Consider the following 236672-nt stretch of genomic DNA (forward strand, 5'->3'; position numbering starts at 1 on the left):
ATTACATATCTCACATTACTTGTAATGCGTCACCCCCAAAAATTCAGATACATCCAGTATTTTTATTTGTTTTTAACTTGTGCACAAAAACCATATTAATTTTAACTGCTATATGTTTCCTCTTTGGTAAACCTAACAAACATGTCCATAAATCACAGCTGTAGATTCTCACTTTCTTTGTGTTCAGAACTGTGACACTATAGTGAAAAGAAGTCTATGGACTTTGGACAGTTTTATTTTGTGATTGTTATTACAGTGACTATTCAAAATTCCATATCAATCCTGCACATCAAAATAATCAATTGTGGGCTCCTCTTTAGATGGTTTCATCCATGCGTTACTATTGTCAGCCCTGAAACAAATGTGAATAAATAACTTTATTAGTTATGATACACTTTACACTCAACAAAACCATTCATATTACATTGATAAACAAAATGATTGGGAAAAAACATCTGTCCAGGCCATACCAATAAGTATTATTTACTATGAATGGCAAGAGAGTGTGGATTTACCAGAGGACTTTAAACAGTCCACATCATAACAGTATCAACAGCTCATATAAATAATCAAACTGATAATTTACGATAGGGCCTTATAGAGTAATCATATACACTACCGTTCAAATGTATGGGGTAAATAAGATTTGTGTCATACTTTTAATCAACAACGATGCATAATAGGGCTGCACGATATCGAAAAAACTGACATTGTGATATTTATTTTTTCGGCGATATATATTCCGACATGAAAACAATTTCACCAGATGATTTGAATAGCTCTATTTGTAAAAAAATAATAATTCTAGAATGACTGGGGTAATATTGTAGGAGAGAGCATCTGCATAGAAAATAATAAACAAATTTCAAGCAAAGATACAAAGAACAAGTATAGAAGAAGTATAGTGCTTTATGTTTTTCAGGTAGATCTAACTGTATTCAGGTACAGACATTGATTAATCAAATGCAAATTAACACTGTATAGTTTTCACTGTATAAATTAAATATAATTAATTAATACAGTGTATCTTTGTTAAAGCTACAAAAGTGGTTCTCTTTTGTTGTTTAATTAACATTGGTGGTGACAAACAGCTGTGGGTATATTAGGCTGCTGTCACTTTAAGACGAATGCATGGATCCAATATATAGATAAGCATATTGTTCAACACATAACCTACGATGTTTACGTAGATATTTGCGGAAACAGACATTGTGACTTAATTTTGTGTGCACATGTCCGTTCAAAATCAGAGAAAGAGACTGTGGTGTCTGTGCGGCTCTGTGTGCACGCACAGAAAACAGCACACAAGTTCCAGTCTTCTTGCGCTTAAACTGACAGGACTTAAAAACATATGCAAGTGATAAACTTTCACTCTATGAAGGTTAAACTTTGTAATTAATCCCCGAATCACATGCGTTCCGAACCGGAAACAATCAATTACGATCCCTATACTTGACATCGCACATCCTGCGATGTGACTATCACGAATGTGCACATTGCGATATCGATGCTAAAATGATATATCGTGCAGCCCTAACGTATAACATGGATCAGTAAAGACATTTATAATGTTACAAACAATTTCTATTTAAAATAAATTCTCTTGTTTGGAACCTTCTATTCATCATAGATTCTGAAAAAAAAAGATCACATTTCCACACAAATATTAGGCAGCATAACCGGTTTCAACATTGATAATAATAAGAAACGTTTCTTGAGCAGCAAATCAGCATATTAGAATGATTTCTTAAGGATCACGTGACACTGAAAATTCAGCTTTGCATCACAGGAATAAGTTGTACTTTTAAAATATATTCAAATAGAAAACTCTTATTTTAAATTTATATATTTTATTACTATTTTACTGTATTTTTGATCAAATAAATGCAGCCTTGGTGACCATAAGAGACCTCTTTCAAAAACAAAAATTAAAACAGAAGTGTGTGTGAACGTACTTGCTGTTGTGTTGTTTGATGTGGGCAATGGGAGGAGGGGCTCTGGAAACAGTTTCCCTTTCAATCAAAGCAGCCAGAGTAGTGTTAGGACATGCTGATTTCCCCCTGAAAACACAACATATAGAACAATCATGTTCAAGAGTACCCAGTGCTACTGACAGGGCATATGTCATCCTCAAAGTTTACTTTTATGCTTACCAAAAGAATAGTTTTTTCTAAAATTTTATACCTGATAGCAGTGACCACTACATTACGCTTGGGTTCGCTGTCATAGCTGACACTTTCCACACCATATGCCTCAGCTAGCTCATGGATAATTCTCCGGTGTTCACGCTTCATAGGTGGGAAACAATGACTCCTTTTAGATGGTTTACCCTGAGGAAAAAACACAATTACAGAGCTCTGAAAAATGATGTTTGATAGTCGAAGAACTATTTGTGGTGTGATCATTAGTCTACATCTTACCTTATTAGCCAATTCAACTAAATTTTTAATCTCTTCCTCAACCTCATTGACGAACTTGAAATCTTTCCTGTATTAAAAAAAAAATCCTAAGTGTGAGTGATAAGGCCTTCCCTTGGCTCTGTAGTAGACTAAACATTTAACATTTGTCTGTATATTCTACACTTCAAACACTTGCCAATGCTTTAGTGCACAGTTACTACTGCTGTTGAGCCATGAGACATTAATTAAAGAATAAGAATTTGTTCATTTTAAAAGAAGGATATGATCCCAATTTCTATGTTCGGAGCATGGATCCTTTTGAAGCATTTGGCAAGTAATAGAACTTATTAAGTGTGGTGAATAAAACTGCAAGACTGCTTTCAAGAATGCAACAGAAGTATTTCAGTAAAATGGTTGGTGTCTTCATCATGATGTCTCATACTGCCATGCCATAGATTTATTCTGTTGATGCATTCTTGCACTATTTTTAAATTTGAACCACCTTGCATCCTCTTTGAGGGAGTCAGTAAATTTGGAAGATGTTGACTTGTTGAAGGGATCCACTGTGTGATCAATCTGCAGGGCCTCAGCCAGTCGTCTAGAGGCAAAACAGAAAACATCAAAACCAGCGCACCCACATAGACACATCTAGTAATATATACAGGCACAGATAGAGGGAAATGATGTGGAAGGCTGTGTTCACACTTGGTCCGGACCAACATTTTATGGTCCTACATTTAAAGCCCCATAACTGTCATTTGAAGTACAACATAAGGTTTGGAAAACTTCACCTTAATTATACACGGTGCAAGCAGGTTCAATCAAAGTCTTCTAACAAAACAAGATCGGCCACTTTAAATGATAAACGAATTGTAATTTAGCCATTTATTCATAAACATTGATCAAATTAAGTGTGTGTGCTGTTTAAGGGATTATATGCAACACCCTGAAGTCATTCCTTTAGTTAAGGGGAAAATCACACCTTAAGTCTCATACTTGAGGAAAACACTTGAGGTGCATTATGCAACCGGGCACTGATGCCTGTACCGAACTTTGATGGGCAACAATGATGAGAAAAAACAGGTATTCCTGAGCATTCTATTCTTTTTAGGGTCGCATCTTGTGACATCATGTCCAGTTTTTGGTTCGTTTACATGTCCGTGGTCCATGTTGTGTTCATATATTCGCAATAACAGAGCATTACACCAGGGTTTGTTTTAATCTAACCAAACATGCCAAGTGTGAACACATCCTAAATAAGCCTTTTTCATCTTGAGTTCACCTGTTCCTCTCGAGTGTAGCGCACTCTTGATCACACTCCAATCTGAATAAGAGAACATCCAAATAAAAAGGTTACTCCACAACTGTAGCATATTACAAAGCATACTTCAAACTTCTGAGGTAAAAGTTATTAAAATGGAGCTCCATACAGTATGAAGTTACCAGCCACTGGAAATGTATCACCAAAAACAGTTTTTACTTGCATTTTGTACTTGGTGAGTGTCAAGTTCCCTGCTCTCCTTCAACTTTGAACTTGTCAGAAACAGCAAAGATCACTAATGCTGTCATTCACATAAGGTAAACACTGACCCACAGACTACTCTTCTGGACGACTAATAAAAACAAGCAGTCTAGCAAGCTTTAGTTTGCGAGAATACCTGGCCTTTTTTTGCTCCTTCTTTGTGAGCTGTCCAATATCAACAGACTCTCCCAGCTGCATATCTGACAGCTTACTGGCCACAGCAATAGCTGCATATCTGCAGAATACAGAGATGAAAATTGTGTTTGACATTGCTAGCAGCAGTCTTATTTGCAAATGTATATCATTCATTTTATATGTATCGGCTAGCTGTGACTGCACACAATTAGTGTTTAGCGGGGGGGAAAGAATAAGAAAGAAAAGAAACTGCTGGTGATTTAGCCAAATTAATCAACACAAGGCTTAACTAACTTAAGTCGGTATCACTACTAAATGTCTATGAAGGCTTTGATAGCTTGACGTGTTTTAACCTTTGGTAGGAACTGGCTGCATCAGCACAAGGGACGGTCTCTTTCTTGCGGCCACAGTCACACTGCAGTGCCACCTAGAGATTGAAAATAGGAAATAAGTGTGAGTAAAATGTAAGGGTCACCATTTTGATGCTTTTTTTGGTAAAGAATAATTGTGTACAGAAAATGAAAGCGTTTACGAAAAAATTGTTTATTGCTGAGGAGCAATACTTCTTCTGATCGGTTTTCCACACTTGAAAACAACAAATAATCTGAAGATTAATTGTGACAAGTTATAACAAACAACTATAATAGATGTATGTTAAAACCATAATTGACTGCTTCATCCCAATACTTTATCTAGTCTATAACATTTGTCTGGTGAGCATGTGCCAGACAACAAGAACCCTGCAGCTGAGGAATCAGGGAATCATATCAGGCTACAGCGGAGGAAACAAAGGGCCGCTTTGAGCAATAACTGCATGTTCCATCAATAACCAACTGAGTAGCTTTAGGAAGAGGGAAAGCCTGTACCTTGGCACTGCAGATATTGGGAGGACAGGGGATTCCTGGATGGCAGGGAGCAGCACAGGGGTGCCCACAGCCAGGTTTAGGCTGAGTGCATGGCTGCTTACACTCTCCGTCTGCCTGGCATTCCCCGCGGTGGCATATCCTCTTACACCGATGAGAAGTACAAGGTAAGAGCTTCTCACACACTAAACCACATGAGATGTCCTGTAGGTGGCATGGGATATTACTCCTTTGCTAGGGAGAAATGTGAAAATGCTGATGATTTGGAACTTTCCTTGAATAGAGTGGAGCTAAATAGGATTTGATAGGAAATGTATTGCATTTAAAACTACCCACTTTTCAAATGCTAAGCTTAAAAAAAAAAGAAAAAAAAGACTGGCTTGTTTTAAACCGTATTTTTACCTCATGATTACCCATGCACCACTTCTTAGTGAGGTAGGTACAGGGAGGACATCTCTCATCACTATGGCATGAATGGAACACTATGGGAAAAGCATATAAACAAAACCATTAGCTGCACAACCTTTACAATTCATATTACTTTTCAAAGGTTTAGGGTCAGTAAGAAAATAATACTTTCATTATGCAAGGGAACATTAAGCTGATCGAAAGTAAAGACTTTTACATTGCTACAAAATATCTCAAATAAATGCTGCTCTTCAACTTTCTATTCATCAAAGAATCCTGACAAAATATCATGTTTCCACAAAATTATTAAGCAACACAACTGTTTTCAACATTGATAATAATAAGAAATGTTTCTTGAGCAGCAAATCAGCATATTGATTTCTGAAGTATCATGTGACACTGAAGACTGGAGCAATGATGCTGAAAATTCAGCTTTACCATCACAGGAATAAATTGCATTTTTAAGTATATTAAAATAGAAAACTGTTATTTTAAAGCTGCAGTCCGTAGTTTTTCCTCTTTGTCGCCATCTCTGTTCGAAATCTGCAGTTGCAGTTATTCGCAGAATTATCAACTTTACGCGCGTTGTGCCTCGGCATCCAATGTTTTGAGGAGAATGTGCAGCTGTCAGTCACCGCGCCGGTGTGGATACTGGCATTCGCAATCACAGATTCTACTTTTTGGAAGTATGACCAACATAAGATGTCATCTGAACAAGTAAGTAACATCCACTTTTGTTCTGACCAACTATGGGAAAAAAAGCATTGCAGTAAATCGGGCTGATTAAATCTAACAATCGCTTATATCACGTCAAACCGTGCAAATTATACTTTGTTCTCAAATTGTTAATGTTAACAACATCAGCATTGCGTGAATACAGTTAATGCCCTTCCGATATTTATCCTTGTTTTCGCATGGGCCGGTTGCAGTCTCTTTTTTTCTGTAGCCACTCCGAAGTCCAAAGTCTTTTGCATTTTACAACGGGTGAATCTTCAGTTGTCAATAGTGATTGTCGTTTGAACCTTTCTGGATCCGCCATCAAATTGATAAGTTTAATTATATCAAGTGCTGTGAGAAAAGCTATAAATCTCCACCTCCAACATCCTCACACGCAATATTGCCTACTAGCCGAGACTCCTTCTTTAAGTGTACAGATGTGACGTAACGACGCAAAGACATGCTCGAATTTCCCGCGGAAATCCACCAGTACCACTGGAATTAAAAACATTATTACAAGCTTACAGTTTTGAATCGAGCTAAGGCAAGCAGATAGTTTTGAACACTGGATGGTTATGTACTTGCTAAAATTTTTATTTTGGATCATTTTTAACCCAAAAAAGTTACAGAATGCAGCTTTAAATTTTTAAAATTATTAGAAAATATATCAGGAAGTATTTTTAAACAAATAAATGCATCCTTATGCAACGTAATTCAAGTTTACGATTCAGATCATCACTTACGTTAGTATGTTTCAATGTTTGCAATTGTATCTGAACTGAAAAATGTTATGGGTGGGAACGTACAGACTGACAACTTTCATAATCATCAATATACAGTATTTGTGTATAAATCTATCTTCACATATATCTGTGATTTTCTGAGCAGGCAGGAGTACCTGGGTGATCACAATCATGACTCCGGGTACACAAGTTTTTACATTCAGGAGGTCTGGTTCCACAAGGGATGGGCGGGAAGAGCACAGTCTCCCCACAGAAGCATGCCAACTCGTCAAAGCCTTAGAATAAACACACACAATGCTGATATGAAGAAAAGGAATGGACATACATCAAGATGTTCTTGAAGGCCAGGCTCTTTAGCGAAATTGAGATTCAATACAGGTGTCACCCTGGTGGTAAAGCTTACTGGTTTGCCAACAAGGCTGGCAGTTGCCACGGTGACAAAGGTCCTGACATCGGTGTAGACCGCAATTGAGCTTGTAGCCACAAATCATTGAGCACTTATGCTCCATATCCTGATAAAGACAGAGAATGTTTACTTAAACCTGTCTTATTATTGCACCCAGATAAAACTTTCATGAAAATATAAAAGACTCACCACGCAACACAACTCTCCACACTTGTGCCTGCCGCAAGAGCGCTTCTTGATGCAGCGTTTCTCACAGGTAAACACCATGTCGTCTATAGAGGACAGTACATTAGCATTACATTTGCTACTCTGGAATAGTACATATAGGTCCAGATTTACTAACAGCTTGCACCAGTGCAAACCCTCTTCTGGCGTTAAAAAAAAACTACAGTCAGGATTTACTAACGACCCGCCGTGAAAAATTAGAGCTGAAAAGGCATGGACAGTTATTTTTGTGGCTGACCTTATTGCATACGCATTTGTAGGAGTTTCCCTTTCAGATGGAAAATTTATGGGAGGAGAGTATTTAAATGAATCACGCAAGGTGATTTACTAAGGTTTGCAGTTGTCAATTTACTGGTATTTGCGCCATTATTTACTGCCCAAAAAAGCATGTCTTAAACCAGACGCTTATTTGCGCTGCTCTTGGTAGATTGCGTTGGACATTATGGAAATGATCCGACTGTGTCTTTGTTCTTTAATTTGCGCGTCGTCAGTAGATCACACGCAGAACTTTCCACTACCATCTGCGCTTTTTTGGAATTGTGCTTTCATGCTAATTTGCCCTGTTTAGTAAATCTGGCCCATAATGTGTTAAAGTGTTAGTTACATAAATAACCGCCCTGTTATCACAATCACCCAAAGCCTTACCTTCAGTCTGAATCGCTGCACAAGGAACTTCCTATAAAGAAAAAACAGAGTATGAATTACATTTGCAGTTTTCAGACCTTCTCTGACTTTTGTGCAGCTGTACAATAGCAGTCCAACCTTGCTATTACTGCCACATCTGCATTTAATAGAAGATGTCAAAGAGCAGGGCCCACAGCTGTCCTCATGGCAGAGCTTTTCACACAAGTGGACAGAATCTACAGCAGATCAGACACAAGTGCAAAAGAAATATAAACATTTTGAACAGTTTTGTGTTGAAAATGTTACATTTCATGCTTTTGTAAGACAAATATTTATGCAAGTCAAAAATTTACTCCCAACTGTAGACACACTCTTTCCTTGAGTTTGAAATGAGCAAAAATGTAAATATTTAATATTCTACCACTATATAGTAACAAGATGACAATAAAATGTAGACTTTGTTCACTTATAACTAAGTCCTAAACTATATAAATGTGTGTGTGACTCAAGAATACTCTGCTAGCTCTTTCCAAACAGGTTTCTCAAAACCTTTTCTTTCCTATTGTGACGTATATCCAAGTGAAACGGCTTTTGGAATGAGAAAAAGAAATGTAGGGCAGAACTTGATTTTGTCCATCGGAATTGATTTGATCATTGTCATTTGCTAATTGCCTCGATCTCATGTGAGTGACAGGTTGCAGGAGGGGAGGAATTATTGGTCCCATATCAAAGAAGAGACGTTTTTGTGAGGGGTAGGGGAAGTTCATGTTTTTGATTAAAGATTACGAGGGCACATTAATTAAAAAAAATCATGACATGCATAGATCATTTATATTAAACATTGCAATATTCCATAAAAAATACGATCTGTCAATTTTGATTTCATAGTGACTTTAACTGAGATCAGAAGAATAATTTTAACAACTAACTTATATTTCAGTTCGATGTATGTAAAAAAAAAAAAAAAAAACTGGCCCATACCATCATCTCCGCATGGCAGAGGTTTGTTGCAGGTCTTGCCACAGGAGGGGATGGGGTCAGTACAGGTCTTTCTCTCAGGGTAGCCAAGCTCTAGAAGCTTAGAGAGTGGTGTCTGTCCACACGAACAACTGAGTACCACTTTGGGGCTGAGTGCACACGTCTGGCACTGCCCAGGGTGGCAAGGCTGCTGACAGCGATGAGACTGGCAGTCTAGCATCCTAGAGCAACAGACTGAGAGATGAGAGCTCACAAACATTTACTGAAAATGCATGCATAATGAATGAATACAAATGTCTTCAGAAAATAACCAAAAGGTCAAAATTAAGTAATGAACACATTATTTACAAAAAGTCTAAAACACAAGTTAAGTTTGATATCAAGGCCCTGCATAGAGTAATGTTGTAAAATAATTTAATGTCACATTAGGGGTGGGCGATTTATAACGGTAGATACGATTGACCGGTAGAAATTTGTCGATAGAGATTTTGGACTATCGTCTCTATCGCGGTTACGCTCATGTGACGATGCTGTGCTGTGCTTTGTTTAATTTACAAAGCAAAATCTAAGTTTTTTTTATACATTTGATTACTTAATACATTTTAAGTAGTATTTCTAGTGCTTGAAGTTTTTCAGGTAGTTTTTTCATTTGTGTCTTTGTTCTATTGTAGTTTGGTTTCTCACAGTTCACTTGTCTTCAGGAAGCTTGAGAGTTTTTTTAGGCTAGTATTAGTTGTTTTTTTATAATAAAAATGGTGATAAGAATAATGAAATTTCAATGGAATCAAATTTTTTTTATATCATTACCTTATTTAAAGCAAAAATAACTATATAGTGATATATATCATTATTGTTTTTTACTCATATCATCATATCATATACAGTACACCACCCCTATGTCATACATTGATAAGTGAGGAGATTTTACGTTCAACATACTTCCCACATGGCTTGCAACAGGAGAAATATCCTGATCCATCAAAATTCTTATGATCAGTTCCACATGCCACCTCCCTGAACACCACACCACAGAAGCAGGCTAAAAGGGTACAAATACAATGCTGGAGAATTAACACGTAGAAAATTTGATTACTGTATAGACTCTGAAACCAATCAAATGACAAGGACTACTGTACTGACCTTGCTGGACACGAAGTCGGCAGGGTTGGCATGGCCCTGAGTGGCACACCTGGGCACAGAAGTGCTCTGAGCAGTTCAGAAGAGCCCCACAGACGTCTTCACAAAGCAAAGGTCCTGCCTGACTGCAACGCACCTGCTTACTGCACACACAAGAATACGCTGTTGTTTTGCCTCCATATTTCTGGGTAAAGTATTTCATACAGAGTTAATTATAAATAGTTAATAGTACCTCATTCTCCCACAAACGCAGGATTTGGTGATAAAAGCAGGGCATTGTGGGCAGGGCCCAGGATGGCACAAGCTACAAAGCACAAGAGAAAGTCTTATGCAAGAATGTCAACACTGGATTGACCCATGTCATTACACTTCATTACACTGTGACAAAATCACAGCTGTGCAAACAATTTAAAAAGAAACCGAGTTGTCTGAATGACTAGTTGTAATCACTTAAGAAAGCATGTATATTAATTAAGCTGGTTTCAAATTCATTAGAGATGTTTCTTATGGTGTGGTCACAGAGAAATTTTGGCAAATGTACACAGGCAAAAAAGGTCCACTGTTCATCGTTAATATATGGTTTTGTGCTTACATGTTACAGGGGTGATTGCATTCCGCTCCACTCCTCTTTTTCCCACACATATCTCCACAGCTATGAGGGATCTCAGTGCGCTGAAACTCAGGATTGGTCACCTTCCCTGTTCATTAAAATGAAAGGTGAATAAACAGAAATCTAGAAAACCTTCAGTTTCACAGCATTATCCATAAAAAAAAATAAAGCCAAATGATCATTTCCTATATTTCGAAAGATTAAGACAAAACATCATGCGAGGTGTAGAACACAGAATAATCTTACCACAGAAGCAGGTATACACATTTGGGGCTTTCAGTGCCACATGCTGGCATGCAGGACAACGCCAACCTTCAGTGCCAATGCCATCTGTAAATATTGAACCATTTAAATGTGTTATTAAACTATGGTTACTGTTGTACAACAGACACTGCTGAGGGTTAGCCCACTGTATTTGGCACTTGTTTTTTTTTTTTAAATCCTGTATACAGTAGCCTGCCAGTATAGTAAGTTAAAGTCCATACTTGCAATGCCACCAGGAAGCTATTTCAGGCATGCAGGACCAACTCCTATCTACTTTAAGTGGGAAAATACTGAAATCTCAAAATTTCTCAACAAAATCACATATTTGAAATAAACAATAAAATCTGAAATAAACAGTTTCATAAATGTTGCTTCTTACACTCAAATAGCATTAAAAAGAGGATATTTCAGGGTGATCCTGCCAATGCACATATGCAGTCTGAAGTGGGACTCTTCTAATGACTATATACAGTATTTGGTAATGTCCTCTATCCAAGGTGAGAGGCGGTTAACGTACCATCAGCTTGAGATGCAGGTGATCGAGCCCATTTCTTGATGCAGTTAAGGTGGAATACGTGGAAACAGCTCTGACAACTCCAAACCGGAGCCATAACCCGGATGACTTCACAACAGACCATACACTCATACTTTTCCTCTGTAAGCTGCTCAATTAGACAACCTATATAAATACACACACACAATGTTGAAGATGTTAAAAAGCTTGTCATTAAGAGAGACAGAAAAACTGTCAGACTCATTTGTCCATCATTAAAGGGATAATTCACAGCTGGCCAGATGGGCTTTTAATAAAGCATTTTTTAATTTTTTTATTGTGCTCAATGACTAGAAAAAATGGCTGTTGAATTCCCTTTTGCCAGAAAAGTAGGAAAACTTCCAACACCCATAATGCACTGGGCACCACCACCCCTCCGTCCATCTGACTGTCAGAATGCATAAATGCAATCTTTAGTATTAACAAAAGCCTGGGACCTGTCAAAAGTCCGACGGATGATGCAAAATTACATGTTTTGTGTCAAATAAATGGGTAGATCTGACAACAGGTAACATGAAGGAGTGCACATTGTTAATTTACATATAGCCTAATACTGACTTTGCAACAAAACAGAGCTGGTTGAAAATCAGCAAACGTGTCCTTTAATTATCATACATTACCAATTATCATAATTATCAAGTATTTACGATCAGGGTGTACATTTACTGAAGGTTCTAGAGAAGTGACAATCATTTGTAAAGGTGCAACAACAAAACAAGAAATTGTATTTGTGTGAACTTCCTGACCTAAAGCACATCACCTGTCTGTGTTTCTTTGCTTTTGGGAGGCTCCATGCATTTCACCGGTCCTGTTCTTCGCTCATGCCCTCCACCTCTCCTCGGCACTGGATTCTGCAGTAGCGCCCGTTTCCCTCTCACACCCTCTCTGTTCCTGTTGGACTCCTCAGGTCTTTCACTGTCATCTTCTGCACCTCTCCTCTCCTCTCCTCTAATCTGAATAGGTTCTCTTTCTCTCCAGTTACCCTCAATCCCATGGTTAGGCATCGGCCCTTTCCTCTGGGAACTGGACTGTATGCGGCGGTCTCCACCTCTCCATCCCTTATGGTTCTTCTGCTCAGGCTCTGGATGTTCATGAACTGCTGCTGGCTTTGAGTCTCCTCCAGCAGCCTGGTTTTCTTGGTTCTCCTCCCTATCCCTGGGCAAAGGCTCCTTTATCGATCTCTCAGCTCTTACTTTATTGGGCTTCTTCCGTCGGCTGTCTTGATAAGACTTACTTACATCTGCTTCCACGGTTGTTCTTTCCTTCTTCTCCTCATCTGTCGATCTGTTAGAAGTGGGCGTGTTGGGTCGCTTAGGACCACCAGCTCCACGGCCCCTTCCTGACCAGTCACTATCACTTCCACGTTTTGTCCATCTCTCACTCTGAGGCTGACGATCATTATTGCGCCCACCATCAACTCGTCCTCCTATTTGTCTACCTCTGCCTCTACCTCTTAAGCCTCCTCTGATGGCAAGGTCAGGAGTGGGAAATGTATTGCTGGCAGGGTTTTCAAACTCATTTTGACTGTGATCAGTCGCACTGAACTGTCTAAAGTGATGATGAGGCCTAACATGTTGAGCCCTCCAGTCCTGACTGTGGTCAAGCTGCCTGTAACTTCTCCTAGAGTGGGGCTGCTTGGCTTTAGCTTGCGGTATAAACTCAGCAGACTCTGGATTCAACTTTGATGTGTCTAAAAGTGAAGACAAATGGTTGACAGGATTATTTTCTGCCCTTTGACTTTATTACTATAGCATTATCTATATAGCATGATGCTTTGTTTGCACTGGACATTATGTAGACTCTGATACTGACACAGCTTTTTTGCAACATGCTGTAACGTCACATGGCAAAGAATAGACGTCACCTGCTTTTCTCTATAGTGTTAGAAGGTCTGTCGAGTGTCGTCGACCAGATAGAAATATGATTCATGAATTTACTGACACTCTTTCGTGCTTTTCACTTTTTAACCAAGTTCCTTCCACTTCGACCTTATGGACGTGACGTGATGTGACGATGACTGAATATTATTCTCTGAACTGTGAAATAAATCGCGTAAAGTTGTTACAAAACATCTCTTTATTTTATTTTCTCAAATACTGAGATAATATTGCTGAGATAAAAGGGTGAGTTCACCGTCACATTCGTAAACACACACACACACACACACACACTTCACTACAGCTAACGTTAGCTGTGAGTAGCCATAACCGCTTACGTTACCTGTAACCAAGGCTTCAGCCATTCAGCCGGAACTCAAGACAGTTTAGACGAGATTTTTTCAGGACTGCTGAGTATGAGATAATTACACCGAGAAGCCCACAAAAAAAAAAGAAAAAGAGACACAGTTTATGAATACCGGTATATTAGGAACTACACCGGACTGAGTTGTGCTAGTTGTACTGAAACTGTTTGTCCAATCAGAGGACAGAGGTTGGTGACAGAGAGACATGTGACTGTAGCGTCACAGCTATGATGATGATGATGACTCACTTGATATTTTACGTCTCAAAATAGGCGAGATGTAAAATGAATTTACTTATTTTTTTGTACAATTTATGGTTTTCACTCCTAGTTGTATGTACAATGTTACATTACAAAAATAAAAAGTCATTTTCAGAAAAATGTTAATCAATATTAATGCTTCAATATGTAAGAGACAGTTGCATTTATCAAATTATACAGATCAGTGGTTGCATTCAGTATTTTTCTGAAAATCCTGCACTCACTTGAGATAAATAGGCCTACACCAGTAATATTAGTAGCTTAAAGGAATAGTTCACCCAAAAATGAAAATTCTGTCATCATTTACTCATCCTCAAGTTGTTCCAAACCTGTATGAACACAAAAGAAGATATTTTGTAGAATGAAGAATACCTCATCGGCGATCACATGACTAGCAACATTTGACTCACTATTTAACAAACCTGTTTTTGTACTCAGCGGAATTAAGTAATCACTGCTGATTGTGAATACAGCATTTATACAATGACATTACCTGGTGAAACCTACTGTAGCCTATCAAATATTTGTGCAATTAAAGTGCAACACTTTCTATGTCCCAACTCCAAACCCATAGGACCTTAAGGAGGATAGTTACATTGTGTGCAGTTGCATGCCTTTATGTGGCCATAACATATTTACTTTGATGTACTATAAATACGTACCATATATAATATAGCCTTTAAAGGCCCAATGAAATCAAAATGTAATTTTTTTTGGCTTTTAGTATGAATATTTTAGCCTTAAAGTTATCTGTAAGCTAGTGTGCTCCAAAACGAAGACAAAATGCGCATTTAGAAGATATACCCCTGTTTTCACAGACAAGGTTTAAGCTAGTCCCAGACTAAAATGCATGTTTGTGCCGTTTTAAATGAAAACAACTTGTGCTGATGTATCTTAAAATGTGTCAGTGTCTTTGTTTTGTCTCAAGTAAGGTTTTTTTTTCTTTTTCTAAGGCATGTTTAAGCTACCTAAATGCCTTAATAGAATTAAGGCCTGATCCTGACTTAATCTAAGCCCTGTCTGTGAAACCGGACCATTCAAAATTTACGTTCTCTCACTGGAAAGCATGGAACTTTACCTGACAAACAGATGAAGATTGTAAATTGCAGAATTTGATCTAAAATAAATTTTTAACAATGTATTTAAAAAATGAACAATGAGCATAAATAGCATAAATTATTATTTTATTATTTGTTTGAAAATTTTGAGAATCACTGATTAGAAATTTGTCTTGGGCTCAAAATACAGCCACTGCATCACATAAATCATAACAACACACAAAAATAATAACAACACACAACATTTAAAACAACGCTAATGTTAATACAAGTTTTTATGTTTTTCTTGGCAATTCATCGAATGCCTTGGATTGTTTTTTCTTATGAGTGGAACCATCCCTACACCCAAAGAGGACCGAAATACTGAAGTTACACTCCATGCAGCACTTTTTGCATTCCTTGTATTTATGAAAAAACATGTTTATCATAAAGTTTTTCCCCTCTACCCCAAGGAAATTTCATGGCCAACACAAACATGCAGCAAATATTTACTTTTCTATATACTGCAATCACTGAATTTAATTGATCACGCCACTAATTTACATCTGCAGAGAATTTCGTCTACATCACAAAATATAGGCTATAGGGGAAAATCATTATGAATGTTGAATCCATGGTTCTTCTCAACATCTCCACCGGCCTCTTCCATTATTGGTGGTGTTGTTTAATTGAAAACAAACTTGGTCATCCACTACACGTTCTTGAACTTCAATTTTGAAAGATTTTTGGAAATTGATAGAACTTGCCACTTTAACTCTAGAATTCTACTGTAAAATTGTGTGTATATATATTATATACACACAGAATATAGACTGTAGGCTACCAAATGTCATTTTTGTCATGTCATAGCCTATTTACATTCTAACTAAGTTTCTAGCGAGGTTTTGAAATGAAGCTTTGTGTCTTTCGTCATATTTTAGGCCCATACAATACGATCTGTTTGTAATATATGTTACGGTCGGTGGTTTAGTCTGTGTCTTATGTTTCTTTCTGTTTCCCTCCCTTTTTTACTCTGGCATCGCACTACCTCTATGTGAGCGTAACCAAATTGTCTCTGGCGTAACATATAAATCCGTTTGATTTAATATTGAAAGTAGAAAAATCTGAAAACAGTTCCGTTTAAAAAAAAAAAAAATAACGAAAAACAAGAATTCAGCTTGATTTTTCGTTCTGAGGTAGAAAAATAAACAGCTTGAATGAATATTCGATTTCTACACGTGGGCGGGAATGAAACGGCCCTTTCCTCTGATTTGTCCATAGATATCATATATAAACGCTAGATGTCTTATGGCGCAGTCACTTCCGGCATCATCGTTCGGCCATCTTGTGACAGTGCTCTGTGCATTAAGGTGAATGATCAGCACGCACACAAATCCTCTTATCTCGCTGAAATCTTGACGGATTTACAAACGGTTTGGTTTCTTACAAACGTTATTAACGTGGCTATAATTCCGAATGCTTGAAAATGTATGTTATAATTTTTCATATGTATGCAGTGTATGTATGCAGTGTCATAACTACATCTCTGACGTTTATAACAAACCAAACCGTTTGAAAATCGGTAGAAAAATGAGCAAGTTATGGTTATTTAAAAGTACATGCACCATTGAAGTAGTGAGCGAGTACACTGTCGCAAGATGGCCGCCACGTGCGGACGCCGACCTCCATTGGCCAGCAGTGCGCACGAGACATCTAGCCTTTATATATGATCATAGATATCATATAAAGGCTATATGTCTCGTCCGCGCTGCTGGCCAATGGAGCTCGACATCCGCACACGGCGGCCATCTGAAGACAGGGTGCTCGCTCACTCATAACATGGTGCATGTACTTTTAAATAACCATAACTTGCTCAATTGTCTACCGATTTTCAAACGGTTTGGTTTGTTATAAACGTCAGAGATGTAGCTATTATACTGCATACATATGAATAATTATGTTCAAAATGTTTAAGCATTCAGAATTATAGCCACGTTAATAACGTTTGTAAGAAACCAAACCGTTTGTAAATCCGTCCAGATTTCAGCGAGATAAGAGGATTTGTGTGCGTGCTGCTCACTCACCTTAATTCACAGAGCCCTGTCCTAAGATGGCCGCCGGTGATGCCGGCAGTGACTCCGCCTTAAGACATCTAGCCTTTATATGATATCTATGGATTTGTCAGCCGAAGATCAAACTGTTCCGTGGTTCCGTCATCAGTTCTTCCTCAGTTCCGCACAGCAGAATAAGAGTCCTCCGCTGCTGCAGCTGATGTGCGGATTCTTATCTCGTTTATTGCAACTACATTTCATCTTTTTCTCATCAAACAACCAGGCTAACGAATGACTCGACACAATCCGTACCGGGGAAGAGCCAAGACAGGGCTTTTTTTCCGGACTGTAAAGTCACGTTTTTATCATGAAGCACGCTGTGATTTATTCCTAAGTGACTTATTCCTAGATTGTTACACTTCCTAGAGTGCGGTTGCGGTTGCACTCACTGGGCACGTTTGCTGCGGTTTCTTTCTTTTGTTTAGATATTCATACAACAAAATATTGTGGGGGCCATGAAAAGTTTGTGAAAATGATTAAAAAAAAGCTGGCAAACTTAAAAACAAACGCTGGTGGGGAAAGAGTTAAAACAGAATCATTCATTTATTATTTAATCAAATTTTATTATGTAATCAAATTGACAGTAGTAACACAAGAGTACACAGATTACAGCATTGTGTATTTCACTGTCTCTCAATGTGTGGCACAACATGACGATTATGATTATCAAAAATGCAGGTCGCTAATATGTTTGTTTCCTCGAATTCTGATAGCAGACATCACTACTGAACAGAGAATTGATCTCATTCAACAAACATTTTCTTTGAGATTATTTCACAAAATAAACATCCACTTCAGACCCCATAGTGTGCACTCATATACATTCAGATTCAGTGTCACACACACACACACACACACACACACACACACACACACACTGACTGAGGATAATTTTGCTGAAAATAATCAGGTCTTCCAGTGAAGAAAGTTGATAAAAATAGAATTTAGACCTTGATTTTTGGCGAGCCACCCTGTTATGAGGATAAAAAAAAAGAGGAGGAAAAATATCCCTTGCATGCATTATTAAAAATGCCTAAAAGACATTGAAAAAGAAAATAAACTTAGAGGAACTGCCCCAATGCATAGGTTTGCTGAAATAATCAAACAAAAGACAAAAATATCTACTACTGTCCATCTCAACAAGTTGTACAGTCTTAAGGAAATGTTTTTCAATTGTTTTCATTCTATATATTCTGTTTGTGTGTAATGACAGTTCTTTGGTCACAATACTCAAAATGTCTTTAGGATACATTTTTAAAGGAGAAGGTAATACAATGTGCCATAACTAAATCAGTTTTATAAGGATAAATATTGTAAACCTTCAAAAGCAAAATCCCCATTATTATTGAACACAATGGAAATGATTTAGAACATAGCCTATGTTCATCATATACAAGGTTGTAATGTGTTGCGTTTCTCATATTGTAGAGTAATAATTCACATTTTTGAAGTCAAAATGAATTCATTATTGCAGTTTTCAGTTCCACTGCTTCTAATCTTTGAAACTGAGATGACCTTGACAGCAGAGGGAGAGCTCTATATCAAATATTATATAACAACTCAACGTAAGGACTGTCAGTGTAAGGGATCGTGTACCGCAATATAATGACAAAAACAACAACAGAAAAATCTAAACAAAGACACACACACGCAATCTCACAAGCGCCTGTCTTGTAAATATGCATTAGTAACACAAATTGAAAAAAGCGATATATGTGCGTTAAGTGGATATGTGCAAAATGTCCTAAATGGTTGGAATATGGATGAAAAATGTTAATCAATACTGTTGGCACATTTGTTCACAGAACATTTTCCAATTGTATCCAAACAAGAGGAAGAGACAGTATCTATAACTGTGGAAAGGTCATCCAACATACTCCAAAACATCAGTTCAAATCAGAGAGAAAATCATAAGCGAATATGACAAAAATAATTTGGAAAACAAACATAAAACCCCTACAAAACCCATTTTAAGATATATAAAGGTCTATATAATGAATGTGCAGTTCAGAAACTGTCATGACAAGAAAAATCTCTGAGAGGCACATCAAATCAGAGAATCAAACGTAACTGCCTTCAGTTCAATGGCGATTTTGAGGGTGAAAGGTCAAAACCTCATCCAGTACAATCAAGGTTTCCAGAGCTGCTCCCCACGTCATGACAGGAACCGAGCAGAAGCTGCTGAACGATTCCTCTCAATGTAGATGTTTTGTTCGGAGTGTTAAAAACTGGACCCAAGCATTTGTTTTGTGGATGCCTCTTTCAATCAAACACCACACCCTCACTGTTTTCAGTTTCGTCAGTGTTCACGGGGGTTGGTGGAACGCTATGATTTGAGATGTGTGGATTTGTAGCAAGACACCAAGAAGGTTGCTGGGCTGTGTGTTACTTAAGAAGTCAAAGGTCAAATCTCAGCACTGCTCTGATTCAATAAAGCCTTCTTTTTCTTGACCCATAGGCTCTACCTCTGCATATGCTGGATGACCAGAACCTCGACGAAATTTCATCGCTGGCCATCGGCTGGGACGTCTCTGTAAATGTATGAATTTGATAATGATAAGTTTTTTTTTTTTTTTAAATATGCACTCCCCATCAATGTCAATACATACATATTCTACTCTACATGTATTAAGATACATACTTTTTTTTTCAAGCCAACAAACATTCCTGACTTAAGAATAGTTCACTTAAAATGAAAATTGTGTCATCATCAATTGTGTCATAGTATGGATGTTGATGGAGTCCATCAACTGTTTGGTTATTCTTCAAAATATCTTCTTTCATGTTCAGCAGAAGAAAGAAATTCATACAGGTTTGAAACAGCTTGAGGGTGAGTAAATGATGACAGAATTTTCATTTTTAAGTGAACTAGTCCTTTAAAGGGATACTCCACTTTTTTTGGAAATAGGCTCATTTTACAACTCCCCCAGAGTTAAACAGTTGAGTTTTACCGTTTTCGAATCCGAATGCCATACCATGAGTGCAGCAGGCGTAATGATATGACGCAGCGCCTGAAAATAGTCCCCAGCTCGGTAACTTCCAACGTGACCGGGACTAAGTTTGTCTAACCTATTAGACCTATTTTCAGGCGCTGGGTCATATCATTACGCCTGCTGCACCCATGGTACGGCAGCAAAGTTTCTTGATTATTACGCAGGAATGAGAGTAGGCCTATAGTTCCTAGCCATATCAGCCTAGAAAATCGCAACTTTACATTTTCCGTCGGTCTTAGTACACGATGTAACTACAGAAGAGTCAAGTTTTAAATAGGAAAAATATCGAAACTCTTTGGTCATTTTTTTGAGAGAGATGCTAATGGTCCTGTCCGATTCAATGATCTATGCTAAGCTATGCTAAAAGTGGTACCGCCAGACCCGGAGTTCGGCTGAATGGATTTGAAAACGGTAAAACTCAACTGTTTAACTTTGGGGGAGTTGTAAAATGAGCCTATTTCCAAAAATAGTGGAGTATCCCTTTAACAGTTTGGAGTTATTGAATCTCTGCACCCCTTTTTTGCTTTTAATAAGTAATAGTTCACAAAAAATGGCAATATTGTCATTTACTCACCATCACCATGTCATTCCAGGCCTTTCCAGAATGTCTTGCCTTTGCAGAGCAAACAATTAATTTTAACAACAATGAATGAGGACTGAAGCTTTCAAGAATGCAAAAGCACCATAAAATGAATAAAGCATTGCTGGTCACCAGCATAAGGTATGCTAGGTAAGGTATGTTTTGCAAGCTGGTTTCTGGTTTGCTGGTCACCAGCATGGGAAGCAGGAGTGCTGTTGGACCAGCTACACCTCAGTTTTGCTTGAGACCAGCATTACTATACTGGCCCACCAGCAAGACCAGCACTATACCAGGGGCCGGTTTCACAATGATAGACTTTGACTATGGCTTAGATATAGTAGATAGTCAGACTTCAGATAGACATCTAAATCAGACCGTTGCACAAAGCACTTAAGACTCTGACTATCTTAAGTAGGACTACACTGCAATGCATTCTGGGTAAAATAAGACACTTTTCAAAACAAAAAACATGGCGGATCGAGTAAGCGCATTCAACCGCTCAGTGCAGTTTACCCCAGCGGAAAATATGTGTTTGTTGGAGGAGTATAACTGTTACAATGACATTTTACTTGGGAAATTTAGCGGAGAATGTAGTAACAAGAAGAAATGTTTAATTTGGAAAAAGATTGCTACAACAGTTAACAGCGTTAATCCGATCGTTGAGCGGAGCGTTAAAGACGTACAGAAAAGATACAAAAACATGGTACAAGATACCCTGTATACCACCCGTGACAGAAGCTTTGCTGAGACCTACTGTGTCACCAACAGGATTCAGAAAAGCTCCTGTTGCATAAAATCTCAACGCAGTGCAAACCGGCGGCGCCATTCGGCGTCTGTTCAAAATCCTGCCGCGCCACAAAGCGCCATTTACATTTTTGTCTCATATTTGTCTCAAATCGTCGTTAATGTATATACTGACTTCACCCTGTCCTGCAATATACATTTAGTTTTACATTAATTTACAGAAATCAGCTGCGTGGATGAAAACTGCTGATGTTATCGGATTTTCAGGTGATATTCTCAATTCATTCAGTTAACGGACGCTCTGAGGTAAAGTGCTCAGACTGCAGACTTTAGTTTGCAACGATTGTATTTAATTGTACAGTACAATCATAACATAGTACAGACATTATCCTAATTCCATAATGTCCTTAAACATAACAATATTGCTGGCCATAAACTGAGAAAATGCATGACCGGTGTGCGATACCTCGAGTTGTCCTAGACGCGGCGCTGCGCTTCTCGTCCGGTGTGCGACCCCCTTTAGACCTAAGTTAGCCTGGGGGTAAGGTGTCAAATTGTTTTGGTCTAAATTAAGTCAGTCTTTATTTTTGTGAAACAGTCTAACTTGCATTAGACTAGTCTATGAGCAAATTTTAGACTTGTCTAACACTATAGACCGGTCTAAAATAGCTTTGTGAAACCGGCCCCAGCTCTAACCTGATCTACATTATAGTTCAAGATCATTTTATCAAGTATGCTTAAGTAAAGTTCAAGTATATTTAAAGTATACTTTATGTAGTAAGTATGATAATATCAATGTACTAGAAGTATACTTGTCAGTGTACTGTTTCAATACTACTTGGGACAAAGTTGGCCCACACTTACTGTATAAAAGTATACTTTTAAGTATACTTTAAGGCTGACAGTAAACTTTGAGTACCCAACTAGTCTACAACTAAGTTTGTCGTTTGTGCTGCAACTATTCTACAAGTGAACTTAAAGGTATACTGATAGTTTACTAGTCAAGTACTTGTAGCACATTTTTTAATTTATGAATGTAAACTTTGTAGTATTCTCTAAGTAAACTACTAGTTTAGTAGATTTATACTGTAGGTTACACTTTATTTCGATAGTCCACTTTAGACATTCTACTAACTATAAGTAACTTTTCAACTACACTCTCATTAGAGTATTAGTAGACTGTTAGGTGTTAGGGTTTGGGTTAGTAGAATAAGTTGACTTGTAGTTGCCAAGTTACTTATAGTCAGTAGAATGTCTGTTGGGGGACCAACAAAATGAAGTGTTAGACAGTCTACTAATCCTCTAATGACAGTTAGTTGACATGTAGCTGCAATTTTAAATTATAGTTAGTAGAATGTCTAAAGTGGACTATCGAAATAAAGTGTTACCGATTTATACTGCAATTATACTTGTGAGTTTTTATTTATTTAAGAATTTTTTTACAGTGTACCTTTAACTCTTTCCATTTTAAAAACATTTCATTCTAGCTTCATACATCCTTTTTAAATCAACACTCGAATGTGGGCAAATGTAATAAAAAAGCAACATAAAGCTGCGAAAATAAATTTTTTGTCAAAGACTACATCCGGATGGGATTCAGAACGATGATCAAAACATAGATGGAGTCGATCGAATCCATAAACACCCCCAAAGCTTCACAGTCATTTCCTCTTCATAGGTTCAACATTTCATTCAGTAACATTAGGCAATTTTGATTTATATGCTGTTTAATGTTTGATGATTGCGTTGTTTTACATTTACATAAGCAATCTTCTATCACTTGTTTCTGCTTCTTCTTCGCTTGTGTTTTGATCCAGAGATTCTGTACTTTTCAAAGGTGCGTAATAGTGCCCCTACCGTATAACAGTGAAAACATGGCTAATCGGAAAATTCAGTCAGTGGCGGGGAAAAAGTAAAGTAGATTAAAAGTAAATTTCTATGTACACTACCAGTAGCCTATACACAAAAATTCAGATAGTCAGATTTAGGAATATATCAGTTTTCTTTATAAAGCAATATTTTATTTAAAGACAGTATGTAAAAATATGTGAAATAAAGTATTTAATAGGCTACTCAATCAAAATATTAAACACAACTACAAGCCAAGTACACTTAGAATACTTATACTTTTAAGTATATCTCGATCAAAAGATTAGTACAAGTATAGGACAAAAATACACTTTTATGTCAGTATAACTCAAGTATACTTAGGCTAAGTGTACTTTTAAGTATATTTATGAGAAGAACATAAAAAGTAGACTGAAAGTTTACCTTCTCTTATTTTTTAGTTTAAAAGAAGTATACTAATAGCACACTTGAATAAACTTCTTTTTTGTAATGGAAACCAGCCTGGACCAACACGGAACTCATGCTGGTTTATGCTGGATTTTTCAGCAGGGTTTCACAGAAATACGGTGAAACGAATCACACAGATTCGTCTTTTTCACTTCTTTTATGGTGCTGTTTTTTGCAACCTTTTTTAGAGCTTGAAAGCTTCTGTACCCATTCATTGTAATTTGTAAGTGCATGGAAAATAAAGACCAGCACAATTCACAAATTCTCCTTTTTTTGTTCCATGGACAAAAGGTACATTTCTTTATTAGGTGAACTATTTCTTTAACTAAAACCTACACACTCTCACCTCAATGAAGAAGAGTCCCGCAGCAGAGCTCGGGTGGTGGTAGACGTAGACGGTCACCAGGACGATGGCCACCATCACGAGCAGAAGCAGGATCATCCCAAGAATCAGCCCCATGTGCAGGGGGTGAGTGCTGTTCTCTGCTGTGCTTTTTGCTGCAGCAGCTGAAACACACATTATACCGTATTTAAACTTCTTAACACTGATGCATTCACTCATACTGTCAGAATGAATCAGTCTGTCTTTGTACACACATACAGTAACTGCACTGCTTGTAATATTCTCAATGAGGATGAATCAAAAGTGGAGGCTCTTTTTCCCCTCAATCTCATCCTTTCCTCAAAAACCGAAAAGGGTATAACTGAGGCTGGAGATCTCCAAATCAGGGTGGATCTCCAAAATAGGGTGTGGCTTCCTCCTATTGACAGACAGACACATGACACGCATGTGTAATTTCTTCAAACCAGTTCAGTGCAAACTCTGCCGCACAGCCGATTCTAAAGATTCCTTGGTCATATCAATCACAGTGCTAATTTCCTACACAATGCTACAACAAATCCTAACAACTAAACCTACCCTAAACTTTAACCTTAACCTTAACCTTAACCAATGAAATTGACAGCCGGGTGGGATTTGCGCTGAATAGCGTGCTAAAGAAAATGGCAGTCCAGGAGATATAAGTAGTTAATAAGATCATATGAAATGAGATCACCGAGCCGGGCCATCTGTAACTCCCCAACCGGACCTCAACCAGACAATGGGACCTTTTTAGTTGCACTCAGCGTCACTGCCCCCTTATAACATGTGAATCTCGAGCCCCGGGACGCCCCATCGCTTAGAACAAAGAAATAGAGCACAACTTTCCCACATGTAAAAGTAACTTTTTATATTAGATAAACTTGAAACAATGTGTAATTTACACATTTTTATTTTTAAATGTAAGGTTGTGACAATTGGCTGAAGCCAGAACCAATGGTGCAAGTCTCCCCTTTAGGAAGTTCTGCCCACTTTTGGAGTTCACGCCCCATTTTGGAGATCTCCTGTCTGCAGCTGTACCTACTTGAAGAAACCAGTAGAAGGTTGAATCTTGTAGTTCGTCTTTTGAACAGAAGAGAGCACTGTCTCCACAACTAATTTATACTGTTTGGGTTTCTGTGGCTTGTATATCTGTCCAACAGGCAGATAAAAGATTAATGATGGAAGAGAGACATAGCTGTAAATCTTAATTTTGTATTTCGGACATTTCAAACCGGCCCCAGTGAGAAAGATTTACTGTGGTCTGCAGTTCTTGTGTTTTTGCACTACAGCCAGGCTCCTATAAAAACCTGCTGAGCAGACTCTGTGGCAGCTTTGAGACTACCAAATGAGTAGGAAAACCTCATTCTTTTTCTTACAGTGTCGGTTATAAATGTACAGATGCCATTTGGATCTGCTTTATCTAAATGTAAATCATACAAACTGTATGTCTAAAAATGCACTATGAACTTCAAGACAGATATATTCAATATAAGTAAATTAACCTGACTACATTAGGTTACATGAAATCTACAAAGGAAGATATTTTGAATAATGTTTCAACTGTTTTTTGTCCATTTCGGATCCTAATGACATTCTTTTTATGGACAAAAACTTCTGTAACTCCACTTTATCTTTCATTTTATATATCTGTGGCTCCATGATCAGTGAAAACATCTCTGCACATACTCTATCTTGACAGGGTGTCATTGCTCTTCTTTTCTGTCAATAACTTTATTCTACATTGTTATATTTCATTTTAATATTGCATTGCATTGCTATATCCTTACAGTAGCCTACCCACATACTGCTCCTTACTGAACAATTTTGCAGTTTATATGTAATGCTTTGACTCATGTCATTTTTGGTCAATACGTGAACTAATTTTCTTAGGTCCAGAAATGTCTGATAAATGACTGACTTTAAAAGTACAAATATTTTTTTTATCTATCATGAAAAGCCAAATATAAAGTGTATTATACAGGTCTTTAAGTCAAAGGGTGCCAAAATGATTGACAGACATTACAGGGAAGAAGGGAAGAACTAATAATGAAGCAGGGTTTCTGTTGTTATTCATTACAGCCAAAAGTGCCCATGCCCACTTAAGCATAATGGAAGTCATTTATTTTCAATAAGAGGGGGACTGAAGCTTGGCAGTCAAAGACAGCCTGGCTTGATGACTGTCATACTGAAACAAAACACAGAAAACTGTGACCAGTCAGTGTGCTGTGACACTTGTGGATCAGTCATCACTCTTTACCTGATGCCTTCAAATACCATTTTAGACTTCAGTGAAACTGAAACTGATGTAGACATTTTCCTTTAGTGCTGGCGGTACTAATGGAGACATTTTGTTGAAATCAGTTTTAAAATCAAATGTGATTTTTCCGAAGCCTTGGCTTCACTAGTTTAATTGGCACAGACCCCAAGCTCCAAATCTCCTCCTAAGAAAATATTCCACATTCACCTTCATTACAGTGTAAAGAGATGGTAAAATTAGCACCCCTCCAGTCACAAAAGGACCATTTCAAGAGGTCTCCTCTTAAGGTTAATTACCAAGAGACAATTCTGTTCTAGAGTGACAAGCCTAACCATGGGATTTTTAGCATGAAGATTTTATTATATAATTATATTATATATTTTTAGTATGAAGGTGCATGCTATTTTAATTATATACATTTACAACTGACTGTAGTACCAGAAGATATTGTAAACAGTGCAGCAACTGGCTATTGTAGATTATAAAAAATCCGGTAGGCTGGAGAAGTCATGATGCCATGAAATGCCAAGGCAAAAGGAATGTTTGGAAATGTAAACTGATATTTCCTACTGACACACAACAGCAAAATATATAAATAACTGGCTTAAAACCTTTTTTTTGTGTGAAAATACTAACGTGCCAAAGATTTTTGCACAGTATTGTATTTTTTTTATATATATATATATACACATATACACATACATATATATATATATATATATATATATACACACACACACCTTGAATAGTCTATTGCTAATATACTTGCAGTTTTGTAACTAGTTTAAATCAGGAATTACAACATTCATGTTATTCTGCATTAGGTTAGATAGTGCTTTCTTCTGGCTACATGTTTTCATTGGCAGAATGTGCTGTTTTCAGCTTTACTGATGAAATGTTGAAGTCCTGACTGCCGTTTCCGACTGGTAAAGAAATATTGAGCTTGCTCCAAATTAAAAACACATGACCTGGATCATACTAACAGAATGCTGGGAATACAGAAGAGGAGAGACAAAAAGGAGTGAGAGTGTGTGTGTGAGAGAGAGAGAGAGAGAGAGAAAGAAAGAAAGAAAGAAAGAAAGAAAGAAAGAAAGAAAGAGAGAGAGAGAAGAGAGAGAGAGAGAGAGAGAGAGAGAGAGAGAGAGAGAGAGAGAGAGAGAGAGAGAGAGAGAGAGAGAGAGAGAGAGAGAGAGAGAGAGAGAGAGAGAGAGAGAGAGAGAGAGCATATATACAGTATATGTTGGGTTTTCATGTTTTATGGGCACATTCCAATGACATAATGATTTTTATACTGTATTTTCCACCCCCTAACCCTAAACCTACCCATCACAGAAAACTTCCAGCATTTTTATATTTTCATCACTTAGAATCATTTATAAGATGTATTCCTCATCTGGAACATAAAATGGTCCCCACATGGACAAGAATCTTAGATATTGACCTCTTTGTGTTGCCAACATTTTGTTCCCATAATGTATGATATACCTGAACCACACACACACACACACACACACACACACACACACACACACACACACACAGAGTATGGCCTTATTTGTACATAAGCAGGACAAATGGATGTTATTTATCAGAAAAGTGAAATCAGAATGATGCAGCGTATTGCTGTGTGGTTCACAGATGCACACTGATACCACATAAACTGCAGCAACGATAAGATCTTACCTCCATTGTCTTTGAGATGTAGCGCAATCTTGGTGTCGTCTATAAAAATAGATGAGAAAAGAGACAGAAGGGGGGAGAGAAAACATTTGTAGAAAAATAAAGCTAATTTTACATCTAGACAGTTTCTCTCAATTGTAACATCATAGACCCTAAAACAAACTCACGTCTAAACAACTGTAAATGGGTCGCACATGTGTGTGAGGATCATTTCAAAGAGACTTGAGAATATGTTTGTGATTGGAGAACAAGTTACAAATTTATAATTCATTTTTAATGAGCAAACCACTCCAAGATTCTTAAGCTTTCTGGTGATCTGAAAAGATTCTGTCTGAGACAGACAGGTCAACATCTACTGTAGGCAATTCTGATGAGAACTGAAACCGAAATGAACGAAGTAGCACAACTACTGCTGATGCTGAGGAACCTGATGCTGCTGTAGTATCTGCTGTAGCCAGTGGCATTATAGCAAGAAGTCAAGCTTCTCATTTACATCATGAAACATCAAAGCTTGGAGAGAAGAAATTTACATCTAGATGATTGTAATAGACAAATTATATCCGGTAAAAACGTTAACCTTAAAATGTGATTCATGCTGTTAACATAATAGAAGTTATTCAGGTCAAATCAACTTTACATTAAGTTAAGTAATGCCAACAAAACCTAAATGGTAAATGGTCACCATTTACTCAACAAAACCTATGCTTGTGGAACACAAGAAAGTATTTTTTTTTTGGTCCATACAATAGAAGTCGTGGTTTGGTTACCAACATTCTTCAAAACAACTGATTTTGTGTAAAAAAAAAAAAAGAAAAAGAAAAAAAGAAGGAAAAAAAATGTATCATACAGGTTTGGAATGACCTGAGGGTGAGTAATATGAGGGTGACAGAATTTTTTTTTTTTGGGTGACCTATCCTTAAGGTAACAAATGCAGGTTACCACCTTTTACAGTGTACAGCAGCATCACAGTTTTATAGTAAATGTACCTTAAATGCAGCATTTTAATTTCTTGACTATTCAATATGGATCTCTCAGCTTTTTAATTTTGTTGTCATAATAACGTAAGAGAGCAGTTAATGAAAAGAAAACATTCAGTAATGAATGAGGGATGAAGAAAAGAGTGTGTAAACAAGAGTTTTATGCCTTTTCAATGACCTCATAACTCACTGTCTTATTGAGCATTCTGAGAAACTGTTAATTATGAACAGATTGTTTCATGTACTGTACTTAATCACTTTAAGTGGACTCCTGGCAACCCTGGGACTAATGTAATCTTTGTAGCCAGATCTTTCCCTGCCTGTAACAACAAAGAACGGTAGTGCCACTGACTTGTACGAAGAGAGCTAGACTGCCTTTCATTTTAAGACATGACAGAAACAAATACAAACATCAAATACCAACATCATCTTTTATATACAGCTTCCTATATAGCTCTACCCAAAGTGAAATCTCACTGGCCTATAAAGTCCCGCTCCTCATAAATGTGCATTAAACCTCAAATATGTTCTCATTGGCAGTGACTTTGTGGCATCACACTGTATTTTTGCTTTCAGTACAAACATACAAGAAACTTGTCCCTGGACATATTTGGTCACGTGTTACATTCACAGCTGAACTGCTCAGTGCCCGAGTAATAATTAGAAGGGGAAAGAATCTGACTTGTGAACTAGACAAACAAGAAGGAAAAGTGATTAAAATGTTTTTTTTCCTTGTGCTAAAGTTTGGGGACTGCTATTGCTCCTCTACATTTTAAATATTTATAAGTGTATTCATAATTCAGAGATGAGATTGATCATTTATGCTGTGTTGTTTACTGTCTGATAATGTGTTTGTGCCTATCACAAAGAAAAACAGAACAAAGCACACAGCATGAGGTCAAGGTTATATAACAGTTAAGTGGTATATGGATGAGGGTCAACCCTCTGTGTATATTCTTTGTATGTGATAGTGTTTATTTAAAGAGAGATTCTTGTGTGCCGCTGGAGGAGAATGAACAGCATGATTATCTATTGAACGCCATTTATGAGTAAACCCCTTCAGCTACATTCTAAATGTTCTTCATCACAGAACATTTCTTCTCCAGGAATTGATTTTCCCTAGACTCAAGCACAAATAAGCCTTTCTTTTTCCGTGTCTATTGATTTATGAAGAACCCATTGGTGGCCTCTTAACATTATCCTGCTGCATTCTTACCATGAGCAGTCACTTGTAACTAATGGTTTAACTTTAGATCATTGACCCGCTGGTTTCCTGTTTTCATCAGATTCATGATCCATATTTCAATCTTAAGTGGTATGTGTGTTGGTTTAGGTACGACAGTACCTTCTGTTGGTATGCTGGTCGGCATGTGCAGTGGGGTTTGAGAAGAGTGACACTCAGTAGTCCCTCTGTTCCTTGTGGTAATGTTATCAGTGGACGCAGTGGTCAGTTGATTGAGATTGGTAGTGTTGATGATGTCACAGGTGTTATCCTTTGTCTGCGAACGAAAGACAGGTTAAATGATCAATCTGACAAATCTAAAGTACGGTTTAGTTATGATGCAGGCATGCATTTGGTTTAACGATCTAAGCGCATGGTCTAAAGTGCAAGGCTCAAGTGCACTTAGAATCCACTTTTGCTAGTTTAACGAGGGGTAAAAGGGTCGGCGCGCCATGCGCATGGTCTAAAAGGGTTGTCCCTATTCTGTTAATTAGTAATGGGGTGTCCATTACTAGTTTTGGGGCGTAACGTGCAATAAACCAATCAGAGTCTCATCTCCCATTCCCTTTAAAAGCCAGTTGCGCTCGCACCATGGCGGAATTTGCAAGCGGAAAGACTGAACGCTTCTCTAGCGAGGAAACGGATCTGCTCGCGCGCAAGGTTAAAGTGCACAAGCAGACCATCTATGGGACAAGCCGGATTTCACCATATCTTAATGTACACAATAATAATCTTTTACATTGTAATCCTTTTATTTTTAATATTTGCCATGTTTGTGTGCTGCTGCGGGTCCCTGTGTGTGTAATAAGCAGACTGTAAGCGCGTTGAGCACCTGCCTATAGGTACACATTACTAATGTGCCCTTTAAATAACAAAAATAAAATACTGCGCAGTCTATTTCTGTTGCCTCAAAATAGCCATGCGCCAACAATGCACCTGAATACACCTCGTTTTCAGACCAGCACGGCCATGGGCGCACAAATGGGTGAAAATGCATTTGCTATATAAACAATGTGGTGCAAGATGTGAAAATGATAAATGCGTTGGGCTGAAACTAGCAAAAAACAAGCGCCGCATTGCAGACAATATTTTATTATCTAAAAACTATGGCTATCAATTTAACATGTTAATTTAGTGCAATTAATAAATAAAAACAGTGTTATAAAAAAACAAAACACTATTATAAATATTTTGAGCATCAAAATAAAGTGTTAGCAGATATTAAGCAGACAGTCTACTTGTCACAGTGTGGTGCAGGCACAAGAAGATGAGGGAGAATCAAAAGTTCCAATGCAAACTTTTACTAACAACATAATACAAACAGGTACAGACAGGCAGAAGGTTCACACACACTTAGTAGGACGGAGATCAGACGATGAACAAGGCAAAACACAGGGCTTAAATACATGGGGAAAAAAATCAGCGAAACGAGACAACGAGGTGACAGGTGAGACAGATAAACTAATGAGGGTTGCCATGGAAACAAATGAGACAAACAGACAAACACAGTACAAACATACACCGACACGTGACACTACCATTACTCTAATGAGAGTTAGTTGACATGTAGATGAAAAGTTATTTTTAGTTAGTAGAATGTCTAAAGTGGAACATTGAAATAAAGTGTTACCAAATAAACACACAATCAATGCCAAAGACGCTAGTCTGTACAAACTAATAAAGCTAAATAAATAATCTGTTGCAAATAATCAAATGTTCACAGCTCACAAAGCTAAAACACATTTTTATACACGTTACTAATTACTTAGTGGGCTTCACTGTATAAGCAGTATTTTAGAAAGGCAGAAGGACAAAGAGAGAGAGAGAGCATATGGTATCCTTATCATGTAGGCACAGATATTTAGGTTAGAAAGCAACACACATCCACATACAAACCTCATCTGGGCAACTGTTATCCACCCAGTCCTGCCGATGGCGATCAAAGCCGCTGGAACACCTCACATGAAAAATTATAACAGGTCATTAGTATTTTAAAGACAGCCAGTAAACACGCAAACATGATCTCCATCTTTTATAGATCCCATCGGTGGCCCATGCAGGGAAATCCTATTAAGTCTTCACTCTTCTAAGAAAAACTTTAAGTGCGTGTTCCAGGAAAAATACTTCTTACAGGTTTAAATAAGCAAAGGGTGAGTAAATCATAAACATGAATTTTCATTTACGAGTCCTCCATGAAACTTCCGTTAAAAACACACTTCACTGTGGCCCAGAACAGGAAATTCAAAACGGTGAAATATACTGAGGACTGTCTACAGCAGTATATCACTGATAGATGCTGGCTTAGAGAGTCAGGAATAGGCAGTACAGCTAGTATTTCTTTTCCTCCTCCCGTGCCTTCACATTTCTTGAACACATGGCGCATAATGGGCTTTGGCTGCTTGGCATTCCAGATGAGATACAGTCACCCTTACTCCATATCTTTCAGCAATTCCCCATTCTCCATTTATCTTTTTGTGACATATTATGTCTTTTCAGTTCAGTACTATTCACCATATACACATTCATAGCAGCTCTCTCCTTCTTTCTTGCTGATATATTAGGGTTAGAAAACACACATTTGCTTCCCAGTCACAGATGGTAAACCATGTTAATTTTATGTGTGCGTGTTTGTATGAGATTTTTTTCCTTGTCATGGCTTGTCACTGTAAACAAAAATCAAAGAATCCTTCTTTTTTTGTGCTTGCAGAACTAACGATTTTATACAAGCGTTGATATAAATGGACAAAACAATTAGGTAAACATGGAAGAAATAGTTTCATCTATCCAACAAGGTAATATAATCCGACAGTCTATGGAAACCGTGTGTCTCAACAGCATTTTTAACTCAGCTCTTGTAAAGGAGTGGGTGAGAGTCAGAGAGTCATAAACACAAGACACTGCTTTAAACACATGACGTGTTCTTTGGAAAGAAGAGCCATGACCAGTGGTTAGGCAGTGTGTGTCTAACTGAAAGCTTTGGATTAGAGATTTCATGACCCACGAACAGGAAGCAGAGCTCTGCACACACACACACACACACTCCTCTATGGCCTCTATAAGCCTCTACGGGCCAAAGATGAATACAACCATTGGCCTTGCGAGGCATTTCATTTTTACATTGTAATTTTGTTGCTCTTTTGTGGTGGCAGAATTTTTTTCTTTATTTCCTTCACATACGTTCATTCATCTACACTTCTACCCAAAACAACTTGTTAATGAGTAATACAAAAAGTTATTAATCCAAGGTAGTATGAGTGCACAGTAATCTTTAAAAAAGCTATGAATATTCATTTTCATACTGTCCATTTTCATGTTGTGATGCTTAAATTTATTAGTAGTATTTGTAGTAATTATCAGTTTATCGGGCCAGATTAATATCGGTGCATCCCTAGGGAGAAAGTAACATGACAAATTACATAATATAAAGCTTTTGAATTGACAAGTGCAAAATGTACAAACTAGATTTCAAATGATTTAATTATTTAGTAAACAAATTTGATTTTGTGTAATTTACTTTTATAGCTTTGCCATGGTCATTATGTCTGCTTTAATTTTCTCTCCCTAGCAGTTACCCCAAGCCCTGATGAATCAAGAAAGGAAGACAAGTAAAAGAGAAATATATCTGTCTGGATTTGAGGTTGCCCATGGCGGCGGCCACATCCTTCGTCAGCACTTCTCCAGCCTTTCATAATCTCATTTACATGTTAATGGCTGTAAATGCAGTCAGCTCAAATTTATTCTGATCCAGTAATAATCTGACCTTGAGGGTGAAAGGATGCTTTTCCAAGTATGCAAATCTAGGTTTTTGATGCACATAATCATTACTAATACACTCATCTGCTAAAGTAATTTCATTACTTCAGAATATTGAAATATGAAAGATATTATGTGAATAGTTTGACACTATTCTGTTCTGTTACAGCTTGTTTTGTTGTGTGTGTGTGTGTGTGTGTGTGTGTGTGTGTGTGTGTGTGTGTGTGTACAGGATTATATTACATTGTGAGGACCAAATGTCTACCTACATTATGGGGAGCAGCCAGCGGTCCCCACGAGGGAAATGGGTTAATAAACATACTCTAAATTATGTATTTTTGTAGATGTAAAAATGCAGAAAGTGTTCTGTGATGGGTAGGTTTAGGGGTAGGGTTAGTGTAAGGGGATAAAAAATACCATTACGCCTATAGAGAGTCCCAACAAAGATAGCAAAGTATGTATGTGTGTGTGTGTGTGTGTGTGTGTGTGTGTGTGTGTGTGTGTTAGTCAACTGCATCTGACTTCAACTGCTCTCTCCAAAGACAAGGGGTAAACTGTTGATAAATTGCGTTGGGAGGATCAGACTGTCAGTTATTAGCTTAAATCAACTGAGCTACCTGCATTTACTGCATCATTAGCCTGCTCCTTATTTCTTTTCTCTCTCTCTCTCTCTCTCTCTCTCTCTCTCTCTCTCTCTCTCTCTCTCTCTCTCTCTCTCTCTCTCTCTCTCTCTCTCTCTCTCTCACACACACACACACACACACACAGAGAGAGCCTTCATCAAGCCAAAAAAACTTTAATTACCGCAGCAATTTCTAACTCGGCATTGTTTCCATAACCTTCAGCCAAACAAAAATGGTTATGCATATTGATGAAGTCTGAATTGAACTCCCTTGTCTACCAGGAGAAGATTCAAAACTCAGTGTTCCCATTTAATTATACAATCCAGCCGGTTTAGAAGCAGGTGTTCTAGAGTGGATGGAAAAACCAAGCTCCCACAGACATTGAAAGGCGTGTTTGTGCTTTGCATCATTATGTATGTAAAGATTCATAGAATAACAAATAGCACTAGAAATGCTACAGCTCAAAAAATGTGTGCAGCACATATGCACTTGATAAAGGGAAAAAGTTAAACTCCTCTAACACAAGCAAACTGGCCTTTTTCCTCTTTCTGCCAATCAAAGACCAAATCTCACAATAAACGCCAACTGGGATATTATATTCCTGAATCCCTCAGAGTATGTGTATGCATGTGTGTGGGTGTGTGGGTGTGTGTGTATGTGCTTGAGAATGAGAGTGAGGGATTGAAAGAGTATACCGATGGAAGGATTGCCAGGAAAATAAAGCAGAAGGAGGTCAGCTGTCTCGGTCTCGTCTGTTCTTTGGTATGTGATCTACAGAAAAAAACTGTCTGGGTTCGAGAGGTGAGAGCCCGGGCATGAATCAGCAGGAATGTGACTTTATTTTCCCTCTTTCTCACAACCTGTTAAGCTTCACCAGAGCGCGGACGCACTGAAGCGTTTTTTTTTTAAATAGTTCAAAGTTACTATCAGATTTAATGTTATTACCTTGACAAACTATACATCATTAAAAAGATATAAGACTCAAGTTTCAGTATTTGACCACTATTGTATTCTGAGAAACTTATAGTGACAGTTATGTCTTAAAGGGACACTTCACCCATTTGCATTAAGCTTTGCATTGTTAGAAACCCAGTCATACTATTGAATGGTTGTGCAACACTCTCTCATTTTCCCCTGAGACGGGAGAAATCCGTTATTTACCTCTTACACTTCCTCCTACAATGACGCAAAAATCGTCATTTTGCGTCATTGTAGGAGGAAGTGTAAGAGGGGGGGATTTCTGTTGAGACTACAAGCACTAGTTCCTCATCTTTCCCAGGGGGCGGGACCCGCTAACGCTACAGACCTATTACAGATCAGTGGGTGGGACTTTACTCTCTGAAACTGAGAGCAATATCCTCCATCTTGTTTGAAGCTAAGCTAACAGGCGCTGTGGAGACAGATGTAAAGTTATGACAATAGCGGAGGAGAGTACTCAATATGATATAGACTAGAGGAAGAGGATTTCGGAAGTCTGATGCTTGAATCAGGTGTTTGTGGCTACCTTTACAAGCCGCATTATAGCGAAGAGCCGCCGAGGCAGAAGACCTGCCTGCCGCGGACGAGGAGCCCGGACTGGCTCGGGTTAGGGCGGACTGGTGGCGCCGGTGATCTCACTATGCAACTACGAACCGCTACGAACACAGAGATATCTTTGTCTGTGGCAAAGATTTTCAACGATGACAATTTCTCCTGGACGAAATCTCTGAATCAGACGAGGACACGGACGTTTGTGTTGTGAACTAGTTTCCTAGTTTCGCACCGCATATGTTCTGACTGAACATCCAGGTACCATGCAATAATTCACCTTTTCGAAAGAAATACAAACGAGGAGTAATGCACTAATGAGTTCGCCAACTAACTAGACATTTTGTGTGAATGTGAAATTAATTTCAAGCTCTGGTGGTAGCTAGACTTGTAGACGGAAGAGTGATTTCTCTTATAGGCAGATATGCGCTTCTGCATTAGTGGGAGTGGCTTGCGGAGCTGTGCAATGTGGTGCATTGTGGGAGTTGTTGTCTTTCATACAAATGCGTCCTGAAGTTATTTTTTGTCTTTTCTCGGTCACAAAGGCACCAAATTCAAAATTTCTTTTACATTTCGACTACATATATGACCCACTTTAAATAAAAAACAATGTTCAAATGGGTGAAATGCCCCTTTAATTTGTGTCAGGAGTTATGAAATGAAAAAATGAGTCGATACCTTTAATATGAATTATGAGCATCAGCCGCTCCCATTCAGAAAAAAAACTCCTGTGCTGTCGTCATGACAGCGCTTGACAAAACAACATCCCTCAGGGCTTTTAGCTCAAAAATGTGCAGATTTGGAGAAATATTGATAGATTCTCATAGGTTTACATCAGATTTCTATAGACAGGAATAATATTTATTGAATTTATACCCAAATGCGTCGATGTAATCATTATGAGCGCTAGATACTCTGATGTACTGCGTTTTCAATCCATACCAGCAGCCTGAGGGCGCCCTATGCACAGTGTAGTCCATATATGCAAGACATGAAGAAGAGCCATGATCATGTGACATTCCAGGAAGTCCCTGACACATACAAAGCTAACTGAGATCGCTGTAACATGCAGATAAAGATGTTTTGAAGACAATAAACATGATTGCAATGATATTTGATTTACCTGTGTTCTTCAAGCCATGTCAGGTATTTTCATAACAAAAGATTATATTTATAATGTAATGCTAATCGATATAGACTTTATCATCATGCAGAATACTATAAAATAATATATTTTCTGTCAGATTTTTTTATCTGAAGCCAAATCAGATCACAGAAGGTTATTTAAAACACTTGACTTGCGTTATAAAGTAAGTTTGGAGCACAAACATGGTTTAAATCTCATAAATTGTTGTGTATTGATGGTGTGCTAAGCTAACATGCTAGCTAGCCCAAGGTGCACCTGCCACCTAGCAGTTATTCTTTTATGATTTTTTCTTAATAGGAATGCTTACTGAGATGTTTCTTTATTCAAGAAGGGCATTTGATACAGTTTCAAATGTGAAATGAGAACTTTGATAAAAGAAATGAGGGATTGAAACAGTGTGAATAGCCAGTCGATAGTAACTATAATGCAGACAAAAGAAATGCATATTTAGAGCCATAACCAGGCTGGAGAGGTGTGAATGTGTCCAGGAGAGACGTGAATGTGTCCAGGAGAGACTGACACTGAATGGGGCTCGTTTGCACCACAAAACAATAGAGACAATAGACTGAATAGATGACTTAGATGATGAAAATAAACATCAGTTGCATTTTAGAGTCTAATCAAAATAAAGTCATATGACATGATCTTGAAAAACATTTAACTAAATACAGAGTTTTAGACTTACCATCTTCATATTTTAAATATAACATGGTCAGACATGTGGCGTGGCTTTAGCTGCAGTGCATTTCTAGATTGATACAGTGCCAACTTCAATTTTATTTTCATGAAGATGTTTTATAAAAATAAATTTCTAATAACTTTACAAAATTTTGAAGCTATTTATAACTATTTTTTTCATTATGACAATAATTAATTCTACATTTACAATAAACTGCCAGGTGTCAGCTTTCAAATGAGATCATTCTTGTGCTTTTAGTACAAAGGGTTCATGAACTGTATCGGTTTCAGTTTGGGTATGCCATTTCTGGGGATTTTTCAAAAGTGGCGTTGCAGCTTAACAGGGAAAAAAGTCTTGGTATGAAAGATTCTCTGCCACATTGGAAGTAATATTACTTAGGAAAATGCGATGCAAGATGCAAGAGAGATTTCATTAATGGTTTACACATGATGTTTTCAATTCATTCAAATTTTTAGGCCATTTTTATATGTAACATTGTGACTGTTAAATTAGAAGTGGTGAATTATCTCCACACATCCTGCGAATGTCTGTGTTGAGAGTGCTTCTGTTTCAGCAGCTGCTGACAGAAATTACTTCCCTCGTTCATTGCACCACCTCAAGGCAAGCGGGCTGAGAACTTTAATTCCAGTAAAATGAAGTTGGGATAATGGAAAGAGAGACGGACGAAGAGCGGTTTGTTTTCTTACCTATTGAGCCGGTGACACCAGCTGCAGTTGAAGTTAATCTGTGAAGCTAAGCAAGAAGTGCAGCTTGTGAATTGAAGACATGCTGCAAAAGAAAAAAAGAGACATAGAAAATGCTTCAGCGCAGAATCAATCAAGAATAGAGCGAAAGGCTAATAGGACAATGAACTGGATTTTCATATGACTTGAGAGAAATGTTGAGTACAACTGTAAAATCTGAATTTGTAGATAAGAAGTACAACAGTATAAGCTTCTATTCGCTATGAGGTAATTCATATTTATGTTGTTATGGTAGTTTAAGATTATATACGTGTATATATAGCCTGTGTGTGTGTGTGTGTGTGTGTGTGTGTGTGTGTGTGTGTGTTCAATGGCTTACTGGGTAGCGGCATCATTTCTACAGCTGTACTGTTGGTAATTTTGGTCTTTAACAGCTCCACTCTGTGATACTCATAGATAGTCTTCCTCCGCACATCTAGAGCCACACAAATACACATTACAATTATGTAATCATGTGAATCATCTGAATTGTTGAGACTACTGTAACACAAGCAAATCGAGTCACTGCCTTTCACTTGTTTAATCCACCTCATTTTTACTGTAAGAGTGGGCATGGCCATTATTAATGGAAAGGTGTCAGCCGTTATGCGCCTTGATGTTACCAATGCAGGTGTGTTTCCTCTGAGGCAATGGAAGCTTTGACTTGTCAAAAATTGGATGAGAAAATCATCCACAGTACAAAAATAAATCAAAGCGAATCTTACTAAAAGATGTGTTGGACAGTGTCACTTTAGAAAAAGGAGTGATTTATATAGTGACAGCAGAGGTTAAAGTAACAAGGGAAGGAAGCATCTCTCTTGCCTTACCTAAATCAATTTAGTTTTAACAGATGCCCTTAAGTGTGTCGTGGGTTTGGTGCATAAAATTAAGAAAGAATGGGGAAAATTTACATGAGAGGAGGCAATGGCTCCATTGCACTATGATTGGTTATTGTGCTGTTCACACAATAATCCCACATCTGATTTTTCGTGCTCGTTCTATATCAGAAAATCGGTCTGAATTAATAAACAATGGTGTTAATAGGAAGACTATTTAAAAAGTATACAACTCACATAGATATCACCACTTTGTCATGTCCAAATCAAACTTGAAATGACTTGATCAGTGAGGTTTTTTTTAGTGAGCAATCAGCTTGATGATAATAGCCTAGATACATCCTGTGTCTGTGACCGTTGTGACACCTGCAGTGTTTACTGAGCTTTGATGACTGAAGATCTGAAAATAAGTTGACTATTAAAAAGAACTATTAAGGCATTAGTTTACAAATTAAATATACACAAAATGTGTTACTGCATTATTATGGTTAATATTTTGGAATAAATGTAAAGATGTTTAAAAACATTAGATTTAAAAACTAAAGAATAATTTCATTGGTAATGTAAAAAAAAAGATTTGTATTGGTTGTTGGTTTTTATGATAGTGTAAGTAATGTTTATTTATTTAACCTAGAAAATGTGTCACCATTAAGTATAACTGTAACATGAATTTACACATGTAACCAAAAAGATGTCCCATATTTATTTGAATATCTCACATATCACATGAGCTTGAAGATTAGTTAATTCAGAGTACAGCCATATACCCGATTATTAAAGGGAGTGCACACTTATGCAGTGAAGTTATTTAAAGTTTTTTTTTCTTTCTGAAATGTGTCACATTTCATAGGCATTGTGTAGGGTGTAATTTTTACATTAAATGTGCAAATTTTTCCATTAAAATAACCATCTGTTTTAATAGGGGTGTGTAGAATTTTTATATCCATTGAGCTTCTGCATTGAAAATGAGGTGGATACCTCTAGAGCCACATGCTCTTTCAAACAATACATTATCCACAATTGTGCAATTGTCCTAGTCTGTTTTCTCTGAAGAAGACAAGAATTCACTCAATTACCTTCATTCTACAAATAGATGGAGACGTTTGATTTCATATCAAATGATGGGAATCATTGGCAAAAAATTGTCAGTTTGTGGTCAGTAGAGACGGACAAAATCACATTTGAGTGGACAATTGCATGAGGCAGCAGAGTGCACTGAATGCATGTAAAGGTATCAAACGCTCTTTTAATGGGATGTACGATTCACTGTAGTGAAATACAGTACATTTCGGAAAAGTTTCCCGTCTTTGGCATCTCCAACATTTATTACTCTTAAAAAATATTAAAAAATGCAACGAGTGTACTATTATACATTGGTTATTCAGTACTCAGACTCAGTTTTTAATGACATGACTTTTCATAAGTTAAAATGCATTGGCTGATCAACCAACATTAGTTTGATGTGCTTCATCTGAAGGTATTTCAGTATGTAGGCCTAATGTAATAGTCTTTGAGTTTAAGTTGACACGCTGGATCAAATGCGTGTACGGATATAACTGCACACACTGATGCAATCAGTGAAACATCATCTACCTGATTGGTAGCTGAATTACCTAAAAGCAGTGAAATGGAAAACTGAATTACAATGAGAAAAGGCTGGGTAATATAGCAAGTTTTCTATATGTGTATGTGTGTACAGGTTTGATTATACTTCAAAATTCAAAAACCTTTTTAGTGGTCCTAGCTTTTTGAAAGACTCATAAATCATGCAAACCGTGTTTTGTTTTAACTTTACTGATACCTACAGGTTTGTGTTAAGCGTTTGGTTCACCTCTGTATAAAAACAATGTCCTCTAATAGAATAAAACCAAAATGTATGTTTGTAGGTGTGTATATGGCTTTTCATGTGTCAGCCTCTGGCTGAATGTGTACGGTAAGGTAAAATTTCTCTGATAACATGAATGTGTGTCTGTCGGCAGCTGAGGAAGTAACTGTCTGACCTTGCTGAAAGCTGCATCGTTGGTGTATTAATACATAAAAGAGTGGTTAAACTTTAAGACAGGAGATTGCAGCTTGTTCATTGAAGGCTGTTTTTCTCTTCCTGTGGGTAATTACATTTCTTGCCCAAGGGGTGTCACAAAACTCCTTAGCATGCTGATATTGCTCGGAGATATGCATGTGTGTGCGCGTGCATCTTAAACAGTGTGACCTGATGAGTCTCCAGACACTAATTAGAGAAAGAGAGGCGAGACAAACGCAGGCTATTACCATTCTCAATCACTTTATCTCACACTAGACTCTCTCCTTCCCCTCAGAGCTGACTCTCTCTCTCTCGCTCATATTGTAACAGACAGATAGACAGAATGATGCAAATCCTGCCCTTTCCCAGCAGACAGTCACAAACAAACACACATACGGTTGGAAAGAATAAGCTGTCGTGGAAAATCATGAGCTTCCATTCATGATGTCCTGGCAGCAAACACCTTCTCTCATCACGTTCTCTTCCACACTCGCTCACTGCCCAACTCCAGACATATTTATTTGCTAAATTTGTCTCTCCAACGCAGTCGGGTTTGGTCCTGCTGGGCTCACTGTTACTACAACATCAAAGACTTTTCTTGCTTGGCACACCAGACAACAAACAGACAGCTTGAGAAGGGAGGCGATTGGAGCTTTGAGATCATCCCAGAGGTAACTGACTGTCAGAACAAACATACTCCCAATTTTCTGAATAGCACCTGTCATACAGACTGTAGATGGTTTACTGGTGTTATGATGAATGCATCACGTTCACTCACTGGGGATCTGCTGAATCTTATGGACCACCACAAAGGCATCAGAAAGCCCAATTTTCACTGGATGATTGACAGAGCTGATCTTTGCTATCTGCATTGGGACCTGAAATAAAAGCACATGTTATTTATCTCATCAATCATCGACATGAGGAGGTGTATTTTGACAGATAGAAAGAAAGAAAGAAAGAAAGAAAGAAAGAAAGAAAGAAAGAAAGAAAGAAAGAAAGAAAGAAAGAAAGAAAGAAAGAAAGAAAGAAAGAAAGAAAGAAAGAAAGAAAGAAAGAAAGAAAGAAAGAAATGGAGTGAGTAGAGCAGAAATGGAGAGAGGGAGAGGCCTAATTTAGTTAGGAGGTTTGCGGGCTGAATGAGCTTTGCAATAATCAAATAAATCCCAGCAGCATTTTCAATGCCTTCTGACTAGAGGCTTACAATATTTCTATATATATTTCAGTCATACAAATTTTGATCTTTATTCATAAAATGATTACACATACAATTATTATTATTCTACATACAATTACAAATATACATATAGAAACATATATAATATAAATAGTCAATTTTAAATATTATTTAATTAATGACTAAAGGTGATTCATGTATCTCAAGCACTACGTCACATTTGATTGCACATGATCTGTACTAAAACTGGAAAGTCTTAACCATATCGGTTACAATTCACCTTGACATTACACGGTACCTGACCATGTTTGTAAGTGGCAAATTGAAAAGTGACACAATCACACAAACTCTGATGGAACAGGAAGTAATCACAGAAGAGCCAAGTCACACAGTGAGAGAGACAAATAGAAAACAGGATGAAAGACATATAGAGGATGAAATTAAAAAATATATATCAGACCTCTTTGTAAGCAAAGACAATTCGCCCATCGCTGTGTAATGTGGCCTGGAAGGTGAAACTTCCTTGATTATAAGAATCCTGGAGATGGACGTGATCCCACTGGACAACCAAAGCAGTTCCTGTAAAAAGCACACAAACACATTCAACTAATATTTAATAGTATATTTAATATGAGTATTCTCTACTTATAATACAGGCTCGGTTTCTGTGACTGTAGATCTCTGTAATCAATAGCATCTTGAAAAGATAACCTGATCTATAATGTGACACATTTGATTTATGGCAAGTCAAGGTACAATGTTTTTGATGGTGACAGATTTATATAGGATATTTCTGTAACATTATATATTTCCAATATATATTTATGTCGGATAGGGCACTCTCTGTCCCTCAGTATCTCACAAACACACACAGTCCAGTGCCTCTGTCTCTTACCATTGTCAAAATAGATGACAGTTGAGTTTCTGGAGAGGCTGGGGTCAAAGTTTGCCATAAGTGGAGCGATATATTGAGTGGCTGTCAACATTCGGTGAACCACATCTCCTGTATAGATGAACCCTGAAAAGACACACAATCCAAACCATTAGAATTCATATCCATGCCAACAAAAACATTTAAAATGTGATCTTCAAGATAAGATAAGATAAAATAAGATAAGATAATATAAAATAAAGGCACTCATTTTGTTTATGACTAAAATGTTTTTGGCACCAATGTATGAACATGTGGGTCTCTTTTCTCTAAATCTCTGTGCTCTCCTCCTTTCCCATCTATCCATCCTGGCAAACAGCCCTGGCCTGTCTCCAAAGTGATTAATACTCTAATTAGCCATGTAAAGGCCTCCTTCCATCCCACTCACAAACAGGAAAGAGGACCCTCCAAACACACATACATACTCTAAAATGTGTCTTCAGCATTTGTCTGCTTAAATCAATGCAAATCTTTCCACAGGAATTCAGCCAACCTGGACTATGCTGACCACCTTCACTTTCTGTAAACACAGAGCACTTAAAAACTCATTAAATTCAATGAAAAAATACTGAAACTTCACAATTGTGACAACAGTTTGCCATTGCCAACAAGTACCATGATACTGTCATCTAATTCCATGACTGTACCATTGTACTGTCACAGTACTAAACAACTGTAACAACGACCACTTGACCATTTGATTACTGCCCCAAAGACAACTAAACAACCATTAGGCTTAAACTTTTATTAATATAAGTATAAATAGCAAAAGCAAATAGTGGCAGATACTGCAGTGTATTGTAGTACACTATAAAACATCATGCAATAAAAACATAATTCCAGCTGATATGAGATGGGAATAGGGAGAAGAATGTGTATTTGAATGGGTTGGTTACGTCAAAAGCTAAATTCACTGTCCTTGCTCTCCGCACCACTGTCCCAGCTACCAAAGTTGTTTATTTTTTTGTAATCATGTCTGGCTCAACCAGACAATGGTGGGTGGAGTTAGTGCAAATAGCCTTTGCCAAAAAGATGGGCAATTTGCATAGCTATTTAAATAGAAAATCCAAATGTCATAATTTAGCAAACATTTTCCAGTGCTGTTTATTATTATGTTATTTAGGCAGGAAAAGTACCTCTGATGCAGGAGCACATGATTTTTCGCTCCTGGGAACATGGCTTCACTGAGAAATTTAGATCACTTCTGTGTTTCATCGTTTATAACCACAGAAAGATGACTGATGTAGGGGGAAATTATATGGTGGTTTTCTCACTCCATCTTTCCCCCACTCTCACCGCTTCATCTCAGACACATTCCAGCAGCCAGTGAGTCACATGAACCAAGATCACAATAAAAATCCCCACACATGCCCTCATATCTACAGCATGAACAGTCAGCCGTTATTAAGAACCTCTCACAGCTGATAAACACAGCCTGATCCTCTAGAACACTGTGACTCACAGTCAAGCTCTTATGCCTACAAGCAAAAACCAATCAATTATATATTCCTCTGGAAGCTCATATAAATCATATGTTCTGCTTCAGCCATATAATACTCATATCGCATGGAGACAGGCAGACGCTTTCTTATAACCTAACTGAAAATCATTGGTTGTGCTGCACACATCACGTGGAGGAAGACACTTCACTTACCGCCGGTTGCAACAGTGATCTCTCGCAACAAATGTCCATAAAATGGAAAATCAAAGGAGAGATTGACCCGCTGAGGATGAAAAAAAAGACTAAATTTAGCTTGCAATTATAAAAAGATCTAAACAATAAGCAGAATAAATATAAAATGATGACAGAAGGCCATGATTACAATAAAACATACAGCAAGAGTACATCCAGATGGACCCCATGGACTCATTCTGTGGTCGGCTAAAGCAATCGTAACTCTGCTAATAAATTTGACTTCTGTCCTAAATCTATGGTACGCTTGTCCGCTGTGGTTTCTTTTGTTTGGAAAGTGCAATGTGAGGATATCGCAGTCTGTTCCAGTAATGGGATGGCGACACACAAAAACCTTATCCCATTTCAAAGAAATGTGGTATTTGAGGATCGACACTTGGTCTGTTTCTTTCATAATCTACACAAGCAGACTCGTCCAGAAACAACAGAAACAGGTATAAAGCTCACTATACAAAGTGTTGTTCTAGTAAGGAACATGTACTGTAGGATAAACGGCTGCTAGAAAACAGTTGTTGCTGAACTTGAATCTTGGTCAGTGGAGCTACATATAAGTTGCATTTCAAATGATTTGATTGTAATGAATGAATGAATGCTGTCTTACCGCCGCTTGTCTGTGTGTATTAGACAGGATGCCGTGAATCTTCACCTTCTCCTTGTTCATCTGATCGATATTTACCCATAACTCTTTGCTCATAGGGTCACTGGGGCCATAGGTTTTTGAGGTGTAGTAGTTATGATCTGTGTCTTCCTACAAGGAAATATCAGACAGCCAGTCAGGATAAAGTACATAAGACTTACTGAGAAGAAAATCATACAGGTCTGGAACAGCATGATGGTGTGCAACAAAGACATTTTCACTTTTCAGTGAACTATCCCTTTAATAAACTATGAATAAACACCCTAACACTATCCATATTTGTTTATGGCAGGCTTTTTACAATCAGGGGCCATGAACCCATTCTGATTATTAGATCACAAACAAATACCATTTCAGGTCTTTCAGTATTAAAAACAAAACTAAACACTCTCCCGAAAGAAAATATGAGCACACAGGGGCATGTTTACAATAAACTGAGCCAAACTCTGTTTGTATGTATTTTCAATGCTCACCACATATTTAGGAGGGATACTGAGAGGTTTAATGAACTGAGTGTTGATCAGCCGAGCCTATAGAGGTGTTCCAGCCTCTGCCTGGATATCGTTGTAATATTACAACATAAAAACAGCAAAAGGGTCAACTGAGTTCTTTTAGCCCAGTTTTCCCTCTCCGTTCACCACAACAGACCTGGGTTCAAGACGAGTGATTGAGACACAGGGCTTATACGTGTTTATAGAAGTGTGGATGTACGTGCATCTGTGTGCGAACGTACATATACTTGCGATCAGATGTACATTTTTAATAAATAAACAGGTGTACAGGTTACATCTGCCAAGCAAATGGATGGAAAATCTGAGTGCCAGCAGAAACAACCAATCACTGCTGATTGTTAACAGCATAACACTTTGGACTGGGATAGAAGAAAACGATCAACTCACGAAAAGAAAATCAACTCATGGAAATCGTATCCCTTAATTTACTGACCATTACAAATCATTTTCTACAAGAACCGTCATCAGTGATCCAATTATTAATAACTTGTGGGTTTTTGTGAGTAACAAAAATTACTATTTTGTCTACCAATTAACAAAAAACCCTGATCGCATGACCAAAGCAATAATTGTGACATGATCATTCATGACAGCACTGCGGATGACTTGAGTTTGAGTCCCAACCCAGTCCTGCACCCCTCTCTGCTCTCCTGTCATGATAAAAATAAAAAGGCTATAAATATATATCTTTATACTGTGAGGACACGTGCTTTGTGAGTACAAGACATGATGTTTGATGACCTAATAATCAAAAAGACGAAGACCCACTGGACATGACCCTCTGAGTGTTAATGAAATCCTCCTGGATTGATCTATCGTTGTTTACTGAGCGAGGAAAGGCTGTCTGTAAAACCCTAAGAAGAAAACCCTTGATAAAACCCATAGATGTTTGCAGCATCTTATCAAACACCCTGGCACTCAGGAATTCAGCATGTGACAATGTGAATAATACAATTCTCAGAAAGAAAGAAATGCGTCAGAGTTGAGGAGAGGCAAATATAAGATATGTAATCTCTGACAGTTTAATCTCGTGAAGTGCAAAACCAACAGAGTGACATGCTGAAACTAAAAGTAAAACCTAAAAGCCTAAACTAAAGCCTGAGGGTATGTCATAAAACAGCAATAGACATTCGGGCCTTTGAACACACGCAAAATAAAATAAAAAATGACAGAAGTGTGTGTGAAATAAATGATGCACCTGGTGTATGGGTGTATGCGTGTATGCATGTTTATACAAAAATGCGTTTGTATACAGGAGCTGGTAGGAGTTCAAACACTAAAACTCAATCATACAGACTTTGCAAAACAACATCAAAGGAAACAGCCAGTGGACATAAAAATTTGCAACTACATACAGAATACACTCCCACTGCTTTGAAGAAATAATCATGTGGGAAACTAATTCAATACTGAAAACATGTGCACATAAATCGTCTTGTGATGTTTTTCATATGGATATAATAACCACATTGATCGATGTCCAACATTTTTTTATCAGCCGCTAAGACCAACTCAGACCAGCAAGAATTTCTATGCTGGTTAGTGGAGGTCGAGCTTGTGGACCAGCATGCTGTGCAGTAGCCATGCTGTACACATGTAAAACTTGGGTTGACTTTCTGATAAAGCTGGTTGACATGAAGTCTTGCTGGTTAAAGACAGTTCACTTAAATTTTCTCAAGTCATCATTTACTCTCCCTCATGTAACTCCAAACCTGAATGACTTTCTATCTTCTGAAGGCAAAGATATCATGAAATACTGTATGTTGGTAACCATTTTGGATACCGTTATGTTTCATGGTAAAATGTTTCACAGCAGAAAAAGTCAGGTTATACAGGTTTGGAACGACATGAGGGTGAGTAAATGATGACAGAAACCATCACACCAGCATCTAATTCTAGAAAAGAATGATTGCTGGTGGTGGTCCTTTGAACAGGGATGGCACATAGAAATGTGTTCAAATAAAAAAAAGAAATAAAGTTAAACCAAATCTCAATGAACCAAGAACACTGTTGTAAGAGGAAGTCAAACCCCAGAGCTGAATGACTGACAGCCCGTAACTCTGTGCAGGAAACTTGACAGCCTTTCTATCTGTTTTTATGGTCTCCCATGCTCACCTAGCTGAACTTCCATGCTGGTCTAAATCATGGCTAGTGAAGGTGCTTGACCAAAGGAAGCCTTGTAAGATATCTTGGTCTTTTTAGTGGGATGAACCTGACCTGTAATTGCTAACTCTCTTTCTAATTCCTCTCACAGCAAATAAACTACACATTTTTTATACTCAATTGAGTTCTCCCTCAGAGATTGTGTCTGTGTGTGTGTGTGTGTGTGTGTGTGTGTGTGTGTGTGTGTGTGTGTGTGTGTGTGTGTGTGTGTGTGTGTGTGTGTGTGTGTGTGAGAGAGAGAGAGAGAGAGAGAGAGAGAGAGAGAGAGAGAGAGAGAGAGAGAGAGAGAGAGAGAGAGAGAGAGAGAGAGAGAGAGAGAGAGAGAGAGAGAGAGAGAGAGAGAGAGAGAGCGATAAAGAAACAGTGTGTGTAAAACAAGTTAAAACGTTCATAATAATTCATTACCTGAAGTTACTGCTGAACAAGCCGAACCAAAACCCGAAACCCAAATGCCTGTCACACTCGGGTAGCAGACATCCATTTCATAACTCAAATGTTCTGTCCAATTTTCAAAAGTTTGGGGTAGGTAAGACTTTTTAAAGCTATTTTCAAAGAAGTCTCTTATCCTCACCATGGCTACATATATTTGAGAAAAAAATACAGTAATATTGTAAAATATTATTACAATTTAAAATAAAAAATTAACCATTTTCAATTTTTTCTATTTTAAGTTTTTTAAAGGGTTAGTTCACCCAAAAATAAAAATTCTGTCAACATTTACTCACATTCAAGTCGTTCCAAACCCGTAAGACTTTCATTCATCTTCGGAACACAAATGAAAATAAATATGAACATTGATCAGCGAACATAAACAGAAGCTCAACTGTACTTGCTTGATGCGCGAGAACAAACCTCATTGGTTCTTGAGGAAGCTCAAAAGTGCTGCGTAACACATGAGAACAAACCTCATTGGTTCTTGAGGAAGCTCAAAAGTGCTGCGTAACACATGAGAACAAACCTCATTGGTTCTTGAGGAAGCTCAAAAGTGCTGCGTAACACATGAGAACAAACCTCATTGGTTCTTGAGGAAGCTCAAAAGTGCTGCGTAACACATGAGAACAAACCTCATTGGTTCTCGCACGTCAAGCGAACATGCTTGAGCTTCCATTTATCAGAACTGATGTTTGAGTTGATGAATGTTTATATGTGAATAAAAGCCTAAATTCAATCTGTTCATCAAGTGACCGTGTCTCTTCAGAAAATTTGGACTAAACTGCTCAATTCATATGGATTAGTTTTACGATCTCTTTATGAATTTTTTGAAGCTTCAAACTGATAGTTGCGTGGAGTCGTGACTGTCTATGGAGGGAAAGAAATCTCTCAGATTTCATTAAAAATATCTTCATTTCCGAAGATGAACGAAAGTCTTACGGGTTTGGAACAACATGAGGGTGAGTAATTAATGAAAGAATTTTCATTTTATGGTGAACTATCCCTTTAAGACCACTGTTATTATAGAATGTATCACCTTCATCAGGCTATTCAAGTGACACAATGCGGCCACAATACTGCAGTATGACTGATCTATCAGTTTTATTAAATTTTTCCTTTTTATTTAAAATATTCACTAACTTTTTAACTATATCATGAAACTGATATTATGATTCTCAAATATGTGTTAGTAAATGTATTTTGTTGTTGAAACACCTTTTTAATGGTAATGTACGTTAGTTGATCTATCAAGAATGATGGGCACCACCATGTTAGTTTGCGCTTCAATGCTGAGAATCTGAGCTGTTGGAATTGAAGGCCGTACATTAATCCACTTCTTCCGAAAAACATGAAAGTAAATGGCTGGTGAACTGGTTGAAGAATAGAGTAAACTTTATAGTTACCTACACAATGTGTATCTGATGTGAATAAAACATAGTCAAATGATGTTTGAAAGGATTATTATTGCTGCTTCCATCAACATCAGTATGTATTTTATAAAATACCAATATTTTTTTCTAGTACTTAAATGTATTTGAATGTCTGAAACTTAAAAAAAACATTATGTGTTGGAAAACACTGAACGGTTGTGATATACTGTATGACAGACACTGGCTGGGCATGTACTATGTCCTTAGTCTGTTGAGGGTAAATTCATATTATGTTACAGTTTAAACATTACCATTATTTGGGAGGTGTTATCTGTGTCGTCATCAGCCAGTATTCCAGACAAATCCTGAGACTCAGGCTTCAAGCTGTCTTGACTGGCTTTGTTACTTTCCATTGGAAGCGACTCCAGGAGAAGCCAACGTCTCCTTCTCAGAAGCTCCACTGTGACAACATCGTCCTGTGACCATCCCTGAAGAATTGAATAAGCAGCTCCTGGAACAACACAAAACAAAAAACAAAAGTATAAACATGAGCACATTTTGACATTATATATCATGAGAATCAGTTTCATTGCTCAGTTACATCAAATTTATTACAAAAATCAAGATGTGAGAAATTATGGGAGTATGAATGCTGGAACTGAGGACGACTGGATAGCCAAAATGGGAATCACTACAAACACTTCATAATGTGATTAAGCAGACTAAACAAAAAGAAGGAGAAAAGAAGAAACAAAAAAGAGAGAACAATGAATCACCCTGGAATGTCGGTTAGTGTCCTGCGAACACCAGCCTAATCTAAACTAAAAGTTCAATGCGGTTGTCTGTTCAAGTTTAGTCAAAATCTTGGTATTTTTAGTAGCTGAGGTCGAGAGATTAGAATAGAGCGGGAGAATAAGTTTAGGCCTCATAACTTGTACTGATTTCATCAGATCGCATCCAGAGATGGCTAATCTATGCTTAAGAGATAATGAACGCTTAAATACACAAAAACTTTCTGGAAAATATGCATGCATATACTGTACTTATGTTCACTGCTGCAGTAAGAGGGACAGCAGAAACTAAACTAGCCAGAATGATTGTCAATTCTCTGTCCACAACTCATTATAGGTCGCAGGGTTTGTCCTGTATATAAACACTTCTGATTAGCATGCAGCACCTTCTGTCGCCTGATCTCACGCTCTTCCTCATTTACGTGCTTTGTGCTCTTGTTCCAGAGACACAACATTTAATTAGTTCCTTATCTTATAAGACACACATTCAAGGTAATAAAATATTTAACTTTGAGACAAAGATTGAACATGTTGTGCTAAAAACTCATCTAACAGTGCAAATATGCTTGAAAATAGTTGTGCTGCTTAATATCGTTGTAAAAACCATTATACACGATTCTCTGATGAACAGAAAGTTCAAAAGAGCAGCATTTATTTGAAATAGAAACCTATGTAATATTATAAAAGTCTTCACTGTCAATTCTGAACGATTTAATGCATCTTTGCTGAACAAAAATTACTTTCTTTTAAAAAACTAAACAAAAAGGTCTTACTTTTGGATATTTGCCTTTGTCAGTCAGTCTGAAAACCATTGTCCCTAGTCTATTGAGGTGACAATATCATAATTTTAATAAAGACCCATCTCATATTTCATATTTCAGAGTTATTTTTTTCTCCTATCACCAGGGTATGTTTCATGCTGTACTGTTCCTGTGTCCATATTACAAAGAGTGTCTGAGATTACTAAACTGGCACATATATGATGAAATGTGTTGTTTTCCTGCTTTAAAAATGTCAAACTTTATTGCAGATATCTTCTATAAGAGGAAGCATTCTCAGGCAGATTCACATTGTCTAGTGCCTAACACAATACTCAAGAATGCAATACTCAACTACTTATCTTATTTAAAATAAAAAAAGACCTTCTGAACACAATTTCACCATATTTCCAGTACTCAATCTTGTTTTCCTGCAGTGCAGATGTGTTGCTCTGATAATCCCAGCACACATTTCTTCATTCATGTGAGAGTCTAATCTATTCTCTGTACTGCCAAACAACCCAAGTGAGAATGAAAGGGGGAAAACTGCACAACTTGCTGAACACAGTTTTGTTTCCATGTCATCATGGTCTACTGTTCCTCATTTAAACCCTCAATGTGAGAAAAGATCCTCAGAGCCAAGTCCTTCAGTAAAGCCCATAATACATAAGTCAATGAGGATTTAGAGAGGCGGCTGTCACTGACTTTTATTGTCGCTGAGTGGATATCACTGTCTGCTCGTGACACGCTTTGAAAAGCCACAGCAGCAGGGACAGGATCTCTTTCTCTTGCACTTGCACTTGTGCTTTTTTTTTTTTTGCTGCAAGACTAAATCCAGTCCCACATTTCCCACTCTTTCTCTCGTTCTTTATCTTCTGAGTGGAAGGTATGCCTTTCATTTCAGCTCTTAAGATGTCCATGAATGAATGAATGAATGAATGAATATCAAGCTATACATTCAGATGCTGCGACAAAAACGTTTTTTACAACAAATATTTTCTTAAAAAACTGATAACACTATGAAATTAATCATAAAAACCAATTTGAAACAAACATGAATATTTATATGTATACTGAAGTTAAATGTTCTCAATATAAATTCAAATATTCATATTCTAAGCAAGGAGAGTCGAGAAGGAGGAACTGGTGTGTGTGTGTGTGTGTGTGTTTTATCCATTTGAAGTAGGAATGTGTGTCTTTGTGTGTAAAAGACAGCGAGGAAAGAGAGAAAAGGGGGAGAGAAAACCACTAATGTGAATTTCCCACCAGTCATGTCTAAAACTATCAAAATGACTGATATATTACTCTTAATTAATCTGAGGAGGGCTGTCGGAAAGAGAGAGAAAAAAAAAGAAAAAGGCAAAAAAAAAAAAACTGTTAATAGACCACATGCATTTATCTTGAGTCACTGCTCGGGAAAAAAAGAAAACAATAGTAAAAAAAATTACAAATGAATTAAAGAAAGAAAGAGGTTTGGGGTTATGGGGTTCAAAACCATTCACAGGGCATGTTAAAGTACAAAACCATTACAGAACACTCCAATGTATAGTGCAGACGACTAGCTACTATAGCAACAGAAGTCTAGAGGAGTTTGATTGATCACTCTCTCCAGCCACTATATGAGGCAGACATATAAGAGTGTGTAATTACAGAGGAGGTAAAGCATGCTGGAACAGGTCACCTGAACTCAGGATACACACAAACACGTCTATAGCCTATGTGAGAGAGACTAAGTGTTCACTGCCTAATCAATGACCATACACCATTCATCTTTATTAAACCTAATAGTATACAGTATAGCCTACATAACAATCAAATGTTTGGATTCAGATTTTGGAAAGAAATTAATACTTTTTTCAGCAAGGATACATTAAGTGACAGTAAAGACATTTATAATGTTATAAAAGATTTCTAATTTCAAATTAATGCTGACTTTCTATTAATCAAAGAAACACATGTGCTGCAAATAGGGCTGGGTAAAAAAATATTGATTTCTCGATTTTAATCGATTCTCATTTTTACGAACCCGAACCGATATCGATTAGTCTATCCTGTTTTCAGTTGTTGAATGAGCGGGACATTGTAGGTCGCCTCTCATCCAATAAACCGCAATACGCTTTGTGCTTTGTTACTTTTGATATGAAACAAAGACTCAGATTTCAAATTATGTCAATTTTATTCCGAAATTCAAAAAATAAATAAGTTGTAACATTTGCACTTCTGTCACTTTCAGTGCAACTGTACGAAAATGGTAGGTCCTAAAAAAAACCGTTAAGTGTTCATTTAAGAGAATTTTGCGTGTGTAAAGAATCTTTAAAAAAAATATGAATCTAACTTAATTCTTTTTTTTTATAATTGAGCCAAAACCAAAATGTGTTAGGTTGTGCCCCGCTCTCCCTTAGTTTACAGCATTAGTTAAGAGACTTTGAGAAAATGTACTGTATCTGATATATCAAAAATAATCGATATCGAATCAAATCAAATTGAATCGTAATCCAATAGCAAGCTTCGAATCGAAATCGAATCGAATCGTACAATTTTTGTCAATACCCAGCCCTAGCTGCAAGTACACAACCAAATAGCACAGACCACAATGAAAATATTTCAAGGGGGGCCCAACAAGTGACAAACTTGGCTGGGACATGCTTATTGTTCAATGTCTACTCGTCAGCGTTGTTAAACTGATAAAGATGTTTTCTTAATTTACTTGTGTTTTTTCTATTTGCATGCGTTTTCTTCAGTTGCAGCGTGTTGAGCTCTCTCGGCCACCATAACTTATAGTGGCAGAAAAATCTGTCTCAATGACTCACAAATGGACACTGAGGAGTCACACATACCAGGAGAAATAAATGTCAAGGAAAAATGCCTTTTCTACATTGAATCAGTATGACTGATTGTGTCATGTAATTGAGTGATGTATATGTAGTTGAGTGCAAGACCAGAATGACTTCTAGTTTGTCTAGATGGTAGTTTGCGCACATTATATGGTCTGTGGCTGACAGTAATGACAGAATACAGATGGCTGGCTTTGCCCAAGAGTGATATAAGGTTTCGTTCACTAACCATTCACACAGAGATGTATACTTAACCCAGCTAAACACTGGTCTCCAAACCCATGCTCAAACCACACACACAGCTTCAGACCATCACTTTTAGTACAATGGTATGATGGACAAAATGAAGACAAGTTTAACATCACATCTGTTCATGTAGCTCAACTGTTAAAGGATGGCACTAGCAATTGCAAGGCTATGGGTTTGACTGCCAGGGAACACATACACATGTGATGTGAACACCCCCATTACAGTGCACTGATTATTCGGCAAGTTATGCTTTTTTGACACCAAATTTGTGATTGTGAATGTGATTCATTGGTTTAATCTTAAAACAGAGCTGTGAATCTCCTATTAAACACTAAATACTATATATCAATCACAGTCCATATGAAGCAGTCACATTCATTTATAAATCAGTGCGTTTGTGTGCGCGGCGCATGTTTAATTAAGAGTACTCATCATGTGCTCAACAGCTTTTAATTAATGTCCTCCTCACCACTTAACCTCATTCATCTCCTGCTCTCTCACCGATGTCATTCTCTTGCATTGCTTACTCACACACACCAGTTATGGGGGTTATGCGCAACAAACTTCCCTATTCTGTAAAACAGGTTCTATCACTTCTGGTTTATGTCTTTTGTATGTGCTTCGTGAAATATAGAGCCGTTTTACTCAACCCTAAACCAAACCCTAACCCTAAAAGTACATGTAGTTAATTAATATTACAGAGTACTTATTTTATCAAGTACAATGTAACTACATCATCTTAAAATAAAGTGTATCTGTCCATAGATATTGGCGTCAGTTTGTGCTGCTGTAACACTTTCTCAGACCAGCGGATGCGGTGAGACGAGTTTTCCTCTTTGCTCATGTGATGTTTGGCATAAAGCCTTTTTATCTAAAGCCTTCATTTCCATAGGCCTGCTGCACATCCTGCTAATTTAAAGCGCTAATGAGTAGAAGGTGACATTAGGATCTAAACATGAATCATGTGTATGTGCAGGGGGATGAATGTCATATACCAGCACATAAACACACAAACAGATATTTGTCATTAAAGTTCACAATCATACAGTTTATGCTGAAGTTGTTCTGTAGGCCAATGGTGGATTCATTTGCCACAAGCATTTAATTCTCAGGGACAAGCACTTGGATATTTAGAAATGTCAAAGATATGACCTCAGTATTGAGCCAACACACCTTGTATATCAGTGAAGTAATTTCTGTAATCCCATCTTCACATAAAAGCTTCGGCTGACAGGCAAATGCAATTAACTAAATGAATGCAGAGCTATAAAGGTTTGTTTATCTCAGACAGAAGGACATGCACACGGCTTGGCTGCACCCATACCCAAAACGTAATGTAATGTAATGTAATACAGGGTTGCCAACTTTTGATTACAACTTTTAGTTCAACAATTAATTTTTAATTTCATCTTAATACTGTAAATTATAGTTGTTAGCTGGCTTGGCATGGAACAGATGAGGATGATGGTGTAGAGAACCCAAGTGCAGTTTTATTTACAGTGGTAATAATCCAAAAACATGAAAAACCAAAAACTTGGTCCAAAACAGAACATGAACATGAACTATAAACATGGCTTGAAACACTGACCTGGCACATGGAACATGGAACAGCATAATATACTTCAACACACAATCCACAATCATTGCAAACATTAGGGCTTAAATACAAGACACTGGTAAATCAAATCCCTGCCTTAAAGCCCCACTAGGTAAGATTTCCGTTTTGGTCAAACAACGACCCCTACAGTCGCTGTGGAATACTTGTAATTAACGTTACTGTCGTAAATACCACTCACGCAGCAGTCTGTTCACTCACGGCCTGATCCCCTGTATACCGGTCCCTGTTCAGTCGGATGGAAGCTATAACGAGTGGAAATAAGGTGTGGCCCCTTTAAGAGCTGCGCGCGCCCTGTTGAACTGGCAGTCTGTATTGTATGTGCGCCTCGAACACCCCGTAAGCGGGTTGTTTCTGTTTGATGCTCATTCTTGTCCTATTTTGTCTATCAAGTAATGCTGTGGACGGTAGAACATGTGACAGACAGTTACACGAGTTCGATTGGGGAATAAACACAACGCGTTACAAATCGTCGGACATCGAACAAAGCACAGCTAGCCTCTGAAGATGTCTACTAATCCATCAACAAGAACGCCAGGTGCTTTTTAGCTCACACCAACCAGTGAAAGCTTGTCCGAGTGATGTACAATATAAGCAATATAACGTTATTTACAAGTCCAACAGCATGTGAGGACGTGTTGTGGGAAGTGAGGTAGCCTTTGCCGTAAAGCAGTCGAATTTTGTAGTTCTTTTTGTGCTGCTCGGGTTACTACCCGAAACCCGAAGTTTTAAAGTACGATTAAAAACGATACAGACCCCGTCAGGCTATGGCAGACGTGTCATTCAACCTATTTTAAGTCGATGTACCATCACAAGAGTCTTGGAAATATACTATGAAGGTTGAAAAGTTACCTAGTGCTGCTTTAAGGCCCATTCACACCAAGAACCATAACTATAATGATTATGATAAAGATATAGTTCTAAAAAATTGTTCTAAATATAGTCGAATAGCAGAATCCACACCACAACTATAATAGCACAGAGAAGTGATATAGTTGCAATCACTTTCAGAACGATCTTTTCTTGCTGATGAACAAAACATTGACAGTCAATCAGAATCCATCCTGCTTTATAGAGCTTGAGCGGCAGACGAGCTACGAGAATACTTTTTTGTGCGCAAAAACAAAATCAAAATAACGACTTTATTCAACAATTTATTTTCTTCCCTGTCATTCTCCTACGCTGTTTATGTTGTAGACAGAGAGCAGCGCCTCACTATTGGCCGGCTCCTGCGTCAGCATCACACACACGCTTCGAGCTACTCACGTGTACAGCATCAGCCAAAACGCTGCACTCTGTCTATAACGTAAACAGCGTAGGATAATGTACTCAGTCTCAGTATTGCTTAATGGATCTGTCATCAAATGCTCCATGCTCATCGACTCGGGGCGGAGGGGAATTTTGTAAATTAAACTAAGACTCGTCTCCCTGTTTATAATCTCTCCTCTTCCCTCATTGCCCATTCCCTCTACAGACAAACCAGCTAGTAAAACTCATAGTTCGGATTATATTACGGTTTTCGAGTGATGAATCGTATCAGCAAAAAAAGACTAAAATAAATAAAATTAAAATGGGGGATTTTGTAAGACAAATGTAACTTTGCTTCCCATTTATTACACAATGAACACTTTAAGTACTTTGATAGTACTTTAAGTACCACAGCAAAAACTCCTAACTACTGGTAATAAAGTAAAAAAATTATTAAAGACAAATGAACTGACACAAATAAAGATACTTAAGACATAACCGACTGTATACAAGAATACTTGTCGAGACGGATATTTTGAGATCATTTTGTGAGTGTATGTGTTCAAGCTCAAGAAGTAGCGAAACAGAGCTCGATTATGTAGGTGTCGTGATCGGTGATCGATATCTCTTTTCCCTCTTCTTGCATTTGAATTGTGTAAAAACAAGTGTTTTAAATTGGCAAACACGTGCAAATAATAAACTTTCATTATATAATGCTTAAATACAATTAATCCATGTTGTTTTTATTAAAGGAGTCATAATGTAGAAATTTCACTTTTCCACGAGAATCAATGTATGTTATAATTGCATAATGATTATACACTGGCCGGGAAGCCGATATTTAAAAGTGAAGCGTTTGTTTACCTCGGGGTTTGTAAAATAGGCCACGTGCACGCGCACGAAAAAACGAGATTTTGATTTCTTCCCCTTCTTGACGTCAAGACGGGGGAGGATATACCAAATATGGACACCGCAAACCTATGCCGCGGGAAGCCCGCCCCTCTCCCCCTCAGATTCAGTTTAGTTGACTCAAGAAAGATGGAGAAATCGAGTGCACACCTGAGATGCTCTGTGGGTGACTGCCACAAACAACATGCAAATGTGTTTTATCTACCAAAAACGGACGAAACTATCAGGGAACAGTGGATGAAATTCATTTTTAATGACGCTGTCCCAACAACTCTTTCAAGTGGCGTATCGTTAGGTGTGTGTGCTAAACATTTTACACCGGAATCTTTTACAAATTTGGGGCAGTATCAGGCGAACTTGGCCTCGAAGCTCCGTTTGGGAAAAGGTGCCATCCCAACCATCAGGGACTTGCCAGAAATTGAAAAGGTAAGACTGTGTTTTTATTGCTCTACTGTGGTTAACAAATAGCAGCTAACTGCTAATGCGGCTATTGTATGTAACGTTACCTTCGAGGTAAACACGGGGAATGGACTCTACGAATGCTAGCCACATGAGTGTTGTGCCTGAACGCGTTCATTGAACGATAGTTCATGAACTCGTTCATATTTTGGGCGAACGTGAACTGAACGTACCGCATTACTGCCTGATGAACGTTACTGTAAACTCGTTCATTCTGGTGTCTGTGAACGCCACGCTCTCTCAGTTTAACTTCGTTCAGTAGGATGCCAGATTTCTATAAAGCCTTCCAGGCTAAAACCCACCGTAAACCGCCCTTAATATGTAGCGGAAAAAACACCCAATCTGGCAACACCAGCCACCCGTGTTCGACCTCGTGTTCGATCTCGTTCATCAAAATGAACAAATCTTTTTTCGAGTCATTTCGTTCATTTAAGGGGCTTTAAATGTTACTATTAACTGGCAAATTCCCCGAACACATCCACCTACGCAATCTTGATCATATTCTGAATTAAGAAATCATTATAATGCAGTCAAAAATCGTTTACAGGGAACATAAATAATTACTTAACCTCGAGTCTTTCATGAACGACTCATCACTTACGTTACAAATCAAAACAAAAAGCAGCAAGGAGGCGTCGTATGATCATTTGACGCATATGAAGGTTAAAACTGATAAAATAATTGTCTGTGGGGGCTGTGGTAATCATTTTGAAAAATAATATCTCGCAACAACATGGAAAAAAAGAACTATGAACTAGTTCATTTTTGGAACTGTGAACTTAGTTCAAAATTTTGAGTATATGAACTATGAACTGAACTAGTTCATTTTAAAATTTGTGAACTGAACTTTGAACTAGTTCATGTAGAAAGTGAACTTTCCCAACACACATCTTTCGACTTTGTTTTACACTAGCAGCTACAGTAGTGACGGTACAGGAGTCCATGCTCAGTGGCTAAAACTGTTTAAATGCAAGTATGAAAACAATATACCACTAAACATTATTAGCCAAACTCATGCAAAACATGCAGTTTGAAAATAGCTTTCAGTTAGCTGCGGTGTCAACCCCCCTCCTTCCTGCAACCAATCAACGCGCCCCTCATTTGCATTATTATAATGACCGTCCACGACAGCCAAAACATTGCATCAGATCTCGCGAGACAATAATGCCTTTAGAAATAAGGGTCTGAGGGGCTCTGTGTTGATTTTTTTTCCACTTTTCTTTTTTAGAAGTGCCTAAAATACTATAATAGAGCATTTGGGTATCCAAGGTAACACAACATTATGACTCCTTTAATTATTTGTTCCGAACCATGGGGCCTGGTTCGTACGGATTACGGATCAACTACGATTCTTTGCACCCCCAACAGACATCAGCTTATGGCTGTTAATCAGATCACCGGCCCAGTGAGTTTGGTTAATTGCTGTATGCTGTATGTTTGCAGATATTTAGGAAACATGCTAAGTTCACATACTCGTTTCTCTGAAAAACACTTCTACAGCCAGTTATTTTACACGTTCCGTGTTGTCAGTCAGTTTTTGTTTTGGTCTGTGTGATCTCGCCCACTGCCAGTCTGTAAGTCTCCTCGGCTTTCGTTGTCAATTGCGCTCGTTCTTGTTGCATGTCCTCAAACTGGCAACCCGTGTGAGCATCGAGTCTGAGGAGGAGGGGTCGGGGGAACAACGATCTCTGATATTCTGAATTTAGACTGCAGTATCGATTTCGACCACTAGCTGTCATTCTTACAGACAGCACCTTTAATACTCCTATGCGGCATTTTGAATATTTTGTTCAACCGTTTGGCCTGTCCAACGCCCCGGCCGTCTTCCAAGCACTCGTTGATGACGTCCTGAGAGATATGATCAATAAATTCGTCTTTGTATACCTAGATGACATTTTTTTCTTGCTCATTTCAGGTGCATGTCAGATGAGTGCTACAGCAGCTGTTACAGAATCAGCTGTTTGTGAAGGAGGAAAAGTGTACCTTTCATGATCTGTTGGTTCCATACTTGGGGTCCATCATCTCAGGGGAGGGGATTTGTATGGTGAAGGTAAGAGTTGTCTCTGACTGGCCAGTGCCTGGCTCTCATAAAGTGCTTGCCAATACTTAAGCCTTGCCAATTTTTATAGGTGATTTATTAGGACTTTTAGCCAGGTAGCGGCCCCTCTGACAGCATTAACTTCCACCAAGGCAAAATTTAGCTGGTCTGCTTCTGCCCAGGCGGCTTTTGATGAATTGAAGTCTAGGTTTACTACTAACGGCAGATTCCAGTAGGCAGTTCGTGGTGGAGGTGGTCGTGTCAGAGGTGGGTGTTGAAACAGTTGAAACGTCATGTGTGTCTGGCTTTGGGGGAGTGGCGTCACTGGCTGGAGGGGGCGGTAGATCTATACCTGGTGTGGACCGATCACAGGAACCTGGAATATATTCAGATTTCCATACAGGTTCGCTGTGCTCTGTAGTTCTGGCGCTTCAATTACGTACTGACTTATAGGCCGGACTCTAAAAACAGAAAGCCTGATTGTAACAAAGGTATGTTGTTGAGGAAAGAATGAGTCCCCTCACGGACGACTGCCGCATACACATAAACAAAATACAACGTATAAGTCTAGGCCTGGTCCTCTCTCGTCCTTCACTGTCGTCGCTCCTCCTTTTATGCTTCTGAAGCTCCTCCTTGAGAGATACGAGACCGGTGCAGTGCGCAGGTGGCGCTCATCAATCACGCCTGGCTTTCCACACAGACGCTCTTTCTCTGTGGTTTGGCACCGCCTGACAATGTGCCTCCTCCCGAAACTATCTGGCTTTGGGGCGAGTGGTAGGAGGTGTCGCCTGTTGCGTCAAGGGCTGGGTCAGTCGATTTGCCTGGTGGTGTCCGGCGGCTCTGTTATTTGTGCCTGAGACAGGCCGCACTGCCATCTTGTAGTGGGGTCACTACTCCAAAATAACATGACACCCTGTTGTGAGGAGGTCACTATCAGCCATCCGTCAGCGTTTTTGGTGGCCGGCCATGACTGAGGATATTTGTTGGTTTGTGGGTGCCTGCGAGGTCTGATCTCAAAACAAGTCTTCCAATCAACTTTCACACCCATGGTCACATACTGCCCTGGATTTTGTTACCGGTCTCCCTCCATCCAGCGGCAATAATCTGATCCTTATCGTGGTGGATTGCTTTTCCAATGCGGTCCATTTCATTTCCCTTCCCAAACTCCCCTCGGCTAGGGAGACAGCCACAGCGACTTTTGGAGGGAATTTTGTCAGCAGCTGGGTGCCTCCGCCAGTCTGCCCTCACAGTTTCATCCACAGGCCGAGCGTGCAGACCAGGTTCTCACTCTTCCCAGGGTGCCAAAGATGCGGCCCCCTCAATCCCGGCGTTTATCCAGCGCTACCGTCATACCTGGAGGAAGGCCAGGGAGGCCTTGTTCTGGTCCGAGGGGTGTACTTAAAGAGCTGTCGACTGCCGCTGGGCTGTGGCACCAAGATATGTCTGTGGGATATTTAGCCGGACGGGTTAAATATCTAACCGGAAGCGCAATATTTAACCGGAAGGGTAAAATTTATGGTTATTGTCTTTAGTCACGGCTTGATAAATCTAGCTTTCTACCCGCTTTGAATCAGACGCAGAGATAAAGTAGTATGGTAAGTAGGACTGCACGATAATGGTTAAACTGATAATCACAATTATTTTGCTCAAAATTATAATCGCGATAATTAATCATGATTATTTTGCTCAAAATTATAATCGCGATAATTAATCACGATTATTCTCATTTTAGAAACTACAGAGAAAGAGAAGAGACAGCTAACAGTATATATATATATATATATATATATATATAAATACATACATATATACATACATATAACATGAAGAAACAGACTGGCTGTATAACAATTTCATGCAAACAGAATATCGCTGTGGTAATCAGTGCTTTTCCGCAGTGTAGAGCGAGCGTGCGCAGGGTTGCCAGATTGGCTGCACAGATTAAGTAAAACAAAGGGCATAAAATGTAAGAGAAAAGCTCTGTTTGGGCCATTTAAGCATTTAGATCTGGCAACCACAAACATCAATGCTAGTGGGGACTTGTTACCAATGCAAGATAATGCAAATGTCAAAAAAAAAAAAAAAAGCGTTTTCAGGATAAATAACGAGCGGGCAAATATCGTAACGATTATTTAAAATTAACTGAGAGAGGCAGATATCGTTATCGCAATTAAAATACGATTAATCGTGCAGCCCTAACGGTAAGATTACATTTATTTGAATGAATGAATTATAGCATTTATTTGAATAAATCTAAAGAGAGAGAGAGAGAGAGATGCATTGCATACCTGTTTCTGTTCAACGAGCTATGAGTTTAATTACTTTAAAAAAAGTGATGTAACCCCCTCGTTTCTGAGAAATATAATGTAGCGATTCAGTAGTGAAGCTATTTTTTTACTAAAAGTTGCGGGGCAGCGTTGATGATTTTTATGTGCCCCTGAATGTTTCTCTGTGTGCGCTACGTGATCTCTGATCTCTGTGCGCGAATGAGGTATGTGTGGTGCGATAAAAATAAAATAAAAAAAAGAGTGCATTAATATAGAACAGCGATTAAACCGACTTGGTTTACTACCTGTGCATTAAACGATTCTATTGCACACGAGTATTCAGACAGACCATGGTATAATAAGGCACTAGTGACCTTGCCTTGCAGCATTAATCAAAGACACACCTACATAACATTTCAATTATGAACTATTATTTTAAAGTCACATCCTCTGATTGTTCACAGTGATGGTTATTTGTGGTAAACACATGAACAGCTTGAGAGTTCATTACTGCATGGACTGCTGTGCTGCAATAGCTTTCTAAACTCAGAGCATGCCCACCCACGCTTTCCTGCTCTAACATCTCCCTCATTACAATGGGCTACACATGGGGAATGAATGTTCCTACATTTTTAAAAAGGTACTTCCAACAGTCCTTTGGATGACAAATGTTTCTAAGTGCCATTAACATTCAAAGGACCCCCTATGAGCTAAAAGGGTTCTTTGCACCTCACATGGCTTTTGGCATATCAACTCATTTGACCTTGTTATCTTCTTAAGGATCCAAAGTACATCAAGATCAAATATGACAAAGTGCAGGATTGTTACAGTTATAGTCAGTTATGTTCCGTTTTGGTTCCATCTTCCTTGTTTGCCTGTTTGAGCTAGTGACCTAGTTTGTCTGATTATTCATCCATTCACCTGTTGGTTCATCAATTATCTAATTCGTTATTTTGTTTGCTCTGTGTACTTAAAGGAATAGTTCACTTAAAAATGAAAATTCTGTCATCATTTATTCACCCTCAACTTGTTTCAAACCTGTATGAATTTATTTCTTCTGCTGAACACAAAAGAAGATGTTTTGTAGAATGTTGGTAACCAAACTGTTGATGGACCCCATTGACTTCCATAGTACAGTAGTCAACATTTGAAGTGGATCAAAACCTTTCATCAAAGTTATACATGAATTTTGAACAATACCCGTTCTTGTCTTAGGACAACTTTGATTAACTTTTTTTGATCGACTTCAAATGTTGACTAGGCTACTGTATTTATTTTCTCACTATGGAAGTCAATGAGAAACTGAAGTCACTGAAGTCAATGAAACTGATAATTGAAGTATAATTGAAGTAACATTTTTAAGGAAAAGTTATTAATTGTCTAATGTCTCACATTAAAATGCTGCATGAAAACATCTGTTCATTCTTGTATTCATAATTGTACAATTTAGTATATGCATAAAGTACACTCTCAAAAAACTGATTACAATAAAAACCTAAACGTACAGTAATAAGCCTTTGTCTGTCCTGTTGTGGTTCGGTATTTTTATTCCAACCCTTTGTAAGGTGCTGTTTTAACACTGTTCCAATGAGTTAGAATACATTTTTTTTCTTTGAGAGCAGAAAGCCAAACTGTATTCTTTAGAAATTTAACATTAAGAAGATCTAGGAATTGTCTTCACTATCATCCCACAGGCATGCAGGAAGCTACAATAACTCACTATATTGCTGGAACAATCCAACTATAGCTCTCTTGACTGTGAGAAATCTCATTCAGCGATTACATTTAATTTGTTATGAGGGAGAGATTGAATCATAAACTGTACTGCATGTTATTGCACTAGTGCCATTTTGGGACAGTCACCAATTCTTTATAAACATATAGCCATTCTCAAAGGAAAAGTTATGAAAGGTCATGTTTTTTAATAGAAAGTTCATGTTTTTTTATACAGTTAAAACATACCTGTTCTGTTATGTGTGTTATAGTATAGTCTAAAAGCAATTTTAAGTGCACGTTATATAAAAATCATTTTGAGGAATCCACAAGAATAGACGAGAGTGTGGTCATTTCCTGTTTTTATCGAGCACAAGAGTTAAACCCACCAGACATTTCTACTCTTCCCTCACACTCACTCACTCTCACACACACACACACACACACACACACACACTTTTATTAGGGCAGTAAAAGGAAGATGGCTGGTCTGGGACGAAACAACCTTACTCTGCATGCCTCATTCATCTCCCTTAGGGCATTGTAACCAGGTCAAATTGTTTTCATACATGCTGCCATATTATTTATACGTTTATGTTATGAATGTGTGTGTGTGTAAAGTTAAAGAAAGTTTCTAACTTCCAAGTAAATAACTGAGCACACTCACATTCCAGAATTTTAGACTGATGCATTAATGACATTTTCCATTAAATCACATGTTCAGATTTAATTAAAAAAAAAAAATATAATAAAGGGATGGAAGAACTGATCTGTTTCTAAAAAAGCCAACTACTTGAAAACTGTTGGCCTGTCAACAACAATCTTCAAAAATGTCTTCTTCTCTCATGGCTACAACCAGAACATGGCTACACCTATTCATTCTAGTGATTTATTCTGCACAAGTAGTTAACATTAAGTTAACTAGCATTAACATTAAGTTAATTATTTAACTAGCATTACAATTAGCATTACAAACACTTGGTATGTACAGTATGTTATATGTTTATAGGTGAATTAATCAAATTAAAATATTTTATTCTTATAAATTATTATATTACAACATTATAAAACGCTGAACATTCAGACCCATTAGAGATAGTTAATTGTATTCATCCTCTAGTAATATCACACACACACAAAAAAAAAGAAGAAACTTAAAATAAAACAGAAATGAAGCCTGTCAGAGCCATAGCCTTGTATGCAGCAATCCAACATATAAAGCAACAGTGTTTTGGAAAAGCATGAATACCAAAAAATATATTTTTTTAAATAAAAGCATCTTAAATGTCTTAAAAGCCAATTTTGTACAATAAAAAATGGAAAGAGGAAAGACGGTGTCACTTCTGAAATGTATAGCCTACTACTTATGCAATAACAAAGCAAAATCACACATCTATTGTTCATATTTTTATGTTTTGTTAGCACTGTACCTCAGGCGAGACGCATCTGATTTGCAAGGATCTCCCCCCAACTAGCAACTTCTGCTCAAAGCACTTCAAAGTGGTTTTTCTATGTCTTGGTTGCCATGCTCATTTCCTCTGAGAAACCGATAGACCTCACAACACATGGCCCAGATTTGCACTCACACAGCCTGGTCCCATTAAAGCATGTTTCCACATCTCAGTTTATGACGCGTGTGACCCAACTTGAGAGCCTTTTAGTGCTGCTTTAAATATTTTAAACTCCTTAAGAGTAATGTCAATGTTAATTATAATGAAAATGTAAAAACCAACATCAACAAATCATCTTAATTGTTATAAACGAAACCTTCACTGAATTAAATTAATAGACTTTGATTTCCTAGGTGAATCAGGTGGTGATTCGTTACTGAATCACCACCTGATTCACCTAGGAAATCAAAGTCTACTTGAAATTAAGAACTGTTTTGTGCACCCAAGCTTTGTGAGACCATGACTAGGTGTTTGTATGACAACATGTAGTTCAGGATGCACATTTGCCGTTTTTAAATTAAAATACCCTTTATTTTGAAATAAACTATGAATTAAATATTTAAAACATTCACATGTTTCCAAAACTAGTCATTTATAATGTATTAATCAAGGGGTGTTTGAACAGTAAAACAGTATTCTCAAGGAAACACTGACTCGTGAAATGCACACCAAAAATGTGTTTTTGGCTTGGCACCCTTGACATCTGCAGTTAAACACATTAATAAGAAACGCCCTCTACACCAGCTGCTGTTGAACATAGACTAGAGACCAACTCTCATATGCTCACATATATCACTGAAAGCGACCAAACATATCTGGACACGCATCATAATGCCTAAATAAAACATTTTGACCTGGTTAGAAAGTCTTGTAAGTTCTAAAAAAAATGTCGCTCTTGTTGAGAACCGCTGTATTGGTCAGGTTTCGCTGCTTTTCTTTTTTTGAGCTTTGTGTTTGTTTCACTCCTGGGGATATAGATAAATGTTTTCATGAAGTAGCCTACATCTGTCAAGGGTCACCACATGACTTTCCACTGAATATTTCAAATCTGGACTAGACCAATGTTTTTCAGGCCAATACGAAATAAAATCTGACAGTAATTACTTATTTCAACTCCAGCTATATTTATGAGTATGAATGTGTGAACCACACGACATCCGGAGCACTTATAGACATATAGACATAATCTAATGAATATGGCAATTAATTCACTCAAATGTATACACAGTTTGGATAGCAGTTCGAATGTCTAAGGAAACTTGTGCATAGTGATCTTATGAAGTCACAATGTTCCTCATTTAAATAATCCGTGCCCACGGAAATACGCAGAAAAGGGGAAGAGGTCTGGCTGAGCTGCATTAGACAACAATGTTGTCGCTATGTCAAAGAGAGACTGTTTTTTCCACCCCATTTCCAAAACTCATTTGTTTGACCTTCCTAAGGCTGACGAACTTAGAGTGGTTAAAATGTATTTTAAACCCTGTTCCTGAACATTATAGTCCCCACATTTATCTGTGTGCTGCTCATTTGATGGAGAACAGCTTCCAGAACCTAAGAGATACTATGCAGGCTACGCACAAAAGCTTTTTCTGAAATGGAGCAGTTCCCACTTTGTGGAAACGATCTGTTGCTTGTGGATCACAACTTGCAAGAATGTCTTACTATTATTTTGTACGCTCTCGCTTTTGTAAGGCTGTTCACCGCCCCTTGGGAGAATTAACCATGGTTTTGTGATCGATTACTGTTCGTTTTTACCATAGTTTTCTGACAAGTATCATGATTAAATTATGTATAACTTAGGGAATTACAAAAAAAACATACCACCCTGAAACCTTGCTTGTGAAATCCTTGCTTGCAAGGTCCATGCATGAAATCTGTTCTGGATGATCCTCTTGTTTGTTAACATTCTTGAAGGTGCAGTATGTGAGATTGACTGCTAGCGATTGAAATGGGCACTGCAGTCCAAATTCAAAATATTTGGAGCGAGTTGTTTCCCCTGCCCCCTCCAGCTCAGACTCGACTCGACGTTCACGCGGGTTGCCAGATTGAGGACACACAACAGGAATGAGTGCAATTGACAATGAAATGCGAGGAGACACACTGTAAGTTGATGAGTTGATTTATTGATTTATGATGAGTTCATAGATATTTTTAGATAGGTGCGGAGGCGCAGAATCTCACGATAAAACGTCTAACTATTATTATTATTATTCGTTACATTTATATAGCGCTTTTTCTGAGACCTCAAAGCGCTTTACATATGGAAGGGGGGAATCTCCTCAACCACCACCAATGTGCAGCATCCACTTGGATGATGCGACGGCAGCCATATTGCGCCAGAACGCCCACCACACACCAGCTTACTGGTGGAGAGGAGACAGTGATGAAGCCAATCAGTATATGAGGATGATTAGGAGGCCATGATGGACAGAGGCCAAGGGGCAGATTTGGCCTGGATGCCGGGGTTACACCCCTACTCTTTTTCGAAGGACATCCTGGGATTTTTAATGACCACAGAGAGTCAGGACCTCGGTTTTACGTCTCATCCGAAGGACGGATCTAACGATACGATGCATCGATGCCACACGTAAAATATGATATGAGGTAACTTACCTTTCTTTTAACACTCTCCACATCCTCACGTAACGTCCGTCTACGCATTTCTGCCAAAGCGCTCATTTTCGTTTACTCATCATACTGTCTGCCGGTGTGTCTTTGTAACGTTAACGTTAATCTCTTCAGCTGAAATAGACGCTTGACAAGATTTAGGCCTACTGAACCCTATACGTTGTCACAAAAGCTAGTGATTTGAACCGAGGCGTCGGAGCTCGTGTCGAGCATAAATGGGGGTGCCAGATGAAGCCTCGATTCGAGGCTTGTGTTGTTGTTAGCATAGAAATCACGTGATCAATGACAAACGAAGCCTCGCTTTCTGTCCAATCACATGCGCCATTCATTTTGCCGACACGTGATTGGACATAAAATAAGTACGTTTTCATTCAGACTTATTCAATAAACATTTTAAATACCCAGTTGTAAAATGAATATAAGGAATACAATTTCTTCCAGGAAAATTAAATATTTGCCATATGCAATTCATATATGTATATCCCAGATAACAACTTACAGTCTATGATAGCAACATAGTGTCGGCCCAGATCCGGCCCACATCTGGGCCATGTGGTATCCATGTGTACAAGATGTGGGCCGGATCTGGGCCGACACTATGTTACTGTCTGGGATTATTCTTCCATAATATAGATATTCATACTGGCATTAAATGCCACAGTTTAAATGAATTTATCACAGAGAGAATTTTATTTGTGCACACGTGGTGGCTCCTTCGTCCGACAAAGCTTCTTTCACAGAGTTATGGCCGCTTTATTTTTTGCTTAACACCAGATGGCGCTGTTTTCAACACTCTCGAAGCTTTGAATCTATTCCCGAAACAATCAGGGGAAAGTCTCAGTGCTTCATGAGGCTTCATTTGCTATCCCTAACAAAAGCAAGTGTTGTGCCGAATTCTGACCCCCGCCAAATTATTACCCCCCTAGTATTAGTAGGTTTAGGATTAGTTGTGGGGGAGGGGTTAGGATTAGGGGTGGGGTTAGGATTAGGCAATCAGGCACATAAGGGAAATAAAAGCTGAAACTTTTAACGGAATCTTGCTAAAGCAGCACATTACAGTGGTGAGGGAAAAACTCCCTGTATTGCATGTAATCACAACAACAAAGTTTGTCAGGCGTCTATGTCAGCTGAGGAGATTAACGTTACAAAGATTAACCGAGTGTTTATGTATCATAGCAATTACTTGTTTTTGTTTAACTCTGAAACATGATATGTGGAGTTATCTGCTTTTGGCAAAAAAACAACAACAGTTGGAGTTATCTAAAAAATGAACTCTTCTGTTGTAAATGTTCGCATAGGGAGAGGGCGGCGTGCAATTTTCATAGAGGTTAATTGAACATTCATATTTTGGTTGCATTTGTGAGTTAATAAAAATGTAACTGGTTGTGTAAACTTGGCACATAGTATCTAAATATCAATAAATCAATCGATATAGCCCTGAATCGAATCGTAATCGTATCGCAGAGCTTTTTGAGGTATCGGCAAATATCGTATCGCTGGCTGAGAGAATCGATATCATATCGTATCGTGATGAACTGACCGATTTACACCACTAATAAATACAATATAGGTAGGTCTAAATCCATGTGATCACTTATATCAATGTTATATATATATATATATAATCATATCATCCAGCCCTAAAACTTGTATAGTTTTTTTGTCAGTGTTTATTTAAAAACATCCGATTATGCTTAATAAGCCGACAACGAACGTGGTCATCTAAACGTGGAAACCCGTTCTCTTTTATCGGAGTACGGTCATAAACGGCTTAAGCATAAATCGGTCGACACAGGTACTTTTTTGCCTATTAATCCGAATTCGTGCAGCATGTAAATGCATTAACCTGCTTGACGGCTTATTGAAGTGTGCATGTGTAAAATGTGACAGGAACAGAGTTCAGAGAGACCAGATAACTTAGTGCAGATTTAAACACATCCAGATAAAGCAAGCGTTTTGCAGGGAAGGAAGAAGGTAATATATCACAAACGCAGACTCTTTCATGACCCAGAAAATTATCCTCTCATCTCATGCAGCAGAAGTAGAAGTTGTTCAGTCAAAACGCTGCATCTGTAACTGCATGAGAGGATAATATACAAGCTGCAAGTTTCCCGCTGACATGTTGAAAGCTTTATTTAACATCACAACCGACATAACTAATTAATTACTCGGAGTCAGATACGAAAATATAGCTGAGAGTTATTGTCAAATGTAGCAAAAATTGCAACGCTTTCTCGTTTTAGATGTGTTTTGTGTGTTTTTCGCAACATTCAGCTGAACACAGCTGAAAACCAATGCTACCGCTCAGTCTTTTTGCCACTTAGTGGGCGTGACTGCATTCACTCCAGCTGACGGTGACGTCACACGCATACCCTCTATTTGTATGCTTTAATAAAGTCAAAAACTTACATACAGCACCTTTAAGTCTGAATCAGGCTTGAATTGGTTTGATATTTATACTTATATCTTAATATTTACATCTGAGTAGAGCTTGCGGTTATGGTAAGGGGCGTGAAATTTCCTAAACACGCGCTAAGTGCTGCTAATCACAACACACTTGGCCAGCCAATCACAGCACATTTCGTATTCGGAAGGAGGGGTTTCATCAAAACAGGACCTCGACGGCACGTTAGAGACAGACTGGGGAGGTGCTGTAATAATGTAAAATATGTGAAAAATAATGTTTTTGCACAATCAAGCATGAAAGCATTTTCTAGTACACCCCAAAAACAAAATCATGACTTCGTAAAAGGGCTTAATAGGACCCCTTTAAATAATACACGCAAGAAAAGATCCCACAGCTGTCTCTGTTACTTCAGCCACATAACTAAGCATCCAGGTTATCTTGGATGTATGCATTTTCTAGCGTAGTTGGCTGGTATCACACTAACATGAACCCTGACCTCCCTGCCAAGGACAGAGAGCGTCCTATGCAAAATGTATTCCTAATTAACATGTCAGACTTCATTTCTTTGTGCTTAAAAAGTGTCAGCCAGGGCACAGCACAAAAAAAGCATGTTCATTATGCTCAATTAGGCTTTGCTGATTAAATTATCCTGGAAACATCAACCCTCAACCCTCCACAACACACACAACTATTAGCCTGTAACTATGTGCTAGCTCTAAGTTCAAAAGAATAATAAAATATTTGAGCGATCAAACTGGTTTCATCTAAAATAAGAACATATGACTAGATAATATAAAATGTTTGACCGCTTGTGATGATGTTAAAAAAAAAATAAAAAAAAATATCTTTGTCATGAGCTAAACTTAGTTGACAGATGTTTTAATGGTTATTGATAATAGAGTTTATCACGGTAGGTTACAACCCATATTCACACACATATTAACGTAGAAATACTCTTAGAAAGACATCAGATATGAATGATGCTGTTGACTGCCTTGGGAAAAGCATGATGGGAAAATAATATCCTTGGGGCTGTTCTCAGATCAAGCAATTCAGGCACTCACCCACAAACCCAGAGACAGACAGCACAGCTGTATCACTCTTTTATCTCCCACTCCCTGTGTACGAGACATTCAGTTATGAGCAATAACTATTATTATGTAGATGGGCAGTTTGCATTAGAGCTCTGTCTGCCTTAGGCCGCAATGAGAGTTGTGATGACACAAAACTTTGTATTAATTCCTAATGACATGCAAATGGGGCTGCAGAATTTTTTTTTAAGTAAATCTACAGCATAATTGCTCAAATTAATTTGTTTGTAAATAAAACATAAATGTACATTTCTTAATACATTTACATTTCTTAATATATATTTTTTTACATATATTAATCAAAATAAGCATATGTTGCAAATGCTGTAATGATAATTATCTTCAGAACGAGGTCAAAATTTGCTGCTTTTATACAGCAGTTTAAATCGAATTAATTGGTGTGTAAATGGGTCACTGATTATAAAATACAGCATGCAACAAACTGTATAACTGCACAATTCCTTATTACTTTACAAAAAACATTAATGCACTGGTGTTTTCACAGGGGATGAGGCTCGGGGAGGTTCCCTTTAGAAAGACTAATGTGTTTATGCTTTAAAGTTCTGCAGATCTAAGTGTTTTTGTCTGTTTCTGCTGAAGTGAATTTCCCTCATCCAACAAACACACACCCACCACTCATACACACACTCCCTAAATCACACACCCACGGTTCCAGTTGCAGAAACACAAAGCTTTATTGTTCAAGTCCGAGTTAGTCAGAACCCACACAGTCCTGTTAAGGCTTGCATGCAGCTGAAAACACCATCATGAACATGATTCGGGTGTTTATGTGTGCTACTGGGCGACTGAACATAATATTTCGAAAAATGACAACATCTTTAAACATTTCAGGAACAAAAGGCAGAAGGCAGAGAGATTTGAAAACGGGGACTTCATTGTTAATGCAAAATATACACAAGTTTTGAGAAAAAAGATGTAATACCCTTAAGTTGATTCTGCCCTATAGCAATAAATAAAAAATGCAAAAACAACAACAGGTTTTCACACAGGTTTTGCACACATTGGTCGGCCAAACAGATAGTCTCACACTATTGGATGAGTCAATGTTTCTGCATTGGACTGGTGGGGTGGGGATGCTCAAACAAACAGAGCAATGTTTTGAAAATGCCATGGGATATTTGGTGTTAGCTATTTGTGATGAAATATTGAGACATTAATGTCTGGTACAAGGGTGTGGTGTTTTGTTTATACTTGTTAAAGTGCTGCTTTTAAAAACCACAAGTCTCTCTGGACTGTAATGTATGCGTTTGAGAGCTGGTGAGGGAATCAAAATGTGAAACTACCACTGCAACTGATTAAAAAACTCAGAAGAGAACTGACAACCATATTTAGCTGTAAAAGGGGTACACAAATAAACATGTATAAAAAGATATCTTTATAAATCCATAATCTACATTTAGATTAACTCTGGCCATTGCTGTCATAACTTATGTATTATTCCAAAATATGTTCCATCATTCTAGATCAGAGCTTTTTAAACTTTTTGATGTCAAGTACCCCCAAATACGCTGAAAACAGTTTTGCTGTGTTTTTGTAGAAACTGTGAAACATTTCTTTCCAGGAGTCTTTGATGAATATAAAGTTCAAAAGTACAGCATTTATTTGAAACAGATTTAACAATGTAAAAGTCTTTACTGTCTCTTGATCAATTTCATATTTTTACACCATTTTCTCTGAACTCTTCTGTGGCCCCCCTCGCACCCTGTCTGGATCAGCCTGATCACTTTAGAAAGCTTCCAGAAAAAGCAGGATTCTCTTGTCATTGTTGTTACACAAATCAAAAAGGATACTGATTAAACAGAAATTGAGGGCAGATGTCTATAACAAGAAATGAAAGATCTTTTATTAGAACTGACTTAAATAATTACTAAAAAGAGATTTAGTGCTGCATGATAAATGTGAGCCGCAAAACTAGACATACCAGCAAAAATCACATCCCTCCAAAAGAAAAAAAAAATAGAGAAAGAAACAAGTAGTCCTCATGAGAAAACGCATTGTGCTGGTTAATTGTCCTTTGCTGAACACTCAAGTGCTTGAGAGTTTGCTTGAGTGAACTGAAACTTTCATTACCCTTGAGCCAACCTCTGCTAACCCCCCACAGTGACTGACACACACACACACACACACACACAAATCCTCAGGAAAACATTTACAACTTCTTGCTATTCCAAACTCTCTGCCTCATCACCCATTCCATCTCATTCACACTAGAGGCTCTGTTCTAAAGTCACTAGATGCTCTGCATTCACTACTTACATTTGGGTCAGTGCACATGTACAGGTGCAAGAAATCTTTTTAGATGTCCTGAGAGCAGATTGTAGCAGCTAACCAGCCTCTGTTTTTTTCAAGGAGGAAAAAAAACCCCAGCATTTGGAGTTTAGACATTTAACATGTAAATGGACAACTGAGGTTAATAGCACACATAATCTGCTGTTAGCAAGCTATGTTTGAGAATAGTGCATTGAATATGTTTGTGAAAGAATAACAAACACTTCAGAGCGGTGTAATTAACTTTTGTTGAAAGGTAATTAGCTAAGCTATGAAGAAAAGGACCTCATACTGAGTACCATTATTGCAGTCCTGGAGAGAAAGACAGAGAAAGGCAGAGAAGGATGGAAAGAGAGCCAGGGAGGAATTGAAAACAAAAGCACCGCTGGAGGCCTGAAAAGCATTGTGAGAATGTGAAACACATAAGATCCTTAGAGCACAATAGACAACTACTGGAAACCTCTGACTTTCACCAAGAAACTCTCTCTTTCTCCTCCCCTCTCTCTTTCACAGCTGTATTCATTGAGGTCAAGCGGTACACTTTTAAATTGGATTTAGTCTGGTTAAAGTTGATGCATACTTTTAACTTCCTCTTCATTTGTGGCAAATGTAACTGAACAACTTCATACCACTTGGAGCGTGATTGTTCATTCATAAAGTGTAATATTAGTTTTTGTTAATGTACACATGGTGGTGCGTCTGGGAACAACAGTCAGGCGCTGCAAGCTACCCAGAAGGACCCCCTCTATCCTTTTCTTCATAGCTCTTTTCATCCTTTCTTGGGAACTCATTCAAGGATGAATAAAGCCTAACTCAAGCTATCCATTCACTTATCCGCCATGCTGAAAGAAGGGAAGGAAAATTGCAGAGCCTAGCATTCAAACAAACTCATTCATTCCAAATGACTGTCTTGCCCAACATGTATTCATTTTTCTGTTTTCTCCCACTACTTTCACATTCTCATATATATCTGACTTATATTTATACTTTATATATATATATATATATATATATATATATATATATATATATATATATATATATATACATACACTATTTAGTGCTGCTTTCAGATTTTTTTGGACTCTCTTTCTTTGCTCAAAGAACCTTCCTTCAAACGGCCTTCTCCCCCTACAGCAGTCACTCCTGAGAGACATGAAGGTCAATGGAAGTTCCACTAGCTGCATCTGCAGGGCTCGTTTTTGTGTGTGTATGAGTTTGTGTGTGTGGGAGACTGTTGCTTTTGGCATTATGATGGATGATGAACTTAGAACCAGGCTGTGTATTAGAAACAGGCTGTGCATCAGTGCTATGGTCAGTTATCTTGATGCCAGGAGGCCTAATGTGTGTGTGTGTGAGACAGAGAGGGTTTCATATTCAACTTAGCCAAGTTAAGGAAAATGAAAAATGACAAATACCCGATGAGCTCACGCTGTCTTCCATCATCTCAATGTCTCATACACGCACGTATCAGTGTATCAGTCACACCCACCGGCTCATCCAAACAGGCTCAGGTTTGTGAGAATGAAGCTGCAGACAGTCTTGTTAGGCAAAAGATTTACAGAAAAGGAGAGAGGGATGGAAAATATGCAGGATAGATGTCCAATTCTAATGACGTCCAGATGGAGCAACCACAACTATCTGTTACTAAAGGACAACTCTTAAAGTAAACACTTGACATTTTATAAATTCTCAAATTCTTACTTTATTCCTCCAGGATGGCAGGAATAAATTAATAACAGGACCTTTCAAGGAAAACGTTTAATGTATGGTTAAAATGAACATTTTCATAGCCAGTACATGTCCAGTAAACAATCCAATCTAGACTCAATGGACACCAAAATAAATGGACGTCTGGAAATATAGCCTAGTTAAAAATGACATGAACTACTGGCAACACTTTAGCCTATGAAGCGATGCAATGGGATCACAGCAGAGAGTATGATACTAGCTGAACCTGATTTACACTGTATAGTCGCTCGAACATCTTTACAAAGATTTGCGACATTCTTTAAAGCTTGACTTGTGAGAATCAGACATGCTGGCATGTTAACTTTCTATTGAGAAGTGGGCAGAAAAAGTGGGCAGAAAAAGAGATCAGAAAACTGCAACAATCACTAAATGTGATTCTCTCAGGCGGTTTCAAATGTAATAAAACTCTTAAAAACTGTCATCGCTAATTTAACTATTCAAGTTTGTGTGTGAACATGAATGCCATGGTACCTGTAATGTATCTTTACATTTCAGTGTGCATGTATTCATAATAGAATCTAAACTGAATAGCTTTTACTGCAAGCACTAGTTTAAAAAGCTAGTCCACAAATGGGAGATTCCACCTTGTGACCTCTCACTTTGCTCCACCAAATTTAGCAACAAACTATTAATTTTGTTGTATTGGTAGCAAGAGAAACACACCCAGCTCTTCACTCCTATTAATAAAGTCTTTTCTGACACAGCACTGCAGATGGCCAGCGCACTCTATAAATAATGCTTTATCTGGGCCACGAGTCGAGAGACAGACACTTTATGTGTACAAGAGATGCACATCACTAAAACTCGAGCATATGAAGAGATGAAGCTACCTGCCTGTGAAGGTACAGTACAAGTAAGAGAAAAACATTACAGGGTACAAGCAGACATAAGATGCTCAATGTGATGGGTCTGAGCTGCCAAGATATAGCTTTATATTGTTGTCATGGTATAAAAGATTGATAATCCAGGGCCAAAGGCATGACCCAAGCTCTGGGGTGGTCTAAAGCCCACGGATTCAATGTTATGATAAGATATCATAACTAAATCACTCCCTGTGAGACTTCACAGTGAGAATTTGACCTTTGCAACTGGTAAAAAGAAAAATCTCCAGTAGTGCATTGCAAGAAGCTAACAGATTTCCTACAAGAAACAGACATTCAGACTTCAGACTTGAACCTTACATGGATTTTTAAATGAGATCTCAGCACAGATTCAAATATTGCAAGGAGTGACTGTCATGCTCACTAATGAGAAAAAAAATGCTATGGTAAAAAGTATAACCCCTAAGAAGAAATTGAGGACAGAGAGAGAGGAAAGGAGAGGAGCCAAAGGGAGGGGGTGACAGAGACTGAATACAAACCTAAACCCAACCCTTTGGATGAACTACTTAAGACTTGTGGGGGCCCTGCATTCTCACCATCTCTTCTTTTCTCAGAGAGTCCCTCTGTGCAGTTTCAGAGCTGTTTCTCCTAAACCATCTAAAGCAGATGGGCGATATACTACTTTTAATAAATATTAATAACTATAATTGCTTGTTAAGTAAAGGACTTTCTTCACTTTTTGCCAAAAGAGACAGCAACAGTCCCTTGACCCCTTAAAACAATTGTTTCTTAACCCCAAGTAGTGTTCTGGTGGAAGGTATGATGCTCAATTTATCTATAATCAGTGGCGGCTGGTGGGTTTTGAAATAGAGGCGGCGGCACACCAAATTTTAGCGGTCTGATTTTTTAACTGCTTTAAAATGCCTTTTTTGGTCACTTATATACCTAAATATTTATAGAAAACGACACAGACATCAAGACAATATAAACATAAGTTCACTCACCTAGCCTATCACTTGAAGCAAAATCCATTCTTCTGTCCTTTTAAATGTTCGTGTTAAAAGAGCATGTTTGGCTGTTTAGTGAAGCTGATTGCTGTAGCCTATATCCAACTTAGGCATGGGGTCTTCCTTCATTTTTAATTTGTAGCTGTTGTTTGAATGGTAGTTTAGTAAATTTGTTTGCGATCATATATTCAATATATCTACTCTCCATAGTTACATCAGCGGTAGCAGTTCAAACTAATATCACGTAATTTAAGCTTGATGAATTATTACTACTTTGGGCAGGCAGGGCCTCCCTTGCCTCCCCTGACGAGCCGCCACTGTCTATAATAGCTTTCAAGTATCAGGGAAAAAACTGAAAGTCTTTGTGAGGGTTGACTCTGTTTTTATCAACCAACTTGAACTCAACTGTGTGTTTTGGCATTTAGAAGTGTCTGAACACGTTTACCATTCACTCAGCCTCAGGATCTGTATCTGTCTGGGGCAGGAAAGTAATGGTTATCACAAGCTACACAAGGCTGATTCACAAGATTATGTAATGTTGTACTCTTGGCCTACTTTGTTGTTTTTCTCCATCAATAGAAATGAGAGATCGCTATTATACAAAACACACACACATACACAACCACAACACTCAAGGTACACATGTGAGAGACATTAGACTGTAAGGTTTTTTTTTTTTTTTTTTTTAACTCACATGAAGTTCCCATCCTGTCAAGGCATGTAAAGTAGGTTACAAACTAGGTTACTGAGTTCGGTTTCTGAATTTGAATACTTTATTAAAAACAAGAACATTAAACCTCTTCTCCTATGGTGTAACACCATTTACACAGCAGTTAGTTCCAATTTGATTGGCCAAGAGGCATGAGTGCTGATATGTGCATCATGCTGCCTTCTAGTCTAGTGCACTTGGAAATCCCCTACTTACAATTTGAGCATTCACTATTTTGAACATGCATTCAAGAATATTTTATTTTTATATTACAAATAAGGGACATTTATTTGTATAAGAACTGCATTTATATCACTTATTTAAAGTTAGTATTTAACAAAAACACTGTGAAAAAGCAATCCATGCAATGCGAGTGATTAAAGGCAGGATGAAAAAGAAATTGAGACCGTCTCCCCTACTGTGAGGTGTATTCAGGAGGAATGGATTCTCGAACAAGAAAAAAAAATTAGGGCAGGACTTTTTTGTTGTCGATTTCTAATTACTGCGATCATGTGTGAATGACAGATTTTTGGAGGTGTGGATTTATGAATTGTCAATTTTGATTTTGTGGTGACTTTAACATTTGTTGTCTAAAAGTTCATTTGTACAAAGCACCTTGATATTACAGAAATGCAGCACTGATAAAAAAAAAAAAAAAAAAAAAGTTCATTAGCAAAATTATGAATTACCACCCACAACAAAAACAAGGTTCAAGCATCTGCACTATTACTGTTTCTCTTAGCGGAAATGAAAAACCTGGAGTGGAGCCGGAGCGGAGTGATAACAATTCTTTGAAAGTGAAGAGGAATTTGCTGCAGCTCCACTAATAGCCAACTCACAGACACAAATTCGCATAGAGAAAAATAAACGACCTGTAAAGTAAATTTACCCGGCATTACCTTTTTATTAAGTGTAAAGGTTGTATAGCGATATCATACCAGCTGATTTTGCTGTTGTTCTAAAAAGCGTGCCTATATTCAGTAGGCTACAGCATATCTTTTTACCCGTTCAATATTGGTTATATATAAACTACATTCGAGAATGCGTATCTACGAGACACAGACAAAGGCAGCAGCTCGAGTCGGATAAGTCGGAACATGGAAACACCTTGGAATTTATGACTTGAGGAAGAGTAAATTACTGCAATCTACTTTCCTCTTAAATGTGTTCAAGAATAACAGTTTCGGCTATAGTCTGTCGAATCCTCATGTGTCTCGTGTTTTAAATAACCTTGCGCAGTGTAAAACGACACAGTAGGAGGCGAGAAACCGTATAGCTTTTCTAGTGATGAACAGGTTATATGTCAACGAAAACAATCCCGCTCCACTTAACAGAAACTGAAAGATTTTCCCACTCATATTCTTTCTGCAAGAAGCGAATTCACATACCGCTTGCTGATAAACATCGCCTGTAGCATAAAAACAGCACATCACAACAGCACAGCAAAAGCACATGCTCAACCCCCATATTAGCTTATTCATTATAATGCATCGCGATTATTATAGCCTATATATACGCTACAGGCGATGTTTATACATAAAAAAAGAATCAATATAGCACCCACCAAATATTTAGAAAAATGAGTGCCAATGAGTATGAAAAGAAAAGAATATGCACAGCTTATTATACGCTTTTAGATAAGATGCACACGTATCATTTTCATTTTGATGAAAATGCATTCTGTTTTCTCATAATGCCATTGTTTAAAAGTCCTATATAACAAAGTTATAGCCTGTCTGCCACATGAGAAAAATGCAACTTATCGCTTTAGGTCATGGCGTGAATACCTGATTCCACATAGCCATAACAAACTCCTGTCATAAATGAAGATTATACTCGAGTCCACGAGCACTCACCTTCCGCCGTTAATTCTCCTCGGGTGATCTGGAAAACACTTCCCAAAGTGTGTAAAACTAGAGCAATTCCCACAAACAAATCGAGCGTGCTTGAACCCGCCATATCAGATATCCACTGAGGATGATGTCCTCAGTTTCTTTTGCTCTGTCGCCGCCAAAGAAAATGTAAAATAAAGACAAACAGCGTGTGGTGGTCAGTCGCTGAGCATTCCGCGCTCCCGCACTGTGTCTCTGTGTGTGTGTGTGTGTGTCGCGCGCGCTGCTGAAGCTACTGCCTCACCGCTCCTGTGATCCGAGGGATCGCGACGCGCTTCCGATAACGCGTTTCCTTGAGACTCCAGACCCAAACAAATCCTAGCAAGCAGAGTTCAAGATAGTCTAGAAAAAAGAGCAGTCTAACTCGCCTCTTATCACTGCATTCACCACGAAACAAGGAGGTGTAGATGGCGTCACACATGTACCACCAAGAGTGTCCTGGCTCTGATGGGGGCTTCACAGACATGAAGTGGATTTGGAATTAGACGGTTCACTGATTCTTTAGACATGAGACAAAACATGTCACACAAATTTATCTGCCTTTAGGTTTTTTTTTATTTGTATTTTTTTTTTATAAATAGCAACAGTTCCACTTTAAACATAAGCAGAGATTATCACTAATAGGCTATTTTTAACACAAATACATTTAATGCACGAATGCATTAGATTAAAACTAGCCTGTTTGTATTTAACTTTATTTAATCATTATATTAAATAAAATATAAATATATATATTAAATAAAATATAAAGATTACAATATGCTGTAACAAAAAGTTAATTTAAAAAAATGGTTTCACAGATGTGACCCTACTTTTTGTCAACATTGTAAGACATGATTCGTTTTAAAATTCACGTAATAATCATCAAACCAGAACAAATTTACAGTGTGTAAATAAAGACTTAACTTGTCTTTTCTATAAATAACTGAGACATGAAAAGGTTGAAAAGTGAAAGCCCATAATTATATAAACTAATAGGCCTATTTTAATGTGTATACAATAATACATAAAAACTCTTAAAAAATGTATAAAAATATCAGTTTTGTAGTATCTTCAACCCAAGTGTCAAGAACTAGTGATTTACATAATTTTTACTAAATTATATTCATGAGAATTATGGAACAGAACTGGTTGTGTTTAATCGCTCTAGTCTACAGATTGCTCTTGATGTTAGTACAGTAAATTTGGTTAAGATTGCCTGCATTGTCCCAGAGGCAAGACAGGCAATGGAGGGGATGAACAGGGGGATCATTAATGTTTGGGAATGGCACTGGCAGGCTTTTCCACACTGTCTGCCAAGCAGAGTCCCTCTAGAGGACAGAGAGGCAGTGAGCTGTGGTTGAGCGCTAACCACCTCCCTCTGCTCCTTCAGATCAGGACAAGCAGCCTAGCAAAAACATTTAAGGATGAAGCATTCTAAAGCCGCCACATTAGCATTCCAATTTAAACACCCTTACAGTGTCGCATCAAGAGCCAAAACACGTAGAAACGCTGACTGAAAACCTTGGTCTCGGATCTGAGGACCTTGATTTATTGTGCTCATAGCCTATTTATGGCAGTATTTCTTAGATAGGGGTTTGCAAGGTAATGTATTTAACTAATCATGTTCCCAAGATGGTATCTATAATCCTCTTTGAAGTCCACAAGCAACTGTAAACGAAGTATGTGCAAGTGTAAAAGTGTTAGTGTTTATGCATTCTGTATTATTAAGAAAAATATAGGAAGCCACTGCATGTGTTGATTAGAATTGTTTGCGTGAAAATGAAAAGCGATGATATCAAAAGAAAGTGAGAGAGAGAAACAACAGATTGGGAACAGTGTGTAAATGTTTCTGAGCTTCTGTAGATTTAATACAAAAATAATACATAATATTTAACAATTATTTTCTTAGTTTGAGTTGTCTGAATTTTTTTTTGTCAAGGATATAATTATTGTGTTTGAATATTATATGAATACCACGTGTAAAGGTTATTGAGTCAATCCAACATTAAGCAGTTTTAAATTTACAGGCATTACCTGCCTAAATACTTACCATTTGCCCTCTTCCCAGCATGCACTTAGATATGAATCAGTAATATAGTAGCATTGTTTGACCATTTTCACATACATTTCTGACAGAAATTAGATAGGCTACCCTAATAAAATCATTACTCCGGTAAAAGTATTAAGTTGCCTACTCCGTTTCGATTTAACTTGAGTACAAAAGTACTTGATTTTTAATGTACTTAAGTATTAAAAGTAAAAGGTACTGGCTGATGAATGTTAATGTACTAGACACACAGATAGAGCTTAAAATAGCAAGCGAATTATTATTAAGCCAGGCAGCACTAGTCATTAAGGAAGTTTATGCATGCAGCAGACACTTAAAGTGCCCCTATAGGCCTATGTCACGAAAAAATTGAAGACCGGAAGTACGTCTTTTAGTAGGGATACGGCTCTTCCGGTTAGCTTTTTACAATGGCGGAGTCCGATAGATACTGCTGGACCAAATATCTCCGCAACCTGCCTGAAGTCACATCTGACGATGTGGTTCGGATGGTAAATGAAAACTCTCAAATGGAAAAGCGTGAAAGCTGAGGAATGGCTGTCTACGTCCTGACGCAGAGCAACCCGGTACACTACAACAACAGCGGCGGGCTGTTCGTCAGTAAGGTAAACGTTTCTATGGTAACAGCGAGTTGGACCAATCAGCAGACGTTGCTGCTACGCTTAGGATTGTGGGTAGTGTAGTTTTTTTTCATAAGATCGCGGATAAAACATGTTTTTCTTAAAACAGGGTTGATTTCATACGAACGTATAGCTTCTACAGGAGCAAAAACATTCGTTTCACAACCTCATAGCTCGTGGTCAGTCTACCTCGGATGGTTTAGACATTATGGCTGATAATCTAAATCCTTGTGGAGAAATACTGTTGACCGGAAGTTCTGAATCCCTACTCCGCGTTCCGGAAGCAGGAAGTGTGACATAGGCCTATTATGGATTTTTTAAAATGACCTTTCATGTATGTCCTATTACGGTGACCGGGAGGGGACATGTTCGGTTCACTTAGTTTTGTCGTGGCCACAACATATAAACTCGTGGGAACGTCATAATATCTAGTGGGCACGAGATCGTATGTTGAGCGAACGGCATCCGTTTCTCGTGGCCACGACAAAACTAAGTGAACCGAACATGTCCCCTCCCGATCACCGTATTACGAATATAGCTCTAAGTGAATGAAAACATCCTGCAAAGTTTTAAATCTGAAAGTGCACCGTATATAAAGTTATTGGCTGTTTCTCAATTCCAAGAACGCAGAGAACGGACTTGTGTTCTCGTGGAGACCGGTCTTGCCAAGCTTCCTTGGAAGAACGAACTCGGAACCGGCCGCAATGACTTCTGGGACACCAGGCGAGTACTAGCTCAAGTCTGCATTCGATGCATCCTCGGTATCAAGAACACATCCGGGTTCTTTCATGCGTCCTCTGTAGGCTACTTGCGTTCTTGAGAATAGACCTTTCTCACAACTTCCGTATTTGTGACCGGAAATACGCAATCGTCGTGGTAATCTACTTCCTCCGCAGTCAAAGCAACATAAAAAATGGCGCAAGCAACTAGCAAGAGCTATTGACACGCTAATGATGTGTCATTTTAATTAACAGTTCAGTAACAGTTAGCCTCGCTCTCTACTTACCTTGATATTTATGGACAAATTCCGTGTGGAATTTTTTTTACCCTTTATTTCGTTTTTTCTTTTTGGTGATGGAGTTTTCCTCTACGAGTCGTCACATCAGCAAATGTAATATTTGGCAAATCCGTTAATGAAGTTGTGTAGACTCTTTGATCCATTTTAAACTTGCCCGCGTTTTTGTTTTTCTGGTGTGTTGACGCTTGACAGGAACTCCGCTTCCACAACGATTACGTATTTCCGGTTATTGTGAAAAAGGTCTATTGGGTCTGAACTTCGACGGTTAATGATGACGTAAAACGAGAACACAAGGACGCAAGATCGCTGAAGAATGCATATAGAGCGCGGGATCGTGACGTCAGCGCGTCACAGTCACGCAAGGCATTGTGGGACTTTAGGACACGGAGGTTACGGGAGAACTTGAAGCGTAGAGTAGCAGTAATATTAGTATTTGCGGTAGTATATTGGTATATTTTAGAAGTAGGCTAATTCAGTTTAGAAAAACGACAGAATGGTGAACGCATGTTGCATTGTAAACTGTCATAATCGTTCTCACGATCGGCGTGGGAAACGTACAACAAATGGAGTACGATTTTTCAGCTTTCCCGCTTGGAAGAAAAACAATGGAAATCAAGTCGCAGAGCTAACAAAGAGGCGTCGTATGGCATGGGTAGCGGCTGTAAGACGGACAAACATCACCTTCACCAACATTTCCCGACACATGTTTGTGTGTTCACGGCATTTTCACACAGGTAAGTTATCATTACAACACCAACTGTTATGTGGTTACCGCTAGCTGCCCATAAAAACTTATTTTTGTAGCTAACGTTATGCAGCCAGCACTCGGTTGTGCAAAGTTAGCTAGTTAAACTAGTTACAACCCAACAACCGTACAAGGTAGGGCTGTAACCATAGACAGTATATGAAGGCTGTAACTATAACTAGTTTAGCTTAGTTGAGTTTAATTTTATAGTTATGCAGCCAGCTAACTTAATGTTAGTTGTGCAAATTTAGCTAACAACGTTAGTTAAAACTAGTAACAACACAACAACTGTAGAAAAGGATGGTCAGTTGCGACCCCTGCTGGACACATTTATCCATTTACATCATACAGAAGGCAGTATAGCGAGAGAGTATTAGATTTCGTACTGATCATGCACCGATCATGCAAGCGGACAGCCAATCGGAAAGCAGCTCTGATCTAGCGGCTGCGCTAAGGAACTGTTAGTTTCGTTTTCCACTCTGTTATGGAGGGACGGTTCGTAGTTCACTTTCCTCCTAATTCCTGCTTAATTTGTGTGCGTCAATGACGAAAAGTAAGTGTTTAATTATATTGTATGTTGCTGTTATTGCTGCGTAATAGATTATTCAATGGTATTGAGAATATTGTTTTATGTGTAAGTGAAGAGATACGCAGCAGGCTGCGGCCTTGCACGGACGAATGTTTTTCTAAACATACGCGTGTCAACTCACAGATGTAAATCAGGCCAGTTTAGCTCAGCGCTGTTAATGCGATTGCGACATATTTCTTTTAAATTAACATTACATTATCCGGAAGTGTGATTTGAGATATCTACCCATGTTTATGTAAATTTATTTAGTTTATTAAGCTCAGTCAAGTTTAATGAAGCACAGTATGTATGTATATTACATTACAATGTTATGTACTGATGTTTAAATGTGTCAAGGTGATCTTGTTTATTGTAAACTCACTTAATTTATGTATATTTCTCCTTTCTTTGTTTAGACCACACAAACTTGTATAATAAAGCCATTTAATTGGGGTTCCTGTCTCCGTGTCCTTACCGACACTCCATGGCGACGGCCAATTTTACCTAGCAACCAGTCCACCTTTACTACAAGAATTTGGTCCTTCGAGCCGGATAGGGTCGTTACCATGGCAACCCCTAAGTCTGCCCCTACCTCATCCCAACGTCCACGCAGAGCAGTTCAGAGACCTGCCTACCTAGATGACTACGAGGTCGACTATGCTGGACACCCATCCGGGCAGGTTGTAAGACCTAAAGGGAAGGCAGTGAAGACTTCAACTCCCATCTCATCTCACCAACCCTTTGGAACGACTGGTTTATCAGAGGAATTTATGCTGCAGATGATGGAAATTACAAAGCAGCAAAGCGAGACCGCTAGACGCCAAACAGAGCTCCTGGAGAAAGTCCTGCTACAAAGCACTCCTCAAGCATCTACCCACTCCTCACGAGCATCATCACGGCATCAGACACCTCGGACCCAGATCCTGCAATCAGTGGAGAGGGGACAGCCGAAATCTGATGTAAGCCCTCGTGATGTAAGTGCAGATCCAAGTCGCTGGCCACAGCCTGTCAAACCTTTATCCCCATTCGTTGAGGAGCTTTCCCAGGCTCTGAGAAAAACACAAATTAGAGACAATCTTTTCCAATCACCACCTCTTGTGAGCAGACAGACCACTCTGTCGTCATATCAGTATGCTTCGCCATGCCGTAGCACCAACTCAGATCCAGCCAGAACCCAACTGCGTGATAGAGCAGAGCCCTGGATGAAACCGTTGCCTCCGCCACCCGAACAGATACAGAGCCAGCCCACCCAGCCTTCTATCTACCAAGTACCACCCCCAGAGGGTTTTCCGACACACAGTCAGTTTGCTTCAGAGACTGAGCCAATGCCACAAACTTCACACCCAACTACAGCATTCCAGCCTAGGGTTGATGCTGTGTCCTACACCCCTCAATTCTCTTCATACTGGCTTCCAACAGTAGAAGGTCCCACTTTCCCAGACTTCATTAAGGAGGACAGAGCCCAGTATGTAGAACTCAGAATCGCTTTGGACAGTCTGCTTCCCCCCCAGTTACCAGAGCATTATAGGTACTCCATCCTCCTGAAACATGTGAAGGTGCCTAATGCACACAGACTGGTTTTAGCACATGCAGAGTCAGTTACGCCGTACACTAATGCTCTGCAAGCCCTCGACAGAAGATATGGCCGGCCCTATCAGTTTGTGTTGAGGGAAATAGAAGCTTTGGAGAACCTACCACCTATCCGTGCTGGTGATGAGCGGGCATTCGATGATTTCTCCCTCAGAGTCCAAGCCATAGTTGGCATGCTCAAAGCCCTTAAGGGGGATGGTATTGAAGAATTGCACAGCGGGTCAAATGTGAAACGTCTTTTGAACCGCCTTCCTCGTTCACAACAAACCCAATTCAGGAGGCATCACCTCAAAAGGAACCCAGATAAGACTAAGTTCTCCCTCCTTGAGTTTGCAGATTGGCTGCAGCTGGAAGCCAACTGTATGGAGTTTGATCCAATTGAGGAGACCAGAGCCACAAAACGAGATCAAAGAGCAGCAATTCGGGGACAGAGCAAACAAACCACCATACTGCATGGCGTAGAGCAAAGGCAGGGCATAGAACCAACAACCAAGTCCAAGTCGGTTCACCCCAAAGTATCTACTAAGTCTAAAGTTATCTGCCCATATTGCAGCGCAGAACATTACCTCAGCCAGTGTACCACATTTACAGCATTAACCAAGGAGCAAATGGTTTGTTGGATTAAAGACAATAAACGCTGCTGGAAATGTGCACGATCCCATATGGCCAAAGACTGTGACCTAAAGAGGCCTTGCTACCTTTGTCAAGCTAAGCACCTCTCCGTGCTTCACGACATCAACCAAAGGAAGGGTGAGGTCACCAATGGAAACAGTAGTCTTTACAACTCCACCACAGAGACTCTCTATCTAGACCAACCTCGCTGCGGTGGGAAAGTATTCCTGAAAGTTGTTAAGGTTACCATCCATTACCAGCAGAAAGTTTTGGATACCTTTGCTGTACTCGATGATGGCTCAGAACGAACCATTCTGCTTGCCACAGCTGCACAGCACCTTGGTTTGAAGGGTAAGCCAGAACAACTGAATTTACGGACAGTGCATCAAGACATCAGGACATTGCCTGGCACTTCTGTAACCTTCAGCATATCCACCCCAAGTAACCCCAGGGAAAGGTTCATTATTCAGGGGGCCTTTACTGCAGACCAATTCGGACTGGCAGAGTATACCTACCCAGTGAGTACCCTGCAGGAGAAGTACCGACACCTCAGAGGTATACCCATAGCACCTCTGGTCAAAGCTCGTCCCCTACTGCTTATTGGTTCAGATCACACTGAGCTCATCACCCCAATTGAACCAGTGCGACTGGGTCCACCCGGAGGTCCCGCCGCAGTCAGAACACGCCTTGGCTGGACCTTGCAAGGCCCCTCCAAACATCTCCAGGATCAACTCTCAGTCTCGCAGTGTCTGTTTACATCTAACTGCTCACCATCTGCAGAGCTGTACCGCCAAGTTGAACGGTTATGGCAGTTAGATATTCTGCCTTATCGCAGTGAAAAGATGATAGTAAGGTCACAACAAGACCAAGAAGCGCTGAATATGCTGGAGACACAGACAGTGCGGGTGAAAGTAGAAGGAGTTGACCGATACGCCACACCACTTCTGAGAGTTAAGACCATGCCTCTGCTACAAGCTCCGAAGGAAGCAGTGATGTGTCACCTCCGTAACATCGAACGCCGACTAGCCAAAGACCCGCCTTTAGCTAACAAGTACCAGGAAGAGATTCAAAAATTGGAGAATGCTGGTTATGTCACTAAAATTACTCCTCAAGAAGCCGCTCTGTATACGGAATCCTGGTATTTGCCCCACCATATTGTAACCCACAACGGAAAACACAGAGTGGTATTCAATTGCTCGTACACCTACAAGGGGGAAAATCTAAACAAGCAGCTGTTACCTGGACCTACATTGGGCCCCTCTCTTCTTGGAGTGTTAATTCGCTTCAGAGAACATCAAGTCGCCATCAGTGGAGACATCAAAGGAATGTTCCACCAGGTCCGACTGCTTCCCCAAGATAAACCCCTTCTGCGGTTCTTATGGCGGGACCTACAGTCTGAAAACCCACCAGATGTGTACGAGTGGCGGGTCCTTCCATTTGGCACAACCTGTAGCCCCTGTTGTGCGACATTTGCAGTTCAGCGACACGTTTTCACTCATAGCCAGCAGGGTGATAAGATGCGACAGTCAGTTGAACGGTGCTTTTATGTCGACAACTGTTTACAGAGCACTGCATCTCCAGTTGAGGCCCGTGAGTTGATCGATGGATTAAGGTCCCTGCTGGCGTCGGGCGGGTTTGAAATCCGTCAATGGGCGAGCAACAAAGCCTCAGTGGTTAACCATCTCCCAAAAGAGGCCAGATCAGAGAACACAGAGTTGTGGATTTCTCAAAATCAATCAGATCCACAAGAAATGACCCTGGGATTAAGCTGGCATTGCATACCAGACACACTCCATTACCGCCATCGCTTGCTCTCCTATCATGAAGTCACAATGAGAAACATCTACAGAGTCCTCGCCAGTCAGTATGACCCTCTGGGCTACATAATCCCCTTCACCACCAGGGCTAAAGTGCTAGTGCGGCAGTTATGGGTAAAGGAACGAGAATGGGACGACCCCCTTCTCCCTTCTGAACAGCTTAAGGCCTGGCAAAGATGGGAAACAGAACTAGAGCACCTACCATTGATCACCATGCCTCGGTGTTATGTATCAGCTGCACTAGATGTTCCAGAGGCAGAACGAGAACTCCACATATTCTGTGATGCCTCTGAGGCAGTCTACGGGTCAGTAGCATACCTTCGTACTGACTACCAAGGACAGGTTGAGTTGGCGTTCATCCATGCCAGATCTAGAGTAGCTCCGAAAAGGCAACAATCAGTACCTAGACTTGAGCTCTGCGCCGCTCTCACTGGAGCACAGTTAGCCAAGCTACTCCATAATGAGCTCTCATTAGAGATCAGGAATACATTCTTGTGGAGTGACTCAACAACAGTACTCACCTGGCTGACATCAGAATCCTGCAGATTTAAAGTTTTTGTAGGAACCAGAGTATCTGAGATACAAGAACTTACTGAAGGTCACTGCTGGCGCTATGTAGATTCAGGAAACAATGTCGCTGATGACATTACACGTGGCAAAACCCTGCTCGAGTTATCCCAACCCACTAGATGGAGTAAGGGGCCAGAATTTCTCTACCTACCACCTGAATCATGGCCAGAAAGTCCTGCCATTGGTATAAATGAGGACCCCACTGAGCTCCGTGCTACAAAATTTTGTGGCCTCACTTCAGTTGATCCAGGATTATCACTGCCAGATCCTAAGCAGTTCTCAACCTTTGAGGAACTCCTAGAGGTTACTTGCAGGTCCATGCACGGGGCGGCGGGGAAAATTGATGAGCCGAGAGCATTGGAGTACGAACAGGCTGAGAGAAGCTTATTGAGACAAGTCCAGTTAGACAGTTTTCCCACAGAGTATCATGCTCTCAAAACTGGTAAGCCTATCCCTTCATCCAGCCGTTTACTCACATTATCACCGGAGCTGGATGAAACAACTGCACTCATCCACGTGGGAGGACGTCTGCGCCGAGCCACCCACTTAAGCTACAATACAGTGCATCCAATCGTCTTAGACCCAAAGCACCCTATCACTCACCTTCTGATAAAGAAATACGATACCAAACTCTGCCACCCTGGTCCAGAAAGGGTCTTCGCAGAAATGAGAAGATATTACTGGATCCTCAGAGGAAGAGAGGCAATACGCCGCCATCAGCGTACCTGTGTTGAATGCCAAAGATGGAGGGCTAAACCGAACATTCCAAAGATGGCAGAACTCCCTCCCGCCAGACTCCGCCTCATGAAACCAGCCTTCTATTCTACAGGGGTGGATTGCTTCGGCCCATTCCTGATAAAACGAGGGAGGAGTAATGAAAAGAGGTGGGGAATAGTATTCAAATGCATGACTACCCGCTGTGTTCACTTGGATTTGCTGAGTAACATGGACACAGACTCATTTTTAATGGCTCTGCGGCGCATGGTCGCTCGACGTGGGACCCCCGCTGAAATCCTGGCAGATCAGGGCACCAATTTCCGAGGCGGTGATAAAGAGTTACAGACAGCTTTCACTGCCATGAGCCCACATCTCCAAACCCAGTTAGCAAATCAGAAGATCCAGTTTAACTACAACCCCCCAAACGCCCCACATTTCGGAGGTATGTGGGAGCGTGAAATCCGCTCAGTTAAAAGTGCCCTACATACCACCGTAGGATCCCAAACTCTGACAGAGGAAGTCCTCAGAACACTTCTTGTAGAGGTTGAGGCCATACTCAATGCAAAACCACTGGGGTATGTCTCCTCTGATGTGGCAGATCCAGATCCGGTGACCCCAAACTACCTGTTGATGGGGCGGCCTGATGCATCACTGCCTCAGGTTGTCTACCCAGAATCTGACATTCTTAGTCGGAAAAGATGGCGGCACTCACAAGTAATGGCAGATCAGTTTTGGACAAGTTTTATTAAGAATTACTTGCCCGCTCTGCAACCACGTCAAAAATGGATGAGTGACTCTGACAATCTCACACCTGGAACTGTTGTGATGATAATAGACCATCAACTCCCTCGAGGTCTGTGGCCTGTTGGCAAAGTAATAACCACATACCCTGGATCAGATGGTCGTGTTCGTTCAGCAAAGATTGAAGTAAAAAACAAACTCTACCATCGACCAGTGGCTCGTCTCATTACACTGCCTGCCATCCCAGATGATGACCCTACAACAGACTAGGAAGATGAAAAGTACATTTGCACAACAAATGTAGGGGCGGCTGTAGAAAAGGATGGTCAGTTGCGACCCCTGCTGGACACATTTATCCATTTACATCATACAGAAGGCAGTATAGCGAGAGAGTATTAGATTTCGTACTGATCATGCACCGATCATGCAAGCGGACAGCCAATCGGAAAGCAGCTCTGATCTAGCGGCTGCGCTAAGGAACTGTTAGTTTCGTTTTCCACTCTGTTATGGAGGGACGGTTCGTAGTTCACTTTCCTCCTAATTCCTGCTTAATTTGTGTGCGTCAATGACGAAAAGTAAGTGTTTAATTATATTGTATGTTGCTGTTATTGCTGCGTAATAGATTATTCAATGGTATTGAGAATATTGTTTTATGTGTAAGTGAAGAGATACGCAGCAGGCTGCGGCCTTGCACGGACGAATGTTTTTCTAAACATACGCGTGTCAACTCACAGATGTAAATCAGGCCAGTTTAGCTCAGCGCTGTTAATGCGATTGCGACATATTTCTTTTAAATTAACATTACATTATCCGGAAGTGTGATTTGAGATATCTACCCATGTTTATGTAAATTTATTTAGTTTATTAAGCTCAGTCAAGTTTAATGAAGCACAGTATGTATGTATATTACATTACAATGTTATGTACTGATGTTTAAATGTGTCAAGGTGATCTTGTTTATTGTAAACTCACTTAATTTATGTATATTTCTCCTTTCTTTGTTTAGACCACACAAACTTGTATAATAAAGCCATTTAATTGGGGTTCCTGTCTCCGTGTCCTTACCGACACTCCATGGCGACGGCCAATTTTACCTAGCAACCAGTCCACCTTTACTACAACAACCGTAACATTAACTTAAATTACGAAAGAGTAACTAGATAACTTTGCAAAACTAAGTTAGCTGGCTGCATAGCTATAAAATTAAGCTATAAAGGAAGGAATCTCTATAACGTATGTAACTGTTACATTATGTATCTGTAACCGTTCATCCGATCAACTTTACGATTGAGTGTGGAGTTATGTGGATGAGCAGGTATTCAGACAACTGCAAGCACAGACTAAGAAATTCTGTTTTGTTTTTTCAGGCAAACCAGCCTATGAAATGCTGGAGTGTCATCCCGACTGGGTACCGTCATTACACCTTGGCCACACAGAAGTCAAAACAACACACACACAGCGTTTCAACCGGAGGACGAAGAGACAGCAAGCTGCACAGAGGTCACAGGAGGATGAAGCTGCACCTCCAGATGAAGCTGCACAGAGGTCACAAGAGGATGAAGCTGCACAGAGGTCACAGGAGGATGAAGCTGCACAGAGGTCACAGGAGGATGAAGCTGCACAGAGGTCACAGGAGGATGAAGCTGCACAGAGGTCACAGGAGGATGACAACAGAGAACAACAGGAATGCAGTTTTTGTAGCCACAGGCGTGCTGAAATTAACCGCTTGCTGAAGGAGAACAGGATACTGAAGAAAGAGCTCTCCCAAAAGAAGATGGATGAGCATTTCTTTAAAGATGATGATGTGAAGGTAAAGTACTACACTGGGCTTCCATGTTTTGCTGTTTTGATGGCCGTTCTGCAGCAGCTTCTTCTTTGCCTGCCACAGACTGTCCGAAAACTTTCGCCTTTTCAGATGCTCGTCTTAACTCTGATGCGCCTGAGGCTGAATCTGCCAATCCAGCACATTGCACACATCTTCTGCATAGACCGAAAGACTGTTTCCACCACGTTCAGAGACACCATAGCTACAATGTTTACACACCTTAGCCCTTTGGTGCACTGGCCTGAGCGACATTGCTTGCAAGGTAGTATGCCACATCAGTTTGTTGAGGCTTTTGGCAGTCGTGTTTCAGTTATTGTGGACTGCTTTGAAATTAACATTGAGAGAGCATCAAATCTGAAAGCTAGAGCACAGACATTTTCTCATTACAAACACAGGCACACCCTCAAGTATCTTATTGGCATTACACCACAGGGAGCTATCTCTTTCATTTCCAAAGGATGGGGAGGTCGTGTCAGTGACAAGCATGTGACAGAGAACAGTGGCCTTCTAAATAAATTATTACCCGGAGACTTGGTGTTGGCGGATCGGGGATTTGACATCAGGGACAGCGTCGGATTTATGTGTGCAGAAGTGAAAGTCCCTGCATTCACAAGAGGACGCTGCCAGTTGGATGCAAAAGATGTTGAGGAGACAAGGCAGATAGCTCACCTCAGGGTCCATGTGGAGAGGGTGATTGGATGTGTACGCAACAAGTACACCATACTAAATGAGACAATACCTGTGAGCATGGTGCTCCCATGTGAAGACGAGGACATTATTTTCCTTGACAAGATTGTGACTGTGTGCTGTGCCTTGACTAATATGTGCCCTAGTGTTGTCATGAAACCATAAAACATGCCATAAACCTTATGAACTGCATATGTTAATAAAGTTAACCATGTGTTATTAAAGTTAATAGTTATTTAGCCTACCCCACATAACTTCACCTTCAAACGGCTTCATGTTTAACTGCTTCTTTTTTCTCTATTTTATTTTTTCTTATTCTTTACAGTGTCTTGTTTTTTTTATTGTATTGCCTCCTTGAAATGTATTTTAACTGTTTTAATTCAAGGTGTCCTTGAGTGCTAAGAAAGGCGCCCACAAATAAAATGTATTATTATTATTATTATTATAAATGATGGAATAAATGATGGAAAACTGTCAATTCTAAATCTTTTTATTTGTGTCACATAACATGAACTTAGTGCAATGCTGAAGTAAATATGGTAAGTAAATAAGTACTTATAACATGACCTGCACGGTAACAATGTAGTGCAAATATAACAGGTAAAATAAATAACAGCCACTTATAACAGGACCTGCACGGTAACAATGTAGTGCAAATATAACAGGTAAAATAAATAACAGGCACTTATAACAGGACCTGCACGGTAACAATGTAGTGCAAATATAACAGGTAAAATAAATAACAGCCACTTATAACAGGACCTGCACGGTAACAATGTAGTGCAAATATAACAGGTAAAATAAATAACAACTTGAGCTTAGTGCAATGCTGAAGTAAATATGGTAAGTAAATAAGTAATTATAACAGGACCTGCACAGTAACAATGTAGTGCAAATATAACAGTATATAACAAATATAACTTCAAGAAATGACAACATGTCATAATAAAAAAGGCACTATGTACAAACTATTCACAATCTATTGAACAACGAAGTGTTTGTTCAGTATTCAATCAGTTCTGTGTGCATGAGGCACAGAGCCACGGCTCACTAGCTGAAGGGGCCTGACTGAGTCCGACGCAGCTGAGGTGGAACCACTTTATTGCACAGTTTTCATTGTCGCAAGCCACCATGTCGTCCTGGTCTTCAGGGCCTCTGCAAACGCACCAGAGTTGGTTTGTATTCTGCAGTGTCTGTGTTCTTGCCCTTTTTGTGTGAGCTTGCTGTAACACGGTTGAAGGATGCAGAGTTGTGGAGGCTGCTCGGGTGTAGTGGCAAGCCACAAGCTCAGGTAGAGAAACCTTGAGGAAAAACTCCTGTGCCTTTGCCAGAAGTGTTGTCCAGAACTCCACATCTGGTAAGATCCGAACCACAGCACAGTCTCGCTGCGTCCACACAACAAAGTCACAAAACCCTGACTCAGTGACGAAAATCTGAGTTTGCACCTGACTGTAGTACTTGTGTGTCTTCTTCAAGTTTAACTTCCCATCAGTTAGCTGAAGACAAAAGTCGCTGTCATCTGTACAGGCCTGCAGGATGGAGTTGTTTTGGTGCTTATATGTGCATTTGATTTCCAGACAGCCTTTCCCACAACATGTGCAGTGAATGAGCCCATCAGGTGATGCCCCAACCTCCGGAAATGATGGATTTATGATAAACCCACATTGCTCCACTTTCTGGTTATCATGCTGGGAAGCTGTCAGTGTGATATAGGTCTGCCTTGCTTCTTCCTCATGGTCTATCCCCCATCTGATGGCAGCAGTGGATGCTGTTTTTCTGGGGCAGCACACCCTCCTCACAGTTGACAAAGCTGGTCTGGCAACACTGGTGGACACAACAGCATGGATGTTGGAAGCTGTTATTCTTCCTGCTCTTGATGTGAACCAGGCAGGGGATCGATGCTGCTGTCTTGTCAGAGCTTCCACCGCAACCACCTGTGCCTCTGTTACCGCTGCCATGTGTGTGAGGCCCTCACAATGCTGCTGCAGGACAGACAGTTCAGATCCATCCTTCCCCGGGTCACGAAGGTGCTGTAGGGACTTTGGGACTACACATGGCTTAACAGGGTCTGCATAATTTTGGTAGTAGCCCTCCATTCCAGAAAGGCAAACAGCCTTACTTTTAGTATATAAAATTTCAAGTAGAGGTGACAAGTCTGAAAGTGTTGTTGTGTGTCCACACGGACTTGTGCAGCCAATACGAGTCCGTATCCCTGGCATTGTGCTCTCTCCACTGATACACTTGTCGAGTGCCCTCTTCTTAGCTGCGCCAGAGGAGAAGTCAATCTTGTAGCCCACCTCTGCTTGGACCTTGTCGACACTACTTGGCATCATCCAGTAGGCTGGAACATCAGTGACTGTCTTGGTACCCCGTATCCGCACTGCTACTTCAATCTTAAACAGAAGGGCCCCGACATGTGTGCAAGACTCCGCTATGCCAGCCATGCATGTGCAGTGTGCACACTCCACTTGCCCACTGGTATTGAGGATCACCCATGGCTTGAGTGGAGGTTCATTGAGGCGTTGAGAGTGCAAAACCTAAGACATAAATAACACTGATAAGCATAAAATGAATTATATGTATGTATATGTATGTATATATATATATATATATATAGCCTATATATATATATTAAAATAACCTTCACTTAACATTTACACACCAGTGAAAAATTCAGTTAAACACAGTTGTAAATTCATAGTCAAATCTCCAGTGTATTTTTTGTAGATATGTATTTTTGATCTCTTTACTAGTTCTTTATTTGTGTTTATATAATAAACCTGATTCTGATTTAATACAGAAACTAGTCTAGAACAGTGCAAAAACAACAACAACGACAACAACAACAGCGTTTCGCCTGTAAATTACATTTAATAAAAGTAAACAACTTAACCAAAATGTTTGCTAAGTAAAAAAAGAAAATATATACGATACAGAATTTAACTTGCAGTGTTGTTGTTACGTTTAGTATGGTGACAGAGAGGTGTGTCTGGTGCGTGGTGATTACCTACCTTTGTGCGAACGACGATTTTCTGGTCGTTGAGTTTGTAAATCTCCAGGTCCTGAACCCAACCATTAGTAAACTGGTGATGGGCCTCAAGAGATTTATAATTTCGGAACTGCTCAAATGTGTATGCGCTCACACCACAAACGAGGTAAGAAAACACGTCAGGAAATGTTGTCTGAGGTAGCTTGTTCAGATCAGTCGACCACTCTTTGTGTTCGTACGGATCGAGCCCGTTAATTGCCTTTATTTTCTCTAAGTATCGCTCCTTTGCTTCCTTGTTCAGTTTCTCTCGGTAGATAACCTTGAGCTTGATCTTCGCACGGTCCATGTGTGTTTGTTTACGTTTTTTCTTCTACTCTAGACAACCTCGTTTGGAAAACTAAGAATTACCGCCACCAACTGCCTCTTGGAGTTACAACAGCCGTGTCCTAAAAGATGGCCGCCGCTACTCAGAATGCACTGCGCTATGACGTATTGCCCATTCTCTATTGAGAAACACCCATTGTCTTTCAAAAGTAAGAGTCGACTCTGAGTCAATAGCCGCGTTTCCACTGTCGGGCCAGGGCCGGGCCGTGCTAGTGCGTGCCAGGGCCTGTCGCGTTTCCACTGTCACTTCCGGGGCTTGATCGGGGCTTACTCAGGGCCAACGGCCAGTGTTGCCAGATTGGGACGGTGATTTCCAGCCCAAAAGCTCACCAAAACCCGCCCACTACAAGAAAAAAACGCCCAAAATTTGACTGCCAAAATAATATGATATAATTTCATTACCATGTCATTCAAGGTTGATAAGCACAATTTGTATCTCCTTAAAACAAAAATAACAATGATAAAAAAAATAAATAAAAAAAAATTCCCCAGGAAAACAGATCAAAACAGAGCAATAATAAAGGAGAATTAGCCAATATGACTAAAATGTCCAGATGGACACTATACGCGCTAGACTATGCGCGCTAGCCGTTACCATAGTAAACATAGTAAACGCTTGAAGATACGCATAGTAAAAAAAACAACATAGCGAACATAGCGAACGCTTGAAGAAATCAGACCAATCTTAAAGGCTATCACAGTCATGTTTTTATTTTATCTGTCATAGCCTATTGATAGTCTATAATTAATTTAATTTATATAATATTTATAATATTAATATTATAATTAATATAATTTGATAGTCTCTTTAAACCGGACTATCAAAAAATAAAGTAACTTTTTTTTTCGGGAGCTTCCTCTGTTTCTCTGACTGAAAATATCTGTATGGGAGTCGAGAGAGTGCTAAAGCTCCTCAGGTCGTATGGCATATATTTGTAGAAATTATCATTTTTTCTAAATGTGATGTAAATATGTCCTGTAACTAACCCAGCAAACACAGAACGTTGGCACAACGTAGGCAACCTTCTAACAACGTTTTAACAACATGGCCAAAAGGTTGCTATAACTACGTTGTGTGGTGAAGTTGTTACAGCGTTGTCACAATGTTGACATTAAACCATCGTTCAGGGGGGCCATTGCTTAAGGTTGTGCCTAGGGTGTCTTGACAACCACTGGACTACATAATGTACTCGTCACTGCCCTGAAGCGGGAAAATCAGCCTTTTAAATTCCAACCACCTGTTGTTGGGCTCATTGTGTTCTCATTCATCATCGAGCAACGATACGTGAGTATTGCGTTTAGCCTAACAGTTACCTCAGCTATCAAACACAACCTACAGCTTTAATTTCTAATGTGATTAATGAAGCATCGCTCGCACGGTTTAGTTTTTCCGCTATTTAATCTCATTCGTTTCTTTGCTCCTCTGGATTTGTGGATATGTTTCCCGGTGACACCTGCTCGGCTACTGTCTGCCATACAGACCCGGTTTTGTTCATTAAATGTTCTGATCTGCCTTTGCTTTTCATGTTTTATTTATTATACTTAAAATAAATGTGTATTCGTTTATTTCTTTATTTTTTTCACAAATGTATGACTTTTGGAAGTGCAATTTGATTATATGCAATTTTAATAAAGTTGAATTAACGAAACCTTATGTCATTTTTACTCTTCAAAGTGTAGGCTACACTTGCAGGTGTTGATAGCCCCATTAAATAATATAGATAAACAATAAACGATAAAAAGTATATAATTATCTAACAAAAGTACACCATATAAAAATATTGTCAGAACGTCGTCTCTCAGTTGCTGAATGTCGCGCAATAACGTTGCTACAGCCCTGTCACGTCTTACAATTCTACGTTGTTACAATGTTGCGAGCACGTATACAGCGACGTTGCCATAGCAGAAATGCAACGTGCCAGAGACGTTGCCACAACGTAAATGTGTTTGCTGGGTAAGTTACCAGATAAAGAAACAGACGCGACTGAAAAAGTAAGTGTGTCCTCTTTCTTTTGTGAAATAGACCTAACGGTAATTTATTTCTGAGTGACTAATGTGCAGTTTTTACATAAATTAATTCATTATGATCTATGTATCACTTTTTATTGTAAACCTGTGGTAAAACATCGATGCTTGGGTTTTAAATATTCAAGTAGCTGCTAAACAAACAAACAAAAAAAGCTAGCAAATGGCCGCTTTTATCGTGTTTGTTTTCAACGCTGTTTCCAGTGATTTCTGATTAGTTTTCTGATAAAACTTCCATTTGTTGGTGAAATGATGGGTTAGTGTGACGTTGTCCCAGAGAGGCGTGTTACGGGCGTGTTTTAGTGAAGCGCTGTGGAGCTTCTGGCCCGACAGTGGAAACGCATGCCCGGTGCTATTGGCCCGAGGCTATTAGCCCGGCACGGCCCGTTTAAAGCCCTGGCCCGGCCCTGGCCCGACAGTGGAAACGCGGCTAATGAAATGAATCGTTTTTCAAAAGAGTCATTAGCCCTTTCGTTGTCAAGACGAAAAATTAGCATATTGCCCGCCCACTTATTGCGCACGCAGACACCAGAGAAAACTTGAACCTCAAACCTGCAGCTGATTCCTGTGGATACGAGAGCATTATGTCGAGAAGACGCTGTGCTCTACGATGTGAAGGTAAAGCCATTTTTTCACTGCCCAAGGACAAGCATGTGCTTGTTATTGAGAGTGAGGAGTTGTCGTCATGGTATAGAGCCCCTCCCCTCGATATGACGTTATCTCACCCTCTCCGCCATGTTGACAGGATTCCGGCGGCAAAACATCATTGTTTAGGGGTGGTGTGGCGCAATGGATAAGACACATGCCTTTGGTGTGAGAGACCCGGGTTCGAATCCACTGTGAGACACCAATGTGTCCCTGAGCAAGACACTTAACCCCTAGTTGCTCCAGAGGCGTGCGACCTCTGACATATATAGCAATTGTAAGTCGCTTTGGATAAAAGCGTCAGCTAAATGAATAAATGTAAAATGTAATGTAAATGTTTACGTGTGTTGTTAACTCGGTAGTAGAGGAGGTTCTCGCAATTCCGCACTGTTTTACCTTGCCTGGAAGTCACTGCTGCGGTAAAAACTGCTCCAGTGTTTGTCACAAAGCCAAGCGCCGACATTAAAGTTCGGACTTCAATGCCAAGTCCAGCTCAGGAGAATGACTCCCGAGGACGCGAGTCCGGTTATTCTGCTAATGGAACAACGCGATCTTCAAAGCGTCACTCCGGTTATCTCTGTATTTAGGCAACAATAAAACGAATTATGTTATAAAACACCACACTGCCTCTTTTCATTTTCATTTAAAGAAATCTTAAACATTATAGCCACACAAATGTGGTTCAGGCAACGCGTATTTATTCACTATGTAACGTTAGCCTATTTATAACAAAACATTTTTTTTAGCCCTGCCTCTTTTCATTTTTATTTTTAAAATATTAAACTTATTAATATGGTTCAGGCAATATGTGCATTTGTACTCTGATCATCTTCGCTGTAATAATTATATATATATATATTTTTTTTTTTTAAATACAAAACTAAACCCTGTCTCTTTTTGTAAAATTTCAGTTTTATCAATAATAGCCATTATAAAAGTAGCCTATAAGTAAAGAGTAAAAGAAGCTATACAATAAGAAATAAACCAAACAATTCAGTCAAACATACAAAGTCAGCGCTAGTCTAACGTTACAACAACGGTAAAGTTAAATAGCCTAAATATAAAGTTATGAAATTTCACTTAGCCCTCAGTTTGGCCAGGGAACAAATTATAGATTCACAAGACCAAAGATCGCCCGTTAGGTCTACACAAGACGAATTATATCTCATGTTATCTTCTCCAAATACCACTGTTTTGCGCTTGGTGTGAGCCTTAAGCCTTAACGTTACAGTGTGTGAGCTTGTTCCTTGTAAGGTCCCTTTTCTTTCGCCTTATCTTTTTGTATTGCTTTACTTTCTTCCTTATCTTTCTCGTATTCGTAGATCAGTCTCTGTCCCAACGAAATAATAAATAATAAATGCGCAAAAATTAAAGAGCTCTGGAAAGTTTAGACGCGCCACTGTGAAGTTCTGAAGGCGTTGCCCCTGGCAACCGATAGCGTCTCCTACCATCATGGCCGACCGGCTCAGACCCCGCCCAAATCGGCACGTGACTCCTCACTCTCAATAGGCTCAAGTGCAGGGTCCGAAAGTTGGTTGTTTTGTCGCTATGGTTACACTACACACACACACACAAACACACACGCACACACACCGTTGGCGGTGCGCTCAAAGTCATCTGTCAGTTGTGCAGTTACCCAAAATCTCCTGAATGAAGTTAAAACCCATCAGGTCACTAGATGAAATAAAATCGACTTAGAAAAAATACAGGAGGCCGCCTCTTGTTCAGCTGCTTAATCTCGTTGTGAGTCGACCATGATCGCGCACTGCTCGCGCATGCCATGTGCATCTAGGTAGGCTACTACTCAGAACTCCGACACGGATAAATGTACGCAGCAATATATAATGAATGTTCCTGGGAGATCCGTAGTTGCGCGGGATGTGGAAGCGCGCAAAAGTTCCAGAACCTTCTACTGCCTCAAAAAAAAAAAAAAAACTCACGAGCTGCTGGGCTGGCCGCCGCGGCAGATCAATTTTGTCAAGTTCAGCACAACGTTGGTTGTACAAAAAGTGACCTGGCCTTGAATGACAAGGTAAGGAAAATATGTTTGGCACATTGTATGGGTCACTATATCATAACAAGGTAATACAATGTGTTATCAAGTGATGTCAATTCCAGCGTTATGGACGTGACATTTGCAGTAAAAACTTGAAATATTCTCAGAAAATGCATTTAATACTGAAACTGTTTATATATCCATACTCCCTTAATAAAGGAGTCCAGACATTAGAAAAATATCAGTCTACACATGCGTTTTATATTTAATATGAGGGAAATAGGCTACACATGCCGTGGACGTGACACAAAAAATCGTTAACTTTTAGGTGGCAAAATATTTTTTTGTAATTCTGTGAATTACACTGCAAACCAAAGTACTACCCACCGGATGAAGAAGGGTCGGCTCTCCACAGAACATAACATATTCATTTTATTTTATTTTTCATGTTCGCATTTATGAGGAAAAAACAATGTTACGGACGTGACCGCTTTGAAAGCAGCACTAAAAGACTGTTTAAAACTTTCACTGAGACCTCAAACAGAAAACACAAAGCCTTTCTTTAAAATGAATTTAGTTTTGTATTAATGATATCTTAATTTTAATCAATGTTTCATCAACCAATTGCTAGGATTTAATAATTAAGAAGTAAATATAGCAGACAATAGATAATCACGACACGGAGGCGCCGGCGCGTGAACTGGAGCTCGTCTCACAAATGAACCGAAACTCAGCGTATAAGGTAGTCTACTTGCCTGACAGACCTGAGAAATATCTATAGAAAGCTTGAAATGTCTTCTTTTAAACAGAACAATTCAAAACGAAAGAAAGCAGACTGCTGCTTGTGTAATCCGTATGAAATGTGCATTTCTCTCTGGCGCGTTCACTACTGCGAAGATCGCGAGTCAGCATCGTCAACTTCATCTATGCAGGGCACTGACACAGAAAACACTTGTTTATTAATAAACAATTAAAATGTCTCCTTGCTATATTTTACATATTCATAATCATTACTTTTGCCGGTTCTTTGTGACAGCTTTTAGGTGCTTTATAGTCACCGCATCTGCACCGAAAACAGGAGATTGTTTTCAATCCCTGTTTTGGCAGGGGAAAAACTGATCAGAAAATGTAATGAAACGTTGTAGAAATGTAGTGGAGTATAAAGTATAATAATGCTTTCCGCATCTGCACCGAAAACAGGAGATTTTTTTCAATCCCTGTTTTGGCAGGGGAAAAACTGATCAGAAAATGTAATGAAACGTTGTGGAAATGTAGTGGAGTAGAAAGTATAATAATTGCTGCAAAATGTTACGAAGTAAAAGTCAAAAGTAGGCCTATGCACTATTGATTCTACTTAAGTAAAGTAGCCTACAGATAGGTAAAGATACAACTACGTGAAAAATTTAGCCTACTTCAGTAAAGTAACGAAGTAGGCTATTTGTACTTCGTTACATTCCACCACTGCTGATTAACAGTAATGTAAATGCTAAATGTCCTAATACCTGTTGATACTACAACAATGCAAAGTATAGGCTATGCTCTTAACCTTGCAGTTTTTCACATATCATGCAAGACTCAATTTCTCCATTTCTTTGCACAAAACTCTCCAGAAAATGCCATTTAATGGTTTAATTTTCAAAAAAAAATCCCGGGGGGGAATACCCCCGGACCCCCCTAGGGAGAGCCCCCCCCCAATAATAAATCCCAATTTAACCCCTGGTTGTAGTTATATTACATTGCTTCTCTGTGTTTTTATAATCTACCCAGTCTGTCACTGCCTAACCCTTTTACAACCAAACTAAGTAGTACAGTCTGTTCCCAAAAGTCATTAGAAATGAGCTTTATATATAAAAAATAAATAAATAAATAAAAAATTCGGGAATTTCCCCCGAACCCCCCTAGCATTTACTGTCGCCCCCCCGGCCCCCGGTTCAAAATTGCTCCTATGCCCCTGCTATTACCTAAAACTGTTTATTAATGCAGATTGTCTGTCGTTCACACTACTTTCAGGAAAGATTAAGCGTAGAGCAAGATTTGTTTTACCAACGTTTATGTTGTCAGTCATTCACGCTAGAGCTCGGCTAATGTATGCACTGTTATTGAGTTTCCACATGTTCACCGCAATAAATTTGAAAAATGCTCGGTAAATAAATAAGTATAAGTAAAATAATCAGTTTGTTGATGGACATGCACTTGTTAATTCTGAGGAATTACAGTTGCAACATCTCATATGTAGTTACCTCAATCTGAGTAGCGCATCACTGAGAAACGTCCTGTTCGAGTCATCCTTGCGATGGAGGTTCGGGTTGAATAACTAGATCTTCCAATGTTTCATCATCGCGCTCGGATATGGTCAAATCGACATCATTGTTCGTTACTGTGTTTAGTTTACGGTGTTGGAAGCCTCAGGACACGCAGAGCGGACGTTGTTATGCCAATTTACAACAGACTGAGCTGTCTGGCCAATCTAGCAGAGTAGCTCGCGGAAAGGAGGGATTTAGAGAGATTGATTCATAGCATCTGACGAGTCGTTTGAGAATCATTGAAAATGTGGTGATGTGCAAATGTATATTATGAGAAAATGAAACCTTTGATGCATGTAAACCTGTTGTAGGAGACTCCAAAACAACATTAGGAAACCTTAAAATAGCATAATAGGGGCACTTTAATATATTTTGATCTGCAAGTAAGAAAACAATATATTTTATTTTATTTTTTAGCCATTACTGATAATTACTGACAATTCAAGTGTGCAAACAAGTGAAAATAAAAAATATCATAGTATAAAAAATGAGAAAAAACAATGTGTGTAAATAACAATTATAAACAAAATATGAAAGCATCACATAGGGCAATAATTGTTGAAAATTAATCCAAACAAATTTTTTTTTTTCTGGTAGAATGCTGTACAATATTTTGTTTGGATTATTTGTTATAGTCTGGCTTGGTTGATCATGTGATCTATGTAACCATGTGACTCCTTAAATTAAGATGGCTCCTGCACTAATAAACATTAGGCTTGTTCGACTTGAACCGGCGCTGCACAGACCAATCGGTGAATGACATCAAAGCAGGCACGTGCAGAGGGGGGGGCGTTGGGTGCTCGAGCACCTGCCCCTTTGCCCCTTGGTGCCCAAAGTGCCCTTTTGTCAAGGCAAAATTTCCTCTCCTTTTTTTGTAATTAAAGGCCCTTTTGTGGATGCCTGCCCAACCTAACTATTAGTAAAATTAATAAATAATAATTTAGCCGTAAATGAAATGATCCACATGATGACCTTTCACCTGACGAACTCATCCGGAACGATTCCTCACGCTGTACGCACATTCTTTAATTTCGCGCGGCTACGCGCACTACCAGAAGATATCTTAAAATCTGCGGCTGCTGGTAAGTGGCGTTTCATTTTCAGCGAAGTGATTTTGATGTTTGTTTACTTATTATTATTATTATTTTACAAGGACGACGTGAAGAGAGCATGCAGAGATGTTGTTTATATTGCAGTGTGTAGGCTGTAGAAGTAACTGTTTTCCTGAATGCCATCAAGATTAAAACCGAGACTGATTTCATAACAGGTCAATAAACAAATAGTTAAAATTAAGTCACTTACATTTTAGACGCAATGACTGTTTTTGTTCTGTTTCAGCAGCGAAAATAGTTCCAAACAAATATCACTGCAGAACCATCGCGCATCTCACAGCAACACTTGTTGCATTACTGAATGATTCAGCATTTTGAACGAATCGGTTGAGTCAAAGATTCAATTACCCATTCACAAACTGCCTCATTCTGAATAAATCAGCCGATTGAACGAATCGTTTGAATGAATGACTCAATGACAAATTTAAGAATTTGAAATGAAAGTTGAAGCATACATTTAATAAAATTAGGGGAAAGATGCCCTTTATAAAAGATACAAAAAATGAGAGATTTCAAACAGTGATGTAATGAAACATTGACAATTTAAGTTTGAAGGGAGAAAAGCCTCTGTTTAGACTATTAAGGAAATGTAATTTTGCCAAAAGAAGAAATTTTATTGTATATAAATGTTCATTTTAAATCAGCCTACTTCAGTGTGATATGTTACCATACTATCATGCTTAACACTAAGAATTTGAATAATTGTAATGTGATGATCAGATGCAGATATCTAAATCAAAGAATATGGGCGGTTTGCGGGTGGATTATTTTTAACAGTGGATTCGGGCAGATTCGGGTGACTCAAAGTGCACCAGATTAATGAATTTATCTTTAAAATGTACAAAATTTTCTTACGGGGGGGCATGCCCCCGGACCCCCCTAGAGGTACCAAGCTCCACCCACAAAAATGATGTGGGAAACACATTAGGCTATATGATGATCTACAAAAAAATACACATTTTATTATCTTATTATTAAAATACATTATTAGGATTTTACCACCTCCGCCTCATTTTAAGCCAGGAAAAACACAGCCCCATTTAAAGCCTTGTTCCATGTGCCCCCCTTTTATACTTTGAGCACCTGCCCCTCCAGAGGTCTCTGCACGGCCCTGCATCAAAGTACCGCGAGAGCGAATAGAAAGTAGACGGCTCTTTATGCTTTTGAATTGCTCTCGCGGTACTTTGATGTCATAAACCGATCAGTCTGTACAGCGCCGGTGTGGTGAACAAATGAGTCCTATTTGAAGTTTATGAAACGTATAAGTTAAAATACATTAATGACTCGTTATAACGTAGTACAAATGTCTTCTATAATAAAGTTATTTTGTATGATTTGTAACCAGGCACTAAAGCGATTACCCATAAAACGTGCTTTGAACATGAACAGAGCCCGTCTACGGAGAGCCTGGCCACTCCCTATTAAGTTGTATTGTACCGAATTTTGGTTGTAGCTCCACCAGAGTTCCACTGGGGGCGATCGTCCATGAGTGCAAAATGAATGGGAGTCTATGGAGCTAGACGGCTAAATTTGTCTCTTTCACCCGATTGCCATTGAGAAATCTCAGATTTGATTGTAGGTCTTGCAAGTTCAACATGGGTTAGGCCTATAGGTCGGAAGTTGAATGAACGAGTACTTATGTCCTTTCGATTTCTTACAGGTTGAGTTGTTGTTGCCCATAACACGCTCGCATTCTGCTAAGGACTTGTTTGTTCACCACACCGGTTCAAGTCAAACAAGCTTGGCATTGACAAAGGTCACGTGACCGAAAAGTTTGCCCTTTTAAAAAAAAAAAAGAGAAAAAAAGTAAAATATTGTTTTTATCTCGCATTTGATGACTTCTTCTTTGGTGGAGTGTACAGACTCTCTTGATGTGTTTTACTATTTGGAATTTTTTGTCTATGCACCTCATTTGAACTAGTTTGAAGGCACGGTGAGTTCCTGACTATTCTCCAGTTATTTAATGGGCTTAAACAGCTGTCCCTTTTAGAGCAGATTTAGTTCACAAACAACTGACAGTTATGACCTAAAAATGATTTTCATTTTTAATAATAAATCCTAAAACTCTGCATTGGTAACTTTTCGGATCTCCTGTTCTTGGCTTTCTTGAGTCAGACTTATTGTGAATTAAGCCAATTGTTATCTCGACATCTGTCCGGATCATAATCAGTGAGTTGTTGACTCGAGAACATATGCAATTGGATCGGTCCAATTCGTAAAAGAATCGTTCAGTGCGATTTGCGAACTGACTTAACAGGTTGATTGATAAGAATGAGCTAATTTACGAATCGGACACTGTTATCGTGTCACAGAGCGAGTGACAATTTCCTTAAGTTCAAAATAACGAGGAACGACGTTTTTATGAAATTTAGTGGAGTTAAAAAAAAATCTATATAATAAAAACGACATCATGCTTTGGAATGTATAGTGAAGTAAAAGTTTCCCAAAATAAAAATACTTCGATAAATTACAGATACTTGAAAAATGTAGGCTACTTAGTACAGTAACGAAGTAAAAAGATTTTGTAACTGTCCACCACATAATAATAATTATTCTGTCAGATACTCGCCTGAGGCTTTCGCTTGTTTTTAGTTTCTTTGACAGAGGCCTTGACTCTTTTCTCATCACTTCATTCAGAGAAGCACTGCCTTTTACTTGGCTAACATTTGGTGAAAAATTGTCTCCATCTTCTATCTATAAATTACAGAAACGTCTGTCTGTCTGTCTGTTATTCACATATCTCTCGAACCGTTAGTCCGATGGATTTCAAACTTGACAGGTGTCTCGCTACGGGCACGAGTGTAGCGCCAAGTTTGACGTTGTTTGGATTAGAAATGCAAAAGATAGCGTTAAATATATCGTTAAAAGAAGCCCCAAGAAGGTTGTGGTTTAAAAATAAACATTCTAACATACAGTGCCCTCCACAATTAATGGCACCCCTGGTAAATATGATCAAAACTGGCTGTAAAACATAAATCTGCATCGTTTATCCTTTTGATCTTTCATTCCAAAAATGTGCAAAATTCTAACCTTTCATTTAAGTAAAAGAATTGAATGTGGGGGGGAAATCACATTATGAAATAAATGGTTTTCTCCAAAACACGTTGGCCACAATTATTGGCACCCTTTTATTAAATACTTTTTGCAATCTCCTTTTGACAAGATACCAGCTCTGAGTTTTCTCCTATAATGCCTGATGAGTTTGGAGAACACCTGACAAGTGATCAGAGACCATTCCTCCATACAGAATCTCTCCAGATCCTTCAGATTCCCAGATCCATGTTGGTGCTTCTCCTCTTCAGTTCACTCCACTCATCAGGTCAGGGAACTGGGACGGTCATGGCAGAAGCTTCATTTTGTGCTCCGCAACAAATTTTTGTGTTGATTTTGATGTTTGTTTTGGATCGTTGTCCTGATGGAAGATCTAACCACGGCCCATTATAAGATTTCTAGCAGAAGGCATCAGGTTTTGATTTTTTATCTGTTGATATTTGATAGAATCCACGATGCCATGTATCTGAACAAGAAGTCCAGGACCTCCAGCAGAAAAATAGGCCCACAACATTAAAGATCCAACGGTATATTAAATTGTACACATGGGGTACTTTTTATCCTTGTGTTCACCAAACCCATCTAGTGTGTTTGCTGCCAAAAAGCTATTTTTTTAGTCTCATCTGACCACAGAACCCTGTGCCATTTGAAGTTCCAGTCGTGTCTGACAATTAAATTTGCTGGAGTTTGTTTCTGGAGGAGCGAGGAGGATTTTTCTTGAAACCCTCCCAAACAACATGTGGGGATGTAGGTTTTTTTTGTTTTGGCTTTCTGACCCCAAGACTCAACTAATCTCTGCAATTCTCCATCTGTGATCCTTGGAGAGTCTTTGGCCACTCAAACCATCCTCCTCACCGTGCATTAAGATAATATAGACACACGTCCTCTTCCTGGCAGATTCGTAACATCTTTAGTTGATTATAACTTCTTAATTATTGCCCTGATGGTCAAAATGGGGATTTTCAATTCTTTAGCTATTGTCTTACAGCCACTTTCTATTTTGTGATGGTCAACAATCTTTTGCTACGCATCAGAACTATATTCTGTGGTTTTACTCATTGTGATGGATGATTAAGGGGATTTGGCCTTTGTGTTTCCTCATATTTAAACTCCTGTGAAACACGAAGTCATAGCTGGACAGTTTCATGTTCCTAGTCACCCTGGTGTACTAAAAAAGGTAAATATTAATGGGAATATACTTCAGAGATATTTTACTTGTAAAAAATTCTAGGGGTGCCAATAATTGTGGCCAATGTGTTTTGGAGAAAAAAATTTATTTCATGATGTGATTTCCCCCCACTTTCAATTCTTTTACTTCAATGAAAGGTTAGAATTTTGCAAATTTTTTGAATGAAAGATCAAAAGGATAAACGATGCAGATTTATTTTTTACAGCCAGTTTTGATCATATTTACCAGGGGTGCCATTAATTGTGGAGGGCATTGTAAACACTCTGTCAGCTACACTGTTTACCTCTGAATATTATATCTTATTCACGGCCATCATTTGTTGTAGCCTAACCTATTCACAAACGTAGCATTTTTTCCAGAGTTCACTGTGTAGCCTGCTCCCTGAATCGTCGCGCACACCGAGTGAGCACAGCTGGCCACTCCCCCTCTCACACTGCACACCGAGTGAGCACAGCTGGCCACTCCCCCTCTCACACTGCACACTGAGTGAGCACAGCTGGCCACTCCCCCTCTCACACTGCACACCGAGTGAGCACAGCTGGCCACTCCCCCTCTCACACTGCACACCGAGTGAGCACAGCTGGCCACTCCCCCTCTCACACTGCACACTGAGTGAGCACAGCTGGCCACTCCCCCTCTCACACTGCACACCGAGTGAGCACAGCTGGCCACTCCCCCTCTCACACTGCACACCGAGTGAGCACAGCTGGCCACTCCCCCTCTCACACTGCACACCGAGTGAGCACAGCTGGCCACTCCCCCTCTCACACTGCACACTGAGTGAGCACAGCCCAGGACCAGAGACAGAGAGGGTCGAAGGAAGCAGTGGAGCTTAAGTAGCGTTTTCTCGGAGTTCACTGTGTAGCCTGCTCTCTGAATCGTGTAGTTCAATTTTCCACATTTATTGTATGTCATTATGCCAGACAGTATTAGCTTTCTACCATGCACAAATAAAAATGTCACTGAACTTTTGCTGTGCAATTGTAACAATGAGCACTCAAATACACCAAACCAACAATTACTAAAAACACACACAAAAACTGATTTTGCACGGGCACTTTGCACTGCTCCCTGAATCGACGCGCTTATTCATTTGTGGATGTTAACTGAATCTGTAAGTCAGCTATGCTGTTTACTTCTGAATATTATATTTCATTCTGGTGCGCTTAACGTTATCGCTACTGTGTAATAGTAGCCTATGCTATTCACCAACTAAACATATCCTATCCATCGCTGAACAGTCAAAACGTGCCATTGGTGAAGCGATAATTAAAGGGATAGTTCACTTTGAAATTAATTTTTGATATGTTTTAGCTTACCTCAAGGGCATCCAAGATGTAGGTGTCTTTGTTTCCGCAGTAGTTTCAATTTTGATATTTTTAGGTCAAACCGTTCTTGTCTGTCAGTCATAGGCTATAATGCAGGTCGATGGTCATTGTCTCAAAACACAAGCACAGAGTCCAAATTAAAACAATTCCCCATCGTCCAAATGAAACAATTCCCCATCATAAGTACACATTGATGGCCTAAGACACGAAACGAGCGGTTTGTGTGAGAAAACGAACAGTATTTATATCGTTGTTCTCTTGAAAACAGCACACGTCCAAATGATCTGACGGCGCGGGCGGGTATAGATATATACATAGATGTCGCCTTGGCTACGGTTTCGTTCCAATGAACTGCAGTAGCGAAGGCGACATCTAGTGTATACATCTATACCCGCCCGCGGGCGGGTATAGATATATACACTAGATGTCACTTGGCTACGGTTTCGTTCCAATGAACTGCAGTAGCCAAGGCGACATCTATGTTTATATCTATACCCGCCCGCGCCGTCAGATCATTTGGACGTGTGCTGTTTTCAAGAGATAACAACGATATAAATACTGTTCGTTTTCTCACACAAACCGCTCGTTTCGTGTCTTAGGCCATCAATGTGTACTTATGATGAGGAATTGTTTCATTTGGACGATGGGGAATTGTTTTAATTTGGACTCTGTGCTTGTGTTTTGAGACAATGACCATCGACCTGCATTATATGACTGACAGACAAGAATGGTTTGACCTAAAAATATAAAAATTGAAACTACTGCGGAAACAAAGACACCTACATCTTGGATGCCCTTGAGGTAAGCTAAAACATATCAAAAATTTATTTCAAAGTGAACTATCGCTTTAACGTTATCGCTGCTGTGTAAAGTAGCCTATGCTATTCACCAACTAAACATATCCTATTCAGTGCGTTCACAGTCTCTTTCATGGTCATCATTTGTAGTAGCCTATTCACAAACTGTTTGCTCAAGAATAGCGTTTTCTCTGAGTTCACTGTGCTTTCTACCATGCACAAATAAAAAAAGTCACTGAACTTTTGCTGTGCAATTGTAACAATGAGCACTCAAACACACCAAACCAACAAATACTAAAAACACACACAAAAACTGATTTTGCACGGGCATTTTGCACTAGTATTTATAAATTACAGAAACGTATGTCTGTCTGTTATTCACATATCTCTTGAACCGTTAGTCTGATGGATTTCAAACTTGACAGGTGTCTTGCTACGGGCACGAGTAAGTGCAGTGCCAAGTTTGACGTTGTTTGGATGAGAAATGCAAAAGATATTGTTAAATATATCGGTAAAAGAAGCACTTAGAAGGTTGTGGTTTAAAAATAAACATTCTGACATTAGACTAGGGTTGTGGTTTATTCTGACATTAGAGGGTTGTGGTTTAAATATAAACATTCTGACATTAGGGGTTGTGGTTTAAAAATAAACATTCTGACATTAGAGGGTTGTGGTTTAAAAATAAACATTCTGACATAAACACTCTGTCAGCTAAACAAAGTCAGCTACACTGTTTATTTCTGAATATTATATCTTCTATCTATAACAGAAACGTCTGTCTGTCAGTCAGTCAGTCAGTATGTCTGTTATTCGCATATCTCTCGAACCGTTAGTCCGATGGATTTCAAACTTGACAGGTGTCTCGATACGGGCACGAGTTAAGTGCAGTGCCAAGTTTGACGTTGTTTGGATTAGAAATGCAAAAGATATCGGTAAATATATCGGTAAAAGAAGCCCCAAGAACTTTGTGGTTTAAAAATAAACATTCTGGCATAAACACTCTGTCAGCTACACTGTTTACTTCTGAATATTATATTTTATTCACGGCCATCATTTGTAGTAACCTATTCACAAACTGTTTGCTCAAGCGTAGCATTTTTTCGTAGTTCACTGTGTAGCCTGCTCCCTGAATCGTCGAGTTCACTGTGTAGCCTGCTCCCTGAATCGTTGCGCACACTGAGTGAGCACAGCTGGCCACTCCCCCTCTCACACTGCACACTGATACCCCTTTTCCACCAAGGCAGTGCTGGTGCCGGTTCGGAGCCGTTGCCTACTCGCGAACCAGTTCTTTGTGTTTCTACAGCCAAAGAACCGGTTCTCGGCCAGGAAACTTGGTTCCAAAGCGGCACCAACTCTTTGCTGGACTAGAACCGTTCTTTTACCACGTCATGCTTACGTCGGGGGCTGGGGGCGGGGTTATTGTCGAACTCCTTCTCGAACATAATCTCCGTCTATAGTAATCCAGACGAGCAGCACAAATGTGTTCTAAACGTCGTCTTCTGACCCCAATATAGGATCGCAAAGCCAGGAGAAACATTTGAAGAAAGATGATGTAGTCCGCCATTGTAATTGTTATGCTTGAAGTTGGCGAAAGCTAAGACGTATGGCAACGTACACAGTGACGTAACGACGTCGTTCGCTGGGCTCTCTAGTCAGTGGAAAAACAATCAGGTTCTAAGAAGGTTCGCAAGTTGAATGTTGTATGAGTGAGCACAGCCCAGGACCAGAGACAGAGAGGGTCGAAGAAAGCAGCGGAGCTTAAGTAGCGTTTTCTCGGAGTTCACTGTGTAGCCTGCTCTCTGAATCGTGTAGTTCAATTTTCCACATTTATTGTTATTTATGTCATTATGTCAGTATCAGTATTTGAAGAGTTTGGTTCCAAAACGCGATAAATCCATTTTGATTAATTTGAGTAAAAATGTGTTTTCTTTACCAAGAAAGTGGCAAGATGAAAACCACTATTTTCTGTTTAAAACTTTCACATAGCATCTTTAGGTTATAATAACATAAACTTAAAAATGGACTTTTCTATAAACTAGTCTATCTATAAATTACAGAAACATCTGTCTGTGTGTCTGTCTGTCTGTCTGTGTGTGTATGTGTCTGTTAACCGCATATCTCTCGAACCGTTAGTCCGATGGATTTCAAACTTGACAGGTGTCTCGCTACGGGCACGAGTAAGTGCAGTGCCAAGTTTGACGTTGTTTGGATGAGAAATGCTAAAGATATCGTTAAATATATAATTTTTAAAAGGTGTGGTTTAAAAATAAACATTCTGACATTAGAGGGTTGTATCGGTCAAAGAAGCCCCAAGAAGGTTGTGGTTTAAAAATAAACATTCTGACATAAACACTGTCAGCTACACTGTTTACTTCTGAATATTATAGTTTGGTTCCAGAACGTGATAAATCCATTTTGATTCATTTGAGTAAAAATTTGTTTTCTGAAACTTTTCTAAGAAAGTGGCAAGATGAAAACCACTATTTTCTGTTTCAAACTTTCGCATAGCATCTTTAGGTTATAATAACATAAAAAATGCAAATCTTTTTTGTCCCAAAAATGCAATAATTTCCCCCCAAAAATGCAATAAATTCATGACACTTTTTTTTTCAAAATGCAATTAATCCATTGAATCAATATAAAAGTTATTTTTTATCATATTGAAACTGTTGGAATCAGCCATTGCTAAGAAATATCTTCTGAACTTTTTTGACGGCGATCAGCTCACAAAAACTGATTTTGCACGGGCACTTTGCACTGCTCCCTGAATCGACGCGCTTATTCATTTGTGGATGTTAACTGAATCTCTTATTCGCATATCTCTCGAACCGTTAGTCCGATGGATTTCAAACTCGATAGGTGTCTTGCTACAGGCACGAGTAAGTGCAGTGCCAAGTTTGACGTTGTTTGGATGAGAAATGCAAAAGATATCGTTAAATATATCGGTAAAAGAAGCACTTAGAAGGTTTTGGTTTAAAAATAAACATTCTGACATAAACACTCTTGTCAGCTACAATGTTTACTTCTGAATATTATAGTTTGGTTAATAGTTCCACTATTTTCTGTTTCAAACTTTCACATAGCATCTTTAGGTTATAATAACATAAAAAATTCAAATCCAGATTTAGACTTTCAAAGATTTATTATAAAAACATATTATTTTTCCCCAAAAATGAAAATAAATTCATGACACTTTTTTTTCAAAATGCAATTAATCCATTGAATCAATATAAAAGCTATTTTTTATTATATTGAAACTTTTTAAATCAGCCATCGCTAAGAAATATCTCCTGAACTTTTTTGACGGCGATCAGCTCACAAAAACTGATTTTGCACGGGCACTTTGCACTGCTCCCTGAATCGACGTGCTTATTCATTTGTGGATGTTAACTGAATCTGTAAGTCAGCTATGCTGTTTTACTTCTGAATATTATATTTCATTCTGGTGCGCTTAACGTTATCGCTGCTGTGTAATAGTAGCCTATGTTATTCACCAACTAAACATATCCTATTCAGTGCGTTCAGTCTCTTTCACGGGCATCATTTGTAGTAGCCTATTCACAAACTGTTTGCTCATGCATAGCGTTTTCTCGGAGTTCACTGTGTGCTTTCTACCATGTACAAATAAAAATGTCACTGAACTTTTGCTGTGTAATTGTAACAATGAGCACTCAAACACACCAAACCAACAATTACTAAATATACACTCAAAAACTAATTTTGCACGGATTTTGCATATCTCTCGAACCGTTAGTCCGATGGATTTCAAACTCGACAGGTGTCTCGCTACGGGCACGAGTAAGTGCAGTGCCAAGTTTGACGTTGTTTGGATGAGAAATGCAAAAGATATCGTTAAAAATATCAGTAAAAGAAGCACTTAGAAGGTTGTGGTTTAAAAATAAACATTCTGATATAAACACTCTGTCAGCTACACTGTTTACTTCTGAATATTATATTTTATTCACAGCCATCATTTGTAGTAGCCTATTCACAAACTGTTTGCTCAAGTGTAGCATTTTTTCAGAGTTCACTGTGTAGCCTGCTCCCTGAAATCTGTATTGTAACAATGAGCACTCAAACACACCAAACCAACAATTACTAAAAACACACACAAAAACTGATTTTGCACGGGCACTTTGCATTGCTCCCTGAATCACGACGCGCTTATTCATCTGTGGATGTTATCTGAATCTGTAAGTCAGCTATGCTGTTTACTTCTGAATATTGTTTACATATTTCATTCTGGTGCGCTTAACGTTATCGCTATTGTGTAATAGTAGCCTATGCTATTCACCAGCTAAACATATCATATTCAATGCGTTCACAGTCTCTTTCACGGGCATCATTTGTAGTAGCCTATTCACAAACTGTTTGCTCAAGCATAGCGTTTTCACTTTGTGCTTTCTACCATGCACAAATAAAATTGTCACTGAACTTTTGCTGTGTAATTGTAACAATGAGCACTCAAACACACCAAACCAACAATTACTAAAAACACACACAAAAACTGATTTTGCACGGGCATTTTGCACTAGTATCTATAAATTACAGGAACGTCTGTCTGTGTGTCTGTTATTCACATATCTCTCGAACCGTTAGTCCGATGGATTTCAAACTTGACAGGTGTCTTGCTACGGGCACGAGTAAGTGCAGTGCCAAGTTTGACGTTGTTTGGATTAGAAATGCAAAAGATATTGTTAAATATATCGGTAAAAGAAGCACTTAGAAGGTTGTGGTTTAAAAATAAACATTCTGACATTAGAGGGTTGTGGTTTATTCTGACATTAGAGGGTTGTGGTTTAAAAATAAACATTCTGACATTAGGGGTTGTGGTTTAAAAATAAACATTCTGACATTAGAGGGTTGTGGTTTATTCTGACATTAGAGGGTTGTGGTTTAAAATTAAACATTCTGACATTAGAGGGTTGTGGTTTAAAAATAAACATTCTGACATAAACACTCAGTCAGCTACACTGTTTATTTCTGAATATTATATTTTATTCACGGCCATCATTTGTAGGAGCCTATTCACAAACTGTTTGCTCAAGCGCAGCGTTTTTTCGGAGTTCAATGTGTAGCCTGCTCCCTGAATCGTCGCGCTTATTCATTTGTGGATGTTAACTGCATATGTAAGTCAGCTACGCTGTTTACTTCTGAATATTATATCTATCTATAAATTACAGGAACGTCTTTCTGTCTGTCTGTGTGTGTGTATGCCTGTTATTCGCATATCTCTCGAACCGTTAGTCCGATGGATTTCAAACTTGACAGGTGTCTTGCTACGGGCACAAGTAAATGCAGTGCCAAGTTTGGCTTTGTTTGGATTAGAAATGCAAAAGATATCGGTAAATATACGGAACGGTACGCATTTATTTGCGTTTCCACTATCAAAAGTTGTGAATGGTACCAAAATGCCGAACCGTACCGTACCACTTTTTAGGTACCCTTCCATTGGGGTACCTAGCACAGTGGAACGGTACTAAAAGGTGGAGCTAGACTCACTGCAGGACGTTGATTGGTTGACAGGGAATCGTCACTTGCGCATGGTACAAGGGGAATGACAACATAAGAAGCGCCATTTTTTAATATACAGTTTAATATAATACTACTGTTACTGTATCACGAAATGTAATTTTAAGAGTTTTTCAGGCGAGAATGTAGGGGAGAACCGGGGCGAAAGTAACGCGGGACGAAAGTAACAAAGCGATTTTCTCAGAGCCCTGACTATATTAGCATTTCAACCTATGACAGCACGTTTAGTACGCAACCCTTGAAGGAGCTGCCAAATATCACGTGATTTCGTCATCGTTTCCCGTGGTTAAGTCCAGTAAGCAGTTTTCGAGTTCGATAAGTGAATTACTGAAGCGGTACTTTTTTTCTAATTACAAGTTGTGTTTTTCGTTTCATGTCACACAGTAATGATCAATCTACAGGTTATTAAGTGCTGTAACACATCCTGAAGTTTGCCTTGTCAGAGTTTTTCAGTATAAAAGTAAATCGGGTTTAAATGTCAGGAGTTCCTGTCGGGACGAAAGTAACACTTGTTACTTTTGTCCCGCTATAGTGAAAAAAAGTGTTTCTTTTGTCACGCTGCTAATGTGGTGACTTTCTCTGTGTTGCAGCATTTATTAAAACATGTTTATGTCATATTATACCAACAGAATATGGCAAGTGTGAGGGTCAGTAAGACAGATGTTTATGAGAGGGCGTTCACATTTAAATCAGCTGATTTCTGTGTGACCATTTTTTTTACTCAACCTGTTTCCATTTACCCTAGTCACATTTAGGTTTTAGCCATACCTTATAGCTTTTCCACCTCCACCTATGAATTTGCAGGGTTTCCATCCTGATGTTTTTATGCAGATTTAAAATTTATGCATAAAACAGCTTGATGGAAACATGACTATTGTTACATTATGTTGAGAATTTATATTATGGTAATTTAATTTAATTTTCATATTGTTCATGTTGAAAACACATTTTATAAAATAGATTGACATTGCCAATAAAAAAAAAAATTCTAAACAATTCAAGTTTGTGCTGTTGGGTTATTTGAAACATTGATGAAATTGAAATTTAAAATGAAAATGTAAATTAACTTTTTTTTTTGCAAATATAAAGGCCAAAATATGTTTGCAGTTACATGTTAACAAGGTCATATACTCAGGTATATTTAGGCTAATAAACCCCCCCCCCAAAAAAACAAGAGTAACACAAAAAATCTAGCTTGTATATTGTTGTGTTACTTTTGACCCACCTGTGTGTTACTTTCGTCCCAACTGACGGGGTCGAAAGTAACATGAGCAGTCCTAAGTTCAAAGTGAAATTATACTGAAGTCCTTCTACATTTTTACAAAATACCACCTGGTATTGATGGACCACACTTGTGAGTGACTGACCACAGCAAAAATATATCTCTGTCTAAAACATCATCTTTTCAAATTATGTTTTTCTGAAAAATGGTACTTTCGCCCCTGCTCTCCCCTAGTTGTTTAACCCCTTCAGACCTGAATTATGTTTTAGGTTTCTGAAAAATATAAAAGTACATTTTCCCAGCTCATGAGGCTTCTATAAATGAGACCAAATAAAAAAAAATAAAAAAATGTTTGGCTTTAATTGTAATTTTTTTTGTCCATTTCAATGGACGTCACGTCAAAACAGGTGTACTTCACAAAAATGTACCAACATAAAATTAAATAATAAACTTAAAAATTGTTAGTATATACTTAAAGCTTTTTCTCAAGGTCAAAAACTTTCCAACAGTATACCATTTCAACTATAATTTTGAGGTTTTTGTTTTACAGATTGCACATTGTTTGTAACAAACTAAATATCTTAGAATCAATCAATATGGTCATGTTAGAGTCATTTTCTTTGCGCATCTTTCTTTTTTTAGATCAAAAACTTGAACATTACAACATTTCAACTTTAATTGTAAGGTTTTTGCTTTATAGATCGCACATTTGTTTATTCATAACAAAATAAACCTAGGAATCAATCAACGCATTCACGTTAGAGTAATTTCCTGTGTGCATCTTTGAAACAATTTCTCTGTTAACGATTTTCTTGTATTTCTACAGTACATTACTGGCAGCACGGTTGCCATGCATGATGCATGTATTTCGATTTCCAGTAACTGTACTGTAATTCACTTTACAGTACACAAGATCAGTACTGTAAACTACCAAATAGTACTTTACTGTATTTGTACTGTATTTCATCATTTGATCTGCTTTTGCTGTAATTAATTATACGGTATTGTACTGTAATATCTATATTGATACATTATTACTGATAAATATTATTATAATTTTCAAAATAATTACTAATAATGATAATATTATATCATAATATAATATGTAGTTATTAGGACATATAGGCTATAGTGGGAAAAAATATGGAAATCAATGGCTATACTGTCAACTGGCTATACTGTCTAGTTACCGACATTCTTCAAAATATCTTCTTTTGTGTTCAGCCAAATAAAGAAACTCATACAGATTTGGAACAACATGAGGATGAGTAAGTGATGACAAATATAATTTTTTGGTGTACTATACCTATAAAGGGATAGTTCACCCAAAAATTTAAATTGGCCCATGATTTACTCACCCTCAAGCCATCCTAGGTGACATCGTTCTTCTTTCAGACGAATACAATCGGAGTTATATTAAAAAATGTCCTAGCTTCCAAGCTTTAAAATGGCAGTGAATGGTTGTTTCTGTGTTGAAAGTCCATAAAAGTGCATCCATCCATGATAAAAGTGCTCCATGCGGCTCTTGGGGGTAAATAAAGGCCTTCTGAAGCGAATCGATGCGTTTGTGTAAGAAAAATAATTAATTTTCAAGTTACGCTTTAGATTTATGTCAAATCTGTATGTTTCGTTTGGCCGGAAGCTATTTATAAAGTTTATACGGATATTTTTCTTACATCTCCATCTTCCTCATCATCACTCCACATAAAGTCAACATCTGAGATACTTCCATCAGCTATATGTTCAAGCACTTCAAGAACTATATATTCTGCATATGAAAAAGTTAAAAAAATGTATCGGTACTGTGATATAGATTTTTTATATAAGAAATTTCAATCAGCATTACTGGACTTCAATTACTGGAATGTGATTTCAGTAACAGGCTTCTGAACCCACTGTCCATTCTAATGGACAGACACATTTGAAAAAATCCTGATTTAAAATTTGAAATTCTACAATCTTTCTATTTTACATACAAACTATGAAATACTGACAAACATATCAAAAAATTTAAATAAAACCCTAGAAAATGTTGCTTGCTTCTGTGTTTAGAGTGAAGTGCTGACATGCTTCTCTTCAAAGTAGTGTTTTTTTTTATAATTACTATATGCAGAGCTTTACTGCCATTTGATTGGATGACAAGCGTCCAATCTAATGGACTGCAGGCTTTAAACTAGGTGAAATGCTTCAGAAGTAAAAAAAAAAGGGGGGTTGACATGTGATGTCCATTGTAATGGACGCAGGGTCTGAATGGGTTAAAGCTCAAATCTGTGGTTTATTTATAAAGATGATTTTTTTTTCCCTGGTTGTGAGATCCATGCGATCAGCGGGCGCTCGGCGCTCATGTTTCCCGGCTGGATGAGCCTTTCCTCGGCTAGGCTAACGTTAGTTATTCTGACGTTCGCTGCTGACGGTAGTGGTTAAACATGAGATATAATTCGTCTTGTGTAGACCTAACGGGCGATCTTTGGTCTCGTGAATATATAATTCGTTCCCTGTCAATCGTTTTGGCTGAGGGCTAAGTTTAGTTTCATATTAACGTTATAGGCTATTTGTATTTAACTTTACTGTTGTAATGTTAGACTAGAGCGCTGCATTTGACTGAATTGTTTGCTTTATGTCTTATTGTATAGCTTCTTGTACCTTTTACTTAAACTTTTATATTGGCTATTATTGATAAAACTGAAATTTTACAAAAAGAAATATGGTTTCTTGTCATTTTTTTATTACAAGATTATCACTGATGTTTATTGCAACATTTGTACAAATGCATATATTGCCTGAAATATGTTTAAAAAAAAAATTATTTAAACGAAAAGAGGTAACGTTAGGGTTGTGTTTTAAATTTCGTTTTGTTATAATAGAATAACGAATAGCGTGCAGTGAATAATCAATATGCGTTGCGCATGAACCACATTTGTGTCCCTATAATGTTTAATTTATTTAACAAATGAAAACGAAAAGAGGCAGAGTGGTGTTTTATAACATATTTCGTTTTATTGTTGCTTAAAATGTACAGAGTAACAGAGATAACCGGAGTAGCAGAGCGAGCTGAGTGACGCTTTTAAAGGTCCCATTCCATGGATTATTTTTATTATTTTATCATGTTTCCAGGGGTGCCCTTATAATGTTAGTGTAACCCTCTTTCTCTCTCTCCGCACGCTCACTGGACTCTAGCACCTCCGCTGCTCTGCGTTGTGTTATATATTCGTGGGTGGTGGTAGAAAGCGGGGACTCAGACACAGAGTGGTTCGGGATTGTGGCTTGACCGTTTATTCCACAGCACGGTATCTATAGCGTTGACAACATGAACTCAGCTTAAGTTTTAAACCAGCAAAGTATATTTCAATGCATATGCAATTCAACAGTAAGCTTGTGCTGCTTGTTTTATCATACATTAGCCACCATGCATTAATCACATTTTAAAGGAAAAACAAACCATTTCAACTCTCTATTAATCTGCATTTAGGTCTTTTACAGCTTAAAACACAAAATATCTTAATTAACTGATCTTTAGTGCGAAAACAACAACTATATTTTACATTGATTTTCCCCACTACCATTAACATGGCTTACCTATAGCGTTGACAACATGAACTGAGGAAAAGATGACGCAATACTCCCGTATCAACGCTACGGTACATGACGAGGCCCAAACAACGCTAAAGGCACTTGAATCTGTTTTAATTTAATAGCGTTATGGGGACACCTTGTGGACAACACAGATATATATACCGCCTTACATCCACCCCTTCTTTAATTGATGGCGTCCCAGCCATCTAATTAACCAAAACTCCAGTGTGGTGTAATCTATGACAACAATAATAAAAAAAAAACATGTTGTGAATGAATGAATAGCACCTGATGTGTGTGATAGGTGTGGGTAGCTAACTGTTATCAGGGTGCATGCAGTATGGTTCTACGTGTTCTCTGCTGCTCCTCTTACTTCTGGCCTTCAACCACAACTTTCTCCCTCTTTCTATCTTTTGGTGGTCACTCTCCAATTTCACCACTTGGGTCTCAAGTGAGAGTTTAGTTGGGGGATGCCGGTTCCTTCTCGGGTTTCTTCTTGGGGGGTTGGGCCCTTGAGTGGGGGCGGCATCACTACCAGTCACAAGCACTCCTTCTCCATTACTTGATTCCTCTGTCCACAAGTCAGCCTCCTCTTTGCCCATTTGCTCTTCCTCTTTTTCTTGGGTTCCAATTAGGGCTCTGTCCAGCATCTCCTCTGAATCGTCACTCCTTGTTTCCTCTTCACCCTCTGATTCAGTGCCTGCCCCACATGTCCCACCATCTGACTCCCTCCCTTCTATGATCACTCCTTCCTCTCGTTCCACTGGGAGAAACATACACTGCGTCAAAAGGTTCCTATGAACCACTCTCTCCGCTCCCCCATCCTCTCGTCGCACCACGTACACAGGCAAACCAGGTTGCTTCTTTACCACAACATATGGCTGTCTCTCCCATCGATCTCCCAGCTTCTGCATCCCCTCCACATGACAGACCTTGACTAAGACCCTATCCCCAGAACTAAAGTCTTCACTCTTAGCCTTTTTGTCATAATACTTTTTCTGCTGTCCTTTTGCCAGCAGAGAGGTCTGATTAGCCAGGGCATAGGCCTGCGACAGGGTGTCATGCAGGGCCTGGACATACTCGCTGTATTCACATGGCGGGGTTGTTGAGGTGGACCCGAAGATGAGGTCCACTGGGAGCCTGGGGTGTCTACCAAACATAAGGTAGTATGGGCTATATCCAGTGGAGTCATGTTGCGAGCAGTTATATGCATGTGTCATTGAATCTACATGCTCATGCCACCGGGGCTTTAGATGCAGATCCAGTGTTCCCAGCATGTTCATTAGGGTACGGTTGAATCTTTCGGTGGTCCCGTTGCCCTGGGGGTGGTAGGGTGTGGTGTGGGTTTTAGTGGTCCCAATACACTTGCATAGCTCCTTCACTATTGCACTTTCAAAGTTACGGCCTTGATCTGTGTGTAATTTAGCAGGGAAACCGAAACGGCAGAAGAAATTCCTCCACAAGACCCTGGCCACTGTGACTGCCTTTTGGTCCCTGGTGGGGTAGGCCTGTGCGTAACGAGAAAAGTGATCCGTAACAATGAGCACATTCTCCATACCACCCTTGGACTTCTCCAGCTTTAAGAAGTCAACACAAACCAGTTCCATGGGGGCACTGGTATGGATACTGACAAGGGGAGCCCTGACATTGGCCGTGGGAGTTTTCCTAAGACAGCATCTCTCACACTGTTCGCACCAAGCCTTGATCTCCTGAAACATTCTTGGCCAGTAAAATCTTTCCCTTATCATCTGTAGTGTCCTCTCAAATCCCAGATGCCCTGAGTCATTGTGAAGGGCTGTTTTGACAGTTTCACGCAGCCTCTCTGGCAGTATTAGTTGCTCCACCACCCCTTTATGGCAGTCTCTGATGCTGCGATACAGGATCCCTTTTTTTACCACTAACCTCCTCCATTCTTTTAAGAGGAGGCCCCCAGTGGTGCCCACTTTCATCCTCTCGCTGTGGCTTGGTTTGTGGTCCTTGCTCTTAAAGTGGAGGATGGGACCGATAACTGTGTCTTCCTTCTGTCCCACTCGAAGCTCCTGTGTGGTCATAGCAGGTAGAGCCTCCATCCCCACATCCACATACGCCTCACTGGGCTCCTCTGTGACTGCTGCTATGTCCTTTCCTGAGCCCTCCCCAGGCTCCTGGGTGGTATGTGCCTCCTCATGTCTCTGTTCACCCGCCCTCACCTGTTGCGGGCATGACTGCAGGGTCTCCGCCACTTCCTGATTGGACATACGTGAGAGGGCGTCAGCGTTAGAGTTGTCCTGTCCCCTCCGATACTGGATGTCAAAGTCAAATATGGAGAGATGAGAAACCCATCGCTGACCTGTGGCGTCGAGCTTGGCTGAGGTCATTACATATTTCAGAGGGTTATTGTCGGTCAGAACAGAGAACTTGCGCCCGTAGAGGTGGTCATGGAACTTATCTGTCACGGCCCACTTGAGCGCGAGGAACTCAAGCTTGTGTGCTGGATACCTCGTCTCAGGTGGGCTTAGGCCTCTGCTCGCATACGCAATGACCCTTTCCACTCCATCTTGTACCTGCGCTAGCACAGCACCAAGCCCCATTCCTGAGGCATCAGTCTGCAGCAGAAAGGGTTGACTGTAGTCTGGATAGCCAAGCACTGGTGCATTTATCAGCTTATCTTTTAAAGACTGAAAGGCCTCCTCACAGTCGGCAGTCCACAGAAATGGCAGGTCAGGGCCTGGGCTTTTCTGGATCCCTCTTTTCTTCTTTCTAGGGTCACCGGAGGTAAGGCGGTATAATGGAGCAGCCAGGTTAGAGTAGCCCTTAACATACCTCCTATAATACCCCGCAAACCCCAAAAACCGGAGCACTTCCATACGATTAGTAGGCCTCACCCATTCCTTGACCTTACTGATCTTCTCTGGGTCTGTCCTGATGCCCTCTGCTGACACCCAGTGACCCAAGTACTGCACTTCCTTCCTTACAAGCTGGCACTTGGAGGGTTTCAATTTTAAACCATGCTCCCTAAGTCTATCAAACGCCAGCTGGAGCCTCTCTAGATGCTCATTAAAGGACTTCGAGAAAATTATAATATCGTCAAGGTAGATAAGTAGATGGGTGAAATTTAAGTCCCCAAAACAGGATGTCATCAGCCTTTGAAAGGTGGAGGGTGCGTTTTGCAGCCCAAAAGGCATTCTATTGGCCTCAAACAGACCCATGGGAGTGCTGAATGCTGTCTTGTACTTATCATGTTCTGCGACCTCTACCTGCCAGTAGCCCGATGTAAGGTCTAGGGTGGAGAAGTACTTTGCTTGCCCTAAAGCCTCTAGAGCTTCCTCTATCCTTGGCAGAGGGAATGCGTCTCGGGTGCTACAGGCGTTGAGCTTCCGGTAGTCGATACATAATCGAAGTGATCCATCCTTCTTGGTCACCACCACCACAGGGGATGCATACGGACTTTTACTGGGGCGAACGACTCCTGCTGTCTCCATGTCCATCAATAACCGCCTCACATCTTGCCACTGGGAGGGGGGTATTTTGCGGTACGGCAGTCGGAAAGGCCTCGGGTCAACCAGCGGAATCTCATGCTGTACAGTTGTGGTGTGACCATAGTCCATGGGATGCTGGGAGAACACATCTGCATTTTTGTCCAGCAGATCCTTGAGTAGAGCACGTTGGTCCTCACTTTCAACCGCTGCTTCACTTAGGTCAACCCTGCAGCTAGCCACCACTTGGTCCAGACTTAGACATGCCCCTCTGTTCCCAGCTTCGCCATGCTTTTTATCTGGGAACTCCACCACCTTGTCCACAAGAACTGCGCTGGCCAGATTTGTGTGTCTTTTGATTGTAATGACTCGCTGGGAAAGATTCATCACTCTAACTGGAGCACAACCTCTTTTCACATTTGCAAGCACTTTGGCCACCAGGATGTCCTGGGGTAGCGGCAAGGAGGGATGGCCTTCTATCAGGGCTGTATAAATCTTCCTTTGGGGACCAGTTTTAATCCTACACATTAAATCCATCTCTTTTCCACCTGGGATGTTTATTGTACGGCCAGTGTAAACAGCAGGGCCTACAACGTCATGCATTTCACTTTGCTCGGCGCTTCCCACCCTCAGTAAGGCTGTGTACCACTCTGGATGCTTCTCTTTGACCTGGTACAGAAACTGCGGGCCATAAGCTGCTTGAAGATGGGTTCGGGAGGCTCGAATGACATTGGTTCCCACCAACAGAGGGACTGATGATCGATAGTCGGAATCCGGAACGACGAAGGTAGGTACAGCCTTGAGCTCTTTCCCCAGCACTTTAAGGTTGATGTGTAAGACGCCCTGATACGGCACGGTCTGACCTGCTGCACCCTCTATTTGTATTTTAGAAGGCTGTAGCTTCTTCATTTTTAGAGCTGGGTGGCTCTGCCAGTAGTTGTGTGTAATACTGGTGATCTGCGAGCCAGAGTCAATTAGAGCCCTGCATGCCTTTCCATTGATTTCTACTTCCCCTTCGTTCCTGGGTCCCACTAGTGGTGTTTCCCCTCCTTCAGTGCAAATCCTCTTGACAGGTGGGTGGGGCCCTTGCTGTGTACCCATGGATGCCCCCGCTGCCATGGGTACTAAGCATTTAAATGTTGAGCAGAGTGCATGTGTCCGTCAGCAGTAACCTTAGGCTGCTGGGCTTCAGCTGGGCTCTGATCTGGAAGCACTGCTCGACACACTCTGGCTGTGTGACCCGGCTCTCCACACCGGTAACAGACAAAACTTGTACTCTGGCTTACTTTTCCCTTTGCTGGCTGGACAGATAATGGGGAGGAAAGGGGAGAAGAGGTCATTCTCAACTCTAGTTGTGACAGCTTAGCCATTTGTTCTTCCTGAATGAGAGCTAACTTCTTAACCATTTCTGTCAGCTCTGATAATTCAGATGTGTGTTTTGGCCTATCTATCTTGGTGTTTCCACCCCCTCCTGATGTTACATGCACCTGAGCATATGTTTTCTTTGCTGCACTACGCATCTGAAACTTCTTAGTTTCTCTAGTTAGACTTCGGAGCTCTGCCTGCAGCTCTCGGAAGCTGAAGAGCCTGGGTGCCATTGGTGCGATTCTGGTGTACACCTCCTCGTCGGAGAGGCCTCTCATGAACTGCCGTGTTAGTTTGCTATCTCGATCCAGGAAGGGCTTACCTCCTCTTTGCTTCTCCTCTACTGTTCTCAACTTTGCCTCCAGTGCTATAGCATAAGAACAGGCAGACTCCCCTGAATTCTGGCTCCGCTCGTAGAAGTCAGCCAGAGGATCTAGGGATCCTCGAGTGTCACTGTATTCGGCCCGCAGTTCCTCCAGCGCTTTCTCAGGGGTCTGATCATGTGGAGGTAAGTTAAGGATGAGATTTCGGGCTTCACCCCCCAGGTGTCGCACAACAGTGGAGAAGCGGAGGTGCATTGGGAGCTCTATTGCCTCCAAGAGATATTGCATGTCGCGAATCCAGTCTTCCACCAGTATCTTACAGTCTGGATTTCCTGTGAAGACTTGAACATTTTTCACCTGATGAGTTTGCATGAAACCTCCATAGGCTGTCATAGGAAGGCACTGGTTGGCGACTGCTCGAGCAGGAGGCATGAATTGTGTCACGTGTGGATGGGCATACTGGCTGGCAGATGCAGGCACAGGGGGGGCTGGAGAAGGGTGGTATGGAGAATGAGCGTCAACATGCATGTTGAGGTGGGAAGCTGGAATCAGTGTCCGTTGAGGAGATAGCTCAGGAGGAGCATCAGTGGCTGCCTGGTCTAACGCTACCCGAGGGCTGTGTTGAGTTATGTTGGGAGCCCATGCATTTGCAGATGGGGCTGGTGGGGTGGCTCCACTATAGCCTGGAACTGGAGTTGTGAGGAATGTGGCCTCAGGGGAATGCACTTGAAAGGCCTGCTCAGCAGCTACGTGCTTAACCGTGGTATTCGTCACTGGTTGGCTCTGAAGACTCTGCGCGGGCACAGACGGGGGATATGAATAACTTGGGTAAACCTGGGGGCCAGGCCTAATAGGCTGGGCTGGATGTGGCACAGCAACTGGGTAGGGTTGGAGCGACTGCTGCACAACTGGCCTCTCAACAATGACATGATGTGTGGAATCTTGCCAAGGAATAGCTTCTGAGGGCCCATGTCTACTGCGTTTGCGAACAGAGGCATCAATCGTCATATCTATCTGGCCACCTGGTCTTGCATCTGGGCTGTCGTCGAAACAAAGTGGCGGTACCTGCCCTGAGGCCCCAGGGCCTGTCAGCCTTCGTGCATGGGCTGGCGACACATACTGGTCAGCATAGGGCGAGTTCATAGGGGCTGGTAGGCCAATGGTGACATGCCCCGCTGGCGTCGGGAGACTAGATGCACTGGTGGAGGAGCACTGTATGTCTTGTGGGGAGTTTGCATAGGTCTGCGACATCTTAAAATCACAATGTGTTTACTATGTACAAGCAGGTTATGTAATGTAATGCAAAGTAATTAGGTTCTATGAGATGTTGAATCTATGTAAAATAATGCAATCCCATATAAATAAATTTGTTCTAAAGTAAGCTATATGTTTCAGTGAGGTGAGCACAATGAAAAATGTAACCAGCTTATCCAAGAAAGTTAACTGCTCCTCAACTAAAATGAAAAGTTTAAACTTAAACGGTTTAAACTAAAGTCTCACTGAGTATTAAGCAGATGCACAGTAACCTTTTTCAGTAAATAGTTTCACAAATCTCAATAGAAAAAAACAAAACAAAAAAAAAAACTCACTTTTCAATAAGACTATCAAATAAATTTGACATCACAGCAAATTGCTGATATTTAAAACAATTAAATAACAGTTACGTTACCCAGCAGACTGTAAAGGATATAGCTGTGAGGGCAGATATGTAACCCCAAAATCACCAGTCCTGTTAAGAATTTCAGTTTGTTAATATAGTTCAGTATTCAAACCACTGGCTGTAGAATTCTCTTCTTCTTCGGTCTAGAAGTGCCACAATCCGGGTCACGGCACCAAAGATGTAACCCTCTTTCTCTCTCTCCGCACGCTCACTGGACTCTAGCACCTCCGCTGCTCTGCGTTGTGTTATATATTCGTGGGTGGTGGTAGAAAGCGGGGACTCAGACACAGAGTGGTTCGGGATTGTGGCTTGACCGTTTATTCCACAGCACGGTATCTATAGCGTTGACAACATGAACTCAGCTTAAGTTTTAAACCAGCAAAGTATATTTCAATGCATATGCAATTCAACAGTAAGCTTGTGCTGCTTGTTTTATCATACATTAGCCACCATGCATTAATCACATTTTAAAGGAAAAACAAACCATTTCAACTCTCTATTAATCTGCATTTAGGTCTTTTACAGCTTAAAACACAAAATATCTTAATTAACTGATCTTTAGTGCGAAAACAACAACTATATTTTACATTGATTTTCCCCACTACCATTAACATGGCTTACCTATAGCGTTGACAACATGAACTGAGGAAAAGATGACGCAATACTCCCGTATCAACGCTACGGTACATGACGAGGCCCAAACAACGCTAAAGGCACTTGAATCTGTTTTAATTTAATAGCGTTATGGGGACACCTTGTGGACAACACAGATATATATACCGCCTTACATTAGTATGTTTTTTAGATCAAAAATTGTTATAATTTAGAAATAAAAGGCATATTTCCTAGCCTGATTTCATTCCCTGGTTTGAACACTCTGTTTGAAGGGGCGTGTCTGCTGAGAGACTTCAGTGTAAACGCCCTCTGCTGTGATTGGCTGAAATGCTTGCATATGAAATATCTGGCATTACATGTGGAACTATCTGGAAAACTTTTACTATTACAGCTATTATACGTTTTTACTATTACAGCTATCGGGATTAACGAATCGTGAGAAGTTTAAGTATTTAGATCTCTTTCAATCACATAAAAAATTGCAGTGACGAGCATTGAGCAGATGACAGTCTGTTGATCGCGTGAAAAAAGATCTTATCATTGCAACGCAGTTTCTGCACTCACTAATGATTTCACCAATGCAAACATGAGGCATATAAATACAGTAAGAGCTTCGTTGTGCAGTGTAACAGCGTCATTGATTTCATAACGAGTGTTGGCAAGTGTCCATATAAACTCGCGCTGTGTGATTGACAGCTTGGACGATTGGAAAGGGATTGTTCTTTGATCGCTTTCTGTATATTAATCACAGTTTAAGTTAGATTATTTTCATCCTACTAAGAGAAACGATGTGAAGTTGATCGCTACTTCCATATTAAATCACTACTTACCGCTTGCTGGAATATAGTTGAAATAGTCCCCTTCGTCAGTATGAAACGCTGAGAGAAGCCTGCTTGATATTATCCCAGGTTAGAAAAACAGTCCGTGGTGAAATGGACAGAGCAAACTAACTTCGAATTAAACTTTTGCGGTATCCGATTATAGATAAACATCAACCATCTGTTGACATTTCGCCATCAATACGCCTGTGTTCCTGTGGGCGGAGGTTACGGTTCTAGTGACATCATTAAAGCAGGATGTAGAGGGGTGTAGTCCAATCCAGCCGTTTTTTGTAGTCAACTTCTGTTAAATAAAATATCTCGCTTGGCATTGAACTTTGAGCTTTATAATTTTACAGATATTATTTATACTCTAACAACAACATTACACACTAACTAAAGTTTGAAACATGGGATCACGTAGAACGGGACCTTTAAGAACGCGCTGTACCATGTAGGAGTCACACATGGCAAGTACAAACTTTGCGTACTTGATATTGAGAAAAGCCGAATGTCGGCGCTTGTCTTCTTGTGACAAACATGTCAAGGAACAAGAATGTTCTTCTTCGCGCGAAAATGACGTCGATCGAAACACCACGCCTATCAAGTAGGTACTGTTGGCAGTGGAAACGCTAGCCAGATCATGGTTAACAGACCCGAACCGTACCGTACTGTCCCGTACCGTACCTTACTGCTCAGTGGAAACGAGCCATAAGCTACATTGTTTATTTCTGAATATTATTTCATTCTGGTGCGCTTAACGTTATCGCTACTGAGTAATAGTAGCCTATGCTATTCACCAACTAAACATATCCTATTCAATGCGTTCACAGTCTCTTTCAGGGCCATCATTTGCAGTAACCTATTCACAAACTGTTTGCTCAAGCATAGCGTTTTCTCTGAGTTCACTGTGTAGCCTGCTCCCTCAAACGTGTAGTTCAATTTTCCACATTTATTGTATGTCATTATGTCAGTATCAGTATTTGCTTTCTACCATGCACAAATAAAAATGTCACTGAACTTTTGCTGTGTAATTGTAACAATGAGCACTCAAATACACCAAACCAACAATTACTAAAAACACACACAAAAACTGATTTTGCACGGGCACGTTGCACTAGTTAGCTAAATTTGACATAACCTCCCTTTGGGGACATCCTCAATTGTATCCCAAATTATTTTATTTTTTTAAGGAATTAGGGCTGGAGTTATGGTTATTCTAGATGAATATAAAATAATCAGAATTAGCATGATATTTATCAAAAAAAAAGAAAAAGAAAAACCTGTGGTATGTCTACTATTGTGCCAGAAACAAACATGAAGATTTCTTCATTAACCATATTCAGCATTATACAATTAACAATCATGTCTTCAGTTTAGTTAAAGGGCATTACTAACAATTATAAGAATACTACAATCTTTTTTCTGGTGCTTCTCATTCAATTTCTGAGTAAGAAAAATGCAACAACTCTGAAACACTGAAAGAGATGGAGAGATAAAGAAAGACATTAAAATTAAAGTGTGGAATTGATGAATGGGCTAGATTATGCTGGCTGCATATTTTTTATTCCACTGAGATTCAGATGAACTGACTGCGCATTTAAGCACAATAATGAAACACCTCTGTGCAAATGTGAGCGTGTGTGTGTCTATGCTTGATGAATATTGTACTGTCTCTTTCTATTAGTTTTTACACCTCAGCAACACTGGCAAAACATTTTCTCTGTGTTCAAGAAAAGTTAATTTCCTGCCTCACACACTGTTAATAGAAAAATAAATCCCAGCTGTCTAAATTTACAAAGCTGGGGCCTGTTTCAGAAAGGAGGTTAAGTGAAAACTTAAGTATGTTAACCCTGAAATGAGGGAAACTCTGGGTTTTCTGTTTCAGAATGAGAGGTATGTCAAACCCGAGAAAGCAGAGTAAGTCAAGCCCGTTTCTGAAAGAGAGGTAACTTATACTCAGAGTCAGTTACCATGGTAACTTACTCTGTGAACCTAACCTGGTCGGGAGCAGGTTTTCTTCGGTAAACCCAGAGTTTTTCTTAGTAAATGCATCTTGATTTAAGAATTTTTTTATATTTTGACAGGAAACAACAAGGCAAAAAGGCTAAGTAAGAAAAGCATTACATTCATTCATTGCGCATTTTTATATAACATCAGAGATGCAGAGCACATTAGTAAGGAAGGCCCATGTATCCGAGCGGGAAGGAAAGTGTGCCTCGCTCTCACAGGTGAATCTCGCTCTTCGGGACTACAGGTGAAAATTAGCATTTATGCTATAACCTGGCTCATTTACAGTCTACAGAAATGTTTGATTGTCCATTAATGTGCACTGTCCCGAATATAAAAAAAAAAAAAAAAAAAAAAACACACACTTTCTGTGAGTTTTTGTGTTGTTTCCTCGACACAAACCCGTGAGATCCATCAAAGAGGATTTTCACAGGATTGCAGGTCTGTGGTGGAGAAATCGGTTTAAATGAGGATAATCTGATAAATGACATTCGCTTGATAACATCTTGCTGTGACCTCTGGAAGTAACCTAATAATTAGAATTTCCTTTAGGATTTCCAGTGTGGTTGGATCATGTATTGATGACGCACATAATCCCATCATCGCACTTTCCGAAAATGAACCAGATTACTGTATGGAATGGGAGGATGCCAGATGGAAGGGTAGAGATATATGCCGTAACCACCACAGCTGTTAAATACACAAATTATTCACCATTTATTTGGTCATCTTTTTTTTCCTCCAAATACAAAAGCAACAGTAATTATTTTTCTATTATACTTGAGATATGATTGAGAATTATACTTGTGTATTGACTCGGAAGTATGCAGACGTCTTTTTGTTGGGTGCTGTTGCCATGGTGAATCGTAATTTCGGAGCTCCATTGATCATGGCTTTTCATAGTCATGGTGCACGCATGAGTCAACCTACTCAGATTAACTCAATTCAGCTGTTCTGAAACCGAAAACTCAGAGTTTCCCATCTCAGGGTAAATCAACTCAAGAGTTCAAGTTTTAACTCAGAGTTGGTTGAACCTCCTTATTGAAACAGGCCCCAGGACAGGGAAGTCCCAGTTTGGAAAACAAAGTATTTCACTACCAAAACGAATTAAAACAACAACAAGATAAAAGCAAATAAATAGCTGTAGGTTTAGAGTTGTTTTATTCGCAGTAACCAAATTGGAGGCAGAAAGGAGTGAAAGTCTAAAACAGGTGCTCTAGTGATTCTATATTGACTGTAGTTATACTGACGTCAACATTGGCCTACATGCTGAATAACAACAGAAGTCCAATGGTATATTTTCATTATCATAATTAGAGTCTTTTAGACATTTTCTAAAGTGTAAGCTCCAATCAGATTATGAAAATTACAAAGTTTTGTAGATCATAAAGAATGGTTGATTGTGCCTATATTAGCTGACACTAAAAATGTCTAATAGTTTGTAAAAGTTCAAGCTTAAATGTAATGTGCAGCACATTTCAGAAATCCCTTTTGTATGTTTTTAATAGATCCATAATCTCCCATAGATCCCATCTTTGAGCAGAGTCACATTTGTGCAACAGTCTGAGCAATGACTCGTACACTCTTTTTAAAATCATCATGTTTCATTTCATGCTTTGTACTTGCTATGATAAATCAAAGCATTTGTTTTGAGTACTGGTAAAAAAAGAACAAGAAATGAAAAGGAAAATGTTTGCAGGATTAAAAACACCACAATATAACAGTTTATAGCACTGAAAAATTCATACATTTACAGCTTTTGTTACAGTTTTCTGGTACCCAGATAATTTTCCTTTTCACTTAAACACTGCATCAGCACAGTTTTTAGCCTACTATTTCACTTGTCTTTGTTCGTGTTTTGGTATCATTATAGTTTTCAATTTTATCATCTGTCAAAATGTGGTCTGCCTGAATCCAAAAAGGAGATCAAGTGGTGATTGAACGCACATTTGAAGTAATGAAAATACAATATTCTCAAAACCACAGAGACCTGGAAGGAGAGCAGGCTAAAAGCAAAACAATCTCTGAAATGGCACCCTGAGTCCATATTAGATTTGATAAACCTTCCCGGATTAATGTTATATTGTGGTCATCTTAAATATTTAATTTTAGCTAAATATTTAGCTTTCCCTTTATTTTCTGAAAGATATTTTTGGGGATTTTCACTGAAACAAAAAACATGGTGTTAAAAAACAAACATAAATTGCCTTTCAAATCACAGAAATACTTTCTTTCTTTTTTGTAGCTGAACATGAACATTTGACTTTGCCATGGTTATGTATCTGTTGCTGTTGGACCTTCATAGGCATCTATCAGCAAATGTTAAAGCAGGCACTGACATAAAGTGTTGGCTCTTGTAAAATAAGATGGAAATGTAATTTCAGCGCCTCATAGAGACTTAACAACATGAGGAATGAGTTGATGGAATGTCAGATTCTTATAAGAAACTTTTTATGACTGATAAAGTTCAACTGCTCATTCTGCTTTATTGGAACTTGTTTGTGTTTGCACTTTTCCTTCCATGAGTTTGTGTATAAAAACAAACCTATAAACCCTAAGCAAGAACAGCCATGTTGTCGGGGAGGCTCAAATGAAGTGGAAAGCACTTTAAATCTATAGGGACATGATGGCCAGAGTTTGCGTGTCTGTGTTCTTCAAGCTTCAGAACTGTTTGGGCACTTGTAGAGTGGGTTGGAGAAAGAGAGCTTGCTTTCCTTTGAGCTGGAGACCTGAATAGCACACACAAGCAAAGACAGGCCCAGATGTACAAATGAAAAGCACTGATTATACTTACAGTACATTTACACAGAGCCAGCAATTGCATCCCATCATTATGATGAGACATTATGAAATACATTTTTCTCTTCTCTGGCACCTTATTTTTTTTTATTACTTAAGCAGAAGATTAAAGGTATTACTCGTATTATTAAAGGTCCTCGTCCTCCGATCCCAAGTCATATCAAAACTATAACTGCTGCCAGTAAAATTGAGTGCAGAGCCATTTAAAAGTTAAAGTGTTTTTGGAGTTAAACTGAATGGTCAGTCACTATGTTTATTATGACAACTGGAGTTTCATACCTTTGGATCATCTTTCCATGGGTAAACGCTGATGTTTAGTTGAGGATGTACAGGCCACCTTGGTCTAATGTCAAGGGAGGGCAGCTGGAACAAGAATTAGCAAGTTAACTTAAAGGGGTCATATGATGCGATTTCTTGTTCTCCTTTTTCTTAAGTGTGTTATGCAGCTGTTTGTGCATGTATAAGATCTGCAGAGTTACAAAGCTCAAAGTCTCAAACCTAAAGAGATTTTCTGTCTCAAATTTAAGGCTCGGCCACGCCTTCCTAAAACGCTTCATTCAAACACGCCCCCACAAATCTACGTCAGTGTGTGGGGGCAGAGTTTCATAACACCACCCAAATGTACAGTATACGCAAAGAAAGGCGGCGTAACTTTTATTCTCGCTGTATAATTGTTGCCGCCGACGCGCCCTGTCGTGGAGACGCTGTGTTTTTCGTTGCGAAAGCCAAACTACTTTGTTTGAACTTCCAAAAGAGGACATAATTAGAAAACAGTGGTTAAGCTTTATTTACAACACTGTTCCAGAACAGTTCAACCAAAATATTCGACTGTGTGCTGTGCATTTTTCGGAGGACTATTTCCAGAACCTGGGAGAGTACAAGGCCAGCTGTGCACAAAGGCTGATTCTAAAAAGTGGAGCAATCTTTGCAAGTACAGTCTGGCGCTTCTGACTCACAGACACAGCCTGTAAATATGTTTTCATATTTTAATAATTTGCTACAAACTATTCAAACGTGAGTTTTGAGCATATAATAATCACGCTTGTATGTCGTTTCTACGACAAATGCAGACATAGTTTTATGTTTACATAGTGTTCTCCCCCCGTAGCGCGACGCGTAAAAAGACAGTATTTAGTTATTAGTATCAGTAATTATGTCCCCAATGAAATAACACCTTACCAATCTGATACTATCTGGTCCAGTCGCGCTGGCAAAGTTGATCGATCAGCTTGGTCATCTGCATTTTCCGGATCAGATTCAGGCTCGAATTGACATTATCACCTGTCATTATTGCTTTGCTATTGATGGAACTGCTGTTCCAAATATGGTAAGGGGTGTGACATTTCCGTTAATTCGGGACAATCACAATGCACTGGATCACTGGCCAATCAGAGCACACTGCGCTTTTCAGAACAATGAACTTTGTAAAAATCGACGCGTTTCAATAAGGCAGGGCATAGAGGAGCAACAATAATGTACGGTATGTGTAAAATAATGACTTTTTTTTTACCTAAAACTGCGTAAACACACTGCATTAAACCAAATACACAAAATTTTATTTTTATATGACCCCTTTAATAAAATGTCAGTTAAAGGAAAAACAATAATAATAGTTTAATTAGTACTAGTAACACCGGGGCTCCCATTGAATTAGATTTCTGAAGCAGCTCATTGACATTAATGCATAACTGAGCAAAATGTGGAGAAATCTCAGTTAGCCATTAAAATATGCCAGGCTTCACTGAAAACTGCCCCTCACTGCACAGGAGAGTGAAAATTACTGCATGTTGCATGCAGAATACAGCGAGTTTAGCACTGAGTGTAAAATGCACACATGCTCACACCAACACAAACACACAAACTTAGGCTTGCGGGTCAATATTTCCCATCAACAGTGTGACAAAACTCTCTCTCACACCTGCAGACCGGTTCAAATTACTGACTAACACTGTTCGCTCCAAAGTGGAAAACAGGCAGTAAGTGGGAAAAAAAAGAAAATGGAAAAAGAGTGTCTAGGGAATGTAAGGAGATGAATCCAACATATAAAACAAGGCAGTGAAAATGAAGATCTCTATTAATAAACACACAATTGCATGATATAAGCTGTCAGAGAAATCAATTTGATCATGAAATTGAAATAGTAACGTATATGACTGACCTTTTTTAGCAAGTCAAAGGTTGAGCTATCCAGCTCTTCATTAGCAATAAGACCGGAGTCTCTTTTCAGTCAAGAAAAAAGCAGTCAATACCAACACATATATACAGACACTTTCTAATTATGTAGAGTTCATCTTAATGTGAATGGACTTACTTTCGTGAATGTCTCTTTTGAAATAACCAGAACAAAATGACTCCAGTTGCAATGACTACCAGGATCACAATTACACTTAGTCCAACACTGACAGCTGCAGAGTTCAAAATGACACATTATATTATTGTGTGTATATATAGTTGATTATCTGCATGGGAAAAAAGTACATTTATATTCAAATAACTGCATAGGTATACTCACCCATCCAATTACCTAGTTTACTATCCGGTATCACAGATGTTGTGGGAGTAAATGATTTTTCTTGGCAACGATTCCCAATCCACTGTGATGGACAACTAGAGAAAGACAGAAAAACATCATTATTGCACAAACACGCACACACAGACTTTGAATGGCAGAGATGATTCAAAAGGGAATGTTGGCTCATCAAATTTCCAAAAGAAAATTAAATAAATAATTGCATGAAAATTTGCTTGGAGACTTCCACATGAGCTTAATATCAGCAACAGCCTTCCCTTGGCTCCTGAAATAAGAAAAAGACACACATTCTCTTTTTGTCCCTTCCTTTCTTTTACTTTCTCCCTGTGTTTTATTTTCCTTTTCTTGCCTATGGGGAAGATATTTTCACATAAGGAATAGTCCTTAAGCTATTCTGAAATCAACCTCATGCACACAGATACACTTGTGTCTGTAAACAAGCAACTTAAGTAATTCTCGTCATTTATTAGCGATGACATACACCATTTCAAAGAGAAAGACAAGGCGAGAGAAAACATTTGAGGCTTAGGGGGGTTGATTTAAACGAAGAAAGATTGTGTTTCTTGGCACAAGGAACAGTAATTACAGAAAGCATGCTTTGGCAGTCCACTGAAAAGTACATGTTTAAACTGAGGGCCAGGGTGCTGATACTCTTTGTATAACTCGCTCACATTTCAATGTGATATTCGGCTTGCACAGTAGAACAGCATGAATAATTCAATGAAATATCTCCAACAGAGTCTTGTCATCCACCTGACCATGACCGACAGGTGAAGGTGGGGATTTTTTCCCCCCAGGTAAAACTGAAAGGAGATTTTAGCTTTTTTCAAACCACAATTACAAAGACGTTTAGCAAAGACTTTCTGTAGTCCAACAAAAATCATATTTGGCCTCCATAACGAACCTATATGTTTCATGAATTTGTATTACCAGCTATAATACATTTCAATATAATGTTAATAGGCATGAGTACAAAAGGAGTGATTACTAAGATAAAACAATGTGCAATGTACTTATTGTGTTGTATTGCAAAACACGTTTGCTGCTATTGAGGTGGGATGCATGTAAGGTTAGGGACAGGTTTGGTGGCATGGTTGGGTTTAAGGGTGGGTTAAGGTGTAAAGGAAAGCATCAACAGTGTAATTAGTTAAATTAAATTAAATAGAAGTACAATGTATAAACATGCATGAGAGATTGTATCAAATAATTAATTTAAATGTCAGTACTGTAGTTAAAGACACTTAATATAAAGTGGTACCAAATACACTATTCCTTTTGAAAAATGTTGTATTTCATTATTAATCTTTTGGGATCCACTTCTGTTGCATATATTTATTTATTTATGTGTGTGCATTATTGTGCTTGAGGAACGTCTAAGGTCACGACTGTAACCCTGGTACTTTGAAGAGGGAACAAGACGCTGCGTTGAGGCACTGTGGGAACGCCTCTGCGTGACTGCATCGTGAAGCATGTGTGAAATCAGTCCAATGGCGTGACGGAACGTCATAGGCGGGTGACGTCATTAACCAGGATGCTATAAAGCATACCTGGAACAAACAGTGCTAGCTTCTGATAGGCGGAAGCAAGTCGATCACAGACATGCAAGGAGTATGGCTGGGCGACGCAGCGTCTCATTCCATCTTCAGCATCACAGATGTCTTGAAGGGGAAACTCCCGGCCATACTTTTAGTGGAGTGGTCCCGAACAGCCATACGTGAAGGCTGACCAGCTGACTCGTAAGCAAGTGAGATAGCCTCGACTACCTAGTTACTCATCTTCTGCTTAGATGCTGGGCACCCTTTGACCCAAATCAGACAAATAACTGTTCTGACTTTTGCCACAGCGCAGCTCTGTGGACAGGCAATGCATCTAATGCCCTGACTGGGCACAGCAGATTAAGTTTCTCTTGGTCTGATGTTTAAAAGGGTGGAGGAAAGAAGGCCTGCAGCACAATAGGCCCTACGATATTAGTGGTGACCATAGGCATATTACCCTGCCTAGGGTGAAGAAAGGCTTTCACCATTCCCGGTGCAAATTCTAGTCACGAAGGAGCTACCGACAGGGCCTGTAAGTCTCCAATTCTTTTAAGAGACGAAATAGCAAGGAGGAAAACAGTCTTAAGGGTGAGGACATTTTCTGGAACTTTCAGGAACCTCCTGGCCTTCCATTACAATGGTCAAATCCCAGGCCGGCAGGGAGAAAGTGTTTGAGTGCTAGAAACAGACCTGCCACAGACCTTGAGCAGAGTGACCACTCATGATCGCCCCCCAGCCCATGAGGGTTATATCCATTGTTAGCATTACCTGATGACAAGAAGCCCCCAACACAGGGCCTTGGGTAGGAAACCAAGGTTTTTTCCACATAACCAAGGCACGTAGACATAGCCACATGACCCTGATCATGCAAAGCGGGTTTCCCCTCAGGGAGAACCCCTTGGTTTTGAGCCACTAATGCAGAGGCCTCATGTACAGCAAGCCAAAAGGTATCACGTTGGACGCAGCTGCCATGAGACCCAACAGTCCTTGAAACTGTTTGAAGCTGAGAGAATCGAAGCGATAGGAGTAGGAGAGAGACGTGCCTGCATCGTCATCAAATCCCAAACCACGCCTAGAAAAGTGGTTCTCTGAGCTGGAAGAAGCACACTTTTCTTGACGTTGAGCCTTAACCCCAACTTCCTCATATGGGTGATGCTGAACTTCCATGTGATCTGATTGAGCTAGAGTCAACCAATCGTCAATGTAATTCAACACGCGAATGCCCTGGAGTGCCAGAGCTGTATCCACGCATTTCGTGAACGTGCGGGGTGATAAAGCTAGGCCAAAAAGGAAGAACTCGATATCGGTACGCTTTGCCCCCGAAAGCGAACCTCAGGAACTTCCTGTGTTGTGGAAGGATGGAGACGTGGAAGTATGGGTCCTTGAGATCTATCGTGACAAACCAGTCCTCAGACCTGATTTGTGACACGATTTGCTTTAAAGTGAGCATCCTGAATTTGAGCTTCTTTACAGAACGATTTAGATGGCGCAGATCTAAGATAGGACGCAACCTCCCATCCTTTTTTGGAACTATAAAGTACTGGCTGTAAAACCCGGATTCTCTGCTGGGAGGAGGAACATGCTCTATGGTCCCCTTGTCCAGCAGAGCCTTTACTTCTTGCTCCATGACTAGAGCCTGCTTGGCATCTACCACTGTGGGTAGACCAGAACTGAATTCTGTAACCTTTTTCTACCGTCAGCAGGATCCATTGAGATATAAATATAAAATATAATATATTTTGAGATATATTATAAGTAGTTTCCATGCTGCCAGAAATTCTACTAAAGGAACCAGTCTCTGAAGACTGGCCTCTGTTGTTACTTGAACAGCCTTGAAGTAACGAACCTGTATGGAATGGCCAAACTGACTTCTCTCCTCAGAGGATCACTGGAGACAGCTGCACCCCGAAGCACACAAGGTGGTGGGGTTGGCAGACCAGCCCCCTGAGGGCACAGAGGGAAAATGGGCACCTTATAATGAGGTGTTGACCACTACCCCTGAGGGTACTACCCTTAGGAGAGTTCTTCGCTGAAGTCTTCTTAGAGACAATAACGGTCCTCAGATCCGCTTTATTCTTCGTAGGCTTCGGCTGCGAGCTACGCCCCGACCCCCAGTGTTTTTGTGGGGGGAAATGCTCTGCTTTTTCTGCGCTAGATGAGAGCAGCTTGTAGACGCCCAGCAGCCTCAGAGACGCGAGGGCGGAGAGAAATACACATCTGGAACGCCGCCGCCTGTTTCTTTGACTCCTAAAACCTCTTGACGACTGAGGTGACAGCATCGCCAAAGAGGCAAGGAGGGGAAAGTGTGGCATTTAGAAGAAAACTTTTATATTTTCCTTTTATTCCTGACAGATTTAATCACAGGTATCTCTCCATGGCCACCAGGGCTGCCGTAGTGCGGCCGACTAAATTGGCCATCTCCTTGGTGGCCCGGAGAAATAAATCTGTAGTCCGACGCAGTTCTCTAATGGCGTCAATGCTGTGTATATATATATATATATATATATATATATATATATATATACACACACATAGAGCGCTTCCATTTATGCTTTATAGTTTCCTGGTTGATGACTGCCTATGACATTCCGTTACGCCATTTGACTGATTTCACACGTGCTTCACGATGCAATCACACAGAGGCGTTCCCACAGCGTCTCGACGCAGCGTCTCATTCCTTTGAAAGGGAACTCACATGCACACTGGTCCATTCTCCATTACTGCACATCTCCCTCCATTGAGACAGAACCCAAAGGGACACTCTGAAAAATAAAATACATCCACATATAATGTTGACTTGTGATAAAATAATCATCATACTGAACAATAAAATCCTATAAGGACCTCATTTCAGACTATTAATTAATGCAGATCTGGGGTGATTACATTGTGGTTTAAGATATGGGCTGGCAGCGTAAGGGTGCAGGTTCCAACACAGTTGGGGGCAACCCTTAACAAGAGAGTTACAGAGAGCCTCCATTAATGATGTGTCCTTGACCGAGGCACTTCACCCATGGTGCTCCTGGGGCACAGCTCCTTTAATCAGATGATTGCAGGGATAGTCCCCAGAAGAAAGTGCCCACTTAATGAGAAGTAATATATTATGTAACTCCTAAAAAGTCACTTTAATGTGATGGGCTTTATGCTGTTCATAAATTTTTAAGCAATAAATTTTACCCTTCATTTAGGGAATTAAGTCAGAGAAGCAACTACTGATATTTTTCTTTCCATCCTTTTATACATTGTCTGATGAACAATGTTTTGTGACTTCATACCACAATCATTTTTCCACCCAGATGATTATGAAAACACTATTATAATGAAATCCCAGAAATATACTTCCTAAAAAACAAAATCACATACACGACCATTCAAAAAGTTTGGGGTCAGTAAGACTTTTGATTTAAAAAAATATATATATTCTTTTTTCAGCAAGGATACATTCAATTGATCAAGAAGGACAGTGAAGATGTTACAAGAGATTTCCATTTCAAATAAATGCTGTTCTTTCTACACTTTCTGCAAATTTACATTTCCAACAGATCACAAGAAAAACTAATGATAACTTATAATGCCTTAAAGTAGCAGCAAAACTGTTTGTTTTTTTAGTGCAAAAAATGAATATAATAAGAAACATTAACTGATTTAAAAAAAAATTACATGAATTATATGACCCCCTTTAAATACAAAAGTTAGATGAATGAATGTGTTTGTGTTACCATAGCAGCTGGACTCATCAGAGTTAAAAGGATGGCAGTCAACAATATTGTTGCATCGACTCTGATACGCTACACACTCTGCAGTCGCCTCACACACTAGTTCTCCTTCTTCACATATCTTAACCGCTACAGAGACACAGAGAGATTATTTCATCTGTTTGTATTACAGCTATGATGTACTACAATGTATTTTAAACCGATTTATGCTTGGGTCTTACGGCATCCATATTCATCTTCTCCATTTGGGCAATCTAAAACAGAATCGCAGAGCAGTAGTGCAGGAATACAGCTGTTGTTCATGCAGCGGTATTCTCCTGTCTCACACCCTGTTTGAGGTGACGTAGTGCCAGGAGCCACGCTCGCACACATCTCCTCGTCCGAGTGGTCAAGACAGTCCACCTCACCATCACAGTGCCAACTCAGTGGTATACACTCGAACAGATACAAACACTGGAAGTGCTCCTTGTGGCATGTTTGTGGGATAGGGGTCACTGGACCTGAACATACACAGAAACAAAATGGTAAACCCAGTTTTCAATTTGGGAAGAGCTGAGAATAAAAAGCAATCAGCAGTTCTGTACCTCCAACAAGACATTGCCTAGTGAAAGAGAAGTCATCCACAGCAATGTCAGTCCACTGGTCAGCTCCCACTTCTGCCTGAATACTTACTCTGAAGGGTGATGCATTTGATAAGATCACATTAGCATACTGCCAGCTGTCTCCATGGTTTCCACAGGTTGCCCACATTAGTAAGGGTGTTCCACTGTGGCCCACGGTATACACCTGCAATAAAGTACCTAGAATTCATAACACAGCCTTCAAAGCTCAGTGTTTTCTTTACATTTCCGTTTTCAATATAAAATGAAAGCAGTGGAAGGGAATTCATTGAACTCCTGCACAGTGCTCCTAGTCCTAAACCTTTGCAAGTGAAATACTGCCATATAATGCAAAAAGGAAGAGCTGAATATACATACATGATTTCTGAAGGATCATGTGACACTGAAGACTGGAGTAATGATACTGGAAATTCAGCTTTACCATTACAGCAATAAATTACATTTTAAAATATATTCAAATAGAAAACAGTTATGTTTTTTCTATTTTACAATATTACAGTTTTTACTGTATTTTTGATCAAATAAATGCCGCCTAGGTGAGCATAAGAGACCTCTTTCAAAAACTTATTTTGTTAAAACACATTATTCTCTCACCTTCAGCGTACCCATGTGATGTGAACCGTACATGTAGAACCAAAAGCGCAGATGACATATACCGACACTGGCAGGAAACTCCAGCTGGGTTATTAAGCTGGCAATGTCTCCTTCTGTCTGGGCACTGGAGTTCACAAACAGGTACCCCCCTCCTCCATCTGAAAGAGTAAACCAATGTTGTCTTCACAGCATTAAGTATTTACTTTATTAAGGATGCATGCTAGAATAGCTTTACTATGTAAATTAATTTAAGTAAAACATAGCGACATATGTTACGTTTTTATACTTAGATGTTACATAAATTAATTGATAATAAATGTTCTATATGTGAACAATTACCATGAGATATTTAACTTATGAAACTTTTTTTTTGGTAAGCAACGTAGTTATTTTTTAGGCTTATTGAGACACGTTTGTGTGTCTTTGCTTGTGCTGTTAGCTTGTTATCACATTCAAACAAGATGACATTCCTTTGATTATAGGCACTATTACACTTCTAAATACAGTTCTCATTACTGAGTCTCACATAATAACTCTACTGCACATTAAAGTCACGATTAAATGCAAGTAGTGACATGATTTGTTCTGGTGGGGATTATTTAGTTCTATCCATTGGTTGTTGATTGGATTTTGAAATTTAGGAGGCAGATCTGGATGTGAGCTTGCAGTCATTTGTAAGAAAAGACCTGGTTTAGCGGATTAATTGATTGGAGAAGTCCAGCACACGTCTCCGGAAAGAAATCAATCTTTTTACCAGCAGATCAAGTTCTGAGATAGATTAAAACTGATCGACTTTAAGACTTTTACACCACTACACCTCTACAAATATTAGAAACAATTTCTTATCTTGTCAGAAAGGAGATTATATTATTATAATATTATGATTGAGACAGTAACAGCAAAAATTTGATTTCAGTGCACGACTCCACCATTTTACTCAGAGAAACACTCTGTACAGCCATTTCCTTGACTCTTTGTCCGGAATGAAAAATCAATAGTAGGTTCAGTAAATCGATCACCTTTTAGAGGACAAACACATTTTCACAATTAAAATAATGTACACTTAACACTTTCATTGAGAGACACTGATCTTTCAGCAGAACAGGGCATGAGTATATGAGGGGCAGAAATTCAGAACTCAATTACACTCACTGATAAAGTAGCTGGAAAATGGCTTTTGGTGATGGATATTTCTGAGCTCCAACCCTTTGGTTATTAAATCATGCAGCATTTCATTAGATGATTCAGACAATTTTGTTTCATAGGAAATTCTAGTTTTTTTTCCTAATAATTTAAAGCAAAATAAAGCTTTTATGGTGTTACTCATGGGCGATATGTATGTGTTGAATAGTTTATATTACCCAGCTGATTTAAGGGCACTGTAAAGTTTAGGTTATACTAACTTGGGCTGTGGTCAGCTGATGGTCCTGTCCCATTATGCATTCTGCCATAGCCTATATTCCAGTCAAAGTCATCGTGAGGATCCTGAGACAGCTGACAGGTCTCCTGCCAATGGCCACCAGGCATGTCAAAATTACAAGCTCCTGGAGCAATCACTAACAGAACAAATGCAGAGTTGAGATGTTAGCTCCATATAAGAGACGATGTTAATAAATAGACAAGAATTTTAATGTACTGTACTTAATGTACTTACTGCAGTCTAACTCATCGGACTCATCCGAACAGTCAGCTTTACCATCACACTCCAAATGATACTCAATACAGTCTCCATTATTACACACAAAATCTGTGACAGTGGGGCATGACCCAGGATGGACAGCCCCTGAAACACAAGGAAATTCTTTCAGTCTCAAAACAGTGCAATTTAAAAAAAGAAATAAAAGGTAATCTAATAACAAAAATGAGAACATAAGACATCTAACAATAAAAATATGTGAAATCCAAATGATGCGCAAGCATGACCGTATTCAACAAGTTCAAAATAGCAATAAAACATCATCCATCAAGAGCTTTTTAGCAAGAATATCCTCAAATTTTATGTATGAATAAAAATATGTCCTGTTTAATTATCAGAAACGTAATTCTTCACGCTTTGATAGAGCTAATTTATTTACACTGTTATAGTTTTAGCCTATTACATTACAGACATGCAGCTATGAGTAAATGTAGTTTAGTTGAATTAATGTACATTAAAATAAAAATAAATAAAAAAAACATGGTGGAATTTAGTGAAGACCCAGAGGAACCACAAATGCAAAAAGGTCATGTTTCTTAGAAAAACAGCAAAACTCATGTTTACACATAAGTAGATGATAAAGCCATGAATAGTCCTTTCTAATAAAAAACATTGTATTTGTTTAAAAAATGCTTCAGTCCACTAACGTTCAACAAAATTTAGAAAGAAGCCTGGACACAGATTGATTGGGTTTGATATCTCTGCTTTACACACTTCTTCGCTAAAAGATCCACAAGCTCAAGTGTAATTACTGTGATTCAGAAGTGTCACTATGCAGATTAAATTTGACAATTTCAATGTCAAGCCTGAAAACCGAAAGAGGAACTTATTCTGACTTTCATGTTGTTCCCTGATGGCTTGTCAGAATTAGCAAATCAATTCTTATCCAATTAAATGGTGATACTGCTTTCCATCAGGCAGTGCTAAGGACAACCCTTAGAGCCCTGTGCTGGTCGCACGCTTATGCATGAACGTGAAGCAAAAGTGACTCATGGGAAATAAATGTGAAGATGAGAACTGGAGGCATTGTTGCTTCCCCCTGAGCATCACTGCTCAAACTAGTCAAACTCGCCTGCAGCTTTCACTTGTTTGCTATATGGACCAGTCCGTAGAACATGTCCGCAAGCTTAGCTAGTCAGATATCAAATATCAGCTTGTTCAAAGCTATTTAAAAACTTGAATTTTCTCAGGTTGGACAATAAATTGAATTGACTTGCATGGGGGAAAAAAACTTACATGGTACACAGTCAATGAATTGCAGGTCGTCCAGAGCCGCTCCACCACTCACATCTTGTGTTCGTACAACTTCAAATATGAGAACAAAGTTCCTCAGGTTCCTCAGAGACACTTCCGCTCTTCTCCATTCCCTGTGCATCTGCCGCTCTGTCCACACCTCCCTCAGCTCATTTTCTGTCTGTCCATCACAATTGACAAATGTTTACAACATTTGCTGATTCAATTCCATATACTGTAAAAATCTAGACATTTGACTAAATTTGTTGAAAAAATAAATAAAATTCATATTATGAAAATGGTAAAAAATCAATTGAAAAAGCAAAACAAAAAAAGAAAATGCATTCTTATCTATAGACAAGTTTTGTTAAAGTTACCATGAAACCAAGATTTACAATACTAATTTACTAAGGCCCACCTAAGTACTATTTAATATTTCTTATGGAATGTTTCAGTGTTTATTAAACATTTATCCATGCAAATCATTATTTTTAATAAATGATCCCCCGTAATCTTTTTTTTTTTTTTACTTTATTCTGACATGGATGAGCTTCTCACAGCAACTGTAATATATTGCACTTAATCTCAGATTCATGCAAGGTTCATAACCCCCTTGAGGTATGTTTCATAGCATAAACTTGAAGTGCTAAATGGTTTATATCAGCTAGGAATCACACATAACACAGCACTGAAAAAAGTCTTGCAAGAACTCGTTTCAAGTTTTGACAAATTGCTGTCGTACATTTCAGCTTATGTCAAATAGAGCTACTGTATAAAGACCTCCACACATTCCCTGATTTAAGTGATATATTCCAGTTGCACTGTGTGTTTGCTCCACCTGGTAAGATCTCAAGTGTGCTGTTTATTAATAAATGTTTTTGGAGCTGTAAAAGTCAGTGTGCGGACTTACCTCTAAGATCTAGTCAATTACCTTAATAAAGAGACGGATGATTCCTGTGGCTTTTTCAGAAGTATAGTACCAGAAGGCAAGTTTACATGTGGCACTAGACTTCTTCCACACAGAACTACTCATGTGAGCTTTATCACCCTTCAATCCCACTGGAGTGGCTGCCAGATATACAAAGTGGCCTGTGTAGAGAGAGAGACTTACGTTAATAATGTTGCGCTGCTCTACCTACAATATGTGAAAGCTTTCGTATCATAAAAAAAATAAAAATCCTTCATCCAGCATTAGTGTCAAGATTTAATGGCACAAACTTCACACACTTGAACTCTCTTTAGCACCCTTGTAACTAATTAAACTTAAGAGACTCATAAAACTCATGCTCAGTCTCCTGATGTATAGTGAAAACTCCATCTCATTCATTGATTAGGAAAACTGAACAAGGGGTTGTGGGCATTATCAGCCTAAAAAAACATGTATGCATGAGTATTTCAACTCACTGGAAATAGTACACTATCCTTGACATAGTATTTTTAATGTAACCTATATAATTTTAGATGCACTAAACCTAATCTGGCATACAACCAAATGGAAGTCTAAGAATTCTGAAAATGACAAACAGACGAACTCAAACAGGGATAAGGCTGTGATTGTGCATGAAAAAACAGGACTGCCAAATGGGGTGATGTGGTAAGGACATCTGAACATCATCAATAATGGTTTTCCCAGCTTACTGTAGCTTTCATCAGATCATGGGACCCCATAGTTCTGTTGATGCTAGAAAACCTTGCTTATGGAAGGACATACAAGGAATGGAAAGCTTACAACTACTTGAATAATAAAGATAACTTGCTGAGATGGAGTAAAGCAGGGCGCCAAATCAATAAAGGAGGCTTTATTACAGAGACAGGAGCTCTGAAATCTTAAACCATGTCTAAGACTGGCAAGTCTTTACAGCTTACAAGAGAAATTAGAAAATGTATTTTCATTCTACCAGACTGGGTGTATTATTATTTAAAAAAGGTTCTAAATGCAAGTTTGGGAGGAGCTGAATCATTTGGTCCTGACAGTCAGTCACAATTCTTTCAGCATCCCTCTACCTTCCCACCACTTCCTTTTTCTACTCTTCCTTATTTTATCCAATAACCTACTGTTATCAGGGGTAAGCTTGGAACTTGGGCCAAGACGATGAAAGCAAGTGAAATTCATTTACCATTATTCATTAAGGCTGTACGAGCAGGGCAGGTGAACTCGTGCATCAAATGAACAAAAGCAAATTCTCTCGCTAAATGACTGGCAGTTAGTTCGAGCATCACCCCATCTCCGATAACCTTTACAAAGTGCTGATGTCTCCCAGGGAGCTTACAACAGATGAGTAGAAGCAAATAAATACATCTTAATCCTCAATGCTACCAGCAATTAGCAGAAAAATGCAGACGATGCGCAAACCTTTCAGCAAAAATACATTTCTGTTTCTCTTCTTTATTTCAGTCATCTAAGCAGCAGGTGCAAGATGTGCTGCAATTAGCATTTTGAATGCTCTGTGAATTCTGAAGTCTGAGTTTTAAAATATCAAAATAGTGTAATTACACAGGACTGAATTTTTTTTGTTGCTTTCTATCTTTAGTCTTATTGAACAGGTACACATTATTTACAGAATGTTTCTAACGTGTGAAGGTCTTTGGGTGGCAGTTTGGTTAGGCCTCCATGTGAGATCATTGCATTTTGCTTATACATATGCAGCCGTATACAGTAAAGTCTTACCACTTTCATTCTTAAATGTATGATCATGAGGAGGTCTGATCATATGAACGGAGCCGACTCCAAGGACCCAACTAAAGGTGTCCGCCAGGCTGTTTTTCCAACCACAGCGCCCATGTTCAAATGAGCAGGATGTCCCACAATCCAACTCATCAGTTCCATCTCCACAGTCATCAGTAAAGTCACATTTCTGCTCTCGCTTGTAACAATTGGCATTGTTACACTGTAAAGAACCAGGTGGACAGGATCCTGTGAAGACACACTCACAGATAAATATTCTAATGCATAAAAACAAAATATGTATATTTTATTCTGCTCATCACAAAATTTTCAAGTTTCCAGTACTGAATGCTTCTCTTAAAATCTTGAACTATTGTTCAAAAGTTTTGAGTCAGAATTTTTTTAATGTTTTTGAAAGAAGTCTCTTATGCTCACCAAGGCTGCATTTATTTGATCAAAAATACAATAAAAACTGTAATGTTGTGAAATAGTACCTAGGAGTAATCGGGGAGTAGTGTCTGTCTCAAATCTGCCACTGAGAATGCAGCCTGATGAGAAGATGATGTCATCCAGGCAGATGTGAACTCGAGTATTGAGTCCCACCTTGCCTTCAAACATAATGCGGAAGTTGTCAGAAGATGAGAGAGGCACTTCCTGTCTGCTCCAGTAGTTGCCTTGATTGCCAGTGAGGCTGAGTAAGAGTGAGCGACTGGAGTTTGTAGACATGTACACGTTTAGAGTGCCAATGCCGTCACCAGACATGTGGACGTAAAAGACCATCTTGGAAAGCATACAAGAAAGAAAGAATTGTAACATCAGCTAAAATCACAGTAATGTACTGTCATTACTGTACACAGTAATCACAGCGGAGATGATGTTCCGACCAACAATACGATTGCTAATGGTATATATTTTATACAACAATCAACAAAGAAGTGGTTAATATTAACTAACTAACATTTTAAATCAGGGTGCAAAACTCAGGGCCACAGCCCTGCAAAGTTTAGCTTCGATCCTAATTAATCTTAAAATTAATCTGATCCAGCTAATCAAGTCCTTAATGCCTGGTACACTGTACGTTTTTGAACCGTTCCAGATGAAAGACACCAATGGTGGCGATTTCTGTGGTCATGGATCCTAAACGGTGGTCCTATGTCGGCCAGCAAGACAACGTCAGCTGTTGTCTTGCTACCAAAGATAGCCTATGATAATTTTCTGACAGTGCCAGAAATTTTGCATGATCATCTCACCGTGACCTACGTCTACTGTATGGAAGTAAAATAATGCCAAATGTTTTTGAAACAAAAAAGCCTGTTGAATTGCACTACTTGAAAAAAATATGCATTGCATTAACCATGCTTGCATTTTAATGCATTATATTTTCAGGGCTTGCATTTTTATGGGCTGAAATTCAACATGGTTGAATATTTAAGCTGTAAATATTTAAATTCAAACATTTCAAACACATTTTCATTAATAGAAATTCAATAATCCATATTCACCTTTCATATTTCACTTCCAAAAAATACAACATAATATTTAACAGGCAATTTTCGGTCCATTTTATTTCGCTTCACAAATTCGCTTCCACAAATTCAGTGGTTCAAATTCGACAGTAAATTCAACATCGACATCCAGGAATTGCAGGAAAAGCAGTAGATAACCGGGCATAATCTCCATCTGCTGCAGTCGACCTCACCAGCAGGTGGTGCAAGCAAGTGTTGTTGACAGAGACCAGAGCACCAGTGAGAGCTCCACTGGACCGTGGAGCAGTGGCCGGCCTGGACCGTGGAGAAGTTGTGAGCCTGGACCTTGGAGCAGGGGTGGGCCTGGACCGTGGAGATGTGGTGGGCCAGGACTGTGGAGCAGTGGCGGGCCTGGGCCTGGGCCTGGGCCTTAGAGCAGGGGTGGGCCTGGGCCTTAGAGCAGGGGTGGGCCTTGGAGCAGGGTGGGTCTGGACCGTGGAGAAGTAGCGAGCCAGGGCCGTGGAGCAATGGCGGGCCTGGGCCGTGGAGCAGTGGCGGGCCTGGGCCGTGGAGCAGTGGCGGGCCTGGGCCTGGGCCATGGAGAAGTGGTGAGCCAGGACCGTGGAGCAGTGGCGGGCCTGGGCCGTGGAGTAGTGGCGAGCCTGGACTGTGGAGCAGTGGCGGGCCTGGGCCATGGAGCAGTGGTGGGCCTGGGCCTTGGAGCAGGGGTGGGCCTGGGCCTGGGCCTTGGAGCAGGGGCGGGCCTGGACCATGGACACCGACACGGACACTCCAATTATTTATAAGTATAAATAGCATCTAACTACTAATTACTCTTATTGCAAAGAAAATATTGCTATTTTTATATAGTGGAAATAAAATCTATTGCTATTTTCACTCAGTGTAAATAGGATCTAGTTGCTACTTACACTTACACAAATAGCCGCTGCATAAAAAGAATGCACGCACAAGAGAGAAGAAAGCTGCCTTATGAATGGCAGGGGTGGGCCAGGGCCGTGGAGCAGTGGTACGGTCACTGGCATGGACACCGCAACGGACACGGATACTGGCACCAATATTCGCATCTGTATGTATGCATAAATGGCTTCTGTCAGTGTCTAACTGACTGGTGAATTAGTGAAAGAGTCTGACCTTTCAAGATCAGACATTTGATTGTGGCATGCATCTACTCACATGCACGTACAAAAATGTTTTGCTACTTTCACTAAGTATATAACACAAAATCTAAAAACAACAACACCAACAACAAACACTTCTGTTCTTAATTGTCATTTACAATGTCTAAAAACGTCTAACCAGGGCTGACAAGTACACACAGAAACTCCTCCTCTTCAGCTGCTGCTTGTGATTGATTGATCGAAGCTGAATGGGAGGACAATGGGAAAACGAGTCTCCGTGGGCTAATTATCTCATACGCACATACACACCTCTAAAAAGAATGAACAGTCTGTCAAGTTAGAGGAGATCCAGGAACATGACTGTCTTTCCACACAAACTGAAGCAAGCTTTGAAAGGTGCTCCTCTTTCTCACAGACACTGTGTGTGTGTGTGTGTGTGTGTGTGTGTGTGTGTGTGTGTGTGTGTGTGTGTGTGTGTGTGTGTGTGTGTGTGTTTGACAGGATGATGGAGTGCTGCCGGCGGGCCCAATGACTGAGTTATGTGCTTCATTGTAACAGACAAATCCTTTCTCCCATTATATTCAGTCAATCCAACAGTCAATCTAACATTGCAGGGGAATCAAATATTTTGAAAATTAAGGAATTAAATATCCTCATTGTGCAAATTATCTAATTGAAAATATCAATATATCAAACCTTCCTTAAAGGCAGGGTAGGTAGGATTTATTAAAAATTAAAGATCCAAATTTGTTAAAACTTTCTATATATATCAATACATAATTAAAATGTAAGAACTCTGAAAAAAAGAGTATAAAAATCAAGTGACTCTAGACCGTTTAATCTGTATTAAACACAGCTCATTATTTCGATTCGGGACGAATCAAAGGATTGGCTTAGGCGACTGTCACTCTCTCGCAACCATGGCAACCACCCTTTTGCCACACAGCACCTGCCCACTTGCGCGCGACCGTTTGATTTGAGGAGTGCGAGAGGCACGGAACCTGATCACACCTCCGTCCAGTAGATGGCGGTAATGCACTATGTTTGCAAGCTGCCAATAAAATCTATCGAAGAAGAAGAAGAAGGCACTGAACCTAGGAATACCAAAACAATGGCAGAGAAAGAGCAATCTAAATTTACAGTACCGGCATATGCAGTTAGTGAAGGCAAACCAGGCAAAAAAATGCCCCTTCCCCTCCGCTTGTCTCAGGTAAATAATGCGTCCTCTAGCTCAGCGGTCGGAGTCGCGCGTTCATGTGTTTTGGGGGCGTGGCTTTGGAAGAAGCACAGAAATGAGGGGGTGGAGTGAATGGAAATAATGAGATGTCTTTAAAACAGTCGTGAGAGGTCTACAGACACTCGATTTTGATACTTTCTTTTTCAGAGTACTTACATTTTAATTATGTATTGATATGTACATAAAGTTTAAACAAATTTGAAAAATAAAATTTTTAGACCATTTCTACCTACCCTGCCTTTAATAAAACACAAATATTTTTAAGTATTAAGAATAAGTATTTCCTCTGTATTGTCCAGGGCTGTGAAGCCACCTTGCTGCTGTTCTCAGTTGTGTCTGCAATAAGGAGGCATAAAAATACTGTAGAAGTAAAGCATTTTTTGGACTGGTAGATGATCAGCAAATACATTTTAAGAGGTTTCACAAGGTGCTTGGACATTTTAAGTTCACGGCAGGGATGTTACAGAAATGGTGATGGATCCTTCTACCTTCAAAGTTGTGTATGGTTTTGAAGGTGTAATACTTTAAAAGAACCAAAGAGGGGAAAAAAGGGCCAAAGTTCTAGAGTTGAGTTGAGTTCTAGAGATCAAATTTGTTAACACAAGATCAAAATTACCTTTGTCTTTTCAGATAAAAGAGTTAATTATACCATAAAAACATAATGTGGCAACTCAACTTTTCTGTAACAAAATAAATAAACAAATAATAATCTATACAAATTTCAATACATTATTTTACTTTTTACATTAAATCAATTTACATAAACCCTCAAAAAATCTTTTTTGAAAATGGGAAACTACCAACTCTTAACTTCTGCAAACGGTTTACAGAAGTCTATGGCGACTTCTGCCCCACAGATCTCAGAGATGCTAATCTTATGCAAGAATGTTATGCAGTTTTCCATCAAAAAAGGAAGCAGGTACATATGAATGAGACAAGGAAAACAAAAGGAACCATCGGTCACAAGGGCAAGTCTATGGAAGTGTCACTAATCCATCGTAGCGTTAGTTCTGGCAGGTCACCTCAGTCAAGCTAACATCAGCTGACACACAGCTGAACCACATCTACCTATAGGAATCTGATGCCTATCACATCATACCTATATATATATATATATATATATATATATATATATATAAGGTCCATTCAGTATTATTAGCAGCTTTATCATATTGCTCAGGAGCTAATTACCCTCCTCCATCCCCAGCTCCTCCTCTCGTCCAGTCAGGACTTGGCCTTCTGATATTCCTCTTCGAATCAGACTCTTTTTTTCTTGAATGTTGTACATAAATCATTAAACATTAATATTATCTGCAATACATTTATGTTAGTTCTGTTCTGTTTACCCTAAGGGTATCACTGCTCTCCCTACTCTTATCAATGCTAGGCTGCATGGATGGCTGGGAGTTCTTGTCCAGAACAGAACCATATCGCCAATCCAAATTGTATGCTGCTAATTGTCTATCATCTTTGACGATTGTGGTCTAGACAGAACTATCATTCCTGTACACTGCTTTTTTGATTTGTTGATTGTTTCCATTGCAATTCTTCATGTAATGCAAGTACCAACTGATCTTGAACAACAATGAAATAATTACATAAAAACACCAGTGAGCACTTACTTTGCAATCCTTGCTGCGGGGATGAAAAAGAGGTCCAAGGATTCGGGCAGTATCTCCTGTGTTCTGTGGGAAGGATCCTTCTAGATATAAGTAGTGGCCTGATGGATTTCGGAGGGTGTGATCAGTGGATGGTCCAGTCCCAGGAGTGTGCATATTTCCTGGTTTTATCAACCAATCAAAGTCATCATCTTGGCTCTGTCTCCATGAGCAAAGGTCAAATTCAAAATTGCAGCGACCACTGTATCCCTCTGGAAAAGAAAACATTAATACTATTATTAATACTAGATTGTGAAAAATGTCATTATTCACTCACCCTCATGCCATTCCTAACCTGTAGGACTGACTTTCTTCTGCAGAACACAAAATAACTTATTTTGAAGAATGCTGGTTTCCAAACAACAACTGTCCTTTTTATGGACAAAAAAAAGAAGAAAAGAAAACGACAGTTTTTCAAAATCTTTCTTTCGTGTTCCATACTGTAGAGCAAAGAAAGCCATACAGGTCTGGAAAGACATGAGGGTGAGTAAATGACGACAGGATTTAAATTTTTGTGTGAACCATCCCTTTAAAAAAACACGACTGCACAAGCAAAGCACATTTAATACAGTATGTGTGCCGGATGTAAAGTTATTCCATAAACAAAATTTGTGACTGGCAAATGAGATACAGTTGAACAAACATCTGGGAAAAAGTAACAGGAAAGAGGATGATTTGTTTCTCACTGCATATGTAATGATTCTCATCTGAGCCATCTCCACAGTGATCAATAAAGTCACACAAGTTGTCCTCAGAGATACAATGACCGTTGGCACAGATGAACTCGTTGTTGTGACAAGGAAGATCAGACCTTATTGGAAGGGCACAGTCCACAAATGCCACGTCATCAACAACAACATCACCCATGTAGCTGATGCCCCGCTTGGCTCGAAGAACCACCTATTGATTTTATAAAGCGACATGCTGTTAAACTGCAGTAAACTAATGTACTTCATCTGCTCCACAATACTTTCATACAGCTGCATAGCCAAATGCACAAATCAAAGCACTAATTCATATTTACCCAATGAGACATGTCAGGTAAACAGACTGATGTAAAAGATGTCATACTGTACACATCACTCAGAATCAATTTGTCTTTAAAAAAAGGCAACAAGAATTTATTTAAATTATATATATATATACACACACACACATACATAAAGAGTTGAATTGGAAGTGCTTGAGAGCTGCTGCGTAAGTTAAAGGGCACTAAGGGCCCTGACAGTACACACAGCAAAAGGGCACTTAACACTAACGAGTGAGGGTATCATGAATTATCTAGCACAATGAAGAACTATATTTGTAAGAGTGTTTATATATAAACAATGTTGATAAATATTAATTATGCAAGGGCCAGATGGAGAAAAGGTCATGATATTTCTTATCAAAGCATCAACAGTTCAAACATCAGCCTGCCACTTAACATTTTACTGCACATTTCAGGAATACTAAACACACACAGTTCTTCTGATCACCTCTATAAAAAGTAAATACATTTCATAAATTCTGTAAAATTTCTTGTTTACCTAGTTAACAAATACAGTTCAAAAGTTTGGGGTCGGTAAGATTTTTAAAAATGTCTTTGAAAAAAGCCTATTTTGCTCTCCGAGACAATACAGTATATGAAAATACAGTAAAGTTGTGAAATATTATTGCAAATTAAAATAACTATTTTAATAAGAGTGTAATTTATTCCTGTGATGGCAAAGCTGAATTTTCAGCATCTCTTCAGTGTCACGTGATCCTTCAGAAAGTCTAATATGCTGATTTTCTGCTTAAGAAACATTTATCATATCATCAATCATGTTTCTGACAAAAACAGCAAATAATTTAAAATGTGTTTTTTTTGTTTTGTTTTTTTTAACATTTGATCAGTTTAATGTATCCATGCTGAATCAAATTATATAAAAAAAAATGTCAATGCTGTTTTTATTAAGTAAAAGTATTCAATTCTTAATAATTTGAGAACCAAAGGGGAAAATACTGTATATTTAAACACTAACTTTTGAAAAATTAATTAATAATTTTTTTAAGAATGTAAAAAAAAAAATGTGTACCTTGAAATGCAATGTAAGTCGCTTTGGATAGAAGCGTAAATGTAAAAATGTAACTGTTTCAGAAACACTGACCTGTATGTTATGACGGATTCCTATGAAGACCTCACCCCTCCTCCAGCTGTTGCCTTGGTTACCATTTTGGGACCAAACTTCATGTGTGACAGTACCTGATTTGATGAAGACCTGCACATATAAGATTGAGATTGTTTAGACAAACTGATAATTGGTCTCTGGAAAATACTTCATAACAAACAATTTAGACAAAATGAAGCATGAAATTTATTCTGTCACAATAATATGTTTGATGTTTTCTAGGCTTGGGTTACCTATGCAGAAAATGAATAAGAATAATACTGATAATTTCTAGGTAATTGTACCTGCAGAGTTCCAACAGTGAAGCCACTCATGTGATACCAGAACACCAGAGTGCACTGGGGTCCTGTTATTTTGATGGGAGCAGTCAAGAGATCAGTGGTGTGACCATATCCTCCATTGGAGCTGTCCGCAAATATATACCAACCCTGTGAAGAACCACTACAAAAAAGTACATGTGTACAGATGAGTAAACAAAGCAGAAAACACACTGACATAACATGCAAACCTGACCATGCATTTATAAATGAAAGCACAAACACATTCCAGCAAATGGCGGTGTTCTGTCTTTGCTCACAGCGTGTGGTCATTAGCAGGTCTGTGGTTCTGTTCTCCTTGGTGAATACTCTCCCCTTGTCCTGTCTGCCAGCAAAAGGCATGTGGAGGAACAGGAGTGGCTGGATCACTTAAATACCATCCACAAAGCGTGTCACCTTCAAAATCACAATACTCCTTCACTGAGAACAGAGAACAGTAATATCAGAAGTTTGGGGTCAGTAAGATTTTTAGGGCCAGATTTACTAACAGCTTGCGTCAGTGCAAACCCTCTTTTGGCGTTAAAAAACTACTGTCAGGATTTACTAAAGTACTAAAATTAGAGCTGAAAAGGCATGGACAGTTATTTTTGCGGCTGACCTTTTTGCATATGCATTTGTAGGAGTTTCCCTTTCAGATGTAAAATTTATGGGAGGAGAGTTTTTAAATGAATCACGCAAGGTGATTTACTAAGGTTTGCGCTCGTCAATGTACTGGTGTTTGCTCCATTATTTACCGCCCAAAAATGTCTTAAACCAGACGCTAACTGGTAGATTGCACTGGTCATTATGGCTCTCATCAGCAATGTTTTGGAATTGCGCTTTCACGCTAATTTGCCGTTTAATAAATCTTCCCTTAATGTTTTTAAAACATTATGCTCACCAAATCTGCAATCATTTGATCCAAAATAAAGTAGAAACAGTAATATTGTGAAATGTTATTCAATTTTAAAATAACTGTTTTCTACTTGAATATACTTTAAAAGTTTATTTATTCCTGTGATGCAAAGCTGATTCTTCAGAAATCAATCTAATATGCTTATTTGATCCTCAAGAAACATTTCTTAATATTATTGTATAATACTTTTGTGGAAACTGTGATACATTTTTCTAATAATAGAAAGATCAAAATAAATATATATATATTTTTTTTTTAAATCTTATGTAACAATGCAAAACTCTGCCTGTACTTTGGCTTTTGATAATTGTGAATGTTCATTTCTTTCAGAACCCAAAGACCCAAAACTTTGGGACAGACAGACAGACACCTACCACAGTGCTCTTCATCAGAGCTATCGGAGCAGTCGGGTGTGAAATCGCACACTTGATTGAGGCTCACACACTCTCTTGTAGTTGAGCACACAAACTGGTCAGGGGGGCAGCTATGAGGGGGTGGTGCTGACAAGGTAGGCAGAGGGGCAGAGGTACTGGGCTCCTTTGAGGGCAATTCACCTATATAAGGATATACACACATAATTACAAACACAGTATTTTAACTTAAAACCATGAAATGTGCAACCACTGATCCATGATCACACTATCCAGTGTTATTTCACCTTCATATGGCTGACAGCCGAGGAAAGACAGATCATCTATGGCAATATCTCCTCTGAAATCATCACCAACTGTCCCCTCCACTAAAATCTGTAGCAGCAAGAATGAAGACAGAAGAGGCTATCTTTATTTTGCAGCTTGCACATTGTTTGGATAGCAAAAAAAATAAAAATAAGTAGACAACAGTAGAAATATCAATAATATGATTTCGTTATGCCTGGTCAATTTAAGGATGTAGTGTAACGACGCCCAGTTCCAGGAATGCACTAATATTTTGTTGGTAGTACCAGTTTGCAACAATTATTAGTTAACACTAAGTAGTTAACACTTCAGAAAAAATAATAATTTGTCGTTACACTACATCCTTATGCATCGCTTTCTGCCAGGACTTTTACGTGCTTTTCTCAACTCACTGAAGTGACGTCGACGTCCGGGTTAGCAGTAGCATGAGCCGTCAGGCAAGTGTTATTTAAATAAACTCCTGATGTACTTACAAACTTAACAATGCCTCGTTTTATGAGTACAGAACCTATTTGTACTACTGTGTAACTTTGGTACCATTCTGGGCATTATTAGTGGGGTAATTTACGAGATACATCATAGGATCCATTGGCGCCTGCAGTAAGCCATTCGGCTGATTTCTCTAAATAAGCTCTAACTTTAATAATGTTCAACTAAGGGAAAAAAAAGGCTTCTGGGGGGTGTTTGGCTCGAGGTCATGGTGCAAAGGACCCTAGGTTGATTTTACTCCGAACCATCCCTTTAATAAGAACAGCTGCATAATATAATGTTATTTTTAACATTTATAATAATGGCATTATAATTAACAATTAACGGTTCTTCCAGATAATCAATAATGGTTCGATTTGATATTGCGTTTATACAACAAAAGTTCAATAAACAGGAAGCTATTTTTGAGTAACTTACATTTTACACACAATATTGGCAGTTAATTTGTCTATTCTTGAACCGCCAATGAAAATGTCTCCAAACAAAGCCACAACAAATTCAGCTGTTGTCTACGATCAACACACAAAGGGCCAGATTTACTAACAGTTTGTGCCTGAGCAAACCCTCTTCTGGTGGTAAAAATTTACTAAAGACACACAGTGAAAAAAATTGTGCTGAAAAGGCATGGACAGAGTTATCTTTGCGGCTCACCCTATTGCATATGCATATTTTGTAGGAGTTTCCCTTTCAGCTGCAAAAATGTATGGGAGGAGAGTATTTAAATGAATCATGCAAGGTGATTTACTAAAGTTTGCGCTAGTCAATTTACTGGTATTTACAGCCCAAAAAAGCATGTCTTAAACCAGACGCTAATTTGCGCTGCTCTTGGTAGATTGCGTCATTATGGAAATGATCCGACTGTGTCTGTTCTTTAATTTGCGTGTCGACAGTAGATCATGCACAGTACTTTCCACTACCATCGGCGCTTTTATGGAATTGACCTCTCATGCTAATTTGCCCTGTTTAGTAATTCTGGCCTGGCCATAGTAATGTTTTTTTCCTGAATGAATCAGTGTGTTTGAATGAATCAGTTGAGTGAATGAGTCAAATGACTCCCTCATAAAAACTCGATTAGTATACTGTATAGTATAATTAGTAAATGTACACTGATGTAACCTGGAGAAAGACGCTACCCACCACTAATGCACAGACCAGTGGCGTAGTCAGAATATTATTTTTGGAGGGCCCGAGGGGGCCACTATATATATATATATATATATATATATATATATATATATATATATATATATATATATATATATATATATATATATATATATTAGGGATGCACCGATACCACAGCAGTAGGTTTATTACACTGCTGTCACTTTAAGAGCTGCACATATCCAACATACTGTTACACACGTATTTTCTTTTCAACTGTTTATGTTCACTTAAGACATAACCGACTATGTTTCACAAGGATACTTGCCTATACATGATTTTTGTGAATTTATCCATTTAAGCGCTGAGAGGCAGCTTTCTGTTTGCACACAGAAAATGTATTGAAAACGTCATGTGATTACTGTACTGAATTCCTGTAATAAATGTAGGGAACCACTCGTTATACATAAATCATGTAACAGTTCATGTTTTTACTTTACTAGGTTTTATTCAAATCACACATGTGTGCTGAGTGAACGATCAGCATTCAAGAGCATGCAACAGAAGTGCATGCTCTCGTTTTGCTTTCTCTCTCTCTCTCTCTCTCTCACACACTTTCTCTCACTCTTTGCCGTCAGTTAACATTAGTAATATGCTCCTCATTTTACTTTCTTTGCCATATCCGACCAAACTACAAAGGTACCTAGCCCCCCCCCAGGGCCCCTCGTGGCTACGCTACTGGCACAGACTGACGTTCTCTCTGGTATGGAGCCCCCAAGGTGACAAGGTGACTAAAAAAAATGAGATGGAAGGAAATTTTCACATTTCTCTCTATATATTACATATAATATTACACATCAGCAGGAATACAGTGCATTTAAAGCTGGAGCAGGCAGTCAATCAAAGGATTCAGCACACAAGGACACCATTGACCCCGTAGGACCCATCCTTTTCAATACCCATAATTCGGATCAATAACTCACCTGAAAGTGGTAGGCGCTGTAGATCGTCAGTATCATCCTGTGCCAGAAGTTGCCTTGGTCACCATTGCGAACCCACAACAAGTTTCCCCGACCACTGTTACTTGTGCGCATGTACACAGCCAAACGGAACACATTTTGGCCAAACATGTGATAGTGGAACCTGAAAATGCATGGTGGTTTGGGTTCAGGACCTCGGCGAGGAGTTGGAAGAAAAGGCCGACTGATGAGAACAGCAGTGTCTTTGAACTTCTGTGGGTCTGAAGATTCGATATAGAGGAAGTGACCATCCGCATTGGCATGTGTGTGGTCCTTCCATGGGCCTGTGTTGAAAGTAGGAGTGGGTCCTTGGATACGGGTCCAATCAAACATATCCTCCTCTGGTTCCTGAGTCCAGCTACACAGGCCTTCCTCAAAGTCACACATTAGCTCCGGGGCTGATGGGAGAAAAAAAGATAATTGTAAACCAATTGACTAAAAATAGCTAACGTCAAACAATAAACTGCTTCATTGACCGTTTAAAGCTCCACTAATACTGACAGCAGTTTTCCTCATCTGTTCCATCTCCACAGTCATCGATCAGGTCACAGATCAGAGAAAAGCTCACACATGCTTTGCTCTGGAGGCAGTGAAGGTGATATGGAGTAGGGCACATCTCCACAGCCTCGGGCAATGAGCAATTATGGAACATAATATCATCTAGGGCAGAGACTCCCTCATACACGCCCAGGCTCAGTTTTGCAACTGAGATGTAGAAAGGCCTGGTCTGCCTGCCAATCTGCACAGTTATAGGGTGCCACTGGTTACCTTGGTTGTACAGTGTTTGCCAAAGTAAAGTGATACTGTCTAAGCCGTCTATCAGCAGGTGCATTTCAGCAGCACCAACAGAATGGCCAGAATTATAGTGCCTGTAAGCAAAACAATCAACATTACTATTCAAATCTGAACACTTCATGTAAGAAATTATTTTGTAAAGCAGTTAAGAATATTGTTTGATTCCGTTTTTTTATATGTATAAATAAACATACATTTTTAAATTCTAATATTATTTTGATTCATTTATAATTCATTTATTTCACCAAACTAAGAAAGAGGTAAGGTCCGAGCCTTAAGTCACTTGGCAAATTCTTCATCCCTTACCAGAAGGTCATGACACAATCTGAACTTGCTTGCTGGAATGTAGGACTGCGCAGCAAAGCCTGCTGGGAAAACCTGCTGCTCTTCTTGAAAATAAACATGAAGTGGCCTTGAAGGGAGAGAAAAAGAGACAGTAAAATTCAAACTTGTAATATTATATTGTACATTATGTTGCTCATAAATTATTAGTAGATTTTGTGACATTTTAAAAATTATTCATTTGAATTCAGTTCCAATGAACAATGGAAATGGCATTTGCAACCATTAATTTGAACATCACGGCAGTCCACAATTATGTACAGGAGCACACAAAGCAGCAGTATTTTACCTCTAGTTTACACTCCCAGACGATGTGTAGATAAACATTATCATTTAAATGGGATGTTCCTAAAGATGTTTCAGTGCTATTGCAAACTATGTAAAGTAGGGCCCTATGACTTCCGCCAGTCATAAAAACGGAATTTACTGTATAATGTGAAATTTCATGGAATTTGTAAAAATGTTTATGAATAAATAAAAAGCAGGTCAGTACCCTTAAAGGCAGGGTAGGTGATTTGTTCCAGAAACATCTTTTGTTATGCTGATTGAAAGTCTCTTCACATCCTGATAGCAATCAATAAGTTATGAGGTCTAAATGTATTTAGCAGTGTCGGATCGGGGCGGTTCATGACTTGAATTTCAATGACAATAAGTTTCAATGGCAATCAACGCCGAATCCAAGCTTCAGCAGTCAGGTGGTACCGGTCAGTGCTCTTAAGTTGTTTATTGTAATGGCTGAACCGAACAGACACGCACAGTTACTTCTTATATTTAACAAATAATCCTTAAAACTCCACAACCAACAAGCAAACTGTGAATAAAAGTGTGTGACAAACCACCAAAAACCTCTGGCTAACATACCAGCAAATGGTTTTATGACCCCCTCCCCCAAAAGAATGCAAGGAGAGGTACTCTCACTGCATTCCTTTATGTCAAGACACCTAATGTCCATAAGAATCGACTTTTCCCCCACATTAATTCATAGATAAACCTTGCTGTTAATGAACATGCTTTGACATTTCAGATGGTTAAATTACACTTTTCATAGCTTCATCCCCCTTCTTCTGATCCGGTCATTTTCACTTTCACTTTTCCATTTCCCATGAGTGCGTGATTTGTGTGTATGTGTTTAGATTAGTTATGTGTTCGTGATTAAGTTATTAAAACTTTAGTTAAAGCTGCAGTCCGTAGTTTTTCCTTTTTGTCGCCATCTCTGTTCGAAATCTGCAATTGCAGTTATTTCGCGGAATTATCAACTTTACGTTGGTTGTGCCTCGGCACGGCACAGCGCGGATGAATCCAATGTTTTGAGGAGAATGTGCAGCTGTCAGTCACTGCGCCGGTGTGGATAATGTCATTCGCAATCACAGATTCTACTTTTTGGAAGTATGATGATCAACATAAGAATTTTCACTGGAAAATGTCGTCTGAACAAGTAACATCCACTTTTGTTCTGACAAAAAGCATTGCAATAAATCACGCTGATTAAATCCAACAATCGCTTATCATATCACGTCAAACCGTGCAAATTATACTTTGTTCTCAAATTGTTAATGTTCAGCATTGCGTGACTACATTAAATGCCCTTCCGATATTTATCCTTGTTTTCGCATGGGCCGGTTGCAGTCTCTTTTTTTCTGTAGCCACTCCGAAGTCCGAAGTCTTTTGCATTTTACAACGGGTGAATCTCCAGTTGTCAATAGTGATTGTTGTTTGAACCTTTCTGGATCCGCCATCAAATTGATAAGTTTAATTATATCAAGTGCTGTGAGAATAGGCTATAAATCTCCACCTCCAACATCCTCACACGCAATATAGCCTACTAGCTGAGACACCTTCTTTAAGTGTACAGATGTGACGTAACGACGCAAAGACATGCTCGAATTTCCCGTGTAAATCCACCAGTACCACTGGAATTAAAAAAACATTATTACGAGCTTACCGTTTTGAATCGAGCTCAGGCAAGCAGATAGTTTTGAACACTGGATGGTTATGTACTTGCTCAAAAATGTATTTTGGATCATTTTTAACCCAAAAAAGTTATGGACTGCAGCTTTAACTTTTAGTTAATAAAAAAAAAAAAAAAGAGTTCCATGATTCTGATTCTGCCTGCAGATTAATGTCACTTAAACAATTATTGATCTTGCTACATGCTCTGATTAGTAGACTACTGTACAGTAAGAAAGTTATTTCCCTTACCTGGAAATTAACATTTCTTAGAATTAATTAAAGTAATCAGTAGTGAGTGTTCGCTGGACGAACTGATTAATTGATGGTAATATTAGTTTAACTACATCAAGTTAATTCGATTAACTGATCCAAATATTCATAATTATTTATAACAAGTTATTATTAAGTTGGCTTGAGAAAGCCAACTTACTGATATTGTACTTAAACTTATTATTCTTCTGAGACTAAAAATTTCTATATGTAACTCCTCCTAGAGCTTTAACTCTACATACTCCAAACTCGGCTCAGACACTCAAACTTTTCTGACTAAGTGTGCTATCTATTTTCAGACTGATCGGACTTACGGTTTTCCTAAAAATGACGATCAAAACTCGAAAAAACTCATTCAAAAACTCCCATTGACTTACATTGGGGAGTTCTAAAAAATTCAAACCGACAAAAATTTAAATCTAAACACCTTGAAGACTAAACCAAACTGCCGTTCTATATACTATATGAGCCATTGAGACTCATTTAAACAAATAAACTCATCCATCTATCTACTTCAAACTACTTTAAACTTTAAACTATCTATCTATCTCTTTTTAACTAATCCATCTTTCTTTCTAACTTATCCATCTTTCTTTCTAATTAATCTATCTTTCTTTCTAACTAATCCATCTTTCTTTCTTTCTTTCTTTCTAATCTATCTATCTTTCTTTCTAACTTATTCATCTTTCTTTCTCTCTAATTAATATATCTTTCTCTCTAACTAATCCATCTTTCTTTCTTTCTTTCTTTCTTTCTTTCTTTCTAACTAACTAATATTTCCTTCATTCTTTCTAACTAATCTATCTTTCTTTCTTTCTTTCTTTCTTTCTAACTACTCTCTTTCTTTCTTTCTTTCTTTCTAACCTTTTTATCTTTCTAACCTATCTTTCTTTCTTTCTTTCTAACTAATCTTTCCTTCATTCTTTTCTAACTGATCTTTCTTTCTTTCTACTCTTTTTCTTTCTCTTTCTTTCTTTCTTTCTTTCTTTCTTTCTAACTTATCCATCTTTCTTTCTTTCTAATTAATCTATCTTTCTTTCTAACTAATCCATCTTTCTTTCTTTTGTTCTTTCTTTCTTTCTTTCTTTCTTTCTTTCTTTCTTTCTTTCTTTCTAACCTTTTTATCTTTCTAACCTATCTTTCTTTCTTTCTTACTAATCTTTCCTTCATTCTTTCTAACTAATCTTTCTCTTTCTTTCTTTTTCTTTCTTTCTTTCTTTCTTTCTAACTACTCTTTTTCTTTCTTTCTTTCTCTTTCTTTCTTTCTTTCTTTCTTTCTAACTTTCTTTCTAACTAACTAATCTTTCCTTCATTCTTTCTAACTAATCTTTCTCTCTTTCTTTCTTTCTAACTACTCTTTTTCTTTCTTTCTTTCTTTCTTTCTTTCTTTCTTTCTTTCTTTCTTTCTAACTAATCTTTCTTTCTAACCTTTTTATCTTTCTAACCTATCTTTCTTTCTTTCTAACTAACTAATCTTTCCTTCATTCTTTCTAACTAATCTTTTTCTTTCTTTCTTTCTTTCTTTCTTTCTTTCTTTCTTTCTTTCTTTCTTTCTAACTACTCTTTTTCTTTCTTTCTTTCTTTCTTTCTTTCTTTCTTTCTTTCTTTCGAACTAATCTTTCTTTCTAACCTTTTTATCTTTCTAACCTATCTTTCTTTCTTTCTTTGTGTTAAATAATGCCAAGATCATGCTAAGAACTCTATAAAAACTCCATAGTAACCATCTGTGACAACTAACCAACCACTCAAAATACTTTAAACTACTTTTAAATACTTTAAACTTCAAACTACTTTAAACTTCAAACTACTTTAAACTTCAAACTTCTTCAAACTTTCTGGTCCGACTTTATCAAGCCAACTTAAAGTTTGTCTCGACGAACTTTCGCATCTAGTTTATTATTAATATTACCATTTTAAACTAATTTTCTACATTATGTTCATTATTATTGAAATGTTATGTGCTTTGAGACATGAGGTAGTTTAATGCCATCTCTCCAGACACTTTTGTTTGCTCCCTGCTGTGTGCATTCATGTGTTTTGAAGGAGGCGTTTGCCATTTCCATCACTCGTTTCTGATGCAATACTTGCGAATTAAAACAGGGTGATGGAAGCATAGCTATAGACTAGTGACTGTGAATATTAAACTGCAAAATGACTATTTAAAAATGAATCCTGCATGTTCTGCGTGTCTCTGTGTGAATGAATTGCTCAGACATGCGATTTGATTTACCACACACGCTTGTGGTGTTCTCAGCCTCTGCCGCCTCAGTTTATGAGGACATTAAACTACATCTCCAGAGCTGCTCTGAGAGTCACTTCATCAGCAATTTACCATTTCATTTGAGAAAAACTATCGTCATTTCATAAACACACAGAAACTCAAAGGTCTTCACGGCAACCCGTCAAAAACTTATATAAACTTTGGTTTAACTTGAAGAAATTGTGACAGAAATATATTACTGTTGTACAGTAGAATTTAGCTACGTCTCAATGTAATAATAATAATACTAACACTATTAATAAATTATTATTAAATCTTAATTTTTTTTTAAAGGAATAATCACAATTGTCCATTAAAATGAAATCCAGAAAACTTAAAACAGAAAACACAGAATTTGGTAAAAAATAAAACGGAATTTGAGGAAAAAATTAATAAAATGTATTTCATAGTGCTCTAACCATGTAATTTTTGTTAAACTTTTAATAAATTGTTGTTAAACTGTATAAGTTTCATGATTTCCATTAATTAGACATGCTTTTTGATTACAAAAAATGTATTTAACCATTCAAATTGAGTCCAAAAAAAAAATCTACAATTTAGCATCTTTTGGGGTTGACAGAGTAACTAAAGTGTGAGACAAAGGCATTTTATGTGTTACTCTCACCTGCACTTGTATTAGTCGAGTGGTCCTGGGGTGGTGTTTGGTCTACATAATCTATGGAGACTCCATCAGCTGAGCCTCTTACCCATTCAAATCCATCACCCTGGATGAGCTCATACCAACCACATGAGTCAGACTCGAAATCACACTGTGCCGCTGAAAGTCAAATTAACATTATGAAGGAATAATAAAATAATAATGTAAAGGATAAAACTACCCTTTCAAAGCAGTGTATTTTTTTAACAAATGCTTATGCAAAAAACTTGGTCAATTGCTTATTGTAAAAAAAAAAAAAAACACTGGGTGTTTGATTTTAATCAAAGTAAATGTTTCTTAAAGGGGTCATATGATGGTTCTAAAAAGAACATTATTTGGTGTATTTGGTTTAATGCAATGTGTTTACATGGTTTTAGGTTAAAAAAAAAGTAATTATTTTACACATACCGTACATTATTGTTGCTCCTCTATGCCCCTCCTTTCTGAAAAGCGTCGATTTTTAGAAAGTTCATCATTCTGAAAAGCGCGGTGTGCTGTGATTGGCCAGCAATTCAGTGCATTGTGATTGGCCCGAATACCTTACACGTGTGACAGAAATGTCACGCCCCTTACCATATTTGGAACAGCAGCTCCATCAATAGTTACCTCAGTAGCTCCATTAATAGTTACTTACCAAGCTGATCGATCAACTTTGCCAGCGCGACTGGACCAGATAGTATCAGATTGGTAAGGTTTTATTTCATTGGGGACATAATTACTGATACTAATAATTAAATACTGTCTTTTTACGCGTTGCGCTACGGGGGAGAACACTATGTAAACATAAAACCATGTCTGCATTTGTGATCATAGAAATGACAAACAAGCGCTACTTTATTATATGCTCAAAACTCACGTTTGAATAGTCAGTAGCAAATTATTAAAATATGAAAACATATTTACAGGCTGTGTCTGTGAGTCAGAAGCGCCAGACTATACTTGCAAAGATTGCTCCACTTTTTAGAATCAGCCTTTGTGCACAGCTGGCCTTGTACTCTCCCAGGTTCTGGAAATAGTCCTCCGAAAAATGCACAGCACAGTCGAATATTTTGGTTGAACTGTTCTGGAACAGTGTTGTAAATAAAGCTTAACCACTGTTTTCTAATTATGTCCTCTTTTGGAAGTTCAAACAAAGTAGTTTGGCTTTCGCAACGAAAAACACAGCGTCTCCACAACATGGCAGCACCGGCGAAACAATAATACAGCGAGAATAAAAGTTACGCCGCCTTTCTTTGCGTATACTGTACATTTGGGTGGTGTTATGAAACTCTGCCCCCACACACTGACGTAGATTTGTGGGGGCGTGTTTGAATGAAGCGTTTTAGGAAGGCGTGGCCGAGCCTTAAATTTTACAAAGAAAATCTCTTTAGGTTTGAGACTTTGAGCTTTGTAACTCTGCAGATCTTATACATGCACAAACAGCTGCATAACACACTTAAGAAAAAGGAAAACAAGAAATCGCATCATATGACCCCTTTAAACAGTGACATGGCTCATATTCCAGTGAAATCATGTCAACTTTAAGCTGTTTTGATCTTTGAGTCCATTTACTTACAACAGTTGGCCTCATCCTCTCCATTGGGGCAGTCTAAAGAAAAGTCACACACTTTCACCCCATCCACACAGACATTTTCCCCACAGTCAAAGTGAGTTGAAAGGGGTGCCTTGATGTCAGTCTCTGAAGAAAACAATAAAGCCAACACATATATATTATAGAAAAGGTAAGCAAAAGTGAGGTGAAGTCTCTCATGAAGTGGAGAGCTTCTGAGAGCTCCTTCCTGCATCATCACTTTTGTTAACCATATCATGTGATGTAGATCTGAACATGGCCACATATGATTAATTGGACTGTCCAGGGTACTGCTGAAATAATTCACAATAATGTGGTACCGTAACACACACACACACACCTTCCTCTGAGACACTTGGTAATAAAATATACAGTCAGCTTTGTTCTGTTCTGTCTGTATTTATGGTTCTCATAAACAGTTAAGCATTTTTTGTGATAAATGTATCAAATATAGTAAATGACTTACTGAACAGCTTTAAGATTAAATCTTAAAATGTAGATCTAAAAAATCTTCATAAGATAATAAAACCACTCGCACTTGCATATACTCTAAATCTAACTGATGTCTCTTGCTCCTTCTATCTTCGGCTGAACTCTAAATTGGAAAGCTGCTGAGGTTCCCTTCTGCCTATCACCATTGTCCCTCTGGTGTCCCAGTTCATCCAGCAAAGGGCTATACATGTATTAGACCTTATTTACAGCTTTATATCCCCGAATCTCTTGAGCTCTCTGCACCTCACACCATTCAGAAATCGCATCAAAGTGAGCACAGCAATCACATAACTTCATCTTTGTGCCTTTACGAACAGCTACATCATGACCCAAACATGGACAACTGAAGGAGGAGCAATCATACATACTGAATAACATACTGAACTAGAATGTACATTTCCTTAAGAAAATGTGAGTGGTGCTTGCAGTGGCAAAATTCAGCACGGTTGCTAGGGTGTTTCTAGTGGGTTGCTAAGGTGTTCTGGGTGGTTAGTAGGTGGTTGCTAGGGTATTCTGGGTGGTTGCTAGGGTGTTGCTAAGTGGTTGCTAAGGTATTCTGGGTGGTTGCTATGATGTTGCTATGTGGTTGCTAAGGGGTTCAGGGTGGTTGCTAGGGTGTTGCTAGGTGGTTACTATGGTGTTACTAGGCGGTTGCTATACTGTTCTGGGTGGTTGCTAAGGTATTCTGGGTGGTTGCTAGGGCATTGCTAGGCAGTTGCTAGGGTGTTCTGGGTGGTTGCTGGGGCATTTCTAGGGTGTTCTGGATGGTTGCTATGGTGTTGTTAGGCGGTTGCTAGGGTATTCTGGGTGGTTGCTATGGTGTTGCTAGGGTATTTTGGGTGGTTGCTAGGGCGTTTCTAGGCGGTTTCTAGGGTGTTCAGGGTGGTTGCTAGGGTATTCTGGGTGGTTGCTATGGTGTTACAAGGTGGTTGGTCACAGATGGTTAATATGGAGTTTTTATAGAGTTCTTAGCATGTTCTTGGCATGATTTATCACTTAACTAATCACTATTAGCATGTAGCTATTCACTGTTAGCATGTATAGCATGTTGGAAGTGCTGTTTGCAAGCATGAGTCAAAAGAGCCAACCCTCATGTCTCTACAATGTTCCGATGCAGAGATATAGTTTTTGCTAAACGGTTGCTAGGGTACTTTGTCTGGTTGCTAGGAAGTGGCTTGGCAGCTGCCAATGATGATACTTCAAAAGCTCCTTGCCAGTATGAAAGATAACAACCCCCATGCCTCTATGACATTCAGATTAGAAGATATCCCAGATATACAACTTTTACCCCATTGTGAGGTATGTGAGCCTGCCAGCCTCTTCAAATGTGGTAAACTGCACGTTTCTGCGAAATCCTCGCTCAGAGCTATGACTCGTCAAAGTTTGTTGCAATTAGGGCTGCAACAACTAATCGATAAAATCGATAATAATCGATTATGAAAATCGTTGTCAACGAATGTCATTGTCGATTAGTTGGTCTGCTCACGTCACGGGGAGCGTTACTGATGACGTCACTTTCATGACAACGCAGTCACGCGAAATGGCAGAGAGTAATCGGAGAGAAACATCAGCACGGCAAGCAAAAACTGTATATTCTCATTATATGAAGATGTGAAAATGGTATAGTCTAGTTTAATTCAATGCTACTGTGTAAACAGCTTTGTTTACTAACTTCGGGACAGTCACACTAGATCTATTTTGTATCGAGCATCAGGTTGCGCAATCAGTTCGCTCGCAACATAAGTGATGGATTAAAATAGCGCTTCCGCAGAAATAGGTTAAATTAAATGGTGTTTACAAAGTGAAGCACTAAATATAAAGGCAGTTAATAACAGCAGCAGTAAAATATTGTTTTTTAGTCACTGTAGTCAGTGGTTTTCAGCGAATGCTTGTGCAGTAATACATAATTTTTCCTGTACTTTTAATCAAGCCTGTTGTCAGCTGCGTAAGTTACCTCCATTCCGCTCTCTTTTTATAGCATTTGTCTACTATGTAAGGGATAATCCCGCTTATTACATGGCTACCCACCAAATAAATCAATAATTTTACACAAAATATTGATTTAAAAAGGAGTTTCTTGATTTAAAAATGATTGTATTGCTTCCGCTAAAGAAAATAGTCCGTTCCGTCTCTACGGTTAGAATCCTGTGTCCATAGCAACGCTCTGTTTTTCTGGTGTGTTATACTTCGCAGCGGTCTGTTATCAAGAAATAACAGATCGCATTCTACATTGGAATTCAAAATCTGCTGCTTAATATCTTATTACAAACATGTTTGTGTCCTAATTTCATAATGTGAAGTTTATATGAGCAGCGCAACTCAATATTTTGTTTTGTTTATTTATATTTTGGATATTTAAAGAAGTTTTACTGTTTAAAAACTGGACAAACTTTTGTGTTTGGGGTTTAAAATGTAAAAATTTAAGATTATATTAGTAAAACTCAATGTGTGGCTTTTGCACTTTTTAAAGTACACTTTTACACATAAATACCCTGATTTAGGGTTTTATTTAGTTATAAACAAAAATCAAATTGAATTTTAAAAAAACCTATCCGATTAATCGATTAATCGAAAAAATAATCGTCCGATTAATCGATTATCAAAATAATCGTTAGTTGCAGCCCTAGTTGCAATGCAAAGTCTATGGGACTTTTTCGGCCGCTTTTTTGCCCCTGGGGCGAACATTGTACACCCGTTCTCTTATAAAAGTCATAGCACACCTCTCCTCAATAATCCGCACGATTTGACGCCTCATTCATGGGGCTGTGACAAAAGCTGCGGGAGGAGTAGCATAGCGCGCCAAACTTTTCCACGGAATAATAACAATAGTGATGCCTTGCCTTTGGCAAGCACCACTAATAAAGCATAAGTTTTAAGATTATAAAGAGAAAAAGTTCACCCAAAAATAATAATTCTCACATCATTTACTCACCCTAATGTCGTATCAAACCAGAACAGTAAAGATGACTTTTTTTTTCTACCTTAAAATGAAAAGTCAGTTTCATTGACTTTCACTACAAAAACATTCTTCTAAATACGACAGAATACCACAGTTTCACAGAAGAAAGAAACTCATACAGGTTTGTAACAACATGAATGTACATAAATGATTCCATAATTAACATTTTTATTTGAACTTTCTTGGTAAACTTCCAAAGTGAAGTTACGTTTTTGGATTTAGACAGCCTAACTGGATTTGCAAAAAAGAACAAAAGATGTATTAGCGTTCACTCACCTATGGCTGCCACACATTCTCTGCTGAAGGACAGATCATCAATCGCAACAACTTCCTTTGGGTCACTGCTGTTGAATATCAATCCTCTAATCACAACCTGTAGATTCACAGCAATTATGTTTTACCGATTCAGCTATACACCATACATATTTTTGTAACACTTTATTTTACAGTGTCCTTGTTACTTGTTATGATAGTAATATCAATTGTGCATAATTACATGCAACTAACCCTAACCCACACCATAATCCTAACCCTAAAGTAAGTACATGTAGCTAAATATTAATACTCAGTTCTAACTGTATAATTACACTGTAACACGGATGTACCACCCAAAAATGAAAAGTGACCCATGATTTACTCACCCTGAAGTCATCATAGGTGTATGACATTCTTCTTTCAAACGAATACAATTGGAGTTATATAAAAAAAATGTCCTGGCTCTTCCAAGCTTTATAATGGCAGTGAATGGCTGGATGACTTTGGAAGTCCATCAAAGCGCATCTATTCATGATTAAAGTGCTCCACACGTCTCTTGGGGTTAATAAAGGTCTTCTGAAGTGAAGCAATGAGTTCGTGTAAGAAAAATATCCATATTTAAAGCTTTATCGACTACAACTAGATGTACCGCATGGCGGTACAAAATATGACCGCCGCTCAGGCCTGCACTGGCTTTCCACAAAAATAAATGACGTGGAGCAATTTGGCTGTATTGCATGTTTATGTATATACTAGGGGTGGAACAGTACACAGAAGTCACGGTTCGGTTCATATCTTGGTTCAGACATCACGGTTCAGTACGAGTTCGGTACAATGGAGGGAAAAGCAAAACAAAAATGCAGAAGGCAATTTTTTGTATTGTGCATGTCTCAGGCTGTACCACATAGTGTCATACAGTCTCTCCCCTGAGCTAGCTGCAACAGCCTGCCCTGAAGTGTGTAAAGTAAGATGTAAACAAAATAAGACAATCAGCTATAAAACTGAAAATAAAGCATCTCTTATTTATGTGCAGACGCACGAGCGCAAGGGTGCGCATGGCAAAATGTCGTCATTGCAGTGACTGTGTGGGCGGTCGCGTGCGTTGGGTGCGCAAGGCCACATTTCGTGTGGCGGTGGGCAGTGCGCGGCTTTTTAGCGCGCACGGCTCCGCATCCGAAGACGCACGACTTCGAGCCGAATCTGGCCGAGCATGTATATCTCACAGCAACGGCACCCAGTTCTTGCGTCTAAATTAGTTGCTTACATTAACAAAATGAGCCTACAATAGCAGGCATAAGCCCTTTAAATAAAAATAAATGGCCATGTTTTATAAAAAGGTTCACAAAACTAAATAATTTTTTTTAGAAATTATGTAAGATAACGTTAATTTAGTTGTAGGTTACGTTCATATCCATTTTTTTTCTAATGTCACAAGGAATAATCTGGTTGCTTTACACGATTCTTTTATAGTGTGGGTTTGGTGTACTAAGTGTTGTTGTACTAAAATAAACATTCACGAGTGTACCTTACTTCTCACCGCTGATTCCTGATGGTTTAGAGGACAATTACACCGAGTCGCACCCTGTCGTTCCAAAGAATAGTAGCCTACACCGGCGAGCGCTAAGTATAAATTGCCTCGTCCATTTTGGGAGGCGCGCGCGCGCGGTCAGCGGAAGCTCGCGCTGCGGAGGCGGGCGAAAGTATAAACAAACCTAGCTTAAGGCAGGGCTACAGATTAGGTGTCCCTAAAGAACCTGCGTATCTAACAGTAGTTCCGCATTACATTAATTAATTTGCACGCGAGTTTTATTTATTTTTATACCGTGTATTCTCCGTGTAAATTCATGCACCGAACCGTGACGCCCGTACCGATTCGGTTCGATACGAATACATGTACCGTTCCACCCCTAGTATATACCTAAAAAAAGTAGTAGTATGTGCATGTCTGTCTGTGTGTGTGTATGTGTGTGTGTGTGTGTGTGTGTGTCTGTGCGTGTATGTATGCGTGCGTACATGTGTGTGCGCGTGTGTGTTTGTGTGTGTGTGTGTCTGTGCATGTGGATTTGTATGTGTGTGTGTCTGTGCATGTGGATGTCAGTGTCTGTGCATGCTTGCGTTTGTTTGTATTCCTGCATGTGTGTGTGTGACAGTATCATCCTAAACCAGCAACCCTTCGCTCAACACCACCATCTACAGGCCGATGAGTGTACAGTCACTAAATGTGCACATAAATGAATTTATTTTAGACCCCCCCCCCCCCCCCCCCCATGGATGAAATTCTACGAAACTTAGCATACCCCCAGAGGATGTCAAGTTAATCATACACATGAAATATGGTGCGGTTCTGAACATCTCAACTGAAGATAGGGGCGATTAAAGCAGAATAATATTGCATTTTCATTTTTTATGGGAGGGGCGCAAATCACAAATGAGTGATTATGGGCTAGGTTGATGTGGGCCCTTAAGACCAACATACCATAAAAATTTCTTCATCCTCGGTGCCACGGTTCAGGTAGTTATTTAGGAAAAACTGCATTTTTTGGGGTTTCGCTACATGCCCACCAAATTTCATGTTCCCCGGTGTTTCGGTGTCCCTGGTATCGTTGACGAAAAATTCACGGGGGGCCCAGCGCGGTTCTGAGGACACGAGTGGCCCCCGGGGTCCAAACGAAATTTTTCCGTAAAAGTCTAGTGGGGCTACATACCCACCAAATTTCATGTTCCCCGGTGTTTCGGTGTCCCTGGTATCGTTGACGAAAAAAATTCATGGGGGGCCCAGCGCGGGGGGGGAGTGGCCCCCGGGGACCAAACGAAATTTTTCCGTAAAAGTCTAGTGGGGCTACATGCCCACCAAATGTCATGTTCCCCGGTGTTTCGGTGTCCCTGGTATCGTTGACGAAAAATTCACGGGGGGCCCAGCGTGGGGGGGGGGAGTGGCCCCCGGGGACCAAACGAAATTTTTCCGTAAAAGTCTAGTGGGGCTACATGCCCACCAAATGTCATGTTCCCCGGTGTTTCGATGTCCCTGGTATCGTTGACGAAAAATTCACGGGGGGCCCAGCGCGGGGGGGGAGTGGCCCCCGGGGACCAAACGAAATTTTTCCGTAAAAGTCTAGTGGGGCTACATGCCCACCAAATTTCATGTTCCCCGGTGTTTCGGTGTCCCTGGTATCGTTGACGAAAAATTCACGGGGGGCCCAGCGCGGTTCTGAGGACACGAGTGGCCCCCGGGGTCCAAACGAAATTTTTCCGTAAAAGTCTAGTGGGGCTACATACCCACCAAATTTCATGTTCCCCGGTGTTTCGGTGTCCCTGGTATCGTTGACGAAAAAATTCATGGGGGGCCCAGCGCGGGGGGGGAGTGGCCCCCGGGGACCAAACGAAATTTTTCCGTAAAAGTCTAGTGGGGCTACATGCCCACCAAATGTCATGTTCCCCGGTGTTTCGGTGTCCCTGGTATCGTTGACGAAAAATTCACGGGGGGCCCAGCGCGGGGGGGGGGGGGTGGCCCCCGGGGACCAAACGAAATTTTTCCGTAAAAGTCTAGTGGGGCTACATGCCCACCAAATGTCATGTTCCCCGGTGTTTCGGTGTCCCTGGTATCATTGACGAAAAATTCACGGGGGGCCCAGCGCGGGGGGGGAGTGGCCCCCGGGGACCAAACGAAATTTTTCCGTAAAAGTCTAGTGGGGCTACATGCCCACCAAATTTCATGTTCCCCGGTGTTTCGGTGTCCCTGGTATCGTTGACGAAAAATTCACGGGGGGCCCAGCGCGGGGGGGGGGGAGTGGCCCCCGGGGACCAAACGAAATTTTTCCGTAAAAGTCTAGTGGGGCTACATGCCCACCAAATGTCATGTTCCCCGGTGTTTCGGTGTCCCTGGTATCATTGACGAAAAATTCACGGGGGGCCCAGCGCGGGGGGGGAGTGGCCCCCGGGGACCAAACGAAATTTTTCCGTAAAAGTCTAGTGGGGCTACATGCCCACCAAATTTCATGTTCCCCGGTGTTTCGGTGTCCCTGGTATCGTTGACGAAAAATTCACGGGGGCCCCAGCGCGGGGGGGGAGTGGCCCCCGGGGACCAAACGAAATTTTTCCGTAAAAGTCTAGTAGACCAACATACCATAAAAAATTCTTCATCCTCGGTGCCACGGTTCAGGTAGTTATTTAGGAAAAACTGCATTTTTTGGGTTTGGGGGGGCCCAGCGCGGGGGGGGGAGTGGCCCCCGGGGACAAAACGAAATTTTTCCATAAAAGTCTAGTGGGGCTACATGCCCACCAAATTTCATGTTCCCCGGTGTTTCGGTGTCCCTGGTATCGTTGACGAAAAAATTCAGTAGATGACAAAAAAAAAAAAAAAAAAAACTTTGACAATCCCTATATGACCGCATAATAACTAGCTTCCTGCAGACGCCCCCCGTAATGACGAACGCGGTTGCCCAGCCCTGTTTGTTTGAACCACGAGAGGCGCCAATTGCCGGCATTACTTTGTGCGTCAAGTTCAAGGGTTATTTCGCTTCAGAAGACCTTTATTAACCCCAATTGACGTCTGGAGCACTTTAATCATGAATCGATGCGCTTTGATGGACTTCCAAAGTCATCCAGCCATTCACTGCCATTATAAAGCTTGGAAGAGCCAGGAAATGTTTTTATGTAACTCCAATTGTATTGAAAGAAGAATGTCATATAGCCTACACCTATGATGACATCAGGGTGAGTAAATCATGGGCTAATTTTCATTTTTGGGTGAACTATTGTCACGTCCCTGGGCTGATCTGTCCGTTCTTCCCGGTCTCTGTTGTGGTTTTGTGTTTGTTTGTAGCATGTGGGTCTGTTTTGACAGTTCACCATGTGCTTCTGTCATTGCGGTGTCTCTCCCCGCCCCCTTGTTATCCCATTCATTACCTCGTTATTGTTTCACTCCCCTCACCTGATCCTGTATCAATTCATTCCTTCTGTCTCCTATTTAGTCCCCTTGTGTGTGTTGTCTTGTGCCAGGTCGTTGTTTGAGCTATGTGTGATTATTGCTCCAGTTGCCTTGTCTTGTGTTCCTCTGTGTCGTGTTGGACCTTTTGCTAGCCTTTTGTTTCATTTTTTGTTTTATTTTTCTCTACCTCCTCCTGACTTTCTCAGGCGGTTCTGCTGCATTCAGCCCTGGCCTTGCGGTCAGTCTCTGCTTGTGGATCGCCTCTTTTTCTGCCCTCCTTCACATACTACCTGAGAGTCGCCATTCTCCTGCCGCTTCAGACCGTCGATGCGCTACACCGCCTGGTTCTGGTTCTTCAGACGTTGTGTCGATCTACTGAGGACGCTACCCTGGGAGTCCCTCTAAATTTGTTTAGCCTATATTGAGCTCCTGTCTGGGTCGTTGACAGACTTCTGTGTTTCCCTTTTTGAAGAAGAATAAAACCTTTTGTTGCCTGCAGTTTGAGTCTGTGTCCTAACCTAACAACTATCCCTTTAAAATAAAATGTAACCACTACTTTCTGTTCAAAAGTTCCTTTTTTGAGAAGTCCTTCCCCCAAACACACATAACCCCTCATTCAGTACATCCACACCAACCTTAAACTCCTCTCTGCTGTTTAACACCACCACTGTTCGCATCCAGGGAAGAGTGTGTGGATAAGGATTGGAGTTGGACTGAAACAACACCTCCTCCATCTCTCCTGAAGTTTTTAATTGGATCAGAACCTGCAAAGCCCCTGTCAGCAACCCAATATGACGATAGAAAGTTAGCTGTTAAAAAGAAAAGGACAACAAAGAGACAAAATATAAATTACCCCCCAAAAACGTTTTGTGTGAACAAAGGATTCAAGCGGTGCATTGCTTGCTTCATTACAAGTTAGAAACATTAAAGATATTCAACGGTTGGCCAAATGAGACAAAATTAAAGCTGAAAGCATTTCATACTCAAAGCCATTTTGATATGAAGTGAGGTTATGTTATTGCATCTTCCTGCCAAGTTCAACGTCATCTTATTTTTATATAAGCAGAGAAGCACTCAAAGTGAATTACTCTATATCTAATAACAGTGGATCTAAAACCATAGATCACAATGAGTGCATGCACTACCCACTGTGTCACGGCTCTGACAGCCTATGCATAACTCTCTGCTGTCAATAAGAGTGTGTAGCCGTGGCAGTGGATAAGTGCTCTAAACACTTAATTGGGTGCTTGAGCAAAGCATTTAACAAGATGCTGCTTATGGTTTGTGGTAAACCCAAAATGTCTCTCTCGTCAACAAAACTAACATATTGCACTGGTTCATTTATGGAACTAAAATATTTTATATAATTATATAATTGGCTATAATAATCATATAATAGGCTTTATAGGCTATTGTAATTGTAAACTGTGTTTTGTATCATGTGCATTAACGGTGATGATTTGTCATCATGATTTTGTCTTGAGAGGCCTTTGATGTCCAATTTTTAACTAGGAAACTTGCATTTATGATAATTCTGATAGCACATGAAGGCATAAACCTCTCTACTTAACCGTCAGTCTTGCACCACGTTTGTAGTTTTTTAACACTTTTTTTTCTTGGTTTGTGGTAACTGAATCCTCGTCCACTGCTCAATGGGTTGTGGGCATTAGTTAGTGCATGGATCTGCACTTCGGACTCTTACCGGGAAAAGTAGACCATCCAGGTATCTTTGGAATGCTAATTTCAACATACTGCAATTTGGGATACCCTAATTCTAATTTCGAATACTATTTAGGACGGATAACATGCGAGCTGGGATGCAGCATTCAGGAACAAAACCAGAGTGAGTCACTCAATCATTCATCCAACCAATTTGTTCATAAACACAGATTCATTCAGCAACAAAACCAGAGTGAGATATTGAATTATTAATTCAAACGATTTGTTCATAAACACTGATTAATTTAGTAACAAAACACCACTACAGAAACCATTTACATTGGCGGAGCAAAAATAGACAAAGTAATTGGCAATATTTTGTCTAAAGTGTGGGTCAATATTCATTTCCTGATTATTGAACAGTTGTATAAAAGAAATAGAAATTAGCATATTTATACAGTGGGGAGAACAAGTATTTGATACACTGCTGATTTTGCAGGTTTTCCGACTTACAAGGTTTTTGCATTTTATTGCATGACATAAGTATTTGATACATCAGAAAAGCAGAACTTAATATTTGGTACAGAAACCTTCGTTTGCAATTACAGAGATCATACGTTTCCTGTAGTTCTTGACCAGGTTTGCACACACTGCAGCAGGGATTTTGGCCCACTCCTCCATACAGACCTTCTCCAGATCCTTCAGGTTCCGGGGCTGTCGCTGGGCAATACGGACTTTCAGCTCCCTCCAAAGATTTTCTATTGGGTTCAGGTCTGGAGACTGGCTAGGCCACTCCAGGACCTTGAGATGCTTCTTACGGAGCCACTCCTTAGTTGCCCTGGCTGTGTGTTTCGGGTCGTTGTCATGCTGGAAGACTCAGCCACGACCCATCTTCAATGCTCTTAGTGAGGGAAGGAGGTTGTTGGCCAAGATCTCGCGATACATGGCCCCATCCATCCTCCCTTCAATACGGTGCAGTCGTCCTGTCCCCTTTGCAGAAAAGCATCCCCAAAGAATGATGTTTCCACCTCCATGCTTCACGGTTGGGATGGTGTTCTTGGAGTTGTACTCATCCTTCTTCTTCCTCCAAACACGGCGAGTGGAGTTTAGACCAAAAAGCTCTAATTTTGTCTCATCAGACCACATGACCTTCTCTCATTCCTCCTCTGGATCATCCAGATGGTCATTGGCAAACTTCAGACGGGCCTGGACATGCGCTGGCTTGAGCAGGGGGACCTTGCGTGCGCTGCAGGATTTTTAATCCATGACTGCGTAGTGTGTTACTTTGAGAATGTGGTCCCAGCTCTCTTCAGGTCATTGACCAGGTCCAGCCATGTAGTTCTGGGCTGATCCCTCACCTTCCTCATGATCATTGATGCCCCACGAGGTGAGATCTTGCATGGTGCCCCAGACCGAGGGAGATTGACCGTCATCTTGAACTTCTTCCATTTTCTAATAATTGCGCCAACAGTTGTTGCCTTCTCACCAAGCTGCTTACCTATTGTTCTGTAGCCCATCCCAGCCTTGTGCAGGTCTACAATTTTATCCCTGATGTCCTTACACAGCTCTCTGGTCTTGGCCATTGTGGAGAGGTTGGAGTCTGTTTGATTGAGTGTGTGGACAGGTGTCTTTTATACAGGTAACGAGTTCAAACTGGTGCAGTTAATACAGGTAATGAGTGGAGAACAGGAAGGCTTCTTAAAGAAAACTAACAGGTCTGTGAGAGCCGGAATTCTTACTGGTTGGTAGGTGATCAAATACTTATGTCATGCAATAAAATGCTAATTCATTATTTAAAAATCATACAATGTGATTTTCTGGATTTTAGATAGATAGATTCCGTCTCTCACAGTTGAAGTGTACCTATGATAAAAATTACAGACCTCTACATGCTTTGTAAGTCGGAAAACCTGCAAAATCGGCAGTGTATCAAATACTTGTTCTCCCCACTGTATATATAGCTTGCTCAAAGTAGATTTGTACCAAATAAGCATCTATTTTTTATATGGCATCAGGATTTACAATGATAGTCAATGAAATGCGAGATACGAAATACGTTTACTTAGAAACCATGCTAATGTTTTTCTGTACCCAGCATGTCTGTGAAGGCTGGAAAAGAGGACTGTATATTTCAGCAGTGACTCCTTCTCCATTTTTGGATCGTATATAGAGGCAGTGACCTGACAAAAGAGAAGAAACAGTGTCCTGGCAAGTCAGGAAATACAGAAATAGAATACAATTCAATTTTTTTTATTTTTTTTTACGGAACAGTTTTTTGAACCTTCAGACAAAATGTAAAAGACAATCTAAAAAAAGTTTGCATGTGTTTTATGTTTTGTATAATTTTTGTCATATGGAGCTCACACTCGAGGAGGAAAAACTATTCAACCCAAACTGAGAAAAATATGCAATTTGGTGCAGATGTTATTTATATAGCCAAAAAGATAAAATTCTGATAGTCTGTAATACAAATCAATGATATTTTCATCACAGTGTAATTACTTACATAAAATGCATACCAGTTGCTACTCTATATCTCCCAATAATATATCTTAGTAATATGATATTTAAATGCTTTGTTTTATGTTCAAAAGCATATAAAATAATGCAATACAATGATGATTGAGATATGTACATATAAATATTCTTTAAAACCCTGTTGTATCATATGTGATAAACACGTATATTTTAACATGATTTTTTTCAAATAATTATACTTTCTTTTTTTTTTAAAGACATATGTACCATGACCCGTTGGTGGACATTTTTAGAATTATCTAGATCATACTTTCTAAAACAAAATGATGATCTATAAGTCAGGGGGCAGAATGCAAGCAGTAAATTGTGTGCAACAGGTTTTTGAGCAAAGTTTTGATCATGTCAATTTAGAGGCCTACAAAATTCATGTATCAAAAATGATTCAGTAGGCTGGTTAAGTAGTATCCCTCCAAATATAAGATCAACTGTTTTACTTACCAGTAACATTTTCTGCCTCAGTACTGGGCCAGCTCAAGGCTGAGCCTCTCATCCAAACATGATGTTGAAAACCACAGAAACCTTCCTGAAAGTCACATCTCACAAACTGGGAGCCTACAATAGAGGAAACTCACAGCTATATCAGGCCATTACAGTAAAGTAAATTAATTTCATTTGAAATCTGTAACATAAACACCACTGAAAATATGAAACTCAACATGGCATCCTTTATCCTTCACAACACATTTAAAAGGTGCTTGACTGAAAATCTGTTATAAAATAGATTCAAGAGAGCAGATACACAATAAGGACATCTCATGTAATAATAAATAATAAAATAATAAATTGCTTATGGATCTTTTCTTATCATCAGGTTAAAAGGATGAATATGCTAAACAAAAGCAATAGTGGTCAACCCTAATACATCAACCTCAATTATGTAATTTTCTGCCTTCTAAAACCCCCAGCGATATTAAATCAATATGATAAAAGCACTGTTGTGTCTCATCTGTAGACCTTCAAGTGTGCCACTTCATGAGTAAGCCATAAATCTCACTGTTTACACATGAGGCCTTTAGGAACATTTAAAATCATACTGTCAACAGAGAGGGAAAAGAAAGGGCCATTACTGTCAAAGAGTTGCCTGCGTAAGCACAGAAAACATACAAATAGAAGAGCAGAAAAAGGAGCTGAAGAGTGGAAATGAAAAAACAAGTGTTTAAGAATAATACATACAGTTAGTCTCATCACTGCCATCTTCACAGTTTTCTCTGAAATCACATACATGCTCCTGAGATACACAGCCGCCTCTCGCACAAGTAAAGTGCTCAGGCAGACATGGAGCGGATGATACACTCGCCAGGACACACAGCAGAAACGAGGCCTGTACGCACACCCTCATTGAGCTCTCCGATAGACAGTTCACTAGCACATTCAGATCTACATGTAAGCAAAAACACAGGCAGACACACTCAGTATCCAAAAAAAGTCCTTAAAATCCAGAGAGAGACAGCGTATAACCTCGACTTTGTGTTACGGACAGTCGCGTCTCACAGAAGAACCATCTGCTTAGTGCTCACACCAACCCTAGCTCAAGTGACTTTATGACTGTTACACAATAGGCCTGCTTTCTTTCATTATGCGCCTGATGTCAAAGTGTGCGTCAGACTTCTTGTAATTGGCTAGAGATAAAGTGACAATAAAATGTAATCTATTATTTTAAGACACAATCTTCCGTGCAATAATCTTGCGTGCAATAAGAACACAAGTTTACAAGCAAGTTAAACAAACACATTTAAGTTAAGAGATATAAAGCAATTTAAACAAGTATTAGAATTTTGTCACTACCTAAATTTACCTTCATTTTCAGCTCGAAAAAACAGGACTGAATGAGCAATAAGGTGGCAAAGTAATCAGTCATGCATTAGTTCCACCCTCTGTCTCGCACCGGCTTTACAAATGTTCATTCAGCTATAATTTTGTTTTTCATGAATCAATGACTAAAATTCAAAATAATTCACAAGGTGTGCTAGAAGAGAAGCTCTGTTGGCCATAATGATATCCGAATAACCTTCGAGCACTAACGAGCCCAGTGAAATGAATGAAGAATTAATACTCAGGAATTTAAAACTGCAGCAAACAAGTCTGAAACCATGAAACATTTTTTTCATTGTTGAATTGAAAGTACAAAACATTATTTATTTGATTGTAAAAGTCTTAACTATCACTTTCTAAACAGTTCACTGCACCCTTGCTGAATAGAAGTATTAATTTGTCAAAAACCTTACAGACACAAAACTTTTTGAACGGTATTTTGAAAATATTATATATTTGTAGCAAGTAAATTTACCTGCATGAATTCTATATTACATGTTACAAAAACTTCAGCCCCACACCATTACTGATGCACTTGACATCTCACTACATTATGGAAATTACCTAGCTGGAATGGGCTATTGTAGGATATAAAGGTCAAATTCTGTAGAAGGTCACAATACTAATAATCCTCCTGTGAGTGATAAGATCCAGAGACTGTGGGTAGTGATAATGGTGTCTTAAGACACACAAATCCTAATAGTCCAATTGAAACAAGTACAAATCTTGTTTCACCAGGGATGTCACTTTCTGTCTCTGTGATTAGTTGGGTTTATTGATTGTCAGCGCTGGGACCTTTAAGTGGCTCTGTTCTCACTTAATAGACACTAATTATTATGTCAGTCTCCAAGACAGACAACACAGAGAGTGTATTAAGCTCATCGATCTGTCTTTAAATAAGCTTTTAGGCATTTCTATACAATATCATAAGCATGGATATCATATCATATCAGTAAAAACGCTAATGTCTGCGGCATGTTATTCTACATGTGTTTTCTTAATATCAAGGAACATTGTTTATCATCCTTCTTTAAAAAAAAAAAAGAATCTCTGCATATTAAGAATGGTTAGGAGAAATATTACCTGAAAAACAAAAACAAAATGCAAACATCACCATTAAAGGGATAATTCACCCCAAACTGAAATTAAGTTCTGTAACCATTTATTCACCCTCAAGTTGTTTCCAAACCTCTATGACGTTTTTTATTCTGTGGAACACAAAAGAAGATATTTTGAGAAATGTGTCGAGATTTTTTTTGTCAATACAACGAAAGCCAATGGTCACCAAAACCGTTGGATTTATTCATTTATTGATAAAAAAATATATATATTCAATATACACGTTAAACCCAAATAAGTTGGCAAAACTCAAAACAATTAAGATAATCAGTTACATCAAAATTTTAAGTTAAGAAATGAAAGTTTAAGTGAGCAGCATTGGCAGATTTTGTATACATTTGAATTGCTCTTAACTTGAAATATTTAAGCAAGCTAATCGATACTTAAACTTAAAATGATCATGCAATCTCAACAAATATTTCTAGTGGTGGAGTCTTGGTTAACTTTAAATAGCTAATTCAGTAAATGGTAACTTGCTTATTGGCAACACAATGCCTGAATAGCATAGCTAAGCATAGCAATTGCTGAATGATTATGGCAATATAGAACATTTAACATCTGTTCTCAAACTATTATTCAAATATTTTTATTGTGTTTTGAATTGTAAACACTTATAAAACAATTAACAAGTCCCCATACAGCAACCCCAACATACACAATAATAAATGACAATGACCAAAAAAAAAAAAAAAAAAGATAAACTGACACGTTACAGAGTTTACAGAGCCTGTAAATCAATTATGTCCCAGTGTTTCCAGCAGGAAATTGTAAGTTAAAATTATCCAGAAATGGCTGCCAGACTGTATAAAATCTCTGGGTTGAAATCTCTGGGTCAACCCAGCGCCTATGTGTGGGAGGCATATCTGACTTCCAATTACGCAAAATACATCTGTTCTCAAACTAAGCTCATGCTCCACTCATCACCATAATGGTAACCCTATAAAAACCCAACATAACTCTTCTAAATTAGCATAGCAAAACATTAAACACTTATCTCCCACTTAACATTAATCTTGCACACACAAAAAAAAAAAAAAAAATTATATATTTTAGCATTTACTCTGTTTCGAGTGTCAGTTTGAGTTAAATTTAAGTTTGTCTAAATTAACAGAAACAAGTTCATAAAAAAAAAAAAAAAATCCGATAACTTAACTGTGACCTCAAAAGAAAAAGAAAGTTCTATAAAAGTTTATTTGATTGAACTAATTTGTTTAATTGTTGAGTTTACCCTACTCAAACCAATTAATAATTTTAGCATTAGGGTTTACAGATTCTCTAGTTTATACTGATTTTGTAGCTCTGACTGCAAATTTTCCTTCAAGATGTTGTGTTCATCTCAGACTCACAAAACGTTAGCCTCATAGCATAATTGCCTAAGTCCTATTAGGATGCTATGAGGCTAACGAAAAGCTGTTGTCGGCTCCTGAGAGCTTCTTTCTCTTTTTAAATTGGAAAATGGCATTTTGTGGCCTGTATGTTACCTGTCAGAGCTGAACTATTAGCCTGTCCTGGCTGCTCCTCAGGTCAATCACATTATCACAGATTATGACCTTTAAATGAACACTAGCACTGTGTTCTCAGCTGACAGTTCAGTTTTTAGGTCTAAAGTGTGTTAATCCCTCTGAGAAAATAATAATAGAAGAGTTACCTTAGTGCTTGATGTAAATTGTGATCTATGATGTCAAACTACTAAAGATGATCAGCTCAGCCAGGTAACTAACATTACAACATTCAGCATCTTGGTTCTGTGAAACAGCAAAACCAATGTTACTCACAGATGAAGCAGAAACAACACAACCTCATTGTCCATTTTCAGGCCTTCTTGCTTAGGTCTCTGACCGTCGCTCCTGTGCTGGAAAGCTTTTCTAATATTAACGTGGGTCCTAAAGCTCTTTCCTGATCATAACCCTTCATTTTCCAGGGATATTCTTATGAGCTTTTCTCTTTTGTAATGTTTTAGCCATCACTCTTTCTACAGACTTTCTTCAAATCTCCCTCTTGCTTACTCTCTCTCCTCCCCCCATCATGTGTGGACAGGCCTCCGATTGCTGAATGGCTACAAGCGTGTTGTGGTGCTCGGTCCGATCCACTTTCAACAGGGTTTCTCAGAAATCGCTTACTGCACCTTTAAATGGCAGGATGTTAAAACTGGAAAATGTTATCTATAGACTTAGCTAAAGACTGTTATTATTCCTTGTAAAAATATTTGGATTAATAATTTCAGGGTGCATTTGTGAACAATCATATTAATAATATAAACGTCCTAGCAAACACCCAAAAAACATGCCTACAGCATGGAGTAGTGCCATCATGGCAAGCACCTCTCACATTTTCTTCAGAAAATGTACATGTTTAATGTCTTATTTCTATTGTTGTTGTTGTTAATGCCTAGGTCCCTAGAGGTTCAGTTTACACTCACGGCTATCCTTAGGGAGGGCAGATCCTCTACACCTGTTTGCTGAAGTTGAGAAATCACTAAGGTTTGGGTCTTCCGTCATCATTAGTAGTGGGTCGTAGTGGTCGTAGTGATGTGTATCCATGGTAACTCCACTGCAGTCTATTCTGTGGCCTAGGTGAAGTTCTGTATTAAACAGAATATTTCTGCCAACAAAGAAAAAGAGAGCCAGAGACATAAAGGAATGGAGGTGAAGGACAGGGGAATCTGACAACGACTAGACCAAATATAAAGTGCACCATTTCATTTGATCCCTAGCTAGGTAGGAGAATTGACGTATGCCAATAATGACACAAGGTCTAGAGTCAGGAATCTCATTTTATTGCCTCTGTTAATAGGATGGGAGTATTTTGTCCAAGAGTACCTAGATGAAACTGGTGTGAAAGGCAGTGCTGCATACAGTTGTTGAATAAACTGACAGAATATTTTCCCCTGATACTTATCAATACATTTCTGTGACTGTCAATACAGTTCTGTGACTTTAGGTCCATTTCATTTCTTCATTTGCATAGTTTTGGTGACATCAGTAACATTAATGAATCTATTTTAGGTTATTAATTTCCTGGAGAAAATGTAATTCTGGCTTAAGTAATTAGAGCCAACGTCTGGAAAAACACACACTTTGAAAAATCCACAAGGCATTTTGAATTCTAGCTTATTTTGGTTTATTTTATAACTAAGAATGTGAAGGTTATTCCAGGCTTAAATTCTCTAACACTTTTGATTCACTTTATATATGACTGCAATTCCTCAGCTTTGTACACTATAGGACATTTCTGCATAGTCCAAATTGAGCACATGCATTTTTTGCAAATTAGGTGTTCTTTAAATAGACAGCCCATTCTTTCATCAAACAGTTTTAGTTCAAGCTTGCGATTTATGTTCTATATCTGGTGTAATTTTTTTCTACAACCCCAATTCCAGAGAAGTTGGGCCATTCCAAAATGCAATAAAATCAAGAATCTGTGATTTGTTAAATCTCTTTCAACTTTATTTAACTGACAAAAGATTTACAATGTTTTTACTGGAACAAAATTGTATTTTGTAAATATAAACAAATTTTGATTTTGATGGCTGCTACACACTCCAAAGTATGACACTTGTTGAAACTTTTCTGAAATTGGTGTTGTAAATCATTTTCAGACATCATCATCAGATGAAAATATGAAAACCACACATGATAAGATATTATTTTCTTGTATATCTTACAATGGCTGGACCCAGTTGTACAAACACATATAGCCAATACATAAAACAAATAGGTGATTAATACTAAGAGTGTGTGTGCATCCTTAAATTTTAAACATCTTGTTTAATCTTGTCTGGGGAAGAAAAGATGATCGAAGTGGGAGGGTGCAATCAAGCAATCATTATCACCAATACAGACATCAGCAAGTTGATTACAGGGTATATCACCATTTGGCATAAATATTCTGAATAATTTTATTTTAATACTGTAACTGTATTTCTTCTGTTAGTCTGTTTCTCTTACTGTTTCTCTTGCTTCTTGCATCCCTATTCAACTCTTTCCCCGCCAGCATTTAAAAATAAATAAATAAATGCCTGCCACCACAAGCATTTTTAATCATTTTCACAAAATTTTCATGGCCCCCAGTATATTTTGTTGTATAAATATCTGAACATGCAATTTATCAAAAGAAAGAACAGGGGCTCTTCTTTATTTAAAAAAAAAAAAAAAAAAAAAAAAAAAACTTTTATTCTAGCTTCATGCAATCTTTTTTTTAATCAAAACTTGAATGTAGGTAAGTTTCATGTGTTTTGATCCGGCGATGGTGAACTCTTTCAGAAATTGAGTAATAGCGCCCCCTACCATATAACAGCGAAAAAAAACAAAAAGGGGAAGCGGTCTCATAAATGACGGAAAATTCCATCTCTGTCAGTGACATAAATTTTCTCAGATTAAAGGGGTCATGAATTGAGAAATAAAATTTCCCTTGATCTTTTGACATGTAAGAGGTCATTGTACTATAAAAAAGTTTCGAAAAGCTCAGAAAACGACTTGTTTGGAATTTTGTCACATTATGACGTCATAGTGCGGCGAAAGAACGTCTCTGCAGGATCAGATCAACAACTACTTCTACATCATCACATATTTGGTAGTGGTGTCAACAATAATCGATTCGGCGATGCATCGCAATGCGGGGCATGCACGATTCAGCATCGATGCGGCAAAGTGCCATAATCGATTATGTCACTGTTTTAGGGGTGTAACGGTACGCGTATTCGTACTAAACCGTTCGGTACAAGGCACGCATTTTCAAACCGAACGGTCATTTCAAATGTAAGCGCGTCGCGAGCGCGCTCATAATGTAGACGCTGGCGCGACCACAACATCAAATGGCAAACGCAATGTAAGCGGAACGAAACTGAGCTACTCGTGACGGACTGTTTATCAGTTTGGACCAACCGAGCCGATCTTATACTACACAACGCTAAGAGATCCAGTAAAGAAAGCATTTAAACTCGCCGAAGTACTCGAAGTATTAACATCGCTGCGAGATCTAGTGAGAAACATTCACATTTCTCCGTTATTAACGGATCAAACAGCGCTGACGTGGAAACCAGGAAGAAACATTGTGACATGAATGAACTATCCAGTGTCCACAGATCTGCAATATTCACCATGGATTTACTGTAGTAACACAAACTGCAACTTTGGAAGTTTGGCAGGAATAGTAGGCTATAATGCTTTCAAGTAACGTTATGTCGGATTTATTTCGACATTATGAATATTATATGAACATATATATGAATATAATATGAACATTGCTGCCCTCAAATGTTAATCTGAACTAAAATAAACATTTGTTTATAAGCACAAAATATTACATTTAATTTTGTCCAAGGAGCTGTTTCGTTTTATATGCTCCCAAGAAGAGTCAATTATAGCTCCATCATTGCTCAAAGAAAAAAAAATGTCATACTTTATGATGTTAGTTTTAATAAAAAAAGAATAAAAAAAAAAAAATCAAGGAAATTTCTCTGGCATTTCTTTCTTTTTGCTGTATCGAAAACGTACCGAACCGTGACACAAGTGTATCGTATTGAACCGAACCATGAATTTTGTGAACCGTTACACCCTACACTGTTTATTTTCTGGCCTTGAGTTGGACAATAAAGTTGAAATTTAATTTCAAATGGTTCTCAAGCAGAGAGAAGAGAAACATTTCTCATTCAAAGCACTGAAAGCAGTGATTTATGCTTTCTTTTTCAGGTTTGAAAATGCCATATCCAATACCCTGTACCATTCAATTTTATTTTATTTAATGACATTTATGTCAAAGATACAGGAGAGTGATAATACACACAAAGCAGCCAATGAAATCTGTTGTTCAATATCTGACTGCTTGAATTGCCTCATGACTGATGAAAATTTTGCCTTGTTGTGTGCAGTAGAATTCTGATGCATCGCAATGCATCGTAGAATCGAATTGAATCGAATCGTTACCTGGTGAATCGTAATCGAATCGAATCGTGAGGGCAGTGCCAATGCACACCCCTAATATTTGGCCCCGCCCACTGGTGCGTTAATGAGATGAGAAGAGATACAGGATCACTGGACTAAAAATGTTTGGAACATTTCACTGTGGATTCTTTGGTAAATCAGTCGCATTTCGGCGCATGCTTTGCAAACAGACTTTTACTGCAAGATATGGACCCGACAGTAATGTCACAAGTAACCGTGTTAATTATAATGCCCAATCAGTGATCAGTGATTTCTGATATGTAATGATTCATGTACAATCAGACATTCTTTGTCTCAAAGTCATGTATTACTGTTTATGCGTCAGAAGCTGGGTTTCCATCAAAACATGAAGCAAAACTTTTCAAAGTAAAAAAAAAAAGAAAAGAAAAAGTGATTTAGGTGCATTTCCATCAAGTTGTTTGAGTGGATAACAGTGGTATTGGTAACCTAGTAACCAACAGTAAATAAAACACCATCAGCGGAAACAGTATGTTGTTCGCAAATAAGTCGGTTCAATGAGCCGGCGCCGAGAGTCGGTTCCAGTCTGAGAGCCGTTTTCCCTTTCCCAAATGATCCGGTTCCCTAAAATGAGCCGGAATTCCCATCATGGGGAAACATACGATTAGTCACATGGGTTTAATGTTCGATAAGTCAGAATTTATTCTGAAAATGTGTTTCCATCTCCCATTATTCACATGAACTCTTTTTCACACAAGTCAAAAACCACCTCAGGCATGCATAAAAACTTTTTTCTCTCGAAATTTGGCGTTTCCATCACTCGTTTCTGATACAATTCTTCAAAATGCGCATAAAAACAGGGTGACGGAAACAGCAAGGTAATCAAGCCAGTGACTAAACGATCAACTTCATACTGTTTCTCTTAGTATCATGAAAATAATCTGTTATTTCAATTGTGATTAAATTATATACAGAAAGCGATTTGAACTCTCCCTTTATAATCGCTGGAGCTGTCAATCAGCGTTCAAATCAGAGGGCTAAAATCAGGGTAGAAAGTGGCCTTATATTAGTCTGGCTATCACCAGACCAAGCTCAATCTTTTAAGATTGAACATTAGTCTGGGGAGTCTGCTCTGTATGTTCTACTGCACAAGAGGCGTGATCAATGGGCATAGTTCAAATGACTCTGTACGCAACTGGATAGTCCTTCAACCAATCAGAGCAACGATCCAGGTGACGTACTTTGCAGCGAAAACTCCAGGCAGGAAACGTGTCAACAAACGTGTTGGTTTGGAGCATTGATCAGCGGTTTGCAGAAGCAGCAATCGAGCGATTTTTGCAGGTTGTGCAAAAAAAAAACATGAGAGTGAGTGGTATTTACACCCACTCGAGCGATTTGTTTGCTAAACTAAAGAAGCCATTGAAAATCGTCGAGAGGTTAAAAGGAATTGGATTGGATTAAACCCGCCAATAGCGCGGCAGGTGGATAAGCCAGTTTGTGATAGGTCCCCGCAAATTTGTAACGGAAGCAGGATAGAAGAACGTACAGGTTTCCAGGCTGAGCTGCAGGGCGAAATCAAATCGCCGGCAGATCGTGCTGGGTTTACCCAGTCTAGCCTTATATTGCTAAATTATGACAATTTTTTATGTAAAAATCATACTAACATTATAAGTGCACCTCAGGAAACTTTATTTTTAATTTTTTTTTATGTAGTTCATGACCCCTGTAATATGGCTGGTGTAAGGTTGAAGAAAAAAGTTTTTTTCCATACCAGTAATTCAGTGACTGTGAGATTTTGAGTTGGTGTGCAGGTTTCCTAATCACCCAGTCTCCTGTGAACAAAGCATCAGTATGACAAATAGACTCCTAATACAATGTAAGCAGTAAGCCATTAAATCAGTTGGCTAAGTGTGCATTATCTTCACAGTCTGGACCTGTAATGATTATCTATACTCTGATGAAAGCCATGCACCTTATATTGGAGTATTACTGGAATGCTTGATAGAACATTACAGAGTGACAGGCTGTGATTGCTTTGGTAGATTGATTAATGACATTCAACTCCAGGTAAAGCATTTTGCCATGTGCAAGCATGAAATACAAAATAAGCAAGGCTGATGAAGCGCAAAATGGATGTCAGAAAATTAAATCTCACCTGTGGTTTCTGTATGACTAAATTACAATATTGTCTGACTGTACACAAGATTTGTATTCTCTGAAATCATTTACAAGTTGCACATGCTCGGTCTATAGCCTAAAAACATGCTTTAAGACAGAGGAAAAACAACCTACAAAAGAACATTTGAACTAAACTAAAATACTGCTTAAAGAGGTCAAATAAGACATTTCTACAAGAAAACTTGCACTGTATAAAAGTATGAAGCAGTATTGGACTATTACAGTCAACTAAATCTCGACATGTACATACAAGCAAATTTTAAAATGACCTGTTCTGAACTGAAACTTATTCTGAACCGTTCTGAACGTAGTTTGTGGGATCCATTTACTTGTGCTGCTCTGAGTCTGACACAGGACAATGCCACACCCTAGTGGATAAAATGTGCAATTACAATTCATTTCTGTAATTTCAGAGACACATTTGAGAATATTGCCAAGATGTATCTGATTATCATCTGACAGTCATAAATACAGTAATAATTTTGTTTGGAAACATTAATAATTGTACTGTTTTTGAAAGCAGTCTCTTATGTTCATTAAGCCTGCATTTATTTGATTAAAAAATACAGAAAAAAAGAGTTTTTTGTATCAGCTATGCATTCCGTTAATTTTGTGAATTGGTAAGTTTCGTCAAGGTGTGAAGAAATATAGAGCTGCATATCATCAGCATAACAGTGAAAACGAATGCCATGCTTCCTAATGATATCTCCCAAGGGTAGCATGTACAGAGTGAACAGCAACGGTCCTAGTAATGAGCCTTGTGGTACGCCATACTGAACTTGTGATCGATAAGACATCTCTTCATTTACTGCTACAAACTGATAACGGTCAGATAAGTATGATTTAAACCATGCTAATGCAATTCCACTAATGCCGACATAATGTTTGAGTCTATTCAAAAGAATGTTGTGGTCGATAGTGTCAAATGCAGCACTAAGATCGAGTAACACTAATAGAGAGATACAACCACGATCGGATGATAAGAGCAAATCATTTGTGACTCTAATGAGAGTCTAATGTCTCAGTACTATGGTACAGTCTAAATCCTGATTGAAAATCCTCGCAGATATCATTTCTTTCTAAAAAGGAATATAGTTGTGAAGATACTGCCTTTTCTAGTATTTTTGACAGAAAAGGTAGATTCAAGATCGGCCTGTAATTGACTAATTCTGTAGGATCAAGTTGCGTTTTTTTAACAAGCGGTTTAATCATAGCCAGCTTAAAAGTGTTTGGTACGAATCCTAATGACAAAAATTATTTAATGTTATTAAGAAGAGGATCTATGACATCTGGAAGCATCTCTTTCAGTAGCTTAGTCGGTATAGGGTCTAACATACTTGTTGTCGATTTAGATGATTTAACGAGTTTAGAAAATTCTTCCTCTCCTATAGCAATGAATGAATACATTTTTCCTTAGGGAGACTACAATGCACTCCCTGATGCGATACTGTAGTAGACGGTTGCATAGTTATAATTTTCTCCCTGATATTATCAATCTTATAAGTGAAGAAGTTCATAAAGTCATTATTGCTGTGCTGCTTGGAAACTTCTGGGCATGAAGCTTTATTTTTCATTAGTTTAGCCACTGTTTCAAATAAATACCAAAAACTTTTCCAATTGTCTAAGAATTCTATATTATTTTGCGGACACCACTTAGACAGCCAGCCATTGAGTGAGGACAATCTACTAAGTATCTCATCACTCCGGCGAACAGGAAGGGGGCCAGAGCAAATTACCATGCCTGACATTGTACTTGCGAGTTCGCACACCTCTTTAACGTTAATTTGAGTGATCTCCGACTGGCGGAGTTGCACATCATTAGTGCCGACGTTAGGGTTGCTCATTTCGGTTAATTTTCCCGACCGACAACCGCGGCTCGTTATCCGATTATTAACCGTTAACTGATAAGAAAATATTTCACACTGTGGCTAATTCCCTAATTCACTTTTCAGAGATCATAATGTACTAATGATCTCTTAATTTCATGTTTTAATAGTATTTATACTGTAGATCTGGTTCTTAAAAAAAATTTTTGTTTCAAGGCCCCCCTTATCCGATATTTGAAGGTTTTCTTATTTAAGCTAATGTAGCCTCTGGTATGTCAATATAATGTACATTTTTTATGTTTTTTAAAAAAGTTCTAATTAAAGGTGCTCTAAGCGATCCCGGGAGACGTTACTTCTTGTTGACATTCGAATTGTTGTCAAACAAAACAGAAGCTAGCTAGACCCAGAGCCATAGAGAGAGAGAGTTGCGACAACTCCATTGACTACAATGGAACGCTTTTTTTACAGCAATGGCGGCTCGTAGAGCCTTTCAATAGTTCCCGGAAGTAACAGCAGCGCGGTAGAACAGACCGTTTGTGATGCAGTTTTAAAAGATAAGACGTTTAAAGAATAAGATTGTATATTATCAGATTATCTGAATCAAATAAACTTGTGTTTTAAAGCATGCTAGTTGATTCCGAAGCACTTCCTGGAACTATCTGAGGTCTACGCGAATCACGTGACAACTAAGAATTTTGAACTTCCGTTGTCGCAACTCTCTCTCTATATGGCTCTGGCTAGACCCTCCCTCCTCCTCATCCCGTCTCCTCCCTCCTCCCCTCCCTTCCGACATAAAGGAAAGTCAAAATAGTCACTACAAACAAAGTTAAGTTTTACTGATACTTCATTCAATGTGTAATGTCGCCAAGTTAGATAAATGCTTTTATATATTGCAGAACAGAATGCAGAAAAAGAGAAACATTATCTTAAAATCGTTTCACCACCTGATACAAGGACGCAATAATAGCAAGATAACGTTAGCTTCGCGTTTCCCAGTGTCGAGTGAGCATTAACAATTATTTGGCGGCGTAAACAAATTTAGTCAAAGTTGTCAATAGCCTATCAATGAACTTTCAAACACGTCAAACAGTGGATGAAAACAATCGTTCACACAAATTGTCGCCCTACTGTGAATTTGCTTGATCATTTACAATAGGGATCTTCGCCGTGACGTCACGACGCGCTCTGGTTGGCAGAAGAAAAGTAATGGCCGCTTGCTGCGCAGCGCAAACACAGAAGAAAAATGGTTGTATCGTGCTGTGTGATCGGCAAGATTGGGTACTGTACTGTGTGTATCATCTGTGTACATACCCTTATATATTAAGGGCAAATTATTGTATTTTAATACATTTTTACGTGTCAACCAATGTTATATACAGGGCCTGAAGTTAACTTTTTTGACCACCAGCCACTGTGACTTTTTACCAGACAGTTTTTTTTGGCCTCATAAAAGGTGAAAAAAGGAATTGCACAAACATTTCTTCTTTAACTTGTAAGAATACACATTTAAGTTCTGTCAATTTATTAACGAGATCCATACAAGTAATAATAACTCTTAGAATACAGATATAGACCTAGTGCAGCTCGCATGTAAACAAATCACACGCAGCTGTGTTGATGGCTGGGAAGCTGTTAGTTACAGCGTTCAGGAACCGTTAAGCAGAACTAAATTAATATTGTTATTACTGGTAAAGTGACCGGGTAGGCTACCGGACATTTTCTCACCGGTTCCCAACACCTGTGCAACTGTCATTGTACTGTAGTTTATGTCAGCGTTGCATTATCGCATCTCATCTCACCAACAGTTTAATACTTAACTCACACATTCAAACGCAGTCAGAGAAGGGCCTCATCTTGCTCTCCGATCACATATACGTTCCGAAACACTCAAACTGCGCTGCTTTCACAGATGCTTTCTTTACTAATGTGCCGCCACATTTTTTAGCTGTAAATCCAACGAATTTGCTGACTTCGTTAGTCAAAGAACAACAAAAAATTCTCACTCAGGTGATATGGATCAGGCAGAGAACATGAACCCTGGTTATAAAAGCTTAATTATATCTCTTTTTAGCTTCTTCGGACAAAGAATTAACATTATGCTGACAAAACACAGGTAGACTGCTGCGACTTGTTGGTTCTTTCTGCCAACCAGTTCGCGGCCACGCCCATATCGTGACGTCACATTTGACTCCGGCGAACATCCCTATAGAGATTGATCGCTGCTAGAAACATACATGTTGTATTCACCAAAGTTAACGCTGACTGCATAGTTCTAGCTAATTACATCCTTGTGTTCGTTTGGCGAACATGAACGTCAGTTTAGAAAGAAAAATGAATTTACCTGTTCTGCAAAAACAGAGCAACTATGTCGGATTGGAAGCCCTTCTGCCGGCGGAGTTCTCGCCACCTTTCGAAGGTTTTTCCGATGTAAATTCGGGACTTCACGCGTTCCTTATCCTTGTCCCTCTTCTTTGCAATTTGTTCATCGGAACGTCGTCTCTTTGGTCGTGTGTCGGCCATAATTCAAACTTCCCTCTTCATGCTTCTCTGTTCTCTCTCCTCCACACACCCCCTTCACGTGCACGCGCACTAACCCTCCAAACCCCACCCTCCACTTCTTGTCGGTTATTGGCTGAAACACTGTTTATTATGTTTCGTGGTGCGGGTGAGCCCAGTTTGTTTTTGTTGCCGTTTGTGGAGCCTGTGGTGTCTAGAGAGACCGCGTTTTTTTACAGTGTGTTCAGGGGACAGGCAGCTAGCGGATCGTGAGGAGATGTTTGCTGTATGTGACAAAAAATGTTTTGCCCTAAAAAACGCGTCGCATCACTTAGAGCACCTTTAACCCTTGTAATTAATTATACAATTACAGTTTTTCATAATGAATTGCTAAGACACATTTCTTGAAACCTTCACCCATTTCCTCAAAATTTTAAACACAAAACTAAATTTTCAAACTACTTCCCAGTTCCCAATAATATAGTAGTCGAAAAACAGTATGTGACAAAGAAGTACGTCCGAATTCACAGTCCTCATTAAAGAGTACACAAAAAGTACCCGGATAATAGTGTTGTCACGATACCAAAATTATTGTTTCGATACCGATACCAAGTCAAGTATTGCGATTTCGATACTTTTTCGATACTTTTCCTGAAAAGGGAGAAACACTCTCAAATATCATTGCTGTGCTTTATTTTAAAACCGGGACAACATTCTAATCATATAACACACTAATAAATGAACACATGAACAGCAGATATATTAAACATTTGAACAAAATATGAAATATCAAAATATAAAAAATAAATTAGAGCAATGACATTCAAGGTAAAAATAAATAAATAAATTTAGCAGCATTATCTCATTTATCATAAGAAACATAAGAGTTACCAGTAATAACTTTATCTTGATTCTGAACTTTGAATAAAAATATGAACAGCGATTATATTAAACAATGTTTAATATTGGTAACATATGATAAGCCTCATTGGTGATATATTTGACATATGGGGAGAGAGTTGTGGAAGGCCTATACTTCATGTTAAACATAAATATATAGCAGCAAAGACAACGTCGGCAGTGTTGATGCACTTGACGGCAAAATAGGCTACAGAATATTTCGTTCTGTATTGAGAGGTGCAATATTTGAAAATCAATAATATATTTTTTAATTACATTTATATTGTATTTATGTCAAAACCTAGAGACTTTCAAACATCAAAATGTAATTTATTAATATGTATTCGAGTCAAAATGACATAGAAACATCTTTCCCTATTTTGCCTGGAAACGCTTGCGTGTCGCGTGAAAAATAGGCGTCGGTTCTATTTCTGGCATGCATGGGTTTTCCGCGCGTCTCGAGCTGCGCCTGAGACGCGTGTGTCACGCAGGCAGTTAGTTTATTTCGCAGGCCGAAATAAAAATGGACACGCCACGCAGCCAGTGTGTCGCCGGCCTTACAAATCTGGAACGCGGTCATTCTTAGAAGTATCGATACTAATACATTTAGGAATCGTGACGTTTTTAATTTCCGATTTACTTTTGAAGTATCGGTGCACCGTGCAACAGAGCAAGGTAGGCAAAGTACTTCCATATGTCACTCCTCGCGTCATCTTTTTCTACGATGTGGACCACTTGTGATCGCACATGCAGCCATCTCGCTGTAGTGTTTTGTCACATGACACTGACAGCGGCAGGTTCTCTGCTGCGTGCTTCAGGAAAAAAAACAGACGTCCAGATAGGGAGGCGGTTTTTTTTTTTTTTTTTTTTTTTTTTTAAAGTATCGATACTGATAAATTTAGGTATCGTGACGTTTTTAATTTCCGAGTATCGCGATACTTTTGAAGTATCGGTACACCGTGCAACTACCGGATAATTTCCGATTTCGGACACAACCATACTCTTCCTCTCAGATTGTCTATTCATTGTTTGTGTCAACATTCAATGCACCTGTGCACTCTGAACTTGCTAATATTTTGTACAGTTGGTTTGATCACATTATTAGAAACAGTTTTGAGCCGTTGTGTGTGTAGCCTAAACGATGACAACTGTTTTGTAGTTGTGTTTAACTTCTGTCTGTTTACTGTTTTCCAACACGAAATGTGTTTTAGTGAATGAGAATGTTTAGAGTTTTGCAAAAAGAGTGATTGAGAATTGCAAATGGTGTCTAATTAATTACCTCAACTTGTTTAGGGTTTTATTTAGCCAATTTTGCCATTTATTTGACATGTTTAGACCATTAAGCATTTGGTTCAGAGACTGGGGTTTAGTGTTTCAGCAATTGAGGAAAACTGTAATACAACAAAATTTTAATTATTTTAATACTTATTAGGGCCCCGGCCACCAGGTTGAGAACTACTGTTGTAGACACTGAATTGGAGAACAAGTTCCTTCTTTTTAAAGAGTAACAATACATAATGGTGTAGGACAATTATAGTGAACATGGCCAATAAAATAACTACAAAGCTGAAGCCACAAATCAACATTATAATTAAATGTTTTATAATAGAAACGAACAGGTGTACTTGAGCAAATGGGGAACTCTAGCAGCTTTGAAGCTTCATGGGTACTGAATTAAAAATAAATATCCGACATAAGAGCTGATGGTTTCAAGTACGACCTGGGTCATGTGCCCGGTCTCAGACCTACATTCCTGTCTTACACTTCTATAAATGAAAGACTAAGGCTCCCCATTATAAAACTGTAATTCATTGATTTAGCTTATTAAAGTGCCCCCTTTATAAAGTGTTGTTTTTTGCCTCAACATATGGATAATTTACATCAGAATCAGTTCCTTTCACAGTTGAAAGCATTTCCTATCATCAACTACGAAGAAAATTTTAAGAGATAGATTCATTCAAACAAAGTGGAAGCAGACAATTTCCAAATGGATACACAAGACTAATCCAAGGTTGCTGCGGCTGCTTTTTCTTCTTCTAATAAACTGAAATTACTTTTTTTTTTTTACTCATCTTTTTACATATATATATATATATATATATATATATATATATATATATATATATATATATATACACATATATAACCCAATAATACAACAATAACACAATTGAGATTTCAAAATAAAAGCTTTTATTATAAAACTATAAGAATTAGGAAAGTTGCTACAGATTTCACCTTCTCATTTAGAAATGGCACATCTGAGAACTTCATGGTCTGGTTTGACCAAGAACATCAGCATTGAAACAGAATATTTCTTGTCCAATGACCTCCGTTTCAACATGGTGTCATACAACATACTCGTATCAGGTTTGTAATGATGCATATTAACACACACGAATACACATTCAGCTTTAGACTGAGAAAAAAAAAAAATTATATTACATATATCTGACCAATGATGCCTTTTATGCCAAGTCACAACAGCCAAATTCATTTTTTATTTCATCAGAGAAGACTCCATGTGAACTTTTTTATTTTGGTATGAAAGTTAAACAGGACATCCACAACAGTCAGGTAATGACCTCAAAGAGCCACCATATAAAACCCCTGCAAAACAGAGACAGACAGATCCATGGGACTGATTTGCCTAGATCAGCAGCCAATAATAATTATGTAAAAAGATTTCACTGCTGGCAGGGACATGTCAGTGAGAGCACCAATTTGTAGTCACTGCATCAAAGTCTTGCAAGAGTTTCCCTTAATCGAAAGCAGCGCACGGAGAGGATGGAAAAATGTGAACACACACAGAACAGTTTTTCAGCTTGAACCAAAAAGCGCATTGGCAAAATCAACATGTGAAAAATAAGCACTAGTGCTCATGCACTCATGTACCATACAAACGGAAAACAGCGAAGATGAAAAAAAAAAAAAAAAAATGTAATATTAAATGTCTGGAGCTGAACAAATATGAATAAAACAGCAATCACTTAAACAGCAACAGACAACTTATGGCTGGTTGACCTATGAAGATCATCTGCAGGTTCCATTTTTGCACCAACAGGGTTTGGATGAAAAGAAAATCATAATACTGAGTTACTTTTGAACGTTATTTCCTTATGATAACTGAATGACCTTTATGCTATAACCACACTCGAGCGAGGAGCATGGCTACTTAAAACAAACACACACAAAAACATGCTAATTCACCTGCAGTGATGTTGGTTGGACATTCTCACATTCAAAGCGCGCACACACACACCTGTAACAAGCATTACAATAAATCCAACATTTTTTAAAACAGATTTAAGCCTTCTCTAACAGCTGTGATCATACCTGGTGACTACCTGGTGACTTTTAAATTGCATCTCAAATGACATTTCAAGCTGCAATGGCCACGCTTGAAATGGTAACAGCACCCTCTACAGTAACGAATGTTTGAGGTAATGTGAAATGATATGCTCAGGTGTTTTCATGATATGTAGTGGTGATGGTGGGTAGGTACCAATGGCACTTAAAACACTCGATACCCAAAAACATACAGCTGACCAATGACAACAATTGACCCCAAAATTTCCCCATCTGAAAAGTAACATTTTGACCATTCAAATAATTTCTTTCCAGTAGATTTAAAGAAAAACAGCTTAATAAACCCATCCAAAGAACTTCTTTTCCACTGCCAGAATGCTAAAAATGCCCCTCCTCACAAACACATACCAGCACTGCAGTGCCTCTCTTTAAGTTGAAATACTTTGAATATCTTCTGCTATACACCCAGTAAAAAACTCCAGTTGCTCCTGATACATTATTGATCAACAAGTCTGTCAAACCAGATTCACATAACCATTAAATCCCAGCTGAGGTAGGTGTCCAAAGTGTTCAGCTGCAAAATGTAAATTCTGAGATTTGAGAGATTTAAAATAAAACATAAGCAGCCAATAGGATGAGTCTGCGATGCCACCGAAGGAGGTGGAAATCACAGTCAATAAGTCCAACATGGAGAATCAGAGGCTATCTGAGCCCAGCCCTTGAGGTCATCCACTCTAAACCCTGACACAGCCTGAAACACACACACACACACACACACACACACACACACACACAAAAGTGTTAAATAGGGATGCACTAAAAAGAAAATCCTGCCAAGTACAATAAAAAGATAATTTTCATATTAAGACCAATATAAAAATGTTACACTATTGCCTATAAAATTCAAAACTAAAACAATTAACATAAAAATGAATAGTTAAAAATGTTACAAGTAGACATGTGCTGGTATACGGTAGTACAATATATCACGACAATGAACATGCACAATATTGTTATCGTGGGGCCGTGTGCACTTCAAAATACATTGAATAATTTGATAATGATTTTTATTCCCATCAACCGTTTAAAATGCACAACACGCTGTAAGCAGCGTAAAAGAGGCATGTATGAAGGTAATATGATGCCATAAAGAATCATATTATATGATGCCATAAAAAATGCACAAGAGAAAATTTGTAAAGGTGTAAATCGCCTTTCAAGTGTAAGAAAAAACTATTTGCAGCATTTAACTGTTATTCGTAAGCATTGCAGGCCTGTGAACAGCAATTTCTGTTCACAGGCCTGCGTATTTGTGCGCAAAAACCGTGCCAAAAGTGTAAGCGCAGAAAAATGGAAGTCAGAAGAATACAGATCCTATTCATTTTGCATTAGCATGAAGCTGCAGCTTCACAATACATGAATTACACTTACGAATAACAGTTAAATGCTGCAAATAGTTTTTTCTTACACTTGAAAGGCGATTTACACCTTTACAAATTTAATTTGTGCTTGCAATCTTATGTACACTTTCACAAATCTTACCCTGCGCATGCGATTCTTTATGGCATCATATTACCTTCATAGGCATGCACCAACTCTGATGTAAACAAGCCCAACACGCATGAGCAGCACATGAGCAGCACATGGCGGAACAAGTAAAGGAGACGTGCTGAACGAAAATGCACATTCACTCTCTGACAGCAGGTGGCGCTGATAGAACAGCAGAAATGCTGCAGTTTTAAATGTTTCAAACAGCCATTCAGATTTTTGAATTCGCAATGGTGTTCATCGCAGAACCGATTACTTAAAGACTTAAGGCTATTTATTGTCAAATTAAAACATTTTTAGATTTTAACCTGAACTACAACATGCCCTAGATATTGTTTGAAATAAATATGTTCTGATTCTTTATTGTTCAGTCACTTTATATTTATATTATATATAATAATCTCAACATTTAATAATACATTATTATCAAAATTATCAAAAGTTGTATTAAAAAAAGAATTTTTTTAAATGTATTATTTAATGGACCTGAGCTAACGAATTAACAGTAGTATTTTTTAACTAACATTAACCAAGAATAAATACTTCTGTAACAAATCTAGCTATTGCTCATTGTTAATGTTAATGCATTAATGAGACCTTATTGTAAAATGATAACTATTGTTCTTTATAATTCTTTTGCACTTTAATCTGTTTGAAACATTTGTTGACTTTGAACATTTAAATACAATAAAGCAATACACAAAAATGTTTACTTATTTTTGTTACAAGGGAAAAAGTTATTAAATCGGTTATAGTGACAACTCTTTTTCTGCAACTTATTTCAATATCGTGATAATACCGTATACCGTGATAAAAGCTTTAGAAATTAGCGCAACATGAACATTTTTGTGTCACATGCCTAGTTACAAGTGAACAAGCGTCACAGAATTAGTGTATGAAAAATTTATATTTGCAATAGATTACATTTAACAGTTTAACGTTTTAACGATTAACGTTAAGCAAAGCTTGATAGCAAAGCTAATCTAAATGACCAATTTTGATTGAGACTGCAGATGTAAAACTGTATTATTAGTCAATAAAATGTAATACTGATACATCTGGAGAGAGATGATATTTTTGGAGAGTTAGGACATGATTCATTTAATCTGCTAGCAGAAGTGTCTGGCAAAGCAAGGAACAAAGAGCGTTAATAAGCGCAAACCCTGCCCTGCAGCCAATCACAGGTAACTGCATGATTGAGTTGACCAATGAAATCAGCTGTGAGGCAGGCTTTGGAAAAAAAAAATCTCGAAGTGTGAAGTGTGCATCCTTTTGAAGATTTTTCTCTATGGGTAAAACATTATTTAAATTTTAACTTGCTCTGTTTTATTGTATTATTACATTTTTACATCATTAATCAAGCAATAACTGCAGGCTAGAATAGTTAATGTTCAGAGGTAGTGCAGGTCTTACCCTTCTCCAGTAAGCGCACAGCAGGACTGGATGTGCCATGGATGATCCTTGATGGAGCTGAGGGTCAGGTATTTGGAAATCTCTGCTGCAGACATACAGCCCTTCATGTCTTGCTTATTAGCAAAGATCAACACCGCAGCTTTGCGGAGATCCTAAGTGAATGATGAAGAAAAAACAACAACTGAAAAACAGAATCAACATTTTGCGAGAGTGAAGCTTTATATTCATCCTCCAGAGTTTTATCGTGTGGTGTAAATGTTAAAGCATTACCTCGTGTGCTAGCATTCTGTAGAGCTCTTCTTTAGAAATGGCTAGTCTCTCTCTGTCAGTACTGTCCACTACCAGTATGATGAACTACCAAAGAAAACACACATACACACACAAAGCATTATCATCAGATGTCAGGCAGCATACTGTTGCACTTGCATTCAGAGGTGGTTTCTAAGTTTAGCAAGGCCACAGAGTAGCTTGTTGCTCAGAGTACACATGACCTTGGCAGAAATGGTGTATCTATGGTCTGTAAGAGCGAGTGCTCCTGAATAAAGCTTGACAGCAGGGCCCCACCACAAATCTCATACGCACACTTTCTGAATGAAAGGCAGGGGTCTCGCTATTCAAACCTCTTTGTGTAACCCTGAACTTTGAACTGTGAATCAGACACCAGCTGCTAAGATCTGGCGGAATTACCGCTGCGCACAACTGTTGTTCAAACTATTGTTCACAGCAGACTGGACCCACAGCTGTTCATCTCACCATATTATCTTTAAAGATGCTATTAGTTTGTGCATGTGCTGTTAGATACTGGTACTAAAAATACCCATTTGAAGATGTATCTGTATGAGCACATTCTAGTCAAAAGTTGGTTTTTGATATTTAAAATAAAAGTGGGAACACTTAAAGGGATAGTTCACCCAAAAATTTTAATTGTGTCATAATTTACTCACCCTCAAGTTGTGCCAAACCTGTGTGAATTTCTTTCTTCTGCTGAACACAAAAGAAGATATTTTGCTGAATGTCAGTAACCAAACAGTTGATGGACCCCATTGACTTCCACTGTATTTTTATTCCATACAATGGAACTTATGGATGTCAATGGGGTCCATCAACTGTTTGATTAATGATTACCCATATCCTTCGAAATATCTTCTTCTGTGTTCAGCAGAAGAAAGAAATTCACACAGGTTTGGCACAACTTGAGGGTGAGTAAATGACGACACAATTTTCATTTTTGGGTGAACTATCCTTTTAACTGAAAGGTTCTATATGTTAAGACTGCATGAAATAACAATGGACAATACATTTAATGCATCTTTTAAACTTGAATTGTTACATATTACCAATAGGACCTGATATTGTTAAAGTACATACATTCATACAGATTTTTTTTTTTTTAAAGAAATAATCATTTATTCTACTAGAACGCATTCAATTCAAAAGCCTGTATAGTATATGCATTTATAATGTTGCAAATACTTCCATTTCAATTCCATTTCTTTTGAAACTTTCAATTCATCAAAGAATCCTGAAAAAAAAAAATCTGCATATTCAGCAGCACAACACTGTTAATAATAATAATTATAAATAATAATTCGTTACATTTATATAGCGCTTTTTCTGAGACCTCAAAGCGCTTTACATATGGAAGGGGGGAATCTCCTCAACCACCACCAATGTGCAGCATCCACTTGGATGACGCCCACCACATACCAGCTTACTGGTGGAGAGCAGACAGTGATGAAGCCAATCAGTGTATGGGGATGATTAGGAGGCCATGATGGACAGAGGCCAAGGGGCAAATTTGGCCAGGATGCCGGGGTTACACCCCTACACTTTTTTCGAAGGACATCCTGGGATTTTTAATGACCACAGAGAGTCAGGACCTCGGTTTTACGTCTCATCCGAAGGACGGTGCTCTTTTGGCAGTATAGTGTCCCCGTCACTATACTGGGGCATTAGGACCCACACAGACCACAGGGTGAGCACCCCCTGCTGGCATCGCTAACACCTCTTCCAGCAGCAACCTAGTTTTCCCAGGAGGTCTCCCATCCAGGTACTAACCAGGCTCAGCCCTGCTTAGCTTCAGTGGGCAACCAGTCTTGGGCTACAGGGTGATATGGTTAATAATAAGAAATGTTTCTTGAGCAGCCAATCAGAATATTAGAATGATTTCTGAAGGATCATGTGACACTGAAGACTGGAGTGATGATGTTTTTCCATCACAGGAATAGATTACATTTAAAAAAAAAAAAATTATATATATATATTACAACACTTTCACAAGATTGTATTTAAACTTCAAATAAATGCTAGCCTGGTAATACCAGACTCTGCTACTTCACTTTGCTTCGTAGAGAGAGTCTGGAGTTCCGTAATAGAAAAACGTTTTCTTTACCGCTAGTCTGAAGCTTAAAATCATTGGTTACCCGTAAGCCAATCACATAACGTTTGGTTATGGCGTGTGTTACGCGCATGCTCAGCCGCATCTAACTTCCACTGTAAACACATGTATGATGCGAAAACAAAACCATCGAGCGAAATACCGGAGTGAACATGGCTGTGAACGACTTTTTCAGATTATGTGAAGTAAATCTACGCATCCACGGTACAATCAGCGTCTACGTCACGGCTCTCAGCCCGCCCTCTGTTCGTTGATTGGCCGGCTGTTTTCAGGCCGGAGGAAAACGGAAAGCTATGACGCGGTCTCAGTCTGAGTACAGAAGCGAAATGAAATTGAGCGGAAGTACGAAGTCTGACGTAGTCAGGCTAAATAAATGCAGCCCCCTTAAGCATAAGAGACTTCTTTAAGAAGAGATGCGGATTCAATTCACGTGTCATGTTCCCAAGCCATTACATCTTTCTCTGCCAATGATTTCCTGTCTACTCTATGAGGTCTCTGTGAATACAAAAACAGGCCTAAAACAGGACGCAGGAAATTCATCCTCGGTCTGTTTATCCTACACATTTGGTTTCTCTCTTCCAACTCGTGAAGTCCCATTTACAATTTCAACAACACGGAACTGACTTCAGCTGACCAACAGCCAAAATGTATTATTTTCCTGTTATCATCGTAAAGCTGCTTTGAAACAATCTGTATTGTATAAAACGCTATATAAATAAAGGTGACTTGACAGCAGCACCAATCAGAAACAGCCTGTAAAATCTCTCATGGGACCTATATCCACTTCAATTTCATCTGCAAAGCATTTAAAAAAAAATCAATTATGTAATCCAGTCCCCTCTTGTGTGAAGTTTTCAATTCTGTTAATACAATCATCACTTATCAAAGGGGTTCAGCCTCCAGCAGTGTAGTGTATAAGTGCATTACCTCAGTGTTGGAGTAGTATGTGTTCCAAGAGGAACGGAGACTCTCCTGACCACCGATATCCCACATCAGGAAGTGGGTTTTCTTCACCACTATTTCTTCCACATTGCTGCCAATCGTAGGAGACGTGTGCACCACCTCATTCATTAAACTGCACAACAAAACAGGTTCAGATAAAACAAACCGCAGAGCAGTTTGTATACTTCACATTAATTACCACATTGGAAACTTTACCTATCTGTCCATACAGTATCTCAATCTATTGTTTTACTGTATACTGCACATTGTATGATGAATAAATTGCCATGTTTAGAGTGTATTGTATGTCCATTCTCACCGTAACAATTTTGGCTGGCCCAGGCGTGTGGCAATAAAGACTCTATTCTATTATTCAATGAATTAGAGACTACGAATATAAATAAAGAGCAATAAAGATTCTAATCAAGTAAATAAAATATCTATTACTCACAATTGATAAAGTATAGTGGTCTTTCCAGCATTGTCCAGCCCCACAATTATCACCTTGTGTTCTGCATAACAGAAGAAAATATATTACGGATTAAAAGAATGGTCAAATTATTATTACAAGAACTTTATTTAAAATTCAAATGCAACAAATTAATCTCAATAAATAAGGATAAGAAAATATGTGAAATGCCATCAAATTTTAAATACAATGCAATCCATAATTAAAGTGGGTTCATTGCGTTAACTGTGCTCTTTCCTTCAGGGCTAGTTTGTTCCTGTTGTTCTCTCTGTTCTAACTCCCAGATAATTGGTCCAGCAATCCCATACAAACACACAACTCAGCCACATGGGAAGCACAATTGCATAACAGAGGAAGACGTGATTAGATAAACCAGTGATCCATCCTTTATCAGAGCTCAATATGAGGAAATTCTGACAGCCTCTGTGTGTGTGTGTGTGTGTGTGTATCTGAGAGAGAGGGCACATTTTGATATTTTTCACCTTTAAACTCTGATGTGAACTACAGGAAGCAGGACTGGATAACTCATGATATCTTTGGCAGCTTCACAAAGACTATTTCACGCCTATTACTTCCTCCAGAAGCACCAACCCCTATTTTACTCCTGTATGCCTCCAGCAAAAATGTCACAGGGGCAAACTAAAGCCATGAAGAGAGACTGTTTATTAAGACTACAGTTACACTTCCCACAGGTTTTGGTGGAACTTTTCATAACAAACTCAAGGACAAATTTAGCCTGATTCTAATGTAAGACTACTAGTGCTACTGCTCTACGCTTTAGCCAAAGGATAAAACCTTTGAACATTAAAGTGAGCGGTTAATGATTTACAAGACCAATAGGTCCTAATTTATTTAAAGGGGTCCTATTATGCCCTTTCACGGAGTCTTGATTTTGTTTTTGGGGTGTACTAGAATATGCTTTCATGCTTGATTGTTCAAAAACACATTTTTCACATATTTTACATTATTACAGCTCCTCTCTCCCCAGTCTGTCCCAAATGCGTTGTTTAGTTCTGGTTTCGATGAAGTCCCTCCTTCCGAAATACAAAATGTGCTGTGATTGGTTTGCTGGCCCAGTGTGTTGTGATCGGCAGCACTTAGCACGTGTTCGAGAAATGTCCCGCCCCTCCATAACCGCGAGTTCTTCTCTAGTGTAAATATAAAGGATGCCGTCAATTTCAAACCCGATTCAGACCCTGACAATGTTAACAAACAAGAGGATTATCCAGAATGGATTTCATGCACAGACTTTGCAAGCACAGATTTCACAGGACGTTTAAGAGTATGTTTTTCTTGTACATTATAGGTACGATGTTATCCACCATTTAATCATGATATTTGTCGGAAAACTATGGTAATCGATCATAAAAACATGGATCATTTTCCTAAGGGGCGGTGAACAGTCTTACAAAAGCGAGAGCGTACAAAAGATATAGTAAACACTATATCAACACTAATGTTGGTTGGCAGGTGAGCATAGCAACAACATAAAACTTATAATTAGAACTGTTAATAGAAAACCCCACTACAAATAAGATGTGATTCTGGAAGCTGTTCTTCGTAAAAGGTGCAGCGCACAGATAAACATCTTAATTATAATGTTCAGGATCAGTGTTTAAAATAAATGTTACCCATTCTAAGTTCATCAGCCTTAGGAAGGTCAAACAAATGAGTTGTGGTCTCTTTGACAAAGCAGCTAGGCCAGGCCTCATCCGCTTTTTATGCTCAAACAGCAACATTAATAATAATAATAATAATAATACGATACTGTTACGATATAATATGACTGCAGGAACGTTTGTGTATTAGAGAGAGCAACGCTCAATGTAATGAATTGACTGGTCCTCTTCAGGACAGTAATCCAGGGAATTAGGAAAGAGAATGGGATTACAAATCCAACAGACAGAATTCCTTCTATGTCTACAGAAGTAGGCCAAAGAGCTATCCTACTTTCTCCTGGGACCTCAAATTGGACCTAGAGCAAGAAGTTCATTTGTAAGGAACAAATCTATAGCACACACAAGAAATCATATGTTAACAATAATTAACAAGTAGAAACTTCTATGAATGCAAATAAATTGGTGTCAGAAATTATTGAAAGTGCACGAAATATCAACAACTGGGATGGACCCAGTGTTAAAGGAACATCTGTCCAACATTACAGCAATCTGGATGTGGTTAGGAATGTTTGTCAGGGGACAAAACTGCTAAAAAAAATACACTGGAAATACTATTTGGTTGGTAAAAATTCTGTTAGAAGTGTAATTTGGAAACAATCTAGTACACAAGTTAAAATCTCTGCAGCTTCTGTGAATTTGTCCATCATTGTGTGTCCTGAAGGCTGGATCTCTCTGGGCAGGCTCAACTGACTGCTGAAATAGGCGGACAATGGGAGAGGAAAACGGTTTCCTCACGCTGCTTTTGTTTGCCAGGTGCTTGTGGCGTCTGTTTCTCTACACAAAAGCATTTTCAATTCAAATCAGTTCCTTTTATTGTCATTCCACAAGTTGGAGCTGATATCTGACCCCTCTGTCCTCTGGACCTACATCATGAGAGACACATCTGTCACAGCAGCAGTTAAGACATACAAACATATATCAGTCAAAAAAAAAAGAAAAAAAAAAGCATTAATATAGCCAAGAGCTGGAGAATAGCTGGAGTTTCATCACAGGCTAGTTGTAGGCAGCATAATCCACTATGGCAAAACCATTGCTTTTTCATGCACTGATCAACTGAGGTTTTGGGCTACCAAGAAAACACACAAAATACACATTTAAGTGTTTAATTTATTGCAGTATCAATTTGTGTCTGTAGATTTCAGATATCTTTTAAAGGCCAAGTTTTTTTCCTCATGCACTGCACCATCTCCACTTCAGTAACTTTGTTACTTTCTCTAAGTTTTTATAGAGTGACAAAAAGAGTTATCCAAAATCCAATCTGTAGAAACCTTTAACTCTGTGTGAACAAAATGAAACAAATTTTAAATCTGGCTTTATCAAATGTTCAGATTTCTGTTCTGGAAATGTATCAAGTGTATATTTAATAAGAGAATGCATTATTTGCATATGTACACATTTCACAAAATGTAATACAAACAATTGTCTGCACTTTGATTAATCAACAGGGAGAATTTAATATGTTTTTTTTGTGTCTTACAACAACATACAGTCTTCAGAAAGCACGTTATCGCATCAACAAGTGGATAATACTCAGTTTATGTGCAGATCATTTAGGAGACATTTAGATCTGACCCATCTGTTACCTTCACCACTAACCAGATCATCTGAAGTGTTTGAGCAACCGGGAGAAGGAAACGGACCAGGTAGCCGACTAACGAACCGTTACCATTACAAGGTGAAAACACGATCTGCTCGGTTTAAAATATAAGGTAAACGTGTCAGTGAGAGACAGTGGTTTCGATAAGTTAGCATTGGCACAACGCAGCGGATTTAAAACGAGCACACTAGCATTAACATTAGCTCAGTTCCGCTGGATATCTGCCCGAGGCGGACAGCATTCAAAACAACTCGCTATAGTACAAACCAGTCAGAACAACACCTCTTACCTTGATTACAAAAGAAGCTCCATAGTTTGGCGAAAATTAGACCCATGTCTCCTGGTGTGTGAGAGAGCGTGTCCAGTGAGTGGGAGTTTAGCGAGAGGCCTAACAGTTACAGCAGCTGTCCGTGAAGCCGTTATTTCTTCATAAACCCGCTCGCGCCATGCAGATACGATAAGTCAGCAGCACATGCCTCCTTCTGTCCGTGTGTGTATGTCCACGGTGTGTTCACCCAGGCGAGCAGCTCCCGAGCACTTTCTTCTTTCTTTGTGGTCAGATCAAGTGTGCGACAGATGCGAGCGCGGCGGATACATCACTATCCAAACACAAGCCTCTTCACTTCCCAGGTCGCTCTGACCTCATCCACATTTTCCTCATGGACAAAAAAACAAAACGCACATCAGCTCCCTTTGTCAAGCTACACACGGGTAGGTGCACGGGAGGCCCTTAAGGGAGTAAAACCACGCATATGTGCAATTGTGCATGTGCTGCTGCTGGGTAAATAACAAGATCTCACTCTCTTTTGCTGTGCTGTAGACACAAAACACACACCATCCCCCATCAGTGTTACACGTGTGAGGATCATGACGTGCACACATCCAACCCACAAGTGTCACATCCATACTATGTGTTTTATATTTAATTAAAAATCCCTGTTGAACATTGAATCTACTGTATACTAGAACATGGTTGCAAACACAATTTTAATTTTCTTTTTAAACTGACATGGACATATCCTAAGCAGATAGATGGGCAGGCATGCAGGCACATAGACAGGTAGGCAGGCTATAGTATGCAGGTAGACATGCAGGCTGTCAGATAGATTCATAGATGGTGGATTGATTGATTTAATGTTTTACTCACCTGAATCAAAACTAGGATATGACCAAAAACCACAGCACTCTGCATTGATTCTGACCACTGAGAGGAAACTGGTTGGTTACTCATATTTGTCTTTTTCTGTTTTGCCTGAACCACAAGTTCCCTCCTGCCTGCAGCGGAGCTTATTTGCACAATAATGTGAAATCTCTTAAGAAAAACTGAAATGGAGCCTGTATGCAAGTATCGTCTCTGCTAAGAATCTACCGTAATAAGAAATGATTTGCCATTTTACTGAACACTGTCTCATATGGTTGTTTCAGATTAGCAAATGGTATACAGTGAGGAAGATAAGTATTTGAACACCCTGCTATTTTGCAAGTTCTCCCACTTAGAAATCATGGAGGGGTCTGAAATTGTCATCGTAGGTGCATGTCCACTGTGAGAGACATAATCTATAAAAAAAAAAATCCAGAAATCACAATGTATGATTTTTTAACTATTTATTTGTATGATACAGCTGCAAATAAGTATTTGAACACCTGAGAAAATCAATGTTAATATTTGGTACAGTTGCCTTTGTTTGCAATTACAGAGGTCAAACGTTTCCTGTAGTTTTTCACCAGGTTTGCACACACTGCAGGAGGGATTTTGGCCCACTCCTCCACACAGATCTTCTCTAGATCAGTCAGGTTTCTGGGCTGTCGCTGAGAAACACGGAGTTTGAGCTCCCTCCAAAGATTCTCTATTGGGTTTAGGTCTGGAGACTGGCTAGGCCACGCCAGAACCTTGATATGCTTCTTACAGAGCCACTCCTTGGTTATCCTGGCTGTGTGCTTCGGGTCATTGTCATGTTGGAAGACCCAGCCTCGACCCATCTTCAATGCTCTAACTGAGGGAAGGAGGTTGTTCCCCAAAATCTCGCAATACATGGCCCCAGTCATCCTCTCCTTAATACAGTGCAGTCGCCCTGTCCCATGTGCAGAAAAACACCCCCAAAGCATGATGTTACCACCCCAATGCTTCATAGTAGGGATGGTGTTCTTGGGATGGTACTCATCATTCTTCTTCCTCCAAACACGTTTAGTGGAATTATGACCAAAAAGTTCTATTTTGGTCTCATCTGACCACATGACTTTCTCCCATGACTCCTCTGGATCATCCAAATGGTCATTGGCAATCTTAAGACGGGCCTTGACATGTGCTGGTTTAAGCAGGGGAACCTTCCGTGCCATGCATGATTTCAAACCATGACGTCTTAGTGTATTACCAACAGTAACCTTGGAAACGGTGGTCCCAGCTCTTTTCAGGTCATTGACCAGCTCCTCCCATGTAGTTCTGGGCTGATTTCTCACCTTTCTTAGGATCATTGAGACCCCACGAGGTGAGATCTTGCATGGAGCCCCAGTCCGAGGGAGATTGACAGTCATGTTTAGCTTCTTCCATTTTCTAATGATTGCTCCAACAGTGGACCTTTTTTCACCAAGCTGCTTGGCAATTTCCCCGTAGCCCTTTCCAGCCTTGTGGAGGTGTACAATTTTGTCTCTAGTGTCTTTGGACAGCTCTTTGGTCTTGGCCATGTTAGTAGTTGGATTCTTACTGATTGTATGGGGTGGACAGGTGTCTTTATGCAGCTAACGACCTCAAACAGGTGCATCTAATTTAGGATAATAAATGGAGTGGAGGTGGACATTTTAAAGGCAGACTAACAGGTCTTTGAGGGTCAGAATTCTAGCTGATAGACAGGTGTTCAAATACTTATTTGGAGCTGTATCATACAAATAAATAGTTAAAAAATCATATATTGTGATTTCTGGATTTTTTTTTTTAGATTATGTCTCTCACAGTGGACATGCACCTACGATGGCAATTTCAGACCCCTCCATGATTTCCAAGTGGGAGAACTTGCAAAATAGCAGGGTGTTCAAATGCTTATTTTCCTCACTGTATGTCATAATATGACCTAAACACTTAACAACTTCTTTAGCATTCATCAGAAATCTGATTGGTGTCACACTTCAAGAAATACGACTTCAGTTCAAATCTAGTTGAACTTTGATTAATTTACAGTGGGTACGGAAAGTATTCAGACCCCCTTAAATGTTTCACTCTTTGTTATATTGCAGCCATTTGCTAAAATTATTTAAGGTTATTTTTTTTCCTCATTATTGTACACACAGCACCCCATATTGACAGAAAAACACAGAATTGTTGACATTTTTGCACATTTATTAAAAAAGAAAAACTGAAATATCACATGGTCCTAAATATTCATTTCAGACCCTTTGCTGTGACACTCATATATTTAACTCAGGTGCTGTACATTTCTTCTGATCATCCTTGAGATGGTTCTACACCTTCATTTGAGTCCAGCTGTGTTTGATTATACTGATTGGACTTGATTAGGAAAGCCACACACCTGTCTTTATAAGACCTTACAGCTCACAGTGCATGTCAGAGCAAATGAGAATCAGGAGGTTAAAGGAATTGCCTGAAGAGCCCATGAGACAGAATTGTGGCAAGGCACAGATCTGGCCAAGGTTACAAAAAAATTTCTGCTGCACTTAAGGTTCCTAAGAGCACAGTGGCCTCCATAATCCTTAAATGGAAGACGTTTGGGACGACCAGAACCCTTCCTAGAGCTGGCCGTCCGGCCAAACTGAGCTATCGGGGGAGAAGAGCCTTGGTGAGAGAGGTAAAGAAGAACCCAAAGATCACTGTGGCTGAGCTCCAGAGATGCAGTCGGGAGATGGGAGAAAGTTGTTGTAAGTCAATCACTGCAGCCATCCACCAGTCGGGGCTTTATGGCAGAGTGGCCCGACGGAAGCCTCTCCTCAGTGCAAGACAAATGAAAGCACACCTGAAGGACTCCAAGATGGTGATAAATAAGATTCTCTGGTCTGATGAGACCAAGATAGAACTTTTTGGCCTTAATTCTAAGCGGTATGTGTGGAGAAAACCAGGCACTGCTCATCACCTGTCCAATACAGTCTCAACAGTGAAGCATGGTGGTGGCAGCATCATGATGTGGGGGTGTTTTTCAGCTGCAGGGACAGGACGACTGGTTGCAATCGAGGGAAAGATGAATGCGGCCAAGTACAGGGATATCCTGGACGAAAACCTTCTCCAGAGTGCTCTGGACCTCAGACTGGGCCGAAGGTTCACCTTCCAACAAGACAATGACCCTAATCACACAGCTAAAATAACGAAGGAGTGGCTTCACAACAACTCCGTGACTGTTCTTGAACGGCCCAGCCAGAGAATGTACAATTCTGCTTGCGTCTCCAGTATAGGAGAGCAACAGCAAGAGAATTGACCAGCCGATGATTTGCCATCATGGAATTTTCTGGCTGTATGTGAATGAGCAGGGGCCACAATATTTAATTATACATTTTAATTGTATTAACTGCCCCTAACAACATTAGAAAATCATGAAAATAAAAAAATGACATGACAACTTATCGTTAGAAAATCATTATTTTATTTTATTAAAAGTTGAGAATTCAGGTTTGTTTATCAGTAGGCTACCATAGCAACGCTAACTTCCGCTGGAATTGTCGGATAGGAACCGTCCGTAGCCTTTCGCAAGAGTTACATTTTTTTGAACGCATCCGGATGACCAACTGACACGTTTTTTTTCGCACCGCACTCGTTCGGACCCATTCGCATGAGGTCTGCGAATCTCCATAGGAAATGAATGACTTCCGGTCGTTTTGAAGCCGTATCGGAGCTGATTTCAACTGCCAGTGTGAAGGCGGCGTTAGGACCATGTGATATTTCAGTTTTTCTTTTTTAATAAATGTGCAAAAATGTCAACAATTCTGTGTTTTTCTGTCAATATGGGGTGCTGTGTGTACAATAATGAGGAAAAAAAATGAACTTAAATGATTTTAGCAAATGGCTGCAATATAACAAAGAGTGAAAAATTTAAGGGGGTCTGAATACTTTCCGTACCCACTGTAAATGTGGTTATGTAGCATTAGTGTGTACAGACACTTGGTAAAGGTGTTTACAGTGTTGCACTAAGAAAAAGTGTTGCTCTGGATGGTTTGAAGACAGAAATGTGAGAACTTAGATTTTAAATAAAAAAAATATTTCATTTAAAGGCACACTATGTAATTTTTCGCCACTAGAGGTCGTTTATTCAAAACAAAGGCGTAGCTTGATGACGCCTTTGAGTCATGGGAGTTGTTGTCTTAACCTCTACAGCCGGTGGAGAATCCGACGAGACTTTGACAGAAATCATATGGATGACCGGTAATGTAAGATTTGTTTACATAACGAAAGCCATTGGAGCGGACCGAGGCCACTGGAGCGATTGCTAATGAGAAACAAGCACGACACACAGCTCGAAGGCAGTGGAGCTTTTATTATGACGACGCACGGACACGGTCCGTGTCCTTGTTAAAACTGCTTATTTCTCTGGATTTAAACATTCTTAGAAACATTTGGGATAATGTAAGAACACAAATCAACAAAATATAACATTGTTCTGGGTTTTGGATATTTGAATCCAAATATCTTACATAGTGTGCCTTTTAAGATGTGAAGTTGTCAACATTTCTTGGTGTAATTTCTTTAACATAAGAGTAGGTGCAGCCATTTGTAATTTGCAATTTGTAAAACTATGTTTGATGTGAGTAGGCCACTTGTTGAATCAAATATGCAGTACACTGTTGTGCCGAATTTCGACCCCCCCCCCCCGAAATTATTACCCCCCTACCATTGGTAGGTTTAGGATTAGTTGTGGGGGAGGGGTTAGGATTAGGCAATCAGTTACTGACTTAAACGAGGAGGGTAATAATTTGGCACAACAGCTGAATTTGTTTTTAGAACGAGGGAAAAAAAAACATTGGATAGGGAAAGCTCTGGCTTCTGTATGCATTTCTTTTTAAATTCTTAAAGAAAGTTTTTACATGCCATACAAGTTTCAGGTGTTCATAGTTCATACCATGTCTGGTTTGCAAAATTGAAATGCTTCTATTTTTCAGATTCTTTCTTATCTACTGGCAAGATTACAGATGTGTTTAAAGTCAAGCACTTCTTCATTTTTCTCTGCTTAACTTTTGCATAAGAACAAGTGTTGTGTCGAATTTCGACCCCCTGCCAAATTATAACCCTGAAGTCAGTAACTGATTGCCTAATCAAAAAATAATTTCGCGGGGGTCGAAATTCGGCTCAACACCGTAAACACGGCGTCGTCTCAAGAAATATTTGCCCACACACGAAACCACTGAAACCGACTCAAAATGATGTAGTATCCATGCCAGACCAGTATGTGGCGCTGTAATTCTGCCACAGAGACACACTAAAAACGGAGAAGAAGACTTGGAGCATGCACGGGCTTTGGCATGCATAAACCACCTTGCGCGCTATGGAACAAAGCTTGAGATTTACAAGATTTATTTATCCTGATTTATATTATTTATTTTAAAAACAGCAATTTGTTTAAATTAAATCTCAGACAAACTGTAGCAGAAATGTAACAGAGATACTAAGTGGTAAACATTTTTCATTAGTCCATTCAGTAACTAATTGATAAACTATTTCAAATTATTTTAGATGTTGCCTAATTAAACTTTATATAATGTCAGGAGGCTGCTCTCAGGTGAACATATGAAGTTCCAGAACTTCCAAGCCTTCTAGTGCACTGGGAAGGCTTTTATAAAGGTTAAAGCAACTGCTGGCTTGTGTGTATTTTCCAGTAGCACCTCACTGCAGTACACGAGATCCAGGGGGCGGAGTTGGATCCAGATCTAAGGGGTGGAGATTGGTAGGTTTAGGGGTGGGTTTAGGGATCAGGGGGTGGAGATGGGTAGGTTTAGGTATATGTAAGGTGGGTTAGCCCCATAGACAGTAAAAGAAATGGACACAGCGACCCCATTGGATTCAACGGAGACAAAGTGAAGCCCATTAGAAACTTTTACTTCCTGGGGGTCCAGCGTACTGCGCAGACTCAAACTGAGCTCGACGACGTAGATGTGACGTGAGCAAACCGTCTGTCTTCTAGTGGCTGTGCCAAGATCAATCTGAATCATTACCTTCCGAAACTCGCAGAGACGGAGAGCGTGAGTAGGAGCTGTCCATGATCTTGGAGCAGGAGAAACTTTTTGTAGGTGTTCTGATTAATTACTTTGTCATTTTGCCTCGACGTCCTCCCGATTGCCCGCGAGCTTCTCTTCCTGTCCATACGGTAATTTCCTACGGTGCGACAGAGAGTCGCGTGGCTGTGACGCAATCGTTAGCCTACTTTTACAAAAACTGCTTCTACAGGGCCATAACGTAAGCTACAAGGTAATGGAGCCTTTTATACATTTTCGTGTTTCTTTAGAAATAAATAATGGACAAATGGAGTCTTTAAACGCCTCAGATGTGAAGTTATTCGCTGTCAAAGTGACGCCAAAATGAATGGGAGTCAATGGGATGCTAACTGCAGGTGGGGTTCCGTTAGCCAATGGCGGCGTCCGGGGGTGCTTCAAAATAATACAAATCCCTGCACCCTTGGTTAGCCCTAACCCCCTGGATTTCGTGTTCTGCAGTGAGGACCATCTCGTATTTTCAGGTAATTTCCAGGGCTCTGTGAGCTGCAGGAATACAGGAGAGTGTCAACGGGCTGCTCTGACAATGATGTATCCATCCACATGATTTATCCAAGACTGGCAAGGCTTCACAAGAAAGCAAAGCATAATACTTATTTAAATACTTGTTTAACAGTGGTGACATTTTACTGTTTTCCCCAAAATTCTAAATCCCAAATCAAAATAGGCTATGCTTAGTTTTCTGGACATGATTCATAATCCTCTCCATCTGTTAGTATTTAATATATGGATGACAGCAAAATTTTGTAGAACACAGAGATTTATAGTGTGCATACCTCCTGCTTGTTTTATTTTATTTATTGTACAATGCTGGTTTGATTTTGATGCTATTTCGCTGTCAGACGCTAGGTGGCGCAGAAGGCACCATTTCAGATCAGCAAGCTCGTGCTCTGTGTCGACTAGAGCTGGGTATATACAATAGCCTACTAGTAGTAAGCACAATTATGAAAAATACAATTCTTAATAATTAACTAACCCTAACTGTTTGATTATAGGTATTAAAGTAATGGTAAATTATGACATAATTATTTATCATTATTTTTTACTTGACTTTAGTTGTTGTTTTGAAAGCAACATGCAATGTATTAATTTAAACACAATCCAGCTGTTTAATTTGGACAATTTGAACAACTTTGGACTTTCACCAATACCTTTTATAATTAAGGTATTTTTACAGTTGAAAAAAAAATAAAGTATCAACCCTTTTAGAGTCTCTCTATACAGCCACGAGATGGCAGTGATGAGAAAGACATGAAAGAGAAAGAAATACCAAATGAAAGGAATAGTTCACCCATAAATGAAAATTCTGTTATCATTTACTCACCTTCATGTCAGAGAGTGAACACATAGCTCTATCTGACACCTCATGATCTATCATCATATGCTATATATCATATAATCACCACAAGGGACTGTAGATTGATGTGTGATAGTCGGTGAAAAAGGTGTAGCCTATTTTTTCTGTAAAACAGCTGGTGCACAAACTTACATAATAATTAACTTGCTTGTTCTCTTCTTGCCAACTGTAGCCCATTATATGGCACACTCAAATTAGAGACCAAGAAGGTCTTGACTCTATACAGCAAGAGAGCAGAGTGGTTCTTTTCTCCTTTGTAAAGCTATAGTCAGAATGATTTTAAAAGCACTGACTGTAAAATGAGCACGAACAGTAAGTGGGGATGAAATGTTGAAAGAGATTCAGTAATGATTTACATTAGGATGTCCATCTATGCTAATTACACACACACACACACACATATATATATATATATATATATATATATATATATATATATATATATATATATATACGGACCGTTTCCAAAAAATTAGAATATCATGGAAAAGTTGATTTATTTCCATAATTCCATTCAAAACTTTAAACTTACATAGATTATAGATTCAGGGCCCACAACTCAAACGATTTCAAGTATTTAGTTGTTTATTTGTACATAATTTGGGCTTCCAGCTCATAAAACCCACGAAAACAGGATTTCAAAAAATGAGAATATTACATGAAATCACACAGTAATTACACAGTGATACCATGGTCATTGAACTAGGTTTTGGTTCTTTTGGCAGTGTGGGCAGGTGCAAATCCTGCTGGAAAATGAAGGAAGCATGAAGTGCTCTGAAAATGTCCTGGTAGATGGCTGCGTTGACTCTGGATTTAATAAAGCACAGTGGACCAAAGTCCTCTTTTCTGATGAGAGCAAATTTTGCATCTCATTTGGAAACCAAGGTCCCAGAGTCTGGAGGAAGAATGGAGAGGCACACAATCCAAGATGCTTGAAGTCCAGTGTGAAGTTTCCACAGTCTGTGTTGGTTTGGGGAGCCATGTCATCGGCTGGTGTTGGTCCACTGTGCTGTCCACTCAACACAGCCGTCTACCAGGACATTTTCAGAGCACTTCATGCTTCCTTCAGCAGACAAGCTTTATGGAGATGCTGACTTCATTTTCCAGCAGGATTTGCACCTGCCCACACTGCCAAAAGAACCAAAACCTAGTTCAATGACCATGGTATCACTGTGTAATTACAGTGTGATTTCATGTAATATTCTAATTTTTTGAAATCCTGTTTTCATGGGTTTTATGAGCTGGAAGCCCAAATTATGTACAAATAAACAACTAAATACTTGAAATCGTTTAAGTTGTGGGCCCTGAATCTATAATCTATGGAAGTTTACCGTTTTGAATGGAATTATGGAAATAAATAAACTTTTCCATGATATTCAAATTTTTGGGAAAGGGTCTGTATATATGCATGTTAATATATTTATCTACAGTATAAATAAAAAACAAAAATGATGTGTAATTATATCCCAAATCCCAAAATAAATGCATATTAAGTAGCACTGGGACAGTGCCTTTGAAACTGTGTATTGGCTAGCTAAAATATGTATTTCGATATGTAGGCTATTTTGGGAAGTTGCTTATATTTACACATAATTATTGTTGATATTGTATTGTGACTAGTAACTTAAGAAATGAAATGTGAGCGACTCATTGTAGATCGTTACTGAAACTGGTACTTCACTAAAGGCTAGATTTTACTAAAATACACTAGCTAGCCTAATTTACAATCACACTACATTCATTCATTACTGTCCAGCTCTCATATCAAATATGTTGCGGTATTAGTCAGTATTTAAGTATGCAGTAAATCACTAATATATAGAATGTGACCTAACATTCTTGCAAAATGTGACTGGGTAATGTTGGGTCAGAATGGCTTGATGGCTTTAACTGTCTAGTGAGTTTTTTTCTGAGACTCGTCATCCGTTATTCAGTAATGATTGACTCAAGATCACTTGTCTTGTCCTCTAATTAGGCCACAAATGCACCTGTTGCATGTCCTGCAGGATCATTCAAAGCATTTGAAGGGCACTAGAACACAAGCACACTTGCTTTCATGTTGACCTTATGCCTATTCATAAGCACACAACAGCAAAACTGCTATATGGATGTGAACTTCAGTCAAGGCTACTTTTACACGTGGCCGGCTATTTTCATAAACGGACATTTCACCCTCTCCGTTTTCAAAAATAACAATGTGCACACCTGTCATATATGCCGTCAAGAGCATGCCAAACCTGTAGGTGGCAGTGTACTGGCTCTTCGTGTTTGGAGGGAGGACTGAGGAGAAGTTGTTGCAAAGTTGCTGACCTCTGAGTCTGAGCACTCATTCGTCTCTGCTCCTCGACAGCTGTATTTTGCAAATGCAAATAGACGAAAAGGGTTTGCACCAACATAAATGCAACTGCTACTCTGAATGCATCCATGATCACCATAGCCAAATGAAAATGTAAACATAGGTAGCACTTTTGACGCAGGTGCCAGTTCTGTCGCGTACTGTGACATCAGCTGCCTAAAACTCAGTTTTTCTCAGTTTACATGCAAACGTGCAAATTAAGTTTTCCAAAATCTCCTCTCTGGCCGGAGTTTTTTATAGAAAGAATCGTTTTCAGAGGCGAATTCTCCGTTTGCGTGTAAACGAAGGGCACAAACGAAGGGAAATGTCTCTGTTTAAAAAACAACAACATGTACATGTAAACGGGGCCCAAGCCTTTAATGGTCATATGAGGGTAAAGTGTGCACAAGGTGAGAATTAAACATAACGGAGAGCAAAACTTCTTAAGAGTAAAGAACCGTCTGCAAGAGAATAAAGTGAAGTATGAAGTAGAGTAGAGAACCTAGAAATGACTAACATTCAATAGGTTCAGGTTCAGCCCGAGCCCTCTAGTGATTCACCACTCCATTTCTCTACAACCACTCGCCACCCCTGCAGGTGCAATTACCCTGCATCTCCATCTCCCCAGAAGCATGGTTGCCTATAGCTACAGCCCCTAAAAGGAAATCAGTCCTTCGGCCCACATCGCTGCCAATCTCCAACACCAGCAGCGCTGACATCTCCCAAGCCAGACTGAACAAACCGACCTCAAGTTGCTGGACGATGCCGTTATCTGCAGGTTACAAAAAGTCGAGGCAGAGTAAAGATGACTTTAAGAAATAATGGAAAGTGAATCATCATGCCATAAACAAATGCTGGTGGATTTCAGGAAGAAGAGGGTCCAAACTATCCCTGAGTAAATATGCAAGGGAATGATGTCATTCAGTAGATTTTTTTATTTTTTATCCAAAGTGACAATAATTTATTATGCAAATGTAAAATAAAGTAGGAAATTTAACCGAATGAAAGAATGGTATAGATTAGAATAACTCTATAGACTATCAATACACACTGAGGCTTTCTGAACAAATTTTTCATTGTATGCACACTAAAAAATATATATAAAAGTTATTAAAAAAGAGCCCAATGTACTGTGTTAATATGAAGTCATTTTCCATATTGGTTTAAAAAAAAAAGAAATGTCCCTAAACTTAATGGGGAATATATATGTATATATATATATATATATATATATATATATATATAATGTATACATTGGGTTTGATGATGATATTTATTTCAAACCTGCACACTAATTTTCTCACAAATCACAACATAACAAACAAATTATACAAGTGCATGGTTTGAAAAGGAGGTGGACGAAGCAAAGCTTATATGATTCCAAACCCCCTCACATTCAACACAAAATACAATACAAAAACAATCTACAAACATAATAATTCTGGTACAATACATACAGTAGAACAATTGTCACTATATAAGTAGTATAAGACAAGCAAGACAACACACACACACACACACACACACACACACACACACACACACACACACACACACACACACACACACACACACACACACACACACACACACACACAACACACACACTTACAAGAGACACTGGCCCAAACACTCTCTGACCCTACACCCTCTCACCACTGGCTTCATGCTGAGGGCATCACTCTCTGTCCTCTACATATTTCTTTAATACATTTTTTTTAAACAAATGTTTGAAATGAATTATATTTGGACAGGTTTTTAAATCATCCGCCAAATCATTCCAAAGCTTCACTCCCCACACTGAGATACACATTGATTTTAGAGTAGTTCTAAATTTGGGCAGATATATATATTTTTTTCCTCTTAGTGTGTAACTATGATGAGCATCTCTATCACGAAATAAGTTTTGAACATTAGGAGGCAAAGAGTTTTGAGATGCCCTGAACATAATTTGAGCAGTTTTAAAGTTGATCACATCCTGCAGTTTAAGTTCTTCCAGCTCTACAAACAATGGATTGGAATGATGTCTGTAGTGAACACCAGAGACAATCCTAATGGCCTTTTTCTGCAGAGTGATCAAGGGCTGTAAGTGAGTTTTATAACAGTTCCCCCAAATTTCAACACAATAATATAAATATGACATAATGAATGAATGAATGATACAGTAGAAGTCGAGCTTTAGTGTTCAGTAAGTTACATGATCTTTTCATCATTCCAACACATTTAGCCACCTTTGTCCTCAGGTAACTTATGTGGGGTTTCCAAGAGATCTTTTCATCTATTATAACGCCCAAAAATGTATTTTGTTGAACCTTTTCTATTAGTGTGTCATCAATAACAATTTTAACAGGTATATTACATTTACGATTACTAAACAGCATAATTTTTGTCTTTTTCAGATTCAATGACAGTTTGTTAGTATTAAACCAGGTTTTTAACTTTACCAATTCCACAGTTACCGAGGCCAAAAGTTGCTCCAGGTTGTCATCGGCACAGATAATATTGGTATCATCAGCAAAAAGGATAAATTTCATTTTCGTTGATAATTTACATAATTCATTAATATACATTTGAAATAATATAGGTCCTAGTATTGACCCCTGCGGTACTCCACACGTTATATCCAGAAACCCTGATTTATGTTGATCAATCTCAACAATCTGTCTCCTCTCGCATAGATAGCTCTCCAACCATTTTTTTGCTATTCCCCTTATTCCATAGTCCTCCAACTTTTTTATTAAAATCTGATGATCGATGGTGTCAAAGGACTTTTGGAGATCTATAAAGATTCCTAAAACAGATTTATTTATTTCAATACCATGTGTAATTTCTTCCAGTAAATCAATTAATGCATGTGAAGTACATCTATTTTCCCTGAACCCATATTGACAATCAGATAGTAATTGGTGTTTATCAATGAAGCTCCGAAGTCTTTTGTCATTTAATTTTTCTAAAATTTTGGAAAACTGTGGCAGGAGGGAAACAGGCCGATAGTTATTGAAATAATGTTTGTCCCCTAACTTTAAAATTGGTATGACTTTAGCAGTTTTCATTTGCGATGGAAAATGACCGAGTTGAAAGGATAAGTTACAGATATATGTGAATGGATTTATAATTTCTTCTGCAACATTACGAACAATCCTCATGTCAATATTATTTATGTCTTGAGATGTTTTGTTCTTGCAGTCCCTGATTACTTTCATAACCTCCCTCTCATCGGTTGGAGTGAGGAACATGGTATTAGAATTTATATCAATTAGTCCCTTAATCTGTTCGTTGGAAGATGGAATTTTTTGCGCCAGTTCAGGTCCAACGTTGACAAAAAAATGATTAAATCTATCCGCAATCATTGTTTTGTCTCGTATAATTGTGCCATTTTCCACAAAGTACTCCGGATAACATGAGCTGCTGGAACCACGACCAATAACGGTGTTCAAGACTTTCCAAATTGCTTTTATGCCATATTTCTTATTAATCAATAAATCAGTATAATATTCTCTCCTACTTACTCTCAATATGCTAGTTAATTTGTTTTTATATATTTTATACTTATGTTCAGTTTCACCAGTTCTGTACCTTAAAAATTGCCTATATAGAAAATGTTTCTTTTTACACGAGTTCGAAAGCCCATTTTTTTTTTTCAGGGTGTTTTTATATGTTTTCTTATTGTACATTTTTTAATGGGACAGTGTTTATTATAGAGTAATGAAAATATCAAGAAACGTGTTGAAAGCTACATTTACATCGGACAATTGATAAATAGGTTCCCAGTTTTGGCTCGCCAATTCATTTTTCAGTGCTATAATTAATTGATCAGTAATGACTCTACGGTAATATTCACTTTGTATAGTTTTAGATGAACACTGGTAAGTGATCACTGACATCATTCACTAACAAACCACCTGTTATGTTATTGTCAAAAATATTACAGAATATGTTATCTATGAGTGTGGCACTATGTGATGTTATTCTGGTGGGTCTGGTAATGAGTGGGTACAAACCCAAGGAAAACATGGTATCAATGTTCCCACGGGTCCTTGAAGTCCTTGAAAGTTTTTGAATCTGAAAATAAAATAAAATTCAAGGCCCTGGAAAGTTTTTGAAAATAAACATACATAGATACAGGTCCTTGAAAGTGCTTGAATTTATTTTGTGCAAGAAGTTTTCCCGAAAAAATTCCATATTATTCCCTCAAGTCCGCTAATGTGTTATTTCGCCAACACTTCGTGGCCTATGCATACTAGCTTGCTTGATTTACGTTAGTTACGTGCATTTTCGCGTTATGTTAAAGTCCCTGTAAAGGCAATGAGTGTAAGTTGCCTTGTGTGCTTATGTTATAATTATAGTAGGTAGTCCAGGCTCGAACATGTATGGCTTTGTAAGCTGCTAGGAGCATCCATTCCGGCTGTAGCGGTGACAGTTGAGTGTGGCGACGGCAGCTTTCCCGCGAGTGGGCGTGGTTTCAGCGCAGCCAGCAGACACGCCCCCAGCGTTTGAGAGCAGAGACTGAAGGGGGTCGCACACCGGACGCGCAGCTCAGCGCCGCGCCGCGCCACGTCTAGGACAACTCTCACCTGAAAATCCGATAACATCAGCAATTTTCTGATTTCTGTAAATAAATATAAAACTAAATGTATATTGCAGCACAGGGTTAAGTCCGTATATACATTAACTACGATTTGAGACACATAAATGTAAATTTAATATAAAACTATGTAAATGGCGCTCTGTGGCGCGGCAGGATTTTGAACACGGTCCTGAGCCGTTGCTGGGCGCCGCGGACAGACGCCAAAAGGCGCCGCCGGTGTGTGTACTCTCATAGAGAATAATGTGTTCGAATTTAAAAGACGTGGCGCTGCGCGGCGCCGAGCTGCGCATCCGGTGTGCGACCCCTTAATGCTCATTTTATCAAGATTTTGATAGCTTATTTTATGTACTTGCCGGCTTTTTTTATCATTCAAATTTGGCTGGGTGGCTAATAACACATTTTTCTGTGGTGTGACAAACTCAGAAGTGTTTTCACACCAAACTACAACGATGGTAACTCAACATTTCATGCAAAAGTTAATATCAGATCATTTTAGAATACAGTATAGGATGTACCAAATATTCTTCAGTTTTATGCAAATCAGAAATACGACAAATAGAATATCTGATCTCTGTCATATGGCCAAAAAAAGTTTTTCTGCATAGTTGTGTTTGACACACACACAAAAAAAACTGTAACTATGTATCTTACAAGGTAACACGATGTAACCTTGCTCTCACTTGAAATGTGTCCCCATATTAAGTCCTTGAATTTGAGGATATTGGACCTGGAAAGTTCTTGAAAGGTCCTTGAATTTGAAGTTAACCAAGGTGTGGGAACCCTGGTTCCCCCAAAAAATGTCAAGCCTTTTTTCAAGATTTACGCTTTTCAATTAATAGCAAAATTCCATTTAATTGAATTGAATAATCCTTATATATTATTCATATTATGAATTAAGAATTTTAAATTAGTAAAAAAAAATTAGAGCTTGATAAAACATTTGGTATGAATCAAACTTAAATTTAAACATATGTAAACAAAATGTTTTATTAAGCACTACTTTCTTTTACTCATTTAAAATTCTAAAATTATTCATAAAATGAATAATATGTAAGGATTCTTCAATTCGAAGGAATTTTGCTATTAATTAAAAAGCGTAAATCTTGAAAAAAGGCTTCAAATGTTTTTGCGTAGAAAGGCGAAACATTAATTTTGACAGGTTCTGTGCATTCTGAATGTAATATGCATTCAAAACGTTTTGTATTTTTGTCTGTGTAAGCATATATTTTCTGTCTCTTTTTGTATAGGTCTCTTCTATTTCACTTCCATCCCAGTTGAGCATCTGACAAATTAACTTTAAGTCTATATACTTTGTATAAATTCTAGTATGAGATATTTTTTGCAAATTACTATTGTTCCTCTTCCTCTTCTTCTTGTTGTATTTATATTAAAAACTTAAAGCACAAAACAAAACTGTGTGAAAAAGAAATTCCGATAAAATCAGTTTGAGTATGGGTTTTTCATTTATGACAGAGCCATCTTTCCCCCTTTTGTGGGAAAGACGCCTGCTTCCTATGAAATATGTGAAAGCAAAGATAAACTGCTGAACAGGAAGACCAAAAACTTCAGCCTATAATTATGTGCTGCTTCCAAAACCGTCATTCATGTGATATGGCCCTCACTTCTTGCAATTAACATAAATTAGTGAGTGTTTGTGAATGAGGTGAGCAGAGAGATAGAGAAAGAGAGTCTATGATGATGGTAGTGGTGGAGAGAGAACACATCTGTTACTGTTTGGCATAACACAAGCACCATGATTATGATTATCTATTTTGGTGAATTCAAGTAGGTTTTGTATACCATCTTATTCTCTTCATATCCAGATGTTTCTCAAGTATTGTCCAATAGCTGACTGCAAAAAGTATTAACAATGTTTTGTACATGTTAAAGGGATACTCCACTTTAAAATGAAAATTCTGTCATCATATACTCACCCTCATGTTGTTTCAAACCTGTATGAATTTCTTTCTTCTGGGAGGAAGATATTTAGAAGAATATTTAGAAGAATATCAGTAACCAGACAGTTTCTGGTCTCATTGACTTCCATAGTATATTTGTTTCCTACTATGGAAGTCAATGAGACCAGAAACTGTCTGGTTACTGATATTCTTCTAAATATCTTCCTTTCTGTTCAGCAGAAGAAAGAAATACTCCACTTTAAAATGAAAATTCTGTCATCATTTACTCACCCTCATGTTGTTTCAAACCTGTATGAATTTCTTTTCTATTTTTTTCCTACTATGGAAGTCAATGAGACCAGAAACTGTCTGGTTACTGATATTCTTCTAAATATCTTCCTTTCTGTTCAGCAGAAGAAAGAAATATATGCTTACACAGACAAAAATACAAAACGTTTTGAATGCATATTACATTCAGAATGCACAGAACCTGTCAAAATGAATGTTTCGCCTTTCTACGCAAAAACATTTGAAGCCTTTTTTCAAGATTTACGCTTTTTAATTAATAGCAAAATTCCTTCGAATTGAAGAATCCTTACATATTATTCATTTTATGAATAATTTTAGAATTTTAAATGAGTAAAAGAAAGTAGTGCTTAATAAAACATTTTGTTTACATATGTTTAAATTTAAGTTTGATTCATACCAAATGTTTTGAGCCGTTGTGTGTGAAATGAAATGATATGAACAATTTGGGCAGCAGTGCAAAACTTGCACTGCTGCCCAAATTGTTCATATCATTTCATTTCATTTCAGTTTCTTTTGTGTGCCGTCTCTCTACACAGAAAGGTGCTTTATGCATGAATCTCTCTCTCTCACCCTCTCATTACTCTGTCTCTGAAGGTCCACAGGGTGCAGATATGCTTTTGTGCTGTCGAAAATGACTACAATAATGGAACTACAGATCTAAAAAGGAATCTGACGAGTCACATAAAATGACCCAACTCTACAAATAAGATGCTCAATCACAAAAGATTAAATGCTCTCTATTTCAGTCCAGTGGTCAGCCGGTTCATTCATCACAGACCATAATTTCTCTGTCTCTGCCTGCTAATCTCTGGCCTGTAATATGACTGCAATGCCAGATAGGACTCAGACTAAATGATTATGCTCCATTCAAACACACACTCTGACAAAAAAAAAAAAAAAAGTTTTATCCATCCATCTTCTTCCGCTGCATTAAAAAAAGCTCACAACTAATTAAGCACATAGACAACAGTACACAGTTTCTGCTGTGTTTTGTAAAAAAGAAAGCCCACGGTTGGGCCACGCAGTATGCGTATTACATATTGCTCATTAGTCCTGGCATGGCTTTCGTGTCTCTTTAGTATGCTCTCAAGAGATGTGACATTTAAGTCTCCATGAATTCATTTGACCTTCCTGGGTATTCATTTTTTCTTTGCAGTTCATTGCAGGCACAGTGTTTTTAATTATGACAAAACTCAAACTGTCAAACATCATATTTTAGGTTAGTGGTTCAGGGAGACGATAAGAATGAAAGGTCACCCCCTATTTCAGACCAGTTTAGGCAAGGGTATGTCAAGGCAATCTCCCAAAGTAAATAATGATACTGGAAGGGAAAGTTGTTGTTTACTCTGCTATTGTAGCCTATTTGAAATAAGATGGTATGATTTTTTACCTCCCTTTGTGTTTTGAGGATCATCTCTATGCAGTGACACATCCATAACATAAACAGGCTTATACTATAATGACCTGTTACAATCAGTGATAATAACATCTGGCATGCTGGTCCAATATACCGTATGTGGATTTAGAGAGGTTTTTTAGTGAGGTAGGCCAGCTAGACCAAGTTAAGAACAGCATGGCCATGCAAGGAGACAAGTTAAACCATCTGACCAGCAGGCTGGGAGACCAGCTAAACCAGCTAAGACCAACAAACGCGCTTTCGAGCAGGTGAAAAAGACATAGCCTACTATTAAATGTATTCAAAATGGGTAACACTTTATAATAACTGCACACTATTAATCATTAGTTAAGCATTAGAAAACAGTTAATTCATCATTTATAAAGCATTAATATACATTAATAAGCAATTTATAAATACAGCTATAAATGCTTTATACTTGATTTAAAAGCATATCTATAATGTGTTTAATAATTGTATTAATGATCAATTTATCATTTCTAAATGAAGTATTGCATTATTTACACGCCAGTTATTTAAGAGTTGTCAGTGGTTCATAAGATCACTTAGAAATTGTAAGTAAATGATTAATAAACTATTTAAATGTACATTCATATATCTTATTATTCAGACATATAGTAATAGTTACTTAGTGTGTTAATAAATGCTTTAGTAACATGTATTTCTACTGTAATTCAGGGTTAATTCAGGTAGTTATAAAACATTTAGTAGTTGGTAGTTAACTATTTTTGTGAGCTAATCTAAAGTGAGGACTAGTTATGCCTTGTAAAGCATTTACAAGGGAGATTTAAAGGCTGTTAATATTTATATGTTCTATATCACAGTGTTGTGTTTGTTTCCTTTTTCTGTTTAGAAGATAACGGAGTCTTTAAATCTCCTTTATAAATGCTTTACAAGGCATAACTAGTCCTCACTTTAGATGAGCTCACAAAAATAGCTAAGTGACCACTACTAAATGCTTTATAACTACCTGAATCTACTATATATACTTACAATTTCTAAGTGATCTTATGAATCACTGGCAACTCCTAAATAACTGCTTTGTAAATAATGCTATACTTCATTTAGAAATGATAAATTGATCATTAATAAAGTATGACAATACAATTATTAAACACATTATAGATATGCTTTTAAATCAGGAATAAAGCATTTATAGCTGTATTTATATACTGCTTATTAATGCTTTATAAATGATGAATTAACTGTTTACTAATGCTTAATTAATGATTAATAGTGTGCAGTTATTATAAAGTGTTACCTAAAAAGGTACTTTTATTACCTATGTTTTTAGTACAATACAAATATACTATAATACATTTAAAAATAGATACACGCAATGTAGGCTAAATAAATGCAGACTAATAGATTACTAGAAAAAAATATTCGTATCAATTATAGGCCTACAGTATATTTTAAATTCCATTCCAATTATTTGTAAAATTGCTATCCTTGTTATGAGCCGTTGCTACATCTGCACAGAGAACCCTCACTAATTTTACATACTCAGTGATTTGATTCTTAATTGTCCATCTCACAGTCAAATTAAAATGATTTTTAATAAACTTGTAGCTAAAGTTCAGGTAAATATTTAAAAAAGTTTGCAAATCCATTAAAATAATTTACAACAACTGCAAACAACTAACTGTGATTTGTATTGCAACATGTTGTTTATGATGTTGCATAAATCTAAATTTTAACAATGAAAAGCAATATAGCCTATGCAGACAGTGATGCATGTGCAACAACAATAATGTGCAAAGTTCTGATCTACTGTCTTAACATAATATAACTTATTCTTAATCATAATATGGTTAGTTTCTATATCGAAGGCTATAGCCTGTAGCTTTTTGATACATTTTGTATCAGGGGTTCCTGCTCCATGTCTCTATCGCCTTTCCTTGCCCTGAAAACGCTGAAGACCCCTGCCAAGGCTGCCATAGATGCATAATTAAACTCTACTGTGTTTCACAGTCAACATATGGCTTTTTGCCCAGGGTAAGGGTGTTACACCTTACATCAAGGCGACATAATGGATGGCACTCCGTGGAGGTGGAAAAACAAGTTCTTTATGACCCGCAGGAGTTTTTTGTATAAAGATTTGAATGCAAAAGAAAAGGCATGAGATTCGGCTGTTTTTGTCAATTGTCAATAAGTTTTAATTTAAAATGTTTGTGATTCCACTTTTTTTGGAAATAGGCTCATTTTACAACTCCCCCAGAGTTAAACAGTTGAGTTTTACCGTTTTCGAATCCATTCAGCCAAACTCCGGGTCTGGCGGTACCACTTTTAGCATAGCTTTGCATAGATCATTGAATCGGACAAGACCGTTAGCATCTCTCTCAAAAAAATGACCAAAGAGTTTCGATATTTTTCCTATTTAAATATCAAGAAACTTTGCTGCCGTACCATGAGTCCAGCAGGCGTAATGATATGACGTAGCGCCTGAAAATAGTCCCCAGCTCGGTAACTTCCAACGTGACCGGGACTAAGTTTGTCTAATGCTGGGTACACACCAAAAGATAATCGGGCTGATTTTGGGCCGATTTCCCCCCTTCCGACAATCCTAGCTATGTCCCGATTATCTTGATGGTTCAACAGATTATCTTATCAGATTTTCCCTTGGTGTTATGCTGGGTACACACCAAAAGATTTTTGACATCTTATAAGATTTTCAAAATGTGACAGACCACAAACATGAGGACAAAAAATCCAAGATTTAAGCGTTTTGCTCCTATAGTGTGTGGTGTGCCATGATGTGACAAAGACAGCACACCACACACAAACAGATTTTCAACCAGGGTCTCGACTATGAACACAGGAAATATCGCAAAATATCGTGAGACTTCAGAATAAGCATGACGGACAACATGCAGGAAGAAATTGCGATAGTGTTTGGAATGATTTTCACAGAAAATTCATGTGAAAAAACCATTGTACCTACCATTGTATATAACCTTTTATACAGAAATATATTCATTCTTTATTGTCTTTATTTATTCTTTATTGGATTTATTGTCTCTTTAGAAAAAGTTATTTAATCCCTCTATAGAACCTCACTGAACCCTTAACACTCAGCTTCTTTTTTTCTTTCTTTTTTTTTTAAGAATTACAATTACAGTCAGGGGGGTACAAAGAGTAAAGCCGATAAACAAACATAAAAAGACATATACATAAACAGTGACAAACTTAAAAGTTAAACAAAAATTTGAAAATGTTTACAGATTGAAACGCACTTTGCAGCTTTCTTATTTTTCAAACCCAATTGCGTTTAGGTATTGTAAAATTTCTGCACTTAAAATGAAAAACAAAGGCTTGTTTCCTCAAAATTTACACTTATGAATACTAAATCTTAACATTAAGCTTCCTGCAAGTGTGTGTGTGTGAGAGAGAATGACCGTGTCTTCCATCATCTCGCTTTCTGATTGGATATTGTTTTGTTTAACGTGATAATCTCCAGAGCGTGCGCGCGTTTGTCCTCGGGGTTCCCCCCACACATCAGGATTTCTGATCGTAAATATTAAACATGTTTAATATTTACGATTCGCGATCGGAGCGGCTCTGACGTTCTTCAGAGCAGGTTCGGATACTCTTAACACACCTCACACCAAGGGAAAATCTGATAAAATAATCTGTTAAACCATCAAGATAATCGGGACATAGCTAGGATTGTCGGAAGGGGGGAAATCGGCCCAAAATCAGCCCGATTATCTTTTGGTGTGTACCCAGCATTAGGTGTGTTAAGAGTGTCCGAACCTGATCAGAAGAACGTCGGAGCCGCACCGATCGCGAATCGTAAATATTCAACATGTTTAATATTTACGATCAGAAATCCTGATGTGTGGGGGGAAACCCCGAGGACAAACGCGCGCACGCTCTAACAATATCCAATCAGAAAGCGAGATGATGGAAGATACGGTCATTCTCACACACACACACACACACACTTGCAGGAAGCTGAGTGTTAAGGGTTCAGTGAGGTTATATAAAAAAAATAACTTTTTCTCTAAAGAGACAATAAATCCAATAAAGAATAAAGAAAGACAATAAAGAATGAATATATGTCTGTATAAAAGGTTATATATAATGGTGGGTACAATGGTTTTTTGTGTGAAAATCATTCCTAACACTATCATCGCAATTTCTTCCTGCATATCGTCTGCGATGCTTATTCTGAAGTCTCACGAGATTTCCTGTGTTCACAGTCGAGACTCTGGTTGAAGATCTGTTGGTGTGTGGTGTGCTGTCTTTGTCACATCATGGCACACCACACACTATAGGAGCAAAACGCTTAAATCTAGG

At 38.8% G+C, this 236672-nt stretch overlaps 6 protein-coding genes and 1 long non-coding RNA gene across 7 annotated transcripts; 2 read left to right on the forward strand and 5 right to left on the reverse strand.

The window, feature by feature from the left end:
* Positions 1-203: 203 nt before the first annotated feature.
* nfx1 (nuclear transcription factor, X-box binding 1) lies at positions 204-14008 on the reverse strand. The gene is made up of 24 exons (XM_084403597.1): positions 13805-14008; positions 12345-13274; positions 11549-11710; positions 11014-11097; positions 10750-10855; positions 10390-10461; positions 10161-10300; positions 9960-10059; positions 9024-9241; positions 8181-8278; positions 8064-8094; positions 7383-7465; positions 7191-7299; positions 6943-7062; positions 5322-5401; positions 4923-5153; positions 4410-4483; positions 4058-4156; positions 3682-3723; positions 2902-2997; positions 2421-2487; positions 2185-2330; positions 1956-2060; positions 204-352 (listed from the first exon to the last, which is right to left on the reverse strand). Exons 1-24 carry the CDS (start codon positions 13824-13826, stop codon positions 277-279), a joined length of 3291 nt encoding a protein of 1096 aa, XP_084259723.1. The 5' UTR covers positions 13827-14008; the 3' UTR covers positions 204-276.
* Positions 14009-17786: 3778 nt separating this feature from the next.
* plxdc2b (plexin domain containing 2b) lies at positions 17787-81767 on the reverse strand. Its single transcript, XM_084403600.1, has 14 exons — positions 81479-81767; positions 50898-51097; positions 46074-46220; positions 45434-45503; positions 43744-43866; positions 43309-43427; positions 42450-42549; positions 39156-39251; positions 38780-38861; positions 32240-32300; positions 30467-30620; positions 28148-28186; positions 24193-24353; positions 17787-19765 (listed from the first exon to the last, which is right to left on the reverse strand). Exons 1-14 carry the CDS (start codon positions 81579-81581, stop codon positions 19646-19648), a joined length of 1575 nt encoding a protein of 524 aa, XP_084259726.1. The 5' UTR covers positions 81582-81767; the 3' UTR covers positions 17787-19645.
* A 3800-nt stretch (positions 81768-85567) lies between these two features.
* On the forward strand, positions 85568-95371 carry LOC311287037 (uncharacterized protein). Its single transcript, XM_084403605.1, has 2 exons — positions 85568-85933; positions 93927-95371. The coding sequence occupies exons 1-2, from the start codon at positions 85693-85695 to the stop codon at positions 95234-95236; spliced, it is 1551 nt and encodes a 516-aa protein (XP_084259731.1). The 5' UTR covers positions 85568-85692; the 3' UTR covers positions 95237-95371.
* A 179-nt stretch (positions 95372-95550) lies between these two features.
* On the reverse strand, positions 95551-98557 carry LOC311287034 (uncharacterized protein). Its single transcript, XM_084403599.1, has 2 exons — positions 98083-98557; positions 95551-97608 (listed from the first exon to the last, which is right to left on the reverse strand). Exons 1-2 carry the CDS (start codon positions 98404-98406, stop codon positions 96085-96087), a joined length of 1848 nt encoding a protein of 615 aa, XP_084259725.1. The 5' UTR covers positions 98407-98557; the 3' UTR covers positions 95551-96084.
* Positions 98558-134603: 36046 nt separating this feature from the next.
* On the reverse strand, positions 134604-184204 carry malrd1 (MAM and LDL receptor class A domain containing 1). Its single transcript, XM_084403596.1, has 32 exons — positions 184119-184204; positions 183234-183322; positions 180119-180292; positions 174578-174674; positions 170836-170958; positions 169248-169400; positions 164107-164212; positions 163507-163874; positions 162970-163403; positions 160375-160462; positions 160091-160270; positions 159082-159241; positions 158789-158945; positions 158484-158594; positions 157038-157251; positions 156316-156563; positions 151346-151631; positions 150855-151100; positions 149118-149275; positions 148190-148367; positions 146912-147040; positions 146661-146813; positions 145258-145415; positions 144628-144829; positions 144265-144543; positions 144047-144172; positions 143023-143089; positions 138775-138869; positions 138574-138667; positions 138421-138481; positions 136542-136625; positions 134604-136192 (listed from the first exon to the last, which is right to left on the reverse strand). Exons 1-32 carry the CDS (start codon positions 184168-184170, stop codon positions 136118-136120), a joined length of 5145 nt encoding a protein of 1714 aa, XP_084259722.1. The 5' UTR covers positions 184171-184204; the 3' UTR covers positions 134604-136117.
* A 13477-nt stretch (positions 184205-197681) lies between these two features.
* LOC311287042 lies at positions 197682-198719 on the forward strand. Its single transcript, XR_014626680.1, has 3 exons — positions 197682-197793; positions 197895-197968; positions 198629-198719. It is a non-coding gene; the product is annotated as an uncharacterized lncRNA (long non-coding RNA).
* Positions 198720-202083: 3364 nt separating this feature from the next.
* Positions 202084-214164, reverse strand: arl8 (ADP-ribosylation factor-like 8). Its single transcript, XM_084403612.1, has 6 exons — positions 213556-214164; positions 209973-210033; positions 209507-209654; positions 206452-206535; positions 206182-206333; positions 202084-203971 (listed from the first exon to the last, which is right to left on the reverse strand). The coding sequence occupies exons 1-6, from the start codon at positions 213599-213601 to the stop codon at positions 203923-203925; spliced, it is 540 nt and encodes a 179-aa protein (XP_084259738.1). The 5' UTR covers positions 213602-214164; the 3' UTR covers positions 202084-203922.
* Between the last annotated feature and the right edge of the window lie 22508 nt (positions 214165-236672).

The sequence above is a fragment of the Rutilus rutilus genome, assembly GCF_951802725.1.
Source record: "Rutilus rutilus genome assembly, chromosome: 3".
NCBI classification, from domain to species: domain Eukaryota; kingdom Metazoa; phylum Chordata; class Actinopteri; order Cypriniformes; family Leuciscidae; genus Rutilus; species Rutilus rutilus.

Bases quoted from the DNA above. Each gene is read 5' to 3' on its own strand.
- nfx1 (XM_084403597.1), bottom strand. From the start codon at position 13,826: ATGGCTGAAGCCTTGGTTACAG. The intron at 7,063-7,190 runs GTAAGCTTTACC...GTTTATTCTAAG, and splicing joins CCAGCCTTGTTGGCAAACCA to GCTTTGACGAGTTGGCATGC. The intron at 4,484-4,922 runs GTACAGGCTTTC...TTCAATCTCTAG, and splicing joins CCAATATCTGCAGTGCCAAG to GTGGCACTGCAGTGTGACTG.
- LOC311287037 (XM_084403605.1), top strand. From the start codon at position 85,693: ATGGTGAACGCATGTTGCATTGTAAACTGTCATAATCGTTCTCACGAT. The intron at 85,934-93,926 runs GTAAGTTATCAT...TTGTTTTTTCAG, and splicing joins TTCACGGCATTTTCACACAG to GCAAACCAGCCTATGAAATG.
- arl8 (XM_084403612.1), bottom strand. From the start codon at position 213,601: ATGGGTCTAATTTTCGCCAAACTATGGAGCTTCTTTTGTAATCAAG. The intron at 206,536-209,506 runs GTAATGCACTTA...TTTCTTTGGTAG, and splicing joins CATACTACTCCAACACTGAG to TTCATCATACTGGTAGTGGA. The intron at 203,972-206,181 runs GTAAGACCTGCA...TGTGTGTTTCAG, and splicing joins TGTGCGCTTACTGGAGAAGG to GCTGTGTCAGGGTTTAGAGT.
- plxdc2b (XM_084403600.1), bottom strand. From the start codon at position 81,581: ATGGCGGGTTCAAGCACGCTCGATTTGTTTGTGGGAATTGCTCTAGTT. The intron at 28,187-30,466 runs GTACTGTCGTAC...CTATTTTTATAG, and splicing joins GACCAGCATACCAACAGAAG to ACGACACCAAGATTGCGCTA. The intron at 24,354-28,147 runs GTAAGATCTTAT...TGTGTGTTTCAG, and splicing joins ACATCTCAAAGACAATGGAG to CTGCTGCAGCAAAAAGCACA.
- malrd1 (XM_084403596.1), bottom strand. From the start codon at position 184,170: ATGAGAGGCTCAGCCTTGAGCTGGCCCAGTACTGAGGCAGAAAATGTT. The intron at 183,323-184,118 runs GTAAGTAAAACA...CTCTTTTGTCAG, and splicing joins TGAGGCAGAAAATGTTACTG to GTCACTGCCTCTATATACGA. The intron at 156,564-157,037 runs GTGAGAAACAAA...TTTCTTTTCCAG, and splicing joins TGAGAATCATTACATATGCA to AGGGATACAGTGGTCGCTGC.
- LOC311287034 (XM_084403599.1), bottom strand. From the start codon at position 98,406: ATGGACCGTGCGAAGATCAAGCTCAAGGTTATCTACCGAGAGAAACTG. The intron at 97,609-98,082 runs GTAGGTAATCAC...TTTATGTCTTAG, and splicing joins AAATCGTCGTTCGCACAAAG to GTTTTGCACTCTCAACGCCT.